The sequence below is a fragment of the Pleurodeles waltl genome, chromosome 2_2, assembly GCF_031143425.1.
Source record: "Pleurodeles waltl isolate 20211129_DDA chromosome 2_2, aPleWal1.hap1.20221129, whole genome shotgun sequence".
Lineage (NCBI taxonomy): Eukaryota > Metazoa > Chordata > Amphibia > Caudata > Salamandridae > Pleurodeles > Pleurodeles waltl.
In genome coordinates this window covers 1,164,728,908-1,164,986,849 of record NC_090439.1, presented here as the reverse complement: position 1 = coordinate 1,164,986,849, position 257,942 = coordinate 1,164,728,908, and the positions used below count along the sequence as shown (strand labels likewise).

The window sequence follows — 257,942 nt, the reverse complement described above, 5'->3', positions numbered from 1 at the left end:
TACCTAAAAATTGCAAAGGTAGTTGGCAACACCTTTAGCTGCCTCTATAAGTCCCTAGTAAATGGTACTTAGGTACCCAGTGCATGGGGTCCTAAGGGTAGGCCCTTGAGGGCAGCAGCACTGATTGTGCCACCCTCAAGAGCCATGTATCCAGATGCACCTAGCACTGCCATTGCAGGCTGAGTGTCCTGGTGCAGTCCCAAAACACAAACTCGACATAGCACTCAGCCTGTGTGCCCTGTCCACTATACACTGCATGCAATATAAGTAATTCACCCCTCTGGCAGGCCTTCTAGCCCTGAGGCAGGGTGCACTATACGGTATGTGAGGGCATAGCTGCATGAGCAATATTCCCCCACTGTCATTGCAAAACCTGGGACATAGTAAGTGAACAGAGCAGTCATTTTAAATGCACGTGCTGGACACTGGTCAGTACGAGTTTCCCAGCTACATGATGCCTACTCTGAACCCTGGGTTGTTTGGTATCAAACAAGTCAGAATGATAAATCTAAACTGGTACCAGTGTTGGATGGGTCATCTTAGAGGTGCCCTCAGCAAAAGATAACTACCCTGGCATGGTTGTTGGCTAGTCCCAAACAGCCTGCCACCAACAGATAGGATTCTGGACGCCTGGGGAGAGAGTCATTGCTCTCTGGGGACAGAGAACAAAGCCCTTCCTGGGAAGAGGTGCTATCCCACCTCCCTCAGGAATTTACTGCCCTTGAAACTGGACCACAAGCCTGCTGCTAGCAGCAGATGGACTCCCACTTTGTAAACCCCCCACTTTTGGTGAGAGCAATGGTGGTAAAACACACAAAGGACAGGAAGAGTGGCCCTACCTCGCATGCACCACCCTAAGGTGTTGCATGCGAGGTGGACTCTCCATTTCATTTCCCTCCATCTTGGATGGAAGAAAAATAGCCAAGTGAAGTGACCTCTGCCCACAGGAAGTAGCCACCCTCAGGTAGTTGACCCATTGTGAGAAGGTAGCCTCTTTCTAGCCTTGTTACCCCCACTTTTGGCCTGTTTGTGAGTGTATGTCAGGGTGTTTGTCACTGTTTTCACTGTCTCACTGGGATCCTGATGGCCAGGCCTCAGTGCTCATAGTGAAAACACCATGTTTTCAGTATGGTTGTTATGTGTCACTGGGATCCTGCTAGTCAGGACCCCAGTGCTCATAGGTTTGTGGCCTATATGTATGTGTCACTGGGACCCTGTCACACAGGGCCCCAGTGCTCATAGGTGTGCATGTATATGTTCCCTGTGTGGTGCCTAACTGTCTCACTGAGGCTCTGCTAACCAGAACCTCAGTGGTTATGCTCTCTCATTACTTTTAAATTGTCACTAACAGGCTAGTGACCATTTTTACCAATTTACATTGGCTTACTGGAACACCCTTATAATTCCCTAGTATATGGTACTGAGGTACCCAGGGTATTGGGGTTCCAGGAGACCCCTATGGGCTGCAGCATTTCTTTTGCCACCCATAGGGAGCTCTGACAATTCTTACACAGGCCTGCCACTGCAGCCTGAGTGAAATAACGTCCACGTTATTTCACAGCCATTTTACACTGCACTTAAGTAACTTATAAGTCACCTATATGTCTAACCTTTACCTGGTAAAGGTTAGGTGCAAAGTTACTTAGTGTGAGGGCACCCTGGCACTAGCCAAGGTGCCCCCACATTGTTCAGAGCCAATTCCCTGAACTTTGTGAGTGCGGGGACACCATTACACGCGTGCACTACATATAGGTCACTACCTATATGTAGCTTCACCATGGTAACTCCGAATATGGCCATGTAACATGTCTATGATCATGGAATTGCCCCCTCTATACCATCCTGGCATAGTTGGCACAATCCCATGATCCCAGTGGTCTGTAGCACAGACCCTGGTACTGCCAAACTGCCCTTCCTGGGGTTTCACTGTAGCTGCTGCTGCTGCCAACCCCTCAGACAGGCAGCTGCCCTCCTGGGGTCCAGCCAGGCCTGGCCCAGGATGGCAGAACAAAGAACTTCCTCTGAGAGAGGGTGTGACACCCTCTCCCTTTGGAAAATGGTGTGAAGGCAGGGGAGGAGTAGCCTCCCCCAGCCTCTGGAAATGCTTTGTTGGGCACAGATGTGCCCAATTCTGCATAAGCCAGTCTACACCGGTTCAGGGACCCCTTAGCCCCTGCTCTGGCGCGAAACTGGACAAAGGAAAGGGGAGTGACCACTCCCCTGACCTGCACCTCCCCTGGGAGGTGTCCAGAGCTCCTCCAGTGTGCTCCAGACCTCTGCCATCTTGGAAACAGAGGTGCTGCTGGCACACTGGACTGCTCTGAGTGGCCAGTGCCACCAGGTGACGTCAGAGACTCCTGCTGATAGGCTCCTTCAGGTGTTAGTAGCCTTTCCTCTCTCCTAGGTAGCCAAACCCTCTTTTCTGGCTATTTAGGGTCTCTGTCTCTGGGGAAACTTTAGATAACGAATGCATGAGCTCAGCCGAGTTCCTCTGCATCTCCCTCTTCACCTTCTGATAAGGAATCGACCGCTGACCGCGCTGGAAGCCTGCAAACCTGCAACATAGTAGCAAAGACGACTACTGCAACTCTGTAACGCTGATCCTGCCGCCTTCTCGACTGTTTTCCTGCTTGTGCATGCTGTGGGGGTAGTCTGCCTCCTCTCTGCACCAGAAGCTCCGAAGAAATCTCCCGTGGGTCGACGGAATCTTCCCCCTGCAACCGCAGGCACCAAAAAGCTGCATCTCCGGTCCCTTGGGTCTCCTCTCAGCACGACGAGCGAGGTCCCTCGAATCCAGCGACACCGTCCAAGTGACCCCCACAGTCCAGTGACTCTTCAGCCCAAGTTTGGTGGAGGTACGTCCTTGCCTCACCTCGCTGGGCTGCATTGCTGGGAACCGCGACTTTGCAAGCTTCTCCGGCCCCTGTGCACTTCCGGCGGAAATCCTGTGTGCACAGCCAAGCCTGGGTCCACGGCACTCTAACCTGCATTGCACGACTTTCTAAGTTGGTCTCCGGCGACATGGGACTCCTTTGTGCAACTTCGGCGAGCACCGTTTCACGCATCCTCGTAGTGCCTGTTTCTGGCACTTCTCCGGGTGCTACCTGCTTCAGTGAGGGCTCTTTGTCTTGCTCGACGTCCCCTCTCTCTGCAGGTCTAATTTGCGACCTCCTGGTCCCTCCTGGGCCCCAGCAGCGTCCAAAAACGCCAAACGCACGATTTGCGTGTAGCAAGGCTTGTTGGCGTCCATCCGGCGGGAAAACACTTCTGCACGACTCTCCAAGGCGTGGGAGATCCATCCTCCAAAGGGGAAGTCTCTAGCCCTTGTCGTTCCTGCAGTATTCACAGTTCTTCAGCCTAGTAAGAGCTTCTTTGCACCAACTGCTGGCATTTCTTGGGCATCTGCCCATCTCCGAGCTGCTTGTGACTTTTGGACTTGGTCCCCTTGTTCCACAGGTACCTTCAGACAGGAATCCATCGTGGTTGCATTGCTGATTTGTGTTTTCCTTGCATTCTCCCTCTAACACGACTATTTTGTCCTTAGGGGAACTTTGGTGCACTTTGCACTCACTTTTCAGGGTCTTGGGGAGGGTTATTTTTCTAACTCTCACTATTTTCTAATAGTCCCAGCGACCCTCTACAAGGTCACATAGGTTTGGGGTCCATTCGTGGTTCACATTCCACTTTTGGAGTATATGGTTTGTGTTGCCCCTATCCCTATGTTTCCCCATTGCATCCTATTGTAACTATACATTGTTTGCACTGTTTTCTAAGACTATACTGCATAGTTTTGCTATTGTGTATATATATCTTGTGTATATTTCCTATCCTCTCACTGAGGGTACACTCTAAGATACTTTGGCATATTGTCATAAAAATAAAGTACCTTTATTTTTAGTATAACTGTGTATTGTGTTTTCTTATGATATTGTGCATATGACACTAAGTGGTACTGTAGTAGCTTCACACGTCTCCTAGTTCAGCCTGAGCTGCTTTGCTAAGCTACCATTATCTATCAGCCTAAGCTGCTAGACACCCTATACACTAATAAGGGATACCTGGGCCTGGTGCAAGGTGCAAGTACCCCTTGGTACTCACTACAAGCCAGTCCAGCCTCCTACATTGGTTGTGCAGTGGTGGGATAAGTGCTTTGAGACTACTTACCACTCTTGTCATTGTACTTTTCATAAGAGAAAAATATACAAAACAAGGTCAGTGTATATACACATAGCCAAAAAGTTTTGCATTTCCTCTTTTCACTCTTTTCTAAGTGCTGAAAAGTACTTCTAAACTTTCAAAAAGTTCTTAAAAGTTTAAAAAGTTTTTTCTGTCTTTCCAAAAAGTTCTAAAAACTTTTTTCTCTTTATCTATCACTTTAACTCTCTAAAAAATGTCTGGCACAGGCCAAAAAGTTGAACTGTCCAAACTTGCATATGATCACCTTAGCTGGAAAGGAGCAAGGAGTCTCTGCATAGAGAGAGGTTTGAGTGTAGGGAAGAATCCTTCTTTAGAACTGTTAATTAATATGCTTAGAGTACAGGATAAGGCCATAAGTGCCCAATCTGTAGAAAAAGTAGCTAATGGTTCTCAATCTGATCCAGGGACTCCCCCAGGAAAAGGTTCAGGAAAGAAACTTCTCAGCCTGCCCATTACTAGACAGTCTAGCATAGTTGGTACAGAGGTTGAATCACATCATACTGATGATGTGCTCTCACATTATGCTGGTAGCCAAGCTGTTAGGGTGCCCTCTGTAAGGGACAGGTCTCCTTCTGTTCATTCCCATCATACCTCTGTATCTAGAAATGTCCCTCCCACCCACCCTGATGACAGATTGTTAGAAAGGGAGCTCAATAGATTGAGAGTGGAGCAAACCAGACTGAAGCTCAAGAAGCAACAGCTGGATTTGGATAGACAGTCTTTAGAAATAGAGAGGGAAAGACAGAAGATGGGTTTAGATACCCATGGTGGCAGCAGCAGTATTCCCCATAGTCATCCTGCAAAAGAGCATGATTCCAGGAATCTGCATAAGATAGTTCCCCCTTACAAGGAGGGGGATGACATTAACAAGTGGTTTGCTGCACTTGAGAGGGCCTGTGCTGTACAGGATGTCCCTCAAAGGCAGTGGGCTGCTATCCTATGGCTATCATTTAGTGGAAAAGGTAGGGATAGGCTCCTTACTGTGAAAGAAAATGATGCCAATAATTTTACAGTTCTTAAGAATGCACTCCTGGATGGTTATGGCTTAACCACTGAACAGTACAGGATAAAGTTCAGAGAGACCAAAAAGGAGTCTTCACAAGACTGGGTTGATTTCATTGACCATTCAGTGAAGGCCTTGGAGGGGTGGTTACATGGCAGTAAAGTTACTGATTATGAAAGCCTGTATAACACAATCCTGAGAGAGCATATACTTAATAATTGTGTGTCTGATTTGTTGCACCAGTACCTGGTAGACTCTGATCTGACCTCTCCCCAAGAATTGGGAAAGAAGGCAGACAAATGGGTCAGAACAAGGGTGAACAGAAAAGTTCATACAGGGGGTGACAAAGATGGCAATAAGAAGAAAGATGGTGAAAAATCTCAAGATAAGCATGGGGATAAGGGTAAAACCAAAGATCCCACTTCAAATCTTAAACACTCTTCAGAGGGTGGGGATAAAACAAATTCTTCCTCTTCTTCCCAACCTGCACACATTAAAAAGCCTTGGTGCTTTGTGTGTAAAAACAGAGGCCATAGGCCAGGGGATAAGTCCTGTCCAGGTAAACCCCCTGAGCCTACCACCACTAATACATCAAGCTCTAGTGCCCCTAGCAGTAGTGGTACTAGTGGTGGGACTGCTGGCAACAGTCAAGCAAAGGGTGTAGTTGGGTTCACTTATGGGTCCATAGTGGAAACTGATGTCATCAGTCCCAAGACAGTTTCTGTCACACCTAGTGGCATTGGCCTTGCCACACTGGCTGCTTGTCCCCTTACAATGGATAAGTACAGGCAGACAGTTTCAATAAATGGTGTTGAGGCCTTGGCCTACAGGGACACAGGTGCCAGTTTCACTTTGGTGACTGAAAACCTAGTGCCTCCTGAACAACACATCATTGGACAACAGTATAAGATTATTGATGTCCATAACTCCACTAAGTTTCTTCCCTTAGCTATAATTCAGTTTAGTTGGGGTGGAGTTACTGGCCCTAAGCAGGTGGTGGTATCACCTAGCTTACCTGTAGACTGCCTCTTAGGTAATGACCTAGAGGCCTCAGGTTGGGCTGATGTAGAGTTTTATGCCCATGCAGCCATGCTGGGCATCCCTGAGGAATTGTTCCCTCTCATTTCAAGTGAAATGAAAAAGCAAAGGAGAGAAGGCCTGAAAACTCAGGATCCCTCTCCATCAACAGGTAAAAAGGGTATCACAGTATCCCCTAACCACCCTACCATTCAGGATACTATTCCTGCGGTGGGAGAAACCTCTCCTGGGGTGGCACCTGTTCCAAGGGAATCATCAGCTGGCGAAGCTGGACTCCCTGAGGTGGAAGTACCTCTCTGTGGGATAACTAACATTGGTGAGAAAAAGAGCACCATTTTAGTTAACATGGAGCATCCCTCCAACCCTCCCAGAGAAACTTTAGTGCAGAAACTCTGCACTGCCTCACAACACTTAGGACAGCATCCCTGCCCTAGTGTGGAGCTGATAGGACAGCATCCCTGCCCTGCTCCAACCCAAGAGAAACAGCATCCCTGTTCTCTCTTCCAGCCATATGGACAAAGTTTTTGCCCAGCTATGGCTTTTCTGAGACAGCATCCCTGTCTGGCATTTCCATCACTACAAATAGGTTCAGTGGACAATTCCCACTGCTCTAAACTAAAACTTACTGATAGAAACTCTGAAAATACATCTTCACATTGTTGCTTAGCTAAAAAACTTCAAACAGGGTGGTTTACATCCCCACAGGGAAGTAACCATATAGTGGATGATAAAGGGAGTAACCAGTCTATTGCAGAGCTACTCTCTACTTATCACCACTTAGACAATAAAGTCTCAACTGGCCAAGGTTAGCCTTATTGTCCTTCGTTTGGGGGGGGGTTGTGTGAGAAGGTAGCCTCTTTCTAGCCTTGTTACCCCCACTTTTGGCCTGTTTGTGAGTGTATGTCAGGGTGTTTGTCACTGTTTTCACTGTCTCACTGGGATCCTGATGGCCAGGCCTCAGTGCTCATAGTGAAAACACCATGTTTTCAGTATGGTTGTTATGTGTCACTGGGATCCTGCTAGTCAGGACCCCAGTGCTCATAGGTTTGTGGCCTATATGTATGTGTCACTGGGACCCTGTCACACAGGGCCCCAGTGCTCATAGGTGTGCATGTATATGTTCCCTGTGTGGTGCCTAACTGTCTCACTGAGGCTCTGCTAACCAGAACCTCAGTGGTTATGCTCTCTCATTACTTTTAAATTGTCACTAACAGGCTAGTGACCATTTTTACCAATTTACATTGGCTTACTGGAACACCCTTATAATTCCCTAGTATATGGTACTGAGGTACCCAGGGTATTGGGGTTCCAGGAGACCCCTATGGGCTGCAGCATTTCTTTTGCCACCCATAGGGAGCTCTGACAATTCTTACACAGGCCTGCCACTGCAGCCTGAGTGAAATAACGTCCACGTTATTTCACAGCCATTTTACACTGCACTTAAGTAACTTATAAGTCACCTATATGTCTAACCTTTACCTGGTAAAGGTTAGGTGCAAAGTTACTTAGTGTGAGGGCACCCTGGCACTAGCCAAGGTGCCCCCACATTGTTCAGAGCCAATTCCCTGAACTTTGTGAGTGCGGGGACACCATTACACGCGTGCACTACATATAGGTCACTACCTATATGTAGCTTCACCATGGTAACTCCGAATATGGCCATGTAACATGTCTATGATCATGGAATTGCCCCCTCTATACCATCCTGGCATAGTTGGCACAATCCCATGATCCCAGTGGTCTGTAGCACAGACCCTGGTACTGCCAAACTGCCCTTCCTGGGGTTTCACTGTAGCTGCTGCTGCTGCCAACCCCTCAGACAGGCAGCTGCCCTCCTGGGGTCCAGCCAGGCCTGGCCCAGGATGGCAGAACAAAGAACTTCCTCTGAGAGAGGGTGTGACACCCTCTCCCTTTGGAAAATGGTGTGAAGGCAGGGGAGGAGTAGCCTCCCCCAGCCTCTGGAAATGCTTTGTTGGGCACAGATGTGCCCAATTCTGCATAAGCCAGTCTACACCGGTTCAGGGACCCCTTAGCCCCTGCTCTGGCGCGAAACTGGACAAAGGAAAGGGGAGTGACCACTCCCCTGACCTGCACCTCCCCTGGGAGGTGTCCAGAGCTCCTCCAGTGTGCTCCAGACCTCTGCCATCTTGGAAACAGAGGTGCTGCTGGCACACTGGACTGCTCTGAGTGGCCAGTGCCACCAGGTGACGTCAGAGACTCCTGCTGATAGGCTCCTTCAGGTGTTAGTAGCCTTTCCTCTCTCCTAGGTAGCCAAACCCTCTTTTCTGGCTATTTAGGGTCTCTGTCTCTGGGGAAACTTTAGATAACGAATGCATGAGCTCAGCCGAGTTCCTCTGCATCTCCCTCTTCACCTTCTGATAAGGAATCGACCGCTGACCGCGCTGGAAGCCTGCAAACCTGCAACATAGTAGCAAAGACGACTACTGCAACTCTGTAACGCTGATCCTGCCGCCTTCTCGACTGTTTTCCTGCTTGTGCATGCTGTGGGGGTAGTCTGCCTCCTCTCTGCACCAGAAGCTCCGAAGAAATCTCCCGTGGGTCGACGGAATCTTCCCCCTGCAACCGCAGGCACCAAAAAGCTGCATCTCCGGTCCCTTGGGTCTCCTCTCAGCACGACGAGCGAGGTCCCTCGAATCCAGCGACACCGTCCAAGTGACCCCCACAGTCCAGTGACTCTTCAGCCCAAGTTTGGTGGAGGTAAGTCCTTGCCTCACCTCGCTGGGCTGCATTGCTGGGAACCGCGACTTTGCAAGCTTCTCCGGCCCCTGTGCACTTCCGGCGGAAATCCTGTGTGCACAGCCAAGCCTGGGTCCACGGCACTCTAACCTGCATTGCACGACTTTCTAAGTTGGTCTCCGGCGACGTGGGACTCCTTTGTGCAACTTCGGCGAGCACCGTTTCACGCATCCTCGTAGTGCCTGTTTCTGGCACTTCTCCGGGTGCTACCTGCTTCAGTGAGGGTTCTTTGTCTTGCTCGACGTCCCCTCTCTCTGCAGGTCTAATTTGCGACCTCCTGGTCCCTCCTGGGCCCCAGCAGCGTCCAAAAACGCCAAACGCACGATTTGCGTGTAGCAAGGCTTGTTGGCGTCCATCCGGCGGGAAAACACTTCTGCACGACTCTCCAAGGCGTGGGAGATCCATCCTCCAAAGGGGAAGTCTCTAGCCCTTGTCGTTCCTGCAGTATTCACAGTTCTTCAGCCTAGTAAGAGCTTCTTTGCACCAACTGCTGGCATTTCTTGGGCATCTGCCCATCTCCGAGCTGCTTGTGACTTTTGGACTTGGTCCCCTTGTTCCACAGGTACCTTCAGACAGGAATCCATCGTGGTTGCATTGCTGATTTGTGTTTTCCTTGCATTCTCCCTCTAACACGACTATTTTGTCCTTAGGGGAACTTTGGTGCACTTTGCACTCACTTTTCAGGGTCTTGGGGAGGGTTATTTTTCTAACTCTCACTATTTTCTAATAGTCCCAGCGACCCTCTACAAGGTCACATAGGTTTGGGGTCCATTCGTGGTTCACATTCCACTTTTGGAGTATATGGTTTGTGTTGCCCCTATCCCTATGTTTCCCCATTGCATCCTATTGTAACTATACATTGTTTGCACTGTTTTCTAAGACTATACTGCATAGTTTTGCTATTGTGTATATATATCTTGTGTATATTTCCTATCCTCTCACTGAGGGTACACTCTAAGATACTTTGGCATATTGTCATAAAAATAAAGTACCTTTATTTTTAGTATAACTGTGTATTGTGTTTTCTTATGATATTGTGCATATGACACTAAGTGGTACTGTAGTAGCTTCACACGTCTCCTAGTTCAGCCTGAGCTGCTTTGCTAAGCTACCATTATCTATCAGCCTAAGCTGCTAGACACCCTATACACTAATAAGGGATACCTGGGCCTGGTGCAAGGTGCAAGTACCCCTTGGTACTCACTACAAGCCAGTCCAGCCTCCTACACCCATTGGCCACTACCAGGTTCCCCCTAAAATGCCCAATAAATACAGTATTTAGTGGGCATCCCTAGACCAACAAATCAGATTCAACAGACAAAAAGAAGACCAGCACAAGAAGAATCGAATTACGAGGAACTGTGGACCTGCTGTGGACCTGCAAACTCTGCATGCTGCACCCAGGACCCGACAATCGCGCTGCGAGCTGCTGGACACCTCTACAAAAACCCCAGAGGGCCTCCAAGCTTTGCCAATCACCAGAGAACTCCGTACAGAGTGGATGTACTACTCCAAAACCAAAGCAGAACCAGCAAGCCAGTGAGGGCCACTGACTCCTGAACTGAATACCACAGCTATACCAAACTTCATCCCAATGATCGCAAGGACAATCCCTGATAGTGTGCCAAGTTTGGTAGCACTGCAGCCCCCAGTGGTCAAACTGTGCCAGTACCCTCGGTATTGGTCAGCCCATGTCAGTCATCAAGAAAAACAGCCCGCGTGGGGCTGCAACAGGACTAGGAGGAAGCCCCAGTGGAGGGACTTCAGAAGCAACCTGGACCTCCCGCCAGAGTGCCCCTATTGTCCTGTAAGGGACCCTTGCACAAACCTACCTCTTGCTCCAAAGGGCATCTTTGCACACAGCTTCTGGGTCATCGATTCGCGCTGCACCCGACCGCCCAGTGCCCTGCAGCGAACATTCTGCTGTGCCCTAAGAGTCCCCCACCGCTTGTGACCTTGCCACTCTAAAGGGACCCCAAGGATTAATCTTTAAACTTACCTGTGCAGTGCTTTACCAAGTGGTCCCTTGCATGGCCGTGCACTAGCCCCGGAGACCTTCTGCCGCTGCTCATGTGGAAACCAGGAGCCGCCCGGACGCTTCCAGCTGGCACAGAGTTCCCAACGACAACCTCGACCGACCTGCAAAAGAAGAACTTGGTAAACCAACTGTATTATTTTATACGTATGTTTAAAGTTAATCATCTATTGATTCCTATGGTGTGGAATTGTGCATGAAAAAGGCTATTTTTATTAAACTTCAAAAAGTAATATCTCAAAAAGTACTTAATCAATTCTGCTGATCTTGGTCTTAAAATTTATATAGAAATCTGAAGTATTTATATAATTGGTCTTGAGTTATTCCTTTGAGTGTGTGAGTTGCAAGATTGATACCGTGAGTACAGCAAATGTTTAGCACTTCCCCAGAATTGGGCTAACTGCTCAACCAAGCATACAAATTACAGCATTAAGGGATCTAGTTTTTACCCCTGTAAACTAATGTGTGGTTGCCTGGACTCCCTGCACAGTGTTCCTAGCTTTGCACACTACATAGAGAGCCAGCCTCCTACAGGCATGCAGAGAATGGAGGCATGCAGATATCTTTTTAAACATGCATCAAATTTAGAGCAGGCCGGGCTCGGAGAGAAGGTGTGCAGAGGATGGAGGCATGCAGAGGGCAGAGGCATGCAGAGGGCAGAGGCATGCAGAGGGAGGAGGCATGCAGAGGATGGAGGAATGCAGAGGATGGAGGCATGCAGAGGGAGGAGGCATGCAGAGGATGGAGGAATGCAGAGGGAGGAGGCATGAAGAGGGTAGAGGCATGCAGAGGGAGGAGACATGCAGAGGGAGGAGGCATGCAGAGGGTAGAGGCATGCAGAGGGAGGAGGCATGCAGAGGGGAGAGAGCGTGCAGAGGATGGACAAATTCATAGGGGAGAGAGCATGCAGAGGGCAGAGGCATGCAGAGGATGGAGGAATGCAGAGGGGAGAGAGCATGCAGAGGGCGGAGGCATGCAGAGGGAGCAGGCATGCAGAGGGAGGTGGCATGCAGAGGGAGGAGGCATGCAGAGAATGGACGAATGCAGAGGGGAGAGAGCATGCAGAGGACGGAGGCATGCAGAGAATGGAGGCATGCAGAGGGTGGAGGCATACAGAAGATGAAGGCATACAGAGTATGGAGGCATGCAGAGTATGGAGGCATGCAGAGAATGAAGGCATACAGAGTATGCAGGCATGCAGAGGGTGGAGGCATGCAGAGGGTGGAGGCATACAGACGTGGGAGGCATGCAGAGGATGGAGGCATGCAGAGGGAGGTGACATGCAGACGGTTGAGGCATGCAGAGGGAGGAGGCAGATGATGGAGGCATGCAGAGGGAGGTGACATGCAGAGGGTAAAGGATTGCAGAGGATGGAGGCATGCAGAGGGAGGTGGCATGCAGAGGGAGGAGGCATGCAGAGGGAGGAGGCATGAAAAGGGTGTACAAATGCAGGGGATGGAGGCATGCAGAGGGGAGAGAGCATGCAGAGAGTGGAGGCATGCAGAGAGTGGAGGCATGGAGAGGGAGGTGACATGCAGAGGGAGGTGACATGCAGAGAGTGGAGGCATGCAGAGGGAGGAGGCATGCAGAGAGTTGAGGCATGCAGAGGGAGGAGGCATGCAGAGGGAGGAGGCATGCAGAGAGTGGAGGCATGCAGAGGGAGGAGGCATGATAGGGTGTACAAATGCAGGGGATGGAGGCATGCAGAAGGGAGAGAGCATGCAGAGAGTGGAGGCATGCAAAGGAAGGTGACATGCTGAGAGTGGAGGCATGTAGAGGAAGGAGGCAGAGGATGGAGGCATGCAGAGGTGACATGCAGAGGATGGAGACATGCAGAGGGAGGTGACATGCAGAGGACGGGGCATGCAGAGGGGAGAGAGCATGCAGAGGGTCATTCGAAAAAAAAAACAATTGGAAGTTTTAAGTTATGTTTTACAGCGAACTACATACATGCATGCTCATTGGTTTGCACGCATGGGTAGGCGTAACCGGTAACCTACCTTTAATCGAGTGTTCTCTGACCCCTCATGCCCTTTAGCCTGAGAGCTTAACTTTGATACACACCCTGCGTGAGCTCAGTGCTAGAGAAATCAGTGCTGTGAGCCCATCTCAGTCTTCGCCCTGTGCCATAAGAGGCCCAGGCCTTGGTGAACCACCAGGACTCTTTAGGCCCGGAGCTGCCCTCCTGACCTTTACATGCAGCCCCCTGGTCAGCAGCGACCTGGGCTACTGTTTACTCGACTTAACACCAACATAAACAAGCATTTGCAATGCAATTGGTCTCGCGTTTGCTCGAGTTAGAGCTATTAGCATTGTAAATTCCTAACTGAACTTTTCTTGTCACATAAATTTTAAATTAAAAGTAAAACAGTTGACAGAAGCGCTCGGTCTTACATGTAATGAACTTGCTTTTATATAGCGCTTCATACTTCAGTTCTGCCATTTCTAAGCGCTGCAGATAACAGATGTTACTATTATCAGATAAACAGTACCCCAGAAACGCAGCCTCCTAGCTCCAAACAATCCCAGTGTAGGGGGGTTCTAAATCCGGGGTTATTTCCATGATAGGGAGCCAGCTGGGGTTTAGTTCCGGTTTGGTGCAGACATAAAATCAAAAGTAAATACCAATGTCAGAGGAGCAAGATAAACACACAGAATCAGCCACTGCGTTATCTTACAATCGATGTGAATAAAAGAATGTCACTTGGAGTTGTGTCGAACAAACTTAGCATCTTGAAACTGCACAGATGCTAATGACTACTCCCCAAATCCCAGGATTGTTTTCAGCTCAAGAATGTGTCCTGAGACGCGGCTATTTTGTAGGCAATGTGAGAAAAAAGGGACTGAGTTTCAAGAAGTTAATATAAATCACAGAGAAGGGTGGGTGAGCAGAGCCACTCTTTGAGTGCGCGCCTCGTCCAGGAATTACGGCTGCCTGCTCGGCCCTAGAGCTCTGTCCCGCCAAGGAATCGGCCAGTCACCCGTGGTAAGGCGAGCACGCAACTCCAGGGATGAAGTTAGCCGACCTGCAAGATCAGGCTGCGTAAAAACCAGAGACAACAATGCCTTTGGAGAGCATATTAGCAAACTCAGGAAAATCCTGTGAATTTCTGTCTACATAAAAGCACAGAGCGCGCACTGATCCCCGCAGGCTCAGAAATACTGCATGCCAGGTTTGCAGATGGATGTCAGACTGTATGAACTTCCTGTTCCTGAATTCCTGACCGGTGGAGGTCACGTGGGAGTTTCCTCCCAAAGGAACTTCCAGGGAGCAGGTGAGGCTGAAGTGCACAAAAGATGGAAAGGACCAGAGATTACGGTATACCACCGGCCTACTGGGGCAGACTGGCATATACACACATGGTAAATACCATCCGTAGCATGGTACCCTGAAGAGAACTACCGGACCACGAGCAGATGCCAGGATCTATAGCAACAGCTACCAAATGTGGCATCTCGCATCTCACTGTACAGCGATGTGATGGGGATCAGGGGCAACATTTATGTTTCTCTGCTCTCTTAAGTCGAGTGGACGTGACGTACAGTATGCCAGGTGAGGGGCCCACGCTTACAGTTGCCCCATCACGAGTTAGAGCTATTAGCGTTGTAAACTCCGAACTGGACTTTATTTGCCACATAAATTTAAAAACTAAATAAATGAGCGTAATCGCGCTATGTAAAACCCAGCGAGATCACGCTCCATAGGTAATAAAAAGAAAAAGTGGTCCAGAAACCATGCGGAAAACATGGAGCCTCGTATGTTTTCAGTAGTTGGCCGGTGCGCTCGAGGAGGGCTAAACACCTGCATGTCTTTCACTAATGAAATCAAGTGAATTTTTCGAGGTCCTCTTACACCTAATATTGAAGAAAATGGAGGGAAAGTGAACAAAAACAATTGCCTAGGATCACACTGTTTGGTAGAGTGGGGAAGCTGGGATTTATCCCAGGTTTTGTGGTTCCAGTGGCAGTTCAGCCGCTAGATCATACATATTTAGCTTCCCCTGTACCCACCATACCACCAACAACCCACAACCCAACCCCCTGCTCCGGCCCGACCACCACCCTGCTGGCATCAATGCGACCCTGCGTCACATACCAGACCAGAAAGTTGGCCCCTGGTTAAATATGTGCGAGTGCCCATGCTTTAGCAGCTGTGGGGACACCAGGCCACTGTTAACAAGCTTCAGCCATCCTCACTTCATGTTTCATGGGTTCTTGTTGGAATGCTTCATTCCTGCTAATATAGAAATGTGTTTTGTTAGCAAGAATATGTCATTTTAACCTTAAAGGCTGCTTGGAAGATAGAATTATCAAAGAAAAGTGGTAAAGTCTCACTAAATAAATCAAGTCTGTATTTGAAATCCAAACATCATAGATGAAGTAAATTCAAATGGACAAGATTACAGAGAACGCTGTAATGGATCCAAATAAATTGGTTTATTTTAGGCGAAGAGATCGAATGATTTCCAAGAACGAATGGGTTTCCAAAGCAAGATACATCAGAAGTACGTCCAAAAAGAAACCATGGGAGTCAGCCAACACGTGTTTCGCCCCACCAGGCGCATTAGCCGGAGCTTTTTCAGGGCTGAAAAGAAGAAAAGAAAAGAAATACAGTCCAACTAAGGGAAAATAATATTGTAAAGAAGAATTGTTAGAATAATACAACACCGAAACGTGAGAAGTCCCGAATTCATGCAGAAGATTTAGTTTAGGCTGGTTCAATTGGTCCCGAGAAGTAATGATGTTATGGCAAGGTAAAGGCTTGTGAGTCAATCCAAAGCATAAGTTACTTATTTGCCACTAGAACCTTGATGTGTATATGTGGAAAGTCGAAGTAAGTTTCTGAGAAGAAGGCGACAAACATAACCTTGATGTGAAGAACAATAAAGTTTTGTGAGGAATAAATAATTGCGCCATGAATTCGATTAGTGATACCTATGATTCAAAAGTGAAACCTAGTAGGTAACTAGAAAAGTGCATAATTAAACGAACTTGTAAAAACAAACAAGAGAGTATAGCTATAATCTGACATACCCTTGAGACAAGAATTCAGCAGGATAAGGCAGTTGTTGTATACATAATTGAATAAATTTCTAATCTGTGAAAAATACAACCAACCAACATATAATAATATCTTAAATACAGAAAAAAACAGTGATGAGAAAAGAGTCAATAATAAGTACTGTGATCTGTTCATTAAAAATCACCCTTAATGGGTGAGAGGTAGAAATAAAAGAGAACAATATGAGTTGACAAAAGAAAAAACAGTGTGAAACTTAAAGAAAATATATGTGAGGTGGAGAAAAAATTAACGATCATGTGACTGCATATTAATCTAATTCCAAAAAGCCCCATACACGGGGAGCGTAACTACATAAATCAAGCTAATTTGAAAGCGCAATGGTTAAAAACGGACATGTTGCAATATCGAGCTCACCTTAATGAAATTGTCAAAACGCGAGGGATCACGTCCGTCTCCTGTGGTAACAGACGGGACGGACGCGAAAACGATGCCATTGCGTATTAAATACAATATTGGAAGATAGGAAGGCGGTGCCTAGGGCCACGTCAGGTGCTGGTGACTAGAAGTGATGTACGGGCTGCGGATACAAACCGATGGAGAGGGCATTAAACAGCAGAGCTCCTTCATGTATAACAAGGTGTGTGACAGTGGAACAAAAAAATTCTAGCTTTTGCAACAAGAATTTTCAATTCTATTAAGGACACGGAGGCGAGGATTATGCCATCTCTTTCTTTACTGTCAACACACAGCAGCCAATAAAAAACAGAACTACATTTCCCAATATCATTACAGCCTCGTTATGACCCCCCAATCAGGGCCCACCATTTAGTGTATACATCTTCAATGCTATAGTCCTTCCTCTTTCTTTTCTCAAGAAATATCCAGAACCAAACACGAACCAACACCAATCAGCGAAGTCGTGGCGCCAACCCACGGAATCTTCCCAACGAGGGAGTTGAAACAGAACAACGGTGTAGCTCAAAGTCGAACAGTTCTCCATGTTGGAACTCAGAAAGATCTCAGTGGAACTCCTTCAAGTGGCTTTTTCATCTGAAAAAGAAAAAAACTAACGTAATACCCCAACACTGGTAAAATATAACATATTACATAGGGTGGGACACAATTTTATCATAATGCGATAAGCCATAAACATTAAATATTAATACTTTATGTTAATTTGTTACCCATATCTCGGGTGGGATAATCCGCTCCTCCGTGTCCTTAATAGAATTGAAAATTCTTGGCGCGAAAGCTAGAGTTTTTTTCATTCTATGTCAGGACCGGAGGCTTCGGATTATGCTCGTTTAAAGCTGAGCTATAACCCCAGAAGCTACATCTACAATATGTTTATGATAAACCAGTTTAAAGGTAGAACCTGAAGACCAGTCAGCCGCTGTCATAATATCCGCCAAACTAGATCCTGAGTTAAAAGCTTTAGAAGCCATAGCTCCTCTAGCAGAATGAGCTCCAAAAACAGAAACATAAATTCCTGCTTCTTGCAACAACCATCTGACCCATCTAACTAAAGTCGCTGAAGACACAGGTCCAAATGGTTTCTGCAGAAAAATTAACAATTGACCAGAATGATCCCTCCGAAGTTCACGAGTAACATCTTCATAGACTTTACAACAATTCACATCACATAACTTTGAATTGTCCCTAAAACTTGGATAAGAAATGCATGTAGAATGTGACCTTGTTCGCTTAGAAATTCGAAAAACAAACTCCAGTAGGAGTAAACACCCTACCTGCAATATCCAGGGATTTAACATCCGAAACTGTCGGACATGAAATCAGACAAAGCAACATAGTTAATTTTGCTGATAATTGCTTTCTTGATAAACCCTCATTAGTTGGCCATGCAACCAGGAATTTCAAAATTATATTGACATCCCATAAATATGAATACTTAGTGTAAGGCAATGCCTCCTTGGCATGGTTACTGTAGGAGGCTGGCCTGGCTTATAGTGGGTACCTTGTGGTACTTCCACCCTGTGCCAGGTCCAGTTATCCCTTATTAGTAGAATAGAATAGAGGTGTTTCTAGAAGCTTAGGCAGATAGAAGGTAGCTAGGCAAAGCAGCTTAGGTTAAACTAGGAGACATGCAAAGCTCCTACTATACCACTAATATCATGTAGCACAATATCATAAGAAAACACAATACTCAGAGTTACTAAAAATAAAGGTACTTTATTTTTATGACAATATGCCAAAAGTATCTCAGAGAATACCATCATTAAGGATGTAAATAATATCCACAAGTTATATGTACACAAACACAAAACAGGTAAGTAACAGTAAGAAAAGTAGTGCAAACAATGTAGAAGCACAATAGGATGCAATAGGTGAACATAAGTCTAGGGGCAACACAAACCATATACTCCAAAAGTGGAATGCGAACCACGAATAGACCCCAGACCTATGGGAGCTTGTAGAGGGTCGCTGGGACTGTAAGGAAACAGTGAGGGTGTCAAGATACCCCACCCCAAGACCCTGAAAAGTAGGAGTAAAGTTACCCTACTACCCCAGAAAGACACAATAGTCGTGATAGGGGAATTCTGCAAGAACCACAAGCACCAGCAAAACACTGAAGACGGATTCCTGGACGTGAGGACCTGCCAGGCAAGGGGACCAAGTCCAAGAGTCGCAATAGTGTCCGGGGGGGCAGGAGCCCAGGAAACCCCGGATGAAGGTGCAAAAGGGCTGCCTCCGGGTGGAAGAAGCCAAAGATTCTGCAACAACGAAAAGGGCTAGGAACGTGGTGCTGGATGTTGCAGAAGTGTTTCCACGCAGAAATACCGCAAACAAGCCTTGCTAGCTGCAAGGGTCTCGGTAGAGGTTTTTTGGGTGCTGCTTGGGACCAGGAAGGACCAAGATGTCGCCCCTAGGAGGAGGAGACAGAGGGGGCGCTCAGCAACTCAGAGAGCCCCCGCAGAAGCAGGCAGCACCTGCAGAAGTACCGGAGCAGGCACTTGGAAGATTTGTGAAACTAGAGTCACAAAAGGAGGGTCCCACGACGTCGGAGTCCAACTCAGAGGGTTGAGCACTGCAGGACGGAGTGCTGGGAACCCAGGCTAGGCTGTGCACATAGGAATCCTTGGAGAAGTGCACAGAAGCCGGAGCAGCTGCAAATCACGCAGTACACAGGTTTGCTGTCTGGTGTGGAGAGGCAAGGACTTACCTCCACCAAACTTGGACTGAAGGATCACTGGACTGTGGGGGTCACTTGGATCCAGCTCCTGTGTTCCAGGGACCATGCTCATCAGGATTGAGAGGGGACCCAGAGGACCGGTGCTGCAGTCTTTTGGTGCCTCCGTTAGCAGGGGTTAAGATTCCGTCGGCCCACGGGAGATTTCTTCTTGGCTTCCAGTGCAGGGTGAAGGCAGACAGCCCTCAGAGCATGCACCACCAGGAAACAGTTGAGATACTACAATGCTGCTGGTAGTCGTCTTGCTACTTTGTTGCGGTTTTGCAGGCGTCCTGGAGAAGTCAGCGGTCGATCCTTGGCAGAAGTCGAAGAGGGAAGTGCAGAGGAACTCTGGTGAGCTCTTGTATTCGTTATCTGAAGAATACCCCAGAGGAGGGACCCTAAAGAGCCAGAAAAGGAGGTTTGGCTACCAAGAAAGGAGGTTTGGCTACCAAGAGAGGTAGCCAAATGGGGTTTCTGATGTCACCTGCTGGCACTGGCCACTCTGAGCAGTCCAGTGTGCCCCCACCACCTCTGAATCCAAGATGGCAGAGGTCTGGGACACACTGGAGGAGCTCTGGGCACCTCCCCTGGGAGGTACTGGTCAGGGGAGTGGTCACTCCCCTTTCTTTTGTCCAGTTTTGCGCCAGAGCAGGGCTGGGGGATCCCTGAACTGGTGTAGACTGGCTTATGCAGAGATGGGTACCATCTGTGCCCATCAAAGCATTTCCAGAGGCTGGGGGAGGCTACTCCTCCCCAGCCCTTCACACCTATCTCCAAACACCCTCTCTCAGAGGCAATCCTTTGTTCTGCCTTCCTGGGCTGGGGCTGCCCAGACCCCAGGAGGGCATAATCCTGTCTGAGGGGTTGGCAGCAGCAGCAGCTGCAGTGGAAACCCAGGAAAGGCAGTTTGGCAGTACCCGGGTTCCGTGCTAGAGACCCAGGGGATCATGGAATTGTCCCCCCAATACCAGAATGGTATTGGGGTGACAATTCCATGATCTTAGACATGTTACATGGCCATGTTCGGAGTTACCATTGTGACGCTTCACATAGGTAGTGACCTATGTACAGTGCACGCATGTAATGGTGTCCCCGCACTCACAAAGATCGGGGAAATTTCCCTGAACGATGTGGGGGCACCTTGGCTAGTGCTAGGGTGCCCACACACTAAGTAACTTGGCACCCAACCTTCACCAAGTGAGGGTTAGACATATAGGTGACTTATAAGTTACTTATGTGCAGTGAAAAATGGCTGTGAAATAACGTGGATGTTATTTCACTCAGGCTGCAGTGGCAGGCCTGTGTAAGAATTGTCTGAGCTCCCTATGGGTGGCAAAAGAAATGCTGCAGCCAATAGGGATCTCCTGGAACCCCTATACCCTGGGTACCTAAGTACCATATACAAGGGAATTATATGGGTGTACCAGTGTGCCAATGAGAATTGGTAAAATTAGTCACTAGCCTGCATTGACAAATTTAGAAAGCAGAGAGAGCATAAACACTGATGTTCTGGTTAGCAGAGCCTCAGTGATACAGTTAGGCACCACACAGGGAACACATATAGGCCACAAACTTATGAGTACTGGGGTCCTGGCTAGCAGGATCCCAGTGACACATATCAAACACACTGACAACAAAGGGTTTTCACTATGAACACTGGGCCCTGGCTAGCAGGATCTCAGTGAGACAGTCAAAACACCCTGACATATACTCACAAACAGGCCAAAAGTGGGAGTAACAAGGCTAGAAAGAGGCTACCTTTCTACAGTTACCCCCTGATTTTTTGCCTTTTGTTGATGCCAGTTATGATTGAAAGTGTGCTGTGACCCTGCTAACCAGGCCCCAGCACCAGTGTTCTTTCCCTAAACTGTACCTTTGTTCCCACAAATGGCACAGCCCTGGCACCCAGATAAGTCTCTTGTAAATGGTACCCCTGGTACCAAGGGCCCTGATGCCAGGGAAGGTCCCTAAGGGCTGCAGCATGTAGTATGCCACCCTGGGGACCCCTCACTCAGCACATGCACACTTGCTCACAGCTTGTGTGTGCTGGTGGGGAGAAAATGACTAAGTTGACATGGCACTACCCTCAGAGTGCCATGCCCACCTCACAATGCCTGTGGCATAGGTATGTCACCCCTCTAGCAGGCCTTACAGCCCTAAGGCAGGGTGCATTATACCACAGGTGAGGGCATATGTGCATGAGCACTATGACCCTACAGGATCTAAGCCAAACCTTAGACAATGTAAGTGCAGGGTAGCCATAAGAGTATATGGTCTGATAGTTTGTCAAACACAAACTCCACAGTTCCATAATGGCTACACTGAAAACTGGGAAGTTTGGTATCACACTTCTCAGCACAATAAATGCACACTGATGTCAACGTGGAGTTTATTGTAAAATGCACCCAGAGGGCATCTTAGAGATGTCCCCTGAATACCAGTCCGACTCCTAGTGCCAGGCTGACCAGTTTCTGCCAGCCTGCCACACACCAGACGAGTTTCTGGCCACATGGGGAGAGTGCCTTTGTCACTCTGTGGCCAGGAACAAACCTGTACTAGGTGGAGGTGCTTATATCCTCCCCCTGCAGGAACTGTAACACCTGGCGGTGAGCCTCAAAGGCTCATGCCTTTTGTTACAGCACCCCAGGGCATCCCAGCTAGTGCCTACTTGTGTCCCCCCAGTGCTCTACAAAACCCCCCTGGTCTGCCCTCCGAAGACGCAGGTACTTACCTATTGGCAGACTGGAACCGGAGCACCGCTGTTCTCCATTGGAGCTTATGTGTTTTGGGCCCTCCTTTGACCTCCTTCCATCTGACCGGTCTTGTGTTGCTGGTGCGGTGACTTTGGGGTTGCCTTGAACCCCCAACAGTGGGTTGCCTATGCCCAGGAACTTGAACTTGTAAGTGTCTTACTTACCTGAAAAACTAACCAATACTTACCTCCCCCAGGAACTGTTGATTTGTGCCCTGTGTCCACTTTTAAAATACGTAGCTTATTGCCATTTTAACTAAAACTGTGTATGTTACTGCTCTAATTCAAAGTTCCTTACTTACCTGTGGGGAGTACCTTGCATTTTATGTATTTACTTCAAATCTTGAATCTTGTGGTTCTAAAATAAATTAAGAAAATATATATTTCTATATAAAAACTATTGGCCTGGAGTAAAGTCTTTGATTGTGTGTACCTCATTTATTGCCTGTGTGTGTACAAGAAATGCTTAACACTACCCTCTGATAAGCCTACTGCTCAACCACACAACCACAAAATAGAGCATTAGAATTATCGAATTTTGCAACTATTTTAATTCTAAGGGGAACCCTTGGACTTTGTGCACACTATCTCTTACTTAGGTTGAAGAGGACGTACTAAACATATACCACGTAAATGTTTACATATTAAAGGGTGTTCTTCAATAGACTTAATCAAATCAAATCAAATCATTAACATTTATAAAGCGCGCTACTCACCCGTGCGGGTCTCAAGGCGCTAGGTGGAAGGGGTTACTGCTGCTCGAAGAGCCAGGTCTTGAGTAGTCTCCGGAATGCGGAGTGGTCCTGGGTGGTCCTGAGGATGGTGGGGAGGGTGTTCCAAGTCTTGGCCGCCAGGTAGGAGAAGGACCTCCCACCCGCCGTGAAGCGGCGGATGCGAGGGACGGCGGCGAGAGCGAGGCTGGTGGAGCAGAGAAGACGGGTGGGAGCGTAGAAGCTGAGGCGGTGGTTGAGGTATTCTGGTCCCTTGTTGTGGAGGGCTTTGTGTGCGTGGGTGAGGAGTCGGAAGGTGATCCTTTTGCTGACGGGAAGCCAGTGCAGGTGTCTCAGGTGTGCGGAGATGTGGCTGTTGCGGGGTATGTTGAGGATGAGGCGGGCGGAGGCGTCTTGAATTCGTTGCAGACGTGTCTGGAGTTTAGCAGTGGTTCCTGCGTATAGGGTGTTGCCGTAGTCCAGGCGGCTCGTGACGAGGGCGTGGGTCACGGTCTTTCTGGTGTCGGCGGGGATCCAACGGAAGATCTTTCGGAGCATGCGGAGGGTGAGGAAGCAGGAGGATGATATGGCGTTGACTTGTTTGGTCATGGTGAGAAGTGGGTCCAAGATGAAGCCGAGGTTGCCTGCGTGGTCTGAGGGGGTCGGTGCGGTGCCAAGGGCCGTGGGCCACCAGGAGTCATCCCAGGCGGTCGGGGTGTTTCCGAGGATGAGGACTTCCGTTTTGTCTGAGTTCAGTTTCAGACGGCTGAGTTTCATCCAATCTGCGACGTCTTTCATTCCATCTTGCAGGTTGGTCTGGGCGCTGGTGGGGTCCTTGGTGAGGGAAAGTATCAGTTGAGTGTCATCGGCGTAGGAGGTGATGATGATGCTGTGTTTGCGTACTATGTCGGCGAGGGGGCTCATGTAGACATTGAAGAGTGTCGGGCTGAGCGAGGAGCCTTGTGGGACGCCGCAAATTATCTCGGTGGGGTCTGAGCGAAAAGGTGGGAGGTAGACTCTTTGGGAGCGGTTGGAGAGGAAGGAGGTGATCCAGTCCAGGGCCTGGCCTTGGATCACGGTGGAGCGGAGGCGGGTTATTAGGGTGCGGTGACAGACGGTGTCGAAGGCAGCCGCGAGGTCGAGGAGGATGAGGGCGACTGTTTCTCCGTTGTCCATCAGGGTTCTGATGTTGTCTGTGACTGAGATGAGGGCGGTTTCTGTGCTGTGGTTGGCTCGGAATCCGGACTGAGAGGGGTCGAGAAGGTTGTTGTCTTCAAGGAAGTTGGTAAGCTGCTTGTTGACGGTCTTCTCTATGACTTTGGCAGGGAAGGGGAGGAGCGAGATGGGGCGGAAGTTCTTCAGATCGCTTGGGTCAGCCGTAGGTTTCTTCAGTAGGGCGTTGACTTCAGCGTGTTTCCAGCTCTCAGGGAAGGTAGCAGACGAAAACGAGCTGTTGATGATGGTCTGGAGGTGCGGGCGATGATGTTGTCGGCTTTATTGAAGATGAAGTGTGGGCAGGGATCCGAGGGGGCACCGGAGTGGATGGAGTTCATGGTGGCTTTGGTCTCTTCTGTGTTGATGTGGGTCCAGGCGTTGAGGGTGATGGCTGAGGTTGTGGGTTCGGTGGTGGTCGGCTGGGTCTGGTGTCCGAAGCTGTCGTGTAGGTCGGTGATCTTACGATGGAAGAAGGTGGCGAGGGAATTGCAAAGGTCTTGTGAGGGTGTGATGTCGTTGGGGTTGGAGAGCTCTTTTACGATGTTGAAGAGTTCTCTGCTGTTGTGGCTGTTTTTGTCCAGTCTGTCTGTGAAGAAATTCCTTTTGGCGGCGCGGATCAGGTGATGGTGTTCGCGGGTAGCGTTCTTGAGGGCAGTCATGTTATCTGCGGTGTGGTCCTTACGCCAGGCTTTCTTGAGGGTGCGACAGGCTTTCTTTGATTCCTTAAGGGTGTCAGAGAACCAGAGAGGTTTTTTGGTGTTGGTCTGTCTTGGGAGGCGTCTGAGGGGAGCAAGGTTGTCTGTGCAGTTGGTGATCCAGTTTGTGAGGCTGAGGGCTGCGTCGTTGGGGTCGGAGGAGAAGGTGGGTTGGTTGTCGATGAGAGTGGAGAGAAGCTGTTCTTCGGGGATTTTGTTCCACTGTCGACGTGGGATGGGTTGTGTGCGGAGGTGGTGAGTTTCGCATCGGAAGGTGAAGTGGACACATCTGTGGTCGGTCCAGTGTAGAGCGGAGGAGTGGCTGAAGGATACGTGTTTGCTGGCGGAGAAGATCGGGTCGAGCGTGTGTCCGGCGATGTGGGTGGGGGTGTTCACTAGTTGCTTGAGACCGAGGTTGGCGAGGTTGTGGAGCAGGGCGGTGGTGTTGGGGTCGTTGTTCTGTTCCAGATGGAAGTTGAGGTCGCCGAGGAGGAAGTAGTCCGGCGAGGCAAGGGCGTGCGGGGAGATGAAGTCGGTGATGGAGTCGCTGAAGAGGGTGCGCGGTCCGGGGGGACGGTAGATGAGGGATCCTCTGAGGGTGGTCCTGGGGTCTGTGCGGATCTGGAAGTGCAGGTGTTCGGCGGCGAGGGGGGTGTCTTCGGTGGAGGTGGTGACGTTGATGGAGTCTTTGAAGACGATGGCGATTCCTCCTCCTACTTGGTTGGTGCGGTCTTTCCTGGAAATCTTGAAGCCTTCGGGGATGGCTATGGTGAAGTCGGGGGCGAGGAGGCGTTCATCCAGGTCTCAGTGATGAAGGCGACGTCTGGTGCGGTGGAGTCAAGGAGGTCCCAGAGTTCAACGGTGTGCTTGTGGACGGAGCGTGCGTTGATCAGGACGCATTTGAGGTGGTTGATGGCGTGTGGGCTGCCGGACGTGGTGGTTTCATGGTGGAAGGTAAATTTGCAGGAGTGACATACGAAGGGTCCGTGGCTACGTTTCGGGTTGGCTTGGAAGCAGGTGCTAGAGCGCCCCGGGTTGAGGGCGTGGAGGGTGATGGGGTCGTAGCGGTGCAGCGGGGTTTGGGAGTGCTGGATGTCAGGGGTCGTGGCGCTGTGCGCGGGCCAGGCGCGGACGGGCGCAGATGGGCTTGCCTTTGGCGCGCCCGCTGCGTACGGCCGCACAGCGGCTGCCATAAGGGGGGGGAGGGGTCAGCTGGGAGCGGGGGCCGGAAGTGGGGCGACAAATGGGAGCTGGGGGGGCTGGGGTGTGCAGGAGGTGGCGGCGGGAAAGCGGAGGGAGGGGGGTCAGGTAGAGGGGAGAAAAGATGGGGGAGGGGGGGTTAAGGGTGGCGGGGAGTTAGGAAGAAAGTTAGGAAGAAAGATAGGAGATAGGGGAGGGGGGGTTACAGAGGTGGAGGCGAGTGAGGGAGAGAGATAGAAGGATAGAAAGATAGGAAGATAGGGGGGTTACAGAGGGGGTGGCGAGTGAGAGAGAAAGATAGAAAGATAGGAAGATAGGGGGGTTACAGAGGGGGTGGCGAGTGAGGGAGAAAGATAGACAGATAGGAAGATAGGGGGGTTACAGAGGGGGTGGCAAGTGAGGGAGGTCAGAGAGACGAGTCAGGAGCAGGAGAATCTACTCGAGGATGTTTGGCCGAAATGGCAACCAAAAATTATTAATCGTCCTATAGGCTAAACCTTGTGCAGCTAGCTGAGACAAAAAATTAGCAATCATCTGGATTGACGTCCCCAAGGGATCCACTCTCCTCTGACTGCACCAATCCAGCCATCACTTCCAGGCGGAAGCATTTCTTTTATGTGTACTAGGCGCCAGGGATTGAGAGAGGAAGAGTCTAGTGTCCTCTGAAACCTCAGAGAGCTGCTCTGGCAGCACAACACAGGGACAATGCTACTGGAAACCATGATTGGGCCTTCCAGCATGGAGTCACCATGATCATCTCTACCTTCTGACAAAGGACCAGGGAGAGACCTTGGTGAATCATGGAAAAGGGGGGAAACACATAGCTCAGTTCCCCGTCCAGGACTGAAGGAAGGCGTCTGACCTGAGAGCCATAGGATCTGGCCTCCAACTGTAAAAGCGGGGAAGATGAGTATTCAGGAGGGATGCAAACAAATCTACTGAGCAAGGACCCCAAAGATGATTCAGGAATTGAAATACTCTGGGATGTAATCTCCAATCGCTGACATCTCGGACACATCGAGAATTCCAATCTGCTACTACATTCACCTTGCCCAGGATGTATTCCGCTGTTATCGAAATCTGGTGAGCTAAGCAAAAATGCCAAAAGTCCTTTGCAATTTCCGCTAGCATCCTGGATCGCGTCACCCCAAGTTTGTTGATATACCTCACTGCTGATATGTTGTTCATTTTCAGCAAGATAAAACATTTCAACTTGAGCGGGGACAGGGTTTTCACCGCAAAAGAACCTGCTAAGTTGGCAGTAGGCAGTTGATATGCAACTGTAGTTCCTCTGGGGACCACCGGCCCCCTGTCTCTATCTGTCCACATCTGGCTCCCCAACCCCATCTGCTGTCATCCGATTCTATGACCACCTCCGGCACAGAGGCAAAAATTGCCCTGCAGTTCCAGGCATCCATGTGAACCAACCACCATTGAAGCTCCGTTCGGGCTTCCTGAGATAAAACAATCAGTTCCGAATATGAAAGACCTTTTCGAAGATACATAATCTTCAATCTCTGGAGGGCCCAATAATGTAGAGGGCCCAGAAAAATGGCTTGAATAGACGAAGCTAGGAGGCCTACCAATTGGGCAAGAACCCGCAAGGAAATCAAAGGAACAAACAATGTTCTCTTCAACTCCTTCTTGATAGCAAGTCTCTTGGTCAAAGGGAGTTTCAATTTGGTCGAGAAGGAATCTATCCTGAATCCCAGAAAATCCATCTTTTGGGAGGGGTCTAACTGGGATTTCTCTGCGTTTATAATGAAACCCAAATCCTGAAGCAATTGAATCGTCCAGGAAAGAGGGAGAAGAACCAGACATTTCTCCTGCGCCATGACAAGAATGTCGTTGAGATACACTATGAGACGCCTTCCCTTTTATCTGAGCCACTGCATGACTGGACGCATGAGTTTGGTAAAACACCAAGGGGTGGAAGACAGACCGAAAGGAAGAGCTGAGAATTGGTAACACCTGTTTCGCCAAAAGAACTGTAGGAAACAACGATGAGGCCCAAAAATAGGAATGGTTGTATAAGCATCTTTGAGATCTAAACGGACCATCTAGTCGCCCTCTAGCAAAAGATCTCAGAGCAGATGAATGCCCTCCATTTTGAAATGGTGATACACAATCCAGGCGTTGAATTGTCGAAGATTGAGCTCCAGGCTAAAGCCCCCTCCTTTCTTTTGGACCAGAAATATAGTACTGATAAATCCTCTGGGATGAGGGTGAGAAAGGACAATGGCCCCTTTCTGAAGAAGAGCTTCTACTTCTTGATCTATGAAATTCTTCTCTAGTTGGGAAAAACTGAGAGGGGGTGGAATGAACGTTTGTTCGGGAATCGAGTAAAACTCCAGATGGTAACCTGCAACTGTCTCCAACACCCATGTATCATGTGTGATCAACGCCCAGTTGTGCACAAATAAACTAACTATGCCCCCCCAACAAAATCTCCTTGGGAGAAAGAATTGTTACCTGGTTGAGAGGAAACTTGGTTGTATTGTCCTCCTCTGTGAGGTCCCCTTGGATTGCGACTTCTGTAACCTCTGCCTCTTGAAGGATAAAAGTTGGAGTTGGATTGGTGGTTGGGATTACTAATGCCTCTATAATATGGACAGGAGGTCTGGGAATTGAAGCGGACTGGCGCTCGAACCCCGAAGTGTCCGGCCCTGCAAAAAAGGCCACTTTTAAAGACCTTCTTGATTCAGGTTTGGGCTTTATCCAAAGCAGAGAAAGAAGCCACGTACTTGGCCAGGTCCTTGATGAATCTGTCACCAAACAAGAGCCCATTAGCCACTGGGCTTGCATCAGAAGGGGCTAACTTCGCCAACTTGGGGTCAATGCGCAGTAGGAGAGACTTCCTGCGCTCCGTGGAAATAGAACAATTAGCATTGCCTAGTAAACAAATGGCCCTTTGGGCCCATTCAAGCAGGACGTCGGGATCAATCGAGTCCTGCGTCTCCTTAGCCTGAACCGTCAAATCTAAGATCTTTGAGGGGACCAGAAATGTCCAACAACTTGTCCTGGCATCCCCTTCAGGCTCTATCAATACCTTTTTTCGGGTCCTATGCGTATTTCTTAAGAAAAGTTACCATATGAGGATCCAGTTCAGGAGTCTCCGCGACCTTGCCGGATAGGGCAGGGCAAGGGCATTCTGAACGCAATGTGCTGCGAATGTCTTTCTCAAAACTTTTCCGGAGTCTAGATTGGACATACAACGCCACTTCCTGACAAGGGGTCCATTCTGTAGATCTGGGATGTAGTAGAGCATCAGGGTCAAAAAGTAAACTCTTACTAGAGTGAGAGCTCAAAGGATCTTCCACATGTTGCGTCTTGCGTTTGCATTTGCCCTGGGTTTTGCCTGGTGATGACTTATTGTCCGAATCAGAAGAATTGGAGTCATCAGAAGTATTCAGGGTAGTCTGTGAAGACGGAGTAGCTTTGTGGCTCTTAAAAGCTTCTTACTCATGATCATTCAAAATCGCATTAATGGATTGTTCTAAAGGGTCAGACGATGATGACTGGCCAGGCTCATTTGAGTTGACCTCTGTAGGTATGGGGTTCCCCGAGCCTGCGTCAAAGCGCCTAACACCAAAAGTGAAGATAGGTTACGCAAAAGGACGCAAGGCTTTCACTAAAGCTTTATTCACTGAATCTTGCACGTGGAAGTCAAGAGCCTTCACCAGACGCTCTTCTATGTGCTGATCGTATTGTCCAGCATCATAAGCCCTATGCTGGTCATCGTCTTGATACTGTTGTGCCAGGTTTTTTCAGTGCAAATAAGGCAGTAATATATATTAGACATCCCAAGGCAGTGCACTGTAAATAAAGTGGGGGGGAACACACACAGGTGCTGAAAAAAGGAAGCTAACTCTCTTTGCTGGTACTTGTCAGTCAAAACGGAATAAATTAGAGGAGGCAGCACCAAAATCCCCTCGAGCAAAGCTCTGTAGCTTAAACATAAACGGGGGGAGCACGAGCACTAGATAACTGTCTCACTGTTACCGCAGTACGCTCGCACCGAGCTCGCAAAAACGGGTTCATGCGCATGCACGAAATCGGCAACAGAGAGAGGACTGTGCTCCACACAGCGCGGCCGCCCCTGGCAGTCCTCACCGGCACACCTAGAATTCGGCCAAGATTTATGCCGAGATCACAATAACACAAATCGCCACGAGTACGAGCGGCACTTAACAATAAACAAGGCGCCTGAAAGCAAAAAAAACACGCGCAAGTGAAATACACAGAAAGTTAACCATGCGGATGTAATTTAAAAGTGAAAGTACTTAGCTTTGCGTGAAGCAGCAAAGAAAGAGGAAGGACTATAGCATTGAAGATCTATATACTAGATGGTGGGCCCTGATTGGGGGGTCATAACGAGGCTGTAATGATATTGGGAAATGTAGTTCTGTTTTTTATTGGCTGCTGTGTGCTGACAGTAAAGAAGGAGATAGCATAATCTGAAGCCTCCGGTCCTGACACAGAATGTTATCTCCAGGGCCACGTGTCGAGGAAGTGTTACAAAACCAGCATCCTTGAGGCCTTCTTAATGCCAGTGTGCCATGGCCCCCCGTGCCAGGAGGGAGAGGGGTCCCGGCTGCTGTTTGAACTGCTAAATACTGCAATAATCAGGGTTCACAGATCCCCGGTGCCACTGCACCTGCTGCACCATTGGAAGTCATGCCCCTGCTTGTAACCTGTTGAACATTCCAGAATGGCAACTTGTGGTTTCCGTTCCTCCTGCAGCAACACTTGGGGGGCCCAGAGCTCTTTCACTGTGTTATGGTGTGGAGCAGGGAGCCGCACCGGAAGCCGCCTGTGCACACGAGGCGCAAACTTGTGGCGTAACGTAAAGTCATAGCTCTCGACCACAGTGTGTGATCTTGTGCAAATCCCCGATCTAACCTCGGCCTCGCCTGTCTGACGCAGAAGCACTTAAAACTATAGGCAGGGCCACTGGAATTATGTGGCAGCAGAGGGACACATTATGCGACAGGGTTGAGTAAGTTCTGCAGCAACAAAAGGCAAACTATGGGGCATAATGTGGCACATTTTGTGATAGTATTACTTCATTATTTCATCATTTTTAAACTTGGTAACACTGTCTGGACATTGGTTGTGCTTCATAAGTACCCTTTAATGCCCAAAGTATAGCAATAACCAACAAAAAGGTGACAATTCCTGCTTTGCAAAGAGCCTTTCACTGTGCGGCAACACCTGTCATTTCATTTTTACTAATTTTTGAACAATTTGAGCTAGAAACAATTTTTTTGTTAAAATCTGCAGATCATGCAACATGTGATGGATAATGTCACACATGCTGCAAATCTAAAATGTTGCAAAAATCACCGCAACCACACAGTCGCATAATTCAAGTGGCCCTGACTATAGGCAAAGCAGATTAAAACAAAAGCAGCGCTCCTCGTTGGCGAGGTTAGCGCGTTCTGTGTGTTTTTCCAGAAGGGGGAATTGGACTGGTTTGCCGTGCTCGGGGGTGTTTTGCATCTCTGGCCAGTGAGAGGCTTCACTTTCAAGATGTGGCCTTGAAGGAGTCGGGTACCTAAAACACTGCGCACTTTCACTCTATGACCTATAGTGTCGGACGACTAGTGCACGATTAAAACTGTTGTACAAGACATGCACTCCACTCGAGGGCTTAGACAAAAAGAAGAAAAAAAGTAGCGTCTGATTAGGAAGCTGTGGAAAGATGCAAGCAATTGGGCAATGCTCCAGGGGCCGGGCAAACACAAGAAGTGGAAGTGAATGTCAACAAGCTCCAGCTAATGAAATGAAAGTAAATGAGAATGACAATGAAGCCAACCAATGGTAAGCAATAGGTGGTCTCTAAGTCCCCCGCAAGTAATCAAAATGTCTCACAAACAACAGCACATGCTCTGTCTCAGGTAAGAACATTTGCTTTTTGTTGGACAAACATTATCCTAAAGGTAGCCCATCATTACTAGACCAACCATATATTTTTAGAAAACATTTATGAGTAGACCAATATCTGTCATACTTCTCTGAAATTATATTTGAATCAAGTCACACCAACTGGGCACAGCTTTGAGGGAAAATTAGAGAAAAGTATAGAGGAATTTAATTTCACCATTAACTCGCACTGACGTTAAAACAGTAGTGACAGGGTGAAAAATTAAATGATTTCACTTTTTTATTAAAAGATCATGATCCTCACGCCTGAATCAGGAGTTTTGGTATGGATCCCTAAAAGAAGTTTAAAAATGCCTACCAATGTCATTGGGTCATAGTTCATGGATGTGCCACTGACTGTGCGTGTACGTGGTGACCATACAAGGGCATTCCATAAGCAGAAAGCATTATGATCTCAAACCGGAACGATGCATATGTTTTCATCGCTTTAGAGATCCACCTAAAGGTAATTCTGCTGTCTGACTTCCCTTACTTAAAGAGTGAGGACCAAGTGACGGGATCACCGAACCTTGTGAGGCGGTACGCCAGTGTTCACACCCTAACGGAGATGGCATACTGGAGCTTGGTTGCAGGGCTGTGATGTGAAGGACAGGCTAGTGCAAGATCAAGGGACCAGGGGCATAGCTTTTGAGGGGGGGGTGGGTGAGGTTTGATACCCCTCAAACAAAAGCATTCTTAACTTGGTTGTTGGGTGTGAGCATCAACATGGAGCTTGAAGTCTGTAAGAATGGTCTCAGAGAACGGACGTGTGGTGAAATGAGGAGCGCAGTCCACAATGGGCAATGTCTGTCTTGGGAGGAGTAGAATGATTGTTACGCATACCTTGGTTGATAATTGTGTATATCAAACATGTACTCTGCAATGCACGGACATAATCGGATGTGCAAACATGAACCAGCTGTGCACGTTGTGGAAGACTCCTTTACAAATCAGCAGATACCACATCATATTTAGGATACATGATGCCCCTAAAAATGTAGGTGTGTCCAAAGGTAGCCAGTGCAGGGCACCCTAGTTATTTCTGTCCTATAGCTCCCAGTAACCTCCAAATACATGTTCGCCTGTACTTGTGATATCTGGTTGATATGAAGGCTGCCTGTAACTTGGAAATCACTGGTCCATACCTCTGACATGTACATGTAGATTCATCACCACCATCCTTTGCACTTAGTTACAGTTACATCACAGCTGCTGCTAGGACTACTTCAATGATACGGATGACACCATCTAGGGGTCCAGGAGACGCCCTGGCTGCAGCAGTCAAAACCACTGCCACCCGTCCGTCAGGTAAGTGTGCCATATAGTGTTGTAGACTATTGATACCCTACTCATGTATAATAACCAAATCCTTGTGGAAGGGGATGAATAGATATTGCCACTTCAGCATTACATCTGAAGTTGGTGTGTACCAAACATAATCAGTGATGTGTGTGTCAAGTGTGCATTTTCACATATCAGTCATGCAGGACATCAACTATGGTGTCACCTCTTTCACAAGATGATGGATCAAGGACCATATCTTCTGCAACACACTCAAGGATCCCGTCCAGCAGCTGACATCAAGGGGCTGACACCAAGGGGCATCAATGCCACACAGAGCTGTAGTTGGAACTGGTGACTTTGCTTTTGCATTTCCCATCTGCATTGAAAACCTCAATGCCACAGTAGGGGTACACAAACCAAACCAACATGTGGAACATATGTTGATGTGAAGATAATTTGACTTAATCCCTGTCCGGTTCCATGGACCAGGGAGGCTGACGGGGTGAGACCAGTATCACAGAGGATGGTACCTAGAGTTGAGACCAGTGCTGAGGAGGCTGACGGGGTGAGGTCAGTTCCACAGAGGATGGTTTCTAAGGGTGAGTCCGGTGCCAGGGAGGCTGACAGATGGCTGACAGATGGCTGACAGATGGGTGAGACCGGTACCACGGAGGCTGGTACATAGAGTTGAGTCCGGTCCCAGGGAGGCTGACGGATGGGTGAGACCAGTACCACAGAATCTGCTACCTAGAGATAAGTCCAGTCCCAGGGAGACTGACGAATGGATGAGACCAGTACCACAAAGGCTGGTACCTAGAGTTGAGGCTGATGCCAAGGAGGCTGACTGGGGTGAGACCAGTACCATGGAGGATGGTACCTAGAGTTGAGTCCGGTGCCAAGGAGGCTGACGGGGGTGAGGCCGGTACCACAGAGGATGGTACCTATAGTTGAGTCTGTTGCCAGAGAGGGGGACGGACGGGTGAGGCCGGTACCATGGAGGATGGTACCTAGAGTTCAGTCCGGTGCCAAGGAGGCGTACGGGGGGAAACCAATACCACAGAGGATGGTACCTAGAGTTGAGTCAGGTGCCAGGGAGGCTAACAGATGGGTGAGGCCGGTACCACAGAGGATGGTACCTAGAGTTGAATCGGATGCCAAGGAGGCTGACGGATGGGTGAGGCCAGTACCACTGAGGATGGTACCTAGAGTTTAATCTGGTGGCAAGGAGGCTGACGGGGTGAGACCCAATGTTCCCTGTAAGGCGCGCGCGCATCTTTCCTTCCCCCATCGTGCAGGCCTGTTTGGCAAGCGCGCACGTTGTTCCACCATTCCTGTACTTTGTGGTAGTTTATATGTGTTATCACTTTCTAAGCCTAAATAAGCCTTTTAGAGCGATATACGTGCTCCCCTAAGGCAGATAATGCTCAGATTTGAATCTGGATCGAAGTCAATGAAAACAGCGTTTAAAGGCCGCGGGGAGTGTTTTAAACATCATTTGGCGTACTTTAGCATACAAGCGAGCAAGTGATATTTATGTTGAAAACTAATGGTTAATGAGCTAGAAAATGCTTCAGAACAGTAGAAAATGAGCTGTTATCAACTTTTCCATCATTGTCGTACTTCATAGTTGTTTATATGCATTATCACTTTCTCAGCTCAAATAAGCCTTTTAGAGCGATAGTTGTGCTCTCCTATTGCAGAAAATGCTCATATTTGAATCTGGATTGAAGTCAATGAAAACAGCGTTTAAAGGCCGCGGGGAGTGTTTTAAACATCATTTGCCGTACTTTAGCATACAAGCAAGCAAGTGATATCTATGTTGAAAATTAATGGTTAATGAGCCAGGAAATGCTTCAGAACAGTAGAAAATGTGCTGTTATCAACTTTTCCATCATTGTCGTACTTCATAGTTGTTTATATGCATTATCACTTTCTCAGCTCAAATAAGCCTTTTAGAGCGATAGTCGTGCTCTCCTATTGCAGAAAATGCTCATATTTTAATCTGGATTGAAGTCAATGAAAACAGCGTTTAAAGGCAGCGGGAGTGTTTTAAACATCATTTGGCGTACTTTAGCATACAAGCGAGCAAGTGACATTTATGTTGAAAACTAACGGTTAATGAGCTAGGAAATGCTTCAGAATAGTAGAAAATGTGCTGTTATCAACTTTTCCATCATTGTCGTACTTTATAGTTGTTTATATGCATTATCACTTTCTCAGCTCAAATAAGCCTTTTAGAGCGATAGTCGTGCTCTCCTATTGCAGAAAATGCTCATATTTGAATCTGGATTGAAGTCAATGAAAACAGCGTTTAAAGACCGCGGGGAGTGTTTTAAACATCATTTGCCGTAATTTAGCATACAAGCGAGCAAGTGATATTTATGTTGAAAATAAATGGTTAATGAGCTAGGAAATGCTTCAGAACAGTAGAAAATGTGCTGTTATAAACTTTTCCATCATTGTCATAATTCATAGTTGTTTATATGCATTATCACTTTCTCAGCTCAAATAAGCCTTTTAGAGCGATAGTCGTGCTCTCCTATTGCAGAAAATGCTCATATTTGAATCTGGATTGAAGTCAATGAAAACAGCGTTTAAAGGCCGCGGGCAATGTTCCCTGTAAGGCGCGCGTGCACCTTTCCTTCCCCCGTCGCGCAGGCCCCTTTGGCAAGCGCTCACGTTGCAACGTTCTTGCAACGTCGCTCCCTGCATCATGCACAGCAAATGTGACAAGACAACAACCAGACGTAAAGGCACCTTCATTGCTCATTTACCGTCTGAATGGACAGAACACTTTTTTTTGTCCGCTTGCCAGAACGAGCCAGTAGGCCTAAAAATGGCTCACCCTTATAAATCCGATTAGTCATAGCGAGTGGCTGAGCAGATAACTTGAGGCCTCTACTTCAAGTTCCGATCTGTAACATCAACAGAGCACAAAACAGTGTTTGGGGGAATTGTAACTCTGAGTGCATGCAATGCGGAGGCTATCACTACAGCTGTAAAAGAGTTCTACACTGCCAATAAGCTGGACCTTATGAAAATGGTCATGTTTACATCAGATGGTGCATCAGTGATGCTGGGAAAGAACAATGGTGTTGCTACCCGCCTCAAACAATCCATTCGTCATCTAGTTGAGCAGCACTGTGTAGAGCACAGAGAAGATTTGGGAGTTGATGATGCCTGGAAAAAAGTGCTGATGATGAGGGAAATGGAAACATTACTGAGGATTGTCTACACTGTGTTCTCCCGCTGACCTTTAAGAAAGTCCAAGCTGGACGAAATTGCTTTGGTCACTGAATGTGAACCGCTCTCCTTTCGGCCACTCAATGAGGTGCGGTGGCTTTCAAGGCATTTTGCTGTTGGTGCACTCTTGCGTAATTATGAGGTTGCTCTCAAATACTTTGGTCATGAAAGAGTTGAGGAGAATGACCCAATTGCTAAATATTGCTACAAAAAACTATCGGATTCAAACTACCATATTTCCTTTGCAGCACTAAATGACATTCTGGGTGAACTTTCAACTTTGTGCAAGTTGTTTCAGAAAAGCTCTTTGACACCCGTTGAAGCTGTGCAGTACGCAAGAGCAAAAATTACCCAAATAAAGGAACAGTACTTGGGCGACACTGTCTTTAGGAGCGACACAGTAAGAGATCTGATGGCTTTGTGCAGAGAGGACCGAGAGTATGATAGTGAGCCGATGGTATCTTTCATTAAACTTCTTTGTGAGCACATGGAAAGAAGGTTCCCAGAAGATGAATTGAAGGAATGGACAAGCTTTGATTTCCATACAGTAACAACACAATCACAGTTTGATTTTGTGACTGAGAATGTACAAAGACTTGTTGGGAAGTATAAGAAGGTCTTGGTCCTGGGTGATCGTGACACCCCTGGTGATGTTGTTCGGCAGTAGTATAGAGATTATACATATGTGGTGGCAGCGCATATAAAAAACGGATTGTTTAGGACCTTCCAAGACATGGTGAATTTCACTCTGTGGAATGCTGCACAGTATAGTGTTGTATCTCAGCTTGTTGATATCTGTGCAACTTTCCAGGCTTCAAGTGCAGACTGCGAATGAGGATTCAGCCTCATGAACTCAATCAAGTCCAAATTAAGAAACAGACTAGAGGAGAGTCACCTAGATATGCTGATGAGGACAAAGGCTTACCTCTCAAATGGGAAAGTTGATTTAGACCAAGTTTATCAGCACTGGAAAAATGGCAAGGACCGGCGAGAAAAACAAACATGTCACACATCTAACGTTGGCACCTGACTTGTCTAAACTCTGATGCGGCTTCTCCTACAGTCCGTGTGTGGGTGGGGTAGGAACATTTCTCAGCCTGTATCTTGGCAGGGGCATCATGGCATTCATCAGCAGTGTGTTCATCAAACTGTAAATGTTAACCAATTGTACAACTGGCTGTATTTGATGTGCGGGGTCCTCTGCAGCACTCTGAGAGTATTCATTAAAGTTTCATAATGGTTCAACCTCCTGATTTCTGTTTTCTCTAACTGGGGTGTAGGTGGCACTTAACAGGTCATGTCCTTGGGGTGTGCAACCAGGTCACAAAACTGCCTTGATGCCCTATTGCATGGAGCAATGATATCCCTTTTTTGCTTTAGTGGTATGGAGAGGCTAATGCCAAAGATCTTGGCTAGTTATGCGCTGCACGCGCGTGAATGGTCAATTTCTTGGCGCACGCATCCTTGGCTGCAGCGCACAGAGACCGCACACTGCCGCACACAGTGGAAAAAAATTAGAGGGAACATTGGTGAGACCAGTACCACAGAGTCTGGTACCTGGAGATGAGTCTGGTGCCATGGAGGCTGATGGACGAGTGAGGTCGGTACCACGGAGTATGGTACCTAGAGTTGAGGCTGGTGCCAAGGAGGCTGACGGATGGGTGAGGCTGGTACCACAGAGGATGATTTCTAAAGGTGAGCCCGGTGCCAGGGAGGAGGACAGATGTCTGACGGATGGGTGATACCAGTACTATGGAGTCTGGTACCTAGAGTTGTGTCCAGTCCCAGGGAGGCTGATGGATGGGTGTGACCAGTACCACAGAGGCTGGTAATCAGAATTGAGGATGATGCCAAGGAGGCTGATGGGGGTGAGACCAGTGCCACAGAGGATGGCATCTAGAGTTGAGTGCGGTCCCAGGGAGGCTAACATGGGTGAGACCGATAACACTGAGGATGGTACCTAGAGTTGAGTCCGGTGCCAGGGAGGCTGAAAGGGTGAGGCCAGTACCTCAGAGGATGGTACCTAGAGTTGAGTCTGTTGCCAGAGAGGGGGATGGACGGGCGAGACCGGTACCATGGGGGATGGTACCTAGAGTTGAGGCTGGTGCCAAGGCGGCTGACGGACGGGTGAGGCCGGTACCACGGAGGATGGTACATAGAGTTGAGTCCGGTCCCAGGGAGGCTGATGGGGGTTAGACCAGTACCACAGAGGATGGTACCTAGAGTTGAGTCCAGTGCCAAGGAGGCTGACAGGGGTGAGGTCAGTTCCACAGACGATGGTTTCTAAAGGTGAGCCCGGTGCCAGGTAGGCTGACAGATGGCTGACAGATGGGTGAGACCAGTACCACGGAGGCTGGTACCTAGAGTTAAGGCTGATGCCAAGGAGGCTGACGGGGGTGAGACCAGAACCACTGAGGATGGTATCTAGAGCTGAGTTCGGTCTCAGGGAGGCTGATGGGGGTGAGACCGATACCACAGATGATGGCACCTAGAGTTGAGTCCGGTGCCAAGGAGGCTAACAGGGTTAGGCCGGTACCACAGAGGATGGTACCTAGAGTTGAGTCTCTTGCCAGGGAGGGGGATGGACAGGTCAGGCCAGTACCATGGGGGATGGTACCTAGAGTTCAGTCCGGTGCCAAGGAGGCGGATGGGGGTGAGACCAATACCACAGAGGATGGTACCTAGAGTTGAGTCAGGTGCCAGGGAGGCTAGCGGATGGGTGAGGCCGGTAACACAGCGGATGGTACGTAGAGTTGACTCAGATGCCAGGGAGGCTGGCGGGGGTGAGACCAGTACCACGGAGGATGGTACCTAGAGTTGAGTTCGGTGCGAGGGAGGCTGAAGGACAGGTGAGGCCGGTACCACGAAGGATGGTACCTAGAGTTAAGTCCGGAGCCAAGGAGGCTGACAGGGGTAAGTCTGGTACCTCAGAGGATGGTACCTAGAGTTGAGTCTGTTGCCAGAGAGGGGGATGGACGGGCGAGACCGGTACCATGGGGGATGGTACCTAGAGTTGAGGCTGGTGCCAAGGCGGCTGACGGACGGGTGAGGCCGGTACCACAGAGGATGGTACATAGAGTTGAGTCCGGTCCCAGGGAGGCTGATGGGGGTTAGACCAGTACCACAGAGGATGGTACCTAGAGTTGAGTCCAGTGCCAAGGAGGCTGACAGGGGTGAGGTCAGTTCCACAGACGATGGTTTCTAAAGGTGAGCCCGGTGCCAGGTAGGCTGACAGATGGCTGACAGATGGGTGAGACCAGTACCACGGAGGCTGGTACCTAGAGTTAAGGCTGATGCCAAGGAGGCTGACGGGGGTGAGACCAGAACCACTGAGGATGGTATCTAGAGCTGAGTTCGGTCTCAGGGAGGCTTATGGGGGTGAGACCGATACCACAGATGATGGCACCTAGAGTTGAGTCCGGTGCCAAGGAGGCTAACAGGGTTAGGCCGGTACCACAGAGGATGGTACCTAGAGTTGAGTCTCTTGCTAGGGAGGGGGATGGACAGGTCAGGCCAGTACCATGGGGGATGGTACCTAGAGTTCAGTCCGGTGCCAAGGAGGCGGATGGGGGTGAGACCAATACCACAGAGGATGGTACCTAGAGTTGAGTCAGGTGCCAGGGAGGCTAGCGGATGGGTGAGGCCGGTAACACAGCGGATGGTACGTAGAGTTGACTCAGATGCCAGGGAGGCTGGCGGGGGTGAGACCAGTACCACGGAGGATGGTACCTAGAGTTGAGTTCGGTGCGAGGGAGGCTGAAGGACAGGTGAGGCCGGTACCACGAAGGATGGTACCTAGAGTTAAGTCCGGAGCCAAGGAGGCTGACAGGGGTAAGTCTGGTACCTCAGAGGATGGTACCTAGAGTTGAGTCTGGTGCCAGGCAAACTGAGGGGGGTGAGACCAGTACCACAGAGGCTGGTACCTAGAGTTGAGGCCGGTGCCAAGGAGACTGACGGACAGGTGAGGCCGGTACCAAGGAGGATGGTACCTAGAGTTAAGTCTGGAGCGAAGGAGGCTGACAGGGGTAAGTCCAGTACCTCAGAGGATGGTATCTAGAGTTGAGTCTGGTGCCAGGCAGACTGAGGGGTGTGAGACCAGTACCACAGAGGCTGGTACCTAGCGTTGAGGCCGGTGCCAAGGAGACTGACGGACAGGTGAGGTCGGTACCTCAGAGGATGGTACCTAGATTTGAGTCTGGTGCCAGGGAGGCTGAGGAGGGTGAGACCAGTACCACAGAGGCTGGTACCTAGAGTTGAGTCCGGTGCCAAGGAGGCTGACATGGGGTGAGGCTGGTCCCACAGAGGATGTTAGCTAGAGTTGAGTCTGGTGCCAAGGAGGCTGAGGGGGAGAGACCAGTACCACTGAGGATGGTACCTAGAGTTGAGTCCGGTGCCAAGGAGGCTGACGGACGGGTGAGGCCGGTACCACAGAGGATGGTACCTAGAGTTGAGTCCGGTGCCATGGAGGCTGACAGACGGGTGAGGCCGGTACCAAGGAGGATGTTATCTTGAGCTGAGTCTGGTGCCAAGGAGGCTGGCAGACAGGTGAGGCCGGTACCACGGAGGATGGTACACAGGCGGGTGAGGCCGGTACCATGGAGGATGGTACCTAGAGTTGATTCAGGTGCCAAGGAGGCTAATGGTGTGAGGCTGGTACCACAGAGGATGGTACCTAGAGATGAGTCTGTTGCCAAGGAGGCTGACAGACAGGTGAGGCCTGAACCATGGAGGATGGTACCTAGAGTTAAGTCTGGTGCCAGGCAGGCTGACAGATGTGTGAGGCCGGTACCAAAGAGGATGGTACCTAGAGTTGAGTCTAGTGCAGGGAGGCTGACAGACAGGTGAGGCCGGTTCCACGGAGATGGTAGCTAGAGTTGAGTCCGGTGCGAGGGAGGCTGACTGACTGGTGAGGCCGGTACCACGGAGGATGGTACCTAAAGTTGAGTCTGGTGCCAGGGAGGCTGACGGACCGGTGAGGCTGGTACCACAGAGGATGGTACCTAGAGTTGAGTCCGGTGCCAGGGAGGCTGACGGACCGGTGAGGCTGGTACCACGGAGGATGGCACCTAGAGTTGAGTCCGGTGCCAGGGAGGCTGACGGACCGGTGAGGCCGGTACCACGGAGGATGGTACCTAGAGTTGAGTCCGGTGCCAGGGAGGCTGACGGACCGGTGAGGCTGGTACCACAGAGGATGGCACCTAGAGTTGACTGCAGTGCCAGGGAGGCTGATGGACCGGTTAGTCCGGTACCACGGAGGATGGTACCTAGAGTTGAGTCCAGTGCCAGGGAGGCTGAGGGGGGTGAGACCAGTACCACAGAGGCTGGTACCTAGCGTTGACGCCGGTGCCAAGGAGACTGCTGGACAGATGAGGCCGGTACCTCAGAGGATGGTACCTAGGGTTGAGTCTGTTGCCAGGGAGGGGGACAGACCGGTGAGTCCGGTACCACGGAGGATGGCACCTAGAGTTGACTGCGGTGCCAGGGAGGCTGACGGACCGGTGAGGCCGGTACCACGGAGGATGGTACCTAGAGTTGCCTGCGGTGCCAAGAAGTCTGACGGATGGGTGAGGCCGGTCCCACGGAGGATGGTACCTAGAGTTGAGTCCAGTGGCTGGGAGGGGGACGGACCGGTGAGGCCGGTACCACGGAGGATGGCACCTAGAGTTGACTGCGGTGCCAGGGAGGCTGACGGACCGGTGAGGCCGGTACCACGGAGGATGGTACCTAGAGTTGAGTCCGGTGCCAGGGAGGCTGACGGACCGGTGAGGCCGGTACCACGGAGGATGGTACCTAGAGTTGAGTCCGGTGCCAGGGAGGCTGACGGACCGGTGAGGCTGGTACCACGGAGGATGGCACCTAGAGTTGACTGCAGTGCCAGGGAGGCTGATGGACCGGTTAGTCCGGTACCACGGAGGATGGTACCTAGAGTTGAGTCCAGTGCCAGGGAGGCTGAGGGGGGTGAGACCAGTACCACAGAGGCTGGTACCTAGCGTTGACGCCGGTGCCAAGGAGACTGCTGGACAGATGAGGCCGGTACCTCAGAGGATGGTACCTAGGGTTGAGTCTGTTGCCAGGGAGGGGGACAGACCGGTGAGTCCGGTACCACGGAGGATGGCACCTAGAGTTGACTGCGGTGCCAGGGAGGCTGACGGACCGGTGAGGCCGGTACCACGGAGGATGGTACCTAGAGTTGCCTGCGGTGCCAAGAAGTCTGACGGACGGGTGAGGCCGGTACCACGGAGGATGGTACCTAGAGTTGAGTCCAGTGGCAGGGAGGGGGACGGACCGGTGAGGCCGGTACCACGGAGGATGGCACCTAGAGTTGACTGCGGTGCCAGGGAGGCTGACGGACCGGTGAGGCCGGTACCACGGAGGATGGTACCTAGAGTTGACTGCGGTGCCAGGGAGGCTGACGGACGGGTGAGGCCGGTACCACAGAGGATGGTACCTAGAGTTGAGTCCGGTGCCAGGGAGGCTGACGGACCGGTGAGGCTGGTACCACGGGGGATGGCACCTAGAGTTGACTGCGGTGCCAGGGAGGCTGGCAGACAGGTGAGGCCGGTACCACGGAGGATGGTACACAGACGGGTGAGGCCGGTACCACAGAGGATGGTACCTAGAGTTGAGTCCGGTGGCAGGGAGGGGGACGGACCGGTGAGGCCGGTACCACGGAGGATGGTACCTAGAGTTGACTGCGGTGCCAGGGAGGCTGACGGACCGGTGAGGCCGGTACCACGGAGGATGTTGCCAAGGTCAGGTCGGTTCCTCGGGCAAGGCCAGAAGCATCTCACTCAGCTCTTTCACCACTGCAGGGTCCGCGGATGAAGACTCGTGCTATTAGCACTGCGCCCAAGCACCCCCGGCACAGACCGAGCTCCGCCATCTCTGCCCCGTCAGCACGGCTCGTAAATCAAGGCATTGCCGGTAAGAGGCACCGGAGGGTAACGCACCTGCTGCAGAGGCGCGTCCTCTTCTGCAGATGCAATTAACTCATGTTTTATGCTCTTGAAGTGGAACAACGAGCACCAAAGTGCTGGTCAATAATAAAACCTGTGATTTAAAGTGCTACAAAGGCTGAAACTCTGTCAGCAAGCACTATATGTAAACTCCAGTGCACTAATAGCAGAGTGACAGACTTCATATTTGCGTTTACAAGTGGTCGTATTTTAAAACAAAATCTGAATTGTAAAGCTGGTCAGATATTTGCATGTTTAGATTTTAAAAAATCAGAGATAAAACAGACGTGATGTTGGAAGGAAGGTTTACACATTGCTATATAGTGCCTGAAATACTTCTGCGCACCGCTGCGTGTGATGGATACACGAGCGAGGGTCACTTTGAACAGTACAGTGATGGTCTCGGGTGGGGGCTTGACAGGCCGGGCTGCAGACTCTGGCCGGGGCAGTTGTAACCTGGCACTGCTCGTTAGTGTCCGCAGTGCTGAGGTCTGCACCAGCCAACTGTGGCGGCTCCGCAGGCCTAGGCAGCCACCATAGCGCACAGAAGGCAACATCTCGCAGTAACAGGAAAACAGCATCCGCGGTTGTGCTGTCACCCAGGAGCGAAAAAGTTGGAGCTATAAGAACGAATAAGATCTCCCTGAGCAGTTACAGCGCCCGAAAGCCATCGACTGACTGCCCACTCTGAACGGAAGCTGCATCCTCAGTTGTGCCGGACTGCGAGGTGGATTTTTATAGCGCCTAGAATACATCCGCTATGAGTTCTAAAGAGAGGCGCACCTTTCATGTTTGCTTATTGGAGACACAGTTTCACTGCACGTGAAGGAAAGAGAGCTGGGAAGCGGCAGAGCATTGATACAAGCGCCTCTGATTGTTATCGGAATTGGATTTCTATAGCGCCTACTCTCCCTGACGAGGCGCTGAATCGCTACAGGGTTTAGGAGTAGTAGAATATTGTTGGCTGCTGATATCAGTCCTTGACATTATTCCACACACTTGTCGTCCTTATTTTCAACTCATCCATAAATGATCCCATCTTCTGTCTCGCTGTCTCTCCGGGTCTCTCTTTGCTGCCCTTTCACTCTTGTTCCTTCAGACACCGGATCTCTGATCCCCATGAACTGCGTCGTTGCCTTCTAGGCGCTGAGGCACCTTCTCACCAGTGGCCCTGGCCCGGTGAGAGTGGCGCGGCTGCGGTTTTTAATGCGACAGCGACACCCACAGTCAGGAGCAGGGTCTGCCCGGGCACTGACAGGAAAAGTGACCTCATTGTGAACAATCACCTTTCATGAAGGATGCCTGGTATCGGGAGTAATTCTGGGAAAAATGTCTGATAAATTAAGCTTTCTTGTAACTCGTGGGGACAGTGGCATTGGCCGAGACAAGACACAATGCTGGCCACATCATTATTGGCCACTTGATCTTCAGGCCGATACATTTCTCTCCATCGGGGGCCTGAGTTTGTTAATCATCTATTGCTCCCCCATCCCAAAGATCTTTGAATGTCCTACATCACATCAGGCCACGAGTCAGGGAACCAAGCGCATCCTTGGTGTCCGGAGCCTTCAGTCCACCTCCAGGAGCCCGGGGTCTGCCTCTTCTGCTGTCACTCAGGAGCCTCTGCAAGCTCTGTCTGGGGATTGCATACAGCTCTGTACCTGATGTCGGATGTATTGTGGGTAGAGGCCTGATTTCAGTCTGGAAAAGCTGCAGGATTCACTCTGAATGCCTTTCCACCTCTGTCTCTGTACCCCTTCTTACTTGCTGTGCGCACCTCTCTCTTTCTGTCTCTATACCCCTTCTTACTTGCTGTGCGCACCTCTCTCTTTCTGTCTCTGTACCCCTTCTTACTTGCTGTGTGCACCTCTCTCTTTCTGTCTCTGTACCCCTTCTCACTTGCTGTGCGCACCTCTCTCTTTCTGTCTACACCCCTTCTTACTTGCTGTACACACCTCTCTCTTTCTGTCTCTGTACCCCTTATTACTTGCTGTACGCACCTCTCTCTTTCTGTCTCTATATCCCTTCTTACTTGCTGTACGCACCTCTCTCTTTCTGTCTCTGTACCCCTTCTTACTTGCTGTGCGCACATCTCTCTTTCTGTCTCTGTACCCCTTCTTACTTGCTGTACGCACCTCTCTCTTTCTGTCTCTATATCCCTTCTTACTTGCTGTGCGCACCTCTCTCTTTCTGTCTCTATACCCCTTCTTACTTGCTGTGTGCACATCTCTTTTTGTTGTTCACCCCGAATGCCTTTCCGCCTCTGTACCCCATCTAACTTGCTGTACTCATGTAGGAAAGTACCATCTTGCCTGGCATGTTACCCCCATATTTCACTGTATGCATGTTGTTTTAGCCCTTGTGTCACTGGGATTCTGCCAGGCAGGGCCCCAGTGCTCATAGTATGTGCCCTGTATGTGTTCCCTGTGTGGTGCCTAACTGTATCACTGAGGCTCTGCTAACCAGAACCTCAGTGGTGATGCTCTCTCTGCTTTCTAAATTTGTCACTGCAGGCTAGTGACTACATTTACCAATTCTCATTGGCACACTGGTACACCCATATAATTCTCTTGGATATAGTACTGAGGTAGCCAGGGTATTGGGGTTCCAGGAGATCCCTATGGGCTGCAGCATTTCTTGTGCCACCCATAGGGAGCTCTGACAATTCTTACACAGGCCTGCCACTGCAGCCTGCGTGAAATAATGTCCACGTTATTTCACACCCATTTTCCACTGCACATAAGTAACTTATAAGTCACCTATATGTCTAACCTTCACCTGGTGAAGGTTGGGTGCCAAGTTACTTAGTGTGTGGGCACCCTGGCACTAGCCAAGGTGCCCCCACATCGTTCAGGGCAAATTCCCCAAACTTTGTGAGTGCAGGGACACCATTACACATGTGCACTATACATAGGTCACTACCTATGTATAGCGTCACAATGGTAACTCCGAACATGGCCATGTAACATGTCTAAGATCAATTCCATGATCCCCCGGGTCTCTAGCATAGTACCTGGGTACTGCCAAACTGCCTTTCCGGGGTCTCCACTGCAGCTGCTGCTACTGCCAACCCCTCAGACAGGTTTCTGCCCTCCTGGGGTCCAGGCAGCCCCAGCCCAGGAAGGCAGAACAAAGGATTTCCTCTGAGAGGGGGTGTTACACCCTCTCCCTTTGGAAATAGGTGTGAAGGGCTGGGGAGAAGTCGCCTCCCCCAGCCTCTGGAAATGCTTTGATGGGCACAGATGGTGCCATCTCTGCATAAGCCAGTCTACACCGGTTCAGGGATCCCCCAGTTCTGCTCTGGCGCGAAACTGGACAAAGGAAAGGGGGGTGGCCACTCCCCTGACCAGTACCTCCCAGGAGAGGTGTCCAGAGCTCCTCCAGTGTGTCCCAGACCTCTGCCATCTTGGAAACAGAGGTGTTGGGGGCACACTGGACTGCTCTGAGTGGCCAGTGGCAGCAGGTGACGTCAGAGACCCCTCCTAATAGGTGCTTACCTTTCTCTGTAGCCAATCCTCCTCTGTGGGGTATATAGGGTCTCTCCTGTGGGTATCTCAGCAAATAACGAATGCAAGAGCTCACCAGAGTTCCTCTTCACTTCCCTCTTCGACTTCCGCCAAGGATCGACCGCTGACTGCTCCAGGACACCTGCATAACCGCAACAAAGTAGCAAGAAGACTACCAGCAACATTGTAGCACCTCATCCTGACGGTTTTCTCAACTGTTTCCTGGTGGTGCATGCTCTGAGGGCTGTCTGCCTTCACCCTGCACTGGAAACCAAGAAGAAATCTCCTGTGGGTCAACGGAGTCTTCACCCAGCTAATGGAGGCACCAAACTTCTGCATCACTGGTCCTCTGGGTCCCCTCTCATCCTGACGAGTGTGGTCCCTGGAACACAGGAGCTGGGTCCAAGTGTCTTCGACAGTCCAGTGGCCCTGCTGTCCAAATTTGGTGAAGGTAAGTCCTTGCCTCCCCACGCTAGACAGTAATCCTGTGTACTGCGTGAACTGCAGCTGCTCGGGCTTCTGTGGACTTTTGCAAGACTTCCTTTGTGCACAGCCTAGCCCAGGTCCCCAGCACTCCGTCCTGCATTGCCGAACTCGCCGAGTTGGACTCCGACGTCGTGGGACCCTCCTTTGTGACTCTGAGTCAACCGCCATCCTCAGATTTTCTAAGTGCCTGTTCAGGTGCTTCTGCGGGTGCTGCCTGCTTCTGCATGGGCTCTGTGTTTCTGAGTGCCCCCTCTGTATCCTCTCCCAAGGGGCAACCTCCTGGTCCTTCCTGGGCCCTGGCAGCACCCAAAATCTTTAACTGCTTCTCTTGCAGCTAGCAAGGCTTGTTTTTCAGTCTTTCTGCGTGGAAACAACTTTGCATCCTCCAGCACGCCGTGGGACATCTTCTGACCAAAGGAAAAGTTCCTGGCACCTTCCGTTGTTGCAGAATCTTCAGCTTCTTCCACCTGGAGGCAGTCCTTTTGCACCTTCATCCAGGGTTTTGTGTTGCCCCTAGGCCTGTTGTCTCCTATTGCATTCTATTGTGTTCTACAGTGTTTGCACTACTTTTCTAACTGTTACTTACCTGATTTTGGTTTGTGTCTATATATTTTGTGTATATTACTTACCTCCTAAGGGAGTATATCCTCTGAGATACTTTTGGCATATTGTCACTAAAATAAAGTACCTTTATTTTTAGTAACTCTAAGTATTGTGTTTCTTATGATATAGTGCTATATGAGATAAGTGGTATAGTAGGAGATTTGCATGTCTCCTAGTTCAGCCTAAACTGCTCTGCTATAGCTACCTCTATCAGCCTAAGCTGCTAGAACACCTCTAATCTACTAATAAGTGATAACTGGATCTGGGACAAGGTGTAAGTACCACAAGGTACCCACTATAAGCAAGGCCAGCCTCTTACACAGGTGCAGAGATAAGCCCAGGTGGGGGGCCCCATGCACCCTCTCCTTTATTTTAGACATGAAAATGATGCTGCAAACTCACTTCTCATGTACTCAAGCCACAACCCGAGAGGCCTAAGAGATAACCTACCCTTTGGACAGTTTTTAAGGATTAGGAGGAATTGCTAAAAGAAAGAAGATTTCTTTCATGAATCTGATCTACTCATCTCTCGTGTAGCTGAGAGAGGGTCTCCTATTAGGCTACTTCGCAGATCCAGAAGATGGAAATGGTACACACACAGGGAGCATCTTCGGGTCGCAAGAGATCGGGGGAACCTGGAGACCGTTTGATCTTTGTTAGTACCTACAATACAGACAGTAATGGCATACGAAGAATCATTTTGAAGTATTGGCCTTTGATTAATGACATTATTGAGCAGAAGGAGATGCCCCTCTGTTCTTTTACAAGAGGCCCTAACCTAAGGGATAAGCTTGTAAGAGAAGCTTTGCTTAATGGGGGTCCCATGACTATTCACACGCAATGGGGCCTACCTCCAAGGTTGGGGCGTTAGAAGTGTGCCCACTGTGCAGCATGTTCCATGTGTGTTGAAACCAAGATCTTTTCACATGGTGATGTGTCTCACACTTTGGGATCATTGTCCAACTGTATTTCTCAATTTGCTGTGTGTGCTCTCTGGTAACCTTGTAAAAATATGTATGTGGGACAAACTTTGCAGAAACTGAAGATTCGGATCCTACAGCATAGGAGCCAGATCAGCTGCCAACCACCTAGGGGGCCGATAGTGGAACACTTCACAGCTATGGGACACACAGCAAGAGGAATCCCGTGGCAAGTGAGTGAAGCCCTACGACCGGATCCGAGAGGAGGGGACCGCGATGCAAAACTGCTGTCTTTGGAATGCCGCTGGATCCAAAGGTTGGGAGCCATGGAGAATGGCTTGAACAGCCAGGAAGAGTGGTGCAAGGTGGTAACTGTGGCTCAAGGTTAATATAATTTGTTGGCCACTGTCCGCACTTTGCTTCAGGCCAACATTTGCATGTACAGAGTGGCACATGGGCTCTGACATGTCACAGCCTTTGAGGGGATCACACACATAATTTACATGCAGACTTATCTGACAGACTGTATGGCATCATCATCTGAGGATAAGGAGCTGTGTTATATATGTCATTTTATTTTTGAAGATTTGCCTTGTTTTTTCTTTCTGTCTGTTCTGGATCTCCGCGTTCTCTATATGTCTACGTGTCCTTCCATAGGACCTATCGCTGCTGTCTTTTCCTTATCACACATCAGCATTCCATGTATGGAATCTTATAGGGGCCCGTGTTTCTGCCGGCACCTGAGGGGTCATGCGCTCCCGGCATATATGTATACTTCAGTTTTTTGGATGTGACGGTATCATTTGTATACTAGGGGTTGTTTTTTCCACGTATTTCTAACTTTTGCACTGCCTTTATTGGCCTGATGAAACCGTCTGTAAAGAATGGAGATGGCCTGGGTCAGTGTCTAGTTAAATGTGATGAGTGAGACGCTGTACTTATTAACTCAGGGAGGGGCGTCATAGAGTGTCCTAGGAGAAACAGCGGTCCAGTTGGTTTTCTTCTTTGAGACGCGGCCTGTACTACCGGGACTCCAGACAGCTCTGCGTTGATTGGTCGAGTGACCTCACGCAGGTATACATCTTTCCTGCAGGTTTTTGGGGGTGAGATGTACTCGGCGAGAGCATATGAGACGCTGGGGGTGAGAGGAGTGTCCTTCCCCTCAGACTCTTGTGGGGTTGTAGTGCTGCACCTCCAGACGCGCCTCAGGATATGTTAGTAGGGAAGCACCCCATACTGGGTGATTGCTTAGGCATAGTGCAGTGTGATACGGTATTGGGGCGTCTCTGGGCCTCACACTATACAGAACGTTTGGGACATCCTATTAACAGGTAAGTGTCTTGCGGAGCGTAGCCCTGTCGAGGTCACCTGGTGACTGGAGTTACTGGATTCGACTTGGAAATGTCCTTGGGTCGCTTCTGTTTGCACAGCACTCGGAGGTATTGGAAGTGGTGTTTGTTTGATTTACTATGAGCTTGGTTGCCCTGGAGAGACACGTTTTCCTATTATGAGTGATACAACTTTCTAGGTTCACTCGGTGGTTGCTCTCATTTATAGGAGCACTTTTTCACCTCCAAGACACCTTTTCCTCTTTCTTTCTTTCTTTTACTCTCGATCCTCTTTGGTGTTATGGTTTGGGATAGGTTCCCAGCATGAGCAAGCATGATATTTTTGCTTTTTCTACAGAAAGAAGAACAACCTTTTTGATGGAAGGGCTGCCAGGAGGTTTGTCTCCATGATCTTGTCTGGATTGGTGAGCCAAGTCTAACCAGATGTTGTTAGAAGGACTAGTACTGTTAGAAAGTGGGTTTCTTTTGACCTCTTTGGTTCTTTTCCTTTTCTCTTCTCTCTTTTTCTTTTGTAGGTGTCTACCTTTGTTTGTCCTGATGATGACCCTGGTGTATTCATTCTTGACAGGGGGTCGAAACATCAACTTAATCATCTGCCCTTCCTGGGGCTATAATTTTCCAGATACTGGATTATTTCAACTTTGCTGACGCTAAGTCTTAGATCCTGTGATCAGTGGAGGAATGAGCTCCTGGTGCATTGTATGATATTCACTTTCACATCACTTTTCCTCACTGCGCCATCACGTGGAGCACCTATTTGTATTTCCTTCTACATTCTTATTTTTTAAATGTCTGCAAAAGAGAGTGTTATTCAATGTTTACCCTCAATGGGGAGTTTTGCTTTCTATGATTCATTCATGCTGGATTCATGTCTTGCCTTATATAAGTGATTGTTTTTTTCCGATTGAACTTTTTTTCTAAAGATATAGGCAAGTCACAAACTCTTTTTCTCTGGAAAGATGGTCCTAACTACAACTACCTGCACATTTCACTTAAAGCCAGACCTACAAATTATGAAGCAACTGACCAGAAGTATTTCCTCCTCGTGCCCCTCAAATATAATATTCGGGAACTGAACAAAAAAATGTTCCACCGGTTGCACACAACAGAACAGATATGAATGGAAATGATAACATTCTAACTCGCCTTAAGGCACATGACAAATGTGATACAAGTGCAGAAATGAAAGCAAGTCTGTGAAACGATCATTCTCCCACAGACTCTCTGCTTTCCTACCACACTATTCAAGAACATGCAGCATGCGCCTTGTTTCTCTTTTTAGTTTACTTTTAGTTTTATATGCCCCACATTCTGGAAAAAAAACATTGATCTGGACAGGGATCCATCTGTGCAAGAAGCAAAGCAAAATGTGCAGAGGAAGTATGAATGTTGAATACACAAGGAAGGTTGCTTTTGGGCGTTCTGCATTCCATCCCAATTTACATCACTCACATAGAATTAGATGTTGCGTATATTGATGGCTCAGTCCATCTTAGTACTGTAACCGAGGGCAGAACATCTGGGGCAAGAAGGGAGCCAAGTTTACTGGAGGTATCATTAGAGGCTTTCTGGAGCTTGGCCATTGTGGTAAAATCCAGTGGCTGCGGTATGTAGGTAATCTATTGCAGGACTTCGGTAACCACCTAAGTATTCAGCTTCCCTCGAGTCTTTTGCATTATAGCAAGAAAGAACCAAGGATAGTATTTATGCAGAAAAGGGAGGCTGTTGGCTGTGTGAGAGGACCAAGCCCACTGTGGATAGACATTTCCCGGGACTGTGGACCCAAGGGATACAAGCTTAGCTGACTACTGTAAATAAACCACAGATAGATTTTACCTGACCAGGCCAAGCTTCAAAGTGCTCCATCACATGGCCTTTTCCTAGATCAGAGACATGGTCTGGAAACTTACCCGAGTGCCCATGTGATTGAAAATAGAGTCACTCAAATGTTCATTTTATTGTTGTTTTGTAATTTTCGTGAAGATATTAGACTGCATGTCTTGCGCCCTCTCTTTGACACACAGATGCTGATTTATCATCAGGAGGTTTAATTATGTATGCAGTTTGGACGATGCCCAAACATGCTGTGCAATCCCGACATATGTTAAAATTGCTGCCAGGAGGCGGAAGGCATTTACCCGGTTAGAAAGGCTCTGCGACGAGAAAGAATAATCTGTGCTCTGGTTTTTATCTTTGTCTCTGCTTAAAGTGCAGCGCTAACTCATACATTCCTACAATATTCATGGTGATTGGGGTCTAACTGGATTATAAATTATTAGTTTGCATTTCTGGCCTTTGTGCACTTTAGGCTTTTGCACTTCATGGTCTAGTGGAGAAGTGTGGCTCAATGGTTAGAGCGGCAGACCCTGATGCAGAATTCTGGCCCGGGACCAGGGTTCAATTCCCGCCTCGGTGGGTCTTGGGCTCAATTTCCTCGGACCTGATAATTCTCGCATCGGTGCCTAATCTAATTCATGGGTCCCACTTTGTAACTCTGGGCAATAGCTTGCTTAATCGCCCCAACAGTGCTGGAATGCTTGGCTTCACGTTGGAGGTTGCCCAGGAGTGGGCACCTCATAGGGAAAAGCCAGGAGGGGTTCCACAGCGGTATGCGTACAGCGCCTTGAGACCCTAACGGGTGAGTAGTGCGCTATACAAGTACGAAGTTTACAGTTTTATATTTGGTGATTGTATTATATTTTATCTCTGTGAAGAATGATCTTTCTGATTGTTGCTTTTATGGACTTATTGAATAATCTGAATAAAGACTACTGAATTGAATTGAAATGGATTGTCAAGGAAAATGAGGCACTATTTGTAGACCCCAAAGAGCAGTCCCTGGACCGGAAAGTATCATAGACAGGGACAAAGGTAGAATTGGAGAGGTTTAGGATTGCAAGTCCTCCCAGTACAAAAGCTTCTGAAGAGATCAGACCCTGTTTTGACAAATGAGCCCGAAATACAGCCAAGCCTTTTTTTGCCAACTTAGGTTACGCGGTTATTTGAGCATCAGCAATTGCACTTGGGGACTTTATTGGACACATAACCTGACTATAAGATTATTTCAACTTCACAAAATATCTGGAGCTTGACACACAAAAGTGTAAGTTTACATTTGTGAATCAGGCCCTATTGTAGAAAAGACACCGGATCACGATGTAGGTAATGTTATTTATTTGGAACAAGCCCTCTACATGTAGCATCTCCACTCGCTCGTGCACGCTCTAACTCCCCGCTCGTTCTCCGCCCCTGTGTTCTGTGTTCTACATTCTCTTACCTAGGCATCGGTAACTAGGATACCAGGACGCCACATCTCCCCTTCTCAACAATATTACAAAATCATTCTACAGAACTAAACATTTAAATATACTGCTACTCACAAACTATTTACAGAGAAGAAGCTTACAGCATCTGTGTGATACTTACATGAAACAACTGTTGATGACTCTAAATGGTGCTTGCACGCCACCTTTTACATTTGTTTTTTTAACAACTAAGTTTACCTTTTTCAATAACATTAAAAAATCACAACTAAAAGAAGTGTATGACTTAGATAAACATATTTACAACCTCATTTCAAAATCACTGAATTTCTTAGGTAATACAACAGCTCTGCCACCTCTTGTTGTCATTTTAGCAGCAAAATTAACTGGTGCACTAATACTCTTATCGCACTAATACTCTTAGCGCTACTAAGTCATGCACCTGATGTTGGTACGTTCATATGCATGTCCCTGTTCCCAGTCTGGTTTGTCTTTCCTCCCCTCCCTTCCCAATCTAAAATGTTATTACACCTGGACATTCTACTAAAATGCTACCATTTACCAAAGACAATGTAGCTTGGAAGAATATGAAGATTTGTAGCAAATGGTCTCCATGGATGGTCAGATCTAACATAACAAAAATGCAGGAAGTATATAAAACTTACTATTATAAAAAACTTGGCGCGAAGGAAGAACATTTAACACCAGGAGACTGGATGAGAGTCAAAAAAAGTCACAAATCTAATAAAGGTGACAGTATGTTCTGTGAGCCATTACAAGTTGAAGAAGTGTAGAAGAGATCAGTATGCGACAATTCCATGATCCCCCGGGGGAATTGTCACCCCAATGCCATTCTGGCATTGGGGAGACAATTCCATGATCCCCAGTGGTCTCTAGCACAGAACCCGGGCACTGCCAAACTGCCTTCCCGGGGCCTCCACTGCAGCTGCTGCTGCTGCTGCCAACCCCTCAGACAGGTTTCTGCAGTCCTGGGGTCCAGGCAGCCCTGGCCCAGGAAGGCAGAACAAAGGACTTCCTCTGAGAGAGGGTGTAACACCCTCTCCCTTTGGAAATAGGTGTGAAGGCTGGGGAGGAGTAGCCTCCCCCAGCCTTTGGAAATGCTTTGATGGGCACAGATGGTGCCCATCTCTGCATAAGGCAGTCCACACCGGTTCCGGGATCCCCCAGCCCTGCTCTGGCGCAAAACTGGACAAAGGAAAGGGGAGTGACCACTCCCCTGACCTGCACCTCCCAGGGGAGGTGCCCACAGCTCCTCCAGTGTGTCCCAGACCTCTGCCATCTTTGAAACAGAGGTGTTTGTGGCACACTGGACTGCTCTGAGTGGCCAGTGCCAGCAGGTGACGTCAGAGGCTCCTTCTGGTAGGCTCTTACCTCTCTTGGTAGCAAATCCTCCTTCCGAGGTAGCCAAACCTCCTTTTCTGGCTATTTAGGGTCTCTGCTTTGGGGATCTCACCAGATAACGAATGCAAGAGCTCACCAGAGTTCCTCTGCATCTCCCTCTTCACCTTCTGCCAAAGGATCGACCGCTGACTGCTCAGGACACCTGCAAAACCGCAACAAAGTAGCAAGACGACTACTAGCAACCTTGTATCGCTTCATCCTGCCGGCTTTCTCGACTGTTTCCAGGTGGTGCATGCTCTGGGGGTAGCCTGCCTCTTTTCTGCACCAGGAGCTCTGAAGAAATCTCCCGTGGGTCAACAGAATATTCCCCTTGCAACCGCAGGCAACAAAAGACTGCATCACTGGTCCTCTGGGTCCCCTCTCAGCACAACGAGCGTGGTCCCTGGAACTCAGCAACTCTGTCCAAGTGACTCCCACAGTCCAGTGACTCTTCAGTCCAAGTTGGTGGAGGTAAGTCCTTGCCCTCCCACGCTAGACTGCATTGCTGTGTACCGCGTGATTTGTAGCTGCTCCGGCTCCTGTGCACTCTTCCAGGATTTCCTTTGTGCACACCCAAGCCTGGGTGCCCAACACTCTAACCTGCAGTGCACAACCTTCTGAGTTGTCCTCCGGCGTCGTGGGACTCCCTTTTGTGACTTTGCGTGGACTCTGGTTCACTCTTCTTCCAAGTGTCTGTTCAGGTACTTCTGCGGGTGCTGCCTGCTTCTGGGAGGGCTCCCTGACTTGCCTGGCGCCCCCTCTGTCTCCTCATCCAAGTGGCGACATCCTGGTCCCTCCTGGGCCACAGCAGCATCCAAAATCCCTAACTGCGACCCTTGCAGCTAGCAAGGCTTGTTTGCGGTCTTTCTGCGTGGGAGCACCTCTACAAGCTTCTTCACGACTTGGGACATCCATCCTCCAAAGGGGAAGTTCCTAATCCTCTTCGTTCTTGCAGAACACTAAGCTTCTTCCAACAGGTGGCAGCTTCCTTGCACCCTCAGCTGGCATTTCTTGGGCTCCTGCCCACTCTCGACACTGTCGCAACTCTTGGACTTGGTCCCCTTGTCTTACAGGTACTCAGGTCCGGAAATCCACTGTTGTTGCATTGCTGGCGTTTGTTCTTTTTGCAGAATCCCCCTATCACGACTTCTGTGCTCCCTGGGGGTAGTAGGTGCACTTTACACCTACCTTTCAGGGTCTTGGGGTGGGCTATTTTTCTAACCCTCACTGTCTTCTTACAGTCCCAGCGAACCTCTACAAGCTCACATAGGTTTGGGGTCCATTCGTGGTTTGCATTCCACTTTTGGAGTATATGGTTTGTGTTGCCCCTATACCTATGTGCTCCTATTGCAATCTACTGTAACCTTACATTGCTTGCATTACTTCCTTTTGCTATTATCTGCATAATTTTGGTTTGTGTACATATATCTTGTGTATATAACTTATCCTCATACTGAGGGTACTCACTGAGTTACTTTTGGCATATTGTCATAAAAATAAGTACCTTTATTTTTAGTATATCTGTATATTGTGTTTTCTTATGATATTGTGCATATGACACCAGTGGTATAGTAGGAGCTTCACATGTCTCCTAGTTCAGCCAAAGCTGCTCTTCCATAGCTACCTTCTATCAGCCTAAGCTGCTAGAAACACCTCTTCTACACTAATACGGGATAACTGGACCTGGCACAAGGTGTAAGTACCTCTGGTACCCACTACAAGCCATGCCAGCCTCCCACACCCCACCATTGGTATTTCCTCTCCTGTATAAGTAACTGGGTGTATATCATTGGGAGTCAGCTGATCTCCCAATTCCACAGCAAATTTTCCTTCCCATACAGAATGTTGTATAATGGTGTAAGGTGACCCTGAGTCAGCTACAATTTGTATGTGAACACCATTGGTCTTTATATCACACGTAGGTTTTTTTTCTAGTTAATGTTCACCCCTAAAACTGCAGAATCATTGCATCATCCCTTTGTCACTAGTGGATACATTCTCATCCTCCGTGACATCTTCGGCATTATCCGTTAAACATTTAGCGCCTCATTACGACCCTGACGGCCGGCGGTAAGCTGGCGGTAACACCACCAACAGGCTGGTCAGCCAGCTATTATGACCTTGGCGCAATAGCCATGGCCATACCACTGGCACCTCCACTTTACCGCCAGGCTTCCGCCTGGCGGTCATAATCCCCAGGGCAGCGGTGCCCTGGGGATTATGAGTCCCCGACCACCAGCCTGGCTACGTTGGTAAACACCGCCATGGAAAGGCTGGCGGTCAGGGGGACTTGGGGTGCCCCTGGGGGCCCCTGCACTGCCCATGCACTTGGCATGGGCAGTGCAGAGGCCCCCAGGCATAGCCCCATCGCGATGATATGCGCGACGGGTGCTACTGCACCCGCTGCACATCAGCATTGCCGCCGGCTCTATTACAATGTTGATGTGACTTTTCCGCTGGGCCAGCGTCCTCTGGCCAGGGGAAAAGTCAAAATAGGGAGCCAGAAAAACCACCAGCACTGGCGGTATTCTGGCGCCCGCAGCCTCAGCGGTCTTCTCAGGAGACCGCCGAGGTTGTAATGAGCAAAGCAAAACACAAATTGTAATGAGGGTCTTAATTATTTTCTTGCTATAATTCTTTTTCCAACAAACCTTTGCAAAGTCACCAACGATTCCACAATGAACACATCTAGCTTTGATAGCGGGGCAGTTCTTATCCTTGGCCAGATGACCTTTGTTACCACACCAGACGCATGCCAGTCGTTTGTCATTCATTTCATGTGTAGATTTTCCAGATTTTTTTCGTCCCGTTTTTTTTCCAGACTTCTCCATCTCCATCTCCTTGCCATCGGAAAACCTACTGCCTGTTTCTCCTTGATTATCATTTTTAATGCAACTTTACTTTTTTAATTATATCTACTACTTCATTAATTGGAGATACACCACATAACCACAACGTTTCTTGAATGCTAGCATTGTTAGAGTGCATGACTAATTGATCTTTTATGAGATCGTCGTGTAACACCCCAAATTTGCAATAGATGACTAATTTCTTAAGTGCAGCTGGTACATAATCTTCAATGGATTCTGACTTCCCTTGTTTCCTTTGGAAGAAGGAACATCTATCTATAGCTACACACACTGCAGGTGGAAAATACGAGTCCAAATCATCCAGTGCATCTTTAATTCATCCTCATATCCGGCTATCTAATCTTCTTTTCCATCTGCTTGTAGATGCGTAAACCTTCTGGTCCCAAACTGTGGGGAAGAATTTTCTTTTTACTGGAAGCAGTAAACAGTTCATAATTTTCTTTTTCTAAAGCTGAAATGTAACTAATAAAATAATCTTTCTAGTTCACCCATTTTAATAAAGGTCCACCTGGTCAAGGAAGAAAAGGAGCTGTTGGAGTAAGGCCACGATTTTGAGACGACATAACGAATTCAATGCTATTATTGTTTTTTCCTTTGTTTATATTAAGTACTGTAATGTAAAAGTTCTAGCTGTACATTATGCCAACATTTATTCAACATACAGTGGTATGTGTAAAACAATGTGCACTTTGTTGATGGCAATTACATTTCTTAGACTAGAATACACATTTGACAGATGGCCTTTCTTATTGCCAAATTGTGTTTGCATCACCGTAAAGTTTATTTTGTTATTTTTTATGTTCATAAAGATGAAGTGTACATAGTAAAATAGGTCTCTGCTCTTAATTCGTTCTCCAAAGGTGTGCACATCACTGAGTACTCTTACTTTTGAGCAAATAGTGTGCACATCACCAAAGTGCACACTTTCAATATGGGCAAAAGACGAGCAATGCTCTATGTTTCACTGCTTCTTTACTGTGACGCGTTGTACGTGGACACTTTCTCCCAGCGCATAATACGCTTTCTTTGTACGAACATTCTACACAAGCCACTTAAACAATGCCGCTCCAGCTGCACGAGCGCTGTTCTCGAGCCGCTCATCAGTACTGCTCCAACTGCCACTGCGTACTGATCTGGACGCAAGGTGTGTCCAATTAGAACAAAAAGTCACTCACTAACCAGAAAGTCAGTTTAGTGTAATACCAACTTATATCACAGCGCTGTTCCTCCATTGACAGTTTGTCCACAGTTGACGACTGTGATGTAAGTGCTGCCGCTTGCTCTAATCACAGACGTTATGATGAGGTGTCATAGGATCCCATCCTCGCCGCCAGATTTGTAGAAACAACACCAGATCACGATGTATATAACAGTATTTATTTAGAGCAAGCCCTCTATAACTAGTGTTACAAATGAGGTCTTTGGTTGGCAGTCAGGTTAACCCCGTCCAAGCAAGGACCCTCACTCTAGTCGGGGTAAGGGAGAATCATACTCAGTTAATCCCCGCTCACCCCCTTGGTAGCTTGGCACGAGCAGGCAGGCTTAACTTCAGAGACAATGTGTTAAGTATTTGTACCAACACACACAGTAATACAGTGAACCACTACAAAATGACACAACACAGGTTTAGAAAAATATTAAATATTTTATCTGAATAAACAAGACCAAATACAATAAAAATCCATAAGATACAATTAAAAATACCAATCTAGCACTTAAAAGCAAGAAAACAGTGATTTGAGGTGAAAACACTGCAAGTTGGTAAAACATGGCATCTTAACAGCGAAGTTTCCTACAGTGTGATGCCAATGGTGCCGTTCACGGAGTCGGTCGACCCCCAAGTACAGTACCTTCAGAACAAGTAGAAAACGGGCCGGAGCACGGAGTCGCGGAGAGCGGCTTAGCTGGACCCAATGAGGCGTTGGTTCCGGTGCCATGGGGCAGGAAGACTGTGACGTTGCGTGGTAGCGTCGGGTCCTCTCTACAGGGCGCTGGAGGTGAAGCAGTGTCAGATGCGGAGTCGGTCACTTGGTTCCAGCAGATGCAAAGTCCGGCAGAGTTACGATGCTTTGGAGCGACCTCACCGGGTCGCAATGACGTCACAGGGCTGCAGGTGCTGCAATGGCATTGGATCATCATGGACGTTGGACTTACGACACTACGGTGTCAGCGAAGTAGGGCAGGATCAGCGATTGCAGCGATGCAAAGCCTTACAGAGGTCCACGGCTTTGGGGCAGGCGGTGTCACGGTTCCAGGTTAGTGGCGTCAGCTCACAGGCTCGTCGGATTCACACTCTGCGAGGTCCACGGCCTCGGGGCAAGTGGCGCCGCAGTTCCTGGCACCAGCATCCTTTACGAAGTCGCACGGCGTCGTCCGACATCAGTAGAATGTTTTTTCTACAGGAATTCACTTCCAGGGGTCCAGGAACTAGAACGGCACCCTCTGGTGAGCTAGAGTCCACAGCAAGTAGACTCAGGTCTAGTTGGTGAAGCCTTTGCTGCCCCTGAGGCTTCAAAACAGGAGGCAAGCTCTACTCCAAGCCCTTGGAGTCACTTCTCAAGCAGGAATGCAACAAAGTCCAGTCCCCGTCCCCTTCCACAGGCAGAAGCAGCAACTGCAGGATAGCCCAACACAGCACAGTCACAGGCCAGGGCAGCACTTCTCCTCAGCTCTTCTCCAGGTAGAGGTTCCTCTTGAATCTTAAAAAAAATTAATTCAAATTAATTTTTGATATACACCATCATACGACCAACAAGCAAGGACAAACACCTAGTATCTCCATCATTATGTCCGAGTTATTCTGTGCAACACCATACAAACTGCAATTCTATCGCGATCACTCCTAGTATCAATGCTAATCAGTCTGTACTAATCACACATATATGCAGAGTTGGCAGGAGCTCTCGTCCCACTGACGGCCACATGTGTAACAGGGAGGGAAGGAAAGGAAAAAGGGAGGGGGTTAAAGGAATGTACGCGCACTCTTATATCACTTACACGTACATAAGTGTACATTAAGTATATGACCTGTCAGGGAATCCTCCTGAGCCGGCCCATGCAGCCTGGCACTGCTCAGCAAAACCACCTTTTCTAGGTCTGAGACATAAGATGCATCTGGAGAGGCAGCCATATACCTGTCGGACGGGATCATAGTGGCATCATCTCCCAATAAGCAGTTAACTGCTCCTGACTATACGCTGCGTCCCTCAGCCAGTCTGCCTTGTGTGGTGCTTGCCCTCTCCCCCAGTTCATCGCTACTCTGCGCCTCCCCAAGACCAGCAGCAGTCCCACCAAACTCCTTTGCGTAGTCGTGATGTCTTTGACATATCCTAAAAGTGCAAACCTAGGGGTACGCAGGACTCTCAGTCCCATTATGTCATCAATCTCTTCTAGTGCCTCTCCCCAATAGCCTTGTATTCCACTGCAGCTCCATGCAGTGTGTAGAAAGTCAGCATTTGGTAAGAAACTTCTATTACATCTATCATCCGCTTTGAGACCCATGCATTGAAGTTGCTGCGGTGTATACTATAAGCGGCTTAAGAACTTGAAGTGAATTAAACGCAATCTATAGTTTGGGGAAAGATCACACATATGGGCACAGCAGTAGCGCCAGACATCATCTTCCAGGGTCTCTCCAGGTCTAATTCCCATTGCAATCGAGCCTTTGTGTCTGCTGAGGGGCGGTGGACTGCACACTAGCATACAGCCCGGTGACTAGTCTACGAGGTGATGGGGCCCTATATAGCAATTCTAGCGCATGAAATGTATATGGTGCGAGGGGAATTCTGGATATCGCATATACATCTCCGCTTTAATTTGTAAATAGGTCAACTTGTACAGCGCTGTATTGCAGGGTTCGTGGAGTGCAACTTCGGAAGATATGAACTGGCCCCCAGGGAACAGAGACCCCCGCGTGGTCAGGTTCATATTGTTGAGTCTGGTGCGGGCCCCTCCTCCTTCTGACATCTGCATCTCAGGAATATCTGAAATTGGCATGGAAGGGGCATACATAGCGCGAGCCCCAGTTCGGCGGAGCAGCGCGCGCCAGGCACGAGCCGTGCATGCCACCGAGTCAATATCCGCCCTGATCCGCTTACGGGGTTGATCTATTACGCTGATTCATTTATTCGGCCATACAGCATCAGTTTCAGGAGCCAGATGAGGTAAGTATCTAATAGGATGAATCTCGAAGTGCGCAAAGTGTGCCTGGGTGCAATAATAATATGATTCCAGATCAGGGGCCGCCAATCCCCCCCTCTCAAATGGTTGAGTTAGCATTTCCCATGAGATTCTGGGCCGCTTGCCCGCCCACACTAACGAAATTAACACCAATCGTAGTCGTTTTAGAAAGCTGGTTGTGAGGGAGACAGGAATGTTAATAAATAAGTATAAAAATGTAGGTAGTATGACCATCTTAGCTAGTGCTATCCGGTCTATCAGCGAGAGCAACAGAGAACGCCAGGCCACAACTTTGTCCTCCAGCCATGCTATAGCTCTGCCACAAATCTCAGCCCAGAACTCGACGACATCTCTACTAAGCCAAAGTCCCAGATAGCGCACCGGTTCTGACGCCCAGCGCAGAGGGTACTCAGAGCGGTGTGGAGTCGTGATGTCTGTCAGGGCGAGCACCACCGATTTGGCCCAATTGATGGTAGTGACAGAAAGGTGACCGAAACTCACAAATTATTCTATAATTGGGTCCAAGTGGACCTGTGGATCCCGTACATTCAGGGCAACATCGTTCGCATACATCAACACCAGAATTGGGCGCTGTCAAAAGATGAGCCCGCAGTTATTGTGATGTTGTCTCGAATGAGCCACAAGCGGCTTCATTGCCACCACAAACAGCAGCGGTGAGAGGGTGCAGCCTTGCCGGCCTCCCCTTGCAACTGGTATGGGACAGGTGATACTACCATTGATTCTCAACCTGGCCGTAGGGTTGGTATAAAGCAGCCGGACCAGTTGGATAAATCTGGGGCTCAGCCCCAGCCTGGCTAGTAGGCTGAATAAATAAGGCTATGCCAGGGAATCAAAAGCTTTTGTGGTATCTAGAAAAATCACTGCTGCCCGGGCTCCCAGATCCACCATCCGGGTCACTGCGAAGAATGTACGAAGGTTGTATGCTGTAGAACGACCAGGTACGAATCACAACTGGTCCGGGAGCACAATAGTGGTGAGCAGGGGTTGCAATCTGGAAGCTATTAATTTCGCTACAATCTTATTGTCAATATTTATGAGCGACAGTGGCCTGTAGGAATCGCAAACACTTGGCTCTTTGCCGGGCTTCAATATAGTGACAATGAGTGCTTCGTGGAGAAAAGGTGGAAGTATCCCCTCCTCCAACGACCCCGCATACATTTCCAGCAAGTGCGGCGCCAGGATACTTGCATATTCTTTATAAAAGGCCGGTGTTAAACCGTTTATTCCCGATCTCATCAACTGTGAAGGGGGCATCAAGATATTGTCTATGGGAGGTCTCCAGCCACAGGAGACTGATAGTGTCAAAGTATTCAGTGTATTTTGACGGGTCCAACTCCTCTGTCGGAGAATACAAAGAGGTGTAGAAATCTGTCATCATCCCCTGCACCGCCGCTGTGCCTGCGTGATGTGCCCCATTAGAGTCAAGGAGTTCAACAATGTAATCCTGTAGGAGGCTGGCCTGGCTTGTAGTGGGTACCAAGGGGTACTTACACTCTGTGCCAGGTCCAGTTATCCCTTATTAGTGTAGAAGAGGTGTTTCTAGCAGCTTAGGCTGATAGAAGGTAGCTATGGAAGAGCAGCTTAGGCTGAACTAGGAGACATGTAAAGCTCCTACTATACCACTGGTGTCATATGCACAATATCCAAGATGGCAGAGGTCTGGAGCACACTGGAGGACCTCTGGGCACCTCCCAGGGGAGGTGCAGGTCAGGGGAGTGGTCACTCCCCTTTCCTTTGTCCAGTTTTGCGGCAGAGCAGGGCTGGGGGATCCCTGAACCGGTGTAGACTGGCTTATGCAGAGATGGGCACCATCTGTGCCCATCAAAGCATTTCCAGAGGCTGGGGGAGTCTACTCCTCCCCAGCCCTGACACCTTTTTCCAAAGGGAGAGGGTGTAACACCCTCTTTCTGAGGAAGTCCTTTGTTCTACCTTCCCGGGCCAAGCCTGGCTGGACCCCAGGAGTGCAGAAACCTGTCTGAGGAGTTGGCAGCAGCAGCTGCAGTGAAACCCCGGGAAAGGCAGTTTGGCAGTACCCGGGTCTGTGCTAGAGACTCGGGGGATCATGGAATTGTCTCCCCAACAATTCCATGATCTTAGACATGTTACATGGCCATGTTCGGAGTTACCATTGTGACGCTATACATAGGTAGTGACCTATGTATAGTGCACAAATGAAATGGTGTCCCCGCACTCACAAAGTCCAGGGAATTTGCCCTGAACGATGTGGGGGCACCTTGGCTAGTGCCAGGGTGCCCACACACTAAGTAACTTAGCACCCAACCTTCACCAGGTGAAGGTTAGACATATAGGTGACTTATAAGTTACTTAAGTGCAGTGGTAAATGGCTGTGAAATAACGTGGACGTTATTTCACTCAGGCTGCAGTGGCAGGCCTGTGTAAGAATTGTCAGAGCTCCCTATGGGTGGCAAAAGAAATGCTGCAGCCCATAGGGATCTCCTGGAACCCCAATGCCCTAGGTACCTTAGTACCATATACTAGGGAATTATAAGGGTGTTCTAGTATGCCAATGTGAATTGGTAAATTTAGTCACTAGCCTGTTAGTGACAAATTTGGAAGTAAAGAGAGAGCATAACCACTGAGGTCCTGGTTAGCAGAGCCTCAGTGAGACAGTTAGGCATCACACAGGGAACACATACATAGGCCACAAACTTATGAGCACTGGGGTCCTGGCTGGCAGGGTCCCAGTGACACATAACAAACATACTGATAACATAGGGTTTTCACTATGAGCACTGGGCCCTGGCTAGCAGGATCCCAGTGAGACAGTAAAAACACCCTGACATACACTCACAAACAGGCCAAAAGTGGGGGTAACAAGGCTAGAAAGAGGCTACTTTCTCACACAAACACTATGCGTTTCGGCTGACAGGGCAGCCTTGATCACGTGCTCAAGGCTCACTTGTCAGCCGAAACGCCCTGAGTGTGCGCATTATTTTGTTTTTGTGTTTGGATTCTTATACAAGTCTGCTCTGCCGGTTTGCGCACCAACCCTCACGGGCCACCCGATCCTAGAAGGAGTGCTCTGTTTTGGGATACATATATATATATATAAATAAATATACATATATATATACTCCTTACTTCACCCTTCTGCGGGAAAACAATGTAACAAAGGACTTGATGCCCATGCGCAGTATCACTGAGAAGAGGAGTCACTCGATCTTGTGACTCGAAAAGATTGTTAGAACAAAAACAACTTGCAACACTTCAAACCCAACACTAGATGGCAGACTTATGGAGAACATGTGAATCTACAGCACTACTTGCCACAAACAGATGTCTACTGGGTAAGTAACATTTTCCTTCACCTGTGGATGGGCTCTGTGTTTCTAGAGGCAGTTGTAGCATACATTTAGTTTATGGGCTTGAAACCAATCATAGACCTTTATACATTTTCACAGACATGGAATCTGTTTCTATCACCCTGATTGGTTGTCATCACTAAGGTGCCACAGCCTGCTTCTACTTACCATAATTTAATATCTGGTTGTTCATTGGACAATGCAGTAATTATTGCATCGGATAACAATTCAACACCAACTTTTTTGTAATCTATCAGATGAGACAGTTATCACAGATTCCAAGTTTTTGGGAAATGACTCCAGATTCTGGTGCCTACTGCACCAAAATCTGCATGTTATGGTAAATACTGTCACCTTATCCATTTTTACATTCTGGCAGCTTTGACCAGCTCAGATGTAATGAAAGGTGAGGTCTTTATCACATCCAGGAACTACTGGGTGCGGTAAATAACACACAACCAGAATTTGGGAGACTGTACAAGCAAGAGTTTGCACAGAGGTCGGAAAACTCTGTCCCTCTCTAATCAGGGCCTAAGATGGCTTGTCCTTGACAGAAATCTACAGGTGTTGGGCGTTAAAGATTCCACATTCCTCAATAGATCACTGTGCTAGAGCGGTGCACTGTGTTACACAGAACACTGTCATACAGAGCCTTTGTTACAAGACAGTACATCCACAGTCAGTGGCGGCCGGCATCTTTAGGAGGGAGGGGGGTGGGCGGGGCACACACACACACACACACACACACACACACTCATTCTTTCACACACAGACACGCACAAACGCACATTAATTAACAACACTCATACCATTTAAACATGCACGCACGCAACAAACATTCATTTTAAAACATCACACACACTTAATCTTTCAAACACGCATGCACGCACATCCATTAACAACATTCATACCATTCAAACATGCACGCATGCACCAAACATTCATTTTAAAAGATCACACACACTCATTCTTTCACACACACATGCATGTACGCACGCACATCCATTAACAACACTCATAACACTCAAACATGCACGCGCGCACCAAACATTCAGTTTAAAACATCACACACACACACATAAACTTACCTTCAGCCTCCAGGTCCAGGAGGGTTGGGACTGCTGCCTTCCCTCATTGGCTGACATGAGGTCAGCCAATGGGGGACGGCAGCAGTCCCAGCCTCGTCACAGAGTGGGATGGGCTCAGTGAGACTGCTGACCCCACCCCACTCTGTGACGAAGTGTCACTGATTGACACTCGACCTGGGCGTTTCGGGGCTTAAACCTGAAGCACCCAGGGTGAATGTCAATGGGTGAAGCTTTCCTTGTCACCCAGGGGAGGGCCTTGAGGCACCTTTGCTGAGCCAAGAAGGACATGCTCATAGGAGCTGTGACCTCCTCAGCCCAGCAAAGTTCAGCTCAGGCAGCCAGGAGTCTGCACAAATCGTGCATGGCTCACTCCTGGCTGTCTGAGCTGAAAATTAAGAGTGTCTGTCAGGCTGGCCTTTGTTCAGCCTGACAGACACTCTTCATGAGGGGCAAAAGGTGGGAGGGCATGGCCCCTCTGCCCTAAAAGATGGTCCGCCACTGTCCACAGTACAGACAGAGCATTCACTGAACTCCACAGTGCCTGCACAAAAAGGTAGACTGCACTAGACAGCTTACTGTACTACAGAGAACACTGAAAACAGAACACTGCGTTAGAGCACCCGCTGCACTATACACTGTGCAGGGAGACCACAGCTTAGTGAGCAAAGCACCTATGGTACAAACTGCAGTGGACCGCAGTGGACAGTTCACTGTACTATACTGTATAACATACATCAGATGGAACACTGTGTCCACTGTATTAATCAGAGCACTGTGTTAGACAGCACACACTGTACAAGATAAACCACAGTGCTAGACAGAACACAGTACTAGATAGAACACTGTGCTAGACAGAACACTGTAGTAGATGGAACACTGGTAGGCAGAACACAGTACTAGATAGAACATTGTGCTAGACATAACATGGTACTAGATAGCACACTGTTGTAGACAGAACACTGTACTAGTTAGCACACTGTGCTAGACAGAACACGACACTAGAAAGAAACACCATGCTAGACAGAACACTGTACTAGACAGAACACTGCGCTTGACAGAACAATCTACTTGATAGAACACTGTGCTAGACAGAACATGGTACTAAATAGAACACTGTGCTAGACAGAACAAGGTACTAGACAGAACACTGTGCTAGACAGAACACTGTACTGAATAGAACACTGTGCTAGACAGAACACTTTACTACATAGAACACTGTTCTAGACGGAACATGGTACTAGATAGTAAACGGTGCTAGACAGAACACTGTACTATGTAGTCCACTGTGCTAGAGAGAACACAGTACTATATATAACATTGTGCTAGATAGAACACTGTACTAGATAGAACACTGTGCTAGACAGAACACAGTACTAGTTAAAACACTTCTGGACAGAACACTGCACTAGACAGAACACTGTGCTAGACAGCTCACACTGTACTAGGAGGGAAACGTCACTAGCCAGTTTACCTTATCACAGAACACAACACAGACAGTACACTGCAGAGCCCACTGTACTAGAGAGTACAATGTGCTGTAGAACTCCCTATACTAGACAGTACACTGTATTATACAGCACTAGAAAGCCCACTCTACTAAACAGAAAACTGTGCTAGAGAGCCCATTGCAATAGATAATACACTGTGCTAGAGCACCCACTGGACTAGAGGGCAGACTGCACTAGGCAGCACACTGTACTACAGAGCACAACACAGACAGTGCACTGTGCTAGAGTACCCCTACTGTACCAGTCAGAATACTGTGCTAGAGAGCCCGATACACTACTTCTCAGGTATACAGACGTAAACAGTGCTTGATGGCAAATGGCACAAGGCAGCTCACTGCACAACACAGCACATAGCAGGTATTCGGCTGTGCTAAAGAGCCAGCAGCATTAGGCAGTACACTGTGATAGAGAGCCCACTGCAGTAGAAAAAACACTGTGCTATATGGTAGACTACATTGGTCAGAACACTACACTACACAGCGCACCACAGACACTATACTGTGCTCGAGAGCCCACTGTACTAAATGGCCACGGAAGGTTCCCAAGGGCTGCAGCATGTATTAAGCCACCCTGGGGGACCCCCTCACTAAGTACATGCACACTGTCACTGCAGCTTGTCTGTGCTGGTAGGGAGAAAAAAGACAAAGTTGACATGGCACCCCTCTCAGGTACCATGCCCAGAAACCACTACCTGTGACAGGTCACCCCTCTAGCAGGCCTTACAGCCCTACGGCAGGGTGCACTATCCCACAGGTGAGGGCACATCTGCATGAGCAATATGCCCCTACAGTGTCTAAGTCCATTCTTAGACATTTAAGTGGAGTGTGGCCGTACTGAGTATATGGTCTGGGAGTTTGTCATTACAAACTCCACAGCTCCATAATGGATTCACTGAATACTGGGAAGTTTGGTATCAAACTTCTCAGCACAATAAACCCACACTGATGCCAGTGTTGGATTTACTGAACAATGCACCCAGAGGACATCTTAGAGATATCCCCTATATTTTACTCAATCCTTTAGTGCAGGACTGACTGATCTGTGCCAGACTGCCACTAACAGATGAACTTCTGACCACATGGGGTGAGAGCCTTTGTGCTCTTTGTGGTCAGAAACAAAGTCTGCTCTGGGTGGAGGTGCTTCACACCTCCCCTCTGCAGGAACGGTAACACCTGGCGGTGAGCCTCAAAGGCTCAGGCCTCTTGTTACAGTGCCCCAGGGTACTCCAGCGAGTGGATATGCCCGCCCCCCTGACAAAGCCCCACTTTTGGCAGCAAGTTTGCGTAAAACTTAGGAAAAACAAGGAAGAGTAACAGCGAACCCCTAAGGTGTCCAGAGCTGAAATGACCCCCTCCTTGCAAAATCCTTCATCTTAGTTTGGAGGACAGGGACCAATAGGGTTAGGTTTGTGTCTCCATCCCCAAAGGGAGTGGACACAGGAAGGGTGTAGCCACTCTCAGGGACAGTAGTCACTGGTCACTGGCCTATGACCCATGTAATGCCCCTAAATCCGGGAGTTAAGGGCTCCCCTGAACCCAGTTCGTGAGATTCCTGGTGACCTCATAAGAAGAAAGAAGAAAGACTGCTTAGCTGAAACCCCAGCAGAGAAGACGGAAGATGAAAACTGACTTGGCCCCAGCCCTACCGGCCTGTCTCTAGCTTCAAAAGCCCTGCAAAAGAAAGCGATGCATCCTGCAGGTCTACCCACCTCTGTCAAGCCTCCAGAGGACTGCCTGCATCACAGACGACCAAGAACTCCCATGGACAGCAGCCATGTGCAAGAAGAAACTACATCTAAGGACTCCAGAGGCTTCCCGGATCTGCGAGTCCTGACCATTCTGCACCCGAAGTCCATGTCCAGGTGGCCCAACTGACTAGAGAGGGTCCCCAGGCAATTCCAAGCAACTGCTCACCCTGGGATGACCTCTCCTGTCCTCCACAACAATGCCTGCAGCCTGAATCCAGAGGACCTCCCTGACCGCAACAGCACCGGATGAAGATACCCATCTCCAAAAGATACTTGGCATCCGCAGCCCCCTTGGCTTGGGGAATCAGACCTCCAGTGCAGCAACATTCAGAAGGCGGCCCTCCTACTTATCAAGCCTGTGGTTTTCCTGAACCGACCCCCTGAACCCAGCCTGCAACATCTAAGAGACCCACGGGGTCCCACTATGGGAAAGCATTGGGAGCCCGACGTTGTGTTTGCACCCTGCACCCGTCCGACATTGCTCCACTGAGGGTGTATGTTTGGTGCTGACCTGTGGCCCCCCTGGTGCTCCTCTAAACCCCAGGTCTGCCCTCCGAAGGCGTGGGTACGTACCCGCAAGCAGACCTGATCCCAAGTGCCCCCAGTCTCCATAGGAGCCCATGTTAAATTTGCCTCATCTTTGACCTCTGTACTCGGCGGCCTCGTGTTGCTGGTGGTGGGTGTTTGGGGTTAACTTGAACCCTAACCTGTGGACTTTTCAAACTCCAGAGACTAGAACTGTAAGTCTTGTACTTACCTGCAAAACATACTAAATTTTCTCCCCCCAGGAGCTGTTTCTGAAAATTGCAATGTCAACTTTTAAAACAGATTATTGCCATGTATTCAAAAACTGTATAACTTGGCAATTCTAACCAAAGTGGATTGATACATATGTGAAATACATATTTATTCATCTACTTACCTGCAACTTGAATCTTGTGGTTCTAGAAATAAATTAACAAAAGATATTTTTGCTACAGAAAGTCATTGGTCTGGAGTTAGTCATTGGGTGTGTGCTTCCCTTATTGCCTGTGTAATCGGAAATCCCCCCAAAACACTTGAAAATATAGAATGTATAGCTGATGGTATTAAACCGAATATAGAGGTGAAGGTGTGAACAAAACCAGAATGAACAGCCTTAAAAAAGTGGGTGATTCCATTAGTACTGGATGCATTAAATATTCGTCCCACGTGTTCACCAAAGTGTCTCAGAAAGTTTGTAGTTAAAAGGGACTGAATCTCTGACGATGACCTCGCGACCTGAAGCTCATAGGTCTCGCGTGCAGATGTAAGCGCCACATGTTTTTGTAACAATAAAGCCTTTAGTCTGCTCAACTTGTCAAAATTCACATCAGAAGTAGCAATATGAGGCCAAACGTCTGCTACTCCTTGAAACTGTGTAGGGGGAAAAAGGACATTCCCGCAACATATAACAATTTGGGAGACCGAAATGACGTAGGATGTTCCGCCTCGCATCCCGCAACAGCTCTCACTGTTAAGGAGCACATAGCTGCCATTGGAGAGCACCTGGAACGCAGGTCTAATCAAGGGTATTGGGACTCCCTTCAGATAAGCCAAATTTGCTGCGGAGGCATTGCATGCCCTGTGCAGGGACAGCTGTTTACAAACCATTGAATGGGTCACAGAAGTCTCACATTCACTACTGCTCAGAAAGACCTCTTTCATGCCATTGAAGCATTTGTATGAGAAAGGAAGCTTCCACACCTCGTGTATGTAACTATCTCCCAGTCTTTCATATCTGCCCGCTGGAATTTGTTTCAAACAGTATGTAGATTGAAGTGTTGAAATGGGCAGATTTAGAACCCCATGTATTAGCCATTCAGCAGATGGAATTTTCAGCCACAGTAAAAGGCAACTGTTCCAACTTTTCAATATTCAACATGACATGTTGCTTCTTTCTTAGCCATTATTTGTTGTTGTCACGTTAAATTAAATGTCGAAAAAAATCTCCCTTGCTCTCATGTGTTGCCAGTGAACACGACCTGCTTTCAATGTTTGTAGTGTCAAACTTTACGCATAATGAATCTTAGCTGACTTTGTCCATGTTGCAAAAATGATACATCACTCTATACTATATCTGTTGCAGAGGATATAATGTTATTTAAGGTGTATATTCGGTCGGACAAGGTATTAATCCCATTATCTACAACGGCTAATGCTTTCTGTAAGTTTTTCTTATCTATTTGCCTTAACCGGGCAGCCGCCTCTTGTTGGGAAAGTTTCCATATTTCATTTTATGCAGCATATAAGAAGTGTTTTCTGCGTTGCTTTCTGGGGCCTAACACGAAATCCTGTAAACCTGTGTTATTGGATAGGAGACTTAGATGTTCTTTGACAGCATCTAATGAGGAGACCTTCATCCATTGCTGGCATAGTTTCCCTACACTATGGGGGTCATTACGACCCCGGGGGTTGGCGGTAACATGGCCCGCCAATGTACCACTCCGACAGCCACGGCGCTCACAGCCGCTGGACTGGAGATATACATCTCCAGCCCGGCGGCCATCACTGTACTACCTGCGGGATAATGACCCCCCCTACCACCATGGTTTTCATGGCTTCCTTACCGCCACGAAAACCATGGCAGTAGGCACTATCAGTGACAGGGCATTCCTCCCCTGTCACTGATAGGGGTCTCCTCCCTTCCCTCTCTAGTTACCATCCAGCCCCCCTGCCTCTCCAAAGCCCCCCACCCCCATTCATTCTCGCCCCCTCCTGACAAACACACACCCTTTTCACACAAACATCAACACATGCATACATCCACTCACACACACCTGCACACACTTTCAAACATGCACACACATGTATTCACAAAATACAACATGCACCCACTCACACCTCCATACATGCACACTAGCATCCAACACGCAAAACACACCTGCATCCACGTGCAAACAAACATATACACACACACACCCACACACGCACACAACACCCCCCACCCCCTCTCCTGTCAGAGACCCAACTTACCTGTGTTCAGGGGGTCCTCCGGCAGGAGAAGGGACAGGCCGCTACTGCCACCAGCAGCGTCCACCAGCAGAACACCGCCAGGCCATGTAATGGGTCATAATACGGCTGGCGGTGGTCTACTGATGTGACGCTGCTGGTGGCAGCAGCGCCACCTTACCGCCATCCACCTGCATGGGCACAGCCGGATTTCCACCATCGTTCTGGCGGAAATCTGCTATGGTCATAATACGGTGGATGGCTGGTAGCCGTGGCGACGGTCTTTTGTCGGCCGCCGCTGAAGCGATAGGCAGTTTTTACCACCAGTATCGAAATGAGGGCCTACATGTTCTCACTATACCAAAGTGTTCTGAGGACACATAGCGAGGGTCTGGCCTATTCATTCTAAAACCCCAGTGGAGTTAACAAAACGCGTATGGCACCCATTGGTGTCCACAGGCTAGAATAACCACCCACAAGGACGTGAAAATGATGCATTAAATGTGCCATTCTGAACTCATTAATTGAGCTGATCTTTGGACACATTTATATATTTTTGCCATTTATACAATTTAACAGGGGTAGGAATATTGGGCGCACTCAATTCCTTAATGTTTGCTAAGCCTAGACAGCTTGTTTGTTGCACTGTTTCGTTTAAAAATATAATTTCAACAGGAATCATACATGCTCTAAAAAAAACTTCTCTCGTGTATAGTAGGTTAAGACATCCGTTTATGTAGAATTTGTAGAACATAGCACCGTATTAGCAGAAATCAATGTAGAAGTAGTTGTCAGTGAAAACAATGAAAGCTAATTTTCCACTCTCCCCAAGCTCGGATAGGTATCAACGTTACTGTTGAAGACTTGTAAGGCAACATCCTGGTCTGCAGTGGGAGGGATGCAGGCACTACTCAGGAGTCCTATAGGTCTGCTGTGCAGGATCAGCCACATGGTGTAGCTTGACATTGTTGATGGAGACAAAGCAATTTACTTTAGAGCCAGGCAGCGGTGGTAGAATCACAGTTCTGGTACCGTGTATTCCCAGGACTGGAACCTGGGCACGATAAGAAGGACTGAATTCCTTTTTCACAGCAATCTTTTCACGCACCAGATCACTAAGATTAGGAATCCAGCCGGTAGATACTGGTTACTGGTACATCCCAGATTCCAAAGGAGGCAGCATTGGCAGATGCGTTGTCATCACGGAATTGTTGTAAGTCCTGCAAGATAGTGACACAATCATTTATGTTAAAGGGTGAATCTTCCGCCTCCACGTCAGGAACATCAAGATCTGGAACATACACTTGAGTTACAAAAATACATTTGTAGGATGAACGCTCTCCCAGGGACCTTCTAGGCAGATTATTAAGTGCTATCTGGACTCCATATAGGCGTGTAAGCCAGCTACAACCCGTGCCTAATACTCTAGCTGTTAAGGATTGCTTTAAATCTCGGTTTTGTCGCTCCACGGCACTATTTCCTCGGGATCAAATAGAGACAAGTAATGCAGTTGGACCCCTAATAAAGCCATGGTGTCCCTGTAAGCTATTGAGGCAAAAGCAGGGCCCCTGTCCGAGTGGAAAGCCACAACTGCATATGTGCCAGTAAAGACTTGCACATCTTTAATAACAGCTCAAGCATCTGCCGAGCGTTGTGGCCAAACCCACAGAAATCTGAAGCATGAGTCAACAGCAACTGCAATGTATTTGTATGCACTATCCAGTGTCAGGGGACCACAATGGTCCAAGTACACACATTTTAAGGGTTTGTTGGAAATTAAGAGGGGTGTCTGCGGTGGGCTTTTCAAGCTGGACTCTCATTTGCTGGCAGATGTCACAACAAAGGACATACCGCTTGGTCTGTTTGTATAGACCTGGCCACCAATATAGTGATTGCAATATTGATATTGTAGCTGCCACACCAGCATGGGCAGAAGCAACACCCTCATGTGCTGCTTTCACTACCGCAGGTCTTATTTCTTTATTGGGAATTGTTCGAACTCCCACACCTGGTATTGTTACCTGTGCAGCAAACAAACCTGCCATCCGGTAGGAATATTTAGCAGGACATGCTTTAGGAAAAGGCTTGCAATCAGCTGAAGCTTTCACGGCTGCCAGTGTTTCATCATCCACTTTCAACTTAAAATGAGTTACTGCAGCAACAGAAGCCATGGCTACTGCTGATTTGGCTGCTTCATCAGCCAGAGTGTTGCCTTCAACGTTTATTCCAACACACTGGTGTCCTAGTGCATGTAGAACATGGACACTAGGTAGCGATTCTTTCAGCTCCACTACTTCCCCCCACAGAAGTCTGTATTTAACGGTGTTGCCTTTTGAATCTCTGAACCCATTTTGTCCCAAGTAAGGCAGATATTCATAGAAGGAACACAATAGTACGATTCACAGACAATCAGCGTCATCTGCTCAGAATCTGTATGTTCCAGTGCCATCACCAGAGTCTTGAGCTCTGCAAGTTGTGCAGTGCAATCTCCTAGAGCCTGTGTGTAAGTATTTGTGGATGGAACTAGCCATCTTTCATGGAACCACTCACTACTGTGCAAGCAGCGGCGTATTGATGTTTTGTTCCTATCGCTGGTTGGGCTGAACCATCAGTGTACAATACTTTATGATATTGTTCAATAGGCAATGTATTTGCTGGAACTGGATGCTCAAGTTCATATTGTAAGAATTATTGGGTCTGTAATTTGGAGTCAAAGACATCATCAACATCAGTGGCTGTCAAAGACGTTGCCCATTGGATCCAACGTGGATGTAGTGCTTTCGCATTTGGAACGCAGGCTTCAGTAACAGCCTCAAGGGCTGGAAACGGGGGAGATGACAATAATGTGCTTCCCCTGGGCAAGAGGTCTCTCTTCAAGGACCACCATCTGGACAGCAGTGTAGATTTTCTGAGTGGGAGCAAAGCGTTTTTCAGCTGTGGAATATAAGCGTGATTTATATGCAAATGTGACGGTCTCATCTCCATTGAATGTCACATAGGTGAAACTAATGGCACCAGCAATTACTCTGATGACCAAATGTTTTTTATTGTCCCTTGTATGCAAGTGTTTTGCTTCAAGCATGTCTTTTTGCAAAGCTTTTACAATGCGTGTGTATTTGACTGTCCAAAATTTACCAGTAAAATCAGGACATATTAAATCGTACAATGGTTTGATGCGTTGTGCATAATCTGGAATATATGTTCTGCCAAAATTTAAGAAGCCCAATACTGACTAGAGCTTCTTTATTGTGTTTGGAGGTTGTAGTTGAGGGCATTTTTCTAAAAATTTGGGCGCCAGGCTCCTGCCTTCATCCGACAATTCGTGTCTTAGAAACAGGACACTAAGGAAAGCTATTTTTGTTTTTTTTTAAGTTGAATTTGTAGCCGATTTCAGCAAATCCTGCAACAATGTGGGCGACCCGTCTTAAATGTTGCATGAGGTTGTCATCTGTGAGATAAATGTCATCCACATATGACAACACCTCAGGGTCAATGTCATGTAAGATTGATGTTACACGAGCTGAGAACAGTCCTCGGCTGTTCTTCTACCCCTGTGGGAGTCGGCAGAATTTTTCTGAAAGCCAAAGACGCTAAAAGTTGCTAGGTTCCTACTTTCAGGTACTATGGCCCTCATTATGACCTTGGCTGACCGCCGGGCGGCCGCCAATGCGACCGCACTCCTGCCGCGTCATTTTGAGATCCCCGCTGGGCCGGCGGGCGTAAACTTGGTTTCCGCCCAGCGGGGATCTCAGCCGCAACACAGGAGCCGGCTCCAAATGGGGCCGGCGGTGTTGCAGCCGTGCGATGGGTGCAGTTGCACCTGTCGTGCTTCTCACTGTCTGCTATGAAAAGCTGCATGGGGCCCTGTCAGGGGACCCCTGCACTGCCCATGTCAGTGGCATGGGCAGTGCAGGGGCACCCAGGGGCCCATGACTCCCCATACCGCCAGCCTTTTCCTTAAAGACTGGCGGTACGGGGACTTTTGTATAGCAAATTTTTTTGTGTGACTATTTAAATGTCTCTAGTCTAAGACTATTCAATATGAATTGTCGGGTTTAGTGACTGGAAATAATGGATTATTCATGGATGAGTCTGAGGGTTCAATGACACAGTGGTACTCCAACTCATTGAGGATTTCCCTCACAGATGCTTTAGCATCATATTTTATAGGATACTGAGGTTGCAGTTGGGGTTGGGATTTTATTGTTATTACGTGGTAGTGGGATTCTTTGTCCCATCCTACTTGGTTGTGATATAACGCAGGTGCCTGTGCCAATGCCCAATCAATGGCATGCATTTCAACAAGCTTTCTGGGAACCAGGGGCGAGAAAGAGTTTTCAATCACATCCTCTCCATAAAGGAGATTGCGGATGAATTCTGGTGGGCAATCTTTTTCAGCCAGCAAAATATCATAAATAGAGACTATGCGGTCCCAAAAGAAAGCGTCAATTATGCGTTCAATGTCTCCTTCTAACTGAATAGTTACTCTGTACACCCTATCTGGTGTGGGGGCACTCATGCCCACGGTCTCAACTTGTAAGAAGTCATCAGTTGCTTTCACCTCCAGATGCTCTTGAAGATCCTGGTGAACTATTGTGACCTCTGCAGCACTGTTGAGCAGTGCCAGTGCCCACTTCTTGTTCTTCAGTAAAGCCCTCTTCTTGAGTGGCATGTCAAATTCTAACTGTTGCCACCTTTTTCTTTTTAAACTGGGGTTTTGGTTAGCGACGCTTCTGTAACTTCAGACGAGAGTTGTAAGTCCTTTCTTAGTTTCAAGTACTCATTTTGCTGCTCTGGCCGCCCACCTCTCTCACTGCATGTTTCCGGTGAGTCCTGAAAGGAACTACATTAGCGTGTTTTAGTATATTGATATCTGTCAGGTGTTTTTATATTATCTATATTTCTAAGGTTATATCTATTTTGTGGGGTCTCCGGATGCGGAGATTCTCCTCTTTCTTTTTTAGGTGTTTGTTGTTTTTTTATCCAAGCGTTTTTTGAAACCTTCAGGCGCTTGCTTGGTAGTATCTTTATTGGATCTGCCTTGAAATTGTGGTTTAATCGATCTGGTCCCCAGACTATCTCGACCAATATTAGAATAGGTCTCTGCGATAAATTTTGGTAGCTCCCGTTCTTGATCCTGTGGAGGAACATCAGAGAGCTGCATGAGCACTGCTAGTGCAACTGCTTCCCCTTTAAGATTACTTAATATTATTGAGGATACTGTGGCAAAGTTGCCCATTAATTGCACCCCAAATCCAGGGCTGGGGCAGCCCCTTATTAATCTTGAATTAGCTTTAACACCTCCGGAAGATTGGCGTACTGTGTCCCATGTATTGCAGCTATCAACTGTGGGAACCATCCCAAAAGGCAAGCACTTAGTGAGAATTCTATGTTGATCCTGCGGCCCTGTATGAGGAAAAACTGCTTCCAGTGCATTTTTTTTTTGAGCTAACCAAAACGGAATTTCCTCCCGCTTGGTGGGTACCGTACCTATCATCGAATGTACAGTAGCATGGGTTAATGCCTGGCATGACTGCATGTTGTTGCACTGAGGCAGCATTTGCTGGGTTAGTATTTAATGTTTGCATGACAAACTGTACTAATAATCTGTATATTGTTGTGAGCTCTATATGTAGGCGGCAAACCTCAGACACCGCTAAGGTTGCTGCATCAGGGTGTGGTTTATATGTGGCCAATAAAGGCCAGGTCGGGCCAACACTGCTCAGAGGACCTAACCTAACATGTAATATTGTATGTGGTAGGGCGCCATCAAGCCAGTTGTTATGGTCTTGATAAGATAAAGGTATTTCCAAATATGCATAAGCTCTGTATTGTGCTGGTATGTTTGCAGGTATATACTGGTCAAATGTATTTGTGTTCCCATCTACTGCTGGAAAGGTGACCCAAGAATAAAACAAAATATGTTGTATAGGCTGGATGAGCCTCAACAACAAATGTGACTGGACCCCCCTGGGCTGTTAGGCCATTTGCCAATAAATGTGCAGTAAGGGGTGGTTGCATATTTACTGCAATTGCTACACGTTGTGGGTTGCCATTTTAATGGTGGATGTATGTTCAGAGTTAAGGACACCTAGCGGGGATTAGTCCTTTTAAGGTTCAAGCTTGAACAACCTATAGCTCAATATAGGTACTACCTATTTAGCTGAGGAGGAAATCCTCAATACCAGGAATGTCTCCGTATATAGTATTGAGGTGTCTTTAGCCTTAGATGAGACAGAGATACTTAGGAGGATCGGAATATTAGTGCCTGACCAAATGTTGGTGGCGCCATGTCATGTAGGTTCTCATTATGCTAATAAGGTTACTGGATTTGGGGGAGAGGTTCACATGGATTGTGGCTACTAAATAGAATTCCACACCACATAACGCCTGTCAGCCTAATCCAGGATCTCCGGCCAACTAGCAGCGCCTCATCTTTGGCGGAGATGATTGTGGCAACCAGGCGCATGGCGAAAAGACTCCTCAGGGGAATAATGGTCGATCAGATCCCATCCCTTTCTCTCAGTTACCAAAAGTCTCATACAGGCAAAGACAACAGAGGCAGAATATAGTTCAATAAGGATTTATTGAAGTAACTGCATCTTAGATAAAAACGCATGCATTGCAATAACTAGGATGATAAAACACAATAAAAGTAAACAGGTGACTAACAGAGTAAAACACAAGAATAGTCCTACCATACTGTCACTAGGAGTGATGTATCTATTTCTCCCACCTAAACTATGTCTGAGCACAGCATAAAAAGCCTAATCTGCCCTTTGGGTTTCCCCCCTGGGGGTACACCATCCTTCATACCTGGAAGAAGTAGCCTGTAATCTTGAGAGACACCGTCCCCATGTGGATCAGGGGTCTGGCCGTCTAGGCAGGTAGCTGTTGCGAAGCAGTCAGCAGTCAGCAGTCAGCAATCAGCATGCAATCGTGCTCATCTGGCTGGAATCTTCCTCCAACAGGTCTGGGACAAAGGGGTGTTTTTATAATGAAGCAGCTAATTTTCTAAGAAATAGTCCCCATGTATGAGTGTGTGTGTTGGAGACACAGCATATCACATTTGTCGGCAAACCTATCTGAGTGTAGCATAGGAGAAAGCACAAAGTGAAATAAATGCCCTACTAAAAATGTAATGCTTTCCTAGGCGAAAGTACAATGAGATAAAGAAAATAAAACAGCACTGCAAATGTTGCTATTGCAAGAAAAATAAAGCAATGTTGAATGAAATGTAACAGGGTTAAAGTATGTGTCTAAAACATGGATAAAATCGCTATGCAGTAAAGCGACTGAAGAATCAGATCAAAGTAATAGCGAAGGTGGTGCAGCAAGGAGATCAAAGAGAAAAAGAGTGCCAAGTCGTGGGAGAAGGAGTTTGCTGCCTTTTCTGCTAACAATTCGACTTCAGCTGCGCATTTTGGAGATTGAAAGAGCTTTGGAATTGGACTTTGAAATGTCATTGCCTCATGATGAACAGAGGCATTATTTGCTGAAGTACTCATCAGTGAGTTTCAGATGGTTTATTATTAGGGACATTTGAGCTTTCAATAGTGAACTTTGAACATTTGCAAACAGAGGAAATTCTTGCTGAACTCTTTCTAGAAGCTCAAGGACTGTGTAGATAAGTGCAACAATTTTAAAAGATAGATTTTTATTTTTGCTTTGCTCACATAAAAGAAAGAAAAAAAAGGAAAAGACGCTTTAAATGAATTGAAAGCCGCTTGTACATTTTTGACTTTTGTTTTTGCATTCTTTGAATTTTTATAATGTGGTCGGATTCTAGACAAGTCATGAAATCTGATCAAGGCAAAAGCAGTAAGTGCAAGTATGTGCGTGTAGGATTAGCAACAGTATGTGTGCTTGTGAGTGTTTTATTGATAGTTGGATTGAGTTTGCCTGAGAATTATGAGATTGAGAGCACAGTTACACCGGCGTTAGTCGCAGAACGAGATCCTGAGCATGAGGATCAGAGATTGTTACAGACTGACAGTTCAAAGGGAGATTCGACATTGAATGTGTATTATAAGTTGTTGTGTGAGTTCATTGACGCTATGGATGTACGCATTTCTTATATCTGCACACAGATCCCTTCATCATTTCAAGAAGGGACTACTTATCACAGTTTGCCACTAACTTATGGAATTTCTTGCTGTCTATTACTAACGCTATTCTATCAGCAGGAGTATTTTCAATATTTTTATTCAAATTTTGACCTTGTATTTTCTTTTGTGGCTGTAAATCAGCACCTGAAAAGTTTTACTAATGCTAAAAATATTGATATTGTGGGCAGTTTCTTGTAGCCAACCCTGACTCTTGGTACAGTATATGCATAGAAAACAATTTAACCTGCATTTTGACACAAGCAGAAAAGGAAATCATTGGACAAGTAGATGACAGAAGGAGAGCAATTAAAACAAGAATAGAAAAGGGAACAGTTTTACCAGACGGGCAGAAGGACACTGCACATGCTGCAAGCAGTACTACACAAGGGTATTTGGCTCTGGATTGGCAACATGTAGGTAAACTATGTATATATAGGCCTAAGTCAAAGACAGATACACATTTTGTAGGAACTAGTGAATGTAGATGTGTATTTTTGTTTAAGTGTGTTTGGACTTTTTTGCTGAACAGACAAGATCCAGCCATAGCAGGTGCTTATTTCATTTGTGGGAAAAAAGCCTATTTCAAGCTGCCAAAAGGATGGGATGGTACATGTTATCTGGGAGTAGTTTTCCCTAAGATTTAGCACATAAAGATTTTTGACAATCCAGTCTGGAAAGAGAAACCAAATTCCAGAGTTAAGAGAGAAGCAAGTGCCGCAGAGATTACAGGAGATATCTTTGGTGCCATTATTCCATCAGTTGGATTGATCTTGAATGATATCAAGATTAGGAAGTTGTCAACTGTTGTAGATAAAGTATCTACAGATACAGCAGGTGCATTATTATTAGTGGATACAGAGATGCTTGCTATGAGATCAATGGTTTTGCAAAATCGTCTTGCATAAGACATTTTGCTTGTGAAGGTATGCGAAGTCTGTAAAGTTTTACATGTGCAACAATGTTGCATGTACATAACAGACAATAGTAAGGAGATAAGGAAATTTATCTCTAACACCAATGATCAAACAAATTACCTGAATGAGTTGTCAGTCACCACTGTGTGGAAATAAATCAGAAATGGGTTTTCAGTCATTGGAAAATTGTTTGCAAGCTAAGGAAAAGGAATAGTGGGAATGATTTTGAGACCTGTGTTGATCGTGGCTTTGTGTGCCTTAGTTGCATTTTGATTTTACAAGTAATACCGGATATGGAAAGAGAAAAGGGCTAAGAATAAACAAAGAAGGGAAAAGATTGAAATGGAGATAATGAGGAGTGCTTATTTAAGAACCTGGGAATTGAGATTTTAAGTAGACCAAGGTGTATAATATGTAAGACATCAACATTTTGAATTGTCTGATTGAAATGTGAATGGTCCTTTTGTGAGGGCATAGTTTGCCGTCAGAGGAGGGACTGTTGGAGCATAAATTTTAGTAATGCTTTTAGTGCACCAGGTGTCAGTTTTTGGCAACATATATGCTAACGTTTTTAAGGCCTAACTTGGAAGAAACTGCTCTGACATGTATTCTGAAAGTGTCCCCGTTTAGAAAGTGGCAGATATTGTGCCTACCAGAACTGACAATGTGCTAGCATGATTTCACACAGTATTTGAGTATAATCAATTTTAGAGTAACAGTTATCAGAGAAATTATTTGATTTATAATGTTTAATGATTTATTAGTATAGAGTTATAAATGCACATCTCTGTCATATTTTATGTGATGCCTTTACAAAGATTGTAATTATTAATAAAATGTTTCTGCTTATTTAGATGAGATGTTAATAATGTTGAAATTCTGAAATCATGAACTTGCATATTATGTGTGTTTTATTAAAGATGATAGGAATGCATTTTATTTTCTTGTGTAAGCATAACCAGGCTGGAAATTGTATATTTGAAGTCACATGAATAGTGAATCATTTCTTCTTTCTGACATGAATTTTTCCCTTAGGATGTCTCCCACGAATAGTTAAGAGTCGTATTGTATTATGTGTACATTTTGTTTGCGGCAACCTTGGAATGGTTATGTTGAGAACATTGGACTGAATATAAAGTAGTGCCATTATATAAGGGAACAATTATAACGTCAACGAAAGAAGACAACCTGTGCCATGGGAAGGAATTTAATTTGCAACAAGTGATGTATAAAAATTGTTCTATTATTGGAGTCACGGGGAAAAGAGAGATGTCTTCTCACCAAGTCCTGGGAAGACACTCGGATGTTTCAATTTTGATCTGTGCTAAATTCTAATTGGACCTTGCCCCTTTTGCAAAATGTGGAGTCATCGAACTGACCAATTGAACCGCTTGGAGTATTTTTGATTAGGGATGGACTGAGGAAGTTTGCGAGAAGTCCCTTTCTGAATTTATTGCCGTTGACTTGTCTGCTGGAGCTTTTTAGATTTCTGTGTGAAGCCCGTGTTCTGCATTCCCCCCTGATGCTGTTTCTAATGGATTTTGCTGACGTGCTTTGCTGCCAAAAACTGAATGGTCTGCTGTCCTAAAGGAGTCCCTCTTCCGGGACTGACAATGCTGCACAGGAGCACAACTCTTTTCCTGGAGTGACAACGCAGCACAGGAGCACAACCCTCTTCCGGGAGTGACAACGCAGCACAGGAGCATGACCCCCTTCCGAGACTGGCAACACAGCAGAGGAGCACGACCCTCTTTCAGGACTGACAATGCATCACAGGAGCATGACCCCCTTCCGGGACTGACTATGCAGCACAGGAGTAGAGCCCTCTTCCAGGACTGACAACGCATCACAGGAGCATGACCGTCTTCTGGGATGGACGACGCAGCACAGCAGACGGCCCACCTCTTAGTTTGTGATTGCGCAGACCAAGCACTCTTAAAAAATTCTACCAGTATGGATGACGTGAACCCTACTCCTTGTAGTCCCCTTTGTCTTACATAACATGGTCTATACACTGATTTACACACGTATGATTCATTGTCTCTGTATGTGTGTGTGATGTAAGTTCTCCAACACTCTACGCTGGTAAGAGGTGCTATAAAACAAATTAAATACATGTGAGAGGTGCTATGGAGATATCATCATCATCTTTATTTGTTATAAACCATTCAAGCTACAAAAGAAAAACCTTTAAAAATCATACTACACAAATTCATCATAATTACAGCTAAAAGTTCATCATGATTACAAATAGAAAGTTATAAAAATACTAATCAAAGCATAAACCATGCAGAGTTTAAAACAAAATATCTTCATAAAACAATGTACAATAGCCTTTTACAAAACATACAAACCCGAATGATTCTCAGTTAAAAAAACACCACTACAAAGCATATTTTTTTCTCGCTTTCAATGATTCTATATTAAAATTCAAAACTGCACAGCAGAGTCCTGGGGACTCAAGGTGCTGGGGAAAGCTCTCCTTATGGTTATCAAAGTACCTACCCCTGAGCACTGGGGTAAGAGCCGCAGCCTAGGATCAGAGCATCGAGTGTGAGAAAGAATAAAGTGCTTGGAAGACTGAAGTGACCTTCCGTCTGTGGCCGTCACAAGGGGAACCAGCAGATTGTGGAACCATGTACCCGGTACCGGAAAGGCCACTGAGAAATGAATCCTGTTTCCATGAAAATGGGTGAGATACAATCTAACTGCTGAATCTTTAAACCACGTTAGATACGGCTCCTTGCCCATAGCAGCGGATATAGGTACGCATGACTGAACTGATACAAAATCAAGCTTGCGCCTATATCTGGCCTCCTCTTTAAAAAACAGATATTTCTCCCTTCCCTGATGTTTGCTGTTACAAGGGATCTCATCAGGATTACAAAATAGCTATTCAGACCCGAGCATACAGTGACTCTTTAATATACTTAATCCAGGGGAGGGCTTGCACAGTAGACTCTGCAAGACAATCTTAAACAATATTACAAGGAAAGTGTAAGTTCTTGGAGGTCCAAATCTTGATCCACATCAGGAGTGGTACTAACCCTTCCTTGTCTTCCAGGTAGTCCACCCCCAACTCACTGTGGGTATTAAAACTTGTTAAATTCCTTGGATTTCCCAAGAGTAACTCAAGTGTAGTATAGCCCCGTATTCCTGCACCATGAGTGCCGACACTGAGAACTTTACCCTATATAAGGTGATGATTTCAGCCAACGGTTTATGTCTGAGTTTCCTGGCAACACTGAAGATGGCCTCACTAGAGGCTTCCATCCCCGTCTTCTCTGAAGGATGAATCTTTCCCTTTGTAAATTGTCGTTAAACATAAAACCCAGATAGTTAAAAGTTTGCGTCTTCGGAATCTCTGTGCCTCCTATAAAAAATCTTCTGGTTCGAGTATTTTTTGGGCCACAGGTCAAGACAAAGGACTTCATGCCATTTACTTTGAGTTTACGGCTTCCCATAAAACTATTAACCCCTTCTAAGAGGAGCTGTAACCCATTCGCCGTGCGAGCAATCAGCACAGCATCGTCTGCATATAATAAACTGGGACAGGTTGAGAGGCAATCACAGGGACATTACAATTAAGAGATATCAAAAAAGACTCCATGCATTAATATATAATAAAAATAAAAAGGGAGCTAAGATACAACCCTGCTTTACAGCTTTGTCCACAGAGATAAACGTGGTGCAATCTCCCTGTTGGGTGTACTGAAATTTCATCTGGATATTGGGGTGCAGACTTCTAACTACATTTATAAGAGCAGGGTCTATCCCCCTCTGCCATGATGAGGTGAGACATACCTCACTGAGAACTCAAACCCTCCTATTCCTGGTTATGGAAAGACATACTTTAATTGTTACCTCAAACACTACAACCTCACGGTAGCTTCATAAATAAAACTCTCCTGTTCCAGGATTAGGGTGAGACATATCTCACTGATAACACAAAACCCTCCTATTCCTGGCCGGGGTGAGACATACTTCACTGAGAACTCAAAACCCTCCTAATACTGGCTAGGGTGAGACATACCTCACTGGTAACTAAAAACCTTCCTATCCTTCGCTGGGGCGACACCTACATCACCAATAACTCAAAGCCCTCCTGTTCCAGGATTAGGGTGAGACATACCTCATTGACAACTCAAAACCCTCCTCTTCCTGGCTGGGGTGAGACATACCTCACTGATAATTCAAACCCTCATATTCCTGGCTCAGGTGAGACGTACCTCACTAATAACTCACAACCCCCCTTTGTTCTGGCTGAGGTGAGACATAGCTCACTGATAACTCAAAACCCTCCTCTTCCTGGCTGGGGTGAGACATACCTCACTGATAATTCAAACCCTCATATTCCTGGCTCAGGTGAGACGTACCTCACTAATAACTCACAACCCCCCTTGTTCTGGCTGCGGTGAGACATAGCTCACTGATAACTCAAAACCCTCCTAATCCTGGCTGGTGTGAGACATACCTAACTGATAACTAAAAACTCTCCTATTCCCCCCTGGGGTGACACCTACTTCACTAATAATTCAAAGCCCTCCTATTCCTGGCATGGGTGAGACATACCTCACTGACAACTCAAAACCCTCCTCTACCTGGCTGGGGTGAGACATACCTCACTGATAACTCAAACCCTCCTATTCCTAGCTGGAGTGAGAATCCCTCACTGATAATCCAAATGCTCCTAATCCTGGCTGGGGTGAGACATACTTCACTGACAGCTCAAAACCCTCTTGTTCCTGGATCGGGTGAGACATACCTCACTGATAACTCAAACCTTCCTATTCCAGGATTAGAGTGAGACATACCTCCCTGATAACTCAAACCTTCTCCTTACATAGTGGAATTAGACATATTACAGAGAAAACCCAAACCCTCCTACCCAAAGGTAGAGGGCGGCATATCTCACAGGATAACTAACAGTTCGATTCTAAGATTGAGCGTGACATACCCCACTTGATTACTCAAACCCTTCCAGGCCAGGATGAGTCGTACTTTACTGCTTCCCTCCGTTATGGCTGACTTCAGGAGTTGCTTTCCGTGACCTGGTGTGAGAAAGTAGTCTCTTTCTAGCCTTGTTACCCCCACTTTTGACCTGTTTGTGAGTATATGTCAGGGTGTTTTCACTGTCTCACTGGGATCCTGCTAGCCAGGGCCCAGTGCTCATAGTGAAGACCTTATGTTGTCAGTATGTTTGTTATGTGTCACTGGGACCCTGCTAGCCAGGACCCCAGTGCTCATAAGTTTGTGACCTATATGTATGTGTTCCCTGTATGATACCTAACTGTCTCACTGAGGCTTCGCTAACCAGAACCTCAGTGGTTATGTTCTCTCTGCTTTTCAAATTTGTCACTAACAGGCTAGTGACTAAATTTAAAAATTCACATTTGCACACTGGTACACCCATAAAATTCCCTAGTATATGGTACTGAGGTACCCAGGGTATTGGGGTTCCAGGAGATCCCTATGGGCTGCAGCATTTCTTTTGCCACCCATAGGGAGCTCTGACAATTCTTACACAGGCCTGCCACTGCAGCCTGCGTGAAATAACGTCCACGTTATTTCACAACCATTTACAACTGCACTTAAGTAACTTATAAGTCACCTAAATGTCTAACCTTCATCTGGTGAAGGTTGGGTGCAAAGGTACTTAGTGTGTGGGCACCCTGGCACGAGCCAAGGTGCCCCCACATCGTTCAGGGCAAATTCTCCGGATTTTGTGAGAGCGGGGACACCATTACACGCGTGCACTGTACATAGTTCACTACCTATGTACAACGTCACAATGGTAACTCCGAACATGGCCATGTAACATGTCTAAGATCATGGAATTGTCACCCCAATGCCATTCTGGCATTGGGGGGACAATTCCATGATACCCCAGGTCTCTAGCACAGAACCCGGGTACTGCCAAACTGCCTTTTCAGGGTTTGCACTGCAGCTGCTGCTGTTGCCAACCCCTCAGACAGGTTTCTGCCCCCCTGGGGTCCAGGCAGCCCTGGCCCAGGAAGGCAGAACAAAGGATTTCCTCTGAGAGAGGGTGTTACACCCTCTCCCTTTGGAAATAGGTGTGATGGGCTGGGGAGGGGTAGCCTCCCCCAGCCTATGAAAATGCTTTGATGGGCACAGATGGTGCCCATCTCTGCATAAGCCAGTCTACACCGGTTCAGGGATCCCCCAGCCCTGCTCTGGCACGAAACTGGACAAAGGAAAGGGGAGTGACCACTCCCCTGACCTGCACCTCCCCTGGGAGGTGCCCGGAGCTCCTCCAGTGTGCTCCAGACCTCTGCCATCTTGGAAACAGAGGTGCTGCTGGCACACTGGACTGCTCTGAGTGGCCAGTGCCAGCAGGTGACGTCAGAGGCTCCTTCTGATAGGCTCTTACCTCTCTTGGTAGCCAATCCTCCTTCCTAGGTAGCCAAACCTCCTTTTCTGGCTATTTAGGGTCTCTGCTTTGGGGATCTCACCAGATACCGAATGCAAGTGCTCACCAAAGTTCCTCTGCATTTCCCTCTTCACCTTCTGCCAAAGGATCGACCGCTGACTGCTCAGGTTGCTTGCAAAACCGCAACAAAGTAGCCAGACGACTACTAGCAACCTTGTATCGCTTCATCCTGCCGGCTTTCTCGACTGTTTCCAGGTGGTACATGCTCTGGGGGTAGCCTGCCTCCTTCTTGCACCAACAGCTCTGTAGAAATCTCCCGTGGGTCGACGGAATCTTCCCTCTGCAACCGCAGGCAACAAAAGAATGCATCACTGGTCCTCTGGGTCCCCTCTCAGCACGACAAGCATGGTCCCTGGAACTCAGCAACTCTGTCCAAGTGACTCCCACAGTCCAGTGACTCTTCAGTCCAAGTTTGGTGGAGTTAAGTCCTTGCCTCCCCACGCTAGACTGCATTGCTGGGTACCGCGCGATTTGCAGCTGCTCCAGCTCCTGTGCACTCTTCCAGGATTTCCTTTGTGCACAGCCAAGACTGGGTCCCCGACACTCTAACCTGCAGTGCACAAGCTTCTGAGTTGTCCTCTGGCGTCGTGGGACTCCCTTTTGTGACTTTGTGTGGACTCCGGTTCACTCTTCTTCCAGCTGCCTGTTCAGGTACTTCTGCGGGTGCTGCCTGCTTCTGTTAGGGCTCTCTGACTTGCTGGACACCCCCTCTGTCACCTCATCCAAGTGGCGACATCCTGGTCTGTCCTGGGCCACAGAAGCATCCAAAAACCCTAACCGCAACCCTTGCAGCTAGCAAGGCTTGTTTGCGGTCTTTCTGCGTGGGAACACCTCTGCAAGCTTCTTCACGACGTGGTACATCCATCTTCCAAAGGGGAAGTTCCTAGTCCTCTTCGTTCTTGCAGAACACCAAGCTTCTTCCAACAGGTCGCAGCTTCCTTGCACCCTCAGCTGGCATTTCCTGGGCTCCTGCCCACTCTCGACACTGTCGCGACTCTTGGACTTGGTCCCCTTGTCTTACAGGTACTCAGGTCCGGAAATCCACTGTTGTGGCATTGCTGGTGTTTGTTTTTCCTGCAGAATCCCCCTACCACGGCTTCTGTGCTCTCTGGAGGTAGTAGGTGCACTTTACACCTACCTTTCAGGGTCTTGGGGTGGGCTATTTTCCTAACCCTCACTGTTTTCTTCCAGTCCCAGCGACCCTCTACAAGCTCACATAGGTTTGGGGTCCATTCGTGGTTCGCATTCCACTTTTGGAGTATATGGTTTGTGTTGCCCCTATACCTATGTGCTTCTATTGCAATCTATTGTAACTTTACACTGCTTGCATTACTTTTCTTGCTATAACCTGCATAATTTTGGTTTGTGTACATATATCTTGTGTATATTTCTCATCCTCATACTGAGGGTACTCACTGAGATACTTTTGGCATATTGTCATAAAAATAAAGTACCTTTATTTTTAGTATATCTGTGTATTGTGTTTTCTTATGATATTGTGCATATGACACCAGTGGTATAGTAGGAGCTTTACATGTCTCCTAGTTCAGCCTAAGCTGCTTTGCCATAGCTATCTTCTATCAGCCTAAGCTGCTAGAAGCACCTCTTCTACACTAATAAGGGATAACTGGACCTGGCACAAGGTGTAAGTACCTCTGGTACCCATTACAAGCCAGGCTAGCCTCCTACACCTGGAAAATGCCAGGTCTAAGCCTAGCGCCTTGAGACCCCACGGGTGATAAGCTGCGCTTTACAAATACCTGATTGAATGATTGATTGATTGAGCTCCTACCTGGAGAGATTTGCATTAAAAGAGTCGGGTAACCTCTGTGTGTCTTGGTTCTCATGAGAAGATGCTGGCTTGACATTTAGTTTATAAGTTACAAATGTCTAATAGAGGAAGAGAAGATCCTGTCCTTTTAGCATCAGTAGTCACCCCCATCCCCATGGTCTCACTCTGGCTACTCTACTCACTCCTGATGCTCCCCCAACACCGTGGCACACACTGCTAAGTGCCTAGAAGCCCATCCTTCGTATCTGTGCCGTGAGTGGTGTGACCTCAGAAGAGTGGTCCCCAGTGATGGCTGTCTGTGCACCTACACATGGCCATCCCTCTGAACGTCTGATGCCCACAGTGAGGTGGCCTCAGACTCCACTGTCCACACAGAAGGACCACTCCCACTGCCCCATTGACGCAGGCATCTGTCTCTTCGGTAGCCCCCTCCCTAATCTCCTGCCCTCCACTTCGAGTGCCAAAACTTCCTGGGCGCTCCCTCATTTACCCTCTCCCCTGCGGAATATCAGGAGCACAGACATGCGGGAGAAGGCTTTGTTTTCATTTCATAGGTTTGTTGCTACTAACGTGAACAGAGAAGTACATCTTCACTTTGTTACTTTGCATCACATCTCATCGATACAATCCAATTGCAGCAAAACAACCGTTTCCTATACACCCAACCTCCCTCGCAGCTGGCGCGAGCACCGGGTGCACCTCTGTAATGGCAGCGCAGTAGCACAAGCAGGAATAATCCCGTGGGGGGCCCTATTCGAGAACGAGGGGTTGATCCCTTTTGATGCTTTGGGACCTTCTACAGGATCATTCTCACAGGCCGATATTGGTCTTAATGCGCACCTTCTGGCGCATCACAGACTCTGAACCCAACCACACAGCTATATTCAATCTCTCTTCACCACGGTCACGGGCGGCACAGAGCACCTGGTCATTTATGTACTAATGCGCACCTTCTGGCGCATCACAGACTCTGAACCCAACCACACAGCTATATTCAATCTCTCTTCACCAAGGGTACGGGGCGGCAAAGAACACCTGGTTATTTATGTAGGAAACTGGATGCCACCTTCCCCCACGTAGTGCCCCTTTTAGAAGTGCTCTTTCCTTAAAACAAAGTATGTCTGATTGTTTCAGTACTTGCAAAGGACTTTAGCACCCATGTATGTCCCTAGTAGATGGTACCCTGGGCACATAGGGCATGGGTACTAAAGAGGGTCTGCAGCATATCTTATACCACGAAGGACCCACATACAAATTGTACTCGGCCTGCCATCGCAGACTGTGTGACAGGGTGCAGGCCCTTAGTGACAACACAACATGGCACACTCACTGTGTGCCACACCAAGGTCACTGCATGCATTATATGGAAAACACCCCTATAGCAGGCCTTGAGAGCCCTAAAGCAGGGTGCATTATAATACATGTGAGGACATAGCTGCCTGAGCAGGTATGGCTCGTGATGTCTATTTCTATTCTTAGACATTGCAAGTGAATGGGCCGCCATCTTAAAGCATGTACTGCCAGAGGGTGTCTTAGAGGTGACCCCTCAAACCTCCTAGTCCTCTAGTGTGCTGGCTGACTGATTTCGCCCAGCCTCCCACCACAGAATACTTTCTGACTTCCTGGGGGTGAGAGCCTCTGCTCTCCGAGGTCAGAAAGAATGCCTGCTCTAGCAGCAGGTGTTATCACCTCAGCCAGCAGGATGGCTAGTAAATCTGCAAACCGAGGCCAGGGAATTCTGTCTGTGCCGCCTTTAGTATGCGACCTCCACCTCCCCCCAGACCTGGGAGAGGCAACCCCCTGCCCTGAGGCCCATTTGTCACCAGGACAGGGGGGGAAATTTGCTATGCAGGAGGCGTGTTGCTCTGCCAGGCTGGACACACCCCTAGGGTGACCAGCCTGAAAAGAACATGAAAATAAGAATCCCACCATCTTGTGTGTAGTGGAATTAGGAATTCTGGGACAGGGTGATGCCCACACCCCAAAGGAAGTGGTCATTTATGGGATGTAGTGAGCCCAGGGGTAAGGAGCCCATTGGCTACTACCCTTCACTCCCCTTAATGCCCCTGAATTGAGTATTTACGGGGGCCCCAGATACTAGGACTTCAGAGTTCGACAGACAAAGGAAAGGACTGGACGAAGAAGAGTGCTGTCCCGAGAACAGAGAAGCAACAACTGACTTGACGCTAACCCTGCCTGTCTGTAGCCCCCAACAATCGTGGAAGAAAGAGACTCATCCTGCTGCTGTGTAGACTCCAAGAAACCTGGGGGGCTGTCAGTGCTTCACCAGTCACCAGAGAATCTCCCTTGGAGTTGAGGAGCGACTCCCCTGCAGCTGCAGACACCAACACCCGACCCCCTGCAGCAGCCAAGGCTTGTTGTGTTCAGTCCGGACACCAACACCGAGGAAAACCAACCTGCAAGCCAAGGAACTTCAAAGGCAGTGAGAGCCACATCAAGACTGGCCCAGCTGACCTGCCGGCCTCCCTTCTGCATAACCCAAGAGAAAGAGTGAGTCCCCCGACCGCTGCCACCTAACACCTAAAGTGCCTCTGCACCCGTGCCCCACAGCCTGAGTCTGAGGGAGGTGACAGTGCCCACAGGGCCTGAGACCCACAAGAGCTGAGCCCATCCTTGGGGTTGGCCAAGCTGGACTTCCAGTCACCGCCTGCAGCCTCTTTCTTCAGGCCCCCTCCAACTGTGAGTGACACCAGCACACAAACCCGACACCAAAAGACACTACTGCACCCCAGCCCCCCACTGAGAAGAAGTGGACCTACGGTGTTCCTACATGCCTGAGAGCTCAAGGATCAAGCCCCCCTGTGGGTTCCCCCGGACTGACCCCTCCCCCGTCCATGCTTGCAGCCTCTTTCAAACTGGGCCAATCTCCATTGAAGTGAATGAAACACCCAACTCTGTAACTCACCACTGCACCTGGACATTCCAGAGCCCCCAAAGGTGGCCTTGTGCACGCACAGTACCTCAAACGAGAGCTTTTAGGGTTATTATTTGAACCCTTGTCAGCCACTAAGGGTCACCACGGACTATCTGCGTAGTGTCCCCTTACATTGCTACACTACATAGCTAGCCAGCTTCCTACAGCCAACAACTCTAGATTGCTTTTTTCATTTGTGAGCCAGACCTACAAGCTTTGCCAATAATAAAAAAAAAACTTTGAATTAAGATGACTTGTGTTGTAGTCCCCAAGCATGAACTCTTTTACAGTCCATCTTCCCTTCCCCACACTTTAAAGTCCACCCTCCTCTTCCCCTGAATATATGCTATAGTCCCCGCCCCATCCTATGCAGTGGGGGCAATGTCATCACGCAGCGTAAAATGTGCAGCGCTACCTTCTCTGTGCACTTCCTGTCATTTCCCAAATGCCGATGCGGGACAATTGATGTTCAGTCTTTGCAGGACACTAGAGTATTGGAGACAGTTATGTCCACACTTGCGACAACCACAGGCCAATGTGCAGCGGTGAGTCCTGAAGAAAACTCTAAAATAAATTGTTCTGTTCACAGGAATGTGGACACCCACTGAAGAGGAGAGAACAAATACACATAACTTAACACATAACATATCACAGAACACAAATCCTTTTATTTGTAAACCACTTAAATTGGGGTCCTGGCCATTTTTAGCCACTGCTACCTTTGATTTACCCAGGATCACACATTGAGGGTAAATGGAAATGCTGTAACTGGTCTGTAGATCTAGTGATCCACATAGGAAGAGCTGCCGCAGGCATCTGCTCACTCCCTGTGTGGTAGTTCACGTCCATCTTGGACAATGTGGGTGTTTTTGTAAAGCTTTGGTGCATCCCCACACATTTAGGGCTAGGTAATGCCACACTAGGAATCATGGACACTGGGGTCCAATCAGGAGTATTTCCAGTTGGCCTCTGCGCCCACTCAGTGCTTTTACTATTGCGTCTCTGATAGGAGTCCTGCTAATGTTATAGTTTGACACAACTATGGCCAATAATAGGTTTTCTTACAAATGTGCTAACTTAGCAATGACCTGGAGAGCCCTTATCATACTCAATGGTGCTCGGTTTACCGAACATAGAAGCCTGATGTGCACATACACACAGTACTCCTCAGCAGATGCAGGGCTAAGAGTTCCCTCGGAGGGTGTAGTAATAACTAGTGGAGTTGTGTCAGTCCTCATGTGCCGTGTGCAGGGACCAAGGGGTCGGTAATGATTCCCACCCACTTGTCTGACAACAATAATTTCACCATCAACTCTGTGTGGCACATTGATATAATGGGATTCATATTTATCCTGACACTCTTTCGGCTTCTTCAGAGAGGTGAGTTGTTTTGCCTACTGCCCACCTCTAATCAGACACGGTGAGAGGCCCAAAGCTGGAATTCGCTTTATTTCTTGATTACGCTCAGACACATTGTTCAGGCTTTTGTTTGGTCAGTCTGTGGTGAGGACTCAGAGAGATGGCAGCAGAGATCAGGTATCTTTGTGTTAAGCGCCTGCTGGAAAACTGGGGATGCTGAGGAGGATAGGGGCGTCTTCAACTCAGCATCAAGGTGGAGAGAAGCTGGACACCATTTATAAGTTCCAGGGAATGAAGTGGAATGGTGGTAATAACGGTCAATGGGGTTACTGGATTTTTAAACTACCCACTGTTACGATAAGTGACGGTAATACCATCACTGATTACCAGCAGCTCAAGGCTGGTGGTGGCAAGAGGTGAAAAACTGAGTTACAGTGATATGTTTTCTGGATTTTATTCAGAAGATGGCCTGGGCAACAGTCTTCCTAGACCCTCTGGCAACACACTAAGTCAACATAACAACACGAGACAGAGAACGCTGCTGCTGGAAACACACGCAACCCATGGCACTTTTACATGTGGAAGGTGTGTACTGGGCAACCATCAGACCTGTGAAACTCATAGACCGTGGACTCCTAATTTCTAATCACAATGAACAGACGTGCACAAGAACCCACGCTACAAATATGCTTTAATGATTTTATTATAGTCAAAAACCTAACGTAGTGCCCATAATACGTACATTATTATAAACTAAACAAGATAGTGGCTCCAATATTTAGTAGTAAGAAACATGAGAGGAAATATTGAAACATAATAATGGAGTCCCAATACTTCTTCCTAATTCTCCTCCAAAGTCTCCTTCTCATCCTCTGTCTCGACTAAGCCTAGCACCAGAGACAGCTTGAACGTTTCCTGGGAGGCCTTGCCCACCACATCTGCAGACCTTAATGGAATTACTGTTCCGTATGAAGCCAGATGTTGTCTTTATTCCTTTGTTCAACAGTTCTGTGTCCTTGGCAGGCTGATAAGCCCATCCCGAGGTTCTCTTGATGTGCCAGCCCTTGGCCTCCTGCGTGATCTCTTAGCCCTCTCTGGAACGAAGACGCCGCTCTGCCAAATAATGCTCATAGACACCTTTATACCTTTTAGTTTCATGTCTTTTATTGACGCCTCTAAAATTAACAATAGACCCCACCTTGGCTTTTTCCACAGTGTGCACCTCTAAACATTCTCATGCAAAATCAAGGGAAGACTGGTTTAAGTAAAACATATCTACTAGAGAGACATTTTCTAGTCAAACCATCTCCTGCTTCTATCCCAAGACTTTTTAATTCAAAGTGTGCACAGAAAACACTGATGCAAGATACAAGAAAAAGCGCATTTTGCTACAAAAGCGTAGATCTCCAAGATTTTCATCAACAAAAATTTCACGAGAAAAATGACACAATTTCTCACATCCTTATGATCCATACAGCAAGAAGGCTGCCTGGATTTAGCATTAACTATATTTGGGTCAGGAGTGCTCTGCACTCAGAGAGAGGATAATTTGTAATTGAGCAGTGCCTGTGCTAGGAGTCAGGACTGCGTGTGCTTGGAGTCAGCAATATCTATGCTTAGAATCTGCAGTGCCTGTGTTTTGATTCATATGTGCTCCGGTGAGGAGTGCCTGTGCTCTGCTGAGCAGTGCCTGTGCTGAGGTGTGCCTGTGCTCTGGTGAGAAGTGCCTGTGCTCCGGAGAGGAGTGCCTGTGCTCTGCTGAGCAGTGCCTGTCCTGAGGTGTGCCTGTGCTCTGTTGAGGAGTGCCTGTGCTCTGGTGAGGAGTGCCTGTGCTCTGGTGAGCAGTGCCTATGCTGAGGCGTGCCTGTGCTCTGGTGAGAAGTGCCTGTGCTCCAGTGAGAAGTGCCTGTGCTCTGCTGAGCAGTGCCTCTGCTGAGGAGTGCCTGTGCTCTGGTGAGCAGTGCCTGTGCTCCGGTGAGAAGTGCCTATGCTGCGGTGAGGCGTGCCTGTGCTCTGCTGAGCAGTGCCTGTGCTCTGGTGAGCAGTGCCTGTGCTCCGTAGAGGAGCGCCTGTGCTCTGGTGAGCAGTGCCTGTCCTGAGGTGTGCCTGTGCTCTGGTGAGGAGTGCCTGTGCTCTGGTGAGGAGTGCCTGTGCTTTGCCGACCAGTGCCCGTGCTTAGGAGTGCTTGTGCTCTGGTGAGGAGTGCCTGTGCTCTGCTGAGCAGTGCCTGTGCTGAGGCGTGCCTGTGCTCTAGTGAGAAGTGCCTGTGCTCCGGAGAGGAGTGCCTGTGCTCTGGTGAGCAGTGCCTATGCCTGCTGTGTGACATGACTGTGAGGAAGCAGAGTTTTGCCGATACATAATTGATAATTAGAATTGTACTAATGACAAGAAATAATGACATTAAAAATGTAAAGGACCTTGTTATGTTTATACTAGGAAGCAAAGTCCGGTGACTTTCATAGTTAGTCACCATCATTCACTGAATGCTGTTTTAAAGCTTATGTTAGCATGGGTAAACATGCTTTGTCATTCTCATATTGCGAAATATTTTAGCACTGTTTAGAAAAAGGGGATTTTACTAGTTTTAGATGCAGCAACAGCTACCCCTAGAGTAATTTTGCTGCTAACATTTCTGTGACGTAGAAGCTTTTGAATAAACGCTCCATTGTTCTAAAAGTTGCTAATCTGTGTTTTCTTTCCTCTCTCGAGGAAGTATTATTAACAATGTTCAAGTTTCTTCCTGTGCCCAAGGAGGAAGAGCGAAATTGTCAATGGATCCTCAGAAGAAGAGGGAAGAAGGCGGCACAAGAGAATAATTTGTATTTTATTAGCGCTTCTCTTAGTGTGTGCCTAACCAATAGAATTATGAAATCCTATTATACGTGTCTTTCTTAGACAATTGATTAATTTCTAATTGGAGGGCTAATTGTCCCCCCACTGTTCTGACCAATAGGGTCTTCTCAAAATTACTATAAAATGCTGTGCCATTTCCTGGTTGGATCAGAAGTTAGTGTATCTGGGTTCACTTTTGGATTACTGGGAGTGTTCCTGTAATGCTGTTAGCTGCTCCACTGCTGATGCTGTCCTTCTGCTGAAGCATCCTTGCTGTTCATCTATTGAGGGTGAAGTATAAACAGGGCTAATACCTGTGCTTTGTCTCTCAGGCACCAGCTGCAACTGTACCAAGTGTCCTACCTTAATTAATCTTTCCTTTAATAACCCAGCTTAGTAAGTTTTTCTAAATTTGTGTTACTAAAACTTTTACGTGCAGCCCAACATGTTAATTCTAAGTAGAGGCTAGTGAGGGTTTTCCAGAGCCCCTTGCCGATGGCTTATGTTGATGTTCTTTGATGATGCTTGTGATTTCTCTCGCACAGATTCTTATGATTCTGTTTTGTGTAATTGCTATTGGATTGATTAGTTTTGTGGCATTCAATAAATTGCGCTACTTGCAGAGTATCAGTCAGCCACTGATGCTCTCGTAGGCTGACCACTTGTGCATGAGATTCATTTTTGTGGTCTTAGCCTTATTGTTATAGGGAAATAAATATCAATCTTCTTAATAAACTGGTGTGCTTATTGAAGTTGTGCTTTCGCTAGTTAATAAAGATTCTTAGCGTTGTTGAGATTATTATGACATCAGTCAGTGACATCCCCTTCACTGGTCGGGTCGGTTCATCAGAAAATTTGTAATTGAGCAGTGCGTGTGCTTGGAGTCAGTAATACCTATGCTTAAAATCAGCAGTGCCTGTGTTTTAATTCATATGTGCTCTGGTGAGGAGTGCCTGTGCTGAGGTGTGCCTGTGCTCAGGTGAGAAGTGCCTGTGCTGAGGTGTGCCTGTGCTCAGGTGAGAAGTGCCTGTGCTCTGCTGAGCAGTGCCTGTGCTGAGGCGTGACTGTGCTCCGGTGAGGAGGGCCTGTTCTCCGGTGAGGAATGCCTGTGCTCTGCTGAGCAGTGCCTGTGCTGAGGTGTGCCTGTGCTCTGCTGAGCAGTGCCTGTGCTGAGGTGTGCCTGTGCTCTGATGAGCAGTGCCTGTGCTGAGGCGTGACTGTGCTCTTGTGCGGAGTGCCTGTGCTCCGCTGAGCAATGCCTGTGCTGAGGAAAGCCTGTGCTCTGGTGAGAAGTTTCTGTGCTCTGGTGAGAAGTGCCTGTGCTCTGGTGAGAAGTGCGTGTGCTCTGGTGAGGAGTGCCTGTGCTGAGGCATGCCTGTGCTCAGGCGAGAAGTGCCTGTGCTCTGCTGAGCAGTGCCTGTGCTGAGGCGTGACTGTGCTCCGGTGAGGAATGCCTGTGCTCTGCTGAGCAGTGCCTGTGCTGAGGTGTGCCTGTGCTCTGCTGAGCAGTGCCTGTGCTGAGGCATGCCTGTGCTCTGGTGAGAAGTTTCTGTGCTCTGGTGAGAAGTGCCTGTGCTCTGGTGAGGAGTGCGTGTGCTCTGGTGAGAAGTGCCTGTGCTCCGGTGAGCAGTGCTTGTGCTCCGGTGAGCAGTGCTTGTGCTCCAGTGAGCAGTGCCTGTGCTCCGGTGAGGAGTGCCTGTGCTCTGCTGAGCAGTGCCTGTGTCGAGGCGTGCCTGTGCTCTGGTGAGGAGTGCCTGTGCTCTGCTGAGCAGTGCCTTTGTCGAGGCGTGCCTGTGCTCCAGTGAGGAGTGCCTATGCTGAGGTGTGCCTGTGCTCTGGTGAGAAGTGCCTGTGCTGAGTAGTGCCTGTGCTGAGGAGTGCCTGTGCTCTGGTAAGCAGTGCCTGTGCTCTCGTGAGGAGTGCTTGTGCTGTCATGAGGAGTGCCTGTGCTCTGCTGAGCAGTTATTGTGTCGAGGCGTGCCTGTGCTGAGGCGTGCCTGTGCTCTGCTGAGCAGTGCCTGTGTCGAGGCGTGTCTGTGCTCCGGTGAGGAGTGCCTGTGCTTCGGTGAGGCGTGCCTGTGCTGAGGCGTGCCTGTGCTCTGGTGAGAAGTGCCTGTGCTGAGGTGTGCCTGTGCTCTGCTGAGCAGTGCCTGTGCTGAGGTGTGCCTGTGCTCTGATGAGCAGTGCCTGTGCTGAGGCGTGACTGTGCTCTTGTGCGGAGTGCCTGTGCTCCGCTGAGCAGTGCCTGTGCTGAGGAATGCCTGTGCTCTGGTGAGAAGTTTCTGTGCTCTGATGAGAAGTGCCTGTGCTCTGGTGAGAAGTGCGTGTGCTCTGGTGAGGAGTGCCTGTGCTGAGGCGTGCCTGTGCTCCGGTGAGGAGTGCCTGTGCTCTGGTGAGAAGTGCCTGTGCTCCGGTGAGGAGTGCCTGTGCTCTGCTGAGCAGTGCCTGTGTCGAGGCGTGCCTGGGCTCTGGTGAGGAGTGCCTCTGCTCTGCTGAGCAGAGCCTTTGTCGAGGCGTGCCTCTGCTCCAGTGAGGAGTGTCTGTGCTCCGGTAAGGAGTGCCTGTGCTGAGGCGTGCCTGTGCTCTGGTGAGAAGTGCCTGTGCTGAGTAGTGCCTGTGCTGAGGAGTGCCTGTGCTCTGGTAAGAAGTGCCTGTGCTTTCGTGAGGAGTGCTTGTGCTGTCGTGAGGAGTGCCTGTGCTCTGCTGAGCAGTGCCTGTGTGGAGGCGTGCCTGTGCTCCGGTGAGGAGTGCCTGTGCTGAGGCGTGCCTGTGCTCTGGTGAGAAGTGCCTGTGCTGAGTAGTGCCTGTGCTCTGGTGAGAAGTGCCTGTGCTGAGTAGTGCCTGTGCTGAGTAGTGCCTGTGCTCTCGTGAGGAGTGCCTGTGGTCTTGTGAGCAGCGCCTGTGCTCTCGTGAGCAGTGCCTGTGCTCCGGTGAGAAGTGCCTGTGCTCCGGTGCGCAGTGCCTGTGCTCCGGTGAGGAGTGTCTGTGCTCTGGTGATCAGTGCCTGTGCTCTGATGAGCAGTGCCTGTGCTCTCGTGAGGAGTGCTTTGTGCTCTGCTGAGCAGTGCCTATGCCTGCTGTGCGACATGACTGTAATTGGAATCAGGATTAGCCATGAGTGATAGACTTTGAGTCAGGGTTAGTTGTACTGTACGAAGGAGTATTTATGCTATGGTCAACAGTGCCTTTATTTTGAGGCAGGTGTGCCCGAGCTTGGGACAAGGAGTGCTTGTGCTTGGCGGCGGGATTAGCTGTACTGGAGTCAGCCGCACTTGTGTTTGGAGTCACGATTCTTTGTATTCGAGTGAGAAATGTGTGCGCTTTGAGTCAGGAGTTCCTGAGTTTGGAGTCAGAATTATCTGCAACTGAGTTAGGAATGATTTAGCTTTGAGGCCACGGTTGATGCGCTTGAATTAGCACTCCTTGTCGTTCGCAACAGGAGTGCCAGCTCTTGAGAGCCATCAGTTCCTTTAATTGGAGTCAACAGTGCCTGTGGTATTAGCAGTGTCTATCTACGTCTACCAACAACTGAGTTCAAAGTGCCTGTGTTTTGAATCAGCAATGCCTATATTTTCAATCCAAAGTGCATGTGGTAGCAGTGCCTGTGCTTGCAATCAGCAGTGCCTGTTTTTTTAATCAGAAGTGCATGTGTAGGAGTGAGGAGTGTCTGTGCTTGTGACAGCAGTGCCTGTGTCTGCAATCAGCAGTGCCTGTTTTTTAAAAATCAGAAGTGCATGTGTTGGAGTGAGCAGTGCCTGTGGTTAGAATCAGAACAGCTTATGTTTTTAACAGAAAGTCCCTGCACTTGAAGTCAGGTATCAGCAGTGCCTGTGTTTTGAATCAGATATGCCTGTGGTTTAATTTGGAAGTGTCTGTGCCTGGAGTCAGCAGTGGCATTTACATGTTCATTACAGATAGCCCTGACTCCAAGTACAGGCACTGCTGACTCCAGGCACAGCATGAACAATAAATTAATCAGATGTTTCTGCGCTTAGAGTCATAACTAGAAGTACTGACTGGAGTCAGGGGTGCCTGTGATTGGAATTAGGATTATCTGTAATTGGCTAGTGACAGTGCCTGGAGAGAGTAGTATCTGTAACTGAGACTTAAGTGATTGTGCTTGAAGTCAGGTGGCTTGAGTGTTAAATCAGCAGTCCTCGTGTTTGTAATCAGAAGTGTCTGTGCTTGGAGTCAGGAACTCCTCAGCTTGAAGTCAACATTGCCAGTGTTTTGTATCAGAGATGCCTGTGAGGGAAATCATCAGTGCCTGTGCTTGACATCAAAAGTGCCTATGTTTTGAATCAGCAGTACCTGTGTCTGTGCTTAGAGTCAGAGGTACATTTGAATATGTAGCACCTGAAGTCAAGAGTTCCGATGGTTGGGATCAGCAGTGCTTATTTTGAATAAGCAGTGCCTGTCTTTCTTAGAAGTGCGTACACCTGGAATAAGAAGTACCTATCTTTTGAATCAAAAGTATTTTTTAAATCAGCAGTGCCGGTCCTACGAAGCAGCAGTGCCTGTACTCGGAGACAGGGTTATCTGAAATTAAGTGAGAATTGCATGTGCTTGGAGTCACCAGTGCCTGATATTGGGATCAAGGTTATCTGCATTTGTGTCAGCAATGCTTACATTTGGAGCCAGCAGTGCCTTTGCTAGGAATCAACTGTATCCACGCTCGTCGTTTTTAATCATCAGTGCCTGTACTTGGAGTCAGACCTGCCTGCAGTCTACAGTTCCTGTGATTTGAAGCTGAAGTGCCTGTACTTGGAGTCAGGGGTATCTGTGCCTGTAGCCAGCAGTACCTATGTTTGAAATCAGGAGTGTGGAGTCATGTTTCTATTCTTTGAATCAGCAGTACCAATGCTTGGAGTCAGCAGTGCCTGTCAAAAGACAGCAGTGTCTCTATTTTGACTAAACCATGCCTGGAGTTAGAAGTGTCTGTAGTGCCTGGAGCCAAGGTTAGCTGTAACTAAGTGAGCAGTGCCTGTTCATAGATTAAGCAGGGAATGTATTTTGCATCAATAGTGATCGTGCCCCTGGGCTTGGAATCTGCATTATCTGTAATGAGCCATATATGTAGTAGGTATTATTTATAATCTAGTGAGTAGTGCCTGTGTTGGAGTCTGCAATTACTTTTTGGAGCCACAGGGCCTGTGTTTTCAAATTATGATTCCCTCGGTCAGCAGTCAGCAGTGCCTATGATTAGAATCAATATTTTCTTTAATTTAGTAAACAGTGCCTGTGCTTGAAGTGAGCATTAAGTGTATGGAAGTCAGGAGTGTCTGGCGTGGAGTAAGGATTATTTATACTTTAGTGAGAAGTGCCTGTGCTTGGAGTCTGCAGTGCCTTTTTGGAGCAGGCAGTGCCTCTGCTTGGAGTCTGTGCTGCCTAAGTGAACAGTGTCTATTGGTGGAATAAACTGTGAAAGTAGTTCAAATTATTAGTGCCTGTGTTTAGCAGTGCCTGTATTTGCTGTTAGCATTCTCTGTAAAGAGTCCCTGCGATGGCACTGCTGATTCTGGTAAAGAGTTCCTTGACTCCAAGCTTAAGCCTACAATTGAAGTCTGGGTTATGTTTAATCAGGACAGCAGTGCCTCTACCTGGAGTGAGCAATGCCTGTGTTTGGAATTAAAATTACCTGCAATTCAGATAGCAGTGCCTGGAGCAATTATTAAGTGTATCTGAGTCAGCAGTGCCTGTGCTTGGAGTAAGAATTATATACAATTGAGAGAACAGTGAATGTGCTTGAGTCAGCAATTACTGTGGGTTGAGTCAGCAGTGCCTTGCTTGAAGACAAGTGCCTAAAAGCTAGTGTACCTGGTACTGGAAACAGTAGTTCCTGCGTTTTGAATCAGCAATATTTGTCTTTTGCAGCAGCAGTGTCTTTGCTTGGAGCTAGCATTAGCAGCACAGCTGTCAAAAGTGCCTGCGTTTTGAATTAGAATTGCCTCGGCTGGCAGTCAGCAGTGCCTGTGAATCAGAATTACATGTAATTCAGTTAGCAGTGCATGGACCAGGAGTGAGCATTAACTGCACCGGAGTCATGAATGTCTGTATATGGATTTATAATTTAGTGAGTAGTGCCTGTTATTGAAGTCCACATTGACTGTTTAAAGCCAGCAGCGCCTGTTTGGAGTCAAAGTAAACTATACTGGAGTCAGCAGTACATGTGTTTTGAACCGGCAGTGCCTGTGATTGATGTCAGGAATGCCTGTAGTGCTCATGCTGGAAGACAGAAGTGCCTATGACTGGAGTTACCAGTACCTGCATTTGGAGAAAGGTTATGTGTATGTGAGTAAGTAGTGCCTGCTTGGGGATTAAGCACTGACAGCATTTCATCTCAGTAGTGCCCACATTTAGAAATGCCTGTATTTGTAGTAGTCAGCATTATCTGTAATGAGCCATGAGTGACTGTGCTTGGAGTGAGCAGTGCATGTCTTTTGAAAGAAAAGTGGCTGGGCTTGGAGTCAAGTGCCATTGAGTTGAGTCAGTAGTGTCTTTGTTGGGGGTTAGCAGTGCCTGTATTTGGAATCAGGATCATCTATAAATGAGGCAGCATTGCATGTGCTTGGAAGTAAGTCTTAGATGCACTGGAGACAGAAAATTCTGTGCTTGGTGTAAACATTATAAAAAATATCCATATCTGAGTCGCCAGTGCCTGTGTTTGGAGCCAATAGTACTTGTAATTTGATTCAGCTGTGCTTGTGGATGAGGTGAGTAGTGCCTGTATCAGAGGTGCCTATATTGAATCAGCAGTGCCTGTGACTGGAGTCAGTAGTTCCAGTCTTGTCTTCCTGTTTTGAATTGGCAGTACTTGTTTTTTGCATCAGCAGTGCCTGTGCTTGGAGTCAGCATTATCAGTACTGTAGTCAGCAGATCCTGTGCCTGTAGTCGGGACCCCTGGGCTTGGAGTCAGCACTATCTGTAATGAGTCAGCAGTGCCTGTGCCTGGAGTCTGGGATACCTGGAATTAAGTGAACAGTGTCTATTCATGGAGTAAGCAGTGACAATAATTCACATCACTAGTGCTTGTGTTTAACAGTGCCTGTATTTGCAGACAGCATTATCTGTAATGGGTGACAAGTGGCTGTGCTTGGAGTGAGCAGTGCCTGTGTCTTAAAACAGAAGTCCCTGTGCTTGAAGTCAGGTGTCAGCAGTGCCTGTGTTTTGAATGAGGTGTTTCCGTGATTGAAGCCATCAATACCTGTTGTCTTTTTTAAATCAGCAGTGCCCGTGTCTGAAGTGTCGGTGCCTGGAGTCTATAGTTCCTATGATTTGGAGTCAGCTGTGGGCGTTATCTCTGACACCAATCACAGGCACTGCTGACTTCAAGTGCTAGGTTATCAATAATTAAGTGTTTTAATTCAACATTGTCTAGGCTTGGAGTCAAGGAACTCCTTTACTGAATCAGCAGTGCCAGTGCAAAGAGTCAGCGTGCCTATGCTTGGACTCTGGGTTATACTTAATTAAGACAGCAGTGCCTCTACCTGGAGCGAGCAATGACTGTGCTGGGAGTAAAGATTATTTAGAATTGAGGTAGCAGTGCGTGTGCTTGGACTCAGCTTTGCCTCTTTTGAATGAGCAGTGCCCATTACTTGAGGCAGCAGTTTCTGTGTCTGAATTAGCAGTACCAATGCTCGGAGTCAGCAGTGCCTGCCACACGTCAGCAGTGGTTTTACTTTGACTAAAACATGATTAGAGTTAGCAGTGTCTGTCTTTAGAGTCAAGAGTGCCTATGATAGGAGTCTGGAGTACCTATGCCTGGAACAAAGGTTAGCTGTAACTGACTGAGCAGTGCCTATTCATGATGTAAACATGTATTGTGTTTTGCCTCAATAGTGATCATGCCTATCGGGTTGGAGTCAACATTATCTGTAGTGTCAGGATTTATTGTGTTTGAGTCAGTAGTGCCTGTGTATTGGACAAGCATTATTTTGAATAAGCAGTGCCAGTAACTGGAATAAACGGTGCCCAGTTTGAATCAACAGTAGCTGAGTTTTAAATCAGCAGTGCCCGTGCTTGGAGCTAGCAGTGCCTGTGCATGGAGTCAGGTGTATCTGTGCTTGGATTTAGAAGCACTCTGAGTTAGCAGTGCATGTGGTTGGAGTCTGGAGTGCCTGTAACATGAGTCTGTTATACCTGTGTATAGTTATCTGTATTTGAGTGAGCAGTGCCTGTTTTTGGAATATGCACTGACAGTGTTTCACATCAGTAGTGCCCATCTTTAGTGAACAGTACCTGAATTTGAAGTTATGGTTATCTGTAAATGAGCCAGCAGTGCCTGTGCCTTGAGTGCCTGGACCATCATTACTGAGACAGGAGTTCCTGTGAGTAGACTGACGAGTGCCTGTGACTTGGGCCAGCAGTGCCTGTGACTAGAATTGGTAGTGCCTGTGACTGGAGTAGGTGGTGCCTGTATTTGGAGTCAGTATTATTTGAAATGGAGCGACCAGTGCCTGTGACAGGAATCGGTAGTGCCTGTATTTGGAGTCAGGTGTGCTCAGGGAGTCAGTGTTGAATGTTAATTAAATGAATAATCAGGAACAGAAGGGGTTAAATCTGAGATGGAAGGTCACATCCCCTCCCCCACAGGAGCTACAGCCCCTCCCCCTGCAGCTCCTACACCAGCCTCAGCTCCTCTCATCCCCCCAAGAGACGGAAGATGGAGAAGATCCTGTGAGTGAAGGGGCCGAGGGAAAGTGCCTGTATGAGCAGTACCAATTTTGAACGAACAGTGCCTGTTACTGGAGACATTAGTTCCTGTGTTTTGAATCAGAGGTATTTGTTTCTTGCATCAGCAGTGCATGGTTGGAGTCAGCATTAGCAGAATTGTGATCAGCAGTGCCTGTGCCAGTGGAATGATTGTGGTTGGAGTCAGCAGTGCCTGTGCTTGGAGTCTGGGTTACCTGTAATTAAGTGAACAGTATCTGTTTGCAGAGTAAGCTGTGACAGTGTTTTATATCAGTAGAGCATGTTCTTGGAGTTAGTAGTGCCTAGTCACTGAACAGATAGTGCCTGTGGAAGTAGTGAGCAATACGTGTACTTGCAACCAGGAGTGCCTGTGGTTGCAGTTGGGGTTATGTGTGAGCAGTGGCTGTTTGTGGAGTAAACAGCAACAGTGTTTTACAACAGTAGTCCATGTGCGTGGTCAGCAGTGCCTGTTCTTGAAGCTTACATTAGCTGACAAGGAGTCAGCAGTGCCTGTGTATTGAACAAGCAGTTTTTTAAACAAGCAGTGCCAGTAACTGGAATCAAGGGTGCCCAGTTTGAATCAACAGTAGCTGAGTTTTGAATCAGCAGTGCCTGTGCTTGGAGTTAGCAGTGCCTGTGCCTGGAGTCAGGTGTATCTGTGCTTGGATTCAGATGCGCTCTCTGTTAGCAGTGCATATGGTTTGAGTCTGGAGTGCCTGTGACAGGAGTCTGTTATACCTGTGCATATTTATCTGTATGTGAGTGAGCAGTGCCTGTTTTTAGAATATGCAGTGTTTCACATCAGTAGTGCTCATTTTTAGTAAGCAGTATCTGAATTTGAAGTTAGGGTTATTTGGAAATGAGTCTGCAGTGCCTGTGCCTTGAGTGCCTGGACCATCATTACTGAGACAGGAGTTCCTGTGAGTAGACTGACGAGTGCCTGTGACTTGGGTCAGAGGTACCTGTGACAGGAATCGGTAGTGCCTGTATTTGGAGTCAGGTGAGCTCAGGGAGTCAGTGCTGAAAGTTAATTAATGAATAATCAGGAGCAGAAGGGGTTAAATCTGAGCTGGAGATGGAACGTCACAGCCCCCCCTCCCGCCCCCCACAGGAACCACAGCCCCTCCCCCACCTGAGCTGATGCCCCCCCTCCCCCACACACTCGTCACAGCCCCCCCCCATAGGAGTCACAGCCCCCCCCCCACACATACACGTCACAGCCCCTCCCCTGCAACTCCTACACCAGCCTCAGCTCTGCCGGGAAGAAGAGCCCATAGACAGGGCCCCAGAGACGGAAGATGGGGAAGATCCTGCGGGTGAAGCGGGTCCGGGGGAAAGTGTAGAGAAGCTCCATGGAGTCCGCATTGTACAGGGACAGCCGCCCCCCCTCGTAGTCCAGATACACCCCCAGCTTCAGGGGCCTCCCACGAGGGGACAGGGGGGTCCCAGGGGAGGTGAGAGCCCAGTACCGACCCCCCCTCCTCTGCACAGCCCAGACCCCCCCCTCAGGTGACCATGTGACCCCCCCCTTCCTCTCCACAGACTCTGCTGCGACCCCCACAGTCCATCCCACCCCCCCCAGCAGATGCATCTCCCAGTAATGTCTGCCTGAGGTGAACCCCTCGCTCCCCAGCACACAGGGATCAGAGGTGAATCTCTTGGGGGTGTCCGGCAGGGGCTGTGCTGTGTGTGTCCGTCTCACACGTCTCCCCCCCTCAGCCAGGAGGAGCTGAGGATGAGCTGTGTCTGGATCCAGAGTCACCATCACTGCAGGGAAGAGACTCAGAGTTAGAGATTTAAAGCTATATACACGTTATTTATATTTTATATTCAGGTGATTGACACGAGGCAAAACTATACAGCACCTCTCTAGAAGGAGCACGCTGCACTACACAGCACCTACTGGGAAGGACCGCACTGTACAATACACTGCACTACACCTCACCTACCTGGAGGGAACACACTGTACTGTAGAATGCACTGCACTACACACAATTATCTGGAAGGAACACACTGTACAGTACAATACACTGCACTACACCACACCTACATTGAAGGAGCACACAATACTGCACAATACACTGGCCTAACAGCACCTACCTAGATAGGAGCACAAAATACTTTACAATACCCTGCACTACACAGCACCTACCTAGAAGGTGCACACTGTACTGTACAGTACACTGCACGATACAACACCTACTTGGAAGGAACAAATAGTACAATAAACAGCACTATACTGCACCTACCTGTAAAGAGCACACTGAGCACTACACTGCACTACAGAGCACCTACCTGAAAGGACCACACTGTACTATACAATACACTGCACTACACAACAATTATCTGGAAGGAGCACGCTGCACTGTACAATACACCGCACTATAGAAGAAACACACTGTACAATACACCGAACTACACAGCACCTACCTGGAAGGAGCACACTGTACAATACACTGCACTACACAGCATGTACCTGGAAGGAGCACACTGTACAATACACTGCACTACACAGCATGTACCTGGAAGGAGCACTCTGTATAATACACCACACTACACAACACCTACCTGGAAGCAGCACATTGTACTGTAGAATACACTGCACTACACAACAATTATCTGGAAGGAACACACTGCACTGTACAATACACCGCACTACACAGCACCTACCTGGAAAGAGAACACTATACAGTACAATACACTGCACAGCACCTACCTGGAAGGAGCACACTGTACAATACACTGCATGATACACTGCGCTATAGAGTGAACACACTGTACTATACATTGCACTAACAGAACCTACGTAGAAGCAGCACACTGTACTGCACAACACACTGCACTACACAGCACCTACCTGGAAGGAAGACACTGGACTGTACAATACATTGCACTACACCGCACCTATCTGGAAGGACCACACTGTACTGTACAGTACACTGCACTACACAGCACCTACCTCGAAGGAGCACACTGTACAATACACTGCACTATACAGCACCTACCTGGATGGACCACACAGTACTGTACAATACACTGCACAGCACCTACCTGGAAGGAGCACACTGTACAATAAACTGCACAATACACTGCGCTATAGAATGAACACACTGTACAATACATTGCACTAACAGAACCTACGTAGAAGCAGCACACTGTACTGGACAATACAGTGCACTATACAGCACCTACCTGGATGGACCACACAGTACTGTACAATACAGTGCACTACACACCACCTACCTGGAAGGAGCACGCTGTACTGTACAATAAACTGAACTGCACCACACCTACCTGGAAGGAGCACACTGTACAATACACTGCACTATACAGCACCTCTCTAGAAGAAGCACACTGTACTGTACAATACACTACACAGCACCTACCTGGAAGGACCACACTGTATTGTACAATATACAGCACTACCCCCGCACCTACCTGGAAGGAGCACACTGTACAGTACAATACACAGAACTGCACCGCACCTCCCTGGAAGTAGCACACTGTACTGTACAATACAATACACTGCACTACACAACACCTACCTGCAAGGACCACACTGTATTGTACAATACATTGAACTACATCGCACCTACCTGGAAGGAGCACAGGACTGTACAATATACTGCACTATAGATGGAGCACGCTGTACTTTACAATACACTGCACTACACCGCACCTACCGCGAAGGAGAACACTGTACTGTACAATACAATGGCCTAACAGCAGCTACCTGGTTAGGAGCACACTGTAGTGTAAAATACACTGCACTAACAGCATCTGCCTGGAAGGAGCACACTGTACTGTACAATACACTACACTACACAGCACCTACCTGGAAGGAACACATAGTACAATAAACTGCACTATACTGCACCTACCTGTAAAGAGCACACAATACAATGCACTGCACAGCACCTAACTGGGAGCAGCACTCTCTACTGTACAATAGACTGTACTACACAGCACCTACCTGGAAGGAGCACACTGTACTGTATAACACATTGCACTACACAGCACCTACCTGGAAAGCGCACACTGTAGAATACACTGCACTACAGAGTACCTACCTGTGAGGAGCTCACTGTACTGTAGAATACACTGCACTACACCTAACCTACCTGGAGGTAGCACACAGTACAATACACTGCAACACACAGCTTCTACCTGGAAGGAGCAGACTATACAATACACTGCACTACACAGCACCTACCTCGAAGGAGCACACTGTACTGTACAAGATACTACACTGCACAGCACCTACCTGGAAGGACCACACTCTAGAATATACTGCACTACACAGCACCTACCTGGAAGGAGCACACTGTTCTGTACAATACACTGCAATACACAGCACCTGTCTGGTTGGATCACACTGTACTGTGCATTACACAGCACTATACAGCACCTACCTGGAAGGAGCACATTGTACTGTACAATACACTACACTAGACAGCACCTACCTGAAAGGACCACACAGTAGAATACACTGCACTACAGAGTACCTACCTGTGATGAGCTCACTGTACTGTAGAATACACTGCACTACACCTACAATACCTGGAGGTAGCACACAGTACAATACACTGCACTACACAGCTTCTACCTGGAAGGAGTAGACTATACAATACACTGCACTACACAGCACCTACCTGGAAGGAGCATACTGTACTGTGCATTACACAGAACTATACAGAACCTACATGGAAGGAGCACACTGTACTGTACAATACACTACACTGGACGGGACCTACCTGGAAGGACACACTGGAGAAAACACTGCACTAGACAGCACCTAACTGGAAGGAACACACTGTCCTGTAGAATACACTGCACTACACAGCACCTACCTGGAAAGAGCATAGTGTACTGTACAATGCACTGCACTAACAGCACCTACCTGGAAGGAACATACTGTACTGTTTAATACACTACACTACACAGCACCTACCTGGAAGGAAAACATAGTGCACTATACTGCACCTACCTGTAAAGAGCACACAGCACAATACACTGCACTACACAGCACCTAACTGGAAGGAGCACACTCTACTGTACAATGGACAATATTTCACAGCACCTACCTGCAAGGAGCACACTGTACTGTATAACATACTGCACTGCACCACACCTACCTGGAAGAACACTATACTGTACAATGCAGTGCACTACACAGCAGAAATCTGGAAGGAGCACACTGTACAATACACTGAACTATAGAAGGAGTACACTGTACTGTAGAATACACTGCACCACACAGCAACTACCTGGAAGGAGCAGGCAGTACTGTACAATACACTGCATTACACAGCACCAATGTGGAAGGAGCACACTGTACTGTGCAATACACTGCACTACATAGCACCTACCTGGAAGGAGCATGCTGTACTGTACATTACACTGCACTACACAGCACCTACCTTGAAGGAGAACACTGTAGAATAAACTGCACCTACCTGGAAGGACCCCATTGTACACTGCACTACACAGCCCCTACCTGGAAGGAACACAACGTAAAATAAACTGCACTATACTGCACCCACCTGTAAAGACCACACTGAGCGATACACTGCACCTACCTGGAAGGAGCACATTGTACTGCACAATACACTGCACTAAAAGCACCTACTGATAGGAGCATATTGTACTGTACAGTACACTGCACTACACAGCACCTACCTGGAAGGAGCACACTGCAGAATACACTACACTGCAGCACACCTACTTGGAGGGTGCACACAGTACAATACATTGCACTACACAGCTTCTACCTGGAAGGAGCAGACTATACAATACACTGCACTACACAGCACCTACCTGGAAGGAGCAGATTGTGCTGTAGATTCCACTGCAGTATACAGCACCTACCTGGAAGGAGCACAACGTACTCTATAATACACTACACTACACAACACCTACATGGAAGGAACACATAGTACAATAAACTGCACTATACTGCACGTACCTGTAAAGAGCATACAGTACAATACACTGCACTACCAGCACCTAATTGGAAGGAGCACACTATACTGTACAATAGACTGTATTACACAACACCTACCTGCAATGAGCACACTGTACTGTATAATACACTGCACTACACCTCACCTACCTGGAGGGAACACACTGTAGTGTAGAATACACTGCACTACACAACAATTATCTGGAAGGAACACACTGCACTGTACAATACACCGCACTACACAGCACCTACCTGGAAAGAGAACACTATACTGTACAATACACTGCACAGCACCTACCTGGAAGGAGCACACTGTACAATACACTCCACGATACACTGCACTACAGAATGAACACACTGTACAATACATTGCACTAACAGAACCTACGTAGAAGCAGCACACTGTACTGCACAACACACAGCACTACACAGCACCTCCCTGAAAGGAAGACACTGCTCTGTACAATACATTGCACTACACCGCACCTACCTGGAAGGACCACACTGTACTGTACAGTACACTGCATTACACAGCACCTACCTCGAAGGAGCACATTGTACAATACACTGCACTATACAGCACCTACCTGGAAGGACCACACAGTACTGTACAATACACTGCACTATACACCCTCTACCTGGAAGGAGCACGCTGTACTGTACAATACACTGGACTACACCGCACCTATCTGGAAGGAGCACACTGTACAATACACTGCACTATACAGCACCTCTCAAGAAGAAGCACCCTGTACTGTACAATACACTACACAGCACCTACCTGGAAGGAGCACACTGTACTGTACAATAACAGCACTACCCCCGCACCTACCTGGAAGGAGCACACTGTACAGTACAATACACAGAACTGCACCGCATCTACCTGGAAGGAGCACATTGTACTGTACAATACACTGCACTACACATCACCTCCCTGCAAGGACCACACTGTACTGTACAATACATTGAACTACACCGCACCTACCTGGAAGGAGCACACTGGACTGTACAATACACTGCACTATACCACACCTACCTGGAAGGAGCACACTGTACAATACACTGCACTATAGAAGGAGCACACTGTACTGTACAATACACTGCACTACGCCGCACCTACCTGGAAGAACCGCACTGTACTGCACAATATACTGCAATACACAGCACCTACCACGAAGGAATACAATACAATGGCCAGCACCTATCTGGAAGGAGCACACTGTACTGTAAAATACTCTGCACTATACAGCACCTACCTGGTAGCAGCACAGTGCACTGTACAACAAACTGCAGTACACCTCACCGACCTGGAGGGAGCACACTGTACTGTACAATACACTGCACTACACCCGACCTACCTGGAAGGAGCAGACTGTACTGTACAATACACTGGCCTCACTGCACCTACCTGGAAGGAGCACACTGTAGTGTACAATACAATGCACTACACCTCACCTACCTTGAAGGAGCACAGTGTACAATACACTGCACGATACACTGCACTATAGAATGAACACACTGTACAATACATTGCACTAACAGAACCTACGTAGAAGCAGCACACTGTATTGCACAATACACCGCACTACACAGCACCTACCTGGAAGGAAGACACTGCACTGTACAATACATTGCACTGCACCGCACCTACCTGGAAGGACCACACTGTACTGTACAGTTCACTGCACTACACAGCACCTACCTCGAAGGAGCACACTGTACAATGCACTGCACTATACTGCACCTACCTGGAAGGACCACACAGTACTGTACAATACACTGCACTAACAGCATCTGCCTGGAAGGAGCACACTGTACTGTACAACACACTACACTACACAGCACCTACCTGGAAGGAACACATAGTACAATAAACTGCACTATACTGCACCTACCTGTAAAGAGCACACAATACAATGCACTGCACAGCACCTAACTGGGAGCAGCACTCTCTACTGTACAATAGACTGTACTACACAGCACCTACCTGGAAGGAGCACACTGTACTGTATAACACATTGCACTACACAGCACCTACCTGATAGGAGCATACTGTACTGTATAACACACTTCACTAAACAGCACCTACCTGCAAAGAGCACACTGTAGAATACACTGCACTACAGAGTACCTACCTGTGAGGAGCTCACTGTACTGTAGAATACACTGCACTACACCTAACCTACCTGGAGGTAGCACACAGTACAATACACTGCAACACACAGCTTCTACCTGGAAGGAGCAGACTGTACTGTGCATTACCCTGCACTATACAGCACCTACCTGGAAGGAGCACACTGTACTGTACAAGATACTACCCTGCACAGCACCTACCTGGAAGGACCACACTCTAGAATACACTGCACTACACAGCACCTACCTGGAAGGAGCACACTGTACTGTGCATTACACAGCACTATACAGCACCTACCTGGAAGGAGCACATTGTACTTTACAATACACTACACTAGACAGCACCTAGCTGGAAGTACCACACTGTAGAATACACTGCACTACAGAGTACCTACCTGCGAGGAGCTCACTGTACTGTAGAATACACTGCACTACACCTACACTACCTGGAGGTAGCACACAGTACAATACACTGCACTACACAGCTTCTACCTGGAAGGAGTAGACTATACAATACACTGCACTACACAGCACCTACCTGGAAGGAGCATACTGTACTGTGCATTACACAGAACTATACAGAACCTACATGGAAGGAGCACACTGTACTGTACAATACACTACACTGGACGGGACCTACCTGGAAGGACACACTGTAGAATACACTGCACTAGCCAGCACCTAACTGGAAGGAACACACTGTCCTGTAGAATACACTGCACTACACAGCACCTACCTGGAAGGACCACACTGTACTGTACAGTTCACTGCACTACACAGCACCTACCTCGAAGGAGCACACTGTACAATGCACTGCACTATACAGCACCTACCTGGAAGGACCACACAGTACTGTACAATACACTGCACTACACACCACCTACCTGGAAGGAGCACGCTGTACTGTACAATAAACTGAACTGCACCACACCTACCTGGAAGGAGCACACTGTACAATACACTGCACTATACAGCACCTCTCTAGAAGAAGCACACTGTACTGTACAATACACTACACAGCACCTACCTGGAAGGACCACACTGTATTGTACAATATACAGCACTACCCCCGCACCTACCTGGAAGGAGCACACTGTACAGTACAATACACAGAACTGCACCGCACCTCCCTGCAAGGAGCACACTGTACTGTACAATACAATACACTGCACTACACAACACCTACCTGCAAGGACCACACTGTATTGTACAATACCTTGAACTACACCGCACCTACCTGGAAGGAGCACACTGGACTGTACAATACACTGCACTATACCACACCTACCTGGAAGGAGCACACTGTACAATACACTGCACTATAGATGGAGCACACTGTACTTTACAATACACTGCACTACACCGCACCTACCGCGAAGGAGAACACTGTACTGTACAATACAATGGCCTAACAGCAGCTACCTGGTTAGGAGCACACTGTAGTGTAAAATACACTGCACTATACAGCACCTACCTGGTAGCAGCACAGTGTACTGTACAACACACTGCACTACACCTCACCTACCTGGAGGGAGCACACTGTACTGTACAATACACTGCACTACACCCCACCTACCTGGAAGGAGCAGACTGTACTGTACAATACACTGGCCTAAAAGCACCTACCTGGAAGGAGCACACTGTACTGTACAATACACTGCACTACACATCACCTACCTTGAAGGAGCACACTGTACAATACACTGCACAATACACTGCACTATAGAATGAACACACTGTACAATACATTGCACTAACAGAACCTACGTAGAAGCAGCACACTGTATTGCACAATACACCGCACTACACAGCACCTACCTGGAAGGAAGACACTGCACTGTACAATACATTGCACTGCACCGCACCTACCTGGAAGGACCACACTGTACTGTACAGTTCACTGCACTAGACAGCACCTACCTCGAAGGAGCACACTGTACAATGCACTGCACTATACAGCACCTACCTGGAAGGACCACACAGTACTGTACAATACACTGCACTAACAGCATCTGCCTGGAAGGAGCACACTGTACTGTACAATACACTACACTACACAGCACCTACCTGGAAGGAACACATAGTACAATAAACTGCACTATACTGCACCTACCTGTAAAGAGCACACAATACAATGCACTGCACAGCACCTAACTGGGAGCAGCACTCTCTACTGTACAATAGACTGTACTACACAGCACCTACCTGGAAGGAGCACACTGTACTGTATAACACATTGCACTACACAGCACCTACCTGATAGGAGCATACTGTACTGTATAACACACTTCACTAAACAGCACCTACCTGCAAAGAGCACACTGTAGAATACACTGCACTACAGAGTACCTACCTGTGAGGAGCTCACTGTACTGTAGAATACACTGCACTACACCTAACCTACCTGGAGGTAGCACACAGTACAATACACTGCAACACACAGCTTCTACCTGGAAGGAGCAGACTGTACTGTGCATTACCCTGCAGTATACAGCACCTACCTGGAAGGAGCACACTGTACTGTACAAGATACTACCCTGCACAGCACCTACCTGGAAGGACCACACTCTAGAATACACTGCACTAAACAGCACCTACCTGGAAGGAGCACACTGTACTGTGCATTACACGGCACTATACAGCACCTACCTGGAAGGAGCACATTGTACTTTACAATACACTACACTAGACAGCACCTAGCTGGAAGTACCACACTGTAGAATACACTGCACTACAGAGTACCTACCTGCGAGGAGCTCACTGTACTGTAGAATACACTGCACTACACCTACACTACCTGGAGGTAGCACACAGTACAATACACTGCACTACACAGCTTCTACCTGGAAGGAGTAGACTATACAATACACTGCACTACACAGCACCTACCTGGAAGGAGCATACTGTACTGTGCATTACACAGAACTACAGGGAGTGCAGAATTATTAGGCAAATGAGTATTTTGACCACATCATCCTCTTTATGCATGTTGTCTTACTCCAAGCTGTATAGGCTCGAAAGCCTACTACCAATTAAGCATATTAGGTGATGTGCATCTCTGTAATGAGAAGGGGTGTGGTCTAATGACATCAACACCCTATATCAGGTGTGCATAATTATTAGGCAACTTCCTTTCCTTTGGCAAAATGGGTCAAAAGAAGGACTTGACAGGCTCAGAAAAGTCCAAAATAGTGAGATATCTTGCAGAGGGATGCAGCACTCTTAAAATTGCAAAGCTTCTGAAGCGTGATCATCGAACAATCAAGCGTTTCATTCAAAATAGTCAATAGGGTCGCAAGAAGCGTGTGGAAAAACCAAGGCGCAAAATAACTGCCCATGAACTGAGAAAAGTCAAGCGTGCAGCTGCCACGATGCCACTTGCCACCAGTTTGGCCATATTTCAGAGCTGCAACATCACTGGAGTGCCCAAAAGCACAAGGTGTGCAATACTCAGAGACATGGCCAAGGTAAGAAAGGCTGAAAGACGACCACCACTGAACAAGACACACAAGCTGAAACGTCAAGACTGGGCCAAGAAATATCTCAAGACTGATTTTTCTAAGGTTTTATGGACTGATGAAATGAGAGTGAGTCTTGATGGGCCAGATGGATGGGCCCGTGGCTGGATTGGTAAAGGGCAGAGAGCTCCAGTCCGACTCAGACGCCAGCAAGGTGGAGGTGGAGTACTGGTTTGGGCTGGTATCATCAAAGATGAGCTTGTGGGGCCTTTTCGGGTTGAGGATGGAGTCAAGCTCAACTCCCAGTCCTACTGCCAGTTCCTGGAAGACACCTTCTTCAAGCAGTGGTACAGGAAGAAGTCTGCATCCTTCAAGAAAAACATGATTTTCATGCAGGACAATGCTCCATCACACGCGTCCAAGTACTCCACAGCGTGGCTGGCAAGAAAGGGTATAAAAGAAGGAAATCTAATGACATGGCCTCCTTGTTCACCTGATCTGAACCCCATTGAGAACCTGTGGTCCATCATCAAATGTGAGATTTACAAGGAGGGAAAACAGTACACCTCTCTGAACAGTGTCTGGGAGGCTGTGGTTGCTGCTGCACGCAATGTTGATGGTGAACAGATCAAAACACTGACAGAATCCATGGATGGCAGGCTTTTGAGTGTCCTTGCAAAGAAAGGTGGCTATATTGGTCACTGATTTGTTTTTGTTTTGTTTTTGAATGTCAGAAATGTATATTTGTGAATGTTGAGATGTTATATTGGTTTCACTGGTAATAATAAATAATTGAAATGGGTATATATTTGTTTTTGTTAAGTTGCCTAATAATTATGCACAGTAATAGTCACCTGGACACACAGATATCCCCCTAACATAGCTAAAACTAAAAACAAACTAAAAACTACTTCCAAAAATATTCAGCTTTGATATTAATGAGTTTTTTGGGTTCATTGAGAACATGGTTGTTGTTCAATAATAAAATTAATCCTCAAAAATACAACTTGCCTAATAATTCTGCACTCCCTGTATACAGAACCTACATGGAAGGAGCACACTGTACTGTACAATACACTACACTGGACGGGACCTACCTGGAAGGACACACTGTAGAATACACTGCACTAGCCAGCACCTAACTGGAAGGAACACACTGTCCTGTAGAATACACTGCACTACACAGCACCTACCTGGAAAGAGCATAATGTACTGTACAATGCACTGCACTAACAGCACCTACCTGGAAGGAACATACTGTACTGTTTAATACACTACACAGCACCTACCTGGAAGGAAAACATAGTGCACTATACTGCACCTACCTGTAAAGAGCACACAACACAATACACTGCACTACACAGCACCTACCTGGAAGAACACTGTACTGTACAATGCAGTGCACTACACAGCAGAAATCTGGAAGGAGCACACTTTACAATACACTGCACTATGGAAGGAGTACACTGTACTGTAGAATACACTGCACCACACATCACCTACCTGGGAGGAGCGGACAGTATTGTACAATACACTGCACTACACAGCACCTATGTGGAAGGAGCACACTGTACTGTACAATACACCGCACCTACCTGTAGGAGCACACTGTAATGTACAATACACTGCACTACGCAGCACCTACCTGGAAGGAGCACACTGTACTGTAGAATACACTGCACTAACAGCACCTACCTGGACTGAGCACACTGTACTGTAGAATACTCTGCATTATACAGCACCTACCTGGAAGGACCACACTGTAGAATACACTGCACTACACAGCACCTACCTGTAAGGAGCACAAAGTACTGTACTATACACTGCACTACACAGCACCTACCTGGAAGGAGCACACTCTACTGTGCATTACACAGCACTATACAGCACCTACCTGGATGCGGCACAATGTACTGTACAATACACTACACCAGACAGCACCTACCTGGAAGGACCACACTGTAGAATACATTGCACTACGCAGCACCTACCTGGAAGGAGCACACTGTACTGTACAAAACACTGCACTAAAAGCACCTACCTGGAAGGAGCACACTGTACTGTACCATACACTGCGCCAGAGAGTGTGAGAAAGTAGCCTCTTTCTAGCCTGTTACCCCCACTTTAGGCCTGTTTGTGAGTGTATGTCAGGGTGTTTTCACTGTCTCACTGGGATCCTGCCAGCCAGGGCCCACTGCTCATAGTGAAAACCCTATGTTTTCAGTATGTTTGTTATGTGTCACTGGGACCCTGCTAGTCAGGACCCCAGTGCTCATAAGGTTGTGGCCTATATGTATGTGTTCCCTGTGTAGTGCCTAACTGTCTCACTGAGGCTCTGCTAACCAGAACCTCAGTGGTTATGCTCTCTCATTTCTTACAAATTGTCACTAACAGGCTAGTGACCAATTTTACCAATTTACATTGGCTTACTGGAACACCCTTATAATTCCCTAGTATATGGTACTGAGGTACCCAGGGTATTGGGGTTACAGGAGATCCCTATGGGCTGCAGCATTTCTTTTGCCACCCATAGGGAGCTCTGACAATTCTTACACAGGCCTGCCACTGCAGCCTGAGTGAAATAACGTCCACGTTATTTCACAGCCATTTTACACTGCACTTAAGTAACTTATAAGTCACCTATATGTCTAACCTTTACCTGGTAAAGGTTAGGTGCAAAGTTACTTAGTGTGAGGGCACCCTGGCACTAGCCAAGGTGCCCCCACATTGTTCAGAGCCAATTCCCTGAACTTTGTGAGTGCGGGGACACCATTACACACGTGCACTACATATAGGTCAATACCTATATGTAGCTTCACAATGGTAACTCCGAATATGGCCATGTAACATGTCTAAGATCATGGAATAGCCCCCTCTATGTCATCCTGGCATTGTTGGCACAATTCGATGATCCCAGTGGTCTGTAGCACAGACCCTGGTACTGCCAAACTGCCTTTCCTGGGGTTTCACTGCAGCTGCTGCTGCTGCCAACCCCTCAGACAGGTTTCTGCCCCCCTGGGGTCAAGCCAGGCTTGTCCCAGGATGGCAGAACAAAGGACTTCCTCTGAGAGAGGGTGTTACACCCTCTCCCTTTGGAAAATGGTGTGAAGGCAGGGGAGGAGTAGCCTCCCCCAGCCTCTGGAAATGCTTTCTTGGGCACAGATGTGCCCAATTCTGCATAAGCCAGTCTACACCGGTTCAGGGACCCCTTAGCCCCTGCTCTGGCGCGAAACTGGACAAAGGAAAGGGGAGTGACCACTCCCCTGACCTGCACCTCCCCTGGGAGGTGTCCACAGCTCCTCCAGTGTGCTCCAGACCTCTGCCATCTTGGAAAAAGAGGTGCTGCTGGCAAACTGGACTGCTCTGAGTGGCCAGTGCCACCAGGTGACGTCAGAGACTCCTTCTGATAGGCTCCTTCAGGTGGTAGTAGCCTATCCTCTCTCCTAAGTAGCCAAACCCTCTTTTTTTGGCTATTTAGGGTCTCTGTCTCTGGGGAAACTTCAGATAACGAATGCAAGACCTCATCAGAGTTCCTCTGCATCTCTCTCTTCACCTTCTGCCAAGGAATCGACTGCTGACCGCGCTGGAAGCCTGCAACACTGCAACAAAGTAGCAAAGACGACTACTGCAACTCTGTAACGCTGATCCTGCCGCCTTCTCGACTGTTTTCCTGGTGGTGCATGCTGTGGGGGTAGTCTGCCTCCTCTCTGCACTAGAAGCTCCGAAGAAATCTCCTGTGGGTCGACGGAATCTTCCCCCTGCAACCGCAGGCACCAAAAAGCTGCATTACCGGTCCCTTGGGTCTCCTCTCAGCACGACGAGCGAGGTCCCTTGAATCCAGCAACTCTGTCCAAGTGACTCCCACAGTCCAGTGACTCTTCAGTCCAAGTTTGGTGGACGTAAGTCCTTGCCTCCCCACGCCAGACTGCATTGTTGGTAACCGCGACTTTTGCAACTTCTCCGGCCCCTGTGCACTTCCGGCGGAAATCCTTTGTGCACAGCCAAGCCTGGGTCCACGGCACTCTAGCCTGCATTGCACGACTTTCTAAGTTGGTCTCCGGCGACGTGGGACTCCTTTGTGTAACTTCGGGTGAGCACCGTTTCACGCATCCTCGTAGTGCCTGTTTCTGGCACTTCTCTGGGTGCTACCTGCTGCTGAGAGGGCTCCTTGTCTTGCTCGACGTCCCCTCTCTCTCCTGGTCCAATTTGCGACCTCCTGGTCCCTCCTGGGCCACAGCAGCGTCCAAAAACGCTAACCGCACGATTTGCAGCTAGCAAGGCTTGTTGGCATTCTTTCGGCAGGAAAACACTTCTGCACGACTCTCCACGGCGAGAGGGATCCGTCCACCAAAGGGGAAGTTGCTAGCCCTTTTCGTTCCTGCAGAAACCTCCGCTTCGTCTGTCCGGTAGAAGCTTCTTTGCACCCACAGCTGCCATTTCCTGGGCAGATGCCCATCTCCGACTTGCTTGTGACTTTTGGACTTGGTCCCCTTGTTCCACAGGTACCCTAGATTGGAAATCCACAGTTGTTGCATTGTTGGTTTGTGTCTTTCCTGCATTATTCCTCTATCACGACTTCTTTGTCTTTGGGGGAACTTTAGTGCACTTTGCACTCACTTTTCAGGGTCTTGGGGAGGGCTAATTTTCTAACTCTCCCTATTTTCTAATAGTCCCAGCGACCCTCTACAAGGTCACATAGGTTTGGGGTCCATTCGTGGTTCGCATTCCACTTTTGGAGTATATGGTTTGTGTTGCCCCTATCCCTATGTGTCCCCATTGCATCCTATTGAAACTATACATTGTTTGCACTGTTTTCTAAGACTATACTGCATATTTTTGGTATTGTGTACATATAACTTGTGTATATTTGCTATCCTCTCACTGAGGGTAGACTCTAAGATACTTTGGCATATTGTCATAAAAATAAAGTACCTTTATTTTTAGTATAACTGTGTATTGTGTTTTCTTATGATATTGTGCAAGTGACACTTGTGGTACTGTAGTAGCTTCACACGTCTCCTAGTTCAGCCTAAGCTGCTCTGCTAAGCTACCATTATCTATCAGCCTAAGCTGCTAGACACCCTATACACTAATAAGGGATAACTGGGCCTGGTGCAAGGTGCAAGTACCCCTTGGTACTCACTACAAGCCAGTCCAGCCTCCTACAGAGAGCACCTACCTGGATGGACCACACTGCCGAAAACACTGCACTACACAGCACCTACCTGGAGGGAGCACACTGTACTGTGAAATACACTGCACAGCACCTACCTGGAAGGTCAATACTGTACAATACACTGCACTACACAGCACCTACCTGGAGGGAGCACATAGTACAATACATTGCACTACACAGTATCTACCTGGAAGGAGCAGACTATAGAAGCACACTGTACTGTACATTACACTACACTGCACAGCATCTACATGGAAGGGTCACACTGTAGAATACACTGCAGTATACAGCACCTACCTGGAAGGACCACACTGTACTCTACAATACACTACACTGCACAGCACCTACCTGGAAGGGACACATAGTACACTATACTGTACTATACTGCACCTACCTGTAAAAAGCACACAGTACAATACACTGCACTAAACAGCACCTAACTGGGAGGAGCACACTGTACTGTACAATACACTGCACTACACAGCACCTACCTGGAAGGAACATACTGTACTGTACAATACACTACACTACACAGCACCTACCTGGAACGAGCAGAGTGTAGAATACACTGCACTGCACAGCACCTACCTGGAAGGAGAACACTGTATTGTACAATACACTACACTACACAGCACCTACCTCGAAGAGGCAGACTATACAATACACCGGCCTAACAGCAGCTACCTGGTTTGGAGCACACTGTACTGTAAAAATACACTGCACTATACAGCACCTAAGATCACACTGTACTGTACAATACACTGCACTAAACCTCACCTACATGGAAGGAGCACACTGTACTGTACAATCCAATGCACTACACCCCACCTACCTGGAAGGAGCATATTGTATTGTACAATACACTGGCCTAACAGCACCTACGTGGTTAGGAGCACACTCTCCTGTAAAATACACTGCACTACAGAGAACCTACCTGGAAGGAGCACACTGTATTGTAAAAAACACTGCACTACACCAGACCTACCTAGAAGGAGCGCGCTGTACTGCAGAATACACTGGCCTAACAGTACCTACCTGGTTAGGAGCACACTGTACTGTACAATACACTGCACTACACAGCACCTACCTGGAAGGAGCACAATGTACTGTACAAAACACTGCACTACACAGCACCTACCTGGAAGGAGCACACTGTACTGTGCATTACACAGCACCTATCTGGAAGGAGCACAATGCACTGTAGAATGCACTGCACCACACAGCACCTACCTGGAAGGAGCACATTGTAGAATACACTGCACTGCACAGCAGCTACCTGGAAGGAGCACACAGTACTGTGCAAAACACTGCACTACACAGCACCTATCTGGAAGGAGCACACTGTACTGTGCATTACACTCATTTTTGGTAGACCGCCGAAGTCGCACCCACTACATGACTGCCTTATTATGACCGTTGGGTGCTCCCCGCCACACACTGGGCGGAAAGTCGCCAGCAGCCATACTGGCGGTCAGCAGTCTAGTGGAGCTTGCCAACACCGCCCGCCATATTACAAGATTGTAAACGGCGTGGCGGTGTTGTGTTGGCGGTGCACTGGTGGTAGAGCAAGCGGCATGGACCCCGTTCCCTCCCGGACGACCACCAGGTAAGGTGATCGTCCTACAGGGGACGGGGGTTTTGAGTGTTGTGTGCGTGAATGGGTGTGTGTATGTGTGTGTGAATTTGGGGGAGATGGGGGTGTTGTGTGTGTTTGTGCAAGTGTCTGTGTGCTTGTGTGAATGCATGTTTGCGGGGGTGGGGGAAGTGTTGTGGCCATGTGGTGTGAATGAGTGAGCGTGGATTTGTGCATGTATGTATGTATGTGTGATGTGTGCATGTGTGGATCAGGGTAGCGGGGGTAAGTACGGAAATCAGGGGTGGGTACAGGGATTAGGGGGAGACTGTAACTGAGTCCTGCACTCATGTTGTAACTGTGCTAACTTTTCTTCACCCCTAGAACTGTTTCTGAAAATTGCAGTGTGTCAACTTTTAAAACAGATTATTGCTATTTGCTTGAAAATCGTATAACGTGCCAATTCTAAACAAAGTGGTATTGATACATATGTTGAATACTTACTTGCAAACTTACTTACCTGCAACTTGAACCTTGTGGTTTCAGTCTCTGGGGGTTAGGATGTCCACAGGTTGGGGTTGAATTTAACCCCAAACACCCACCACCAGAAACACGGACCGGTCGGGTGCAGAGGTCAAAGTTGAGGTTGATTTAACATGGGCTCCTATGGAGAAGGGGGCACTCGGGCCTGCTTCCAGGTAAGTACCCTGAGGGCAGACCTCGGGGGTTTAAAAGAGCACCGGGGGGAACAGGTCAGCACCAAACACACACCCACAGAGGCACAGGGGCAGCTGGATGCAGGGTGCAAACACAGCGTCAGGCTCCCAGTGCTTCCCTATGGGGGGATCCCAGGGGTCACAAAGATGCTGCAGGTGAAGTCCAGGGGGTCTTTTCCAGAAAACTACCAACTGGACAAGGAGGAGGGCCGCCTGCTGAACGTTGTTGGACCAGTGGTCGAATTTCCCAAGGCCAGGGCGCTACGGGTGCAGGGGTACCTTTGGTGTCGGGTATCTTCGTCCGGATCCTTCGCGGTCAGGGGAGGTCCTCTGGATTCAGGCTGCAGATGTCGTCGTGTTGGAGAGGAGGAGTCAACCCAGGGTGGGGACTTGCTCAGAATCGTCTGGGGACCAGCTTTAGTTGGTTGGGACAACTGGACACGGGGTGTGTGCGTCGGGTGCAGAGTGGGTAGGATACCGGGCGGTTCTGAAGTCCTTAGTTGGAAGTTCTTCTTGGACAGGGCTGCTGTGCACGGGTGTTCTTGGTCCTCGGGGGTGTAGGCGGTCCTCTGGAGGCTTTTCAGAGGACACTGGTCCTGCAGGATGCATTGCCTTCTTTTAGCAGGGCTTTAGAAGCTGGAGACAGGCCGGTAGGGCTGGGTCCAAGTCAGTTTGCGTCTTCAGTCTTCTCTGCTGGGGGTCAGGTTAGCAGTCCTTCTTTCTTTTTCTTCTTTCTTCTTGTGAGGTAGCCAGGTATCTGACGAGCTAGGTTCAGGGGAGCATTTCAATCCTGGATTTAGGGGCGTTACAGGGGTCAGAGGGCAGAAGCCAGTGGCTACTGTCTCTGAGAGTGACTACATCCTTCTGGTGTCCACTCCCTTTGGGGAGGGGGACACAGACCTAACCCTATTGGTCCCTTTCCTCCAAACCGAGATGGAGGATTCTGCAGCGGGAGGGTCACTTCAGCTCTGGGCACCTTAGGGGTGGTCCCAGCTGATGCGATCACTCCTCCTTATTTTTCCTAAGTTTCCTTCTGAACTTGCCGCCAAAAGTGGGGCTTTCTCCAGGGGCGGGCATCTCCACTGGCTGGAGTGCCTTGGGACATTGTAACAGGAGGCCTGAGCCTTTGATGCTTACTGCCAAGAGTTACAGTTTCTGCGGGGGGAAGTGTGAAGCACCTCCCCTCTGTGCAGGCTTTGTTTCTGGCCTCAGAAAACAGAAAAGGCCCTCACCCCATGGGGTCAGAAACTTGTCTCTTAGTGGCAGGCTGGCACAGACCAGTCAGTCCTGCACTAAAGGATTGGGTAAAATACACAGGGCATCTCTAAGATGCCCTCTGGGTGCATTTTTCAATAAATCCAACACTGGCATCAGTGTGCGTTTAATGTGCTGAGAAGTTTGATACCAGACTTCCCAGACTTCAGTGAAGCCATTATGGAGCTGTGGAGTTCGTAATGATAAACTCCCAGTCCATATACTCAGTATGGCCACACTGCACTTACAATGTCTAAAATGGACTTTGCTCCTGCACCTATACCCTCACCTGTGGGATAGTGCACCCTGCCTTAGGGATGTGAGGCCTGCTAGGGGGGTGACTTACCTATGCCCCAGGCAGTGGTTTGTGGGCATGGCATCCTGAGGGGGATGCCATGTCAACTGTGCCTTTTCCTTCCCACCATCACACACAAGTTGCAGTGCGCATGTGTTTGGTGAGGGGTCCCTTAGGGTGGCACAATATATGCTGCAGCCCTTAGGGACCCCCCCCCCACCCAGTCACAGAGCCCTTGGTACCACTGCTACCTTTTACAAGGGACTTAGCTGTGGGCCAGGGGTGTGCTAATTGTGGAACAATGGTACAGCTTTAGGGAAAGAACACAGGTGCTGGGGCCTAGTTAGCGGGACCCCAGCACACACTTAGTCAAGCTGGCATCAGATATCAGGCAAAGAGTGTGTGTGGGGGGTACTGCAAACAAACAAGGGGACAGTTTCTTACAACTAGAGAATACACCATACAAGACAGCACATAGTTCTAGGCAGCATACAGCACTAGAGAGCACAACAGAATAGACAGTGCACTATTTCACAAAACGCTGCACCAGACAGCACACTGTAGTACATGTTACAGTGTACCAGATGGCTTGTTGCACAAGATAGCACACTGCATTACACAGTACACTATACTACACTGTCCACAGTGCTGCACTAGACAGTATACTGTAGTAAATGGTACAACTGCAGCATCATCTCTATTCCCAACCAAATCCTTTTATCTTTTGACAGCTCAAGACTTTTCTGCTCATGCACAACTTTAATCTTGGTTTGCCTCCACTTTTGCGGCCCCCCCTTACTTCATTCCAGATACTGACTCTCGGTTGGTTACATCACGAGCGCAGGCACTTCCTTCTGAAGCAGCTGATTGCACTTTTACAAATGGTCTCAAGCAATGCACCACCCTCCCTAAAGCTGCCCCACCGCTGGTAGTGATATCAGGGGAGCCTTGGGTTTGCCCCTCCTCCCTTGCCACTGGCTTGTCAGGTCACACAGGAGCGACAAACCTCCTTGACCTTCTCTGACATCTGGGACCAGTAGAAGTGGTTGACCAGCCTCTCTCAGCTCTCGGGCACCACCAGATGCCCAGCCAAGGGGACCTCATGGACAATGTTAAGGAGAAACTCCCTGTACTGCTGAGGGACCACCAGCATGGCTCAGGAGTTAGCACAGCCGAGGGGGTCAGTGTGTAACCTGCACTCGCCAAATGGTCGACCAGGTCTTTCCACAGTAAAAGCTGTAGTTGTAGCTGTAGCTGGTGGAGGCCGAAGGTCTCAGTGTGGACACCAACATATAATTACATTCAGCACAACTCTAATTACCTTTATATTTCTTCATCTCCTCTTCAGGTTTCAGAGTTATTATAACTTCTTTTTCCCTTGTTTTCTTCATCTCACTCTCTGGACCCTGAAACTTCACCTTCTTACACCTGAAGGACACACAAATCATTTTAGTGTTACAGAAGACTCGGAGGCTACAGGATCTGAAAAGGAACAGCACAAACACCCTGTAATTGGAAACAGAATACACACACATCAACAGCCCTGGGGGCATCCACAAGTGTCACAAATTATCCCTTCTACTATGCACACCCCTCTGCTCAGAACCTTGCAGGGATTAGCACATGATAATACAAGCTTCAGGATCTCGTAGGAAACAGTGAAAAACTGAGCAACTAACACACATGGCCACTCTCTCTCCACCTCTCTCCCTGTCTATCTATCTGATTACCTCTATAACTCTTTCTTCTTCTCTCATCACTTAGTGTTCCTCGCTCCCTCTCTGGTCCTCTCTTTCAGAAAGCTCCAGATATTGCAAAGGTATCTGTGCACATTGAGTGTTACTACAAAAACAAACACTCACACAGACTCTATGCTGCGCTGTCTCAACTTCATTTCATCCTCCCACCTCCTCCCTTTTTCCTTCCCTCTCTGCGACTCTAAACAGCACAAACATAATTGTGCACAATTGCTGTTCCTACCCTCACACTCTCTCAGGCTCAGCATCTCTCAGCCCCTCTTTGCTTCTCTGTAACTGAATATTACTTGTCACACCCCCAAACACACACTTTGTTTCTTTTTTCTCTCTCTTTCATATTAACTTTCTTTGTGTGTTTTTCTTGCTGACAGTTCTTGGGATCTCAAAAGCAGATGTGAATAATCACACACTATCTCTTTCATTCCCTCTCTCACTCTCTACATATGCCGCTTAATCTTCTACTCACTCTTGTGATCTCCTGCGTCTGTCAGGCTCACTCTCTCTCTTTCTGTCTCTCACTCTTGCTTTCTTCCTCTCCTCCTGTAAAATCTCAGTACTGCTGAGTATGAGTGTCTGTGAGATCCTGCATCCTGTCTGTGAAAGCCTTCAACCTGGAACTACTACATCTCCTGCATCGTTGAATCATTGAGCTCCGCCCCCCTGGGATCCTTGAAATCCTGCACTGTGGAATATTTAGAGTCATGGTCCTTGAAATCTCTGCATTTCTGCATCTTGGAATCTCTGGATCCCTGTACACTGGAATCTCTAGATCCCTGTACCTTGGATTCTCGGGATTCCTGTACCTTGGAATTTCTGGATCCCTGTACCTCAGAATCTCTGGATCCCTATACCTTGGAATCTCTGGATACCTGTACCTTGGAATCTCTGGATTCCTGTACCTTGGAATCTCTGGATCCCTGTACCTTGGAATTTCTGGATCCATGTACCTTGGAATCTCTGGATCCCTGTATCTTGTAATAACTGAACGCCTGTTCCTTGAAATCTCTAAATAGCTAAATATTGGACTCATTTAAGTCCTACATTTTAGATTCAAATCACTTTTATTGTATGTAACAATACACAGCGATCACATTGTATGACCCACCCAGAGAAGGGCTGCATAGTGATAATAATGATATAGCTGTATTATAAGTAATAACATATAACGGGATGAAAGGTAAACAAAGCATCCCCCCTTCCTCCCTCCCTCCCGCCCCCGAAAGCACATTTACCCATTAATACAGCAACAATGAGAGAAAACACTAAAGTTAAACCCCTAGATGGCCCTGTTCACTGTGTCATGGCTGGTGTGTCGTGAAGCCTCAGGAGCTGAAGATATCTGGGGCATGTCAACTCCCTAAACTCCGAAGAAAGGTGCCTCAGAAATGGGCCCCATAACTCTCAGAAAGAGTCTGCTTGGCTCGTCAATGTCGAGTAATATTCTCCATGCCTAAGATGTGCCACAGGCGCCGTATCCATCCCAGGTGCATGGGAAGAGTATCAGTACCCCAGTGAGAGAGTATGTTTTGAGTGGCCGAACCCAATACCAACCCTGTTAGACACCCCCTATGGTAGCAGATTCTACGCTTGCCATATTTTAGCTGTGTGACGTGCCCTGTAGTATATGTCCTCCTATTTCCTATGTGTGAGAGATCTACTGATTCCGGCCTCCCATTGTCGTTGTCCTGGGGATTTCTGTGTATCGGGGCCTTTTGTAGGAAATTATACAGGTCAATGATTAATCTTTTATCTGAGGTCTTCTTCAACAGCCATTGCTCAACATCTGCAAGGGATCTCTGTGCCTGATCTCGTATCCCTGGATGCATGGCCCAATGACAAATTTGTAAGTAGCGCATCCGCTCTGTCTCGGGCAGTGCATGTTCGGATTTCAGAGTGTCAAAAGGTATCATAGATGGCCAACAGTGCGACACTCCGGTTGACACTTCTTGCTGTAGGCCAAAGTGTTCATACCAGGAGTAAAGGACGGATTGCCAGCAATTGGCGTCAAGGGCAAGGGTAATGTAGTAAAGTTTTTCCCTCTTGCCACCCGGTCCCACATTCTCATAAGTGAGTGTGTGATTGGAGAAGAATATAAACCCCAAGGATGTTGTGGGCGGGATAGGAAGGGAATCTTCCACAGGGATGTGCCTGCGAGTGCCCTATACATAAACGGCCACCTCTTTTCGGACTCGTCTCTCGACCACTCTACTAAATAGTAAATAGTGCAGTAGGTTAGGCATCCCCAGCCCCCCTTGTGCTAGCGATTGATAGCATAGGGAGCGGCTCACGTGAGGCCGCCTCCCTGCTCAAATGAAATGGTAAAAATCTCTCTGTAAAGATGAAAGCGTTCCCGGGAGAGGCTCGACCGGTAGGGTTTGAAAAAGGTATAAGATTTGCAGAAGGATCGTCATTTTAAGGGCAGCAATGCAGCCCAGCCATGAAATCGGGGATGATTGCCATTTGGCCAGTCCGCGTCGTACTCGCTGTACCGATAAGCAGTAGTTAATAAGGGTAGTGTCGGAGATGATCGTAACAAGCTTGAGCCCTAGATAAGGGATACTCTGTCTATGCCAACATATTGGAAACTGCCTTTCAAGGCTGGTCCGCAAGAGGGACCGCGATATTAAGGGCTTGGGATTTCTGAACATTTACGCAGAAGCCGGAGATCTTCCTGAACTCCTCTATCTCCTGCAGAAGAGCCGGAAAGGCCCCCTTGGGATTATCTAAGGAGACTAAAACGTCATCTACGTATAAAGCCAAGGTGTGCACTTCACCTTCAATTGTCACACCCGTTCTATTTGGATTCGATAGTACACTCTGTGCAAACCGCTCCAATAGTAGGGGTGACAAAGGGCACCCCTGTCTGGTGCCCCTGCGTAGGGGAAATGATTGGGAGGAATGTCAGTTCACCCACACCTTCCGATGTAGTAGTATAGCCCCCGGAGAGTGATAGGAAGTCCTCCTATGATTGTGTCCCTCTTAGGTTGCTGGCTGTTTACCTGCTACTGTGAATGTGCTCCCTCCCCTCTCAGAACAAAAAATCCCCAACCCTGAAAGAACAACACAAACATAGATCAACAGCTCTGGACTAACCCAGAATAGTCTCTGTGGGCAATCCTATACCTGAAGGTCTAAGTCCACCGTCTCCTTCCATTGGTCCCTCCATCCCCCTCCCATTTCCTCTCTGTATCTGGCCCTCAAATAGCCAGAAGTGTGTTGTGCTCCAAGGATGTTCACCCCTCCGCATCCCCCGATAGGGACTCCACCACAGCCCTCCTCTCATAGTCTCTAGATCGAGACGGAGCCCGCCCACACTGTCCTCCGGCTACGCCGTCTCCGGCGTCTCGGGGTCCTCCTTAGTTATCGACCGAGTCGGCTCATGGGGGTACTCCAATCGCAGGGCTTTGCAAGCTGCCTCCAGTGAGTGATACTGTTGCACAGTTCCATCCAACCAGAAGATAAGCCAAAATGGAGGGGACAGTCGCCCAGCTGTGATACCTCGCGTCAAACCTCTCTGAGATCCTGGGAGAGATCTCGTTTCACCACCTGCAGGTCCTCCTTAAGAGACTAGAAAAGGGCCTCCAAGAACGAGCGCTTTACCTGTTCCTCTCATCCGTTGCCCTCTGGGGTGCGATTGCGCTCGAGAGGGGAGGACCCCTCATCATCGACATGGGTTTGGAGAATATCTCCTTCAGGATGTGTTCCTTCTTAGCACGGGCTGCTGTCATAATGATCTAGTGATAAGCCGTATCCAGACACCGTTGCTATGAATCCCGTTGGCGGGGGTCAGAACGGAATCCATGCTCTATGTTGGGGGGTGTCTCACAGGCTCTCGTGCCATCTCATAAATCCCACTCCTGTTGTTCTAATGGGTGCAGAGTAGAGGAGGGGCCCATAAGGCGGGTTGCTCACTGGTATAGCCCGCCAGGCCCGCTGGTTCCAAGTAGGGGCCCGCACCCCAGGGAAGGTCCTGTGTGCGCCACCCCAGTGAGGTGATTTCCTGGGGGCAATCTCCTGGGACCCTAAAGTAGGAAGGCCCCCCCCATCATGGCCAAAGAAGTGACCTGCAGTGGGCCCCCACTCCCCTGCAATCCTCCTGCTCTAGGGTGATGCACTCTCCTCACCTCTCCCCGATGGTGGCGTCTGGGGGGTGGGTCTGACCTTCTTCTTTTGCAGGAGGGGGGTGATCTCTCTGCAGGCTGTGGTGTCGGCCCCACCTTCGACCTGGTCCCCGCCATCATCCTTCGGGCCCGCTGATGTCCTGGTGTGGATGAGGCCTCCCCAGCAGACTGCAGATGGGAGCCGCCGCGGCCTTCGTACAAGGCCGGGCCTCCAAATTGGGCCCAGCAGCATGCGTTGTCCCGGGAGGTGATTAGGCTTTGCCCCCGGGTCCGATGTCCCCCACTTCACCGCCACGGCCATGGGTGTGATCAGGCCTCCTTCACCTCTCCCCAGGCCGGCCCGGCCGGAGAATGCGGGCTGCACCACGACTGCTGCGATGAGCAGCGCCCGGCCCACATGGTATCGGCCAAGTGGTCCACCTCATGGCTGCATTATGCTGTGCTGGGAAGGTTCTCGGGGGTCTACATCACTGGATTCTCCCCAGGACCACCTTGGAATGGGTGGCAGGCACGGAGGGATCAAACCATGCATCCTATCTGTCTGCCATCTTGACTCCCAAGTCCAGCATTTTAGAGTCTCTGGAGGCTTTGAACTACAGGACCATAGACTCTCTTAGTTCCTGCACCATGGAGACTCTAATGTCCTGCATCCTGAGGTCCTGCACCTTGGGGATACTGAAGTCCTGCACCTTGGGGACTCTGAAGTTCTGCAACTTGGAGTCCCTGAGGTGCTGCGACTCAGAGTCTCTAAGGTCCTCCACTTTTGACCCTGTTGCAAATTTGGTTTGTGGGCATCTCACTTCGAGGCTATGACCTTTGGTTTGACTACTTCTAAACGGCTTCTTCTAACACCTTCCTAGAAGGATCAGTGACTTTTCTTCTATTTCTTGGTGTTGTGAACTGCTCCCAGGTGCCTTTCTCTCAAGTGTCAGAGGATTAGCCCCTCCGTTAGGACCCAGACTGCTTTCAGATTACTGTAAACCACATGCACAGGATATTCACTCCAGTGCATCTTAAAAGTGAAATGGTTCCTGCCCGTGTCTCTTTCACTCGTCTCTTCTGCATCTCTCTCTGCATTTCTCCCTCCTTCTTGTTCCCTTCCCGTTCACCTGCCTTGTCTCTTCCTTCTACATCTCTTGCTCTTTTCACCTTCTTTCTTTCTGAATATTATAATCTCCATCTCTCCCTGTCTTCTCTGATGCCAAAAGTGAGGGTTCGGGACACTTTCAGAGGTTTGAAGATTGACAGGATGCTAACCTGTAGGAAAGTACCATCTTGCCTGGCATGTTACCCCCATTTTTCACTGTATATATGTTGTTTTAGTTGTATGTGTCACTGGGACCCTGCCAGCCAGGGCCCCAGTGCTCATAAGTGTGCCTGACTGTGTTACCTGTGTAGTGACTAACTGTCTCACTGAGGCTCTGCTAACTAGAACCTCAGTGGTTATGCTCTCATTTCTTTCAAATTGTCACTAACAGGCTAGTGACCAATTTTACCAATTCACATTGGCTTACTGGAACACCCTTATCATTCCCTAGTATATGGTACTGAGGTACCCAGGGTATTGGGGTTCCAGGAGATCCCTATGGGCTGCAGCATTTCTTTTGCCACCCATAGGGAGCTCTGACAATTCTTACACAGGCCTGCCACTGCAGCCTGAGTGAAATAATGCACACATTATTTCACAGCCATTTTCACTGCACTTAAGTAACTTATAAGTCACCTATATGTCTAACCTTTACCTGGTAAAGGTTAGGTACAAAGTTACTTAGTGTGTGGGCACCCTGGCACTAGCCAAGGTGCCCCCACATTGTTCAGGGCAAATTCCCCGACTTTGTGAGTGCTGGAGACACCATTATATACGTGCACTACACATAGGTCACTACCTATGTGTAGCTTCACAATGGTAACTCCGAATATGGCCATGTAACATGTCTATGATCATGGAATTGCCCCCTCTATGCCATCCTGGCATAGTTGGCACAATCCCATGCTCCCAGTGGTCTGTAGCACAGACCCTGGTACTGCCAAACTGCCTTTTCAGGGGTTTCACTGCAGCTGCTGCTGCTGCCAACCCCACAGACAGGCTTCTGCCCTCCTGGGGTCCAGCCAGGCCTGGCCCAGGATGGCAGAACAAAGGACTTCCTCAGAGAGAGGGTGTTACACCCTCTCCCTTTGGAAAATGGTGTGAAGGCAGGGGAGGAGTAGCCTCCCCCAGCCTCTGGAAATGCTTTCTTGGGCACAGATCTACCCAATTCTGCATAAGCCAGTTTACACCGGTTCAGGGACCCCTCAGCCCTGCTTAGGCGCGAAACTGGACAAAGGAAAGGGGAGTGACCACTCCCCTGACCTGCACCTCCCCTGGGAGGTGCCCAGAGCTCCTCCAGTGTGCTCCAGACCTCTGCCATCTTGGAAACAGAGGTGCTGCTGGCACACTGGACTGCTCTGAGTGGCCAGTGCCAGCAGCTGACGTCAGAGACTCCTTCTGATAGGCTCCTTCAGGTGTTGCTACCCTATCCTCTCTCCTAAGTAGCCAAACCCTCTTTTCTGGCTATTTAGGGTCTCTGTCTTTGGGGATTCCTCAGATAACGAATGCAAGAGCTCATCAGAGTTCCTCTGCATCTCTCTCTTCACCTTCTGCCAAGGAATCGACTGCTGACCGCGCTGGAAGCCTGCAAAACTGCAACAAAGTAGCTAAGACGACTACTGCGACCTTGTAACGCTGATCCTGCCGCCTTCTCTACTGTTTTCCTGGTGGTGCATCCTGTGGGGGTAGTCTGCCTCCTCTCTGCATCAGAAGCTGCGAAGAAATCTCCCGTGGGTCGACGGAATCGTCCCCCTGCAACCGCAGGCACCAAAAAGCTGCATCACCGGTCCCACCACGGTCCAGTGACTCTTCAGTCCAAGTTTGGTGGAGGTAAGTCCTTGCCTCCCCACGCCAGACTGCATTGTTGGAAACCGCAACTTTTGCAACTTCTCCGGCCTCTGTGCACTTCCGGCGGAAATCCTTTGTGCACAGCCAAGTCTGGGTCCACGGCACTCTAACCTGCATTGCACGACTTTCTAAGTTGGTCTCCGGCGACGTGGGACTCCTTTGTGCAACTTCGGGTGAGCACCGTTTCACTCTTCTTCGTAGTGCCTGTTCTGGCACTTCTGCGGGTGCTGCCTGCTTCTGAGAGGGCTCCTTGTCTTGCTCGGCGTCCCCTCTGTCCCCAGACGAAATTGGCGACATCCTGGTCCATCCTGGGCCACAGCAGCATCCAAAAACGCTAACTGCACGACTTGCAGCCAGCAAGGCTTGTTGGCGTCCTTTCGGTGGGAAAACACTTCTGCACGACTCTCCTCGGCGTGGGGGATCCATCCTCTAAAGGGGAAGTCTCTAGCCCTTGTCGTTCCTGCAGAATCCTCAGCTTCTTCAGTCCAGTAGAAGCTTCCTTGCACCCACAGCTGGCATTTCCTGGGCATCTGCCCATCTCCGACTTGCTTGTGACTTTTGGACTTGGTCCCCTTGTTCCACAGGTACCCTCGACTGGAAATCCATTGTTGTTGCATTGCTGGTTTGTGTCTTTCCTGCAGAATTCCCCTATCACGACTTCTATGTCCTTTGGGGAACTTTAGTGCACTTTGCACTCACTTTTCAGGGTCTTGGAGTGGGGTATTTTAATAACCCTTACTATTTTCTAATAGTCCCAGCGACCCTCTACAAGGTCACATAGGTTGGGGTCCATTCGTGGTTGGTTCGCATTCCACTTTTGGAGTATATGGATTGTGTTGCCCCTATCCCTATGTTTTTCCATTGCATCCTATTGTAACTATACATTGTTTGCACTGTTTTCTAAGACTATACTGCATATATTTTGGTATTGTGTACATATATGTTGTGTATATTTGCTATCCTCATACTGAGGGTACTCACTGAGATACTTTTGGCATATTGTCATAAAAATAAAGTACCTTTATTTTTAGTATATCTGTGTATTGTGTTTTCTTATGATATTGTGCATATGGCATTAGTGGTATTGTAGTAGCTTCACACGTCTCCTAGTTCAGCCTAAGCTGCTCTGCTAAGCTACCATTATCTATCAGCCTAAGCTGCTAGACACCCTATACACTAATAAGGGATAACTGGGCCTGGTGCAAGGTGTAAGTAACCCTTGGTACTCACTACAAGCCAGTCCAGCCTCCTACATTGGTTGTGCAGCGGTGGGATAACTGCTTTGAGACTACTTACCACTCTTGACATTGTACTTCTCATAAGAGAAAAATATACAAAACAAGTTCAGTGTATGTACACATAACTAAAAAGTTTTGCATTCCCTCTTTTCACTCTTTTCTAAGTGCTGAAAAGTACCTCTAATCTTTCTAAAAGTTTCTAAAAAGTTTTTTTTAAAACATTTCTGTCTTTCCAAAAGTTCTGAAAAACTTTTTCTTCACTTTTTCTATCACTTAAACTCTTCTAAAAATGTCTGGCACAGGCCAAACTGTTGATCTGTCCAAACTTGCTTATGATTACCTTAGCTGGAAAGGAGCAAGGAGTCTCTGCATAGATAGAGGTTTAAGTGTAGGGAAGAATCCCTCTAGAGAACTGTTGGTGAATATGCTTATTGAACAGGATAAGGCCAAAGCTGGCACAACTGTTGACAAGTTAGCTGATGGTTCCCACTCTGATTCTGGGGCACCCCTAGCAAAAGATGTGGGAGAGAATCTTCCTGGCCTGCCCATTAGCAGACAACCTAGCATAGTTGGTAATGATGCAGAGTCACACCATACAGATAGTGTGGTCTCACATCACAGTAGGAGTAGGCATTCACATCATACAGATGGTGTGCTCTCACATTATACTGTTATCCATCCTGTTAGGGTGCCATCTGTTAGGGACAGGTCCCCTTCTGTTCATTCTCAGCATACTTCTGTTTCTAGGCATGTCCCTCCCACCCACCCTGATGACAGAGTGTTAGAAAGGGAGCTCAATAGATTGAGAGTGGAGACATCCAGGCTGAAGCTCAAGAAGCAACAGCTGGATTTAGATAGGCAGTCTCTAGAGATAGAAAGAGAAAGACAGAAATTGGGTTTAGAAACCCATGGTGGCCGCAGCAGTATTCCCCATAGTCATCCTGTAAAAGAGCATGATTCCAGGAATCTGCATAAGATAGTTCCCCCTTACAAAGAGGGGGATGACATTAACAAGTGGTTTGCTGCACTTGAGAGGGCTTGTGTTGTTCAAGATGTCCCTCAAAGGCAGGGGGCTGCTATCCTATGGCTATCATTTAGTGGAAAGGGTAGGGATAGACTCCTTACTGTGAAAGAAAGTGATGCCAACAATTTCACTATTCTTAAGAATGCACTCCTTGATGGTTATGGCTTAACCACTGAACAATACAGGATAAAGTTCAGAGAAACCAAAAAGGAGGCTTCACAAGACTGGGTTGATTTCATTGACCATTCAGTGAAGGCCTTGGAGGGGTGGTTACATGGCAGTAAAGTGACTGACTATGAAAGCCTGTACAACTTAATCCTGAGAGAGCATATTCTTAATAATTGTGTGTCAGATTTGTTGCACCAATACCTGGTAGACTCTGATCTGACCTCTCCCCAAGAATTGGGAAAGAAGGCAGACAAATGGGTCAGAACAAGGGTGAACAGAAAAGTTCATACAGGGGGTGACAAAGATGGCAAGAAGAAGGATGGTAAGCCTTCAGACAAAGGTGGGGACAAATCTAAAAATGAGTCTTCATCAGGTCCACAAAAACACTCTGGTGGGGGTGGTGGGCCTAAATCCTCTTCTAAACATAATCAAGAAAAGAAACCATGGTGCTATTTATGTAAAGTAAAAGGCCATTGGACAACAGATCCCAGTTGTCCAAAGAAAAGCACCAAGCCTCCTACCACTACAACCCCTACTGCTACACCTAGTGTCCCTACTAATAGCAGTGGTGGTGGGAGCAAACCTACTAATAGCCAATCCAAGGGAGTAGCTGGGCTCACTTTTGGTAACTTAGTTGGGGTTGGTCTGATTAGGGAGACCACAGAGGCTACATTAGTCTCTGAGGGGGCTATTGATTTAGCCACCTTGGTTGCTTGTCCCCTTAACATGGATAAGTACAAGCAACTACCCCTAATAAATGGTGTTGAGGTCCAGGCCTACAGGGACACAGGTGCCAGTGTCACAATGGTGATTGAGAAACTGGTACACCCTGAACAACACCTACTTGGTCACCAGTACCAAGTAACCGATGCTCACAACAACACACTTAGCCACCCCATGGCTGTTGTAAATCTCAACTGGGGGGGGGGGGGTTACTGGTCCAAAGAAAGTTGTGGTAGCCTCAGATTTGCCTGTAGACTGTCTATTAGGGAATGATTTGGAGACATCAGCTTGGTCAGATGTGGAGTTGGAGGCCCATGCAGCAATGCTGGGCATTCCAGGGCATATGTTTGCTTTGACAAGGGCCCAGGCCAAAAAGCAAAAAGGACAGGGAAGCTTGGATCCTGGAACAATGGACCAAGTGCTCCCTAAAGCTAGGACTAGTAGAAGTAAAGCACTTCCTACTATCCCTCCCTCTACAGTGGATTCTTCTTCTGGGGAAGAAGAGTTCCCACCCTGTGCAGAACCTACACCAGAGGAGCTGGAAGCAGACACTGCTGAGCTTTTGGGTGAAGGGGGGCCTGCCAGGGAGGAGCTGAGTGTGGCACAGCAAACCCGTCCCACATTAGAGGGTCTAAGACAGCAAGCTGTCAAACAAGCAAATGGGGATATCAGTGACTCTCACAGAGTTTACTGGGAGGACAACCTCTTGTACACTGAAGCAAGGGATCCTAAACCTGGAGCTGCCAGCAGATTAGTGATTCCTCAGGAGTACAGAACGTTCCTCCTAACTCTTGCTCATGATATTCCCCTTGCTGGACATTTGGGGCAAATGAAAACTTGGGACAGGCTTGTTCCCCTGTTTCATTGGCCTAGAATGTCTGAGGACACAAAATATTTTTGTAAGTCCTGTGAAACCTGTCAAGCCAGTGGCAAAACAGGTGGCACTCCAAAGGCACCCCTTATTCCACTGCCTGTGGTTGCGGTTCCCTTTGAAAGGGTAGGGGTTGACATAGTTGGCCCCCTTGACCCTCCTACTGCTTCAGGCAATAGGTTTATCTTGGTGGTAGTGGACCATGACACAAGATATCCTGAGGCAATTCCTCTAAGGGCCATTACAGCTCCTGCAGTGGCAAAGGCCCTCCTGGGAATCTTTTCCAGGGTGGGCTTCCCAAAAGAGGTAGTTTCAGACAGAGGAAGCAATTTCATGTCTGCATACTTGAAGGTCATGTGGAAAGAGTGTGGGGTGACATACAAGTTCACCACACCCTATCATCCACAAACAAATGGACTGGTGGAGAGATTTAATAAAACTCTCAAAGGCATGATTATGGGACTCCTAGACAAACTCCACAGGAGATGGGATATCCTCTTACCATGCCTCCTTTTTGCCTACAGGGAGGTACCCCAGAAAGGAGTGGGCTTCAGCCCCTTTGAACTCCTCTTTGGACACCCTGTTAGGGGTCCACTCGCACTTGTCAAGGAGGGTTGGGAACAACCTTTAAAAGCTCCAAAACAAGATATTGTGGATTATGTACTAGGCCTCAGATCAAGGATGGCTGAGTATATGAAAAAGGCCAGTAAAAACCTTCAGGCCAGCCAAGAGCTCCAGAAGCAATGGCATGACCAGAAGGCTGTTTTGGTTCAGTACCAACCAGGGCAGAAAGTGTGGGTCTTGGAGCCTGTGGCCCCAAGAGCACTCCAAGATAAATGGAGTGGACCCCGAACAATTGTTGAAAAGAAGGGTGAAGTCACCTACTTGATTGACTTAGGCACTGCCAGGAGTCCCCTTAGGGTGCTCCATGTCAACCGCCTAAAACCCTACTATGACAGGGCTGATCTCACCCTGCTCATGGCAACTGATGAGGGACAGGAAGAAGACAGTGATCCTCTACCTGATCTCTTCTCTTCCACAGAACAAGATGCTCTAGTGGAAGGTGTAGTTTTGGCTGATTGTCTTACTGCTGAGCAGAAAGACCATTGCATAAATCTCCTGGGTCAGTTTTCAGAACTCTTCTCTACTGTGCCAGGTACCACTTCTTGGTGTGAGCACACTATAGATACTGGAGACAGCTTGCCTGTCAAAAGTAAGATCTATAGGCAGCCTGACCATGTCAGGGACTGCATAAAGCAAGAGGTCCAGAAAATGTTAGAACTAGGACCTCTCCTGTGGTACTTGTGCCAAAACCTCATTCCAAAGATGGAAAGAAGGAAATTAGGTTTTGTGTTGATTACAGAGGTCTCAACCAGGTAACCAAAACTGATGCTCACCCTATACCCAGGGCAGATGAGCTCATAGATACACTGGCATCTGCCAAGTATCTAAGCACTTTTGATTTGACTGCAGGGTATTGGCAGATCAAATTATCAGAAGATGCTAAACCTAAAACTGCATTTTCAACCATTGGAGGACATTACCAATTCACAGTAATGCCTTTTGGATTGAAAAATGCACCTGCCACTTTTCAGAGGTTGGTGAATACAGTCCTGCAAGGGCTGGAAGCCTTCAGTGCAGCATATCTGGACGATATAGCTGTCTTTAGCTCCAGCTGGGATGATCACCTGGTCCACCTATGGAAAGTTTTGGAGGCCCTGCAGAAGGCAGGCCTCACTATCAAGGCTTCAAAGTGCCAGATAGGGCAGGGGAAGGTGGTTTATCTAGGACACCTGGTTGGTGGAGAACAGATTGCACCACTTCAGGGGAAGATCCAAACAATTATGGATTGGACTCCCCCTACTACTCAGACTCAGGTGAGAGCCTTTTTAGGCCTCACTGGGTATTACAGGAGGTTCATAAAGAACTATGGCTCCATTGCAGCCCCTCTTAATGACCTCACATCCAAAAGAATGCCTATACAGGTATTGTAGGAGGCTGGACTGGCTTGTAGTGAGTACCAAGGGGTACTTACACCTTGCACCAGGCCCAGGTATCCCTTATTAGTGTATACGGTGTCTAGCAGCTTAGGCTGATAGATAATGGTAGCTTAGCAGAGCAGCTTAGGCTGAACTAGGAGACGTGTGAAGCTACTACAGTACCACTAATGCCATATGCACAATATCATAAGAAAACACAATACACAGTTATACTAAAAATAAAGGTACTTTATTCTTATGACAATATGCCAAAAGTATCTCAGTGAGTACCCTCAGTATGAGGATAGGAAATATACACAAGATATATGTACACAATACCAAAAATATGCAGTATAGTCTTAGAAAACAGTGCAAACAGTGTAAAATTACAATAGGATGCAATGGGAGCACATAGGGATAGGGGCAACACAAACCATATACTCCAAAAGTGGAATGCGAATCACGAATGGACCCCAAACCTATGTGACCTTGTAGAGGGTCGCTGGGACTATTAGAAAATAGTAAGGGTTAGAAAAATACCCCACCCCAAGACCCTGAAAAGTGAGTGCAAAGTGCACTAAAGTTCCCCCAAAGACACAGAAGTCGTGATAGAGGAATAATGCAAGAAAAACACAACCCAGCAATGCAACAACAACGGATTTCCAGTCGAGGGTACCTGCGGAACAAGGGGACCGAGTCCAAAAGTCACAAGCAAGTCGGAGATGGGCAGATGCCCAAGAAATGCCAGCTGTTGGTGCAAAGAAGCTTCTACTAGACTGAAGAAGCTGTGAATTCAGCAGGAACGACAAGGGCTAGAGACTTCCCCTTTGGAGGATGGATCCCCCACGCCGTGGAGAGTCGTGCAGAAGTGCTTTCCCGCCGGATGGACGCCAACAAGCCTTGCTAGCTGCAAGTCGTGCGGTTTGCGTTTTTGGATGCTGCTGTGGCCCAGGAGGGACCAGGATGTCGCAAATTGGACCAGGAGGTAGAGGGGACGTCGAGCAAGACAAGGAGCCCTCTAAGCAGCAGGTAGCACCCGGAGAAGTGCCAGAAACAGGCACTACGAGGATGCGTGAAACGGTGCTCACCTGAAGTTACACAAGGGAGTCCCACGTCGCCGGAGACCAACTTAGAAAGTCGTGCAATGCAGGTTAGAGTGCCGTGGACCCAGGTGTATTGCTACATGCAATACGTGTAAGGTAAACAGTGGTGTAGGGTGTGGACCATTGGCCTCTGCTTCCGTTGGCCTTCGCTTCCATTTTAGTTCACGACTACATTTTGTCGAGTCTGGTTCTGTGCGTAAGGCACTGTTCTGTGTTTTTCCACAAGCTTCGGCAAGCTACAGGGTGGGGTGTTTTTCTGCTCAACTTCGCTCCATCTGCCTGATACGAAGGGCGCTATTTACATTCCACGAGCTATCAGTTAGAACAACAGGGGGATGCGCCTGTACTCAAGAAGGAATGCAAACTTCACCTTGGAGCCCTCTCCTGGGAACTTGGCCCGTTCTGAGGAGACGTCTAGAAGGGTGAACAAGGTACTGCCGATTGCACAATTTGTAAAGGAGGGGGTCTTTTTCTAGAAAAGACTCCTGGGCGTTAGTAAATACTATAAAAGTTGGGGGCCTGGATGGGCTGGTTTAGGAACTCTCTTCTGGGTTGGACGCAACGCCAGGAGGACTGATTGTCCCGAACAGAGGCTCCCTGTGTCAGCTGATTTGGGTTCCCCGGCTTTGTGTACGGCGGAGGGATGCAGACGCTCTTTTCGGTGAAGCTTTTCAATTTATTAAGTATATTGTGTGTGCGTGCGTAATATGCACTTATTCTTGCAGGTATTCTCATGCTACTGAGCATTGAAGCATATTGTGTGTGCGTGTGTTATATGCACTTATTCTTGCAGGTATTCTCATGCTACTGAGCATTGAAGCATATTGTGTGTGCGTGTGTTATATGCACTTATTCTTGCAGTTATTTTCATGCTATTATTCGTGATATCACAGAGTGCTTATATCCTTACCATTATTCTTCTGTTATTCCTTTGCTATATATATGTATATATATATTAGTGTGGTTAGTTTTGCCATATGAGAACTTGCCCCTTAAATAAACTTGATTATTCTACTCGCTAAGGTGTCTGAGAGTGATTGCTTTACATTGTGCCTTAAAATATCCTGAAGTGCATGGTTTTGACATTCTGAAGGGTAAAGCAATACACCAGGCTTGGGTGTGCACAAAAGATTTCCGCCGAAAGTGCACGGGAGCCGGAGAAGTTGCAAAAGTCGCAAAAACCAACAATGCAGTCTGGCGTGGGGAGGCAAGGACTTACCTCCACCAAACTTGGACTGAAGAGTCACTGGACCGTGGAGGTCACTTGGACAGTCTTGCTGGATTCAAGGGACCTCGCTCGTCGTCGTGAGAGGAGACCCAAGGGACCGTGATGCAGCTTTTTGGTGCCTGCGGTAGCAGGGGGAAGATTCCGTCGACCCACGGGAGATTTCTTCTCAGCTTCTGATGCAGAGAGGAGGCAGACTACCCCCACAGGATGCACCACCAAGAAAAACAGTCGAGAAGGCAGCAGGAGCGGCGTTACAAGGTTGCAGTAGTCGTCTTAGCTACTTTGTTGCAGTTTTGCAGGCTTCCAGCACGGTCAGCAGTCGATTCCTTGGCAGAAGGTGAAGAGAGAGATGCAGAGGAACTCTGATGAGCTCTTGCATTCGTTATCTGAGGAATCCCCAAAGAAAGAGACCCTAAATAGCCAGAAAAGAGGGTTTGGCTACTTAGGACAAAGGATAGGCTAGCAACACCTGAAGGAGCCTATCAGAAGGAGTCTCTGACGTCAGCTGTGGGCACTGCCCACTCAGAGCAGTCCAGTGTGCCAGCAGCACCTCTGTTTCCAAGATGGCAGAGGTCTGGAGCACACTGGAGGAGCTCTGGGCACCTCCCAGGGGAGGTGCAGGTCAGGGGAGTGGTCTCTCCCCTTTCCTTTGTCCAGTTTCACGCCCAGGCAGGGGCTGAGGGGTCCCTGAACCGGTGTAGACTGGCTTATGCAGAATTGGGCACCTCTGTGCCCAACAAAGCATTTCCAGAGGCTGGGGGAGGCTACTCCTCCCCTGCCTTCACACCATTTTCCAAAGGGAGAGGATGTAACACCCCCTCTCTGAGGAAGTCCTTTGTTCTGCCATCCTGGGCCAGGCCTGGCTGGACCCCAGGAGGGCAGAAGCCTGTCTATGGGGTTGGCAGCAGCAGCAGCTGCAGTGTAACCCCAGAAAAGGTAGTTTGGCAGTACCAGGGTCTGTGCTACAGACCACTGGGAGGATGGAATTGTGCCAACTATGCCAGGATGGTATAGAGGGGGCAATTCCATGATCTTAGACATGTTACATGGCCATATTCGGAGTTACCATTGTGAAGCTACACATAGGTAGTGACCTATGTGTAGTGCACGCATGTAATGGTGTCCCCGCACTCACAAAGTCGGGGAATTTGCCCTGAACAATGTGGGGGCACCTTGGCTAGTGCCAGGGTGCCCACACACTAAGTAACTTTGCACCTAACCTTTACCAGGTAAAGGATAGACATATAGGTGACTTATAAGTTACTTAAGTGCAGTGAAAATGGCTGTGAAATAATGTGGGCATTATTTCACTCAGGCTGCAGTGGCAGGCCTGTGTAAGAATTGTCAGAGCTCCCTATGGGTGGCAAAAAAAATGCTGCAGCCCATAGGGATCTCCTGGAACCCCAATACCCTGGGTACCTCAGTACAATATACTAGGAAATTATAAGGGTGTTCCAGTAAGCCAATGTGAATTGGTAAAATTGGTCACTAGCCTGTTAGTGACAATTTGAAAGTAATGAGAGAGCATAACCACTGAGTTTCTGGTTAGCAGAGCCTCAGTGAGACAGTTAGTCACTACACAGGAAACACAGTCAGGCACACTTATGAGCACTGGGGCCCTGTGTTGCAGGGTCCCAGTGACACATACAACTAAAACAACATATATACAGTGAAAACTGGGGGTAACATGCCAGGCAAGATGGTACTTTCCTACACAACCCCCCCCCCCCAAACGAAGGACAATAAGATTAGTCATTTCCTGATGGGTCTTCATTGTCTAAGTGGAAATATCTGGAGAGTCCATCTGCATTGGAGTGGGTACTCCCAGGTTTATGTTCCACTGTATAGTCCATTCCGTGTAGAGATATGGACCACCTCAACAATTTAGGATTTTCACCTTTCATTTGTTTTAGCCAAAGTAGAGGTTTGTGGTCTGTTTGAACAATGAAGTGAGTGCCAAACAGGTATGGCCTCAACTTCTTCAAAGCCCAGACCACAGCAAAGGCCTCCCTCTCAATGGCAGACCAACGCTTTTCTATAGGGGTCAACCTCCTACTAATAAAAGCAACAGGTTGATCCTGGCCCTCAGAATTTAGTTGTGATAGGACTCCCCCTACTCCTAATTCAGATGCATCAGTTTGGACATAGAATTTTTTAGAGTAACAAGGGCTTTTCAGGACAGGTGCAGAGCACATGGCCTGCTTCAGCTCCTCAAAAGCTTTTTGACAGTTTGCTGTCCACAATACCTTTTTAGGCATTCTTTTGGAAGTGAGGTCATTAAGAGGGGCTGCATAGTTCTTGATGAACCTCCTGTAATACCCAGTGAGGCATAAAAAGGCTCTCACCTGAGTCTGTGTAGTAGGGGGAGTCCAATCCATAATTGTCTGGATCTTCCCCTGTAGTGGTGCAATCTGTTCTCCACCAACCAGGTGTCCCAGATAAACCACCTTCCCCTGCCCTATCTGGCACTTTGAAGCCTTGATAGTGAGGCCTGCCTTTTGCAGGGCCTCCAAAACTTTCCATAGGTGGACCAGGTGATCATCCCAGCTGGAGCTAAAGACAGCTATATCGTCCAGATATGCTGCACTGAAGGCTTCCAGCCCTTGCAGGACTGTATTCACCAACCTCTGAAAAGTGGCAGGTGCATTCTTCAAACCAAAAGGCATTACAGTGAACTGGTAATGTCCTCCAATGGTAGAAAATGCAGTTTTTGCTTTAGCATCTTCTGATAATTTGATCTGCCAATACCCTGCAGTCAAATCAAAAGTGCTTAGATACTTAGCAGATGCCAGTGTATCTATGAGCTCATCTGCCCTGGGTATAGGGTGAGCATCTGTTTTGGTTACCTGGTTAAGCCCTCTGTAGTCAACACAAAACCGCATTTCCTTCTTTCCATCTTTGGAATTGGGTTTTGGTACCAGTACCACAGGAGAAGCCCATGGACTGTCAGAGTGCTCAACCACTCCTAGTTCCAACATTTTCTGAACTTCTTGCTTTATGCAGTCCCTGACATGGTCAGGCTGCCTATAGATCTTACTTTTGACAGGCAAGCTGTCTCCAGTATCTATAGTGTGCTCACACCAAGAAGTGGTACCTGGCACAGTAGAGAAGAGTTCTGAAAATTGTCCTAGGAGATTTATGCAATGGTCTTTTTGCTCAGCAGTAAGACAATCAGCCAAAACTACACCTTCCACAAGAGCATCTTGTTCTGTGGAAGAGAAGAGATCAGGTAGAGGATCACTGTCTTCTTCCTGTCCCTCATCAGTTGCCATGAGCAGGGTGAGATCAGCCCTGTCATAGTAGGGTTTCAGGCGGTTGACATGGAGCACCCTAAGGGGACTCCTGGCAGTGCCTAAGTCAACCAAGTAGGTGACTTCACCCTTCTTTTCAACAATTGTGTGGGGTCCACTCCATTTATCTTGGAGTGCTCTTGGGGCCACAGGCTCCAAGACCCACACTTTCTGCCCTGGTTGGTACTGAACCAAAACAGCCTTCTGGTCATGCCATTGCTTCTGGAGCTCTTGGCTGGCCTGAAGGTTTTTACTGGCCTTTTTCATATACTCAGCCATCCTTGATCTGAGGCCTAGTACATAGTCCACAATATCCTGCTTAGGAGCTTTTATAGGTTGTTCCCAACCCTCCTTAACAAGTGTGAGTGGACCCCTAACAGGGTGTCCAAAAAGAAGTTCAAAGGGGCTGAAGCCCACTCCTTTCTGGGGTACCTCCCTGTAGGCAAAAAGGAGGCATGGTAAAAGGATATCCCATCTCCTGCGGAGTTTCTCTGGGAGTCCCATAATCATGCCTTTGAGAGTTTTATTAAACCTCTCCACCAGTCCATTTGTTTGTGGATGATAGGGTGTGGTGAACTTGTAAGTCACCCCACACTCTTTCCACATGGCCTTCAAGTAAGCAGACATGAAATTGCTTCCTCTGTCTGAAACTACCTCTTTTGGGAAGCCCACCCTGGAAAAGATTCCCAGGAGGGCCTTTGCCACTGCAGGAGCTGTAGTGGTCCTAAGAGGAATTGCCTCAGGATATCTTGTGGCATGGTCCACTACCACCAAGATAAACCTATTGCCTGAAGCAGTAGGAGGGTCAAGGGGGCCAACTATGTCAACCCCTACCCTTTCAAAGGGAACCCCAACCACAGGCAGTGGAATAAGGGGTGCCTTTGGAGTGCCACCTGTCTTGCCACTGGCTTGACAGGTTTCACAGGACTTACACAATTCCTTTGTGTCCTCGGACATCCTAGGCCAATGAAACAGGGGAACAAGCCTGTCCCAAGTTTTCATCTGCCCAAGATGCCCAGCAAGGGGAATATCATGTGCAAGAGTTAGGAGGAACTTTCTGTACTCCTGAGGAATCACTAATCTTCTGGCTGCCCCAGGTTTAGGATCCCTTGACTCAGTGTACAAGAGATTGTCCTCCCAGTAAACTCTGTGAGAGTCACAGATATCCCCATTTGCTTGTTTGACAGCTTGCTGTCTTAGACCCTCTAATGTGGGACAGGTTTGCTGTGCCACACTCAGCTCCTCTCTGGCAGGCCCCCCTTCACCCAAAAGCTCAGCAGTGTCTGCTTCCAGCTCCTCTGGTGTAGGTTCTGCACAGGGAGGGAACTCTTCTTCCTCAGAAGAAGAATCCACTGTAGAGGGAGGGTGTGAGAAAGTAGCCTCTTTCTAGCCTTGTTACCCCCACTTTTGGCCTGTTTGTGAGTGTATGTCAAGGTGTTTGTCACTGTTTTCAATGTCTCACTGGGATCCTGATAGCCAGGCCCCAGTGCTCATAGTGAAAACACTATGGGGGTTATTCCAACTTTGGAGGAGGTGGTAATCCGCCCCAAATGTGACGGATTTACCACCAGCCGTATTACGAGTTCCATAGGATATAATGGACTCGTAATACGGCTGGTGGTAGATCCGTCACTTTACCGTCACTTTTGGGACGGATTACCACTTCCTCCAAAGTTGGAATAACCCCCTATGTTTTCAGTATGTTTGTTATGTGTCACTGGGACCCTGCTGGTCAGGACCCCAGTGCTCATAAGTTTGTGGCCTATATGTATGTGTCACTGGGACCCTGTAACACAGGGCCCCAGTGCTCATAAGTGTGCCTGACTGTGTTACCTGTGTAGTGACTAACTGTCTCACTGAGGCTCTGCTAACCAGAACCTCAGTGGTTATGCTCTCTCATTACTTTTAAATTGTCACTAACAGGCTAGTGACCAATTTTACCAATTTACATTGGCTTACTGGAACACCCTTATAATTCCCTAGTATATGGTACTGAGGTACCCAGGGTATTGGGGTTCCAGGAGATCCCTATGGGCTGCAGCATTTATTTTGCCACCCATAGGGAGCTCTGACAATTCTTACACAGGCCTGCCACTGCAGCCTGAGTGAAATAATGCACACATTATTTCACAGCCATTTTCACTGCACTTAAGTAACTTATAAGTCACCTATATGACTATCCTTTACCTGGTAAAGGTTAGGTGCAAAGTTACTTAGTGTGTGGGCACCCTGGCACTAGCCAAGGTGCCCCCACATTGTTCAGGGCAAATTCCCCGACTTTGTGAGTGCGGGGACACCATTACATGCGTGCACTACACATAGGTCACTACCTATGTGTAGCTTCACAATGGTAACTCCGAATATGGCCATGTAACATGTCTAAGATCATGGAATTGCCCCCTCTATACCATCCTGGCATAGTTGGCACATTTCCATGCTCCCAGTGGTCTGTAGCACAGACCCTGGTACTGCCAAACTGCCTTTTCTGTGGTTACACTGCAGCTGCTGCTGCTGCCAACCCCACAGACAGGCTTCTGCCCTCCTGGGGTCCAGCCAGGCCTGGCCCAGGATGGCAGAACAAAGGACTTCCTCAGAGAGGGGGTGTTACACCCTCCCCCTTTGGAAAATGGTGTGAAGGCAGGGGAGGAGTAGCCCCCCCCAGCCTCTGGAAATGCTTTGTTGGGCACAGAGGTGCCCAATTCTGCATAAGCCAGTTTGCACCGGTTCAGGGACCCCTCAGCCTTGCCTGGGCGCGAAACTGGACAAAGGAAAGGGGAGTGACCACTCCCCTGACCTGCACCTCCCCTGAGAGGTGCCCAGAGCTCCTCCAGTGTGCTCCAGACCTCTGCCATCTTGGAAACAGAGGTGCTGCTGGCACACTGGACTGCTCTGAGTGGCCAGTGCCCTCTGCTGACGTCAGAGACTCCTTTTGATAGGCTCCTGCAGGTGTTGCTAGCCTATCCTTTGTCCTAAGTAGCCAAACCCTCTTTTCTGGCTATTTAGGGTCTCTTTCTTTGGGGATTCCTCAGATAACGAATGCAAGAGCTCATCAGAGTTCCTCTGCATCTCCCTCTTCACCTTCTGCCAAGAAATCGACTGCTGACCGCGCTGGGAGCCTGCAAAACTGCAACAAAGTAGCTAATACGACTACTGCAACATTGTAACGCCGCTCCTGCTGCCTTCTCAACTGTTTTTCTTGGTGTGCATCCTGTGGGGGTAGTCTGCCTCCTCTCTGCATCAGAAGCTGCAAAGAAATCTCCCGTGGGTCGACGAAATCTTCCCCCTGCCAACGCAGGCACCAAAAAGCTGCATCACGGTCCCTTGGGTCTCCTCTCACGACAACGAGCGAGGTCCCACAAATCCAGCAAGACTGTCCAAGTGACCCCCACGGTCCAGTGACTCTTCAGTCCAAGTTTGGTGGAGGTAAGTCCTTGCCTCCCCACACCAGACTGCATTGTTGGTTTTCGCAACTTTTGCAACTTCTCCAGCTCCCGTGCACTTCCGGCGGAAATCCTTTGTGCACCCGGAAGCTGGGGTCCCCGGCACTCTAACCTGCATTGCACGACTTCCTAAGTTGTTCTCCGGCGACTCCTTTGTGTGACTTCAGGCGAGCACCTTTTCACGCATCCTCGTAGTGCCTGTTTCTGGCACTTCTCTGGGTGCTATCTGCTGCTGTTAGGGTTCCTTGTCTTGCTCGACGTCCCCTCTACCTCCTGGTCCAATTTGCACCGTCCTGGTCCATCCTGAGCCACAGCAGCGTCCAAAAACGCCAACCGCACGATTTGCAGCTAGAAAGGCTTGTTGGCGTCCATCCAGCGGGAAAACACTTCTGCACGACTCTCCAAGGCGTGCGGAATCCATCCTCCAAAGGGGAAGTCTCTAGCCCTTGTCGTTCCTGCAGTATTCACAGTTCTTCAGCCCAGTAAGAGCTTCTTTGCACCAGCAGCTGGCATTTCTTGGGCATCTGCCCATCTCCGACTTGCTTGTGACTTTTGGACTCGGTCCTCTTGTTCCACAGGTACCCTCAGTCAGGAATCCATCGTTGTTGCACTGCTGATTTGTGTTTTCCTTGCATTTTCCCTCTATCACAACTTCTGTGTCTTTAGGGGAACTTTAGTGCACTTTGCACTCACTTTTCAGGGTCTTGGGGTGGGGTATTTTTCTAACCCTTGCTATTTTCTAATAGTCCCAGCGACCCTCTACAAGGTCACATAGGTTTGGGGTCCATTCGTGATTCACATTCCACTTTTGGAGTATATGGTTTGTGTTGCCCCTATGCCTATGTGCTCCCATTGCATCCTATTGTAATTTTACACTGTATGCACTGTTTTCTAACACTATACTGCATATTTTTGGTATTGTGTACATATATCTTGTGTATATTTCTTATCCTCATACTGAGGGTACTCACTTAGATACTTTTGGCATATTGTCATAAAAATAAAGTACCTTTATTTTTAGTATAACTGTGTATTGTGTTTTCTTATGATATTGTGCATAATCATTTGTGGTACTGTAGTAGCTTCACACGTCTCCTAGTTCAGCCTAAGCTGCTCTGCTAAGCTACCATTATCTATCAGCCTAAGCTGCTAGACACCCTATACACTAATAAGGGATACCTGGGCCTGGTGCAAGGTGTAAGTACCCCTTGGTACTCACTACAAGCCAGTCCAGCCTCCTACAGAGGGATAGTAGGAAGTGGTTTGCTTCTACTAGCCCTAGCTTTAGGGAGCACTTGGTCCATTGTTCCAGGATCCAAGCTTCCCTGTCCTTTTTGCTTTCTGGCCTGAGCCCTTGTCAAAGCAAAAATATGCCCTGGAATGCCCAGCATTGCTGCATGGGCCTCCAACTCCACATCTGACCAAGCTGGTGTCTCCAAATCATTGCCTAATAGACAGTCTACAGGTAAATCTGAAGCTACAACAACTTTCTTTGGACCAGTAACCCCCCCCCAGTTGAGATTTACAACAGCCATGGGATGGCTAAGTGTGTTGTTGTGAGCATCGGTTACTTGGTACTGGTGACCAAGTAGGTGTTGTTCAGGGTGCACCAGTTTCTCAATCACCATTGTGACACTGGCACCTGTGTCCCTATAGGCCTGGACCTCAACACCATTTATTAGGGGTAGTTGCTTGTACTTATCCATGTTAAGGGGACAAGCAACCAAGGTGGCCAAATCAATAGCCCCCTCAGAGACTAATGTAGCCTCTGTGGTCTCCCTAATCAGACCAACCCCAACTAAGTTACCAATAGTGAGCCCAGCTACTCCCTTGGATTGGCTATTAGTAGGTTTGCTCCCACCACCACTGCTATTAGTAGGGACACTAGGTGTAGCAGTAGGGGTTGTAGTGGTAGGAGGCTTGATGCTTTTCTTTGGACAACTGGGATCTGTTGTCCAATGGCCTTTTACTTTACATAAATAGCACCATGGTTTCAATTCTTGATTATGTTTTGAAGAGGATTTAGGCCCACCACCCCCACCAGATTGCTTTTGGGGGCCTGATGAAGACTCATTTTTAGATTTGTCCCCACCTTTGTCTGAAGGCTTACCATCCTTCTTCTTGCCATCTTTGTCACCCCCTGTATGAACTTTTCTGTTCACTCTTGTTCTGACCCATTTGTCTGCCTTCTTTCCCAATTCTTGGGGAGAGGTCAGATCAGAGTCTACCAAGTACTGGTGCAACAAATCTGACACACAATTATTAAGAATATGCTCTCTCAGGATTAAGTTATACAGGCCTTCATAGTCAGTCACTTTACTGCCATGTAACCACCCTTCCAAGGACTTCACTGAATGGTCAATGAAATCAACCCAATCTTGTGAAGAATCCTTTTTGGTCTCTCTGAACTTTATCCTGTATTGTTCAGTGGTTAAGCCATAACCATCAAGGAGTGCACTCTTAAGAATAGTGAAATCGTTGGCATCACTTTCTTTCACAGTAAGGAGTCTGTCTCTACCCTTGCCACTAAATGATAGCCATAGGATAGCAGCCCACTGCCTTTGAGGGACATCTTGAACAACACAAGCCCTCTCAAGTGCAGCAAACCACTTGTTAATGTCATCCCCCTCTTTGTAAGGGGGAACTATCTTGTGCAGATTCCTGGAATCATGCTCTTTTGCAGGATGACTATGGGGAATACTGCTGCTGCCACCATGGGTATTTAAACCCAGCTTCTGTCTTTCTTTTTCAATCTCTAGAGATTGTCTATCTAAATCCAGCTGTTGCTTCTTGAGCTTCAGTCTGGAAGTCTCCACTCTCAATTTATTGAGCTCCCTTTCCAACATTCTGTCATCAGGGTGGATGGGAGGGACATGTCTAGAAACAGAAGTGTGATGAGAATGGACAGAAGGAGACCTGTCCCTAACAGAGGGAACCTTAACAAGTTGACTAGCAGTATAATGTGAGATTCCACCATCTGTATGGTGAGACCTCCTACTGTGATGAGAGACCACACTATTTGTATGGTGTGACTCTACATCATCTTCAACCCTGCTAGGCTGTCTGATACTGGGCAGGCTGGGAAGTTTCCTTACTGAATCTGTCTGCAGGGGTGTCCCTGGATCAGACTGAGAACCATCAACTACTTTTTCGACAGATTGGGCACTTATGGCCTTATCTTGTTCTCTAAGCATGTTAAGTAACAGTTCTAATGAAGGATTCTTCCCTACACTCAAACCTCTTTCTATGCAGAGACTCCTTGCTCCTTTCCAGCTAAGGTGATCATATGCAAGTTTGGACAGATCAACATTTTGACCTGTGCCAGACATTTTTAGAAAGAGTTAAGTGATAGAAAAAGTGAAGAAAAAGTTTTTCAGAACTTTTAGAAAGACAGAAAAAAAACTTTTTAAACTTTTTAGAACTTTTTAGAAAGTTTAGAAGTACTTTTCAGCACTTAGAAAACAGTGAAAAGAAGAAATGCAAAACTTTTTAGTCATGTGTACATACACTGAACTTGTTTTGTATATTTTTCTCTTATGAAAAGTACAATGTCAAGAGTGGTAAGTAGTCTCAAAGCACTTATCCCATCGCTGCACAACCAATGTAGGAGGCTGGACTGGCTTGTAGTGAGTACCAAGGGGTACTTACACCTTGCACCAGGCCCAGGTATCCCTTATTAGTGTAGAGGGTGTCTAGCAGCTTAGGCTGATAGATAATGGTAGCTTAGCAGAGCAGCTTAGGCTGAACTAGGAGACGTGTGAAGCTACTACAGTACCACAAATGATTATGCACAATATCATAAGAAAACACAATACACAGTTATACTAAAAATAAAGGTACTTTATTTTTATGACAATATGCCAAAAGTATCTCAGTGAGTACCCTCAGTATGAGGATAAGAAATATACACAAGATATATGTACACAATACAAAAAATATGCAGTATAGTCTTAGAAAACAGTGCAAACAATGTATAGTTACAATAGGATGCAATGGGGACACATAGGGATAGGGGCAACACAAACCATATACTCCAAAAGTGGAATGCGAATCACGAATGGACCCCAAACCTATGTGACCTTGTAGAGGGTCGCTGGGACTATTAGAAAATAGTAAGGGTTAGAAAAATACCCCATCCCAAGACCCTGAAAAGTGAGTGCAAAGTGCACTAAAGTTCCCCTAAAGACACAGAAGTCGTGATAGAGGAATAATGCAAGAAAAACACAACCCAGCAATGCAACAACAATGGATTTCCAATCGAGGGTACCTGTGGAACAAGGGGACCGAGTCCAAAAGTCACAAGCAAGTCGGAGATGGGTAGATGCCCAAGAAATGCCAGCTGTTGGTGCAAAGAAGCTTCCACTGGACTGAAGAAGCAAGGAGTTCTGCAGGAACGACAAGGGCTAGAGACTTCCCCTTTGGAAGATGGATCCCCCACGCAGTGGAAAGTCGTGCAGAAGTGTTTTCCCGCCGGATGGACGCCAACAAGCCTTGCTAGCTGCAAGTCGTGCGGTTAGCGTTTTTGGAGGCTGCTGTGGCCCAGGATGGACCAGGATGGTGCAAATTGGACCAGGAGGTAGAGGGGACGTCGAGCAAGATAAGGAGCCCTCACAGCAGCAGATAGCACCCGGAGAAGTGCCAGAAACAGGCACTACGAGGATGCGTGAAACGGTGCTCGCCTGAAGTTACACAAAGGAGTCCCACGTTGCCGGAGACCAACTTAGGAAGTCGTGCAATGCAGGTTAGAGTGCCGGGGACCCAGGCTTGGGTGTGCACAAAGGATTTCCGCCGGAAGTGCACTGAAGCCGGAGAAGTTGCAAAAGTCACGAAAACCAACAATGCAGTCTGGCGTGGGGAGGCAAGGACTTACCTCCACCAAACTTGGACTGAAGAGTCACTGGACCGTGGGGGTCACTTGGACAGTCTTGCTGGATTCAAGGGACCTCGCTCGTCGTCGTGAGAGGAGACCCAAGGGACCGTGATGCAGCTTTTAGGTGCCTGCGTTGGCAGGGGGAAGATTCCGTCGACCCAAGGGAGATTTCTTCGCAGCTTCTGATGCAGAGAAGAGGCAGACTACCCCCACAGGATGCACCACCAAGAAAAACAGTCAAGAAGGCAGCAGGAACGGCGTTACAATGTTGCAGTAGTCATCTTAGCTACTTTGTTGCAGTTTTGCAGGCTTCCAGCGCGGTCAGCAGTCGATTTCTTGGCAGAAGGTGAAGAGAGAGATGCAGAGGAACTCTGATGAGCTCTTGCATTCGTTATCTGAGGAATCCCCAAAGAAAGAGACCCTAAATAGCCAGAAAAGAGGGTTTGGCTACTTAGGAGAGAGGATAGGCTACTAACACCTGAAGGAGCCTATCAGAAGGAGTCTCTGACATCAGCAGGGGGCACTGGCCACTCAGAGCAGTCCAGTGTGCCAGCAGCACCTCTGTTTCCAAGATGGCAGAGGTCTGGAGCACACTGGAGGAGCTCTGGGCACCACCCAGGGGAGGTGCAGGTCAGGGGAGTGGTCACTCCCCTTTCCTTTGTCCAGTTTCGCGCCCAGGCAAGGCTGAGGGGTCCCTGAACCGGTGTAAACTGGCTTATGCAGAATTGGGCACCTCTGTGCCCAACAAAGCATTTCCAGAGGATGGGGGAGGCTACTCTTCCCCTGCATTCACACCATTTTCCAAAGGGAGAGGGTGTAACACCCCCTCTCTGAGGAAGTCCTTTGTTCTGCCATCCTGGGCCAGGCCTGGCTGGACCCCAGGAGGGCAGAAGCCTGTCTGTGGGGTTGGCAGCAGCAGCAGCTGCAGTGTAACCCCAGAAAAGGCAGTTTGGCAGTACCAGGTCTGTGCTACAGACCACTGGGAGCATGGAATTGTGCCAACTATGCCAGAATGGTATAGAGGGGCAATTCCATGATCTTAGACATGTTACATGGCCATATTCGGAGATACCATTGTGAAGCTACACATAGGTAGTGACCTATGTGTAGTGCACGCATGTAATGGTGTCCCCGCACTCACAAAGTCGGGGAATTTGCCCTGAACAATGTGGGGGCACCTTGGCTAGTGCCAGGGTGCCCACACACTAAGTAACTTTGCACCTAACCTTTACCAGGTGAAGGATAGACATATAGGTGACTTATAAGTTACTTAAGTGCAGTGAAAATGGCTGTGAAATAATGTGGGCATTATTTCACTCAGGCTGCAGTGGCAGGCCTGTGTAAGAATTGTCAGAGCTCCCTATGGGTGGCAAAAGAAATGCTGGAGCCCACAGGGATCTCCTGGAACCCCAATACCCTGGGTACCTCAGTACCATATACTAGGGAATTATAAGGGTGTTCCAGTAAGCCAATGTGAATTGGTAAAATTGGTCACTAGCCTGTTAGTGACAATTTGAAAGTAATGAGAGAGCATAACCACTGAGGTTCTGGTTAGCAGAGCCTCAGTGAGACAGTTAGTCACTACACAGGTAACACAGTCAGGCACACTTATGAGCACTGGGGCCCTGTGTTGCAGGGTCCCAGTGACACATACAACTAAAACAACATATATACAGTGAAAACTGGGGGTAACATGCCAGGCAAGATGGTACTTTCCTACACTATAGATCTTACTTTTGACAGGCAAGCTGTCTCCAGTATCTATAGTGTGCTCACACCAAGAAGTGGTCCCTGGCACAGTAGAGAAGAGTTCTGAAAATTGTCCTAGGAGATTTATGCAATGGTCTTTCTGCTCAGCAGTAAGACAATCAGCCAAAACTACACCTTCCACAAGAGCATCTTGTTCTGTGGAAGAGAAGAGATCAGGTAGAGGATCACTGTCTTCTTCCTGTCCCTCATCAGTTGCCATGAGCAGGGTGAGATCAGCCCTGTCATAGTAGGGTTTCAGGCGGTTGACATGGAGCACCCTAAGGGGACTCCTGGCAGTGCCTAAGTCAACCAAGTAGGTGACTTCACCCTTCTTCTCAACAATTGTGTGGGGTCCACTCCATTTATCTTGGAGTGCTATTGGAGCCACAGGCTATAAGACCCACACCTTCTGCCCTGGTTGGTACTGAACCAAAACAGCCTTCTGGTCATGCCATTGCTTCTGGAGCTCTTGGCTGGCCTGAAGGTTTTTACTGGCCTTTTTCATATACTCAGCCATCCTTGATCTGAGGCCTAGTACATAGTCCACAATATCTTGCTTAGGAGCTTTTATAGGTTGTTCCCAACCCTCTTTAACAAGTGTGAGTGGACCCCTAACAGGGTGTCCAAAAAGAAGTTCAAAGGGGCTGAAGCCCACTCCTTTCTGGGGTACCTCCCTGTAGGCAAAAAGGAGGCATGGTAAAAGGATATCCCATCTCCTGCGGAGTTTGTCTGGGAGTCCCATAATCATGCCTTTGAGAGTTTTATTAAACCTCTCCACCAGTCCATTTGTTTGTGGATGATAGGGTGTGGTGAACTTGTAAGTTACCCCACACTCTTTCCACATGGCCTTCAAGTAAGCAGACATGAAATTGCTTCCTCTGTCTGAAACTACCTCTTTTGGGAAGCCCACCCTGGAAAAGATTCCCAGGAGGACCTTTGCCACTGCAGGAGCTGTAGTGGTCCTAAGAGGAATTGCCTAAGGATATCTTGTGACATGGTCCACTACCACCAAGATAAAGCTATTGCCTGAAGCAGTAGGAGGGTCAAGGGGGCCAACTATGTCAACCCCTACCCTTTCAAAGGGAACCCCAACCACAGGCAGTGGAATAAGGGGTGCCTTTGGAGTGCCACCTGTCTTGCCACTGGCTTGACAGGTTTCACAGGACTTACAAAATTCCTTTGTGTCCTCAGACATCCTAGGCCAATGAAACAGGGGAACAAGCCTGTCCCAAGTTTTCATCTGCCCAAGATGCCCAGCAAGGGGAATATCATGTGCAAGAGTTAGGAGGAACTTTCTGTACTCCTGAGGAATCACTAATCTTCTGGCTGCCCCAGGTTTAGGATCCCTTGACTCAGTGTACAAGAGATTGTCCTCCCAGTAAACTCTGTGAGAGTCACTGATATCCCCATTTGCTTGTTTGACAGCTTGCTGTCTTAGACCCTCTAATGTGGGACAGGTTTGCTGTGCCACACTCAGCTCCTCTCTGGCAGGCCCCCCTTCACCCAAAAGCTCAGCAGTGTCTGCTTCCAGCTCCTCTGGTGTAGGTTCTGCACAGGGAGGGAACTCTTCTTCCTCAGAAGAAGAATCCACTGTAGAGGGAGGGATAGTAGGAAGCGGTTTGCTTCTACTAGCCCTAGCTTTAGGGAGCACTTGGTCCATTGTTCCAGGATCCAAGCTTCCCTGTCCTTTTTGCTTTTTGGCCTGAGCCCTTGTCAAAGCAAAAATATGCCCTGGAATGCCCAGCATTGCTGCATGGGCCTCCAATTCCACATCTGACCAAGCTGATGTCTCAAAATCATTGCCTAATAGACAGTCTACAGGTAAATCTGAAGCTACCACAACTTTCTTTGGACCAGTAACCCCCCCCCCCCCCAGTTGAGATTTACAACAGCCATGGGGTGGCTAAGTGTGTTGTTGTGAGCATCAGTTACTTGGTACTGGTGACCAAGTAGGTGTTGTTCAGGGTGTACCAGTTTCTCAATCACCATTGTGACACTGGCACATGTGTCCCTGTAGGCCTGGACCTCAACACCATTTATTAGGGGTAGTTGCTTGTACTTATCCATGTTAAGGGGACAAGCAACCAAGGTGGCCAAATCAATAGCCCCCTCAGAGACTAATGTAGCCTCTGTGGTCTCCCTAATCAGACCAACCCCAACTAAGTTACCAATAGTGAGCCCAGCTACTCCCTTGGATTGGCTATTAGTAGCTTTGCTCCCACAACTACTGCTATTAGTAGGGACACTAGGTGTAGCAGTAGGGGTTGTAGTGGTAGGAGGCTTGGTGCTTTTCTTTGGACAACTGGGATCTGTTGTCCAATGGCCTTTTACTTTACATAAATAGCACCATGGTTTATTTTCTTGATTTTGTTTTGAAGAGGATTTAGGCCCACCACCCCCACCAGATTGCTTTTGGGGGCCTGATGAAGACTCATTTTTAGATTTGTCCCCACCTTTGTCTGAAGGCTTACCATCCTTCTTCTTGCCATCTTTGTCACCCCCTGTATGAACTTTTCTGTTCACACTTATTCTGACCCATTTGTCTGCCTTCTTTCCCAATTCTTGGGTAGAGGTCAGATCAGAGTCTACCAAGTACTGGTGCAACAAATCTGACACACAATTATTAAGAATATGCTCTCTCAGGATCAAGTTATACAGGCCTTCATAGTCAGTCACTTTACTGCCATGTAACCACCCTTCCAAGGACTTCACTGAATGGTCAATGAAATCAACCCAATCTTGTGAAGACTCCTTTTTGGTCTCTCTGAACTTTATCCTGTATTGTTCAGTGGTTAAGCCATAACCATCAAGGAGTGCACTCTTAAGAATAGTGAAACTGTTGGCATCACTTTCTTTCACAGTAAGGAGTCTGTCTCTACCCTTACCACTAAATGATAGCCATAGGATAGCAGCCCACTGCCTTTGAGGGACATCTTGAACAATACAAGCCCTCTCAAGTGCAGCAAACCACTTGTTAATGTCATCCCCCTCTTTGTAAGGGGGAACTATCTTGTGCATATTCCTGGAATCATGCTCTTTTGCAGGATGACTATGGGGAATACTGCTGCTGCCACCATGGGTATTTAAACCCAGCTTCTGTCTTTCTTTTTCAATCTCTAGAGATTGTCTATCTAAATCCAGCTGTTGCTTCTTGAGCTTCAGTCTGGAAGTCTCCACTCTCAATTTATTGAGCTCCCTTTCTAACATTCTGTCATCAGGGTGGGTGGGAGGGACATGTCTAGAAACAGAAGTGTGATGAGAATGGACAGAAGGAGACCTGTCCCTAACAGAGGGAACCTTAACAAGTTGACTAGCAGTATAATGTGAGAGTCCACCATCTGTATGGTGAGACTTCCTACTGTGATGAGAGACCACACTATCTGTATAGTGTGACTTTGCATCCTCTTCAACCCTGCTAGGCTGTCTGATACTGGGCAGGCTGGGAAGTTTCCTTACTGAATCTATCTGCTCGGGGGTCCCTGGATCAGATTGCGAACCATCAACTACTTTTTCAACAGATTGGGCACTTATGGCCTTATCTTGTTCTCTAAGCATGTTAAGTAACAGTTCTAAAGAAGGATTCTTCCCTACACTCAAACCTCTTTCTATGCAGAGACTCCTTGCTCCTTTCGAGCTAAGGTGATCATATGCAAGTTTGGACAGATCAACATTTTGGCCTGTGCCAGACATTTTTAGAAAGAGTTAAGTGATAGAAAAAGTGAAGAAAAAGTTTTTCAGAACTTTTAGAAAGACAGAAAAAAACTTTTAAAACTTTTTAGAACTTTTTAGAAAGTTTAGAAGTACTTTTCAGCACTTAGAAAAGAGTGAAAAGAGTGAAATGCAAAACTTTTTAGTTATGTGTACATACACTGAACTTGTTTTGTATATTTTTCTCTTATGAAAAGTACAATGTCAAGAGTGGTAAGTAGTCTCAAAGCACTTATCCCACCGCTGCACAACCAATGTAGGAGGCTGGACTGGCTTGTAGTGAGTACCAAGGGGTACTTACACCTTGCACCAGGCCCAGGTATCCCTTATTAGTGTATAGGGTGTCTAGCAGCTTAGGCTGATAGATAATGGTAGCTTAGCAGAGCAGCTTAGGCTGAACTAGGAGACGTGTGAAGCTACTACAGTACCACTAATGCCATATGCACCATATCATAAGAAAACACAATACACAGTTATACTAAAAATAAAGGTACCTTATTCTTATGACAATATGCCAAAAGTATCTCAGTGAGTACCCTCAGTATGAGGATAGGAAATATACACAAGATATATGTACACAATACCAAAAATATGCAGTATAGTCTTAGAAAACATTGCAAACAGTGTAAAATTACAATAGGATGCAATGGGAGCACATAGGGATAGGGGCAACACAAACCATATACTCCAAAAGTGGAATGCGAATCACGAATGGACCCCAAACCTATGTGACCTTGTAGAGGGTCGCTGGGACTATTAGAAAATAGTAAGGGTTAGAAAAATACCCCACCCCAAGACCCTGAAAAGTGAGTGCAAAGTGCACTAAAGTTCCCCCAAAGACACAGAAGTCGTGATAGAGGAATAATGCAAGAAAAACACAACCCAGCAATGCAACAACAATGGATTTCCAGTCGAGGGTACCTGTGGAACAAGGGGACCGAGTCCAAAAGTCACAAGCAAGTCGGAGATGGGCAGATGCCCAAGAAATGCCAGCTGTTGGTGCAAAGAAGCTTCTACTAGACTGAAGAAGCTGTGAATTCTGCAGGAACGACAAGGGCAAGAGACTTCCCCTTTGGAGGATGGATCCCCCACGCCGTGGAGAGTCGTGCAGAAGTGTTTTCCCGCCGGATGGACGCCAACAAGCCTTGCTAGCTGCAAGTCGTGCGGTTAGCGTTTTTGGATGCTGCTGTGGCCCAGGAGGGACCAGGATGTCGCAAATTGGACCAGGAGGTAGAGGGGATGTCGAGCAAGACAAGGAGCCCTCTCAGCAGCAGGTAGCACCCGGAGAAATGCCAGAAACAGGCACTACGAGGATGCGTGAAACGGTGCTCGCCTGAAGTTACACAAGGGAGTCCCACGTCGCCGGAGACCAACTTAGAAAGTCGTGCAATGCAGGTTAGAGTGCAGTGGACCCAGGCTTGGGAGTGCACAAAGGATTTCCGCCGGAAGTGCACGGGAGCCGGAGAAGTTGCAAAAGTCCTGAAAACCAACAATGCAGTCTGGCGTGGGAAGGCAAGGACTTACCTCCACCAAACTTGGACTGAAGAGTCACTGGACCATGGGGGTCACTTGGACAGTCTTGCTGGATTCAAGAGACCTCGCTCGTCATCGTGAGAGGAGACCCAAGGGACCGTGATGCAGCTTTTTGGTGCCTGCGGTAGCAGGGGGAAGATTCCGTCGACCCACGGGAGATTTCTTCGCAGCTTCTGATGCAGAGAGGAGGCAGACTACCCCCACAGGATGCACCACCAGGAAAAACAGTCGAGAAGGCAGCAGGAGCGGCGTTACAAGGTTGCAGTAGTCGTCTTAGCTAATTTGTTGCAGTTTTGCAGGCTTCCAGCGCGGTCAGCAGTCGATTTCTTGGCAGAAGGTGAAGAGGGAGATGCAGAGGAACTCTGATGAGCTCTTGCATTCGTTATCTGAGGAATCCCCAAAGAAAGAGACCCTAAATAGCCAGAAAAGAGGGTTTGGCTACTTAGGAGAGAGGATAGGCTACTAACACCTGAAGGAGCCTATCAGAAGGAGTCTCTGACGTCAGCTGTGGGCACTGGCCACTCAGAGCAGTCCAGTGTGCCAGCAGCACCTCTGTTTCCAAGATGGCAGAGGTCTGGAGCACACTGGAGGAGCTCTGGGCACCTCCCAGGGGAGGTGCAGGTCAGGGGAGTGGTCACTCCCCTTTCCTTTGTCCAGTTTCGTGCCCAGGCAGGGGCTGAGGGGTCCCTGAACCGGTGTAGACTGGCTTATGCAGAATTGGGCACATCTGTGCCCAACAAAGCATTTCCAGAGGCAGGGGGAGGCTACTCCTCCCCTGCCTTTACACCATTTTCCAAAGGGAGAGGGTGTAACACCCCCTCTCTGAGGAAGTCCTTTGTTCTGCCATCCTGGGCCAGGCCTGGCTGGACCCCAAGAGGGCAGAAGCCTGTCTGTGGGGTTGGCAGCAGCAGCAGCTGCAGTGTAACCCCTGAAAAGGCAGTTTGGCAGTGCCAGGGTCTGTGCTACAGACCACTGGGAGCATGGAATTATGCCAACTATGCCAGGATGGTATAGAGGGGGCAATTCCATGATCTTAGACATGTTACATGGCCATATTCGGAGTTACCATTGTGAAGCTACACATAGGTAGTGACCTATGTGTAGTGCACGCATATAATGGTGTCTCCAGCACTCACAAAGTCAGGGAATTTGCCCTGAACAATGTGGGGGCACCTTGGCTAGTGCCAGGGTGCCCACACACTAAGTAACTTTGCACCTAACCTTTACCAGGTAAAGGTTAGACATATAGGTGACTTATAAGTTACTTAAGTGCAGTGAAAATGGCTGTGAAATAATGTGGGCATTATTTCACTCAGGCTGCAGTGGCAGGCCTGTGTAAGAATTGTCAGAGCTCCCTATGGGTGGCAAAAGAAATGCTGCAGCCCATAGGGATCTCCTGGAACCCCAATACCCTGGGTACCTGTGAGAAGGTAGCCTCTTTCTAGCCTTGTTACCCCCACTTTTGGCCTGTTTGTGAGTGTATGTCAGGGTGTTTGTCACTGTTTTCACTGTCTCACTGGGATCCTGATAGCCAGGCCTCAGTGCTCATAGTGAAAACACTATGTTTTCAGTATGGTTGTTATGTGTCACTGGGATCCTGCTGGTCAGGACCCCAGTGCTCATAGGTTTGTGGCCTATATGTATGTGTCACTGGGACCCTGTCACACAGGGCCCCAGTGCTCATAGGTGTGCATGAATATGTTCCCTGTGTGGTGCCTAACTGTCTCACTGAGGCTCTGCTAACCAGAACCTCAGTGGTGATGCTCTCTCATTACTTTCAAATTGTCACTAACAGGCTAGTGACCATTTTTACCAATTTACATTGGCTTACTGGAACACCCTTATAATTCCCTAGTATATGGTACTGAGGTACCCAGGGTATTGGGGTTCCAGGAGATCCCTATGGGCTGCAGCATTTCTTTTGCCACCCATAGGGAGCTCTGACAATTCTTACACAGGCCTGCCACTGCAGCCTGAGTGAAATAACGTCCACGTTATTTCACAGCCATTTTACACTGCACTTAAGTAACTTATAAGTCACCTATATGTCTAACCTTTACCTGGTAAAGGTTAGGTGCAAAGTTACTTAGTGTGAGGGCACCCTGGCACTAGCCAAGGTGCCCCCACATTGTTCAGAGCCAATTCACTGAACTTTGTGAGTGCGGGGACACCATTACACGCGTGCACTACATATAGGTCACTACCTATATGTAGCTTCACCATGGTAACTCCGAATATGGCCATGTAACATGTCTATGATCATGGAATTGCCCCCTCTATGCCATCCTGGCATTGTTGGTACAATTCCATGATCCCAGTGGTCTGTAGCACAGACCCTGGTACTGCCAGACTGCCCTTCCTGGGGTTTCTCTGCAGCTGCTGCTGCTGCCAACCCCTCAGACAGGCATCTGCCCTCCTGGGGTCCAGCCAGGCCTGGCCCAGGATGGCAGAACAAAGAACTTCCTCTGAGAGAGGGTGTTACACCCTCTCCCTTTGGAAAATGGTGTGAAGGCAGGGGAGGAGTAGCCTCCCCCAGCCTCTGGAAATGCTTTGTTGGGCACAGAGGTGCCCAATTCTGCATAAGCCAGTCTACACCGGTTCAGGGACCCCTTAGCCCCTGCTCTGGCGCGAAACTGGACAAAGGAAAGGGGAGTGACCACTCCCCTGACCTGCACCTCCCCTGGGAGGTGTCCAGAGCTCCTCCAGTGTGCTCCAGACCTCTGCCATCTTGGAAACAGAGGTGCTGCTGGCACACTGGACTGCTCTGAGTGGCCAGTGCCACCAGGTGACGTCAGAGACTCCTTGTGATAGGCTCCTTCAGGTGTTAGTAGCCTTTCCTCTCTCCTAGGTAGCCAAACCCTCTTTTCTGGCTATTTAGGGTCTCTGTCTCTGGGGAAACTTCAGATAACGAATGCATGAGCTCAGCCGAGTTCCTCTGCATCTCCCTCTTCACCTTCTGATAAGGAATCGACCGCTGACCGCGCTGGAAGCCTGCAAACCTGCAACATAGTAGCAAAGACGACTACTGCAACTCTGTAACGCTAATCCTGCCGCCTTCTCGACTGTTTTCCTGCTTGTGCATGCTGTGGGGGTAGTCTGCCTCCTCTCTGCACCAGAAGCTCCGAAGAAATCTCCCGTGGGTCGACGGAATCTTCCCCCTGCAACCGCAGGCACCAAAAAGCTGCATCTCCGGTCCCTTGGGTCTCCTCTCAGCACGACGAGCGAGGTCCCTCGAATCCAGCGACACCGTCCAAGTGACCCCCACAGTCCAGTGACTCTTCAGCCCAAGTTTGGTGGAGGTAAGTCCTTGCCTCACCTCGCTGGGCTGCATTGCTGGGAACCGCGACTTTGCAAGCTTCTCCGGCCCCTGTGCACTTCCGGCGGAAATCCTGTGTGCACAGCCAAGCCTGGGTCCACGGCACTCTAACCTGCATTGCACGACTTTCTAAGTTGGTCTCCGGCGACGTGGGACTCCTTTGTGCAACTTCGGCGAGCACCGTTTCACGCATCCTCGTAGTGCCTGTTTCTGGCACTTCTCCGGGTGCTACCTGCTTCAGTGATGGCTCTTTGTCTTGCTCGACGTCCCCTCTCTCTGCAGGTCCAATTTGCGACCTCCTGGTCCCTCCTGGGCCCCAGCAGCGTCCAAAAACGCCAAACGCACGATTTGCGTGTAGCAAGGCTTGTTGGCATCCATCCGGCGGGAAACCACTTCTGCACGACTCTCCAAGGCGTGGGGGGTCCATCCTCCAAAGGGGAAGTCTCTAGCCCTTGTCGTTCCTGCAGTATTCACAGTTCTTCAGCCTAGTAAGAGCTTCTTTGCACCAACCGCTGGCATTTCTTGGGCATCTGCCCATCTCCGAGCTGCTTGTGACTTTTGGACTTGGTCCCCTTGTTCCACAGGTACCTTCAGACAGGAATCCATCGTTGTTGCATTGCTGATTTGTGTTTTCCTTGCATTCTCCCTCTAACACGACTATTTTGTCCTTAGGGGAACTTTGGTGCACTTTGCACTCACTTTTCAGGGTCTTGGGGAGGGTTATTTTTCTAACTCTCACTATTTTCTAATAGTCCCAGCGACCCTCTACAAGGTCACATAGGTTTGGGGTCCATTCGTGGTTCGCATTCCACTTCTGGAGTATATGGTTTGTGTTGCCCCTATCCCTATGTTTCCCCATTGCATCCTATTGTAACTATACATTGTTTGCACTGTTTTCTAAGACTATACTGCATATTTTTGCTATTGTGTATATATATCTTGTGTATATTTCCTATCCTCTCACTGAGGGTACACTCTAAGATACTTTGGCATATTGTCATAAAAATAAAGTACCTTTATTTTTAGTATAACTGTGTATTGTGTTTTCTTATGATATTGTGCATATGACACTAAGTGGTACTGTAGTAGCTTCACACGTCTCCTAGTTCAGCCTAAGCTGCTCTGCTAAGCTACCATTATCTATCAGCCTAAGCTGCTAGACACCCTATACACTAATAAGGGATAACTGGGCCTGGTGCAAGGTGCAAGTACCCCTTGGTACTCACTACAAGCCAGTCCAGCCTCCTACATTGGTTGTGCAGTGGTGGGATAAGTGCTTTGAGACTACTTACCACTCTTGTCATTGTACTTTTCATAAGAGAAAAATATACAAAACAAGGTCAGTGTATATACACATAGCCAAAAAGTTTTGCATTTCCTCTTTTCACTCTTTTCTAAGTGCTGAAAAGTACTTCTAAACTTTCAAAAAGTTCTTAAAAGTTTAAAAAGTTTTTTCTGTCTTTCCAAAAAGTTCTGAAAACTTTTTTTTTCTCTTTGGATATCACTTTAACTCTCTCTAAAAAATGTCTGGCACAGGCCAAAAAGTTGAACTGTCCAAACTTGCATATGATCACCTTAGCTGGAAAGGAGCAAGGAGTCTCTGCATAGAGAGAGGTTTGAGTGTAGGGAAGAATCCTTCCTTAGAACTGTTAATTAATATGCTTAGAGTACAGGATAAGGCCATAAGTGCCCAATCTGTAGAAAAAGTAGCTAATGGTTCTCAATCTGATCCAGGGACTCCCCCAGGAAAAGGTTCAGGAAAGAAACTTCTCAGCCTGCCCATTACTAGACAGTCTAGCATAGTTGGTACAGAGGTTGAATCACATCATACTGATGATGTGCTCTCACATTATACTGGTAGCCAAGCTGTTAGGGTGCCCTCTGTAAGGGACAGGTCTCCTTCTGTTCATTCCCATCACACCTCTGTATCTAGAAATGTCCCTCCCACCCACCCTGATGACAGATTGTTGGAAAGGGAGCTCAATAGATTGAGAGTGGAGCAAACCAGACTGAAGCTCAAGAAGCAACAGCTGGATTTGGATAGACAGTCTTTAGAAATAGAGAGGGAAAGACAGAAAATGGGTTTAGATACCCATGGTGGCAGCAGCAGTATTCCCCATAGTCATCCTGCAAAAGAGCATGATTCCAGGAATCTGCATAAGATAGTTCCCCCTTACAAGGAGGGGGATGACATTAACAAGTGGTTTGCTGCACTTGAGAGGGCCTGTGCTGTACAGGATGTCCCTCAAAGACAGTGGGCTGCTATCCTATGGCTATCATTTACTAGAAAAGGTAGGGATAGGCTCCTTACTGTAAAAGAAAATGATGCTAACAATTTCCAAGTTCTTAAGAATGCACTCCTGGATGGTTATGGCTTAACCACTGAACAGTACAGGATAAAGTTCAGAGATACCAAAAAGGAGTCTTCACAAGACTGGGTTGATTTCATTGACCAGGCAGTGAAGGCCTTGGAGGGGTGGTTGCATGGCAGTAAAGTTACTGATTCTGAAAGCCTGTATAACACAATCCTGAGAGAGCATATACTTAATAATTGTGTGTCTGATTTGTTGCACCAGTACCTGGTAGACTCTGATCTGACCTCTCCCCAAGAATTGGGAAAGAAGGCAGACAAATGGGTCAGAACAAGGGTGAACAGAAAAGTTCATACAGGGGGTGACAAAGATGGCAATAAGAAGAAAGATGGTGAAAAATCTCAAGATAAGCATGGGGATAAGGGTAAAACCAAAGATCCCACTTCAAATCTTAAACACTCTTCAGAGGGTGGGGATAAAACAAATTCTTCCTCTTCTTCCCAACCTGCACACATTAAAAAGCCTTGGTGCTTTGTGTGTAAAAACAGAGGCCATAGGCCAGGGGATAAGTCCTGTCCAGGTAAACCCCCTGAGCCTACCACCACTAATACATCAAGCTCTAGTGCCCCTAGCAGTAGTGGTACTAGTGGTGGGACTGCTGGCAACAGTCAAGCAAAGGGTGTAGTTGGGTTCACTTATGGGTCCATAGTGGAAACTGATGTAATCAGTCCCAAGACAGTTTCTGTCACACCTAGTGGCATTGGCCTTGCCACACTGGCTGCTTGTCCCCTTACAATGGATAAGTACAGGCAGACAGTTTCAATAAATGGTGTTGAGGCCTTGGCCTATAGGGACACAGGTGCCAGTTTCACTTTGGTGACTGAAAACCTAGTGCCTCCCGAACAACACATCATTGGACAACAGTATAAGATTATTGATGTCCATAACTCCACTAAGTTTCTTCCCTTAGCTATAATTCAGTTTAGTTGGGGTGGAGTTACTGGCCCTAAGCAGGTGGTGGTATCACCTAGCTTACCTGTAGACTGTCTCTTAGGTAATGACCTAGAGGCCTCAGGTTGGGCTGATGTAGAGTTTTATGCCCATGCAGCCATGCTGGGCATCCCTGAGGAATTGTTCCCTCTCATTTCAAGTGAAATGAAAAAGCAAAGGAGAGAAGGCCTGAAAACTCAGGATCCCTCTCCATCAACAGGTAAAAAGGGTATCACAGTATCCCCTAACCACCCTACCATTCAGGATACCATTCCTGTGGTGGGAGAAACCTCTCCTGGGGTGGCACCTGTTCCAAGGGAATCATCAGTTGGCAAAACTGGACTCCCTGAGGTGGAAGTACCTCTCTGTGGGATAACTAACATTGGTGAGAAAAAGAGCACCATTTTAGTTAACATGGAGCATCCCTCCAACCCTCCCAGAGAAACTTTAGTGCAGAAACTCTGCACTGCCTCACAACACTTAGGACAGCATCCCTGCCCTAGTGTGGAGCTGATAGGACAGCATCCCTGCCCTGCTCCAACTCAAGAGAAACAGCATCCCTGTTCTCTCTTCCAGCCAAATGGACAAAGTTTTTGTCCAGCTATGGCTTTACTGAGACAGCATCCCTGTCTGGCATTTCCATCATTACAAATAGGTTCAGTGGATAATTCCCACTGCTCTAAACTAAAACTTACTGATAGAAAATCTGAAAATACATCTTCACATTGTTGGTTAGCTAAAAAACTTCAAACAGGGTGGTTTACATCCCCACAGGGAAGTAACCATATAGTGGATGATAAAGGGAGTAACCAGTCTATTGCAGAGCTACTCTCTACTTATCACCACTTAGACAATAAAGTCTCAACTGGCCAAGGTTAGCCTTATTGTCCTTCGTTTGGGGGGGGGTTGTGTGAGAAGGTAGCCTCTTTCTAGCCTTGTTACCCCCACTTTTGGCCTGTTTGTGAGTGTATGTCAGGGTGTTTGTCACTGTTTTCACTGTCTCACTGGGATCCTGATAGCCAGGCCTCAGTGCTCATAGTGAAAACACTATGTTTTCAGTATGGTTGTTATGTGTCACTGGGATCCTGCTGGTCAGGACCCCAGTGCTCATAGGTTTGTGGCCTATATGTATGTGTCACTGGGACCCTGTCACACAGGGCCCCAGTGCTCATAGGTGTGCATGAATATGTTCCCTGTGTGGTGCCTAACTGTCTCACTGAGGCTCTGCTAACCAGAACCTCAGTGGTGATGCTCTCTCATTACTTTCAAATTGTCACTAACAGGCTAGTGACCATTTTTACCAATTTACATTGGCTTACTGGAACACCCTTATAATTCCCTAGTATATGGTACTGAGGTACCCAGGGTATTGGGGTTCCAGGAGATCCCTATGGGCTGCAGCATTTCTTTTGCCACCCATAGGGAGCTCTGACAATTCTTACACAGGCCTGCCACTGCAGCCTGAGTGAAATAACGTCCACGTTATTTCACAGCCATTTTACACTGCACTTAAGTAACTTATAAGTCACCTATATGTCTAACCTTTACCTGGTAAAGGTTAGGTGCAAAGTTACTTAGTGTGAGGGCACCCTGGCACTAGCCAAGGTGCCCCCACATTGTTCAGAGCCAATTCACTGAACTTTGTGAGTGCGGGGACACCATTACACGCGTGCACTACATATAGGTCACTACCTATATGTAGCTTCACCATGGTAACTCCGAATATGGCCATGTAACATGTCTATGATCATGGAATTGCCCCCTCTATGCCATCCTGGCATTGTTGGTACAATTCCATGATCCCAGTGGTCTGTAGCACAGACCCTGGTACTGCCAGACTGCCCTTCCTGGGGTTTCTCTGCAGCTGCTGCTGCTGCCAACCCCTCAGACAGGCATCTGCCCTCCTGGGGTCCAGCCAGGCCTGGCCCAGGATGGCAGAACAAAGAACTTCCTCTGAGAGAGGGTGTTACACCCTCTCCCTTTGGAAAATGGTGTGAAGGCAGGGGAGGAGTAGCCTCCCCCAGCCTCTGGAAATGCTTTGTTGGGCACAGAGGTGCCCAATTCTGCATAAGCCAGTCTACACCGGTTCAGGGACCCCTTAGCCCCTGCTCTGGCGCGAAACTGGACAAAGGAAAGGGGAGTGACCACTCCCCTGACCTGCACCTCCCCTGGGAGGTGTCCAGAGCTCCTCCAGTGTGCTCCAGACCTCTGCCATCTTGGAAACAGAGGTGCTGCTGGCACACTGGACTGCTCTGAGTGGCCAGTGCCACCAGGTGACGTCAGAGACTCCTTGTGATAGGCTCCTTCAGGTGTTAGTAGCCTTTCCTCTCTCCTAGGTAGCCAAACCCTCTTTTCTGGCTATTTAGGGTCTCTGTCTCTGGGGAAACTTCAGATAACGAATGCATGAGCTCAGCCGAGTTCCTCTGCATCTCCCTCTTCACCTTCTGATAAGGAATCGACCGCTGACCGCGCTGGAAGCCTGCAAACCTGCAACATAGTAGCAAAGACGACTACTGCAACTCTGTAACGCTGATCCTGCCGCCTTCTCGACTGTTTTCCTGCTTGTGCATGCTGTGGGGGTAGTCTGCCTCCTCTCTGCACCAGAAGCTCCGAAGAAATCTCCCGTGGGTCGACGGAATCTTCCCCCTGCAACCGCAGGCACCAAAAAGCTGCATCTCCGGTCCCTTGGGTCTCCTCTCAGCACGACGAGCGAGGTCCCTCGAATCCAGCGACACCGTCCAAGTGACCCCCACAGTCCAGTGACTCTTCAGCCCAAGTTTGGTGGAGGTAAGTCCTTGCCTCACCTCGCTGGGCTGCATTGCTGGGAACCGCGACTTTGCAAGCTTCTCCGGCCCCTGTGCACTTCCGGCGGAAATCCTGTGTGCACAGCCAAGCCTGGGTCCACGGCACTCTAACCTGCATTGCACGACTTTCTAAGTTGGTCTCCGGCGACGTGGGACTCCTTTGTGCAACTTCGGCGAGCACCGTTTCACGCATCCTCGTAGTGCCTGTTTCTGGCACTTCTCCGGGTGCTACCTGCTTCAGTGAGGGCTCTTTGTCTTGCTCGACGTCCCCTCTCTCTGCAGGTCCAATTTGCGACCTCCTGGTCCCTCCTGGGCCCCAGCAGCGTCCAAAAACGCCAAACGCACGATTTGCGTGTAGCAAGGCTTGTTGGCATCCATCCGGCGGGGAAAACACTTCTGCACGACTCTCCAAGGCGTGGGGGGTCCATCCTCCAAAGGGGAAGTCTCTAGCCCTTGTCGTTCCTGCAGTATTCACAGTTCTTCAGCCTAGTAAGAGCTTCTTTGCACCAACCGCTGGCATTTCTTGGGCATCTGCCCATCTCCGAGCTGCTTGTGACTTTTGGACTTGGTCCCCTTGTTCCACAGGTACCTTCAGACAGGAATCCATCGTTGTTGCATTGCTGATTTGTGTTTTCCTTGCATTCTCCCTCTAACACGACTATTTTGTCCTTAGGGGAACTTTGGTGCACTTTGCACTCACTTTTCAGGGTCTTGGGGAGGGTTATTTTTCTAACTCTCACTATTTTCTAATAGTCCCAGCGACCCTCTACAAGGTCACATAGGTTTGGGGTCCATTCGTGGTTCGCATTCCACTTCTGGAGTATATGGTTTGTGTTGCCCCTATCCCTATGTTTCCCCATTGCATCCTATTGTAACTATACATTGTTTGCACTGTTTTCTAAGACTATACTGCATATTTTTGCTATTGTGTATATATATCTTGTGTATATTTCCTATCCTCTCACTGAGGGTACACTCTAAGATACTTTGGCATATTGTCATAAAAATAAAGTACCTTTATTTTTAGTATAACTGTGTATTGTGTTTTCTTATGATATTGTGCATATGACACTAAGTGGTACTGTAGTAGCTTCACACGTCTCCTAGTTCAGCCTAAGCTGCTCTGCTAAGCTACCATTATCTATCAGCCTAAGCTGCTAGACACCCTATACACTAATAAGGGATAACTGGGCCTGGTGCAAGGTGCAAGTACCCCTTGGTACTCACTACAAGCCAGTCCAGCCTCCTACAGTACCTCAGTACAATATACTAGGGAATTATAAGGGTGTTCCAGTAAGCCAATGTGAATTGGTAAAATTGGTCACTAGCCTGTTAGTGACAATTTGAAAGTAATGAGAGAGCATAACCACTGAGGTTCTGGTTAGCAGAGCCTCAGTGAGACAGTTAGTCACTACACAGGTAACACAGTCAGGCACACCTATGAGCACTGGGGCCCTGTGTTGCAGGGTCCCAGTGACACATACAACTAAAACAACATATATACAGTGAAAAATGGGGGTAACATGCCAGGCAAGATGGTACTTTCCTACAGGTATTGTGGACAGCAAACTGTCAGAAAGCTTTTGAGGAGCTGAAGCAGGCCATGTGCTCTGCACCTGTCCTGAAAAGCCCATGTTACTCTAAAAAATTCTATGTCCAAACTGATGCATCCGAATTAGGAGTAGGGGCAGTCCTATCACAACTTAATTCTGAGGGCCAGGATCAACCTGTTGCTTTTATTAGTAGGAGGTTGACCCCTAGAGAAAAGTGTTGGTCTGCCATTGAGAGGGAGGCCTTTGCTGTGGTCTGGGCTTTGAAGAAGTTGAGGCCATACCTGTTTGGCACTCACTTCATTGTTCAAACAGACCACAAACCTCTACTTTGGCTAAAACAAATGAAAGGTGAAAATCCTAAATTGTTGAGGTGGTCCATATCTCTACAGGGAATGGACTATACAGTGGAACGTAGACCTGGGAGTACCCACTCCAATGCAGATGGACTCTCCAGACATTTCCACTTAGACAATGAAGACCCATCAGGTAATGACTAGTCTTATTGTCCTTCGTTTGGGGGGGGGGTTGTGTAGGAAAGTACCATCTTGCCTGGCATGTTACCCCCATTTTTCACTGTATATATGTTGTTTTAGTTGTATGTGTCACTGGGACACTGCAACACAGGGCCCCAGTGCTCATAAGTGTGCCTGACTGTGTTACCTGTGTAGTGACTAACTGTCTCACTGAGGCTCTGCTATCCAGAACCTCAGTGGTTATGCTCTCTCATTACTTTCAAATTGTCACTAACAGGCTAGTGACCAATTTTACCAATTTACATTGGCTTACTGGAACACCCTTATAATTCCCTAGTATATGGTACTGAGGTACCCAGGGTATTGGGGTTCCAGGAGATCCCTATGGGCTGCAGCATTTCTTTTGCCACCCATAGGGAGCTCTGACAATTCTTACACAGGCCTGCCACTGCAGCCTGAGTGAAATAATGCACACATTATTTCACAGCCATTTTCACTGCACTTAAGTAACTTATAAGTCACCTATATGTCTATCCTTTACCTGGTAAAGGTTAGGTGCAAAGTTACTTAGTGTGTGGGCACCCTGGCACTCGCCAAGGTGCCCCCACATTGTTCAGGGCAAATTCCCCGACTTTGTGAGTGCTGGAGACACCATTATATGCGTGCACTACACATAGGTCACTACCTATGTGTAGCTTCACAATGGTAACTCCGAATATGGCCATGTAACATGTCTAAGATCATGGAATTGCCCCCTCTATACCATCCTGGCATAGTTGGCACAATTCCATGCTCCCAGTGGTCTGTAGCACAGACCCTGGTACTGCCAAACTGCCTTTTCAGGGGTTTCACTGCAGCTGCTGCTGCTGCCAACCCCACAGACAGGCTTCTGCCCTCCTGGGGTCCAGCCAGGCCTGGCCCAGGATGGCAGAACAAAGGACTTCCTCAGAGAGGGGGTGTTACACCCTCTCCCTTTGGAAAATGGTGTGAAGGCAGGGGAGGAGTAGCCTCCCCCAGCCTCTGGAAATGCTTTCTTGGGCACAGATGTGCCCAATTCTGCATAAGCCAGTTTACACCGGTTCAAGGACCCCTCAGCCCTGCTTAGGCGCGAAACTGGACAAAGGAAAGGGGAGTGACTGTAGGAGGCTGGACTGGCTTGTAGTGAGTACCAAGGGGTACTTGCACCTTGCACCAGGCCCAGTTATCCCTTATTAGTGTATAGGGTGTCTAGCAGCTTAGGCTGATAGATAATGGTAGCTTAGCAAAGCAGCTCAGGCTGAACTAGGAGACGTGTGAAGCTACTACAGTACCACTTAGTGTCATATGCACAATATCATAAGAAAACACAATACACAGTTATACTAAAAATAAAGGTACTTTATTTTTATGACAATATGCCAAAGTATCTTAGAGTGTACCCTCAGTGAGAGGATAGGAAATATACACAAGATATATATACACAATAGCAAAAATATGCAGTATAGTCTTAGAAAACAGTGCAAACAATGTATAGTTACAATAGGATGCAATGGGGAAACATAGGGATAGGGGCAACACAAACCATATACTCCAGAAGTGGAATGCGAACCACGAATGGACCCCAAACCTATGTGACCTTGTAGAGGGTCGCTGGGACTATTAGAAAATAGTGAGAGTTAGCAAAATAACCCACCCCAAGACCCTGAAAAGTGAGTGCAAAGTGCACCAAAGTTCCCCTAAGGACAAAATAGTCGTGTTAGAGGGAGAATGCAAGGAAAACACAAATCAGCAATGCAACAACGATGGATTCCTGTCTGAAGGTACCTGTGGAACAAGGGGACCAAGTCCAAAAGTCACAAGCAACTCGGAGATGGGCAGATGCCCAAGAAATGCCAGCGGTTGGTGCAAAGAAGCTCTTTCTAGGCTGAAGAACTGTGAATACTGCAGGAACGACAAGGGCTAGAGACTTCCCCTTTGGAGGATGGATCCCCCACGCCTTGGAGAGTCGTGCAGAAGTGTTTTCCCGCCGGATGGACGCCAACAAGCCTTGCTACACGCAAATCGTGCGTTTGGCGTTTTTGGACGCTGCTGGGGCCCAGGAGGGACCAGGAGGTCGCAAATTGGACCTGCAGAGAGAGGGGACGTCGAGCAAGACAAAGAGCCCTCACTGAAGCAGGTAGCACCCGGAGAAGTGCCAGAAACAGGCACTACGAGGATGCGTGAAACGGTGCTCGCCGAAGTTGCACAAAGGAGTCCCACGTCGCCGGAGACCAACTTAGAAAGTCGTGCAATGCAGGTTAGAGTGCCGTGGACCCAGGCTTGGCTGTGCACACAGGATTTCCGCCGGAAGTGCACAGGGGCCGGAGAAGCTTGCAAAGTCGCTGTTCCCAGCAATGCAGCCCAGCGAGGTGAGGCAAGGACTTACCTCCACCAAACTTGGGCTGAAGAGTCACTGGACTGTGGGGGTCACTTGGACGGTGTCGCTGGATTCGAGGGACCTCGCTCGTCGTGCTGAGAGGAGACCCAAGGGACCGGAGATGCAGCTTTTTGGTGCCTGCGGTTGCAGGGGGAAGATTCCGTCGACCCACGGGAGATTTCTTCGGAGCTTCTGGTGCAGAGAGGAGGCAGACTACCCCCGCAGCATGCACAAGCAGGAAAACAGTCGAGAAGGCGGCAGGATCAGCGTTACAGAGTTGCAGTAGTCGTCTTTGCTACTATGTTGCAGGTTTGCAGGCTTCCAGCGCGGTCAGCGGTCGATTCCTTATCAGAAGGTGAAGAGGGAGATGCAGAGGAACTCGGCTGAGCTCATGCATTCGTTATCTAAAGTTTCCCCAGAGACAGAGACCCTAAATAGCCAGAAAAGAGGGTTTGGCTACCTAGGAGAGAGGAAAGGCTACTAACACCTGAAGGAGCCTATCACAAGGAGTCTCTGACGTCACCTGGTGGCACTGGCCACTCAGAGCAGTCCAGTGTGCCAGCAGCACCTCTGTTTCCAAGATGGCAGAGGTCTGGAGCACACTGGAGGAGCTCTGGACACCTCCCAGGGGAGGTGCAGGTCAGGGGAGTGGTCACTCCCCTTTCCTTTGTCCAGTTAAGCGCCAGAGCAGGGGCTAAGGGGTCCCTGAACCGGTGTAGACTGGCTTATGCAGAATTGGGCACCTCTGTGCCCAACAAAGCATTTCCAGAGGCTGGGGGAGGCTACTCCTCCCCTGCCTTCACACCATTTTCCAAAGGGAGAGGGTGTTACACCCTCTCTCAGAGGACGTTCTTTGTTCTGCCATCCTGGGCCAGGCCTGGCTGGACCCCAGGAGGGCAGATGCCTGTCTGAGGGGTTGGCAGCAGCAGCAGCTGCAGAGAAACCCCAGGAAGGGCAGTTTGGCAGTACCAGGGTCTGTGCTACAGACAACTGGGATCATGGAATTGTACCAACAATGCCAGGATGGCATAGAGGGGGCAATTCCATGATCATAGACATGTTACATGGCCATATTCGGAGTTACCATGGTGAAGCTACATATAGGTAGTGACCTATATGTACTGCACGCGTGTAATGGTGTCCCCGCACTCACAAAGTTCAGTGAATTGGCTCTGAACAATGTGGGGGCACCTTGGCTAGTGCCAGGGTGCCCTCACACTAAGTAACTTTGCACCTAACCTTTACCAGGTAAAGGTTAGACATATAGGTGACTTATAAGTTACTTAAGTGCAGTGTAAAATGGCTGTGAAATAACGTGGACGTTATTTCACTCAGGCTGCAGTGGCAGGCCTGTGTAAGAATTGTCAGAGCTCCCTATGGGTGGCAAAAGAAATGCTGCAGCCCATAGGGATCTCCTGGAACCCCAATACCCTGGGTACCTCAGTACCATATACTAGGGGATTATAAGGGTGTTCCAGTAAGCCAATGTAAATTGGTAAAAATGGTCACTAGCCTGTCAGTGACAATTTGGAAAGAAATGAGAGAGCATAACCACTGAGGTTCTGATCAGCAGAGCCTCAGTGAGACAGTTAGTCACTACACAGGTAACACATACAGGCACACTTATGAGCACTGGGGCCCTGGGTTACCAGGGTCCCAGTGACACATACAACTAAAACAACATATATACAGTGAAAAATGGGGGTAACATGCCAGGCAAGATGGTACTTTCCTACACAACCCCCCCCCAAACGAAGGACAATAAGACTAGCCATTACCTGATGAGTCTTCATTGTCTAAGTGGAAATATCTGGAGAGTCCATCTGCATTGGAGTGGCTACTCCCAGGTCTATGTTCCACTGTATAGTCCATTCCCTGTAGGGATATGGACCACCTCAACAATTTAGGATTTTCACCTTTCATTTGTTTTAGCCAAAGTAGAGGTTTGTGGTCTGTCTGAACAATGAAGTGAGTGCCAAACAGGTATGGCCTCAACTTCTTCAGAGCCCAGACCACAGCAAAGGCCTCCCTCTCAATGGCAGACCAACGCTTTTCTCTAGGGGTCAACCTTCTACTAATAAAAGCAACAGGTTGATCCTGGCCCTCAGAATTAAGTTGTGATAGGACTGCCCCTACTCCTAATTCAGATGCATCAGTTTGGACATAGAATTTTTTAGAGTAACAAGGGCTTTTCAGGACAGGTGCAGAGCACATGGCCTGCTTCAGCTCCTCAAAAGCTTTCTGACAGTTTGCTGTCCATAATACCTTTTTAGGCATTTTCTTGGATGTGAGGTCATTAAGAGGGGCTGCAATGGAGCCATAGTTCTTAATGAACCTCCTGTAATACCCAGTGAGGCCTAGGAAGGCTCTCACCTGAGTCTGAGTGGTAGGGGGAATCCAATCAATAATAGTTTGGATTTTCCCCTGAAGTGGTGCAATCTGTTCCCCACCAACAAGGTGTCCCAGATAAACCACCTTACCCTGCCCTATCTGGCACTTTGAAGCCTTGATAGTGAGGCCTGCCTTTTGCAGGGCCTCCAAAACTTTCCAAAGGTGGACCAGGTGATCATCCCAGCTGGAGCTAAAGACAGCTATATCATCCAAATATGCTGCACTGAAAGCTTCCAGCCCTTGCAGGACTGTGTTCACCAACCTCTGAAAAGTGGCAGGTGCATTTTTCAAACCAAAAGGCATTACAGTAAACTGGTAATGTCCTCCAATGGTAGAAAATGCAGTCTTAGGTTTAGCATCTTCTGACATTTTGATCTGCCAATACCCTGCAGTCAAATCAAAAGTGCTTAGATACTTGGCAGATGCCAGTGTATCTATTAGCTCATCTGCCCTGGGTATAGGGTGAGCATCTGTTTTGGTTACCAAGTTGAGACCTCTATAGTCTACACAAAACCTCATTTCCTTCTTTCCATCTTTAGAATTGGGTTTTGGTACCAGTACCACAGGAGAAGCCCATGGACTGTCAGAGTGCTCAACCACTCCTAGTTCCAACATCTTCTGAACTTCTTGCTTTATGCAGTCCCTGACATGGTCAGGCTGCCTATAGATCTTACTTTTGACAGGTAAACTGTCTCCAGTATCTATAGTGTGCTCACACCAAGAAGTGGTGCCTGGCACAATGGAGAAGAGTTCTGAAAATTGTCCTAGGAGATTTATGCAATTATTTTTCTGCTCAGCAGTAAGACAATCAGCCAAAACTACCCCTTCCACAAGAGCATCTTGTTCTGTGGAAGAGAAGAGATCAGGTAGAGGATCACTGTCTTCTTCCTGTCCCTCATCTGTTGCCATGAGCAGGGTGAGATCAGCCCTGTCATAGTAGGGTTTCAGGCGGTTGACATGGAGCACCCTAAGGGGACTCCTGGCAGTGCCTAAGTCAACCAAGTAGGTGACTTCACCCTTCTTTTCAACAATTGTGTGTGGACCACTCCATTTATCTTGGAGTGCTCTTGGGGCCACAGGCTCCAAGACCCACACTTTCTGCCCTGGTTGGTACTGAACCAAAACAGCCTTCTGATCATGCCATTGCTTCTGGAGCTCTTGGCTGGCCTGAAGGTTTTTACTGGCCTTTTTCATGTACTCAGCCATCCTTGATCTGAGGCCAAGTACATAGTCCACAATATCCTGCTTAGGAGCTTTTAAAGGTTGTTCCCAACCCTCCTTTACAAGTGTGAGTGGACCCCTAACAGGGTGTCCAAAAAGAAGTTCAAAGGGGCTGAAGCCCACTCCTTTCTGGGGTACCTCCCTGTAGGCAAAAAGGAGGCATGGTAGAAGGATATCCCATCTCCTGCGGAGTTTTTCAGGGAGTCCCATAATCATGCCTTTGAGAGTTTTATTAAATCTCTCCACCAGTCCATTTGTTTGTGGATGATAGGGTGTTGTGAACTTGTAAGTTACACCACACTCCTTCCACATGGCCTTTAAGTATGCAGACATGAAATTGCTTCCTCTGTCTGATACTACTTCCTTTGGGAAGCCCACCCTGGAAAATATTCCCAGGAGGGCCTTTGCCACTGCAGGAGCTGTAGTGGTCCTTAAAGGAATTGCTTCAGGATACCTTGTGGCATGGTCCACTACCACTAAGATAAACCTATTGCCTGAAGCAGTAGGAGGGTCAAGGGGGCCAACTATGTCAACCCCTACCCTTTCAAAGGGAACCCCAACCACAGGCAGTGGGATAAGGGGTGCCTTTGGAGTGCCACCTGTCTTGCCACTGGCTTGACAGGTTTCACAGGACTTACAAAATTCTTTTGTGTCCTCAGACATCCTAGGCCAATGAAACAGTGGTACCAATCTGTCCCAAGTTTTCATTTGACCCAGGTGCCCAGCTAAGGGAATGTCATGTGCCAGTGTTAGGAGGAACTTTCTGTACTCCTGAGGAATCACTAATCTCCTGGCAGCTCCAGGTTTAGGATCCCTATGCTCAGTGTACAAGAGGTTGTCCTCCCAGTAAACTTTGTGTGAGTCACTGACATCCCCATTAGCCTGTTTGACAGCTTGCTGTCTGAGACCCTCTAATGTGGGACAGGTTTGCTGTGCCACACTCAGCTCCTCTCTGGCAGGCCCCCCTTCACCCAAAAGCTCAGCAGTGTCTGCTTCCAGCTCCTCTGGTGTAGGTTCTGCACAGGGAGGGAATTCTTCTTCCTCAGAATTAGAATCCACTGTAGAGGGAGGGATAGTAGGAAGTGGTTTGCTTCTACTAGCCCTAGCTTTAGGGAGCACTTGGTCCATTGTTCCAGGATCCAAGCTTCCCTGTCCTTTTTGCTTTTTGGCCTGAGCCCTTGTCAAAGCAAAAATATGCCCTGGGATGCCCAGCATTGCTGCATGGGCCTCCAACTCCACATCTGACCAAGCTGATGTCTCCAAATCGTTCCCTAATAGACAGTCTACAGGTAAATCTGAAGCTACCACAACTTTCTTTGGACCAGATACCCCCCCCCAGTTGAGATTTACAACAGCCATGGGGTGGCTTTGTGTTATGTTGTGAGCATCGGTTACTTGGTACTGGTGTCCAAGTATGTGTTGTTCAGGGTGCACCAGTTTCTCAATCACCATTGTGACACTGGCACCTGTGTCCCTGTAGGCCTGGACCTCAACACCATTTATTAGGGTTAGTTGCTTGTACTTCTCCAAGTTATGGGGGCAAGCAACCAAAGTGGCTAAGTCAATAGCCCCTTCAGAGACTAAAGTAGCCTCTGTGGTCTCCCTAATCAGACCAACCCCAACTAAATTACCAAAAGTGAGCCCAGCTACTCCCTTGGATTGGCTATTAGTAGGTTTGCTCCCACCACCACTGCTATTAGTAGGGACACTAGGTGTAGCAGTAGGGGTTGTAGTGGTAGGAGCTGTGGTGCCTTTCTTTGGACAACTGGGATCTGTTGTCCAATGGCCTTTTATCTTACATAAATAGCACCATGGTTTCTTTTCCTTGTTCTGATTAGAGGAGGGTTTGGGCCCACCACCCCCACCAGAGTGTTTTTGTGGGCCTGATGAAGACTCATTTTTAGATTTGTCCCCACCCTTGTCAGAAGACTTACCATCCTTCTTTTTGTTGCCATCTTTGTCACCCCCTGTATGAACTTTTCTGTTCACTCTTGTTCTGACCCATTTGTCTGCCTTCTTTCCGAATTCTTGGGGAGAGGTCAGATCAGAGTCCACCAAGTACTGGTGCAACAAATCAGACACACAATTATTAAGAATATGCTCTCTCAGGATTAAGTTATACAGGCTGTCATAATCAGTAACTTTACTGCCATGTAACCACCCCTCCAAGGCCTTCACTGCCTGGTCAATGAAATCAACCCAGTCTTGTGAAGACTCCTTTTTGGTATCTCTGAACTTGATCCTGTACTGTTCAGTGGTTAAGCCATAACCATCCAGGAGTGCATTCTTAAGAACTTGGAAATTGTTAGCATCATTTTCTTTTACAGTAAGGAGCCTATCCCTACCTTTTCCAGTAAATGATAGCCATAGGATAGCAGCCCACTGCCTTTGAGGGACATCCTGTACAGCACAGGCCCTCTCAAGTGCAGCAAACCACTTGTTAATGTCATCCCCCTCCTTGTAAGGGGGAACTATCTTATGCAGATTCCTGGAATCATGCTCTTTTGCAGGATGACTATGGGGAATACTGCTGCTGCCACCATGGGTATCTAAACCCATTTTCTGTCTTTCCCTCTCTATTTCTAAAGACTGTCTATCCAAATCCAGCTGTTGCTTCTTGAGCTTCAGTCTGGTTTGCTCCACTCTCAATCTATTGAGCTCCCTTTCCAACAATCTGTCATCAGGGTGGGTGGGAGGGACATTTCTAGATACAGAGGTATGATGGGAATGAACAGAAGGAGACCTGTCCCTTACAGAGGGCACCCTAACAGCTTGGCTACCAGTATAATGTGAGAGCACATCATCAGTATGATGTGATTCAACCTCTGTACCAACTATGCTAGACTGTCTAGTAATGGGCAGGCTGAGAATTTTCTTTCCAGAACCTTTTCCTGGGGGAGTCCCTGGATCAGATTGAGAACCATTAGCTACTTTTTCTACAGATTGGGCACTTATGGCCTTATCCTGTACTCTAAGCATATTAATTAACAGTTCTAAGGAAGGATTCTTCCCTACACTCAAACCTCTCTCTATGCAGAGACTCCTTGCTCCTTTCCAGCTAAGGTGATCATATGCAAGTTTGGACAGTTCAACTTTTTGGCCTGTGCCAGACATTTTTAGAGAGAGTTAAAGTGATAGACAAAGAGAAAAAAGTTTTCAGAACTTTTTGGAAAGACAGAAAAAACTTTTTAAACTTTTAAGAACTTTTTGAAAGTTTAGAAGTACTTTTCAGCACTTAGAAAAGAGTGAAAAGAGGAAATGCAAAACTTTTTGGCTATGTGTATATACACTGACCTTGTTTTGTATATTTTTCTCTTATGAAAAGTACAATGACAAGAGTGGTAAGTAGTCTCAAAGCACTTATCCCACCACTGCACAACCAATGTAGGAGGCTGGACTGGCTTGTAGTGAGTACCAAGGGGTACTTGCACCTTGCACCAGGCCCAGTTATCCCTTATTAGTGTATAGGGTGTCTAGCAGCTTAGGCTGATAGATAATGGTAGCTTAGCAAAGCAGCTCAGGCTGAACTAGGAGACGTGTGAAGCTACTACAGTACCACTTAGTGTCATATGCACAATATCATAAGAAAACACAATACACAGTTATACTAAAAATAAAGGTACTTTATTTTTATGACAATATGCCAAAGTATCTTAGAGTGTACCCTCAGTGAGAGGATAGGAAATATACACAAGATATATATACACAATAGCAAAAATATGCAGTATAGTCTTAGAAAACAGTGCAAACAATGTATAGTTACAATAGGATGCAATGGGGAAACATAGGGATAGGGGCAACACAAACCATATACTCCAGAAGTGGAATGCGAACCACGAATCGACCCCAAACCTATGTGACCTTGTAGAGGGTCGCTGGGACTATTAGAAAATAGTGAGAGTTAGCAAAATAACCCACCCCAAGACCCTGAAAAGTGAGTGCAAAGTGCACCAAAGTTCCCCTAAGGACAAAATAGTCGTGTTAGAGGGAGAATGCAAGGAAAACACAAATCAGCAATGCAACAACGATGGATTCCTGTCTGAAGGTACCTGTGGAACAAGGGGACCAAGTCCAAAAGTCACAAGCAACTCGGAGATGGGCAGATGCCCAAGAAATGCCAGCGGTTGGTGCAAAGAAGCTCTTTCTAGGCTGAAGAACTGTGAATACTGCAGGAACGACAAGGGCTAGAGACTTCCCCTTTGGAGGATGGATCCCCCACGCCTTGGAGAGTCGTGCAGAAGTGTTTTCCCGCCGGATGGACGCCAACAAGCCTTGCTACACGCAAATCGTGCGTTTGGCGTTTTTGGACGCTGCTGGGGCCCAGGAGGGACCAGGAGGTCGCAAATTGGACCTGCAGAGAGAGGGGACGTCGAGCAAGACAAAGAGCCCTCACTGAAGCAGGTAGCACCCGGAGAAGTGCCAGAAACAGGCACTACGAGGATGCGTGAAACGGTGCTCGCCGAAGTTGCACAAAGGAGTCCCACGTCGCCGGAGACCAACTTAGAAAGTCGTGCAATGCAGGTTAGAGTGCCGTGGACCCAGGCTTGGCTGTGCACACAGGATTTCCGCCGGAAGTGCACAGGGGCCGGAGAAGCTTGCAAAGTCGCAGTTCCCAGCAATGCAGCCCAGCGAGGTGAGGCAAGGACTTACCTCCACCAAACTTGGGCTGAAGAGTCACTGGACTGTGGGGGTCACTTGGACGGTGTCGCTGGATTCGAGGGACCTCGCTCGTCGTGCTGAGAGGAGACCCAAGGGACCGGAGATGCAGCTTTTTGGTGCCTGCGGTTGCAGGGGGAAGATTCCGTCGACCCACGGGAGATTTCTTCGGAGCTTCTGGTGCAGAGAGGAGGCAGACTACCCCCGCAGCATGCACAAGCAGGAAAACAGTCGAGAAGGCGGCAGGATCAGCGTTACAGAGTTGCAGTAGTCGTCTTTGCTACTATGTTGCAGGTTTGCAGGCTTCCAGCGCGGTCAGCGGTCGATTCCTTATCAGAAGGTGAAGAGGGAGATGCAGAGGAACTCGGCTGAGCTCATGCATTCGTTATCTAAAGTTTCCCCAGAGACAGAGACCCTAAATAGCCAGAAAAGAGGGTTTGGCTACCTAGGAGAGAGGAAAGGCTACTAACACCTGAAGGAGCCTATCACAAGGAGTCTCTGACGTCACCTGGTGGCACTGGCCACTCAGAGCAGTCCAGTGTGCCAGCAGCACCTCTGTTTCCAAGATGGCAGAGGTCTGGAGCACACTGGAGGAGCTCTGGACACCTCCCAGGGGAGTTGCAGGTCAGGGGAGTGGTCACTCCCCTTTCCTTTGTCCAGTTTCGCGCCAGAGCAGGGGCTAAGGGGTCCCTGAACCGGTGTAGACTGGCTTATGCAGAATTGGGCACCTCTGTGCCCAACAAAGCATTTCCAGAGGCTGGGGGAGGCTACTCCTCCCCTGCCTTCACACCATTTTCCAAAGGGAGAGGGTGTTACACCCTCTCTCAGAGGAAGTTCTTTGTTCTGCCATCCTGGGCCAGGCCTGGCTGGACCCCAGGAGGGCAGATGCCTGTCTGAGGGGTTGGCAGCAGCAGCAGCTGCAGAGAAACCCCAGGAAGGGCAGTTTGGCAGTACCAGGGTCTGTGCTACAGACCACTGGGATCATGGAATTGTACCAACAATGCCAGGATGGCATAGAGGGGGCAATTCCATGATCATAGACATGTTACATGGCCATATTCGGAGTTACCATGGTGAAGCTACATATAGGTAGTGACCTATATGTAGTGCACGCGTGTAATGGTGTCCCCGCACTCACAAAGTTCAGTGAATTGGCTCTGAACAATGTGGGGGCACCTTGGCTAGTGCCAGGGTGCCCTCACACTAAGTAACTTTGCACCTAACCTTTACCAGGTAAAGGTTAGACATATAGGTGACTTATAAGTTACTTAAGTGCAGTGTAAAATGGCTGTGAAATAACGTGGACGTTATTTCACTCAGGCTGCAGTGGCAGGCCTGTGTAAGAATTGTCAGAGCTCCCTATGGGTGGCAAAAGAAATGCTGCAGCCCATAGGGATCTCCTGGAACCCCAATACCCTGGGTACCTCAGTACCATATACTAGGGGATTATAAGGGTGTTCCAGTAAGTCAATGTAAATTGGTAAAAATGGTCACTAGCCTGTCAGTGACAATTTGGAAAGAAATGAGAGAGCATAACCACTGAGGTTCTGATCAGCAGAGCCTCAGTGAGACAGTTAGTCACTACACAGGTAACACATACAGGCACACTTATGAGCACTGGGGCCCTGGGTTACCAGGGTCCCAGTGACACATACAACTAAAACAACATATATACAGTGAAAAATGGGGGTAACATGCCAGGCAAGATGGTACTTTCCTACAGTGACCACTCCCCTGCACCTCCCCTGGGAGGTGCCCAGAGCTCCTCCAGTGTGCTCCAGACCTCTGCCATCTTGGAAACAGAGGTGCTGCTGGCACACTGGACTGCTCTGAGTGGCCAGTGCCAGCAGCTGACGTCAGAGACTCCTTCTGATAGGCTCCTTTAGGTGTTGCTAGCCTATCCTCTCTCCTAAGTAGCCAAACCCTCTTTTCTGGCTATTTAGGGTCTCTGTCTTGGGGGATTCCTCAGATAACGAATGTAAGAGCTCATCAGAGTTCCTCTGCATCTCTCTCTTCACCTTCTGCCAAGGAATCGACTGCTGACCGCGCTGGAAGCCTGCAAAACTGCAACAAAGTAGCTAAGACGACTACTGCGACCTTGTAACGCTGCTCCTGCTGCCTTCTCGACTGTTTTCCTGGTGGTGCATCGTGTGGGAGTAGTCTGCCTCCTCTCTGCATCAGAAGCTGCGAAGAAATCTCCCGTGGGTCGACGGAATCTTCCCCCTGCAACCGCAGGCACCAAAAAGCTGCATCACCGGTCCCTTGGGTCTCCTCTCACGATGACGAGCGAGGTCCCTTGAATCCAGCAACACTGTCCAAGTAACCCCCACGGTCCAGTGACTCTTCAGTCCAAGTTTGGTGGAGGTAAGTCCTTGCCTCCCCACGCCAGACTGCATTGTTGGTAACCGCGACTTTTGCAACTTCTCCGGCTCCCGTGCACTTCCGGCGGAAATCCTTTGTGCACAGCCAAGCCTGGGTCCACGGCACTCAAACCTGCATTGCACGACTTTCTAAGTTGGTCTCCGGCGATGTGGGACTCCTTTGTGCACCTTCAGGCGAGCACCGTTTCACTTTTCTTCGTAGTGCCTGTTCTGGCACTTCTGCGGGTGCTGCCTGCTTCTGAGAGGGCTCCTTGTCTTGCTCGGCGTCCCCTCTGTCCCCAGACGAAATTGGCGACATCCTGGTCCATCCTGGGCCACAGCAGTATCCAAAAACGCTAACGGCACGACTTGCAGCTAGAAAGACTTGTTGGCGTCCTTTCGGCGGGAAAACACTTCTGCACGACTCTTAACGGCGTGGGGGATCCATCCTCCAAAGGGGAAGTCTCTAGCCCTTGTCGTTCCTGCAGAATCCTCAGCTTCTTCAGTCCAGTAGAAGCTTCTTTGCACCCACAGCTGGCATTTCCTGGGCATCTGCCCATCTCCGACTTGCTTGTGACTTTTGGACTTGGTCCCCTTGTTCCACAGGTACCCTCGACTGGAAATCCATTGTTGTTGCATTGCTGGTTTGTGTCCTTCCTGCAGAATTCCTCTATCACGACTTCTAAGTCCTTGGGGGAACTTTAGTGCACTTTGCACTCACTTTTCAGGGTCTTGGGGTGAGGTATTTTTCTAACCCTTACTATTTTCCAATAGTCCCAGCGACCCTCTACAAGGTCACATAGGTTTGGGGTCCATTCGTGATTCACATTCCACTTTTGGAGTATATGGTTTGTGTTGCCCCTATCCCTATGTGCTCCCATTGCATCCTATTGTAATTTTACATTGTTTGCACTGTTTTCTAAGACTATACTGCATATTTTTGGTATTGTGTACATATATCTTGTGTATATTTGCTATGCTCATACTGAGGGTACTCACTGAGATACTTTGGCATATTGTCATAAAAATAAAGTACCTTTATTTTTAGTATATCTGTGTATTGTGTTTTCTTATGATATTGTGCAAGTGACACTAGTGGTACTGTAGGAGCTTCACTCGTCTCCTAGTTCAGCCTAAGCTGCTCTGCTAAGCTACCATTATCTATCAGCCTAAGCTGCTAGACACCCTATACACTAATAAGGGATACCTGGGCCTGGTGCAAGGTGTAAGTACCCCTTGGTACTCACTACAAGCCAGTCCAGCCTCCTACACCTTCTGCCAAGGAATCGACTGCTGACCGCGCTGGAAGCCTGCAAAACTGCAACAAAGTAGCTAAGACGACTACTGCGACCTTGTAACGCTGATCCTGCCGCCTTCTCGACTGTTTTCCTGGTGGTGCATCCTGTGGGGGTAGTCTGCCTCCTCTCTGCATCAGAAGCTGCGACGAAATCTCCCGTGGGTCGACGGAATCGTCCCCCTGCAACCGCAGGCACCAAAAAGCTGCATCACCGGTCCCTTGGGTCTCCGCTCACGACGACGAGCGAGGTCCCTCGAATCCAGCAACACTGTCCAAGTGACCCCCACGGTCCAGTGACTCTTCAGTCCAAGTTTGGTGGAGGTAAGTCCTTGCCTCCCCACGCCAGACTGCATTGTTGGAAACCGCGACTTTTGCAACTTCTCCGGCCTCTGTGCACTTCCGGCGGAAATCCTTTGTGCACAGCCAAGCCTGGGTCCACGGCACTGTAACCTGCATTGCACGACTTTCTAAGTTGGTCTCCAGCGACGTGGGACTCCTTTGTGCAACTTCGGGTGAGCACCGTTTCACTCTTCTTCGTAGTGCCTGTTCTGGCACTTCTGCGGGTGCTGCCTGCTTCTGAGAGGGCTCCTTGTCTTGCTCGGCATCCCCTCTGTCCCCAGACGAAATTGGCGACATCCTGGTCCATCCTGGGCTACAGCAGCATCCAAAAACGCTAACTGCACGACTTGCAGCTAGCAAGTCTTGTTGGCGTCCTTTCGGCGGGAAAACACTTCTGCACGACTCTCCACGGCGTGGGGGATCCATCCTCCAAAGGGGAAGTCTCTAGCCCTTGTCGTTCCTGCAGAATCCTCAGCTTCTTCAGTCCAGTAGAAGCTTCCTTGCACCCACAGCTGGCATTTCCTGGGCATCTGTCCATCTCCGACTTGCTTGTGACTTTTGGACTTGGTCCCCTTGTTCCACAGGTACCCTCGACTGGAAATCCATTGTTGTTGCATTGCTGGTTTGTGTCTTTCCTGCAGAATTCCCCTATCACGACTTCTATGTCCTTTGGGGAACTTTAGTGCACTTTGCACTCACTTTTCAGGGTCTTGGGGTGGGGTATTTTTCTAACCCTTACTATTTTCTAATAGTCCCAGCGACCCTCTACAAGGTCACATAGGTTTGGGGTCCATTCGTGGTTCGCATTCCACTTTTGGAGTATATGGTTTGTGTTGCCCCTATCCCTATGTGTTTCCATTGCATCCTATTGTAACTATACATTGTTTGCACTGTTTTCTAAGACTATACTGCATATTTTTTGTATTGTGTACATACACCTTGTGTATATTTGCTATCCTCATACTGAGGGTACTCACTGAGATACTTTTGGCATATTGTCATAAAAATAAAGTACCTTTATTTTTAGTATATCTGTGTATTGTGTTTTCTTATGATATTGTGCATATGGCATTAGTGGTACTGTAGTAGCTTCACACGTCTCCTAGTTCAGCCTAAGCTGCTCTGCTAAGCTACCATTATCTATCAGCCTAAGCTGCTAGACACCCTATACACTAATAAGGGATAACTGGGCCTGGTGCAAGGTGTAAGTAACCCTTGGTACTCACTACAAGCCAGTCCAGCCTCCTACATAACCCCTGAGGATGCTGTGGACTGAAGGGAAGTCGTGAGGGATGAAAAAAGGTTTCTTCCCGCCAAAAGCAGATCTGAGGAACAGAGTTGGGTTTATGAGGACTGGGGAGCCCTTTGAGGACTGCAGCGATATCACAAAAGAATGAGTAAAAATAAAAGTAGGCAAAAATTGAAAAAGTATTCAGAGGAATTAATATCCACATTAAAGGAACTATATTTGACAATCAGCGGAAGAGTGCAGAAACTTTAGAGTTGTAGTTTTTTTAGAATGGGCATTGGACTTATTTTTTTTTTTTTAACATGTTTTTATTGAGTTTTCAAGAGAGCCATACATTGCATTGCATACAAATGTCAACAATAGTAGGATGTTTTTGATTACAGTAACTCGCTGGGCTCTCACTGATTAAAGTTAACAAACAACTAAGAACTTTCGTACACTTCCAGGTCTGTACAATATGATCAAAATTTTCGGGTTTTGCCGAAGCAGATGTTTAGGGCCCTCTATTGTGTGAATGCTTCATTACCGCTTAAGGTGGGGGCCCCTGCCTCCGCGCAGGGAGGGGTAAAGGGAGGGGGGGTGGCGCGGTACACCATGGCACCAGTGTCTATTGATTGGGCGTGGTGGCCTGTGTGTGCTGCTTGACATGTGTGGGCTTGGGGGTTTGGTGTGCTGACAGTAGGGACGAGGCGTTGTTGACAGGTGTGATTGCATCCCCCGGTGTAGTGCCGCGTTACAGCCGGATCCAAGCCCGCGGCCGTCTAGGTGATCGCGGCTATCTACGGTTCAAGGGGGTCTTTCATTGTTTTTTGCCTCTAGTCTGGAGACTAAAGTGCCCCAAGTTTCGCAGCCCGCTTGTCGCAGTCCCCTTCGCGCCAGGTTCATTAGCACCTGGTGTTCAGCACGGGCCCAACGCAGCGTGAGGATGAGCCAGGCTTTTAGTTCGGGTGCATTGGGGGCGTTCCAGTTCATGGCTATCAGTCTTTTGTACATTGCATAAGCTAGATCTACGAACCTGTGCAAATGTTTGTTTCTTTTCGTCCTTGTCCTGAGGCCAAGTAGGCAGGATTTGGGATTCGCGTCCAGGTTGAGACCCGTCATTTCTGATAATGCCAAGACCACCCCAGCCCATTCCCCTTGTAACCGCGGGCACTCCCAAACCATGTGGTAAAACTGTGCTGCTGGTGTTTTGCATCTGGGGCAAGCTGGGTCCGTCCCGGGGAACATACATTTAATCCTGGCTGGCACCAAATATGTCTGATGTAAGTAATTAAACTGTGTGTATCGGAATCTGGGGTTTCTTGAGACCTCACGTGTGTGACTCAGGGCTTTTGGCCATTCTGCCCCTAAGATCGGGGTAGGCAATACGGCGTTCCACCTCTCCCAAGCTTTTTGCAGATTGGATTCCTGGGGTTTGCTCAGAAGTTTATATGAATTTGAGACTGCTTTTTCTTGGGTGTCACAGCTCAGCATATGGTGCAGGGTAGCTGAGGTATTTGGCTCTAGGTCTCCAGACGCCCATGTTTTTCTAATGGCATGGCATATAGCGTGGTATGCCAGGAATTGCCCCAGCCTGATCTCTGTGAGGGCCTGTATGGCTTCAAAGGACATTAATTTTCCTTCCTCAAAGCAATCTCCCACTGTGTTTATGCCCGCATCTATCCAGATTGTGGGCGAATGTGATCCGGCTCCCACCCACCCGGGGAGCCGTTCTAGTGGGAGAAGCGGTGAGTAGGGGAGTTTTTTGGCATCTTTTTGGATATACTTCTTCCAGCATGCGTGTGCCGCTGCCATCAGTGGGTTTTCGCGTGTGCTTTTAGTTTGCTTATCCATAAGCCACACAAGCAGGGGGACTCCCTGAAGTCGGGATTTCAGCCAAGTAGCTTCCGCTGAGCTGGGTCTATGGATCCAATTTAAGATCCACTGCAACTGTGCGGCCGCGAAATAAAGCTCGAAGTTTGGGGCACCCAGCCCGCCTGCAGCCACCGGATGATGTAGCGTGGTGAGTGCGACCCGCCTTCTGCCCTCTCCCACACCAGTTGTAGTAGGGCAGAATTCAAACTGTTGAAAAAGCTTTTGGGAATAATGATTGGCAGGGCCGCGAAGTAGTACAACAGTCTAGGTAATATCAGCATGTTTGCTATGGCGACCTTGCCCAATGGTGAGAGTGGTAGTTTATTCCAGAAACGCACTGAGCCCTTTACAGAGGTCACCGCTCTTCCCAGATTACCATCCCTAAGGTCTTCTGCTCTGTGGTAGACGTTGACCCCTAGGTATTTAAATGTGTCAAGGCACCATTTTAGGTGGCCTGACGGGGCATTCTCTTGTTTCGCTGGGGGCCAGCTAATTAGTGAGAATATGCAGGATTTCCCCCAGTTAACTATTAAGCCCGAGATCCCTCCAAACTCAGACAGCAGTGACATCACTGGGGGCAACACCTCCTCCGCTCTGCGTATGTATATCAAGGCATCGTCTGCGTATAGTGATATGGCGTGGAAGGTGCCGCTCCTTACCACCCCCCATTCTTCTTTTTTTGCATGGACGCGTGCGGCTAGTGGTTCCATCGCTAGGGTGAATAAAAGGGGGGATATGGGGCACCCCTGTCTTGTTCCCCTGCTACTCGAGAAGCTCTCTGATATGACTCCACCCGTTTTCACCCTGGCCTGTGGGTCAGTGTTCAGAATGCGTACCCAGCGTGTACATTTTGTGCCGATACCCATTAGCTGCATGGTGGCAAACAGAAAGTCCCATTCTAGTGTATTGAACGCTTTTTCGATATCGAGTGAAATCACCGCTTCCTCAAATGCACTCGTGGGAGCGTTGCCTATTACACCTAGCAGCCTCCGAATGTTGAGGAAGGTGTTGCGTTTTGGGATAAATCTATTCTGATCTTCGTGTACCAGAGTATGCATGTAAGGAGCTAACCTGTTGGCCAGGATTTTACAGAGTATTTTGCAGTCTAGGTTTAGCAGAGATAGGGGTCTGTAAGACTTGACGTCAGTGGGGTCACGCCCCTGCTTCGGAAGGACCACTATCATTGCCTCCCTCATTGTGGGGGGCAGAATCCCATTGATCCCTGCTTCTTCGACTACTTTTAGGAGGTGTGCGTTAAGATGTGTCGCAAAGGTAGAATATTATTCTGATGGCAGGCCGTCTGCCCCTGGGGCTTTATTCCTAGGCAACTGTTCAAGGGCCTTGTTGAGTTCTCCTAGTGTGATGGGGGCCTCTAATGTCTCTCTGTCAGTGTGTGTGAGTTGGGGCAGGGAGGAGTCTGCTAAAAAAGACCCGAGCTGTTGGGGAGTGCATGATGTACGTTTAGCGTATAGTTGTGTATAATATTCCCTGAACGCATCGTTTATTTTTTCTTGCATGGTTGCTAGTGCACCTACACCTATCCCTATTGTCCCGCAGGAGCCATGCGAGTAGCCTACCCGATCTGTCGCCTTCCGCTTGTAGTCTAATCAGGTAGTATTTGTAATCATGAAGGCGTAATGTGGCGTCGGCGGTTGCGTATTCTGCACACACATCTTTTAATGACGTGTATGGTGTTTCATTGCAGGCTACTGCATTTTCTAGCGCTCCTAGTTTCTTCTCCAGCTTGCTGACCTCTGCATGGAGTGTACGTCTCACCCCCCATGTAGTAGAGATACAGTGCCCACGAATCACTACTTTGTGTGCGTCCCACTCCATTGCTCTTAAATTTGTGGTACCAGTATTTAATTCCCAATACTGTTTTAGCGCTGTTCTCAGTGTGTCTGTGAATGCTGGGTCCTGTAAGACTTCCACTTGTAGCCTCCAAGTTGGGATCACTTGACGCTTCCTGCCCCAGTCCAGAGTTATTTTAAGCGGTGAGTGGTCTGATAGTGTCTTGGCTAGGTATTCAATCCCCCTGGCTGTTGTGCAGATTTCCTGAGTACCCCACAGTAGATCTATCCTGGTGTGCACCTTATGTGGTATTGAGTAGAATGAGTATTCCGTGTGTTGTGGGTGCTTCATGCGCCATATATCATGGAGGCCCATGTCACTGGCCCATGTTGGCAATGGGCGCCTGGGACATCTGTTGGCTGTTGGGTGTGTGGGGGAGTTAGACCTGTCCAGTGCCGGGTCCAGCGTACAGTTGAAGTCTCCACCACATATGGCAGGTGTTTCGGGGTTCACTAATAATGCTGGGGTGAGCGTGCTCAGAAACTCGGGCAGCGCGCTGTTGGGGGCATATACCCCTATAAGTGATAATTGTTTGCCGTCTAATTTACCCTCCACTACCACATACCTGCCTTCCTGGTCTATCCTATATGATGTTTGGAGAAAGGGGACACTCCCTGCTATCCATATAAGGACCCCCCTCGCAAAAGTTGAGTAAGATGTGCCTACAATCTGTCCTCCCCATTTACTCCGCAGTTCTTGCAGGTCTGGGTCTCGCAGGTGGGTTTCTTGTAGGATTGCGATATGTGTGCCCTGGCGTTTAAGTCGTGCATGCACCCTGGACCTTTTGCTTTGGGTCCCGAGTCCCCTGACATTCCAGGTGACTATGTCATATTTGTGTGTATTATAGGCTGTAAGTTGGGCCATGTTCATTTTGTAAGGGTGTGTCTGGCACTCTGCCCCCCGGTAGGACCCGATCGGTTTCCCCCGCCCTCGTCGCTGCATCGGCCTGGCCCCCCACTCCCGGCCATGTATCCTGTGTTGTGAGCAGACCTGTAGTGTACAAACTAGTAATTACCCTCTTTCCCTCCCCAACTGGATCCCGTCCCCAACTGTGAACTTGCAACAAGCTACGCACCCCATTGGGGTGCGGACTGGACTGTGTCCATGTGGATATCTGCGGGGAGCAATAATACTATCCGGGTGCGGCTCATTGTGGGGGCTCGCATCCTTCTGCAGACATGGTCTACTGTGGTTTGGGGCGCTCCCAGGGCGCGGCAATCCAACCCCCTCCCAGCCGCGCACCGCCACCAATTACGCGCAGTATGAGTAAAGGAGTTATCTCCAAGAGCAGAGAAATAAGGATACATAAGTTCAGGAGATGTGACCACCCACTTCCAGTGGGACACACAAAGTTCAGTTCTACTCTCCAACTGTGGCGGCCGGTCTCGCTGGGGGGGTGGGTCGGTGACACTTGTTCAAAGTGTGTCTGCAGACCTGGGGATGAGCTCCGGGCCCCTCAGTGCATCTGTTAATGTGGAATCCGAGCTAATCGAGTCCGACTCTGAGCCTTCCTCTGGGTGGGTCCTGAGAGTCTCGAAGGAGTTCTGAGTCAGCAGCGGAGTTTCTTTCAAGGCCCTAGCTCTCTCTTCTGCAGCCTGGTCCTCCGTGGGTTGACCCCTGGGGCACCTCTTGGAGCGTTTCCGTGACAATGTCGTTGACCAGTTCTCGTGCCGGTTGCTTCATGGGGGTGGGCAATCCCCTTAGCATGCATCCACGTCCAAGCGTCCTCCGGTGAGGTGAACACGTGGGTGCGTTCATCTGTTAATACTCTTAATTTGGCGGGGAATAATAGTGCGTACTTTATATCTTGTTTACGGAGGCGTTGCTTTATTTGGGCAAAGGATTTGCGTTGTCTTTGCACTTCTTGAGTGAAGTCTGGATAAGTGTGAACAGTTGAGTCCTCGTACTTGAATGGGCCTTTGTTGCGAAACTGTTGCAGTATCGCATCCCGGTCTCTAAAATTCAGGAACCTGGCTATCAACGGTCTTGGGGGTTGGCTCGGCGCTGGGGGATGTCCGGGAATCCTGTGTGCTCTTTCCACTGAAAAGAATTTCGATGGGGCTCCATTCAGGACCTCTTTAATTAACCAGTGTTCCAGCAGAAGCTCTGAGTTTTGATCCAGTGATTTTTCAGGGAATCCGAGAAACCGTATGTTGTTATGCCGGGACCTGCCCTCCGCCTCCTCTGCTCTTCTCAGCAGTGTTTTTACCTCTGTATCCAGGCGGAGAATTTGTTTTTGGTTATCTGCTACTGTGGGGGCCAGTTCGCTTAGCGCCTCTTCCGTTGACTTCACTTTTTCGGATATTTTGCAGTGGTCTACTCTAAGAATGTTCAGATCTTGTGATACCGTGTCTATCCTGCTCTCCAATGAGGTTTTAGTGTCCATGATTGCCTGTAATACTTTCTCAAATTGTGAGGAGTGGGCCAGAAGTGTGGATTCCAGCGGCTGCAGGGTGGGCATAAGTTGTTGATCGCCAGGTGCTGGTCCATGCGTGTTCCGGTCCTGGCTTTTCGCTGATTTGGACCTCCCGGCCATTTTGTCTTGTCTGGTGTGTCCCTGTTCCTCCCACACCCGCGCGATCTCCCACGTTCCCTGGGTTGCTCGAGCAGGGGGGGGCTGTATGTCCTCACGGGTCAGCGCCGGTGTGCGCTTCAATTTTTGAGATTTCGGACCTCCTGGTGTTCTTCAAGATGGATTCTTGCTCAGGTGGGCAGAGACTACCCATCGCTAGGCCCCTCAACCAGCATGGGCGGGAGGGAGGCGGATGGTGGGGGGGCAAAGCCCTCGCGCCTCCAGTAGTTCTGCGGCTGGCGACTAATTCCAAGCACTGGATCTTCTGTTGATGTGGGGGGGAAGAGTGTCTTTCCCGTGTGTGCGCGCCAAGTGAGTTCTGGGTGCGCCCAAATACTTTAGAGCAGTCCGGCGCTTATACGGCGGGTCAGCGCCGCTTGTCATGAGACATGTCTTGGCCTGATCCAGTCCGGCCGTGCACGTGCCCCGTATATTGTGGCATCCACATCTTCCTGCGATCCCAGGGTCTTCTCCGGGGGGGGGGGGGCACGTCACTCCGCTGAGCATGAGGGAGGGGGACACCCTCAGAGGTCCCTGCCAGCTAATCATCCACTGTCCTCCGACCCCCCCACATGGGTGGGGGGGGAATCCTTGATGAGAGAGGGGGGGGCAAGGGCAGCCCAGGGCCCAGGTGAGGGCTCCCTTCCCTCTTGGTATCAGCCCCCCCAAGCCGCCGTACACCCGCTTCACTGTCTGGATCACCGGGCGGGGTTCAGATCCCCGTGTCAGGGGAAGATGGTGGCCATGACTTCCTGGAGAGGGCGCTTCTACCGTGGCCCTCAGCCGCCCTGTAGTTTCTGGGGCCGTCAACGGCAGGCGGGAGGCACAGGGGGCGGATCCCTTCTCTGTCCCCGAGTCGATGGCGCCCCGGAAGCGCCCCGCGGATTTCCTCTTGAGGCCCCTCTAGACCTCTCCGAGGGGGCACATCTTTCTGCTGGTCCGTAGATAAGGGGGGCACCCTCAGGGGTCCGTGGCCGCCAGTCCTTTGCTGCTCTCTGTCCCCCCCAAGCAGGCGGTGGGGGGGAATCTCCAGTGAGAGAGGGGGGAGGGGGGAAGCCCAGGGTAGTGCAGGGCCCAGATGTGGGCTTACTGCCCTCCCAGAGTGGGGTCCTCCCGCCGCCGCACACCCACCTCACCGTCCGTCCGACCACCTACGGAGCCGCCAGCGAGGGGAGAGAGGCTCCTGGAGCGGGTCCCTCCTCCGCACCAGGATTTCATCGCCCCAGGGGTGCCCCGCAGTTGTTTTGTGGCGAGCCCGAGACGGAGCGCTTAGTTAAGCGTCCTTCCCGGTCGCCATCTTGGCTCCTCCCCCCATTGGACTTATTTATACCTGTATTTTGGACAATTACATGGCATTGTGACTCAAGACAGGTACAAGCCCCTTTCAGTGCACAGTGTTCTTGTACACGTAGGACACCTTAATTGAACTGCGATTTTCACTTGAGCCGAGCAGTATCTTCACGTGCCATTCCTTCATGTACATCCTTTTGACACTGAATGCACATTAAATGTTGTCTCTTGTTTTTAACAAGCGCTCCACTTCACACATTTCTCATTTTTAAGAACTTTTCTTTTTTAATGCTCTCACTGAGGACTGACGTGCGGTGGATTACCCATGTGTTAGGCAAGGATATCACTATAAAAGTGGAAGTATGCTTTACATTTAAATAGCTGCTCTGAAGCCTTTCCTTTGGGAAAGCTCTTGGATTAATCACAAGTGGGTTAAAAGTGTTTCTGCAGAGCCTTCTGAACATGAAGCATCTGTGTGGAATGTACTATTCTGCATAAACCTCTGAATGTGGAATACTATGCCTGAATAACAAATGTATTGTAATATTGTAACTCAGCAACTGCATAACTTTGTCTCAGTTTGAACAACTGAAGTACCCGTCTCTCTACTCTACCCATCTTTAGAAGATTGGGATATTGGGAGCTCCCTTGAAGACAACAGAATAGCTCCAGGCTTATAATGGCTGGAATAAGCCCGAAGCTCCAACATTCCAGTGCTTGTCTTCATGTTTCTCAATTTTTACCACTAAGGGCAGAAAGTTTTAAAAGACTTATAGCCCTTCTGCCTCGGGCTATACCGGTTATTAAAGGCCCTCTCCTTTGTTCTAGGCCCTCACCTGTGGCTTGGTCCAACAACTCGGGTTCAGGGCCTTTAACACCTGGTACAGCCCTCTGCAGCGGGCAATAAGGCTATACTATCTCAGAATTATTTGCTTTCATATAGCTGCTAATTCCCAAGTAAAGCTTTGAAAATTGCGCCCACTTTCAGTTTTAGTAGTAACTTAGGGCACCATTATAACTTTGGTGGTTAGTGACCGCCAGGGCTATAGTGGGGGTAGGACCGCCAACAGGCTGGCGGTACTACCTGCCACATTTCGACCGCCATGGCAGTCCCGGCGGTCGATCTCCGCCAGGGCAGCGCGACTCTCCTTCTGCCAGCCTGTTCTTGGTGGTACACACCGCCATGGAAAAGCTGGCCAAATGGGGACTAAAGGGGTACCTGGGGGCCCCTGAACTTGGCATGGGCAGAGTGCAGGGGCCCCCAGGCATAGCCCCGACGGGTGCTACTGGTTCCGCTGCACATCAGCATTGCCGCCAGCTCTATTACGAGCCGGCAGCAATGTTGATGTGACTTTTCCGCTGGCCCAGCGGACGGTAGCACTGTTACCGTCCGGTGGCCCAGTGCTAAAGTCGAAATAGGGAGCCAGTAATACCGCCAGCACTGGTAGTGTTCTGGCTCCCGCAGCCTCAGCGGTCTTCTAGGAAGACCGCTGAGGTTGTAATGAGGCCCTTACTTCTTAGTAATAAGGCCACTCACAGTCAGATAGGCACAAGCAATACTTTAAACTAGGACATAAAACTAGGGTTGTAGCCCTTTAGTGCCCTACACAGGCTCCTTAATAAAATATGAGACAGGTTTGCAAGGTGATGCGAGGTGATTTGGTTTTTAGACAATTCCAATGATGTTTCAAAGCACTAGAGGGACATTTGAGGATTGACAGTGGGGTCAGAAGGTATTGGAGGAGGTTTTGAGTATGCTGTGATTGTGGAAACCTTGAGGTAGTTTCTGTGGACAAAAGTGATTTTTGTGGACATGAGCAAGTTTCCCTGGGCTTGGGGGTATTTTCATAAGACTGTGAGTTCGAGGAGTCTCAAGGTCGTTTTTTGAGAGCTCAAGTAATGTTTCTGAAAACCGAAAGAAGCTTTTAAAGACTGTGGATATTTTAAGGATAAGCCGAGGGGCCTCAACACTGTTGGGAAGACAGGAGAGTAGCTACGAGGTGATCTACATATAATAATTGTATGAGGTAGTACTGCTCGGGCAGCAGAGTGGATTTCTGTGAGCTCAGTACTGACATTTCCACACTACAGCCAGACCTGCTCCTTACACACTGAGAGGAGGACAATAAACCAACCTTACCTGTCCAGGGTGCTTCGAACATCCTGCAAAACAGAACAGGCAGAAGGACATCAGTTTCCACAACAGATTTTAAATTCTGGCAGAAGTTTAGGTACAATATAAGTTGTGAAATTCAAGTTCAGTTACACACATGAGAGTAGGTTCTGAATAGGGTCTCATGACACAGCACAGCTTGTGATATCACAAATGGTCCCACAAGACAGCAGAACTTTGAAATTCTGAAAGAGGGCAGATGACAGTACAATCTGATATATTCTGAATGCATCATGTATTATAGTCTAGAGTTCCTGAGATCAGACGCCAGACCTGTTATAACTCCTGCATCACTTGAGAAACAACTAGTGTCTATACTCAAAGTATACCACGCCAAAAATACTTCTAACACACTTGTATGGGATTAAATGTAAATGAACAAGGATTTTGGATAAAGCACAGGATAAGATCCTTAGGTCTCTTGTTTCAGATAGAAAGTGTCTATTTATACAAGCTGCAGCGCTAGAACTGGGTATAACCAGTACTCAGGAAAAAGCCCTTGTGTCTATATACCGTGGTGTCTTCATTTAAAACAGGCGGCTCCAAAAGCTCTCTCAGAACTGATCACACTTTAACTGGAACAATCTCAGTCATCAAACTATGTTCTATGTATAGAATCGGACTTCCCTCTGAATTGTTTCAATTTGAAGAACAAATCATGAAATGAATGGACGGAAGTAATTCTATGTTGTGACCAGTGGGGAGGATTATGCTTTTCTTCCTTCCCTTTAACCCCTACGCTGCCTTGGGCGTGGTGATCTCGTCCAAGGCACCGGTTCCCGGGTGCCTTGGACGAGATCACCTCATCCTGCACCCGGGAACCGGGGGGAGCGGTAGCGCTCCCCCCATGTGCCCCCCACCCACACACCCCGGTCGTGGATGGAAGGGGAATCCCTTCCACCCCCGACCCCCCACCTCCCCCTGTGATGTCAGCGCGCATAGCTCGCTGATTGTCACAGAGGCCTCCTCCTTCGTGCTTTGCATTTCTCTTCCGATCACGTGGGGGAGGCCCGGAGAGGCTTCAAAGGGAAGGAAAGGTATTTCCTTCCCTTTGAAGTCTCTCTCAGCGTTTCAAAAGCCAGATTGAAACGCCCACTAGACACCAGGGATTTTATATTTATTTGGAAATTGGCATAACGGAGCGACCCTTTGAGCAAGGGCCACTCCCAGGGGGGGCATTTTTTTTTTAAGGCCTTTTCTGATTTTTTGTTGTTGTTGTTTTATAGATAGTGAGCGACCCCTTAGACAAGGGTCGCTCCCCTGGAGGGGCAAATTGTATTTAGGCCATTTCTGCCGCTTTTGGGGGCAGATCGGCCAATTTTATTCTTATTAGGCCGATCTACCCCCGGGGGGGCAGAAACCTCTAGGCACCAGGGCTAATTTTTTGTGGGTTTTTTCTTGTTTGTTTTTTTAGAGATGGGGAGCAACCAATTAGGCAAGGGTCGCTTCCGTGGGGGGCAAATTGTATTTAGACCATGGGCAGATTGGCCGATTTTAGGTCAATCTGCCCCCAAGGGGGGCAGAAACAACTAGGCACCGCGGATCTTTTTTTTTGCGCCAGTGTCACGCAGGGGGAGCGACCCCGTAGGCAAGGGTCGACCCCCGGGGGCGGTTGGGGGGCATATTTATTTTAGGCCATTTCTGCCCCCTCCGGGGCCGGCTGAGCTAGAGGCCAAAATCCACAGGTAGGCACTTTGTAAAAAACACCTCTGTTTTCTGTGAAAAAATGTGATGTGTCCACGTTGTGTTTTGGGCCATTTCCTTTTGTGGGAGCTAGGCCTACCCACATAAGTGAGGTATCATTTTTAATCGGGAGACTTGGGGGAACGCTGGGTGGAAGCAAATTTGTGGCTCCTCTCAGATTCCAAAACTTTCTGTCACCGAAATGTGAGGAAAATGTGTTTTTTTAGCCAAATTTTGAGGTTTGAAAAGGATTCTGGGTAACAGAACCTGGTCAGAGCCCCACAAGTCACCCCATGTTGGATTCCCCTAGGTCTCTAGTTTTAATAAATGCACAGGTTTGGTAGGTTTGCCTAGGTGCCGGCTGAGCTAGAGGCCAGAATCTACAGGTAGGCACTTTGCAAAAAACACCTCTGTTTTCTGTCAAAAAATATGAAGTGTCCACGTTGTGTTTTTGGGCATTTCCTGTCGCGCGCGCTAGGCCTACCCACACAAGCGAGGTATGACATTTTATCGGGAGTCTTGGGGAAACATAGAATAGCAAAACAAGTGTTATTGCCCCTTGTCTTTCTCTAAATTTTTTCCTTCCAAATATAAGAGTGTGTAAAAAAAGATGTCTATTTGAGAAATGCCCTGTAATTCACATGCTAGTATGGGCACCCAGGAATTCAGAGATGTGCAAATAACCTCTGCTCCTCAACACCTTATCTTGTGCCCATTTTGGAAACACAAAGGTTTTCTTGATAGCTATTTTTCACTGTTTATATTTCAGCAAATGAATTGCTGTATACCCGGTATCGAATGAAAACCCACTGCAGGGTGCAGCTCATTTATTGGCTCTGGGTACCTAGGGTTCTTGATGAACCTACAAGCCCTATATATCCCCGCAACCAGAAGAGTCCAGCAGACGTAACTGTATATTGCTTTCAAAAATCTGACATTGCAGGAAAAAGTTACAGAGTAAAACGTAGAGAAAAATTGCTGGTTTTTTCACCTCAATTTAAATATTATTTTTTTCAGTTGTTATTTTCTTTAGGAAACCCTTGTAGGATCTACACAAATTACCCCTTGCTGAATTCAGAAGTTTGTATACTTTTCAGAAATGTTTAGGTTTCTGGGATCCAGCATTGGTTTCAGGCCCATATCTGTCACTGACTGGAAGGAGGCTGAAAGCACCAAAAATCGCAAAAATTGGGTATGTCCCAGTAAAATGCCACAATTGGCAAACCAGTGATTTTAGCACCGCAAACCCTTTGTTGATGCCATTTTCAGGGGAAAAACCACAAGCCTTCTTCTGCAGCCCCGTTTTCCCATTGTTTTTAAAAAAAAACGAAATTTTCACTGTATTTTGGCTAATCTCTTGGCCTCCTTCAGGGGAACCCACAAAGTCTGGGTGCCTCTAGAATCCCTAGAATGTTGGAAAAATAAGGACGCAAATTTGGCTTGGCTAGCTTATGTGGACAAAAAGTTATGAGAGCCTAAGTGCGAACTGCCCCAAATAGCCAAAAAAAGACCTGGCAGCGAAGGGGTTAATCAATAGCAGCCATATTCAAACTTTATGATAAACTACAAATCCCAAAAACCTTTGGGAATGGAACAGGCAAAACATCCAATCAAACATAAGCAGTAGTCCATGACCAATCAGAGCCCAGCAGAGACCCAAACAGTCCACTTTGGACCAATTGGCACTTTGCTTGCACTGTATATTCTGGTGTTCACTTGTAAACTAGTGCAGCACCGCCTCATTCCCCACTTGCACCTAATTTTAGCATACATGGAGGTTTCCAGGGATCAGCAGTCGAAAGGGGACCCCTTAGAATTCCTGCCCTGTGACGATGAATTTTATGAGGCGGTAGATGCCTTAATTTACCTGGTGGATCAAGTTGCGCGTGCCTGTACCCATATCTCTAATCCCATGAAGGAGCCCACTGCGCCCTCTAAGATCTTAGGCACCTTCCATTCTGCCCCAAATCCAGACCATGTGCCTGCCAAGCTTCCTCACAAGGATGGCGATGACTATGATGCTTCCGCTCGCCTTAAGCAAGCTTTCTTGGCTATCTACCCACACCCCAATTCCGGGTCCTACTGAACCAGCCCTGGAATTCCCATGCCCTATTTCCCCGGACACTCAAGATGATGAGTCCCCTGTGGACTCAGATGATGAGGCAGGGTCCTCCAGACCTTCGTGTCCATCCATCCCTTACTCTGCAAACCCAGAGGCCCAGGACCACGGCTTTGACATGTTTGACCCGATGAAATCCTGTGGGAGGCTGGCCTGGCTTATAGTGGGTACCTTGTGGTACTTACACCTTGTACCAGGTCCAGTTATCCATTATTAGTAGATCAGTAGTGTTCTAGCAGCTTAGGCTGATAGAGGTAGCTATAGAAGAGCAGCTTAGGCTGAACTAGGAGACATGCAAAGCTCCTACCATACCACTTATATCACTTAGCACTATATCATAAGAAACACAATACTCAGAGTTACCAAAAATAAAGGTACTTTATTTTAGTGACAATATGCAAAAAGTATCTCAGAGGATATACTCCCTTAGGAGGTAAGTAAAATACACAAAATATACACACAGACCAAAATCAGGTAAGTAAAACACATAGAAAAGTAGTGCAAACACTGTAGAACACAACAGAATGCAATAGGAGACAATAGGCCTAGGGGCAACACAAACTATATACTCCAAAAGTGGAATGCAAACCACGAATGGACCCCAGGCCTAGTGTAGTGTGTAGAGGCTCGCTAGGAGTGTAAGAAAACACAAAGGGTGTCCAAGATACCCCACCCCAAGACCCTGAAAAGTAGGGGTAAAGTTACCCTACTACCCCAGAAAGACAGTAAAGTCGAGATAGGGGATTCTGCAAAGACAACAACTGACTGCAAAGCACTGAAGATGGATTCCTGGACCTGAGGACCTGCAAAGGAAGGGGACCAAGCCCAAGAGTCACGCAAGTGTCGTGGGGGGCAGGAGCCCACTAAACTCCGGATGAAGGCGCAAAAGGGCCGCCTCCGGGTGGAAGAAGCTGAAGATTTTGCAACAACAGAAGGTGCCAGGAACTTCTCCTTTAGTCAGAAGATGTCCCACAGCATGCTGGAGGATGCAGAGTTGTTTCCATGCAGAAAGACTGCAAGCAAGCCTTGCTAGCTGCAAGAGTCGCAGTTGAAGGTTTTGGGTGCTGCCAGGGCCCAGGAAGGACCAGGATGTCGCCCCTTAGAGGAGGAGATAGAGGGGGCGCTCAGCAACAGAGAGCCCATGCTGAAGCAGGCAGCACCTGCAGGAGCACCTGAACAGGTGTTCAGGAAATCTGAGCACGGCGGTCGTCTCAGCACTACAACAGAGGGTCCAACGAAGCCGGTGGTCAACTCAGCGAGTTGAGCAATACAGGACAGAGTGCTGGGGACCTGGGCTAGGCTGTGCACAAGGGAACCCATGGAAGAGTGCACAGAAGCCCTAGCAGCTGCAGTTCACACAGTACACAGGATTACTATCTGGCGTGGGGGGGCAAGGATTTACCTCCACCAAATTTGGACAGAAGGGCCACTGGACTGTCGGGACACTTGTATCCTGCTCCTGTGTTCCAGGGACCACGCTCGTCAAGATGAGAGGGGACCCAGAGGACCGGTGTTGCAGATGTTTGGTGCCTGTGGTAGCAGGGGGAAGACTCCGTCAACCCACTGGAGATTTCTTCGGGAATTCCAGTGCAGGTGGAACGCAGACAGCCCTCAGAGCATGCACCACCAGGAAGCAGTCGAGAAAGCCGGCAGGATTAGGCGCTACAATTTTGCTGGTAGTCTTCTTGCTACTTTGTTTTGCAGGCATCCTGGAGCAGTCAGCGGTCGATCCTTGGCAGAAGTCGAAGAGAGAAGTTCAGAGGAACTCTGGTGAGCTCTTGCATTCGTTATCTGACGAGAAACCCACAGGAGAGACCCTAAATAGCCCTCAGAGGAGGATTGGCTACAGAGAAAGCTAAGCACCTATCAGGAGTGGTCTCTGACGTCACCTGCTGGCACTGGCCACTCAGATGTGTCCATTGTGCTCTCACATGTCTGCATCCAAGATGGCAGAGGTCTGGGACACACTGGAGGAACTCTGGGCACCTCCCCTTGGGAGGTGCTGGTCAGGGGAGTGGTCACTCCCCTTTCCTTTGTCCAGTTTCGTGCCAGGGCAGGGATGGGGGGATCCCTGAACCGGTGTAGACTGGCTTATGCAAGGAGGGCACTATCTGTGCCCTTCAAAGCATTTCCAGAGGCCAGGAGAGGCTACACCTCTCAGGCCCTCAACACCTATTTCCAAAGGGAGAGGGTGTAACACCCTCTCTCAGAGGAAATCCTTTGTTCTGCCTTCTTGGGACTGGGCTGCCCAGGCCCCAGGGGGGCAGAAACCTGTCTGAGGGGTTGGCAGCAGCGGTAGCTGCAGACAAAACCCAAGGGAGCTAGTTTGGCAGTACCTGGGCTCTATGCTGGAGCCCCGGGGATGCATGGAATTGTCCCCCAATACCAGAATGGTATTGGAGTGACAATTCCATGATCCTAGACATGTTACATGGCCATGTTCGGAGCTACCATTGTGACGCTACATATAGGTATTGACCTATATGTAGTGCACACGTGTAATGCTGTCCCCCCACTCACAAAGTCCGGGGAAATTGCCCTGAACAATGTGGGGGGTCCTTGGCTAGTGCCAGGGTGCCCTCACACTTAGTAACTTTGCACCTAACCTTCACTAAGTGAGGTTTAGACATATAGGTGACCTATAAGTTACTTAAGTGCAGTGTAAAATAGCTGTGAAATGAGGTGGACATTATTTCACTCAGGCTGCAGTGGCAGACCTGTGTAAGAATTGTTTGAGCTTCCTATGAGTGGCAAAAGAAATGCTGCATCCCATAGGGATCTCCTGGAACTCCAATACCCTGGGTACCTAAGTACCATATACTAGGGAATTATAAGGGTGTTCCAGTGTGCCAATGAGAATTGGTAAATTTAGTCACTAGCCTGCAGTGACAAATTTAGAAAGAAGAGAGAGCATAAACACTGAGGTTCTGGTTAGCAGAGCCTCAGTGATACAGTTAGGCACCACACAGGGAACACATACAGAGCACACTTTATTAGCACTGGGGTCCTGGCTGGCAGAATCCCAGTGACACAGGCAAAAACAAACATACATATAAGTAAAAATGGGGGTAACATGCCAGGCAGGATGGTACTTTCCTACACATCCTCTACCCTTGGTTCTCTGAGCGGGCCCCGGCAGAAAAGGTAGCCAGCTATATGGTGGGTCACCTTAGGAAGCCCCTGGAGAAAGAAGCCTGCAGCTGCTTTCGGGCGGAATGTCACTACCCTGGCTCGGAGGGTAAAGTCACCCTGACTCATGACATTGACTCCAGAATGGCCACTTCCCTGGCAAAATTCTTAAAAAACCCGAAATATACCATATTCCATTCCTGGAGGGCTTGTCAGGATAAGCTTTTGAATACTATTGCCCCCCTTACCAAGATCCTTGATACGAGTGAAGACTCCAAGGCCACAAGTGCCCTTATTTCACCAGAGGCCCTTTCAGAGTGGGACCAGCATGCTATCATCTTCTTAGGTAATGCCAATTGCACGCTGTACACACAGTGCTGCCGTTCCCTGTTGATTAAGGTTACCCAAAGCACCGGGACAATGCGACCTCGGAGGCGGGGCTTATCGCCCAAGGGGACCCTTTATCAAAGACTTGGGCAAGTCTGTGAACACCTTCTTCTCCACAGACTAGGCCAGGTCCTCCATAAAGTCTTTAACTCTTGGGTTTTCCAAAGGGCCAGTCATGGTGGAGGCCGCTTGGTCAGCCACGCACTTTCCCAATACCCTTCTAGCGGAAAGACTCCAGACGAGGCTCCTTTCAGGACAAGACCAGATTCACCAACTTCTACCCAACCAGAGGGCAACATATCCAGGGCAGAGGATTCAAAGGGAGCTCAGATTCCTACAGTTCCGCTGAGTGCTCATCCTTCCTCTCTTATAAAAGTGGGCTCAGACAGGGGGGGGTTCCTTCAGGCCTGGAGATCCTTTACAGCAAATGCTTGGGTTTTACAAATGGCCCAAGATTTCCAAATAAAATTCTATGTTTTCCCTCATCAGGAACCATGGCCTCGTCCCCTTTAGTTTTTCTCCAGAGAGGCAGCCCTCATGGAGGAGGACGTCTCTTCCCTACTGGACAAAGAGGCTGGTCCCCCGATGGCCCCACATCCCCATGGGTTAATCAGTAACATTTTTTTGGTGGACAAAAGCAATGAAGGACAAAGCTCAGTCATCAACTAATGAGAATTCAATGAAAGGCTTGTCTACCGTGATTTCAAGATGGTGGGGATCCACTTCCTCAAAGATGTGTTAGTCCCTCAGACTGGTTGGTCCTCTTGGACCTCAAAAATGCATAACCATTGATCCAATTTGAAGGTTCCCCCAGTATGTTTGATGCCAACAAACGTTCAAATTTTCCACTCTGTCTCTTATGCCCCTAGTGCTTCATAAAGGTTCTTAAACCGGTCGTGAGACATCTAAGGGCTCAGGGAATACGCCTTATCATCCACCTCGATGACATGCTGATAATGGGTCAATGTCCACGTCATCTCTCTCCAACTTCAAACATTCATTAACCTTCTGAAGGGGGTAGGCTTTGTGATAAACGAGAAAAAGTCACTCCTGATTCCTTCCCAGAGAGCAACTTTCCTGAGCTTCATCATGGACTCTACTACGACTGTCCACAGCCTTCCATCCCAGAAGGTGGCGAAGATTCAACACAAGTTGAGGAAGACCCTAGCCAAACCTCACACCTTGCTGAGGCAGATCACTTGCCTGGTTGGCTGCCTGTTGTCGTCCATCTAGGCCATCCTTCCAGGGCCCCTCCATAACTGAACCTTACAGAGGTTAAAGACTTCTCATTTGAAGAAAGAACTAACTTACTCCCAACTGGTGTCTCTCTCAGATGGTGTGCTGGCAGAAATCAGCTGTGGCTGTCCCACAAGGAAGCATTGATTGGGAGAGTGATTTTCGGTTCGGCCCCAGACCTCATTATAGAATTGGATGCCAGCAGGTCAGGTTGGGGTTGCCAGATGCAGAGAGTTTTCTACTGGGGTCTCCTCAAGAACAGAAATTGAATGAATCTTCAAACAGGCTCTTTCATGGTACGATGTTGGACAAAGAACAAGATTCAGTTGTGTTCCCTCCTCCAGATGAAAAATGTGTCAGCAGTCCAATATATCAACCATCTGGGGGCACTCGCTCCAAGGCTCCAATTTTTGGCAGCACTGCTTGGACCATCAAATCTCAGCCACAGCAGAATATCTTTCCGGGCAAGCGAAGCAAACAGGCACTCCCTTCATCTTTGGGATTCTAGCCTGTGGAAACTACATCCAGAAGTCTTTGCTAAGCTTCAGGTACGCCGGGTACCTTTCTCTGTAGACCTTTGGTGTGCTGGCTGGACCACTAACTACGCCGCTTCTTTAGTTAGAGACCGGACCCGTTGGTGGCAGCGACAGACACGTTCCTTCAGGACTGGAGTAAGGAGAAGGGTTATGCATTCCCTCCATTTGCAATGATCAACCAGCTCAACTCAGGAGGCAACATTCAGAAGTAGTGTTGATCACACCATTTTGGAGATCTCAAGTCTGGTTTCCAGCTCTTCTGAAACTTTCCTGGGATTTTTCAATCAGTTTCCCCCTGCTTCAGAACTGGTGATGGAAGGCTCCTTGACCCTGATGGCATGGCAGATTACAGGAGATCATGGTTGACCCTGGGCCTTTCGAGACAAGCTGAAGACCTCTTGTCCAAGGCTTGGGCAGGCAGTACAGTGAAACTTTACAGGGCGGTATGGACACAATGGACACGCTGGTGCATGCAAAGGGGTGTGGATCCTGTGGTTGCAGATGTAGTTCAAGTGCTTAATTTCTTGGCTAGTCTGGTGAAGAAAGGTTTAGTGTATCGATCCATCAATACCTTCAGTTTCACAGTTTTGCAGTTTCACCGTTTCGGTAGGACACACCCTTCTGGATGGTTCACCAATGGCATAATTCAAGGGATTTGTCTCTCTCTTTTCCCGGAGCCACATTATTTGGCTCTTCGGGATGCAGACCAGGTGCTGTATGTGCTGAACATTTTCTTGTCTTGGCAACCCAACAGATTTTTGTCCAGAAAGGAGCTTTAGGCTAAATTAGCAATGATTTGTGCCTGGTATCTTTCAGGAGCGTCTCAGATGTTCGAGTCCTGGACATATTGCAGTGTACCGTCTCCACATCTGGAGTTTCCTTTACGTTAAATAGGAGAGCCAAGTCCAATACCAGGGTTATTTCTTACCCTGCATTTCCAGGTTCCCCTAAACTGTGTGTGTTGTGCAATGCCTCAAGGCATATGAAGAGATGTCTTCCAGGTTTCTCCCACCTGGTGAGCACCAGGTCCTAATCGTGTTGCAGAAACCGCACAGGGCAGTCTCTTCCCCTACCACAGAAAGGTGGGTGCGGTTGGTCATGCAGGGAGGCCGGTATTGATCTCAAGGTTTTTGGAGCACATTCCACTTGAGGGCCAGTGGCTTCAAAGGCTTTTAGCCTGGGTGCCCATTTGGAGGATATTATGAATTCAGGACACTGGTCTTTGGATACTTTTAAGAGGCTGGTGCTGGATATGGTTCATTTAGTCATGAGCAAGCTTTGCCCCAGCATAATCCTCGCCGCCATTCCTGATATAGAATGAAAAATGTCCGACCTGCTGTAATGGAAAGATTCAATTCAATTAAGGACACAGGGGCAAGGATTATCCCACCCGGCCAGAATCTTAACCCCCAACCCTCACATGACTGGTAGGTCATCATTTTTCCTATTATGTTATTATATGTTATATGATGCAGTATTGTAATACAGCATTATGACCGTGATGTTAAAAAAGTTGTTTTGCTAAGGTTTCTCTGACATGGAACCTGGTAATTTTTTTTTTTTTTTAATCATGCTTGAAAAAAACGTCAATATCTTCTTATCATTCGTTTTATGCATCCTCAAAACCAACATGCCCCCCTGGATCCAACACCCACCCCCTGTCCCCCCATCCCCACCAAAGCCCCCCCAAAAACGCCCCCACTCAACCCCCCTCCCACCCAATACCCTACCAAATGAGGCGGTCGACTAAGTCTGTAAGATGGACAGGGTGCCCCCCTACTAGGCTCTTAGAACTTTCCCCCGACTAAAAAAATATATATATATTATTACATATATATATATATATATATATATATATATATATATAAATTATATCTACTGCTTGCATCATGCCACAGCTAAATAAGAAAACACCACACAAAAAAAGGAGAACATTTCTTTCAAACACCAAACTAGGGCAGCCCCTATCGCTGCTCATTTTCCCTGATTCTATCCCCAAGCTTTACCCCTCCTCTCATCACCGTCCTCTTCCATAGCCTCTTCTATAGCTCCCTTATCCATACGGTTCTATATATATTTACACCACCTCCACCCCGTTCCATCCTTTCCCTCTCCGCTGCTACGCCAAAGACAGCAAATATTCTTTAGCTTTGTTCTCTGACATAAACATCTGTACAGTTCCTTTAAATACTGTCTTAAGTCGAGCTGGGGCCAGCAAAAAAGCTTTGGCTCCCTTCTCCTGGAAGGAGCTGATCAGTTGTCTCAGATGCCAGCGTCTCTCTACAGTTGCATGACAAAAGTCGACACGGGAAAAAAAAGTGACACCCTCACAGCTTATCTTGGAGTTAGGGCGAGTCTGTTCACAAACTATCTGCCGCAACAAATAGTTGCCAAAATAGACAATTAGGGCTCTAGGTTGCTGCAAGCTCGACCCAGCTCCTCCTGTTGCCATTTGTTTCTTCAGATAAAGTGGAAACCGATGAGCTCTTTGAATCTCCTTCTCCCAGTCCCAGCCAGCCTGTTCTGGAAATGCTGCCTTAAACAGCCTGATTATATAGACCCTTGCCTCTTGCCCTTCTATTCCTTCTTGTACCCCCAGGATACGTAGATTGTTGCAGCGTTGCCGATTTTCAAAGTCCTCAATCTTCCATTGAATGTCGATGAGCTGAGTGTCATGCATAGTGACTTGTTGTGTCACTGCTCCCAGGTCTGTTTCCAGGACTTCAGCGCGAGTCTCAATCGCGGCAATCCGTTCACCAATTTCTGAGCAGGACTTTGCTATCTTACTGATTGCAACTTGTAGTTGCTTTGTGGCCACTCTGACTTTTTAGCTGTCCCCCTGTGTCTGTTTATGTTGTACCATAATAGTCTCATAAATAAGAGCCAGCGACGGAGGAGTCCTTTCTAACTTCGTGTCATCTTTCTCATGGCCACCTGAGGTGTCTAAAAGCTCCTCCATCATGTGCGGGATTTGTTGTGTTCCCGAATAGTCCCAGGACACTGCTCTCGCCCCGCCCCTTTCTCTTTATTCTGTTTTTCTTCATTTTCTCCACATCTCTGTCACCTCGCCCTCCAGGGCACTTAATCGCAGTCTGTCTTAGCATGGAGGAAGAAGCAGAAAGGTTACTCCCTATTTCCGAATCCGTGGAAGAACTACTGCTAGCGTCATCCGAATCCCTGGACACGTCGGAATAAAAATTCTCACCACCCTCGCCCGCCACGTGATTATCCTCTTTCCCCTGCTGAAAGTTGTGGGATTGCGGGGAGCCGGTAGGATACATGCTGAGGCAGCAAACTTCTCTTCTGCAATTACGATTCCTGCTGCCCCTGTCGACATCAGACCCCGGAGCGCAACCTGTGAATTCTGAAGCTGTTTCACGGTTTTTACAACACCAATATCTTGTAACTTTTGATGGATTTTTTCCTCAGACAGTGCTCGCTGCTCATTGCCGCTGATATTAGACTTAGCGAGGCATAAGGAATCCAAAGACAGGCCCCTTACAGTATTACTTTGACCCAGAAGTCCATTCCCCGCATTAGTATCGTCCATCTGGGACAGTTCACTGTCTTCAAAACTTGTGGGCACTGAAGTTACCATAGACACTGGATTACTACTATCACCCCTTGTCTCAGTTACAACTGCAGCCCTTGTCTGTAAATGATCAGAGTTAGGAGATTTCTTATCTGTATTGTCTGCTAGGATTTCCACGGGTTCCGGGCTTTAAACATTAAGGGGATTATTACCCCCCCATGAGCGCCGGCCGATCTGGCCTCATTTCACAATTTACAGTTTTGGTCCATCACTATGTGGTTGCTTTCCATGGCCTCCTGAGCCACCTCTGCTCTTGTTGTAGCTTGTCCCCGACTGCTGCCATTGCTGCCAATCCTGGAAGTGCCTCTTCGAGATGGAAGATGGGGGAGACGACGATCCTGCGTTCCCAGCTTCACTCGACTCCCACGCACAACCTTGGGGGCCATTGCTGCTTGTAGGCCTGCTTGAGCCAGAAAGGAGAGGGGAAGCACCAGAGCACAAAAAGCACGAAGGGCCACCAAGTTGTTGTTGCTGCCGCAAACGTGGCAGCCGAGTCGAATTGCCGGGTTACAAAAAAGAATTTGGCAGCCGATTATAGCAGATCCTGCCAGAGCGGCGGCACCGTCCTGCCGCATCATCCGCTCTCATTCTCTCCAAGCACGAGCAAGCAAAACAAACATCGTAGCCGCGAGGGGGAGAGAGCCTCTGGCCGCTAGCAACGTGCGGCCGCCATGGAACCTGGTATTGATGCTTCTCTTTCTTCCTAAGGACTGAGACTGGGAAACAGGACTCGATGGATGTGCAGTGGCTAATCTGGAGCAAAGACAGAGGCTGGGACAACATGGACAATGGACTTTATGGGTCCCTGCTGGGGTCTGATTGGTCATGGACTAATGCCTATGTTTGATTGGATGTTTTGTCTGTTCCATTCCCAAAGGTTCTTGGGATTTGTAGTTTACATAAAGTTTGAATATGGCTGCTTTTGATTACAGCGAAGGAAGAAAAGCATACTCCTCGCCTCCGTGTCCTTACTGGAAATAAAGCTTTCCATTACGAAAGCTAGGAAATGATTCATTCAGGTTAGGAAATCTTCAAGACCACGAGCAATGGAGCTTAATTGCAGCAGTTTTAATAAACAGCACTGAAGCTGGTGAAAAAGCTTGAAACGGTTGTTGATACCGCTGCACCAAAGTACGCAACCATAATTCACAATGTGACCGTTCTACGAGAAACTTCTTTCTTAATCTGCACACTCAAGGTTTGTCGTTAAATGTAAATAAGGGAAGGTGGGAGTTGCTAGTGGGATGGACCCAAAGTACACACACTGTAGTAGTTATATTCAGTCTCAACCAGTTAATGAATGTAACCAGTGCTCACCCTATTTGTTAAAGTTCCATCGATAATCAGGAATGTACAAATATGTCAATATTATGATATTTCAGTTTAGGAATAGAACTGAAACATATTTATATTTTACATTGTTTCAAGAACGGTTATTCTTTGAAATCCGTAGAAAATTTGTAACAATAAAAATTAATCTATAAACACATTCTGGATGAGGTCACGCGACAGAGCACAGTGTGATATTCTGAAGGGGGTCATGTGATGAAGTACAGCTTGTGAGTTTCTCAATGGGATCACATGACAGTCTGTGATATGCTGAGTGGGATCACATGATGCAGGACAATAGGTTAAATAATGCAGCCCAGCCTGCAATAATTCAAAAAGGGCTGTGTGACATGGCACAATCTGTGATATTCTGAATACTGCCTCATGGCACAGCACCATCTGTGACACTTTGAATCTGGCCACACAACAAGGTACAGAGTCTGATATTTTGAACAAGGTCACAGGATAGCACAGCTTTATTCTGAAAGGGGTGAAATGGCACAGCGGAGAATTTAAAATTCTGAATAGGGTCACCCCCCAAGACTACAAAGTCTGATATTCTGTACCAGGTGACAGGGCAGCATTGTCTGATATTCTGAATGGGATCACATGACACTGACCGGTCTGTGATATTCTTAAAAATGTCTCATGACAAAGAGAAATCTGATATTCTGAATGGGATCACATGACACAGACCGGTCCGTGATATTCTTAAAAATGTCTCATGACAAAGAGAACTCTGATATTCTGAATGGGATCACATGACACAGACCTGTCCGTGATATTCTTAAAGAGGTCACATGATAGAGAAGAGTCTGATATTCTGAATGGGATCATGTGACACAGACCGGTCCGTGATATTCTTAATGAGGTCACATGATAGAGAAGAGTCTGATATTCTGAATGGAGTCACATGACCCAGCCTATCATATTCTTTATACTGTGTCGGAGTGTCAGTGTATAAGGAGTTTGCTCTATACTGGACCTGCCTGTACATTGCGCTGGGCTGTCAGAAGAGAAGCATTTGCAGTTAGTTTAACTTGTCTGAATGTTATATTGGGTTGTCAGAATACAGGTCGCTGTAAATGGACCCTCTATGTTGATCATGCATGTTCTCACGTACATTCAACGCATCACACACAAGATGAATGGAGCACTTCTGTATTGTCTTGTATTTACGAAGCAGTGTCTCACCTTCAGGAGGTCCAAGGCTGGTTCCTTGCATTTTTTCTCCAGATCTGCTATCAGGACGTTGAGAGAGGTGATTTGCTTGGACAGTTTGGAGATACTTGCATTTTCTACCATGGTAATTTTCTTCTCCAACTCCTCCAGTTCCCTGTACAGCGTTTGCTCTTTATCTCTCAGGAGCTGGCGCAGCTGTTCAATCTCAGACTCAATTTTCTGCTTCTCGCCTCTCACCTTGTTCTGTCAGCATCAAAGAAATGATGGTTAGATTCTGGGAAGCTTCCAGTGCCAGAGAGCCCACCCCTTCCTTCCCTCTCAAGATATTCAAGAAAGGTGATGATTGAAACAAGAAATCTGATTTTGAATCGCTTGAATATAGTGATAATTATATGTCTCAGGAAGTTAATAGAACTGGACAGTCTAATGACAATTGATTTGAAATCTCAGGATTACAAATACTCGATCATCTACCTTTCTTACCTATTAAGAATGTGAGCGAAACTACACAGACTTATAAAACTTCTTGCAACGAAACTCATCTACACACAATGGAGACATCCTTAAATCCGAATACAAGACAATTTGAGATTCAAGCCTATCATAGAAACTTAGAGAGCCTCTGTAATTGACAATGTGAGAACAGTCACAACTGCCTTGCTCAGTGCGACTTATATCCCTCGGTCCAAGAACACACTTGCTGATGCGCTGTCACAAAGATATCCAATCACCTTTGTTCAAGCAATCATTCAACCCAATCAAATAGCTGATGCTGTACAACACTTGTAGATGTGTCTCGCTCATTCTCAGTTTATTCTTAAGGTTCTTAAAGACTTAACTGAATCACTGATTGTCCAAGAAGATATGTAAGTTCAACAACAGCCTCTACTCACTCCTACCAAGGAACGTCAGGAAGAGGTTTTGTGAATGTGTAACAACACTGCAACAACCTGCCACAGAGGACCTACAGCCACTCTTGTTAGGTCAGCTATCCTTCTGGTGGCCATCCGTGACTAAGGATGGTGTGGTTCTCAGACTGAGGTTCAATGCTCCCCCATTACCCTGTGACAGTATTGTGCACACTGTCTCTCAGTCTTGGGTGTCTCATCAAATACAAGTCCGTTGTAGTCCTTAATTAGGCCTCTGTGTACTTAATTCCATGTCCTCCTCTCAGTGAATGAAAGATGCACCGGCCGCAGGTGTGTGCTCCCTCTGCTTCAACCTCTGGAACAGACATTGGGGTGATGCCGTGAAATCCGGAGCCGGTAGCAGGCAGGAGTGCACCCATCTTCAGGAAGGTGGCCATTTTACGGGCACCTGGAAAATAGGCTGGAGCTTGCAGCCCACGGGTCTTGACTGGGCCTTCCGTCACTCGGGCTGCTTGGAGAGTCAGTGGCTTAGCTGAGTAGGCCTCCTATTGGTCGAGGCAGACATTGTGGGTACATTTGGGGAGCTTCTGTGTGCTTCACGGGTCAGTGTGATATCCCGATCAGGCACACTTCTGTTCAGCACCTCAGATACCCTCATAGTCACTCGGGCACAAAATGGACAAGTGCCTTGAGGTAGCAGCTTATCTTACAGTGGTATTTGCTGCGTGGGCACAAATTGGTCAAGCTAACCACTTGAAGACCAATGAGACACACTTGCAAGTGCCTTGAGCTTGGCAACAGTCAGGTCTTTGGCAGCACAGTCTGCTCAGTCACACTTGAGCAAGTGCCTTGGACAAGCAGCAGGCAGGTTCCATCAGGACAATTCACCCACAGACACCACAGCAATGCTGCAGAATCTGTGCTGCAGCTTGGATGACAGGATCTGAACAGGAAGAACATCAATCATGCTGTTTGCAGTCTCTGCTGGGCAGACCCTCAGCTCAGGGAGCAGATGTTCTTGTCCACATGGTGAGTGATCTCCTGTGGGATTAGCTGCTCCTTTCCTCTCCGATCAGGTGAGTCACTTTCACGTGTCCAGGACAGGGAGACAGGTTTTTTTCCACAGAAAGTTTTGATGAACATAAACATAGTTTTTATTTTATTTTAAATAAATATCAAACCTATATTTCACATTTATTTGTTGTAAATAAAATACAAATATGGTTAATTTGTTAAAGAAAGGGTTAAACACCATGGAATAAGGAGTGGCTTCCTGTAGCTCTCCACCCCCCCAGGCCACACTCCTTATCCTTCCGCTTGGTGCTGATCTGATATTAAAGGTGGGTACTTGAGCTGCACCCCGGCTGACGATCACAGAGAGAAGATAGCTGAAGAACGGGGGGGCCTTTGCCTCCGCTGAGAAACAAGATGGAGGCCGCGTTGTGATTGAAGCTGCAGCTGATTGAGTTGGAGAGTCTCAGGGGGGCTCCGAGTGTGGCTGGCCCAGTCCAAGGGGTGTGGGAATGGCGCTTGGGGGTGGGGGGTGAGGGTGCTATGCACTGTGTGCCCCCACCTTCTCCTCCATACAGTTGAAATTTAGCCTTCGGCTCTGGAGGAGGACTGCTGCACACACCGGGTGATTAGGTGTGCCCTGCCAGTAGTTTGGAGACGGAGGGGGCGGCAGGTTTTGTGGCAGAAGCGAGACCCCTGTGTTTGGTCTGGAGTGAGGAAGATGCCCACGTAACAGGGAACCCACAGGTGGTCCTCCGAGTTACTGCCCAGTTTCACTGCTTTGTGCCCTCCCTTCTGATGATGGGCATGACACTTCTGGATCTAAATCTGGAGGGAACCTCACTCTGGCTTTCCTTGACCTTGGCAGGGAGCTCGGGGTCTGCCTCGGAGAGCACTTAACAACCTGGGGCTGCTGCACTAGCGCCCCCACCTGGATGTATCCCTTGTCTGCCTGGAGGTGTTTGTAGTGTCCTGCTGGGCACGTTCTAGTGTTTTGCCCACCACTCGGCTGAGGGCTGGCCTTCAATCTACACCCCACACCCACCCAACACAGGCGTCACCAGTCAGGTGACCCTGCCAATAAAAAGGGCCGGGCGCACGTGCCCAGGGCCAGTTCTACCGACCGTCCGCATCGAGTGAAAATGCCCGGAGCCGCCCCCCACGTGTCAGCTGAAGCGCGCCCCCAGCTGGGGGAAGTCTGCCGTCGTGAAGGATGCTGGCATGCACCTAAAGCCAAAAGAGAAGAGAAAATGCCCAGAGCCGCCCCCAGCTGTCGCGCGGCCTGAGAGCACATCGGTGCAGACACGCGCCAAGTACAGGACAATTGCCAAGGGCCGCCCCCCCCCCCCCCTTTATGAATAATAAACAAGGAAAACGCGTGGAATGAAGCATCGGTGCAGACAAGCACCGAAAACAATTGAAGTACATGGTGCAGACCCGCACCAAAGCAGAGAAATGGTGGTACACCCCCCCCCAAAAAACTTTAAAATTCGTGGAAGGAAGAGGAGAGGTGCTGACACGCACCTGGAAAAAAAATCCATCTGCCCGGAGCCCCCCCCCCTCACTGAACTTCAAGCCATCTGCCTGCTACCCGCCTGTTCAAACGAGGCTGAGCGGGAAAATTGACATTTTACAAGAAAGGAAAAGAAGAGAGAAAAGTGCAAGAAGAAGAAAAACGGCACTTACCTGCCGCTCTGGACACCAGCAAAAGCCCCCACCAGCCTGAAGAGCTCTTCCCCTGCATGGCGCCTCAGCATGGCTTCACCGGCCTCTGCTGCAAACCAAAGGAGGCCTAGGAGGAAGGACTGGCTTTCAAGTTGGAAAAGAAGTGCACTAGTGGCATCCAGTGGCCAAAGACGTTACTGCACCCTTTTCTATTTTAAAGTGGAAAAAACAGCTTTGTTGAAAGAAAGTCTACAGCAACACCCCAGAGAGTGATTGCACAAGACCAACAGCGCGCCTGTGGAGGAAAATGGTGCAGTAGACAGAAACGGCGCAGAAGATGGGAGCGACGCGGACGACGCTGCACAGGGAAGAAGACTGCAGCTGCCCCAACCAAGCTGCACTGGTGAGGAATGGACGTAAGTTCCACGTGAGGTACAAAGAGAGTGCGCATGGCCTGCGCAGCCCCTGGCGGCCATCCACCGCCATCGCCGAAAGAACGCCACATGTCCCAGAAGTGATGGACATCACCGCAGGACAAGAAAGGGACATGCCAGGGGTTACCATAGGACACCCAGAGATGAAACATAAAAGAGACTATGTCACGTGCGCAGAGAGCTGCGCCAGAGAACGTGACGACACAGGCAGAAACCCGCAAAGATGGAGAGAGCACCCGAGAGCGTGACGTAACGCACGGGACAAGAGGCCGTGCAAGCCGGCCTTTCAGCAACACAAGATGGCCACCGTTGGCCCATCAGGCAACAGGTCATCAGAAGCGACCAACCCTGCAAAGAACGCCCAAGATCAAGCAGGACCAAGTGCCAAGAAAGTACTGCCTTGAGGCACAAGCACTGCACCCTCAAGTGAAGAGGAAGCGAAAAAGAAAGTGACCCGCCGTCACTGCCCTGCAACGGGCCAGAGACTAACCAAGGAGTGTCCTCCCCCACACTGCCTCAAGACGGAGTCAGCAGCAACTCACAACAGGCAAGAGGAGAGTCGCACAGTGGCACGACGCCACCAGTGCAACACGGGGAGAGCCCCTAGTCCTTGGATAGGACAGGACCTTCAAAAGGTCCACACAAAAGGAAGACAAGTGGCCAGACGCCACAACAAAGTGTAGCGCAGCACCACGCTGTGAAGAAGGAAGAAAAGAGATTGTGTGACATCACCATTCACACTGCAACACCTGACGACCACAGAAGAATAAGAGCGGAAGATCAACACGGTGAAGAGATGGAGGACTCATGCAACAAAGAAAGAGTGCACCCACTGACAAGACAGCCACTGGGGTGCGGTGACGTCACTGGAGACAGCTCAGTGGGAGTACCAAATGTAAGACGCAATGCGCAAACCGCATACTTGCCCCACGTGTCAAAGTGTGACCATCCAAACCATCTGTCACCGGCTGCTTAAAGCAGATGGCATCACTCCCAGCATCTGCACATGAGGAAAAGAAAGACTGCACTAGCTATGGCGAAGTCCCTCCAATCACCCTCACTCCAGCAACATCACTTGTCGTCCAGGTCTCCGAATGGCAAGCACCATCACTGCCATGTGCATCACGGTATCCATCAAAGGAGCAGTTAAACAAACAGACTGGAATCCTACACCTCTGCTTTAATGCTCTGAAGAACCAGTCAACCAATGACCACCTGCTCACCCTGCCTGTATCCTGCTCTCGGTGGCAAGAGCAAGTCGTGACCTAGACCCATCAACCCCTGTGATTGCATGAGCAACTAGGCAGTGGCTCCTAGGAGGTCTTGCAGCTGCCCTATGTGGTACACAAGCAGCCCCAGCACAGACCACAAGTAGTCCCGTGGCAACCCAGACAAGGGGCCTCCCAAGCTTGAGAGAGGACTGGACATTGCCCCACCGATGAAGTCAAGGAGACAAGTAAGGCTGTGCAATGGAGACTCCAACAGGTCACAGCACACCAAGACTGTCCTCCGTGAATTAACACAACACCAGCTAGACATCCTCCTGGCAACGTGAGAGACAATTTTCCTAAGACAATCTGAGAGCCCACCTACACCTGGTCCAGGTTGGCAAGCGCCCTGACTACGAAACATCCACCCTTGTGGTTGCACGAATGATTTGACCATGGCTCCTGTCGGAGAGCTTGCAGCGGCCTGCAGATGGCCCACACGCAGCCCAGCACAGTCCACGCCAATCCCATGGCAAACCCATTGAAAAGGCCTTAAGGAAGTTCCAGAGTGAAGAATCCACAAACGAAAGGTGGTCTGGAAGCAGCTCTGCCATCAAAGTGTCAGGATGTATAAAGGCTTCAGAGGAGCACTTCACGCCATCACAGATGTCATCCGTCTTCGAGGGATTGGCCTTCATGACCCCAGGATGTCTCAACAAGCATATTCACAGCGGACTCCACCAACGTTCTTGGTGCACCCAATTCAAATGACACATCCAATTCAAGTGACGCACCCAATTCGAATGACGCACCCAATTCGAATGACACACCCAATTCAAATGTGTAAAGAAATGCCTCCTTGGCATGGTTACCCCCTGACTTTTTGCCTTTGCTGATGCCAAGTTATGACTTGAAAGTGTGCCGGGACCCTGCTAACTAGGCCCCAGCACCAGTGTTCTTTCCCTAAACTGTACCTTTGTCTCCACAATTGGCACAACTCTGGCACCCAGGTAAGTCCCTTGTAACTGGTACCAAGGGCCCTGATACCAGGAATGTTTACTAAGGGCTGCAGCATGTCTTATGCCACCCTGGGGACCCCTCACTCAGCACAGACACAGTGCTTTTCAGCTTGTGTATGCTGGTGGGGAGAAAATCACTAAGTCGACATGGCACTCCCCTCAGAGTGCCATGCCAACCTCATACTGCCTGTGTCATAGGTAAGTCACCCCTCTAGCAGGCCTTACAGCCTTAAGGCAGGGTGCACTATACCACAGGTGAGGGCATAGTTGCATGAGCACTATGCCCCTACAGTGTCTAAGCAATTTCTTAGACTTTGTAAATACAGGGTAGCCATAAATAGTATATGGTCTGAGAGTTTGTCAAACACGAACCCCACAGTACCATAATGGCTACACTGAAATCTGGGAAGTTTGCTATCAAACTTCTCAGCACACTAAATGCACACTGATGCCAGTGTGGAATTTATTGTAAAAAGCACCCAGAGGGCATCTTAGAGATGCGCCCTGAATACTAGTCCAAACACTAGTGTCAGGATGACCAGTTCCTGCCAGCCTGCCACCGCCAGACGGGTTTCTGGCCACATGGGGTGAGTGCCTTTGTCACTCTGTGGCCAGGAACAAAAGCCTGCACTGGGTGGAGGTGCTTCTCACCTCTCCCTGCAGGAACTGTAACACCTGCAGTGAGCCTCAAAGGCTCTACCCTGGTGTTACAGTGCCCCATGGCACTCCAGCTAGTGGAGATGCCCGCCCCTCCGGACACAGCCCCCACTTTTGGCGGCAAGTCCGGAGGAGATAATGGGAAAACAAGGAGGGGCCACCCTCCAGCCAGGACAGCCCCTAAGGTGTCCTGAGCTGAGGTGACCCCTGCCTTTAGAAATCCTCCATCTTGCTTTTGGAGGATTCCCCCAATAGGAATAGGGATGAGCCCCCCTCCCCTCAGGGAGGAGGCACAAGGAGGGTGTAGCCACCCTCAAGGGCAGTAGCCATTGGCTACTGCCCCCCAGACCTAAACACCCCCCTAAATCTAGTATTTAGGGGTGACCCTGAACCCAGGAAAGCAGATTCCTGAAACCTGAAGAGAAGAAGAAGGACTACTGACCTGAAAGCCCCGCAGAGACGAAGGAGACGACAACTGACTTAGCCCCAGCCCTACCGGCCAATCTCCCAACTCAGAGAACCTGCACAGCGACGCATCCACCGGGACCAGCGACCTCAGAGGACTCTGAGGACTGCCCGACATCTAAAGTACCAAGAAGCTCCGGAGAACAGCGGCACTGTTCACCAACAGCAAAATATTTGCAACTTTGAGACAACTTTGAAAGAACTCTCCCTTCCCGCCGGAAGCGTGAGACTTCTCACTCTGCACTCGACGCCCCCAGCTTGAGCTTGTGGTACTGAAAATTCTGGACCAGTGTTATAAACATCGTCGTATCACAACGATTTTGGTTTCAGCAGACCGAGAATGGTTAGAATAATATGCACAAGCATTCTATTCATATTCAGGTGACGAAATCACCTGAATATCAGAGTTTCCGTCCTGAAACTCTGAGGTTCCATTTAAACGACAGCCATTTCGTGATTGCCCTCACATAGGCCAATGACTAATGCTGAAAACGAGTCTGAAGGACACGTACATCTTTGCTGACTCCTCTGTGACCTGAGCAAGCTGACTCCACTGCCTGAAGCCAAAACCTGTTCGGCCAGTTTCTCTCCCAGTGGCCGAATGAGATTAGTATCAAGGCACAAACAATCATAAAACCTTTTCATCACACACAAACAATGCCTAATCTTACACACACCTGTCCCTGTTTCTTTCTTTATGACTTGCTTTACAAGGAGGAGGTGCCTGTTTATATTGGGGGTCCGTCGATATCTGATGAAAGTACTGAGCCTTGCCGGGTAATTGATTGAGGGCTGGACAAACTGAAATATGGCTTGTCATCATAAACCTGCTATTTCTTTGTAGTGAAAATATGTGAATGTAAAATAAGGAATATTTGCCTAAAGCATAATATTTTGTATAAAAGGAGAAGGTTAGCTTTGCAAAGAGAGCAGTCTCCTGAGAATATACACTGTGTTGTACTTCTAGGATACCTGTTACTGGCTGCAGCCAATAAACAAGATCTTTGACTTCACCAAGAAGACTCTGTGTTTCTGTAGTCTGAAACAGGAAGGACTCGAAGTCTTAGGGTGTGTTCCCTGACACCACTGGGTTCTGAAAAACCCAGTACTTCAGTTGGCGCCCAACGTGGGGCGATTTCAGCGGTACCGGTTCGTGAGGAGCTTCGTGTGAAAATTCTGGAGGGTGGCCGCCACTTCATCGACCCCTGTATGTCGACGTGGTCCGAAAGTCTTTGCTGCGAGGTTCCCCGCTTTCCGGCGGCTACGAAGGACTGCTGCCCTGACTATCGCCCTCTTTTGGACCCTTGATGATTTGGTAGAGCGAAACGATAAACAAGTCTTCTGGTGACGTCAGCGATACCTCAGTTAAGTATAAGTGGAGCGTCTCCCAGTCCTTAGTTTGGTTCTTAGTTTGGTATCCCCTTGGGATCTTTGATTTGGAACTTGCAAGTACCAAAGCCGAGGGATTTGTGTATTCACAAGACTATCGTATTCGATAATCCTTTGAAGTTTGAAGCTAGACTAGAGAGCGAAGATGCCTGGTCTTAGCAGACATGGAAATTTGTTTTGTCTTGGTTATAATAGGGATTCCCAATTGGAGGATTCGTGTCCGGTTCCTCCGATTGGAACTCCAACCTATGAACTATATGTGAAACATGGCATAGGCCCCATCATATATAATGAAGTATGGATCAGATACACCAGGAAAGATGGTGTTTTAAAATGGCCCCAATATGGTAGTTTTGACACAGAGATTCTGGATAATCTGGAGGTTAAACTTTTTAAGAAGAAAGCCCGGCCGGCGATGTTTGACTCTTTCCGCCTATGGCGTAAGGAAGCCAAACAGAAGGAAATTAAATTAGCAAAGAGAAATAAGAGGGAAGAGGGTATCTCGATAATGCAAGCTGCCAGGCAGTTTAAAGACGATGATGAAGAACAGATAAATGAGCAGTTGCACAGGCAACGTAAATTGGTGACCGATAAATGTTATCCAGTTTTTCCGCTTCTTCAGCAAGATGCAGCAAAAGAACTTGAGAAAGATCCTTTAATGTCACACTTGTTGAGGTCACCACCCCCTTATGCGCAGAATGCTACAGCACCTCCGCAACCTTTAGCTGTGCAACCTCCGGTTATTGTGCCTCAGGTTCTTCCACAGCCGCCAGCTCCTCTTCAGTTGGCTCCTACTACTATGGCGCAGCCCCTTCAAGGGCCGCCGACTTCGCTACCTGCTCCATCTGTACCTCCTACGACTTTATGTACTACATCGACTGCCTCTTCTGGGGTTCTTCCTGATACTGCCTCTGAGTCTGCCTCTGCGTCTGCCTTGCCTCCCTCTGTTTTTCCTCCTGTTCTTTCATCAACTTCTCCTTCTGTCCGACAGAGAATGACAGATACTGTTGCCAGCCTTATATTTCCTCTCTTTGGGTCGTCTGGTGTGACCCCAGATTCGGAGCGTAAGCAGTCGCGTAGTCAACTGCCTAATTCTCGAGAGAGAGTAATGTTTGACCGTATGGTGCGTAAATGGGTTGTTTACCCTTCAAGATACGATGTAGAGTCTGTTATGGATGTCTTCCGTCAATGGGAAGCACCAAAACAAAGATACGTTTTTGAGAAAATGTGTGCTTTCCTTTGTGAGGAATTGGAGGATAATGATTTGGAAACAAATCCGCCTGATTTGTGCCGTGTACGGTTTGAGTTTGCAAAGGGCACGATTGTGGGTTCCGATGTTGAGAAAGCAGTTGCGACGTTGTTGTCCTTTAGGAATAAGGATCCTTCTCAGTCATTGTTCGAACATGACTCCTCTGTTAAAAAAAAGGTGCAACAGTACCCAATGAGAGAAGTCCCTCCGGTATGGAAGGACGCCGTTGCGGCTGATGTTGCTAATCAAATTGATGCTGTCCCAGCTCATTTTCAGCGTGTCTGGGTACATGTTCCGTGGAAGCGAGCTGAAGTTTTAGCCCTTAAGCAGACTTTGCCTGATCCCCGTAAAAACCCTGCAGGGTATTATAAGGAATTATCACAGACTGCAGACTCATGCATTATGAATTTAGCCGACATAGACATGTTATTTGGGAATGTTGTTCCACAGCCTTTGTGGGGATTGATTCGCCATACAGATCATGTGCAAGAGTTGGGTGACTCATGGGCTAATATTAGTGCTGCAAATGATAGACAAGTTGGTGGTGCCAAGCCTGAGCCTTTGGTAGCAGAACTGCCTGCTAGGATCATTACTTACATGAAGACTTTAATGCCTGCGATGCGTGTGAATTGGGATAAACTATCTGCGTGTAAGCAGAAGAAACATGAAACAGTGTCTGATTTCTTCACCAGGTTTGAGGAAACGTTTATCGACCACAGTGGTCAAGATATGAGTACAAAAGGTGGTCAACGGTTGTTCGTCGACAAGTTTATGCACAATTTGCTTGCCGAGCTGTTTAAGAAATTGAAGGATTCAGAGAGTTCTTGGGCCGTTTCCTCTTCAGCACAAATATTGGCTACTGCACAGTACTAGGAAAATAAAGATAAAGATGAGAAGGATAGAGCAGACAAGAAAACTAAAGAATTAAAGACGAAGGTTCTTTTACAACAGGCGTATCCGCCACGTGGTGGTCAGAGTAACTATCAGCAACCTCAACAGTTCCAGAGAAACCCGCAAAGGTTTGAGTTTTCTCAACCACGTGTTTCTGTAGGTCCCAATCAGTGTTCATATTGTAAAGAAGAGGGTCATTTCAAGTATAGTTGTCCTATTTTGTTACAGCGTACGAATGATGCTTCTGGCGCAAGAGGTCGAGGTGTTCAACAAGCTCCTAGAGGTAGAGGACGTGGAAGTTTCCCCAAGAACACGCGTTCCTTTCCGTCTCAAAACTCAATGAATAGTTTTGACCAGCAACATAACACGTCTGGTAGGACGGCTCAGTACTATGCTGACGACTACTATGCAGAAGATGAGAATCTGGAAGGTAATAATTGCTAGGACAGCCGTAGACGGAGAGAGGGAGTTTTTTTTCAGTTCCAGTAGATCAGAATGGACCTTATGTTAAAGTGATTACATCAGGTGTGTCGGAGCCTTTTCTGTTGGATACTGGTGCTACAAAGAGTTCTATTATGCACTCAAAACTCCCTGGCGCACCTTTGTCTGGTGAGATGAATGTTTCAGTAGGTTTTTCTGGCGCCCCGGTTAGGAACCCGATTTCTAGTCCTATGTCCCTTTCTGTTGGACCTTGTGAATTGGAAGCACCCCTTATTCTGACGACAGGTTGTGGTGAAAACTTGTTAGGACTGGATTTGTTGAAAAGATTGTATGCAACATTATATTGTTCTCCTTCGGGAGTACAACTTACACTGGGTAGGAAAGTGGTCTCTCCAATGTATTTGTCGAAGGATAAACTTCCGACCGAATTGTCGTTTCTTCCTGATATCATTTGGGCTACTGGTCCTAATGATGTGGGTCTTTTGGAAATACCGCCTTATGTTGTGACATTGAAAGCCAATGTTAAATTTCCACGCATTCAACAATACAAGATCTCTAGTGAAGGTGAAAAGGCGTTGCTAGCAATCATTTATGATTTAATTGAAAAAGATGTAATTGAAGAGACAAGAGGCAACGTTTGTAATAGTCCTGTTCTGCCTGTTTTGAAACGTACTGACCCCTCTAAGCCACCTGTTTACAGGTTCGTGATTGATCTTAGAGAGGTAAATAAAATAGTTGTGCCACAGTTTCCAGTTGTTCCTGATATCACTGCCATATTAACTATGATTCCAGCTTCCGCCACCTGGTTCTCGGTGATTGACTTAAAGAATGCTTTCTTCAGCATCCCGATTGCCGAGGAGAGCAGGGATATTTTTGGCTTCAGTTTAGGAGGCCGAAGTTTCCGCTTCAAACGCGCTCCTCAAGGCTACTGTGAAAGTCCATCAATATATAGTCAGGCTTTAAAAACACAGCTTGACGAAATTGTTTTACCTGACGGCGCTACCCTTATTCAGTACATTGATGATTTGCTAGTCGCTACAGATACTGAAGAGATTTGTAAAGAAGCCACCTTGCTGTTGTTGCGTCATTTGTCTGATTTACATCACAAAGTGTCCCTTTCAAAACTGCAATATTGTCGACAAGAAGTGACCTACTTAGGTCATCTCTTATCGAAGGAGGGAAGGAAACTGACCTCAGAAAGAATTCAGGCAATTGCAAAATTGAGTGTGCCAAGGACACAGAGAGAAGTAACGTGCTTTCTTGGGCATTACATCATACTGCAGACAATGGATACCGAATTTTTCTTTGCTGGCCAAACCTTTGGTAGCATTGACCTATAAAGATACACCGAATCCCGTTCCATGGTCTGAAGATTGTCAGAAAAGTTTTTCCGAATTGCGTAATGCATTGTGTTCGGCTCCTGTGTTGGGTACCCCCGACTACAGTAAGCCCTTTACACTGTATGTCCATGAGAGAGAGGGTTGTGCATTGTCCGTGCTGACACAGTCTTTTGGAGACAAGCAGCGCCCATGCGCATATTTTTCGTCGACTTTGGATCCGGTAGCTAAAGCATTGCCGAGTTGCTTATAAGCCACAGCGTCAGCAGCTGTTTCTATTCGACAGTCTGCTGGGTTAGTGATGAATAATATGTTGATTGTGATGGTTCCACATGCAGTGGACACGTTGTTAAACAGGACCAAGACACAGCATTTAACTAGTGCTCGATTGTCAGGTTACGAGTTGACACTGTTAGCGAGTCATGTGCACATAAAGAGGTGCAATACGTTGAATCCAGCCACGTTATTGCCGATTTCAGTAGAAACAGATGATGTTGAACAACATGATTGTTTTCTTAGGACAGAAGAAGAAACGAAAGGGAGAGTAGATCTTAAAGATACTCCTCTTGTAAAGTGTGATGGTACCTTATGGGTGGATGGTTCATGCTTCAAGCTTCTGAATGGTGATACGACTGCAGCATATGCTGTCACAAGCTGCACGTATACCACATAATTCAGCTCAAGCAGCAGAGCTGATTGCACTTACGAGAGCGTGTGTGTTATCGAAAGGAATGAAAGTGACCATATATACCGACAGCCAGTATGCGTTTGGTGTGGCCCATAGTTTTGGACGATTGTGGAAGGAACGTGGGTTCCTGACTTCGCATGGAACTAAAATTCAGCATGGTCAGTTGGTGAATGAGCTTCTTGAGTCACTGACCTTGCCATTACAAGTTGCGATTGTGAAATGCAGTGCACACAAGAAGGTTACAGATGATGTCGGTCGTGGCAATGCATTTGCTGACGAAATCGCAAAAGAAACAGCAAAAGATGTGATGACTCGAATGTATGTTGCAGGCCCCGCAAGATGGGTTGGTGACGTTGGAATGTGTGAAGATACGATAGAGGGTGTGAAGTCTATTCAAGCTGAAGCTTCAGAGAAAGAGTTGAATGTGTGGAAAGAAAGTACGGGTAAATTGGATGAAAATGGTTGTTGGGTTGACTTGTCAGAACATCAGCGATGGTTGTTACCTGATCTTGCACTGACAGCCAACTCCCCAGAGGTGAGGGAACATCGCTTGGACCCTAATAGGAAGGAGGAATTATTGGACTGTCCTGGGTGCCAAGACATCCTGCGTGGAAATGAGGGAAGGAAGAACCAACCCTGCAGGAGGAGCTGATTGTGGGAGTGACTGCTACTGGGGTAGGGTTCATCTGACACAGAATTGCTAAGCGAGTGCGCTGAAGGAATGGCGGTACTGTTGGACCTGGCAGGATTATTTTGGTCTTTTATCCCTTCCATAGCAACCAAGAGACCTGGAGCTGTTTGCCTGTGTGGCAATCCCAGCTCAAGCTGGGATATGCGCCCGCTGGTGTCCTGTGTGCCCCACAAGCGGACTGCATGACTGTTGCACAGCCAGAATATGTCAATGGGTTGGGACTAGTCCTGAAGAGTAAGTGAATACAGAGTTTCCCTGGGGTGCCTTGTGAGGACTCGAGGTTGACACCTTGAGGCAGTGAATGCCAACGATGGCACCTGGAGTGCGGTGTGACATTGAATCATCACTTGCGGGCATGTGGCCATTCTGCTCCAGAAGAAGCGACAACTACTCACTAAAGTGGGCTGCTCCGTGAGCCAATTACCCGCCGGAGTGCTGGAGTGAGTTGTGCTGTGAGGCAAGCAGGTACCGGAGTGCCAGAGTGAGACTACAGCCAGCCGCCCGCTAAATGGCAGCAGAGAGAAGCGGTCACTGCTGCTGCGACCATCCAAGCAACATGCTGCGGGCACAGTTCCCTGGAACACTGCTGTGTGCCGCCTGGAAGGTCCCTGCTGCTGATGAGATTCTGCTGCTAGGAGGGCTGAACACAGCCCAGCGCTGCCCCTACGAACTGGATGAGAGATGGAAAGGGCCTTGAATTTAGAGACTGAGGCCCATATTTATACTTTTTTAGCGCCGCATTTGCGCCGCTTTTTAACGTAAAAGCGGCGAAAATGTACAAAATACAATTGGATTTTGAAAGTTTGCACCGCTTTTGCGTTAAAAAGCGGCGCAAATGCGGCGCTAAAAAAGTATAAATATGGGCGCTAAAGGGGAAAGCACGAGCTGCACACTAAGGGCCAGATGTATCAAAAAAACGATTTGCGTTTCTTAAATAGCGAATTTTAAGAAATCGCTATTTAAGAAATGCAAAATAGTATGTATGATTTTTGCAATTCGGTAATAGCGATTTCTTAAAATTTGCAAATGCTATTACCGAATCGCAAATAGAGAATCCACCACCATTCACACCTATGGGCCTGTTGCTAATTGTTTTGCATTTCCCAAACTGTGAATTCTGGTTAGGAATTTCGCAAATTAGGAAACGCAAATCCGAGGGTGCCGGGGGCCTAAGGCCCCTTCTGCTGCACCTCAAAAATATTTTTACAGACATGTGAAGCACACACATGCCTTAGGGACATGTGTGTGCTACATGTCAATTTTAAAAATACATTTATAATGCATTTTTTAAATTTGCACATGGTTACTACCAAACTTCAGTTTGTGGTAATTGCATTTCCTAAATGCCCAATTCACATTTAGGAAATGCTTGATACATGTGCTTTGGAAATCGCAAAAAGGAATTCTCTATTTGCGATTTCCAATTTAGAGAATCCCAATTTGTGATTCTCTAAATGGGGTTGCAATTTGAGGAATCGCTATTTTAACGATTCCCTAAAATTGCACTGCGAATGCCTTTCATACGTTGTGAAAAGCATTTTTGCATTCGCAGACGGCCGAATTTTGCAATTTGCACCGTTTATGAATGCAAAAAAGCTTGATACATCTGGCCCTTGCTTCGCTAATCCTTTAGGATATCCAACCTCCTAAGATTTAGAGGGATGTATCTTTTCAAAAGCATTGTTTCTGACCCTAAGAAACAAATGTCACCGTTTTCTTATGTGCTACACTGTGTAATCCATGATTTTATACATTGGGTGTAAACATTGCATTACTTGCATACCAAATGTTCATGTCTAATAAATAGGAGGATTATTCGTTTATTTCAATTGTTAATATCACATCTTTACTCAGGATGCTAAGCCATGAATGGCATTGCAAGAGAACAATGTGTTGGTGAATGGTGCACTACCCGAAAACCTTACAAAATAACTTACAGTTTGTTAAAGAGACGAATGCTTTGTGAAACGTGGAATACAAATTAAATGATGTTTCGTTTGTGCTGGGTCTGCGGTCTCGGGCCCAGATTTAAGAGGGCCTAGCGCCTCCTTGCGCCACATTAGCATATTTTCTTTTAACGCTAATGTGGCCCAACGAGGCCAAAAGTGCCGAGCCAGATTTACAAAGTGGTGCAATGCAGGCATTGCGCCACTTTGTAACACCTTACGCCACATTATATCTGCACTAGCCATAATGTATGCAAGGGGGACATTCCCTGTCATGGAGCCGAATAAATGGCCCAAATAAATCTAAAAGATTTCTTTGCGCCAATTTTAACACCTGCATAGATTCTGTGAAGGAAACGGAGGGTCAGCCGACACATGTTTCGCCCCTAGGCGCGTATACCAGGGCTTTTTCAAGGCGTGTAACCAATAAGCAGCTTGCAACACAATTCATTTGTTAAAAGGCCTTTTAACAAATTAAGGTGACAGACGCGATCGCATTACTATTAACTCTGCTCCGACCTTACACAGATAATCAGAATGAATTAATGTTTAAATAACTGCTTGTGTTGCAAGTTGCCTATTGGTTACCGTACATATGGTATATTGATTCTAAAAAACGTTTCCAAGTGGGATCTTACCTCCTTCTTACTCGTGTATTCCTTGGAGGATTTGGGCCCATATCCTCTGGTTAAGCTCCCACACCTATAATATAGGCATTTCACACAGGAAGTTCGTATCTCTGGACCCTCTCCTCCCCTAGAGTACCTCTTGATTGCTTTTAAAATTGTCACTGCAGGGTAGTGACTATTTTCACCAATTCTAATTGGCACACTGGAACACCCTTATATTTCCCTAGTATATGGTACCTACGTACCCAGGGTATTGGGGTTCCAGGAGATCCCTATGGGCTGCAGCATTTCTTTTGCCACCCATAGGGAGCTCAGACAATTCTTACACAGGACTGCCACTGCAGCCTGTGTGAAATAACATCCACGTTATTTCACAGCCATTTTACACTGCACTTAAGTAACTTATAAGTCACCTATATGTCTAACCCTCACTTAGTGAAGGTTAGGTGCAAAGTTACTAAGTGTGAGGGAACCCTGGCACTAGCCAAGGTGCCCCCACATTGTTCAGGGCAATTTCCCCGGACTTTGTGAGTGCGGGGACACCATTACACGCGTGAACTACATATAGGTCAATACCTATGTGTAGCTTCACAATGGTAACTCCGAACATGGCCATGTAACATGTCTAAGATCACGGAATTGAGACTGGTATTGGGGTGCCAATCCCATGCATCCCCGAGGCTCCAGCACAGACCCCGGGTACTGTCAAACTAGCTCTCTGGGGTTTTCTCTGCAGCTATCGCTGCTGCCAACCCTCAGACAGGTTTTTGCCCCCCTGAGGCCTGGGCAGCCCAGTCCCAGGAAGGCAAAACAAAGGATTTCCTCTGAGAGAGGATGTTACACCCTCTCCCTTTGGAAATAGGTGTTAAGGGCCTGAGAGGAGTAGCCTCTCCTGGCCTCTGGAAATGCTTTGAAGGGCACAGATGGTGCCCTCCTTGTATAAACCAGTCTACACCGGTTCAGGGATACCCCAGCCTATGTTCTGGCGCGAAACTGGACAAAGGAAAGGGGAGTGACCACTCCCCTGTCCATCACCACCCCAGGGGTGGTGCCCAGAGCTCCTCCAGTGTGTCCCAGATCCCTGCCATCTTGAATGCAGAGGTGTGAGGGCACAATGGAGACCTCTGAGTGGCCAGTGCCAGCAGGTGACGTCAGAGACCCCTCCTGATAGGCTCGTACCTGGTTAGGTAGCAAATCCTCCTCTGAGGGCTATTTAGGATCTCTCCTGTGGGTTTCTATTCAGATAACAAATGCAAGAGCTCACCAGAGTTCCTCTGCACTTCTCTCTTCAACTTCTGCCAAGGATCGACCGCTGATTGCTCAGGACGCCTGCAAAACCTCAACAAAGTAGCAAGACAACTACCAGCAACATTGTAGTGCCTAATCCTGCCGGCTTTCTCAACTGTTTCCTGGTTGTGCATGCTCTGACGGCTGTCTGCCTTCACCCTGCACTGGAAGCCAAGAAGAAATCTCCATTGGGTCGACGGAATCTTCCCCCTGCTAACGCAGGCACCAAACTTCTGCATCACTGGTACTCTGGGTCCCCTCTCATCTTGACGAGCGTGGTCCCTGGAACACAGGAGCTGGGTCCAAGTAACCCCGACAGTCCAGTGGTCCTTCTGTCCAAATTTGATGGAGGTAAGTCCTTGCCTTCCCACGCCAGACAGTAATCCTGTGTACTGCGTGAACTGCAGCTGCTAGGGCTTCTGTGCACTTTTGCAAGACTTCCTTCGTGCACAGCACAGACCAGGGTCCCCAGCACTCCATCCTGCATTGCCCAACTTGCTGAGTTGACCTCTGGCTTCGTAGGACCCTCTTTTGTTGTATTGAGACGACCGCCGTGCTCAGATTTCTTGAATGCCTGTTCAAGTGCTTCTGCAGATGCTGCTTGCTTTTGCATGGGCTCTCTGTGTTGCTGAGCCCCTCCTCTGTCTCCTCCTCCAAGGGGCGACCTCCTGGTCCTTCCTGGGCCCTGGCAGCACCCATAATCTTCAACCGCGACTCTTGCACCTAGCAAGGCTTGTTTGCGGTCTTTGTGCGTGAAAACAACTCTGCATCCTCCAGCACGCCGTGGGACATCTTCTGACCAAAGGAGAAGTTCCTGGCACCTTCTGTTGTTGCAGAATCTTCAGATTCTTCCACCCGGAGGCAGCCCTTTTGCACCTTTATCCGGGGTGTAGTGGGCTCCTGCCCCCCCTGGACACTTGGGTGACTCTTGGGCTTGGTCCCCTTCCTTTGCAGGTCCTCAGGTCCAGGAATCCATCTTCAGTGCTTTGCAGTCAGTTGTTGTCTTTGCAGAATCCCCTATCTCAACTTTACTGTCTTTCTGGAGTAGTAGGGTAAATTTACCCCTACTTTTCAGGGTCTTGGGGTGGGGTATCTTGGACACCCTTAGTGTTTTCTTACACTCCCAGCGACCCTCTACACACTACCCTAGGCCAGGGGTCCATTTGTGGTTCGCATTCCACTTTTGGAGTATATGGTTTCTGTTGCCCCTAGGACTAATGTGTCCTATTGCAACCTATTATTTTCTACAGTGTTTGCACTACTTTTCTAAGTGTTTTACTTACCTGATTTTGGTTTGTGTGTATATTTTGTGTATTTTACTTACCTCCTAAGGGAGTATATCCTCTGAGATACTTTTGGCATATTGTCACAAAAATAACGTACCTTTATTTTTAGTAACTCTGAGTACTGTGATTCTTATGATATAGTGCTATATGATATAAGTGGTATAGTAGGAGCTTTGCATGTCTCCTAGTTCAGCCTAAGCTGCTCTGCTATAGCTACCTCTATCAGCCTAAACTGCTAGAACACTACTAATCTACTAATAAGGGATTACTGGACCTGGCACAAGGTTTTAAGTACCACAAGGTACTCATTATAAGACAGGCCAGCCTCCTAGACTGCCCACTACTAGTGCAAGTTATCTTGTGACCAAAGGAAGCTCTGCACTCAATGAAGCTAGGGCCTGATGATCCTTATCGCTTTGGGGAAAATATTGCAACAATTTATGTGGAGAAATAAAAGGACTTACTTCAAATGACCAAAGATCCTCCCTGGCAAAACACAGCTATACATAATCTCCAGAATCCCAATCTCTCTTGTACCCTGTTGTCCAAATTCCCCTTATTGCACACCCTTGGGTCCTGTGTACCATCTGTGTCAAGTCCAGCAGTCCAAGCAACCTTTCACTTCTTTCAAAAACCACCAATGTTAAGAAACCGGTGGCAGTGAGAAAAACAGGATATCCTAATAAGATCAAGATGTGGGCCCTATATCATGCCCAGAACCTATGTTTACCAACTGCATCACGCCCAGTGGTCCAAACGAAGGCATCTCTTAAATCAGAGAGCTGGCTCTATGTCTCACCCAGAGCCTTATGCATATCATGTGTCATGGCCAGCAGTCCAATTGGCCAGCAACAAAAAAAACCTGTATTACATCAAGAGGTGAAGCGTACCAACTGGTTTACACCCTGCAGTCCAAGCAATTACCCTTTCTGACTCTGACAATCAAGAAAATGTCTTCCGCGGATTTTGATTTTTCCTAATTTGCCGCACGCCAAATGTTAGGACTAAGGCTTGGATGTAGTCTCTTACCCTTGCAACGGTGGTCTCAGGACGGGCCTCTGCCCTGCGGATTCAACAGAACTTTCAATCAACTGCAGCGCCTGCTCACCTTTCTTGATGCGCAAATGTGAATCTAGCCGCAGTCGAGTTCGAATAACCAATCAGCTTCTATCTGGCTTGCCAAAATGATGCTCAAATGAGATTTTAGCTTAAAAAACAAAATACCAGAGGTGTCTGTGTAGGAGGCTGGACTGGCTTGTAGTGAGTACCAAGGGGTACTTACACCTTGCACCAGGCCCAGGTATCCCTTATTAGTGTATAGGGTGTCTAGCAGCTTAGGGTGATAGATTATGGTAGCTTAGCAGAGCAGCTTAGGCTGAACTAGGAGACGAGTGAAGCTCCTACAGTACCACTAGAGTCACTTGCACAATATCATAAGAAAACACAATACACAGATATACTAAAAATAAAGGTACTTTATTTTTATGACAATATGCCAAAGTATCTCAGTGAGTACCCTCAGTATGAGGATAGCAAATATACACAAGATATATGTACACAATACCAAAAATATGCAGTATAGTATTAGAAAACAGTGCAAACAATGTATAGTTACAATAGGATGCAATGGGGACACATAGGGATAGGGGCAACACAAACCATATATTCCAAAAGTGGAATGCGAACCACGAATGGACCCCAAACCTATGTGACCTTGTAGAGGGTCGCTGGGACTGTAAGAAAACAGTGAGGGTTCGAAAAATAGCCCACCCCAAGACCCTGAAAAGTGAGTGCAAAGTGCACTAAAGTTCCCCAAAGAGCACAGAAGTCGTGATAGGGGAATTCTGCAGGAAAGACCAACACCAGCAATGCAACAACAATGGATTTCCAGACTAGAGTACCTATGGAACAAGGGGATCAAGTCCAAAAGTCACGATCAAGTCGAGAGTGGGCAGATGCCCAGGAAATGCCAGCTGTGGGTGCAAAGAAGCTGCTACTAGGCAGTAGAAGCTGAGGATTCTGCAGGAATGACAAGGGCTAGAAACTTCCCCTTTGGAGGATGGATGTCCCACGTCGTGAAGAGTTGTGCAGAAGTGTTTTCCTGCGGAAATACTGCAAACAAGCCTTGCTAGCTGCAAGCTTGCGGTTTAGGGTTTTTGGATGCTGCTGTGGCCCAGGAGGGACCAGGATGTCGCCAATTGCATGAGGAGACAGAGGGGGCATCCAGCAAGACAAGGAGCCCTCTCAGAAGCAGGCAGCACCCGGAGAAGTGCCGTAACAGGCACTACAAAGTGGTGTGAAACGGTGCTCACCCGAAGTTGCACAAGAGAGTCCCACGCCGCCGGAGGAAAACTCAGGAGGTCGTGCAATGCAGGTTAGAGTGCCGTGGACCCAGGCTTGGCTGTGCACAAAGGAAATCCTGGAAAAGTGCACAGGAGCCGGAGTAGCTGCAAAAGACGCGGTTCCCAGCAATGCAGTCTGGCTTGGGGAGGCAAGCACTTACCTCCACCAAACTTGGACTGAAGAGTCACTGGACTGTGGGAGTCACTTGGACAGAGTTGCTGGATTCAAGGGACCTCGCTCGTCGTGCTGAGAGGAGACCCAGAGGACCGGTGATGCAGTTCTTTGGTGCCTGCGGTTGCAGGGGGACGATTCCGTCGACCCATGGGAGATTTCTTCGGAGCATCTAGTGCAGAGAGGAGGCAGACTACCCCCACAGCATGCACCACCAGGAAAACAGTTGAGAAGGCGGCAGGATCAGCGTTACAGTGTCGCAGTAGTCGTCTTTGCTACTTTGTTGCAGTTTTGCAGGCTTCCAGCGCGGTCAGCAGTCGATTCCTTGGCAGAAGGTGAAGAGAGAGATGCAGAGGAACTCTGATGAGCTCTTGCATTCGTTATCTAAGGAATTCCCCAAAGCAGAGACCCTAAATAGCCAGAAAAGAGGGCTTGGCTACTTAGGAGAGAGGATAGGCTAGCAACACCTGAAGGAGCCTATCAGAAGGAGTCTCTGATGTCACCTGCTGGCCCTGGCCACTCAGAGCAGTCCAGTGTGCCAGCAGCACCTCTGTTTCCAAGATGGCAGAGGTCTGGAGCACACTGGAGGAGCTCTGGGCACCTCCCAGGGGAGGTGCAGGTCAGGGGAGTGGTCACTCCCCTTTCCTTTGTCCAGTTTCGCGCCAGAACAGGGCTGAGGGATCCCTGAACCGGTGTAGACTGGCTTATGCAGAAATGGGCACCATCTTTGCCCATGAAAGCATTTCTAGAGGCTGGGGGAGGCTACTCCTCCCCTGCCTTAACACTTTTTTCCAAAGGGAGAGGGTGTAACACCCTCTCTCTGAGGAAGTCCTTTGTTCTGCCTTCCTGGGCCAAGCCTGGCTGGACCCCAGGAGGGCAGAAACCTGTCTGAGGGGTTGGCAGCAGCAGCAGCTGCAGTGAAACCCCTGAAAAGGCAGTTTGGCAGTACCCGGGTCTGTGCTAGAGACCCGTGGGATCATGGGATTGTGCCAACAATGCCAGGATGGCATAGAGGGGGCAATTCCATGATCTTAGACATGTTACATGGCCATATTCGGAGTTACCATTGTGAAGCTACACATAGGTAGTGAACTATGTGTAGTGCACGCGTGTAATGGTGTCCCCGCACTCACAAAGTCCGGGGAATTTGCCCTGAACAATGTGGGGGCACCTTGGCTAGTGCCAGGGTGCCCACACACTAAGTAACTTTGCACCTAACCTTTACCAGGTAAAGGTTAGACATATAGGTGACTTATAAGTTACTTAAGTGCAGTGAAAATGGCTGTGAAATAATGTGTGCATTATTTCACTCAGGCTGCAGTGGCAGGCCTGTGTAGTATTTGTCAGAGCTCCCTATGGGTGGCAAAAGAAGTGCTGCAGCCCATAGGGATCTCCTGGAACCCCAATACCCTGGGTACCTCAGTACCATATACTAGGGAATTATAAGGGTGTTCCAGTAAGCCAATGTAAATTGGTAAAATTGGTCACTAGCCTGTTAGTGACAATTTGAAAGAAATGAGAGAGCATAACCACTGAGGTTCTGGATAGCAGAGCCTCAGTGAGACAGTTAGTCATAACACAGGTAACACAGTCAGGCACACTTATGAGCACTGGGGCCCTGGCTGGCAGGGTCCCAGTGACACATACAACTAAAATAACATATATACAGTGAAAAATGGGGGTAACATGCCAGGCAAGATGGTACTTTCCTACACAACCCCCCCCAAACGAAGGACAATAAGACTAGTCATTACCTGATGGGTCTTCATTGTCTAAGTGGAAATATCTGGAGAGTCCATCTGCATTGGAGTGGGTACTCCCAGGTCTATGTTCCACTGTATAGTCCATTCCCTGTAGGGATATGGACCACCTCAACAATTTAGGATTTTCACCTTTCATTTGTTGTAGCCAAAGCAGAGGTTTGTGGTCTGTCTGAACAATAAAGTGAGTGCCAAACAGGTATGGCCTCAACTTCTTCAGTGCCCAGACCACAGCACAGGCCTCCCTCTCTATGGCAGACCAACGCTTTTCTCTAGGGGTCAACCTCCTGCTGATAAAAGCAACAGGTTGATCCTGGCCCTCAGAATTAGGTTGTGATAAGACTGCCCCTACCCCTAATTCAGATGTATCAGTTTGGACAATTAATCTTTGGAGTAACAGGGGCTTTTCAGGACAGGTGCAGAGCACATGGCCTGCTTCAGCTCCTCAAAAGCTTTCTGACAGTTTGCTGTCCATAATACCTTCTTAGGCATTTTCTTTGAAGTGAGGTCATTAAGAGGGGCTGCAATGGAGCCATAGTTCTTTATGAACCTCCTATAGTACCCAGTGAGGCCTAAAAAGGCTCTCACCTGAGTCTGAGTGGTAGGGGGAACCCAATCTATAATAGTTTGGATTTTGCCCTGAAGTGGTGCAATCTGTTCTCCACCTACCAGGTGTCCCAGATAAACCACTTTCCCCTGCCCTATCTGGCACTTTGAAGCCTTGATAGTGAGTCCTGTCTTTTGCAGGGCCTCCAAAACTTTCCATAGGTGGACCAAGTGATCATCCCAGCTGGAGCTAAAGACAGCTATATCGTCTTGATATGCTGCACTAAAAGCTTCCAGCCCTTGCAGGACTGCGTTCACCAACCTCTGAAAAGTGACAGGTGCATTTTTCAATCCAAAAGGCATTACTGTGAATTGGTAATGGCCTCCAATGGTTGAAAATGCAGTTTTTGCTTTTGCATCTTCTGATAATTTGATTTGCAATACCCTGCAGTCAAATCAAAAGTGCTTAGATACTTGGCAGATGCCAGTGTATCTATGAGCTCATCTGCCCTGGGTATAGGGTGAGCATCAGTTTTGGTTACCTGGTTGAGCCCTTAGTAGTCAACACAAAACCGCATTTCCTTCTTTCCATCCTTGGAATGAGCTTTTAGTACAAGTACCACAGGAGAAGCCCATGGACTTTCAGAGTGCTCAACCACTCCCAGTTCAAGCATTTTCTGCACCTCTTGCTTTATGCAGTCTCTGACATGGTCAGGCTGCCTATAGATCTTACTTTTGACAGGCAAGCTGTCTCCAGTACCTATAGTGTGCTCACACCAAGAAGTGGTACCTGGCACAGTAGAGAAGAGTTCAGAAAAATGACCCAGGAGATTTATGCAGTGTTCTTTCTGCTCAGCAGTAACACAATCTGCCAAAACTACACCTTCCACTAGAGCATCTTGTTCTGTGGAAGAGAACAGATCAGGGAGAGGGTCACTCTCTTCTTCCTGTCCCTCATCAGTTGCCATGAGCAGGGTGAGATCAGCCCTGTCATAGTAGGGTTTCAGGCGATTGACATAGAGCACCCTAAGGGGACTCCTGGCAGTGCCTAAGTCAACTAAGTAGGTGACTTCACCCTTCTTTTCAACAATTATGTGGGGTCCACTCCATTTATCTTGGAGTGCTCTTGGGGCCACAGGCTCCAAGACCCACACTTTCTGCCCTGGTTGGTACTGAACCAAAACAGCCTTCTGGTCGTGCCATTGCTTCTGGAGCTCTTGGCTGGCCTGAAGGTTTTTACTGGCCTTTTTCATGTACTCAGCCATCCTTGATCTGAGGCCAAGTACATAGTCCACTATGTCTTGCTTTGGAGCTTTTAAAGGTTGTTCCCAACCCTCCTTAACAAGTGTTAGAGGACCTCTCACAGGGTGACCAAATAGGAGTTCAAAGAGGCTGAAGCCCACTCCTTTTTGGGGTACCTCCCTGTAAGCAAAAAGGAGGCAAGGTAACAGGATTTCCCATCTCCTGCAGAGTTTTTCAGGGAGTCCCATAATCATGCCTTTGAGAGTTTTGTTAAATCTCTCCAACAGTCCATTTGTTTGTGGATGATAGGGTGTGGTGAACTTGTATGTAACACCACACTCCTTCCACATGGCCTTTAATTAAGCAGACATGAAATTGCTTCCCCTGTCTGATACCACCTCTTTTGGGAAGCCCACCCTGGAAAAGATTCCCAGGAGGGCCTTTGCCACTGCAGGAGCTGTAGTGGTCCTTAGAGGAATTGCTTCAGGATATCTGGTGGCATGGTCCACTACCACTAAGATAAACCTATTGCCTGAAGCAGTAGGAGGGTCAAGGGGGCCAACTATGTCAACCCCTACCCTTTCAAAGGGGACCCCAACCACAGGCAGTGGAATAAGGGGTGCCTTTGGAGTGCCACCTGTCTTGCCACTGGCTTGACAGGTTTCACAGGACTTACAAAATTCCATTGTGTCCTCTGACATTCTAGGCCAATGAAACAAGGGAACAAGCCTGTCCCAAGTTTTCATTTGCCCCAAATGTCCAGCTAAGGGAATGTCGCGGGCAAGAGTTAGGAGGAACTTTCTGTACTCCTGAGGAATCACCAATCTCCTGGCAGCTCCAGGTTTTGGATCCCTTGCTTCAGTGTACAACCCAGTAAACTCTGTGAGAGTCACTGACATCCCCATTTGCTTGTTTGACAGCTTGCTGCCTTAGACCCTCTAGTGTGGGACAGGTCTGCTGTGCCACACTCAGCTCCTCCCTGGCAGGCCCCCCTTCACCCAAAAGCTCAGCAGTGTCTGCTTCCAGCTCCTCTGGTGTAGGTTCTGCACAGGGTGGAAGTTCTTCTTCCTCAGAAGTTGAATCCACTGTAGAGGGAGGGATAGTAGGTAGTGATTTACTTCTACTAACCCTAGCTTTAGGGAGCACTTGGTCCATTCTTCCAGGATCCAAGTCACCCTGTCCTTTTTGCTTTTCGGCCTGAGCCCTGGTCAAAGCAAAAATATGCCCTAGAATGCCCAGCATTGCTGCATGAGACTCCAACTCCACTTCTGCCCAAGCTGATGTCTCTAAATCATTCCCTAATAGACAGTCTACAGGTAAATCTGAGGCAACCACAACTTTCTTTGGGCCAGTAACCCCCCCCCCCAGTTGAGATTCACAACAGCCATGGGGTGGCTAAGGGTGTTGTTATGAGCATCGGTTACTTGGTACTGGTGACCAAGTAGGTGTTGTTCAGGGTGGACCAGTTTCTCTATTACCATTGTAACACTGGCACCTGTGTCCCTGTAGGCCTGAACCTCAACACCATTTATTAGGGGTAGTTGCTTGTACTTATCCATGTTAAGGGGACAAGCAACCAAGGTGGCTAAAACAATAGCCCCCTCAGAGACTAACACAGCCTCTGTGGTCTCCCTAATCAGACCAACCCCAACTAAGTTACCAAAAGTGAGCCCAGCTACTCCGTTGGATTGGCTATTAGTAGGTTTGCTCCCACCACCACCGCTATTACTAGGGGCACTAGGTGTAGCAGCAGGGGTTGTAGTGGTAGGAGGCTTGGTGCTTTTCTTTGGACAACTGGGATCTGTTGTCCAATGGCCTTTTATTTTACATAAATAGCACCATGGTTTCTTTTCTTTGTTTTGATTTGAAGAGGATTTGGGCCCACCACCCCCACCAGAGTGTTTTTGTGGGCCTGATGAAGACTCATTTTTAGATTTGTCCCCACCATTTTCACAAGACTTAACATCCTTCTTCTTGCCATCTTTGTCAACCCCTGTATGAACTTTTCTGTTCACCCTTGTTCTGACCCATTTGTCTGCCTTCTTTCCCAATTCTTGGGGAGAGGTCAGATCAGAGTCCACCAAGTACTGGTGCAACAAATCAGACACACAATTATTAAGAATATGCTCTCTCAGGATTAAGTTATACAGGCTTTCATAATCAGTAACTTTACTGCCATGTAACCACCCCTCCAAGGCCTTCACTGAATGGTCAACAAAGTCTACCCAGTCTTGTGAAGACTCCTTTTTGGTCTCTCTGAACTTCATCCTGTACTGTTCAGTGGTTAAGCCATAACCATCCAGGAGTGCATTCTTAAGAACTGCAAAATTATTGGCATCACTTTCTTTCACAGTAAGGAGCCTATCCCTACCCTTTCTACTAAATGATAGCCATAGGATAGCAGCCCACTGCCTTTGAGGGACATCCTGTACAACACAGGCCCTCTCAAGTGCAGCAAACCACTTGTTAATGTCTTCCCCCTCCTTATAAGGGGGAACTATCTTGTGCAGATTCCTAGAATCATGCTCTCTTGCAGGATGACTATTGGGAATACTGCTGCTGCTGTCACCATGGGTTTCCAACCCAATTTTCTGTCTTTCTCTTTCATTTTCTAAGAACTGTCTATCTAAATCCAGCTGTTGCTTCTTGAGCTTCAGCCTGGATTGTTCCACTCTCAATCTATTGAGCTCCCTTTCTAACATTCTGTCATCAGGGTGGGTGGGAGGGACATGCCTTGCAACAGAAGTATGGTGAGAATGAACATTAGGAGACCTGTCTCTAACAGATGGCACCCTAACAGCTTGGCTAACAGAAACAGCACTTCTACTATGATGAGAAGGAATACTCTTACTGTGATGTGAGACAACACTATCAGTGTGATGTGACTCTACATCAGTACCAGCTATGCTAGGTTGTCTGCTAATGGGCAGGCTAGGAAGTTTCCCTTCTAAATCTTTTGCTAAGGGTGCCCCAGGGTCATATTGGGAACCATCAGCTAATTTCTCCACAGAAGTGCCACCTCTGGCCTTATCCTGTTCAACAAGCATATTAACCAACAGTTCTCTAGAGGGATTCTTCCCTACACTTAAACCTCTTTCTATGCAGAGACTCCTTGCTCCTTTCCAGCTAAGGTGATCATAAGCAAGTTTGGACAGATCAACAGTTTGGCCTGTGCCAGACATTTTAGAAAGTGTTTAAGTGATAGAAAAAGTGAGAAAAAGTGTTTCAGAACTTTTTGAAAGACAGAAAAAAAACTTTTAAAACTTTTAAAGAACTTTTTAGAAAGTTTAGAAATACTTTTCAGCACTTTAGCAAAGAAGTGAAAGGAGAAAAGCAAAACTTTTTGGTTAGGTGTACATACACTGAACTTGTTTTGTATATTTTTCTCTTATGAAAAGTACAATGACAAAAGTGGTAAGTAGTTGCAAAGTACTTATCCCACCGCTGCACAACCAATGTAGGAGGCTGGACTGGCTTGTAGTGAGTACCAAGGGGTACTTACACCTAGCACCAGGCCCAGGTATCCCATTATTAGTGTATAGGGTGTCTAGCAGCTTAGGCTGATAGATAATGGTAGCTTAGCAGAGCAGCTTAGGCTGAACTAGGAGACAAGTGAAGCTCCTACAGTACCACTAGTGTCACTTGCACAATATCATAAGAAAACACAATACACAGATATACTAAAGATAAAGGTACTTTATTTTTATGACAATTTGCCAAAGTATCTCAGTGAGTACCCTCAGTATGAGGATAGCAAATATACACAAGATATATGTACACAATGCCAAAAATATGCAGTATAGTATTAGAAAACAGTGCAAACAATGTATAGTTACAATAGGATGCAATGGGGACACATAGGGATAGGGGCAACACAAACCATATACTCCAAAAGTGGAATGCGAACCACGAATGGACCCCAAACCTATGTGACCTTGTAGAGGGTCGCTGGGACTGTAAGAAAACAGTGAGGGTTAGAAAAATAGCCCACCCCAAGACCCTGAAAAGTGAGTGCAAAGTGCACTAAAGTTCCCCAAAGAGCACAGAAGTCGTGATAGGGGAATTCTGCAGGAAAGACCAACACCAGCTATGCAACAACAATGGATTTCCAGACTAGAGTACCTGTGGAACAAGGGGACCAAGTCCAAAAGTCACGATCAAGTAGAGAGTGGGCAGATGCCCAGGAAATGCCAGCTGTGGGTGCAAAGAAGCTGCTACTAGGCAGTAGAAGCTCAGGATTCTGCTGGAATGACAAGGGCTAGAAACTTCCCCTTTGGAGGATGGATGTCCCACGTCGTGAAGAGTCGTGCAGAAGTGCTTTCCTGCAGAAAGACCGCAAACAAGCCTTGCTAGCTGCAAGCTTGCGGTTTAGGGTTTTTGGATGCTGCTGTGGCCCAGGAGGGACCAGGATGTCGCCAATTGCGTGAGGAGACAGAGAGGGCGTCCAGCAAGACAAGGAGCCCTCTGAGAAGCAGGCAGCACCCGGAGAAGTGCTGGAACAGGCACTACAAAGTGGCGTGAAACGGTGCTCACCCGAAGTTGCACAAGAGAGTCCCACGCCGCCGGAGGACAACTCAGGAGGTCGTGCAATGCAGGTTAGAGTGCCGTGGACCCAGGCTTGGCTGTGCACAAAGGAAATCCTGGAAAAGTGCACAGGAGCCGGAGTAGGTGCAAAAGACACGGTTCCCAGGAATGCAGTCTGGTGTGGGGAGGCAAGGACTTACCTCCACCAAACTTGGACTGAAGAGTCACTGGACTGTGGGAGTCACTTGGACAGAGTTGCTGGATTCAAGGGACCTCGTTCGTCGTGCTGAGAGGAGACCCAGAGGACCGGTGATGCAGTTCTTTGGTGCCTGCGGTTGCAGGGGGACGATTCCGTCGACCCACGGGAGATTTCTTCGGAGCTTCTAGTGCAGAGAGGAGGCAGACTACCCCCACAGCATGCACCACCAGGAAAACAGTTGAGAAGGCGGCAGGATCAGCGTTACAGTGTCGCAGTAGTCATCTTTGCTACTTTGTTGCAGTTTTGCAGGCTTCCAGCGCGGTCAGCAGTCGATTCCTTGGCAGAAGGTGAAGAGAGAGATGCAGAGGAACTCTGATGAGCTCTTTCATTCGTTATCTAAGGAATTCCCCAAAGCAGAGACCCTAAATAGCCAGAAAAGAGGGTTTGGCTACTTAGGAGAGAGGATAGGCTAGCAACACCTGAAGGAGCCTATCAGAAGGAGTCTCTGATGTCACCTGCTGGCCCTGGCCACTCAGAGCAGTCCAGTGTGCCAGCAGCACCTCTGTTTCCAAGATGGCAGAGGTCTGGAGCACACTGGAGGAGCTCTGGGCACCTCGCAGGGGAGGTGCAGGTCAGGGGAGTGGTCACTCCCCTTTCCTTTGTCCAGTTTCGTGCCAGCGCAGGGCTAAGGGATCCCTGAACCGGTGTAGACTGGCTTATGCAGAAATGGGCACCATCTGTGCCCATGAAAGCATTTCTAGAGGCTGGGGGAGGCTACTCCTCCCCTGCCTTAACACTTTTTTCCAAAGGGAGAGGGTGTAACACCCTCTCTCTGAGGAAGTCCTTTGTTCTGCCTTCCTGGGCCAAGCCTGGCTGGACCCCAGGAGAGCAGAAACCTGTCTGAGGGGTTGGCAGCAGCAGCAGCTGCAGTGAAACCCCTGAAAAGGCAGTTTGGCAGTACCCGGGTCTGTGCTAGAGACCCATGGGATCATGGGATTGTGCCAACAATGCCAGGATGGCATAGAGGGGGCAATTCCATGATCTTAGACATGTTACATGGCCATATTCGGAGTTACCATTGTGAAGCTACACATAGGTAGTGAACTATGTGTAGTGCACGCGTGTAATGGTGACCCCGCACTCACAAAGTCCGGGGAATTTGCCCTGAACAATGTGGGGGCACCTTGGCTAGTGCCAGGGTGCCCACACACTAAGTAACTTTGCACCTAACCTTTACCAGGTAAAGGTTAGACATATAGGTGACTTATAAGTTACTTAGGTGCAGGGGTAAATGGCTGTGAAATAACGTGGACGTTATTTCACTAAGGCTGCAGTGGCAAGCCTGTGTAAGAATTGTCATAGCTCCCTATGGGTGGCAAAAGAAATGCTGCAGCCCATAGGGATCACCTGGAACCCCAATACCCTGAGTACCTCAGTACCATATACTAGGGAATTATAAGGGTGTTCCAGTATGCCAATGTGAATTGGTGAAATTGGTCACTAGCCTGTTAGTGACAATTTGGAAAGAAATGAGAGAGCATAACCACTGAGGTTCTGGATAGCAGAGCCTCAGTGAGACAGTTAGTTATAACACAGGTAACACATTCAGGGCACACTTATGAGCACTGGGGCCATGGCTGGCAGGGTCCCAGTGACACATACAACTAAAACAACATATATACAGTGAAAAATGGGGTAACATGCCAGGCAAGATGGTACTTTCCTACACAACCCCCCCCCCCCAAACGAAGGACAATAAGACTAGTCATTACCTGATGGGTCTTCATTGTCTAAGTGGAAATATCTGGAGAGTCCATCTGCATTGGAGTGGGTACTCCCAGGTCTATATTCCACTGTATAGTCCATTCCCTGTAGGGATATGGACCACCTCAACAATGTAGGATTTTCACCTTTCATTTGTTTTAGCCAAAGTAGAGGTTTGTGGTCTGTCTGAACAATGAAGTGAGTGCCAAACAGGTATGGCCTCAACTTCTTCAGTGCCCAGACAACAGCACAGGCCTCCCTCTCTATGGCAGACTGTAGGAAAGTACCATCTTGCCTGGCATGTTACCCCCTTTTTCACTGTATATATGTTGTTTTAGTTGTATGTGTCACTGGGACCCTGGTAACCCAGGGCCCCAGTGCTCATAAGTGTGCCTGTATGTGTTACCTGTGTAGTGACTAACTGTCTCACTGAGGCTCTGCTGATCAGAACCTCAGTGGTTATGCTCTCTCATTTCTTTCCAAATTGTCACTGACAGGCTAGTGACCATTTTTACCAATTCACATTGGCTTACTGGAACACCCTTATAATCCCCTAGTATATGGTACTGAGGTACCCAGGGTATTGGGGTTCCAGGAGATCCCTATGGGCTGCAGCATTTCTTTTGCCACCCATAGGGAGCTCTGACAATTCTTACACAGGCCTGCCACTGCAGCCTGAGTGAAATAACGTCCACGTTATTTCACAGCCATTTTACACTGCACTTAAGTAACTTATAAGTCACCTATATGTCTAACCTTTACCTGGTAAAGGTTAGGTGCAAAGTTACTTAGTGTGAGGGCACCCTGGCACTAGCCAAGGTGCCCCCACATTGTTCAGAGCCAATTCACTGAACTTTGTGAGTGCGGGGACACCATTACACGCGTGCACTACATATAGGTCACTACCTATATGTAGCTTCACCATGGTAACTCCGAATATGGCCATGTAACATGTCTATGATCATGGAATTGCCCCCTCTATGCCATCCTGGCATTGTTGGTACAATTCCATGATCCCAGTGGTCTGTAGCACAGACCCTGGTACTGCCAAACTGCCCTTCCTGGGGTTTCTCTGCAGCTGCTGCTGCTGCCAACCCCTCAGACAGGCATCTGCCCTCCTGGGGTCCAGCCAGGCCTGGCCCAGGATGGCAGAACAAAGAACTTCCTCTGAGAGAGGGTGTAACACCCTCTCCCTTTGGAAAATGGTGTGAAGGCAGGGGAGGAGTAGCCTCCCCCAGCCTCTGGAAATGCTTTGTTGGGCACAGAGGTGCCCAATTCTGCATAAGCCAGTCTACACCGGTTCAGGGACCCCTTAGCCCCTGCTCTGGCGCGAAACTGGACAAAGGAAAGGGGAGTGACCACTCCCCTGACCTGCACCTCCCCTGGGAGGTGTCCAGAGCTCCTCCAGTGTGCTCCAGACCTCTGCCATCTTGGAAACAGAGGTGCTGCTGGCACACTGGACTGCTCTGAGTGGCCAGTGCCACCAGGTGACGTCAGAGACTCCTTGTGATAGGCTCCTTCAGGTGTTAGTAGCCTTTCCTCTCTCCTAGGTAGCCAAACCCTCTTTTCTGGCTATTTAGGGTCTCTGTCTCTGGGGAAACTTTAGATAACGAATGCATGAGCTCAGCCGAGTTCCTCTGCATCTCCCTCTTCACCTTCTGATAAGGAATCGACCGCTGACCGCGCTGGAAGCCTGCAAACCTGCAACATAGTAGCAAAGACGACTACTGCAACTCTGTAACGCTGATCCTGCCGCCTTCTCGACTGTTTTCCTGCTTGTGCATGCTGTGGGGGTAGTCTGCCTCCTCTCTGCACCAGAAGCTCCGAAGAAATCTCCCGTGGGTCGACGGAATCTTCCCCCTGCAACCGCAGGCACCAAAAAGCTGCATCTCCGGTCCCTTGGGTCTCCTCTCAGCACGACGAGCGAGGTCCCTCGAATCCAGCGACACCGTCCAAGTGACCCCCACAGTCCAGTGACTCTTCAGCCCAAGTTTGGTGGAGGTAAGTCCTTGCCTCACCTCGCTGGGCTGCATTGCTGGGAACCGCGACTTTGCAAGCTTCTCCGGCCCCTGTGCACTTCCGGCGGAAATCCTTCGTGCACAGCCAAGCCTGGGTCCACGGCACTCTAACCTGCATTGCACGACTTTCTAAGTTGGTCTCCGGCGACGTGGGACTCCTTTGTGCAACTTCGGCGAGCACCGTTTCACGCATCCTCGTAGTGCCTGTTTCTGGCACTTCTCCGGGTGCTACCTGCTTCAGTGAGGGCTCCTTGTCTTGCTCGACGTCCCCTCTCTCTGCAGGTCCAATTTGCGACCTTCTGGTCCCTCCTGGGCCCCAGCAGCGTCCAAAAACGCCAAACGCACGATTTGCGTGTAGCAAGGCTTGTTGGCGTCCATCCGGCGGGAAAACACTTCTGCACGACTCTCCAAGGCGTGGGGGATCCATCCTCCAAAGGGGAAGTCTCTAGCCCTTGTCGTTCCTGCAGTATTCACAGTTCTTCAGCCTAGTAAGAGCTTCTTTGCACCAACCGCTGGCATTTCTTGGGCATCTGCCCATCTCCGAGCTGCTTGTGACTTTTGGACTTGGTCCCCTTGCTCCACAGGTACCTTCAGACAGGAATCCATCGTTGTTGCATTGCTGATTTGTGTTTTCCTTGCATTCTCCCTCTAACACGACTATTTTGTCCTTAGGGGAACTTTGGTGCACTTTGCACTCACTTTTCAGGGTCTTGGGGAGGGTTATTTTTCTAACTCTCACTATTTTCTAATAGTCCCAGCGACCCTCTACAAGGTCACATAGGTTTGGGGTCCATTCGTGGTTCACATTCCACTTTTGGAGTATATGGTTTGTGTTGCCCCTATCCCTATGTTTCCCCATTGCATCCTATTGTAATTATACATTGTTTGCACTGTTTTCTAAGACTATACTGCATATTTTTGCTATTGTGTATATATATCTTGTGTATATTTCCTATCCTCTTACTGAGGGTACACTCTAAGATACTTTGGCATATTGTCATAAAAATAAAGTACCTTTATTTTTAGTATAACTGTGTATTGTGTTTTCTTATGATATTGTGCATATGACACTAAGTGGTACTGTAGTAGCTTCACACGTCTCCTAGTTCAGCCTGAGCTGCTTTGCTAAGCTACCATTATCTATCAGCCTAAGCTGCTAGACACCCTATACACTAATAAGGGATAACTGGGCCTGGTGCAAGGTGCAAGTACCCCTTGGTACTCACTACAAGCCAGTCCAGCCTCCTACATTGGTTGTGCAGTGGTGGGATAAGTGCTTTGAGACTACTTACCACTCTTGTCATTGTACTTTTCATAAGAGAAAAATATACAAAACAAGGTCAGTGTATATACACATAGCCAAAAAGTTTTGCATTTCCTCTTTTCACTCTTTTCTAAGTGCTGAAAAGTACTTCTAAACTTTCAAAAAGTTCTTAAAAGTTAAAAAAGTTTTTTTCTGTCTTTCCAAAAAGTTCTGAAAACTTTTTTCTCTTTGTCTATCACTTTAACTCTCTCTAAAAAATGTCTGGCACAGGCCAAAAAGTTGAACTGTCCAAACTTGCATATGATCACCTTAGCTGGAAAGGAGCAAGGAGTCTCTGCATAGAGAGAGGTTTGAGTGTAGGGAAGAATCCTTCCTTAGAACTGTTAATTAATATGCTTAGAGTACAGGATAAGGCCATAAGTGCCCAATCTGTAGAAAAAGTAGCTAATGGTTCTCAATCTGATCCAGGGACTCCCCCAGGAAAAGGTTCTGGAAAGAAAATTCTCAGCCTGCCCATTACTAGACAGTCTAGCATAGTTGGTACAGAGGTTGAATCACATCATACTGATGATGTGCTCTCACATTATACTGGTAGCCAAGCTGTTAGGGTGCCCTCTGTAAGGGACAGGTCTCCTTCTGTTCATTCCCATCATACCTCTGTATCTAGAAATGTCCCTCCCACCCACCCTGATGACAGATTGTTGGAAAGGGAGCTCAATAGATTGAGAGTGGAGCAAACCAGACTGAAGCTCAAGAAGCAACAGCTGGATTTGGATAGACAGTCTTTAGAAATAGAGAGGGAAAGACAGAAAATGGGTTTAGATACCCATGGTGGCAGCAGCAGTATTCCCCATAGTCATCCTGCAAAAGAGCATGATTCCAGGAATCTGCATAAGATAGTTCCCCCTTACAAGGAGGGGGATGACATTAACAAGTGGTTTGCTGCACTTGAGAGGGCCTGTGCTGTACAGGATGTCCCTCAAAGGCAGTGGGCTGCTATCCTATGGCTATCATTTACTGGAAAAGGTAGGGATAGGCTCCTTACTGTAAAAGAAAATGATGCTAATAATTTCCAAGTTCTTAAGAATGCACTCCTGGATGGTTATGGCTTAACCACTGAACAGTACAGGATCAAGTTCAGAGATACCAAAAAGGAGTCTTCACAAGACTGGGTTGATTTCATTGACCAGGCAGTGAAGGCCTTGGAGGGGTGGTTACATGGCAGTAAAGTTACTGATTATGACAGCCTGTATAACTTAATCCTGAGAGAGCATATTCTTAATAATTGTGTGTCTGATTTGTTGCACCAGTACTTGGTGGACTCTGATCTGACCTCTCCCCAAGAATTGGGAAAGAAGGCAGACAAATGGGTCAGAACAAGAGTGAACAGAAAAGTTCATACAGGGGGTGACAAAGATGGCAACAAAAAGAAGGATGGTAAGTCTTCTGACAAGGGTGGGGACAAATCTAAAAATGAGTCTTCATCAGGCCCACAAAAACACTCTGGTGGGGGTGGTGGGCCCAAACCCTCCTCTAATCAGAACAAGGAAAAGAAACCATGGTGCTATTTATGTAAGATAAAAGGCCATTGGACAACAGATCCCAGTTGTCCAAAGAAAGGCACCACAGCTCCTACCACTACAACCCCTACTGCTACACCTAGTGTCCCTACTAATAGCAGTGGTGGTGGGAGCAAACCTACTAATAGCCAATCCAAGGGAGTAGCTGGGCTCACTTTTGGTAATTTAGTTGGGGTTGGTCTGATTAGGGAGACCACAGAGGCTACTTTAGTCTCTGAAGGGGCTATTGACTTAGCCACTTTGGTTGCTTGCCCCCATAACTTGGAGAAGTACAAGCAACTAACCCTAATAAATGGTGTTGAGGTCCAGGCCTACAGGGACACAGGTGCCAGTGTCACAATGGTGATTGAGAAACTGGTGCACCCTGAACAACACATACTTGGACACCAGTACCAAGTAACCGATGCTCACAACATAACACAAAGCCACCCCATGGCTGTTGTAAATCTCAACTGGGGGGGGGTATCTGGTCCAAAGAAAGTTGTGGTAGCTTCAGATTTACCTGTAGACTGTCTATTAGGGAACGATTTGGAGACATCAGCTTGGTCAGATGTGGAGTTGGAGGCCCATGCAGCAATGCTGGGCATCCCAGGGCATATTTTTGCTTTGACAAGGGCTCAGGCCAAAAGGCAAAAAGGACAGGGAAGCTTGGATCCTGGAACAATGGACCAAGTGCTCCCTAAAGCTAGGGCTAGTAGAAGCAAACCACTTCCTACTATCCCTCCCTCTACAGTGGATTCTACTTCTGAGGAAGAAGAATTCCCTCCCTGTGCAGAACCTACACCAGAGGAGCTGGAAGCAGACACTGCTGAGCTTTTGGGTGAAGGGGGGCCTGCCAGAGAGGAGCTGAGTGTGGCACAGCAAACCTGTCCCACATTAGAGGGTCTCAGACAGCAAGCTGTCAAACAGGCTAATGGGGATGTCAGTGACTCACAAAGAGTTTACTGGGAGGACAACCTCTTGTACACTGAGCATAGGGATCCTAAACCTGGAGCTGCCAGGAGATTAGTGATTCCTCAGGAGTACAGAAAGTTCCTCCTAACACTGGCACATGACATTCCCTTAGCTGGGCACCTGGGTCAAATGAAAACTTGGGACAGATTGGTACCACTGTTTCATTGGCCTAGGATGTCAGAGGACACAAAAGAATTTTGTAAGTCCTGTGAAACCTGTCAAGCCAGTGGCAAGACAGGTGGCACTCCAAAGGCACCCCTTATCCCACTGCCTGTGGTTGGGGTTCCCTTTGAAAGGGTAGGGGTTGACATAGTTGGCCCCCTTGACCCTCCTACTGCTTCAGGCAATAGGTTTATCTTAGTGGTAGTGGACCATGCCACAAGGTATCCTGAAGCAATTCCTTTAAGGACCACTACAGCTCCTGCAGTGGCAAAGGCCCTCCTGGGAATATTTTCCAGGGTGGGCTTCCCAAAGGAAGTAGTATCAGACAGAGGAAGCAATTTCATGTCTGCATACTTAAAGGCCATGTGGAAGGAGTGTGGTGTAACTTACAAGTTCACAACACCCTATCATCCACAAACAAATGGACTGGTGGAGAGATTTAATAAAACTCTCAAAGGCATGATTATGGGACTCCCTGAAAAACTCCGCAGGAGATGGGATATCCTTCTACCATGCCTCCTTTTTGCCTACAGGGAGGTACCCCAGAAAGGAGTGGGCTTCAGCCCCTTTGAACTTCTTTTTGGACACCCTGTTAGGGGTCCACTCACACTTGTAAAGGAGGGTTGGGAACAACCTTTAAAAGCTCCTAAGCAGGATATTGTGGATTATGTACTTGGCCTCAGATCAAGGATGGCTGAGTACATGAAAAAGGCCAGTAAAAACCTTCAGGCCAGCCAAGAGCTCCAGAAGCAATGGCATGATCAGAAGGCTGTTTTGGTTCAGTACCAACCAGGGCAGAAAGTGTGGGTCTTGGAGCCTGTGGCCCCAAGAGCACTCCAAGATAAATGGAGTGGTCCACACACAATTGTTGAAAAGAAGGGTGAAGTCACCTACTTGGTTGACTTAGGCACTGCCAGGAGTCCCTTAGGGTGCTCCATGTCAACCGCCTGAAACCCTACTATGACAGGGCTGATCTCACCCTGCTCATGGCAACAGATGAGGGACAGGAAGAAGACAGTGATCCTCTACCTGACCTCTTCTCTTCCACAGAACAAATTGCTCTCGTGGAAGGGGTAGTTTTGGCTGATTGTCTTACTGCTGAGCAGAAGATAATTGCATAAATCTCCTAGGACAATTTTCAGAACTCTTCTCCATTGTGCCAGGCACCACTTCTTGGTGTGAGCACACTATAGATACTGGAGACAGTTTACCTGTCAAAAGTAAGATCTATAGGCAGCCTGACCATGTCAGGGACTGCATAAAGCAAGAAGTTCAGAAGATGTTGGAACTAGGAGTGGTTGAGCACTCTGACAGTCCATGGGCTTCTCCTGTGGTACTGGTACCAAAACCCAATTCTAAAGATGGAAAGAAGGAAATGAGGTTTTGTGTAGACTATAGAGGTCTCAACTTGGTAACCAAAACAGATGCTCACCCTATACCCAGGGCAGATGAGCTAATAGATACACTGGCATCTGCCAAGTATCTAAGCACTTTTGATTTGACTGCAGGGTATTGGCAGATCAAAATGTCAGAAGATGCTAAACCTAAGACTGCATTTTCTACCATTGGAGGACATTACCAGTTTACTGTAATGCCTTTTGGTTGAAAAATGCACCTGCCACTTTTCAGAGGTTGGTGAACACAGTCCTGCAAGGGCTGGAAGCTTTCAGTGCAGCATATTTGGATGATATAGCTGTCTTTAGCTCCAGCTGGGATGATCACCTGGTCCACCTTTGGAAAGTTTTGGAGGCCCTGCAAAAGGCAGGCCTCACTATCAAGGCTTCAAAGTGCCAGATAGGGCAGGGTAAGGTGGTTTATCTGGGACACCTTGTTGGTGGGAAACAGATTGCACCACTTCAGGGGAAAATCCAAACTATTATTGATTGGATTCCCCCTACCACTCAGACTCAGGTGAGAGCCTTCCTAGGCCTCCACTGGGTATTACCGGAGGTTCATTAAGAACTATGGCTCCATTGCAGCCCCTCTTAATGACCTCACATCCAAGAAAATGCCTAAAAAGGTATTATGGACAGCAAACTGTCAGAAAGCTTTTGAGGAGCTGAAGCAGGCCATGTGCTCTGCACCTGTCCTAAAAAGCCCTTGTTACTCTAAAAAATTCTATGTCCAAACTGATGCATCTGAATTAGGAGTAGGGGCAGTCCTATCACAACTTAATTCTGAGGGCCAGGATCAACCTGTTGCTTTTATTAGTAGAAGGTTGACCCCTAGAGAAAAGCGTTGGTCTGCCATTGAGAGGGAGGCCTTTGCTGTGGTCTGGGCTCTGAAGAAGTTGAGGCCATACCTGTTTGGCACTCACTTCATTGTTCAGACAGACCACAAACCTCTACTTTGGCTAAAACAAATGAAAGGTGAAAATCCTAATTGTTGAGGTGGTCCATATCCCTACAGGGAATGGACTATACAGTGGAACATAGACCTGGGAGTAGCCACTCCAATGCAGATGGACTCTCCAGATATTTCCACTTAGACAATGAAGACTCATCAGGTAATGGCTAGTCTTATTGTCCTTCGTTTGGGGGGGGGTTGTGTAGGAAAGTACCATCTTGCCTGGCATGTTACCCCCTTTTTCACTGTATATATGTTGTTTTAGTTGTATGTGTCACTGGGACCCTGGTAACCCAGGGCCCCAGTGCTCATAAGTGTGCCTGTATGTGTTACCTGTGTAGTGACTAACTGTCTCACTGAGGCTCTGCTGATCAGAACCTCAGTGGTTATGCTCTCTCATTTCTTTCCAAATTGTCACTGACAGGCTAGTGACCATTTTTACCAATTCACATTGGCTTACTGGAACACCTTATAATCCCCTAGTATATGGTACTGAGGTACCCAGGGTATTGGGGTTCCAGGAGATCCCTATGGGCTGCAGCATTTCTTTTGCCACCCATAGGGAGCTCTGACAATTCTTACACAGGCCTGCCACTGCAGCCTGAGTGAAATAACGTCCACGTTATTTCACAGCCATTTTACACTGCACTTAAGTAACTTATAAGTCACCTATATGTCTAACCTTTACCTGGTAAAGGTTAGGTGCAAAGTTACTTAGTGTGAGGGCACCCTGGCACTAGCCAAGGTGCCCCCACATTGTTCAGAGCCAATTCACTGAACTTTGTGAGTGCGGGGACACCATTACACGCGTGCACTACATATAGGTCACTACCTATATGTAGCTTCACCATGGTAACTCCGAATATGGCCATGTAACATGTCTATGATCATGGAATTGCCCCCTCTATGCCATCCTGGCATTGTTGGTACAATTCCATGATCCAGTGGTCTGTAGCACAGACCCTGGTACTGCCAAACTGCCCTTCCTGGGGTTTCTCTGCAGCTGCTGCTGCTGCCAACCCCTCAGACAGGCATCTGCCCTCCTGGGGTCCAGCCAGGCCTGGCCCAGGATGGCAGAACAAAGAACTTCCTCTGAGAGAGGGTGTAACACCCTCTCCCTTTGGAAAATGGTGTGAAGGCAGGGGAGGAGTAGCCTCCCCCAGCCTCTGGAAATGCTTTGTTGGGCACAGAGGTGCCCAATTCTGCATAAGCCAGTCTACACCGGTTCAGGGACCCCTTAGCCCCTGCTCTGGCGCGAAACTGGACAAAGGAAAGGGGAGTGACCACTCCCCTGACCTGCACCTCCCCTGGGAGGTGTCCAGAGCTCCTCCAGTGTGCTCCAGACCTCTGCCATCTTGGAAACAGAGGTGCTGCTGGCACACTGGACTGCTCTGAGTGGCCAGTGCCACCAGGTGACGTCAGAGACTCCTTGTGATAGGCTCCTTCAGGTGTTAGTAGCCTTTCCTCTCTCCTAGGTAGCCAAACCCTCTTTTCTGGCTATTTAGGGTCTCTGTCTCTGGGGAAACTTTAGATAACGAATGCATGAGCTCAGCCGAGTTCCTCTGCATCTCCTCTTCACCTTCTGATAAGGAATCGACCGCTGACCGCGCTGGAAGCCTGCAAACCTGCAACATAGTAGCAAAGACGACTACTGCAACTCTGTAACGCTGATCCTGCCGCCTTCTCGACTGTTTTCCTGCTTGTGCATGCTGTGGGGGTAGTCTGCCTCCTCTCTGCACCAGAAGCTCCGAAGAAATCTCCCGTGGGTCGACGGAATCTTCCCCCTGCAACCGCAGGCACCAAAAGCTGCATCTCCGGTCCCTTGGGTCTCCTCTCAGCACGACGAGCGAGGTCCCTCGAATCCAGCGACACCGTCCAAGTGACCCCCACAGTCCAGTGACTCTTCAGCCAAGTTTGGTGGAGGTAAGTCCTTGCCTCACCTCGCTGGGCTGCATTGCTGGGAACCGCGACTTTGCAAGCTTCTCCGGCCCCTGTGCACTTCCGGCGGAAATCCTTCGTGCACAGCCAAGCCTGGGTCCACGGCACTCTAACCTGCATTGCACGACTTTCTAAGTTGGTCTCCGGCGACGTGGACTCCTTTGTGCAACTTCGGCGAGCACCGTTTCACGCATCCTCGTAGTGCCTGTTTCTGGCACTTCTCCGGGTGCTACCTGCTTCAGTGAGGGCTCCTTGTCTTGCTCGACGTCCCCTCTCTCTGCAGGTCCAATTTGCGACCTTCTGGTCCCTCCTGGGCCCCAGCAGCGTCCAAAAACGCCAAACGCACGATTTGCGTGTAGCAAGGCTTGTTGGCGTCCATCCGGCGGGAAAACACTTCTGCACGACTCTCCAAGGCGTGGGGGATCCATCCTCCAAAGGGGAAGTCTCTAGCCCTTGTCGTTCCTGCAGTATTCACAGTTCTTCAGCCTAGTAAGAGCTTCTTTGCACAACCGCTGGCATTTCTTGGGCATCTGCCCATCTCCGAGCTGCTTGTGACTTTTGGACTTGGTCCCCTTGCTCCACAGGTACCTTCAGACAGGAATCCATCGTTGTTGCATTGCTGATTTGTGTTTTCCTTGCATTCTCCCTCTAACACGACTATTTTGTCCTTAGGGGAACTTTGGTGCACTTTGCACTCACTTTTCAGGGTCTTGGGGAGGGTTATTTTTCTAACTCTCACTATTTTCTAATAGTCCCAGCGACCCTCTACAAGGTCACATAGGTTGGGGTCCATTCGTGGTTCACATTCCACTTTTGGAGTATATGGTTTGTGTTGCCCCTATCCCTATGTTTCCCCATTGCATCCTATTGTAATTATACATTGTTTGCACTGTTTCTAAGACTATACTGCATATTTTTGCTATTGTGTATATATATCTTGTGTATATTTCCTATCCTCTTACTGAGGGTACACTCTAAGATACTTTGGCATATTGTCATAAAAATAAAGTACCTTTATTTTTAGTATAACTGTGTATTGTGTTTTCTTATGATATTGTGCATATGACACTAAGTGGTACTGTAGTAGCTTCACACGTCTCCTAGTTCAGCCTGAGCTGCTTTGCTAAGCTACCATTATCTATCAGCCTAAGCTGCTAGACACCCTATACACTAATAAGGGATAACTGGGCCTGGTGCAAGGTGCAAGTACCCCTTGGTACTCACTACAAGCCAGTCCAGCCTCCTACACAGACCAACGCTTTTCTCTAGGGGTCAACCTCCTGCTGATAAAGCAACAGGTTGATCTTGGCCCTCAGAATTAAGTTGTGATAAGACTGCCCCTACCCTAATTCAGATGCATCAGTTTGGACAATGATTTGTTTGGAGTAACAGGGGCTTTTCAGGACAGGTGCAGAGCACATGGCCTGCTTCAGCTCCTCAAAAACTTTCTGACAGTTTGCTGTCCATAATACCTTCTTAGGCATTTTCTTTGAAGTGAGGTCATTAAGAGGGGCTGCAATGGAGCCATAGTTCTTTATGAACCTCCTATAGTACCCAGTGAGGCCTAAAAAGGCTCTCACCTGAGTCTGAGTGGTAGGGGGAACCCAATCTATAATAGTTTGGATTTTCCCCTGAAGTGGTGCAATCTGTTCTCACCTACCAGGTGTCCCAGATAAAACCACTTTCCCCTGCCCTATCTGGCACTTTGAAGCCTTGATAGTGAGGCCTGCCTTTTGCAGGGCCTCCAAAACTTTCCATAGGTGGACCAGGTGATCATCCCAGCTGGAGCTAAAGACAGCTATATCGTCTAGATATGCTACACTAAAAGCTTCCAGCC

The 257,942-nt window shown here is 48.2% G+C and overlaps 1 protein-coding gene across 1 annotated transcript; it reads right to left on the bottom strand.

Annotated features, from left to right (window-relative positions):
- Positions 1 to 60,082: 60,082 nt before the first annotated feature.
- Positions 60,083 to 217,769, bottom strand: LOC138278948 (E3 ubiquitin-protein ligase TRIM15-like). The gene is made up of 6 exons (XM_069219362.1): positions 217,699 to 217,769; positions 216,575 to 216,719; positions 214,145 to 214,375; positions 198,907 to 198,929; positions 127,428 to 127,534; positions 60,083 to 60,320 (listed from the first exon to the last, which is right to left on the bottom strand). Exons 1-6 carry the CDS (start codon positions 217,767 to 217,769, stop codon positions 60,262 to 60,264), a joined length of 636 nt encoding a protein of 211 aa, XP_069075463.1. The 3' UTR covers positions 60,083 to 60,261.
- Between the last annotated feature and the right edge of the window lie 40,173 nt (positions 217,770 to 257,942).

Coding starts and splice junctions, on each gene's coding strand:
- LOC138278948 (XM_069219362.1), bottom strand. CDS start 217,769: ATGCTGAGGCGCCATGCAGGGGAAGAGCTCTTCAGGCTGGTGGGGGCT. Junction 198,930..214,144: donor CAGCCTTGGACCTCCTGAAG/GTGAGACACTGC, acceptor TCTGTTTTGCAG/GATGTTCGAAGCACCCTGGA. Junction 127,535..198,906: donor GTTCGAAGCACCCTGGACAG/GTAAGGTTGGTT, acceptor TGTGTCCTTCAG/GTGTAAGAAGGTGAAGTTTC.